Source organism: Astatotilapia calliptera, chromosome 3, assembly GCF_964374335.1.
Source record: "Astatotilapia calliptera chromosome 3, fAstCal68.1, whole genome shotgun sequence".
Taxonomy (NCBI): domain Eukaryota; kingdom Metazoa; phylum Chordata; class Actinopteri; order Cichliformes; family Cichlidae; genus Astatotilapia; species Astatotilapia calliptera.
In genome coordinates, this window is record NC_137424.1 from 55,294,346 (window position 1) to 55,582,703 (window position 288,358).

Sequence of the window (288,358 nt, forward strand, 5' to 3'; positions counted from 1 at the left end):
CACGTCACAGCTGACTTCATTTTATGGACCGTGTCAAAGTAACATTACAGAGTTTTTTCATTTAAGTTTTCTGCTCCTCGATGCTCTTTGTTTTCATGTCAGCGCGTCTCCACACTAAAGGCATTTCTCAGCTGGTATCCTGGATGCTATGAAAGTACCCCTATACTTAAAGGAGGTCTATGGTTTTATCCTGAGGTGATAACTAAATGATCCACAGTAAAGTGGCCTTTATAGCAACCCCTCAGCTCAGGGTCTGAGCTGAGGGGTTGCTAGAAGAACTAGAAGGAACAACAAGAAAAAAAACAGTCCTACATATTTGTTTACTAGCCCGCCTTGCATCCTAAAACATCCTGAGACACCCTCCCTCAGCCTGGTTGTGCTGGAGGTTTCTTCCTGTTAAAAGGGAGTTTTTCCTTCCCACTATCACCAAGTGCTTGCTCAAAGGGGGCCAGCTGATTGTGGGGGTTTAAACCTTACAATATAAAGCACCTTGAGGGACCTTTTGTTGTGATTTGGTGCTATAAATTCAATAAATTCTGTGTCCCCGTCCACGACCTAGAACTGGATAAGTGGTTGTAACAAAATGTGATGGATGGATCACGGTGAACACTAAAATACAGCTGTGATTAAGTCCTGCTGACTGTAGCAGAAACGTTATATTTCATGTCCAGACATGAGACGTATGCTGCCTTTCAACTTACCCTAAATCAAAAAAACAAAAAGGGAAACATCGTGAGTTAAGTGTGTCTGACACATGTCAGCTCTGCAGACTGAACATAAACCTGCATGTTCACAACCACATTTAGAATATTGTAACACTTTTTTTTTTTTTTAAAAAGCAGGTCCTAAAACTGTGATGCTTTCAGATTAAAACTCCCATCGAGCTTTGCTCTCACACACCAACCAGAGCACTTCAGCAGCTTCCCTGTTCTATAATAAGTTTCTGCACAGGAACTGAACCTGACCAAGTTCCTGTCCCTTGTTGCCGTCTGTCTCTGAGGGCTAGAGAAAGATCCAGAATCAGCCAGGCATACTTCTCCCTCCACACAGAGCAGCTTTCACTTCTACTTTGAAACCGGACTCCTATTTTTTTACGCTCCATTTCCCGGTACCAGGTGCGCACACACTCAAACTTACGACTTGACATATTTGATCGGCGACGCCCCCTTGCTGTCTATGAAGCGGTATTTCGTATCGATGACTTCTTTTGTCTTCCCCGTCTCTTCGAACGCCGACTTCATCTCGATGCTGACAAACTTGCAGACTGGAAAGGGAAACAGAGACAATGAGAAGAAGCCCTTTAAACCTCAACAATGTCTCAACAAAGCAGTTAAACTCATCGGGTCACTGATGTCATCGAGATTCTCTGTTTCATTTAAAGTGTGCTTTTCCCCACAGATGGACTCCACCTGCACTGTCATGGACTGCAGGTGGAGGCGGTAGTCCTTCCTTTGCATTTCAGAGTAGGTTCCCAACTCCACCTGCAGTCCAGCATTGTGGAGTTGGGAGTTCACCCCTCGGACAAGAGGCCAAGCTGACCTGGCAGAGGACAGGTGGTACAGCAGCTATGAGAGGGGATGGGTTAGTATCAGGATTTTCAAAATAAAATACCTACAATGAGCACCTTTAATTTAAAAGCAAGGCTACAGGGTAGTGTTTGTATTGATGCTAAGAAATGGCCAATGGAGTAATTTCAAGAGCAAAAACCTAAAAGCAAAGCTTACAAATGTGAAATGTTAGCTAAGCCCAACAGCACTCCTGTTTTAATGTTTCACATAATCCTGTTTCAGTGCGACTTCCTCCACAAACAGTGTGAACCCACACAGAGTGGAAATTATACTTAGCACATATACTACGTGTATTATATATACAAATACTGCAGTATGACTTCTCTATTTGCTGTAGGACTCTTAGAGGTCCTCGGAGCCCGTTTTGAGCACCACAAGCCGCCTTACCTTCACATTTGTTGGGCAGATGAACCCAGTCATCGTCCCCATCCTTCGCTGCTCCGACCGAGGAAATTAGGAGAAAAAACGACAAATATGCCACTAAAATCATCCCGTCTGCTCTCTCCGAGTCTTTATCTTGTCATAAAACTTATTTGACTTTCAAACAACTCCGCAGAGCACCGTTATTTCCCCTGTTTTCACGCCTTCCTCTGTATCATCACTCCTGCTGCTTCACTTGCGACCGATCACTTCCGCTAAGGGCGTTACACAACCGGATCTCCGGACCAATCAGAGAAGAAGCAGTGGCAGGAGCTCGACCAATGAGAGGCAGAGGAGGGTCGAAGAGCTGCTGGAAGACAAGAGGTATCACTCAGCGCTACTCCTGCGCAAAACTGCAAATTTTGGTATCATCCAATGTTTTCTACAGTCATTAGATTTATATTTCAAATAGGACAAAATGCAGATTTTACAGCAGCAACATTATTGTATCTCTACAGTTTAAACATTTAATAAGATTTCTGCCTGCACAGAGTGGATAGTCAAACAAACTGAATCATCATAAACATTATTATAATACATTATTTTATATTTATTACTTAATTTTTTTCATTTTAATTATTTTATTATTATAACACAAGGAACAAACAATAAGGGAAGGATTCTGGATCAGCACCATGATGCAAACTTGTAGCCATAATGCATACAGTATTCTGGAGAAGATATAAAATGTCACTGTATGTGTGTGTGTGTGCGTGTATGTGTTTTATGTATATTGATATTTTTTAAAATCATTACTCATGATATAACATTGTCCAGACATGCCCTGTAAGGACATAAAGAGGAAATGGTGACAAAAGGAGCTGCTAAAGGCAGTGGATCCCCCACCAGCTGAATTAAAAAGAGCACAGGTAACAATAACACATGTACCAGTTGTTGCATTGCAGAGGTATTCAAGTATAAAAACAATAATAAACACACCTGCAATGTTTTGGTTCTATAACATTTTTCTATTATTACTTTATTATGGATTGGGTGCGAGAGTTTTTAAGAGTGGATAATTAAATAATAGATCAATGCAATAGTAAATTGTGCCTTCATCTCAGATGGACAGCAAGTGGAGAGTGATAGATGAGATAAGGAGATGGAAGGAGGAAGAGAGGCAAAGAGTGATTCGTATTCACAGCCTAGTTTATTTCTCACAGTTTTGTTGCCTTATGGTTCCAAGTGTTGTCACCTTTTCATCTTTGCATTTCATTATTATCTCATAACACCTGTTTAATCAGCTCCCATCTCTCCTATGGACATTTTACAGTCTACAGTCTCAGGTCAACACAGCCTTGCCTTTTAGCACTGTCAGCAGCAGGAGCAGCAGCAACACCTCAACAGTAACATTGTACCCATCAGGTAAAACACAGGCTATGTTTGCTTTGCATGGTCCCCACCTGATGACAGTGATAAAGTATGATGCATTTCCATATTAGATTCTTAAAGAATGTGGGTTGTAGTTCTTCAGCCTGGTTCCATGTGCCCCTTTTTAACTTTGAACACCACCCACGTAGATAAGAAGGCTCTCCAGAGAGTCATAAAGATCACAGAGAGGATTATAAAGACTAATCTTCTATCACTGGACTCAATATCCACATAATACTGCAAGAAAAGCGCACAACACATCATCAGATGTTGTTCATATATACACACAGATATATACTGTATATGTTTATCTGACTGTGACTCTAAGCTCTGCACAAGATGTACACTTACCTGGTGTACATCTTAGGTAAGGTACCAAAAATATCTTTAGTTCAAAAACAATTTTTTCCAAAAAAAGTGGCCTATAGTTTGTTGTTACTTTGTTTGTGTTCCTGTAGCTCATAACTCAATCATAACCTTTAAAATGCTTAAAAATTATTTTAAAACAAGTGATATGAGGGAGGTTTGATCCACAGTTGGCCTTCTGTCACTCACTGACATCTGTATACCTATACTTTTACTCTTTTTACTTAATTGATTAATTAATGACTCTTTTTGAAACATAATGTCACATTAACAATCTGTGACTGTATCAGGATTTCTTTTTCACGCCTACACTCTGTGGTTGTGGTGAACTAGAGTGAGCAGTCCTGGCAACGAGTGGCACCTCCGATCTACAGACAGTCTTTGGACTCAGTGCTCTGAGGTGCAGTTTTTAGTTTCATCCAACAGAGGGAGACCTGCACCAACCTAAAGTTCTGCCAGGCTTCACCTGTTATGCAACGCTGAACAGATGATTGACATCTATCCCTCTCTCCGTTCTTTCTTCCTTGTGAGACTAACAGAGCGGCTCATTGCCTCACATCTGTATTGATACTGAGCTGCCTGTGTTATGACCTTTGACCTCTGATCTCCATTTCCATGTAAATAATGGATTGCATGCAGTTATGGGAACTATCAGATGTGCTCTTGGCTTATCATCCACCTGTGCCTGTGGATGTGATGCTCGTGGTGCACATGTGCAGACATTTGAGTGGCTCGCGGTCACTGGACATTTAGCGATTTAGCCAATAGCTTCATGCCAGCCACATGCAACTTAATGTGTGTACTTGTGTGTCAGACCAGATGCTCGTAGGGAGCTAGAGAATAATTAAATTGAGTTGTTAAAAAAGAGCATTTTTCTTCTGCGTATCGATTTCAATGTTGAGGTCGGCCTGGAAACAGTCATAATATCCATCCATCAGTTGTAGTTTTTGTTCATTTGGCCGAATTGGCCAACACAGCAAGCACGAAGAGGTATTTAGGAAAATGCTTGTTGAGTCTGGGAAGTCTACATGACTGTGAATGTGTCCCAGATGTATTTTGTTTGTATTAAAGTACTCTGTTTTGAATGTTTTGCACAATTTGCCCTGACAAATGTGTGTCCACATGAAGTAAAAGTAACAATAAGAACATTAAAGGATAAAATTGAACTGAAATGAGCAAATGTGGTGTAAACACTAACCGGAACGATTTTCTGAAAACAAAAAAACTGAAATTAAAAATCACAAAAATCTCAAAATTGCAAGAATTTGTTTGGTAAACAGGGTTCGGACTCCTGTTTGTGATGGGCAGCCAATCAGAAGAGAGCTAAAAAGAGGAAAACAGCTTGTTTCGGACAGAGACTGAAGAGAGAGGCTGAACAAAGGCCCAGTGAAAGACAAATAGGAGCTATTTTGAATGGTTAATTATGCAAAGCCACAGTCCTTGGATAAAAATCCAAAGCTGTTAATGAACAGAATAGCTCTACTTCAAACTCTAATTGCTGCTAATTAAAAAGAGTTTTGTTGGGAGCAAAAGCTTGATGCAGATCTTGTTCTGCTCTGTTGTGTTGAAGAGAAAGCTGAGCCTCAAGGAAAAGCTGTTAGCTTACCTCAACTACAAATAATAATGGATTGGATTTATATAGCGCTTTACAATGCCACTATTCATCCACACACTGGTGGAGGCAAGCTATGGTTGTAGCCACAGCTGCCCTGGGGCAGACTGACAAAAGCGAGGCTGCCATATCGCGCCATCGGCCCCTCTGGCCAACACCAGTAGGGTAAAGCGTCTTGCCCAAGGACACAACAACCAGGACAGAGAGCCCGGGGATTGAGCCGGTGACCTTCCGGTTACAGATACGCTTCCCAACCCCCTGAGCCACGGTCGCCCCTGCCAACGCAATGGCTACAGGCTGTGGGTACTGAAGAAAAGAACAAAATTCCCTCTGAAGTTTGTCTAGGGTCTTCTATAGAGATTGGGTGAGGAGTTTGGTCATTTTAGAGGGGCTGATGGCAGAAGCACTACATCTCCACAGTGAAAGGAGCAAGATAAGGCGGTTCAGGCATCTGATTAAGATGCTTCCCAGACTTCTCTTACTGGGGTAGGGGTTTCAAGTAACTGGGCACAGACTCCAGGGTTGAAGCCAGGACATGCTGAAGAGGTTATGTCTCTCAGGTGAAGTGAAAAAAAATCGACAGTGTGCCTTATGTATGAATTCAGGTTGTGCTTACTGACCTCGAAACGATTTTATGTGGTACACGGCGCTCACTGCTGCTTTACCAGGTGTAACAATTAAGTTTAACATCCAGGCATCCATGAAAACAGAATTTATTAAATTCAACGGAGTTAGAAGTTATCAGGAAGTTAGCTCGCTCGCTTCCACCCAAACAGGATATACCATGTTCTGACTGAGAGATTTCTGAAAAAATTAAAACGTACAGCTCTGCTACCACTTCCAACATAAATGAAGACAGAAAACTAAACAGCAGTGACGTTTGTAGAGTTACTGAAGTTAGCTGGTATATAATTATGTGCTACATGTTAGCTAGCGACTCAGCTACGTTAGCATAATATAAACACAGTGAAGCTGAAGGATGAACGCTAACTTTTTTCCACTCGACAAAAATTAGCAGAAGGGGTTCCTAATGGTTAGGGACAAATGCCATTGCATGGCAGAATGCTGTAAACGGACCAAACTTCAGTCAGGAGAACAACTGAGATAATCCATCCGCAATAAGAGGTCAGTCATTATTATACTGCAACAACATGGGAAAGAGCAGCTGCGAGAGAATTCAGCACTAATGAATCAATGGTAGGGAAGTGGAGGAAGCGCTGTTTTTGTCTTCCCTCATATTCCAAAAGTGCTTCGTCTCTTTGCTATTACTGTCGCCCGGCATAATTTGCAGATGATATTGCTTGCAGCCGCTGCCATGCTTTCGACCAAAACAGGCGCAGCTTGATGACACCATCAACATACACTATCGCGGTAGAGCGGTATAGTCTACCGTTGGCAAAATTCATATTATTTCTACCGTATACCATTTATACTGCCCACCCCCTTTTTGGAATTGAAATTTTCAAGATTTCCACCAAACAAAGAACAAACAACAGGCCAAAAATAAAACCAATTACTTTCAGTAGACAGCAGAAAAATTACTGTAGCCATACAAAAGGAACACTTGAGCATTTAGCTGGTGTGAAGTGTTGACAGGAAGAAGTTAGACGCAGATGTTATGGCGCTCTACCGTTTAAGCTGCTGGATGAGGAGAGATGATTGGATTGATGGATGGATGGATACTGGATTTGCACTGCACTCCAAATGATAATTATAAATGTTTCTTAAAGGATAATTTATGATTTTTTTTGTTTTTGTAACCCCCAGAGGACCTCGGTACGTTCCCTGAGGAACTCCTGTACTTCAAGTTCATAAACTTTCTAAACTCCCCAGATCCCTTGCAGGACTTTAACAGAATTTATCTGTAGAGGTGTATCTATGTGTGTGCATATGTTGTCTGTCTGTATGCCTGAATATTTCTGACTGCATATCTGAAAGTGTGTGTAAAAGAGAGAGAGAGAGAGAGAAAGAGCTGCACAGTGAGATGAGAGCGTTTGTCAGCGGTTCAATAATAGTCCAGTTTTTCTGAGAGGTGCTTCAGTGTACTGCTGCCTGCCAAAAGGACAGCCAGTTTCTCATTGCACAATGCGTGCGCACACGCACACGCACACACACACACACACACACACACACACACACACACACACACACACTCACAGATCACTGTGTGTCTCATAGCAGAACTTGACACTGAGTTGGTGGAGGGGAGGTTGATGTAGAGAGAGGGAGAGAGAGAGAAAAGAAAGAAAAAGGAGAGATGAAAGCTGGTTTTTATTCAGCGGTGCAGCCCACACAGCGGGCAAGCGAGGGCTTTGTTAAAAAAACTCATTTCTCTCTACTGCTCTCCTTTCTGGCTGTTCCTTGAATAAAAATATTAATACATTTAGATTACATGACACATTGCTGAAAAGCTCTCTCGCTCTCAGCACGTACAGAGAAAAAGAGCACAAAAAGAAACAGGTTTTATCAGTTTAGATCCAATTCGCACACATACAAACACTAAAGTGAAACAAGTGACACCGATCTGACCCCTGAAAGCATCTCGGATAAGAGAAACAACAGAGCGAATTGTGAGCAGAGGCTTTGTAACTGAACAAAAAGTGTTTTCATGAAAAGTTGCATTGAAAGTTTTTCTGCTGTTTTTACATCACTGATTTTACATACCGGGGAAAAAAGCTTAATAAAAGGCAGTATATTGGGTCATTACAGGCAAAAACAACAACAACAACAAAAGAGAAAACAGGTCTAGGAAAGAGGATGATATTCAGACGAAAAACTGTCGGCAGAGGAAGATCTAAATAATCAAACCTGTTCAAAGTCAAGCGATGCAAATTTTAGAACCCCCCCCCCCAACAAAAAACAAAACAAAACTAAACAAAGACCTTGTTTTATCAGTTTCTTCCACCTGGTTATTATATTAAATCATGTAATCCTCCTTTTTTCTCATAAATTCTGCTTCTCTTATTTTTTCCCTCTCCCCCTGGTTCCAGAATAGGTTAACCAGAACCCAACAAAGTAAATGTGAGACAAACACAAAGTTTGTGCGGAACAAGGAACAAGGCCACATTACTTGAAAAAAATTAAGGGACCATATAGAAAACACATCAGATCTCATTTGAGAAAAGAGAATCATGCTGGACAAGTATGGACTGGATCATTTATTAGGAAATGAAAATTATCAACCTAAAGAGGGCTGAATTTAAAGGCACCCTGAAAATCAGAGAGAAAAATGATGTGGCAGGCTAGTACGTCTTCCCAAAATTTCATTGCAGCAATTCAAAATCATACTCAGTAATCCGTCTGTTCGGGCTCTGTGTGCTTGTATGTGTGCCCCTAATTAGATGACGGATGGTGTCCTTGGGGATCTCCTCCCAGATCTGGACCAGGGGATCACCGAGCTCCTGGACAGCCTTAACTGCAATCTGGTAGCGTTGGATGGGCTGGAACATAATGTCCCAGGAGTTGATCTGTTGGGTTTAGGTCACGAGAGTGTTTGGATAGTCAATGGAATCAACTCCTTCCAACATCCTCCACGAACTGCCTGCATACTCTTTTCTCATGAGGCCCGACATTGATATGAATCAAGAGGAACTCAGGACCCACTGCACCAAGCATAGGGGCTTACTATGGGTCCAGGATATTATCCTGATACCTAATGGCTGTCTGGGTGCCATGGCCAAGCCTGAAGAGGCTAGTCCATGGATGACTCCTCAGCCATCAGTAATCCACTAACAAACCTGTCATGGTAAACAATATAACAGGCAGTATATAATGTTCTCTATGACTTCTTCCAGATCTGTTCACATCTGTCACATGTGCTCAGGGTGAACCTGCTCTCATCTGTGAGAAGCACAGGTGGACCTGCCAATTCCGGTATTCTATAGTAAATGCCAATCTGGCTCAACGGTGCCTGTAAGGATGCTGGGAGACCACCTTCATGAAGTCTGTTTGTTTGGTCAGAGGTCATTTTGTAGCTCTGCCAGTCTTCATCCTGTCCTGGTCCTGCTGGTGGGTTAAGGACCTTCTACAGTTCTGGATGGTTCTCCTAAGCCCACATGACGTCCACTTGCTAATGTAAAGGAGTTTTACAGGAGAGTTTTCTCCAAGCATGAAATCCTGGTGCATTTCAGACCCAGCAACACGCTCAGACAAAAACTGGTTCACCCGAAAGACAAAACTCCAAGACACAAACTTAACAATGTGGTGTATGCTGTACAGTGCAGCGAGGAATGCCCAGACCTCTACATTGGAGAGACCAAACAGCCACTTCACAAGCGCATGGCACAACATAGAAGAGCCACCTCCACAGGACAAGACTCAGCAGCCCATCTGCATCTTAAGGATAAAGGACACTCTTTCGAGGATGCCAATGTTCACATTTTGGACAGAGAGGACAGATGGTTTGAAAGAGGAGTGAAAGAAGCCATCTATGTCCACTGTGAGCGACCATCTTTAAACAGAGGCGGTGGTTTACGACACCAACTCTCTGCTATCTATAATCCAGTTTTGAGATCCCTTCCCAGACGCCTTAACGCCCACTCACATCCTGGGCTCACCCGAAACTCTGGCTGATTGGGACCCACACCCATTTTCACACCTTTGCTCGGGCGATTAGAGGATCATCAGGGGGTCCTTTTGTCCCTCTGTGGGGGGATACTCCCACTAGGTTTATATCTGGGACTCTCCACCATTTGACCTTAGAACTGAAGAAGCTTCTCGGATGAGAGGTGAAACGTCTTCAAGCAACTTAAAGAAGTCCAGACGCTTTTCTTTGCAAGCTCCTTAGACTACGATGACCTGGATGACTGAGAACCTTCACAGACTTAAAGGAGTTTTATTGCCATCACATGGACCCTGTGAGTTTAAAGACCAGCCATGATGCATCTCCGTGTCGGTGTAAAATCAGCTTTAGATTGTGTTTTTTTATACTTGTTTATAGTAATAGTCAGTTTAGTGTAGTGGTTAATACTTTTGCCAAACACACAAAAGCTTCCTGATTCAAGACTGGGAGGAGACAAACCTCTGGGAGGGCTGCATAAGGAAGGCCGTAGGGTGTAAAAATCTGTGCTAAATCAAATATATTGGATCCATCCACTACTGTGACGCTGTGTGAATAAGAGGGGAGCCAAAAAAAACTGGTTTCAAATGAGGTGGCGGTTACATTTTAACTGTGTGTATCCATGTTAACAAGCGTCAGTCTGCCGTGATGACTCGTACAGAAAAATTTGAAATTAAAAAGTGTTTCCTGGGAATCCTTCATCTTGTCTGTATCGACATGAGCTGTGAATGAATGACATTAACAGTAGTTCAGTCTCTCCTTGTTGTGCTCTCAGTAATATACAAGTAGAACATAATTGGTTGTAAACATAATAGTTTACAACCATTTATATCAAATACTCATTGAAAGTAGCCACTGAGGTCATAAAATCATTAGGAGAGTTTTCATACTGCAGTCACATCAGCGAAAACAGTGGTTGGAGCCGGCAGCACAAGCAAAAATATTTGTCACTTTGTGCAGCAAACTATCAACAGCTTGCAATCTGTTGCTGTTCAAAAAGCAACTTTGCATTGAGATGGCGATAAAAAAGCAAGTCTGCTATCATTATCACTGTTTGTTTTAACACAGTGATCATCTGCTGTCTGCTGAAAATCAAATACACGTACACTAAATATTTACTTTAAGAGTTCAGCTCACAGATTTGAAACAGAGATTCAGAAATTGCCCCAAAACTGGTGACATAGTTGCTGCAGGACAGCAATTAAACTGTAAATTGACAATAGTGCTTAGTAGCCTTGCTGTTACATAGGAATATAATCAGAATAAAACCAGTTGACTAGTAGTGTTCCCTATTGCAAAGCGGTTCAACATGTTTCTTCCTGTTAAAACGGTTTTTCCTTGCCACTGTTGCCAAGTGCTTGCTCATAGGGGGTCATTTGGCTATTGGGGTCTTTAGCTTACAGTATAAAGCACATTAAATGTTGTTGTAATTTAGTGCTAAATAAATAAAACTGCACTGCACTCATCAGCGGAGACAGACTCAGATTAAGTGCAATTGTCAGCAATCTGCCAACAACCAGGCAACCTGTGCAACTGACTTAATTGAAACTGGTCACCTGCAGGTGAACTGGTTTTGTTCAGACACCTACAACTAGTGGCTGAATACAGAAAACTTCAATGTACTGGATGACCATTGATTTTTTTCCTAGTTGCCAGGAGATTGTCATTTTATTTTTACTCTAGTGCAGAGATGTCAAACTAATTTCACATCGTGGGCCACATACAGCCCACTTTGATCTCTAAGATAAAGACATGCAATTTCATCAGAACATCTCAGTTTTTCTACATGATAAAGAAATCCTGCTGGAGTAAATAAAATCTCTCAGCATGGCTCCTTCAGCTTAAACTGTAAGAAATAAATGTGTAAAATGACAGAAAATACACTGGTACTGGTAGCTGGTTGGCCAGACTGTCTAGTCATTATATAACACAAAGTTCCTGAAAATGCCCATTTTTGTGGATCCATCGTAAAAACACAGATATTTCTACAATGGATTGTGAAAAAAAGGAACTTTCATATAAATGTTTATTTATCACTTAATTACTTTGATGTAGTCAGTGGCCATGGGGGAGGTCTTTGTCAGCAGCAAAAACTCAAGAAAATATTGTTGTACATGTAAAAGTTAAGCCCACCTTCAATTTTAAAAAAAAAACCACCCAGTGGGGTAAATATGAGTTTTTGCTGGGCTGATTCTGGCCCCCTGGCCTTATGTTTGATACGCCTGGTCTAGTGGGACTGGGCCATTACTTTAGAATTAGACACTAGATTAGAAATATTGTTTAAATTCTTCACTTTCAAACTTGAAAAGTGGCTGAAATGCCGTTTTTGTAAGGCAGTTCAGCTGAAATATTATACATTCTGACAAATTAATTGTAGTTGGTGGAAATCATAACACAACATAGCATGAAGAATTATAAATGAATAAATAATTTTTTTTTAAAAGCCCCACACGTGGCTTTTAGTGCAATACCACTGAATATGCAAAAGTAAATGAAAAGCACTTTGACAGCACTGTGCGCTCCATTAACAACTCCCACCTCTTACATAAGGAAGTCAGCTCCTCTTGATCTAATTTACATGGCTCAGCCAGGTTATATTTGGCATTAGAAACCACACCCCGAGTCTTTTATGGTGAGCGGGTTTCTTACGACTCGCTGCACCCGTTCTGTCAGGAGAAAAGTCATGCAGTCAGGCACCTAGAAACACCCGACAGGATGTCAATTAAATCTCAGAGTGAGTCCTCCTTGTCTCCAAGCGCCTCTAAAAATAACCAGAGCCACAGCACCAGAACAGACAAAACAAGTGTTCCTGTTAAAAGTGCCTTTTGTGAGTGCACATTTAAACTCACAGCTGGCTTTACAGACTCGCGGCAGGTGTTTGGGTCCCAATCGCTGCCGTAGCTTCGGTTCTTTGATCTTCTCAGTCTCTTCTCTGGTTACATCAATTCAATTAAGCCCTCATCAGCCTCTGCAGAATCTCTCAGAACTACTCTTCATATTTCTGTTCTTTCGCCATCAAAGATGATGTTTACACTTGTTTTTGCAATTCTGTGAAGATAATTTGGAAGAAAAAAGAATAGGTACCTCTAATTTCTATTTTAGCAGATTTTGAATGGTAACAGGAAGGAGTGACAGAATGAGTGAGAAAGCATGAATCGATCTATAAACATTGTATAATATCTTTGTTCCCAGTGGTGGAATTACATATCTTTAAGGCTTCTATTTTGGCTGCAAAATAGATACTTGCAGTTAATCAGAGCTCCAATGCGGATTTAATGATTGAGAATCAAATGTCTCACAATTTCAGGTGGTTTTCAAATTCAAGTTTGACCCTTATGTCCTTTCCTGTGGGATAACTGAAAAGGAAAAAGTCTCAGACACAGGTCAAGTCAAAGAAACAGCCCGGCCACAGCCCAGTTTTCTAAGGATGCCTTTATTAAAGAGTCAACAACGTGCGCTAGCCGTCCGGTTCTAGAAAAATAACACAGTCATACATTCATCCACGTGGAAATCCATAAAAACAAAGAAAATAAAATAAAAAAACAAAACAAGGACAGGTTTCTTATTCTTAAAGCTCAAAATCCCTTTAGAAGGTGAGAGGGGAACCTGAATGATATACTCATATATGTATGTGTACTGTGTGTACCTGTTTGTCACTGTGTGTGCATGTGAGAAAGTGCTTGTGTGATGAGTAGCAGCAGCAACCTCTGTGACATGTGCAGGAAATTGATTATTGATTGATGCAGGAAACTGGAGACAGTTTTAGTGTTAATGCTCATTTCTATTTAGCCAGATAGTCCAGTGACTAGCTGATGACCTGCCCCTAGTACAATAGACCCCAATACCACCATCACTCTTAGTTAGATAAGTGGACTGATGTATGGAAGTCCTGATATTAGTGTAAAACAACTCATTACCTTCAGTCACTGCCTTTTATGTGCATACAGACAGGAAGGGAACAGCAGCAGTGGGGTGACCAGAGACTTCTGGCAATGACAGGGGACAAAAAAACAAAAACTAAGTACCTGCTATCTGGTGACAAGAACAAGGTGAGCACTTTACTTTAACTAATTTTAACTTTGAGGCAGTTGGAGTAACTCTAATGAGACTGAAGGATACTAATGAATGACATATGATTGGTTGAGAAAATGCATGAGAGTTACCCACAAAAGGCTGATATGTTCATAAGCAGCCAAACTCATGGCTGTTGAGCAGTTTAGCAGAAACTTCCTGTTAACTATGCTTTTTGTCTTCTTTTTTCAATCTAATTAAAAAGAAACAGTAAGGACTGAGACATGATCTAGTCGGCCTGTCTTTTCTATGACGATAGTTGACTGTTGATAACACGATGCCATGAAGAAAAAAAAAACCCTCCTTCTGAGACATAATTCAAATACACCTTTTCTCGAAACCTTTGAGCCACTCCTGTACCTGCTTCCTATAATAGTGAATGAAAAAACACTGAAACCCAGCAGCTGAAATCCAGTCCTTGCAACCCTAAATCACAATCTAAATGAAACCACCTTACTGGGGGAATGTACATCATTCCAGTATGAAGCGCAGAGCACTGACTATCTTCCAAGTGTGGCACTTGTCAAATCTCAAATGTGATCAGTCAACACACTTGAGATTTGTGGAAAACTGAAATCTTGCCCTTTCCTGTGATTCTGCATGCATACATTTATGTGAGCCTGAATATATGAATGAGGTTAAATGTCCATGGTCTATGAATTTTGGCTTTACCTTGGTTTTTGGTTATGAATGATATTAACTGTCTTCTGTTTTCAGAGGGTTTTTTTTTTTACTCTTCAGCTCAGAGGTATTTCTAGTATTTTGAGTATTCAGTTCTACTTATAATTTAGTAGTTAATCATGTTCTCCTCTGTGTTTTCTTTTGTCCTCCTGTGTTTTTCCCTTGCTTAAAGTTAGTCACTCTGTTTTACTTTAAGCTAAGTTTCTAGTGCCTTTTGGTTAGTTTTATTTTCCAATAGTCTCCACTCTACCCTGATTACCCTTCTGTGTATATTTAGTTCCAGTCTCCCTTTGTCTTTTGTTAGATCTTATGTCAGCATTGTGTATTCTTGTTTCTTGGCCTTGTGCCCTTTTGTAACTTTCTGAATCTGGCCTCAATAAGAGGTCAAGTTTTATTTGTTAACTCAACTGTTTTTCAGTCATGTTTTTTCTTAGAAATCTTGACATTAGAACTAATTTTAATATGAAAATCTAAATGCCCAACAAGTCTAAAATGTGTAATTTTGCCACATATAACTCAGAAACTTGCTATATAGTGACCATAAATTTGACCAATAGCAACTTTTCTTAAAAAGGCTCTTTACTGCTGTTTATGTATAATACCTTTATTTTGAAGCACATTTTTGAATGGTAATAATGGACAAGCATGTGCCCCGTGTAAATGTGATTAAAAAATGTCTCTTCCTTTACACAAACACGCTATGAAGGCCTGTAATAGAAAACAAGGGACAAACTGCATTAAAATATGAATGGAGCCACTGTGACATTACTCACTGGACTTCACATTTTACACCATGCTGAGGGTTTTTGAGTCAGGAGAGGGGCGGTGAATCTCTAAGTTACAGGCTAATAAATACTAATAAAACCCTAAAATTTCACTTCCTAAACCTGTAGTGCAAACTTCTTGGAGCAATCTATATTATGTGAGATGCTTCTGTTTCAAGGCACCAACTGCACAGGCACAGAGAGATCCAGTCTACTGATTTCAATTAGTGCGAGTGAGATTTTGCAGGCAGGGAGTGGCCTACTAAATCTTGCCTAACTCCTGTGCCCAGATTGGTGAGTTACAAAATAAGTAACCCTCTATACTCTTGTTAAGAATCATTACAAACCCATTTTTTTCATTCTGGGCTGTAAACCAGCTTTTTAATGCTGTAGTGTTTTTAACATAGAAGTCTATCTTTGGATTCAGCCTCAAGTGGCTGTCGGAGGAACTGCATTTTTTAGCACTTTGTGTAATTTTATTAGCCTCGGAGGTTGCTGCTTGAGACAAGGCTGATTCACATTCGACCAGGGTTATTAAAGTGGACTGGAGGCTGCGGCTGCCTCAAGCAATTCACAGTCAAACCTGCAGCTGGTCAGTGGTCGTGTGAGTGAATAATGCATAAGATGAATCACACGTCTCGTACCGTCCTTACCACTGCTTGATTTCTATTTTTATACCCCACAGTGTATCACTGCATGCCCATTTAGAACATATATCCTCTTCAATAACGCTCTGCTTGTTTCTCTATATCTCAGTCTCTCTATCTCCTGGACCGGCACATGTCTGTATCTCTAGCTTTGTGAGGACACTCTTCGTGTGATTATGATAACTAAATGCCACTTCAAATTCAAAAACCAACCAGGTTTTACTCTAAACCCTAAAATCAACATTAACCCTCATCAGAGCTGTCAAAATTCCCTCAACTTCAACAAATGTCCCAAAACTCGGTCCTCAGAATTACACAGTTTGAGATATAAACACACACCTATTGATTGGGTACAACTCTAACCAAGTCAATACCTATTAATCAGGAGCAAAACAGAATCTAATTATGGATTCTGGCTGGATCAATTACACCATGGCCACACACACACACTCTGGAGAACAGACAGGCATTACTGATATTGATCTACCACAGTGATTGATTATTAATGCTCTGCCAAATGGCATGTGCGGCCTGTTGAGTCTGGTGTGGTGTGATCTGAAATCTTTTAAGGGCAGCACACACATGACTGCAGTGACTTTATCAAATTATCAATGCTCCTCTGCGATTGTCTTCACTCAGACATTACATTTCAAAATAAAAGCCTTCGATTGGTGCAACAATGACAGCAATGTTGCAATTTTGTTTTATTGTGGTAAGTAATAGTCAGAGTTTCAGTGCACACGGAAGCCTGACTGATTATGAGACCTGAACAGTTCTGACTATGGGGTGGTGTCATGCAGGCTGGTTGCCATGGTAACAGAGGATCCTGTTTTTTTGGGGTTTTTTTTTTTTTATCTTTCCACTTTTCTGGGTACTGACCTTTTCAATTGTATTTTTCCTCACCTTTAATTTAATTAAATTTTTTGTTTTAAATGTAAAATCTTTTCAGAGTTGCATTCACAAATAAATAGGCTGGGGATGATATTGGTGAAGCATAGTGACAGATGGAGGTCAGGTCAGTTTTATGAACAAACCGTGTTTAGTGCTTATGCAAATGTGTTAACTGGTGATCTAGCAATCCATGCACTTGTCTAAATGTGTTCCAAAAAGTATATAAATATATAAGGATAGCAATGGCCAGGATTAAATTATATTCTGCTCTGTGTTTCCTTTTGTCCTCCTGTGACTTTCCACAGGAGGACACTGCCTGTTTTACTTAAGCTACAGTACGTTTATGTTTCTAGTGCCTTGTATTTAGTTTTGCTTTTAAGGTGTCTCCACTCTGCCCCGATTACCCTTCTGTGTATTCATCATCACAGTTTCCCTTTATATGTTGCACCCTCCACATAACAGAGGGTTGCAAGATGCTAGCAGGTAGGGCATACATGGAACACCGTAACCAAGTGGCCATCTTGTATACAGAAACATCTGTGGCGAGTATGGGCTGGACATCCCAAGGTCAAAATGGGAGACGCCCCCTAGGATGGTTGAGAATGATCAAGCTAAGATCCTCTGAGAACCAGATAAGAACAGAGAAACTGGTGATGGCTAGCCAACCAGACAGAGTAGTGGGGAACGTGGCAATAACGAATGACAGCAACATCAGGAAGAAGCAACATGAGAAGCTGGTGAAGTACCAAGGGCTCAGAGAACAGCTCAGGAAGATGTGGCGGCTGAAGGTAATAGTGGTCCCAGTGGTAATCGGAGCACTAGGTGCAGTGACGCCGTGGCATCTTTCCAGAACAGCGCAGTCCTAGGAACAGCAAGGATACTGTCCATGACCCTCAAGCTCTCAGGCCTCTGGTAGAGGACCTGAGCTTGAAGGATAAAGACTGCCCGAAGGGGAATTTTTTTTTAATATATATATATGTATATATATCAAGATGGCGATGGGCAAGGAGCTAAAGTGGAGGCTGTATGGTTGAAATGAAAATCAGCTGTGATATTTCCAGTTCTGAGCATTTGTTAGTTTATCTAAATTCTAAAATTCACCACAGTGTCAAGTTAAAGTCAAGAGTCGCCCCTGAACAGTTTAACCTTGTCCTTGCTTCTCTTTGTGCATTTAAGCCCAGTTCCAGCTCTGCCCCTACACTTTTGGTAAATGAACTGGTTCTTTTCTACTCTACCTGAGCACTCGAAGCGCTTTATACATCTTGTCTCATTCACTCATTCATACAAGCACTGGATGGCCAGCTTTTTCTATGTAAGTGCTTTCTAACGTTCACACAAATTCATGATTCGATGAGAACAACTAGGCGTTAGCATCTTGCCCAAGGATATTTGGCATATTTGCAGCCAAGGCCTGAACCACCAACTTTCAGATTAGAGTAGATGATCTGCTCTACCTCCTGCGTTACAGCCACCCCATTTCTCCTTTTAACTCATTAGTGGAAGCAGCCTATAAAGCACTCCAACACAGAGTATAATAATTGGACTCCCTGAAGGTGCAGCACCTATTTTGTGTGGTTGAAACTCCACCCAATTGGATGCAAGTTTGTTGCAGATATAAACAAAATCAAACTGTGTGTGTATATATATATATATAAATAAAAAAATAATGGTCTCCCCTTTTGAATCTCCTCTATGCCTTTGGCCCAAAACCGGTAATGGCAGATGGCTGCCCCTCCCTGAGTCTAGTTCAGTTGGAGGTCTATTCCTGTTAAAAGTGACTTGGCCCCTTCAGAACATTGACAAGTGGTCCACTTAGGGGGTCGTCCGATTTCTGGGGTTTTCTATCCAATACTGTAGGTTCTTTACAGGAAAGAGTGGTTTGAGTTCACTGTTGTTGTCGATTTGTGATATCTAAATCACATTAAACTGAACTGAAGGGAAGCTGGATCTGCAGGAACACCTGAATGAATCTGAAACAGCATAGGCAGGTTATGGACATGACTGCATCCACCCATCAGAGAGGTGTATAAGTTGCTGCAGTTGCTGATTATAAATTGCTGTGACCGTCTTTAGAATTGCAGCTGCAATATTTACCCTAACTTTTAATAAGGAGACCCTTCAGCAGCAATAAGTACGACTCCACGTGGAGTGTAGCGGCCTTTGTTTATGTTCTCCTTTCAGTCTTTATCAGATTGTCTACATCGCCCCTCAACTCCTCAGCTGAATCTCTCTCACGGCGCCGACCCTGGGGTTGTACCTTTCTGTTGTGTTTAGTTTGAATGTTAAGATTTGTTTAATAAAATGCACCTCTACTTGTGCCCTCCTTTTCCTCCAGGTTCTCATTTTCACTGCAGATCATCCAGAGCTTTACTTACTCCACTGATGCAATCATTGATGCTGATTATCACTATAAGGAGTGTTTTTAGAAGCCATTACATTTCTTAAACTCCTTCCTGCTCAGCATAAGTCCAGTCTGCGAGCCAGCCGATCAAAACATCGATTTATTAAATGCCTGAAGCCTCACACAAGATCAAAAGATTATTCAAATATTAATCCACAGTTTTCTAATATCCTGATGCATTAGAGCTGGATTAATTGATTTTCTCTGGGCCACTTGAGGGTAGTGCAACAACCTGAAAACACACCACTGATGTATTATCACTTTTTAGCATTTTCACGGGGAGTGTGTGTGTGCAGTCATTTGCACACCCGGCAGACAAATAGCAAGTTTTTCTACCAATAACTACACAATTCAAATTGCACAGTCATTCCTATTAACTGGTGTAGCTTTAAGACTTTGTGAGCATGAGGGCAGACTCAAAGATTTTAAATTTGTCATTTGCACAATTAACACCAATAAATTGAAGAAAAGTGTAACACGCCCCAAGTGCGCAGTGGTCTGAAATGAAAATACTGGATATCAACACAAACACATACACTTGACAGCCCTCATAGAATATGTAAGCAATGAAGGTTATCTTTATAGCGCAAATGTTGTTGGTTGATACAGATGATATGATACAGACAAGGTTAAAGATGGAAATCATTTCAAAACAAAGAGCTAAAAGAAGCAAAAAATTGTCTGAAATGTGAAGCAACTATCTTCGCAGTCTTAGATCGGCATTCTTTTTGATCACCAGCAGGGGGCGATACTACAAAAAAAAAATCTTCAACCCTATAGAAGCCAATGGGGTAAACAGTCCTTGTTCTTGACTTCTGCAAACCTTTCCTGATGAATCATGATGTGCTCACTGACTTCAGGTCATACTAGATAAAACATTACGTGCATTTTGTAAGTTCTGGGGAACCTAAGTTTCAAAGGGAGGGATTATGCATGGTAGTATAAGACATGTCAATCAGCCAATAAGCAGCCAGTTTCAGTGGGATTTCTATATTGCTTGTGACACCTGGTTCCAAATTATATAATGTCGTCTGGGATTAATAAAGTATTCTTATTCAAAACAGGACTTCAGACACTGGTGTGTGATGTCAGGTTAGCTATGTCCATCTTTTCCTGCCTCCCATATCATCTGCAATAATAACAGAATTCGTTTTCACATGTCATATTGTATCATTTCAACAACGAGACAATTGGCAGTTTTAAGTTATTTTAATTTTTGTTACACTAAAATATTAAATAGTTATTTTGTACTTTTACTTCAAATTTCCAAGGAAATAACACTTTTTTACTGATATTTCACTATACTGTGAAGTTTGTCATCAATGACATCAGCTCACTGGAAAAGAAAATGCCCTTCATTAACTTTTATAGATGCCTGCAAACAAAACATAATAGTCAGTATTTTTTTTTCTATATTGTCGGAAACATTGTTATCACAAATGAAATAATTTTGAGGCTATGTCACCTAACTGTCTTTGCTCTGACTGAAGGCCAGGTACTAGTTTGCTCTTTGTCACCGGCCTTTGAAGTGTGTACTTTAACAAAAAATGACACAACATTTAGCATATTTAACATTTAAATATGCTAGACATCTCAGGTAAACAACAAATTCTAAATTAGAAGCTGTACTTATTTTATCAGTGGTGTTTCTACGATACTCCCCCTTTCAGTTCAGATCGCTGAGGGTCTTTTAAAGTAGTTTAGTCCAGCCTCTCAAGTGACCACACAGTTAAATCAAGATGTTTACTGGTGTATATTTTGCTCAGTCTCACCACCCTGGTGTTTGCTTTGGGCTTTGCTGGTCCCTTGTATATTTTTAACTGGCCTGAGACAAAGCTCAAAGCAGTCTACATCGGCACAAATAATTATGATTAGTAACTAAAGTTTAAAATTAAATTGTGTGGTAAAGTAGAGAAGGCCGCTGTCAGCTTGTAGCAAAGATGAAAGACTTAAAGATCGCTATATCGCTGTTTGTCTGCAGTGCTGGAATCAGTTTTACAAACCACTTTTGGAAGTGAGCAGGAAAAATGTTGCTCTTCTTCATGTTTAAGGTGTCATGAGGAAGGACTCCTTGAAAAGCTTCTGATTATGATTACATGATTACAGTAAGTATCACTGCTGTTGTCAGCCTTATAAAAAATAAAAAAATGCTGTCGCTCCCCCTGGGTTCACGGTCTCTGTGCTGCCTCTCTGTTGCTTGCTTTGAGTTTATCAGAGAGGAGAGTTCTGCCATAAATTACAGCCCTGCGTGGCAACTTCACTGACATTCATCTTCACTTGCTGTGTTTGCAAGCTTTTCATTGAGAAAAATAACGGCGATCTGGGCTGTATCCTACAATACGAATCCACTAAGAACTATGTCTCTTTCATGGGCTTCATGCACTTTCTTTAATGTGCAGATTTAAAGCCTAACTGTTGGTGAGGTGAGGCTGGAGCTGATGGGTGGAAACTCATTCACCTGCCCTGCTACTGAATCAGCTTCCAAAACACTTCTATTTTTTTAAAGAGGCTCTGTGATATATGTATATATCACATATATACTGTAAAATAGTGTAAAAACAGCATAGTTGGCAAACATAGGAACTACTACAACTCATAGTGGGGCTGCTAACTTGTGCTGCTTTCTGGTGAAGCAGCGGAAACACTGATGTTGGTGGCGATACTCAATATGAATATTACGTTAGTGTGATTAAAAACATGGATGCATCATTTCCATGTATATCACTAGTCTGCATTCAGCCCAGTGTGTGTGAATGTTAGATAGAAAGCACTTGCATAGAAAAACCATAAAAAAGCGCTTGTATGAATGGGTGAATGAGGAATGTTATGTAAAGCGCACTGAGTGCAATTACTAAAACTAAATTTCTGCCATGCTTTAAAGTGGCAACAGACAAATCCTCTTTTTTAATTTATCATTACAAGCTGACATTTTCATCTATTGGGCAGTAAAACATGACGGTGAAACACCATGGGTCCATTTTGCAACACTGCAGTCTGAAGATTGGTATTTCCATCTGCAGTCATTTGTATTTGTATTTGCTCTGTTCTCAGACCAGCACAGAACAGAGCAGGTATCAGTAACAAACAATATGACATTGATTACATCAGACTAGGGCTGGGCGATATATCGAGTTTTTTTAAAATATCGATATATTTTCATACGAGATATAAGATGTGACAATATTGTTTATATCGATATAGTCTATGTTACGTTGTGGAGCCGCAGGTTTGCCTCTCTTTCGTCCACTTTTGTCTCTACGAAACGTTACTCGGCCTCGCCTCTCCTTCACTGAACACAACTCCGCCTCCCCCATAGCTTCACCTGCAGGCAATGACAAGATGAAAGCGGAAAATCTCCGTTAGCGAGTTACCGCGGATCGCCCCGTGCGTGGGGCTGGACGGCGTCAACGTGTTAGCGAGCTAACCGCGCTAACAACATGCAGCCCGAAGGGGCTGCACGGCCTAAAATCCTTTCATTTTCTCAAAACTCGACAGTGCGCCTTATGTATGAATTCTGGTTGTGCTTACTGACCGCGAACCGATTTTATGTGGTACACAGCGCTCAGCAATCTGTCAAAAAATGTTTTAATATGACTTTGCTAAGCTAAGGAGCTGCACCGCTTGATGGAGCCGCCTCGCGGAGTGATACGTACTGTGTGTGTATAAGGACCACAAACGGCACCTGTTCAGAGACGTGGTGCAGCTGTGAAATCTGTCTCTTTGTTATTATGCTCAGCTTCTATTAGTTTACATTTTGACTGCACAATTGTGAGCTTTTTGTTATGCACAAAAACAACATTGTTTTCTTTTATTTATGGACCATGATTATTTAATAAATGCTGATAATTTATTTATGAGTAATTTCTTCATGTACATCTACGCTGTATGTAAAGAAAATGCCCGTGTGACATCTGGGACACAGTGTGACTAAGAACTCTCTTTTTGTTCTTAACTTATGGCTTTTTAAAAAAAAATATTGAGATATATATCTTATATCGCCATGCAGCTAAAAAATATCGAGATATGAATTTTGGGTCATATCGCCCAGCCCTACATCAGACACATCAATTTAAGGAGGGGTTATGAGTGGACAGGGTTGCAAAGCAGCTTGCAGATGTGCAGCAACTGTAGCCAGGCTAAAGCAGCTTAAATAGCACACACTACATAAGATCTGCCAATGGCATGCATAGCAAGGTATCAGCTGAACCACCAGCTGATGTGGCCTGACATTAAGACGAGCTGGTCTGCTGGGGTTGTGGTTGAGCCTGACTTCATGTTGTGCCTGAGTTTACTCTACCAAACAAAAAAATTAGTCTCCTTCAAAAACAACCAAAAAAGGGAAAGAGTGAGAGTGATTAAAAAACAAAACTGACAAAACTAAACAAAAATATCCATCAAATAATGGATTTAGCATAATAGAAGGTGCTGCAGCAGTCTAAAAGACAAACAAAGGCAATGCAAAGCAGAGGAGGATTTAGACTTCGTAGGCATGTAGAGCCTACGATGTAACCATGGCTGACGTGCTTGTGTGCTGCTGCATTATGTGTTGATTACAGCGTGGCCGTGTCCAGATGTTTCAGTGCCAGCAGATAGAAAAAAAGGAAAATTTTTTCCCTCCTGTCTTTGTTGCACTTTTTTTTATTCGTTCGAAGGGAAATCATTTTTGTCCCACTCCTTTGTACATTCGCTCACGTCTACTCTGATTGTTTCAACAATCTACCTCCAGGAATCTGCTGTCATTTGTGAATCCTTATATTGATGCTATGTTCATTGTTCTTTATACTAAGAGGATGACTGCTATTCTCTCACTGACAAATTCAAAAACTGCCGTGAAAAAGTAGCCGGAAATGCACGGGAGGAATCGATGGTACTGAACAGGCCAATCACAGTAGGAGCTTCAGAGGTTACTCCTAGCAGACCTTGACGGGCTAAAGAGTTAATGTGAAAACATATCCAAATCCCAAATTGTGAAATGTTTGCTAATTCAAATGAAAAATAAAACATCCTTGTACTTTTAAGATCTAAATGACCAACTGTGTCTTAATTTCTCACAATTACTAAAATCAAACAGTATTAAAGCAGTTGTCATGTCATCCTCTGTTACTGGAATGTAAAGTAAGAAGACATTGATTTTTAAATACTAAATTGATGGGCTGGCACTGCTAAGCACTTAACTGTGCACCTGCTGTCCGAGCTCTGGCCGTGACATTATGATTACAGGATGCACAGCGGTTGACGTCGTGACATTTTGGAATGCTGATTTATTGCTGCTCTGAGGCTTTCTACTGCCAGGACAGCTGCCTAACCAGAGGGCTTTTTTATGAAAAAAAGAGGACAAGGACGGACAAAATGAATAAAACAGTCAAATAAGAAATAAGAGGAGGTGATGTCATCCTGCTGAGAGACCAACAAAAACAAGACCAATACTTTTAGCTGGCAGCTATTCATCACACAAGCTGATTTTTAAGTGCGTGAATGTGTGTGTGCTTGCATGTGTGTGTTGCAGGTAACGGTGTTTTTTCTTTTTTTCTTTTTTGATCAAACATGCATAATTTCTCTACTTCACCGCTGACAGTCGTATATTAACCAGAGTAAAATTCAACAGCCTCTGCTCATGCCAACCCTTTGAAGTTGCCTCACCAAGCGACTTCAAGAGAAAAAAAAAATCATGATGAAATTCTGGTGAAATTTCCCTTTTAAATAGATTTCCCAGATAGATAGAAAGGGAAACTCATCCCCATTTTAGTCCATCTGTTCCTCATTCAAGCATATCTATGTGCCTTCACTTATTTGCCTCATTTCCTCTCCCTCCATTCGTCCAATCATTCCTCCTGCCTTTATTTCCCCTGACCTTGTTCTTCCTTCCTTAAAACGTCCCGCGTTTCTTAAGCTCTCTCTCCCACCCCCATTTATCCATCCCTCCTCCCTCTTCCACACAATAAATATCTTATTATTCACCAGGTTAAAGTGTACTTATTAAGGAAGAGCTGAACGAGAAGCCAGGATATCGTAGGCAACTCAAATAGAAGCAAAGACAGTGTATAGAAACCAGAATAGTCCTCATTATTATTAATAGAAGTCTCTTATTATTATTACCGTTATTATTATTACTAGTATAATTGTTATTAGGATAAAATAAAGTTCCTTGGCCCTTGTTGATGCAGAGAGAGAGGGTGCAGGTTATTGACAGCAGAGCAAAGGTTCCATGCTGCTTCTGTTCATCCCAGTGATTCGGTCAAATTTAAATCCATTGTTCCATGGTTAAAGGGGACGTTATTCCGTGTGCCATCTCCTTCCATTCAGCTGAATGTAAAAGCATAGTTCAATTCAAATTCCACTGGTTTTAAGATGATTTAATTCCATTTTTATTCCGATACAGATTCGAAGTTTGGTTAAAGGGAAAGAAACCATTATGTGAAACTTTCCAAACAGGGATATTTCCTTTTTGAAAAGTCACTTTGAATCCTTGTAATCCCATAATAATGATGTGTGTTTTAATCTTTCGGAAAAAAATAAAATGAACTCCTTTGGTCTCATGGTGGCATGTGTGGAAAATGGCAGATGTATATAAAGACAGTTTGGCTTTTTGAAGGTTGTGAAGATCAGACAAAAAGACGGGGACTGCCATCGAGAGGGAAAAATAACTCCTAACAGACCTTCATCACAAAACAAGAAATCAATGTAATTTGTCCAAGAGCTTACACTTAAGTTCAGTTAAGTTAAGTTCAGTATTTTAGTAGCTCAGGTATACTTAGCTCCATTTGGCAAAGTACTTATTTGGGATGATTGTAACCATCATCCTCCCCAACCCCTTTCATGCGGACCCCAGCATGTCAAAGCACCACAAAATTTTCAATGCAAAACCTGCCTCAAACTTTTCCTGTAATTTACTTTGTCCTCATTTACATCCTCATATTTTTAATTAGATACTTTTACCCCGATATGAAATTCATATTTCCTTCTCTTGTGTTTTATTCACAATTATATATATATATATATATATTTCTCACTGTCGCTATTACAGTTTCCAAATTATATCACAATGTCATATTTAAAATTGGCTATATATATATATATATATATATATATATATATATAGCCAATTTTAAATATGACATTGTGATATAATTTGGAAACTGTAATAGCAACAGTGAGAAAATGCTATCATCTTACATAGTTTATATTTTGGCAGTTAAACATCTGCGGAATTGGATTCTAGCAATGAATGTTTCTTATGTATCCATGGATGGACGGACATGGATTTCTGTGACACTGAAGAAAACTTGATGATAAATGACATTTATCTGTGTTTAGCTAGGTAGCTAGGCTCTCTTGGAAATTCACTCAATGGTGAACTTGCGTGTTTCCATCTTAAAAAATCCCAGACAATGTCAAACTGGTGATACTTCAAATTACTGGAATGTTCTCCAAACAGGTTTTATTGAGTTCTCGCAAGCAAGGTAAGTCAGCTCAATTAATTAGCGACTTAACTCCAAAACTTTTAAGCAATGAGGTTCATGCGATAGCGAAAGGTGTGTGTCTGAACCCTGAAAAATCCCAGACAACGTCAAACTTGAGATACTTTGATTGTCTGGAATAAGTTTTCCAAATAGATATTTATGGACTTTTAACTGAGTTCTAGCAATTTATCTCCAGAACCTTCCAACAATAAAGTCCACATAATAGTGAAAGTGTCTGTTTAAACCCTGAAATATACCAGACAAACTGTCTCTATGAACATCTGCCACTTTAGGATGCCCTCTGTGGTGTTACCATGACGATCAAGTCAATCCTTAGAACCTGCTCCATTCTCGGGTGTGCTGCATTCTAGAATTCCAGAATCCCAAATCCATCCAGGTAAGTTCTAGAACGGATTCCACCAAATTCTCCGCCCTCTCTCTCTGTCTCTCTCCATCTCTGTATATATTCAGCCATTTTGCAAACAAACAAAAACAGTTTGGTAGTCCCTTTCTTCTATAGCTGTGTAGTGACGGAGTCCTCTATGACCTCGCAGCTGTCCTCGATGACATCATCGCAAGGTCCCACCCAACCGCCCATCATCATCACCCCTCCTCCTCCCCCTCCTCCATCCACGCTGCCATCACCCGATCCTCCCATGCCTCCACCCTGGAAAACGTCCTCACTGGAGTCCAGGAGGCGCGAGCTGGACTCAGACATGTTGGAAGCACAGTGCAGGGATTGGCAGGGGCAGGGGGGCGGGAGGGGCAGTGTCAAAAGCGAGTCTCGCCCATTCGTTCTCCGAGGAGAGAACGACGGGTTACTGATGTCAACAGAATGGCCCATCTCGTTCAGGTGAGTCTCGCTTCTGGTCACGTTGCTGAGTCCGAAGTCGGAGTGGCTGTGGCTCCCCAAGGGGCGGAGCAACCCGTCAGAGATGGTGTAGGAGACTGGGGACTGAACAGGGACAGGCATGGGTGGGGCTTTGCGTTTGGAGCGGGAGAACAGGTAGGAGAGGCGTTTGAAAGAGTCCGTCTTTGCACTTGGACCTGATAGGCGCTGCAGACGGCTCCTTGTACGAGCGAGTGATGATGAGAGTGCTGAAGAGAATGATGAAGATGACGACGGGACAACAGAGGTGGAGGATGGAGAGATGACGGTCGTCTTCAGCCCATTGCTCTTTGGTTTTCCCTCCTCTTCCTCCTCCTCTGTCCCCCATTCAATACCTTCCTCCAGCTCCTCCCCACCTACCCCCCTTTCTACCTGGGTCATTCCAGAAATAGAACGCACCAGTGCAGACACGCCGAGCGTTGGTGTCGGCTTTGTGTCGTCTTCTGCTGGAGTCATGAAGGTCACGCTCTTTGATCTCTGGACTCCCAAGCCTCCTCCGGTGCCTTCACCTGACTCGCTGTCGTCCTCAGATGCCATGGCACCATCATCTTTCGTTGTCTCACTGGAGGAGGAGTAGTTACGCCGAGGAGGACGCCGGTTCCCAAGGAGATCTAGGACCTCGTAGCGGAAACTGGAGATGTCTTGCTTCAGCTCCTAAAGATAGACATGAATTCATAATGTAAATCCTAAGGATATAACATTTCCTGCTATGAGAAGCTAAAATTGAGGTTTAAAAAAAGTAGCACTTCTACTTTTCATTCGGAGGGATGTACTGTTAATTCTAAATCCCTATATCAAAAAATATCTAATATCCAGAGGAAAACCAAGAAGTAAAAACCACAGAAAGGGAAGGCGAGGGTGAGGGTGAGGAGGGTAAGTGGGAGAGATGAGGCTGATGACTGGCTGAGAGAGGGGAGGTGAACCATTAGTTTGTAGAAGCAGAGGGTGAAGAGGAGGGTGATGAAGAGAGGAAGATCAAGGTCAAGAGACATGCAAAAAGAGAGGAAAACAGAGTGGATAAATCCTGAAAGTGAGTGTAAAGAGACTGGGGTCGGTGGAGGGGAAATGACGAGAAGCAAACATTTATTCTCAGTTTAGTTGGCATCAATGAAACTTGTAGGTTTAGTCTCAACTGCTTAACATAAAAGAAGAGAAAATAAAGGTTTAACATGGACAAAATGAGTAAGTCTGTTAACCCACCAGTATTAAAATATCAGAAGCTTCAGGGTTTACTCAAAGTTTCTTAAACTGTATAGCCACACATCTGACACCAAGTACTTCTGTACTGAAGATGACAGTGTAACAAGTATTTATGGCAATGCTAATAGCTAGATAGCCTGCTAGCATTGGTACTGTACTGTACTAATGATATAGCTTCCTCCTGCTGATGGAAAATTTGTTGGTAAAACTGATGATGAAGTGACCAGCGTTCCAAACTCAACTTTTTTGACTGTTATGAATACATCATCTTGGGCAGTAAGATTGCAAGTCAGCAACAACATAGTGCGACCCAACTTTGGGAGACACGAGTGGCAAGAAAGGGGTGAGATAAACTCACTGATGTCTCACACCCTGTACCCGATATCACCTTTGCAAATATCCTATGACCAGAGGTGTGTTATATCTTGCAATACAATTGTAAAGAACAATTCCAGGTGGTATGGTCCAAAGTGTCACTTAGCACTGAGTTGTATTTGATTTTGGGGAATGATACTAGAGCACTTTCTTGTGGTTTTTGTCTTTAATGTCTGTAATTGCCATTGTGTGGCATTGTCAGCAAAATATAATGCTAGATCAATGGAGCAGCTAACTTTCTCTGAGTAAAGAAAGAAAGAAGAAAGAAGTGGAAACGTTATTCTTCACGGTCTTTAATGGGTCAAACCCTTAAAACCCTGGTTCTTCCACTTCCTACAAGGTACTCAGTAACTTGAGACCATGAAATCATGATTTATTCTCCACACTTCCAATTTCCAAAGGACCTTGAGAGCCCTAGGACATACCCTCGTGTTTATTTGAACTGTCATTTCTTCTAAAAATTGGTTTACAGTACAATCTAAATCTGTATAGCGACCCAGACATTATGCGATATCTATATTTCTGTGTATTTTCATGGAACAGAGACAAATTAGATCAGTTTCTTCTGACTGAGAGTTCCATCATGTTGTTTGTTTGTATTTTTGTGCTTCAGGCCATCTTTACTTTAAAACAACTGTTAACAGTTTCCATTTGTTTATACTCCAAATCTTTTGCTTATTTGTTTTACAAACAATCTGCATTCGAATTGCTTTGAATTTCTCTTCATCATCCGTATGATGTGGGTCTTCGTACCCAGTTTTCTTACATAATAGCTAGAGGCTGTGGATGGGCGGGGCCAAGCAATTATTTGTAGCTGTTTATTTAGTGTGTATATTATGTAATGTTGCTTTGTTCTTTTTAAATTGAGACCTTTAGGACATTTTTGGAAAATGGGATTCTACATCTCCAAAGATTAGCCTTTTAATCATTTCATCACAGATTAAACGAATTATATTCCTTAAATCAGTTGGTTTCTAGAAATGGATAAGCATTGAAGGGAAGGAATTGCCTCTCCCTTTTCCCCCCAAGAAGAAAGTAAAACAACTATTGGAAGATTTTCACTGTGTTGCTTAGCTCTGAAGCATCCACCAGGGAGGAGGGCTGATGTTTATTCCCATTCAGATCACGTGCATCATGAATTTAGCCTGTAGCTTTAATACAGAAAATTACCATAAATGCCTGCATAAACATGCACTCTGTTTACTGTAACTCGCTGCTTGCTGCATTTTTCTCCTGCAAAACAGAGAGCAACAAGACCCAAATAACTCTGCTAAAAAAAAAATCCTTTTTGTCTGTCTCACCATATGGGATCCAAATGCTTCACTGGGGAGAGTAAAAACTGACTTCAGCATGCACCTGATCTTAGCTATGTGTTTTTAAGCACACAAACGCGCACTTTCTGCACAATTACAACTCCCGTATTCTACATTAGTACACACAGAAGTACACGAGCACACTCGGGGTGTGAACATTGATTGAGTATGATGTGCACCTGATGTTGTTTTTGCATTGAAAAACCCAGAGGAACTTTCCACTTCAAAGCCCAGGCTGGGCTCCAAGGGCTTCATGAGAAACAGACTCGGGAGGTAAAAGCAGCTCAGAATAATTTATGGCCCAGAATATTTTGGAAAGGCAAAGAAGCTCTCTTCAAGGGTTATTGACTTAATGGCTGGTATTGATGAGAGCTGTAGATTTGGGGCAGGAGGTGGTTATTAAAAATCTTTTGATAAATCTCAGTAGAGACGAAGAGCAGCTCTGCATCTGGTATCAATGAAACCTGCACTATTATCACAGCACTAACATACATAAACAGTTGCTGTGCTCTGTTTCTGCAGACTGGCCTGTGAAGCTTTTAATTACAGATTTGCTGCAAACCTGAAGAAAGATGGATTTTACACTCATTACTTACAGCATGTGAGAGGTGTTCTGTCTTTATTCTGATCACCCACCTTAAAGTTTTCCTCTGTCAGTCCCTCGTCTGTCTTGGCACTGCGTATCATTGCTGCCACGTACCTCTTCACCAGGTTCCGGATCACTTCCTGTTGGAGACAGGTGCCATAATTTCATTGCTAGCATGTGGTTGTGTTTTTGTGATGGACCTGTCCAGTCTATGCTAACACCTGCTGATAGCTTCACACTCCACCCTCTCTGTACTCTCAACTGCTCTTTCGTTGGTTACAGCCAGTTCACAGGTCATTGTTGTTAATATCAAATCAACCAATCACATGAATTTAGGGCATGTAGAGATTGTCAAAAATCAACAAAGAACTGGGGTCCAAGGCAGGAGGACAATCAACCCCCACCCCTAGGGGAGGAAGCAAGAGTTACTGAGAGTGAGGGGCAAACAAAGGGCAAACGCACACTACCTTAAAAGGATTTGGGGGTCAGGGTGTCAGCACCCTTGGCCACTGTACTAGTGTATTTCTATTGTGGGGGGGAGGAGACCAGAGGTTATAACTGTAACTGTTGTGTGGAGTTCTTTAGATCAGCCTTTAGCATAGGACTGCATAGGAGTGCAGTGTGCTGATCTCCAGATGCATCTGTAAGAATAATGGGTAATAAAAGGATTGTGTAAAACATGGAAACATCTCAGCGTGATCTCTATCAGGACCAAAAGAATTGCAGAGACCGGCGTTGTCTCAACAGTTTCCAGCAGCTTGTTGAATCTGTGCCATGAAGAATTAAGTTAAAATGCTAAATTGGGGGTTTTAAAAAGCCGCGAGAGTGTCTTGTAGTTCTTGGACGTTTAAGCTTGTATGTATCTTCTCTGTAAATCCCTCCAAACAAATCGCCTCCAAATCAAGGATGTGCTCCTACTGAAAAAATAATCCCTACAAAGAGAAACTTCACAAACTTACTAAGTACTTACTATACTGGCTAAATCCATCTCCATGATACACTGACTTTTACTGATTTCTAATGTACTGAAAACCCACTGAATCTTTATTCATTCAGATATTATATTGTTGTGCTCTGTGTCTGTCTGAGCTGTGTGAACATTGCAATGCAGCACAATTCAACCCTGTGTAGGAATTTAAATGTTATTGTCTCATTAAGTAATCAGCCAATGAGGCGGGTCACCCTCATTGATTTACAGACCAAAGACAAATTTCACAAGCATTTGGTGCTCAGTGGGTGGCAATTCAAACCCTGACACACTGCAACAGTGCGCGCACACACTAACACACTGCATCCTCCCACAGTCAACACCTGTGCCTGCCAAACAGGACGGTCTGGCATGCTGTCACTCTCCGCCTCTGCCAAGACACACCACACACTCTTGTTAAAATGCAGGACAGATTCCTGCAGCAAACCTTAAAAAACATGGACGGATATCAAAGTAACAATCAGCACTGCCAAATACAAAGTACTGGCGTTCCTGCGTTTGTAGTCCCTGCCAGTGCTGAGGTGTCAAAATAAAAGAGCTCAGTTTTGGTTGATTTGCTCTACTAATACTGAAAAAAATCCCCTTAAAGCTGGACATCAAACGGAGGGTTACAGCTGCCAAAAACAATACACGGTTTCGTTTACTGAAAAAGGTGCTCACTGTCTTTGTAACTCAAAGTAGAGCAAAACTCTCAAAACACAAATTCACTTGGATTCACAGTAATCAGACCTTTTGCTATTCACGAGATGAAAAGCACACAAGCTTTTCTCTAGTGATTTTTAAGGCCAAGGGGGTTAAAAAATTCTCAGGTGATAATAGTTACCTGACGTTCAAGAGAAACAGTGAAGATGTTTCAGAGCATCTGGATTACATTGGCCTTATCAGCGAGCCTTTACTGAACCCTACAGCACCCTTGAATCATACACTTTAGAATCACAGATTCACTGGTTTTCAATGTTGAAGCCTCAACATTTGCATTATGGCAGCCAGATGGAAGTACTGGCTTTCTGAAGCCACATGTGGCCATCTTTGGACAAGAGTCAAACAAATGGAAGCGAGACCGAGTAGTAATACAAAGTGGGGACTTTACATATAACTCAGTGACTATAAACCTGAAGGCACTGAGTTTGCTGGCAAAGCAGTGTGGGGAAAAGTAGTAAGGACACTCCTACTGTATGTCAGTAAAGATGAAGACTGTGCAGGAACTACACACCTGGTAGTGCTGATTCTGCCTCAGACTGTCGGCATGACGCTCCTGCAAAGAGAAGAAACGTTGTGTTAATACATGGTTTTCCACATTTAGCAAAAAGTTCTTTTACTCCTGTATCTCCAAAAATGTGCACTCCCTTACAACTAAACTGTACCCTCACTTATGAGCGCAGGGAACGCCCTCTCGCCACCAAAGACCAACAAAGCCTACATAAGGAGGCAACAATGACACTTTCATCTGGTATATTTGGGGTCAACTCCTCTATGGGACCATTTTTATTAAGGTTTGGCTCTTCTTCTTCTTGCTGCTGTACCCTTTTAAGGGTTACTGCAGCAGATCACCTGCCTTTATCTTACCCTATTCCCTAGCATCCTCTGTCACTTAACCCTTTGCATGTCCTCCTTCACTACACCCATGAATCTTCTCTGTAATTTGGTAGATTGTGTTAAACAGTCTGGTCACTGCCCTCTCTAATTGACTCCATACCTCCACAGGATTGTCATGAAGCATAAAAAGTTGTACAAAATGCTTTGAGTGCCCAGGTAGAGTAGAGAGGCACTATATAAGACCCAGTCCTTTTACCAACCACTCTTCAACCTCTTCAAAGCTGCCCTCACTTCCTCCTCACTAATCCTCTGCACCTTTTTATTCACCAACTTTCCTCTTTTCTCCCTCTCATTTTCTTATTTTTCATAAAAAAAAACACCTGCAAGGTTTTGTTTAGAGTGTACCCTTTAACCAGATTACCCTTCTTAGAAGTTTCACATCCAATTTTTTGGGTTGTCAAAGCAGTTTGGGGAAGCTCTGGCTACAATATTTCGACTTAGCTTCTGACAACAAAACCCAATTTGGAGCGGGTGGGCAAACATTTCTGCCTGTCACTGTTTCAAATACAGGTAAACTGAAAGAAAAAAAACTTTGCTGAATCAAAGGATGACAGCTGGTGAACTGAGCCTGGAAATTTGCTAATGTGTCCCCTCTTTTTGCTCTCCACATAGACTGTTTACCTTTGAGCTAGTCGAGCCTGTTCAAACGCGATTGTGCCACAGAAACGAGACTACAAACAGAAACCACAAATATGCATATTCATATCGGTTTATAGAGATCATCATCAGGATGATAAATCTGACATTTTTATAGAGAGTTTATCTGTCTTCTAGTGCCAAACTGAACCAAAAGCAGCCAGGTAACAAATTGATTTTGGGAATTTCATAAGAAAATTAAGCTTTTACAATCCTTCATACTAGAGAGGTGCCGAATAATGAATTTCATTTAATCATTTTTTTCCACTCAAAACTATTATATATGTAACAGTTTAAAGGGCCAAGTTATGCCCTTCATTCACATTTCAGTGCTGTCATCCAGAATCACAATCATTACAGTGGCAGAAACGAGCAGAAATGTGAATCTCTCCTCTATAAAAGGCTTTTCTCACCTTATCCAATGATAAATTAAATCGAGGCGAGCATGCTGGGAGCATGAAGGTTATTTTTAGCGGGCTACAGCAAACCAAACCTAAGACACAGGACTTGTCACTCTGCTGCAGACTTTGCTGAACTCAAGAAGACAAACAGACATGAATACGTGCAGATTTCGCAATACGATATCACATATAGAATAATAGATAAATCGAGGTGAAACCGTTAAAGGAGTTCAGAAAAAAGTAGAGAAAACATCTGTTTTCACATCAAACCCATACAAGTAACCACTGCACTAAAGTGACAACAGGTTTAAAAAAAAAAAGCTCAGAAAACACAATAAAATATATGATCGAATTTTTCCTTTTTATTATGAGTCATTTTACTTTATGTGTATTGTGTGCTGATGTTCTTGTAGCTAAGGATTTTAAATGCAGGATCTAGACAGTTATCTGATCACAACAAATTAAATAATATTAATAAAAAACAATAAATCTGCAGTTGGCAAAACACCTCCCACCTCCACCACGACAGCTCCTCACTTTCCTGCTGTGTGACTTCATGTAACATCTACTGTCACATATGTCTGCGCTGCTGTTCTTCCTGCCTCTGGCTTTCCACGTTTGCCTGCTCGGTCCCACAGCAAAACATGAACTAGTCATAAAAAACAATCTGTGTTTGTGATTCAGATGAGTTTGAAAAGAATGCATTTCAAATGGAAATATATTTGTTATCTGCAGCACGTGCACTCAGTGGCCCTTTTTTGGGTACAACTGCTCAATGCAAAACAGCATGGGCATCACATTGAGGAGGAAAGGAGATTAATTAATTAATTCTCTGCTTGGATTTTCCCACACAACCATCTTTAGAGTTTAATGAAAAACTATCCAGTGAGCAGCAGTTCTCTGGGAAAACAGAGCAGAACGGCCAGACTGCTTTGAGCTGATAGGAGCATAAACTCAAACAACCACTCGCTACAACCAAGGTATGCAGAAAAGCATCTCTGAATGCATAGCATGTCAGACCTTGAACCAGATGAGCTATAGCAGCAGAAGACCGGACGCCACTCCTGTCAGCTAGAAACAGGAAACTTAGTCTATTACTGTTATTTCTACCACCTCAGTGAAACTGGACAGAAGACTGGATAATAGCTTCCTGTCTGGTGAGTCTTGATTTCTGCTGAAACGCTGAGATTGTAGCGTCAGAAGTTGGTTTAAACAACATGAAAGCAGTGGATCCATCATGGTTCAGGCGGCTGATACTGTGATAGCATTGGGAATATTTTCTTGGCACGCTTTAGGTCCGTTAGAGCTTTGTTTAACCCATTAAAACCGCTGTGAGCACAAACTACTGTAACTCCTGAACCAATTGAAAAATTTCAGCAGTTCCTGAAAGCAGCAAGTCTGTGCTTTTCAGTGATATGAGAGTCACGGTAAACCCATGCAAGGTGCCTCCTTCCAAATCTCGGCAAATAACACAGGACACAGTAAAAATAATGGTACAAAGAACCCAAAGTCTGTCTCATCTGTCAACAAACCTTTGTCTTCTTGGGGCTGCTGTGACGCCATGACTGGGATTACTGTATTCACCCTAATATCATTGAAAAGTGCAGAGTTGCTGCTTTCAGGAAGCATTGGAATTACTTTAATTGTGCAAATGGTTCAGGAGTTCTGGGAGTTTCGGATGTTTAAAAAAATGTTGCAAAAACCTCTCTGACACCAGCAACAGGTTAGGCTTTAGAGGGTTAAATGCCACAGTTTACATGAGTTGTATTGTTGCTGATCATTTCCATCCATTTATGACCACAGTGTACCAGGCCTCTGATGGCAGTTACCAGCAGGATAATGCACCGTGTCCCAAAGCTCAAACCGAATCCACAAATCTGGTTTCTTGAACATGACAATGAGTTCACTGAACTCAAATGGCCTCCACAGTCACCAGATCTCAATGTGATGCAGCACCAAACAGTTTAACCCAAACTACGACTTTCCAAAACATGTAGTTTTAATGCTCAAATCATTTTAAATAAAAAAAAAAAGTAAAGTGTTTCACATCCAAATGTAGACTTTTTCTCCTTTTTAAAAGTGGAAAACACTGATTTCACGTAAATGCACACAAATCAGTATCTGACATACGAGAGCGTGGTGTTCAGGGACACGACAAAAGCTGAAAAACTGTGTTCAGAAACATAACTCAACTGGTCATAGGTTGGGAGGATTTTGAACATGGAGGAGCTGTGGTGAGATCCACAAGTTCATTTTACATGGTAATGTAAAGGCTTTATGGGGCAAAGTATCATTTTTTTAACCTCACACATCAACTTTATCACAATCCTAGACACACGAGAAACAGAGAGCTCATTCAAACCAATTTGCTCCTTTTAAAATCTCAACAATATCAGAAAACAGACGAATATTTGGCCGGATATTTGTCAGCCGCAGATGCACGTCAGCCGTAACTCGATGTTTCATTGGCGTCGAGACGACTAAAGGCTCGTCGTCCTTATCAGCATTCCTTCATTTCTGCATCTGTCACACAAACATCCATCATCTCTCTCCTGTTTCGTATCTCGCATTTTTTCATTTTGTTTTCATCTCGGCCCAATCACGGCCGTTTCACCTCTCCATCTCCACTTCATCTTCGTCATGTTCTACACTTGTCTAACTCGACCCCCTTCGAAACTGTCTCCCTCTCTTTCTCTCACTGCTTGCTGCTAATGCAAAAAACCCGACACATAAAAAACTTCACTCAACCCCGTCCCTTTCTTCAGAGCAATCATTATTCTTCATATCTCACGCTGTTTTTGTGTTTACTCTTAATACACACACACACACACACACACACACACACACACACACACACACACACACACACACACACACACACACACACACACACACACACACACACACACTCTCTCCCTCAATCAGATCTCTGCAGTGCTGTGTGTGTCTCTGTGAACCTATGTGGGCTGGTTGGCTTATATAACTCAGCTGACTTCAGTTGAGGTGAGCATGCCAGCTGCAGTGTGTGTGTGTGTGTGTGTGTGTGTGTGTGTGTGTGTGTGTGTGTGAATTATCGCTCTGCGCCGCGTGCTCGCCGGCTCTCTCCAGCTGACTGGGCTGTTAAATGTGTTTATCTGCCGATGTTCCTTCTGTGATTATAGAAACGCAGCTGATGTTCGTCCACGTGCGGTGCGATTGTATTTGTTAGGCTTTTCTGTGTTCGGCTCTTTCTTTGCCTCTTTAATCCACCCTCACTGCGAGCAGACCGAGTCCTTCTGCTTTGATCAGGTGGGCGACTGCTCAGAGGTCAAAAAAGCCACATTCACTGCAGATCATTTGGATCTCCATGATTTTATTAATCACAAAAAGAACATCAGCTGACAAGTCCTTCCTCCGCCTCCCCACTCACTTTTTGTACTAACTCTGCTGCTTTATGCTGCTTCTATTTCAGTCGGTACTTCACAGCAAACTAAACCATCAACCCGAAATGTTCAGTCATAAGAAGAAAAAGCCTGGATTTCTGTCAGGTTTCACAAATCTCTGTTACTCTAGTGTATGTAGGCTGATCACAGTTGTCTGTGTAATAAACCCCCAAAATTCAGAGTCAGCAGAAGACAAATACAGTATGTCAAAGTTTAAAAGAGAAATACTGCTGTAAATATTGTGGCTTTTATATTGGGACTACTGTCAAATCCATTTTGGCTAAAAAAAACCCCAAACCAAACCCAAATACATTATTTTAATGAGAGCTTTTTAAATACATGAGGCATAAACTCCTCACAAGCAGCTGTTCAGCTTTTCTCAGCTAATGGAAATGGACTGTTATTATCATTATTATTATTATTTAAATTAGTTTTGTTTCTTCTGTGATTCAGTCACACTCGAGCTGGGATGTCAAACTAATTTTACACCGTGGGCCGGACCAGTGAAGCTAATTAATCCCTGACATATCATAATATAAGAAAAACAAGTGCAATCTCAAGAATAAGTCCCTGATTTCTAAATGGCAAATGTGCAAAATAAAAATTCCTGGTAGCTTACTGCCCAGACTGTCCTGTATTTATAGTGGAAAATTCCTATGTTTGACACCCCACTAGAGAACCTAAAAATAGGTTAGTGACCTGATCGCTACTAGGAAAGATTGGTTGTCACTAGGGGTGGGTTTTAATAATCGATTCATCGATTAAAATCGATTCTGGCTTGGATAACGTGACATCGATTCATTAAAATCCTGAATTGATTTTTTAATATAAATGTATTTTGCCCAAAATTCCAGAATCTCAGGTGAAACCTCACAAAATTTCAACAACCACCAAACATTTAAAACTGTAAATGAGAGCAGGAACACGGCTTCTTCACAAAGATGTAAACACAAAGCGCCGACCCGCGGATCAGAATCAGTGAGATGTGACTGCACCTGACGGCACGCACACGGTCTGGGCTGAAAGCCGACAGCTCGCCGATTCTGATGTTTCGGCGGGTCGGCGCTTTGTGTTCACGCCCTTTTTGCGCCGATTCTAAAGCTGTTAGTTTGATCTCTCTCCAAACAATATTGACCAAACCAGCAGCAAAAGAAGATCCAAACTACGCTTCACAAAAACATCGTCATGAATTCACTCTGACTTTTACTGTTTTGCTTCCACCACAATAAAATCACACTTCATGCACAGCTCTCTCTCTCTCTCTCTGTACTTCAAGAACAGTTTCAGTCTAAAAATCTGTTTTCTGCATTATTCGCTTGCTTGTTACGCACAAGTCTACTGTTGTTTACAGCGCTGTCGGCCGATGTTTTTTTTACTTACTTCCGAAAAGAAAACCTCATTTCTGCCGTTCAACAGGCTTCTGAACAAATGTAAACTTTTTAAAATACAAAATGCCTGTTAGCCGTGTCTCTAATAAAACCGCTGTAACTTCAGAGGTAATGTTCATATGCTGATTAATGGTTTTCTTTCGTTTCTGATGTACTGCAGAATACTTATATAAAATCCCAGGCCAGGAAAATCACCTTCATGTTTTTCTGTTTTATCTTCAGCTACTTTGACACAAAGGCCTCTGCTGTGATGCTTACACCTTTGATAAAGTCTGGAAAGTGTCAGCTTCCTTTTTATAGATACAAAAATATGTAAATGTACTGATCTGAATTATATTATTTCTGACTGTCTGAGGCAAAATTTCCCAGATTCGAATCGAATCGAATCGTGGATCAAATCGATTCAGGACATTGTGAATCGGAATCGAATCGATTCTAGAAATCAGTGACGATACCCAGCCACGCAGTGATTGCACTGAATTTGCTTTTAGAGGCCGATTAGTTGACTAAGTAGTTGATTGATCAAGCATTTTCAATTATAAGGCGATTACACATGAAGACACGGTGCTGTCCGACTCGGGCTGACTGCATTTACTCTCAGACAGACTGGCAAGTCAGTCTGGCGCAGACAGATTGTCAACACATAGCAATCAATGGGAGTCAGTCTGTGCAGGTTAGCAAAACGTACACACAGTGTGCCTTTTTGCAATAGTGAAGATGATTCAGCTGTTTTCAATCTGGTTATATTCCTATATAAATCAAGCACCGGTGTCATTTTGCAGGTAAATAACTGTCCTGCAGCGACTACGTCACTATTTGTGGACAAATTTCTGTCTCGGACATAAGAGGCAGATGTAAGATGGCCTATGCATGCAGCTGGCGACAGATCTGCAAGTTCCCATTTCAACTCTAACAGACAGAGAGTTGAAATCATTGCTGTTTTGCTCCTGCACACAAGTCATTTCAAAGGGAACAATCACAAGTTTATTGGACAAGGTTGCAATAATCTGTCTTCCTTAGTGTGACAGCAGCATAAAAGTCCCCTAAGGAGCCTTTCTGAAGATTTTAGTTGCATCAAAGACCTTTGTAGTACAGTTTGGCTTTTAAGCTTTTCATTCTGATTTACAAGCTAAAGAAGATCCATCTTTTCATTTCAGAGTCATGGAGGTGTTTTCCACCCATCACAGGGCAAGAGATGAGGTCCACCAGTCATTCAGCCATCCACTCTCACATTCACACATATGGCCAATTTAGAGTCATCGGTCAACCTATCAGACACGTCTTTGGATGTCAGAAAGAAGGGAATACACACACGGACAGGTAGAATGTGCAAACTCCACACAGAAAAGCCCAAGATTCACTCCATAGCAGTCTGTTGAAGTTTACCACAGTCATTCTTCAGGTCTTTGCCCCTGAAACCGTTGTTTCTCTTTTCTGAACTCAGTGGTTTCTGTCATATTTCAGACAGATTTCCAGTGAGAGTAGTCTCTGCCTCTACAGCTACCTGTAGAAAAACCCAGGAATGATTCCAATGGTCATCAAACCACGACTTTACTGACATACACTGAGGTGTCAAAACTTGTCATTAAGGGTATAGAGAAGATCATCGAATGTAGTCTTTATGAGGGAAGAGTTCAAACCTCCAGCTAAGTTTCCATTTATGGCCTGTAAATTCTTCAGTCTTCAGCCCAGGACAGTTTGTAGGCTTTGCGCACACATAGCATATTAGTTCACACATTAGCAGCGACTCCAGTTTTTTCTCAACGTTGTGAACTTTAAAGGTTTCGTCTGCAGCTGCTGTTCTGAGTGTCTCATAACTGCAGAGTTTTGATCCTGGCAGCTGCATCTTGTTCTGTCACCATCAGTCATTTTCAAAATTCATCTCCATCTTTCCAAATACAAACAGACTAAACCACATTCCTGTCTGGGACTGGAGTGCAGAAGGCAACAAGGATGACACAAAGAATAAAGGAAATAAAACAATACATGTGCTTCAGTACAAACAGTCCATCCTTCCCATCAAATATTTTGTACTTCACTTTTGCAAGAAAACAGGGAAATAGTTATAATTTCCATCTTCCCGTTCATATCCTCAACAAATACTGAACATAACGCAGAGAGGGACTTGTCCAGGGTGGGTGTCTCTCACCCAGTGTCAGAGTTATAATCTATAACTACCGCTTGTCCTCGACATCGTCAGCAAGATTATGAAACAACTTCCAGGTTGAATTTAATTAAACAATGTGTAATATTTCTATCTCTATATTTCTATAAATACATCAAATCTTTGGTTTTGAAATTGTGTCTAGAGAGCAGATTGTGTAGGTTTTTTGGGCTCTTGTTTTATCTGTCTTTTATAGTGTCCTTTTCAATTTACAATTGAAACCTTGCACCACCACAAGGTTGTGAAACCCTGCCCAAGAGTTAAACTCAGAAAAAGCAAATTAGAAAGATGCTGTGCAAACATCTGAACAGACTGTTGATGCTTTCAGTGACAAAATAATAATTTAAGAGGGAACCATTATGGTTAAGCTCAACAAGAATGTCGCAAACAGAATCCAGATACTGTGAGCCTCTACCTTATTCTGCCTCCACTTACCGTGAACTCCCGCAGGTTTTCACATTTGTGCGTCTCCTCCCCGGGCGGCTGCCCTGTCCTGCACAGCTTGTTGTGGAGCCACATGAGCAGGTACCAGAAGGACTTGGGGCTTGGAATGATGTTGAACGGAGGCGGCAGCGTGCCGCCCTCGTCAAAGTAACTCATCCACAGCTTGGTGCGTGCAAACTTCCACTCAATGTCAGCATGGTCCTGCAGCAGGAGAAGGAGGCACCTGAATTTACAAGCTCAAGTGACAAGGACAGACATCTGAAATCTCTGAATTCCTCTTCATTAATGGTTGATAACGTCCACTGAACTTAAATATTTGACTTCAATATTTAACATATCAAATTCTCTTTGCAGGGAGCAGTTCACACCATAGCATGAAATCTTAACTTCTTATAAAAGTAATTTGATGAATTTCATAATTATCATTGATCTTTCAGATTATGGAGAAAACTTGTAGTGTTTTGTAATTTAACATGCAGTGACGGTCGCATCCTGATTAAAACAGAAAGCACACTAACCCTAAACAAACAAACTTCTCACGGTATAGGAACTGAGATCAAGAGTGTTCACTGGACAAATGACACCAAACAAGCTTCCCCTCACTCATTAATCCTTTCAGCACACTCGTGCTTTCACTCACAGCAATGAGTTGGTAGGAGTTGTTCATCATGGCGATCAGCATGTTGAGCAGAACCACCAGTGAGATAACGTTGTACGTCCCGAACATGGTTGCCCCGACAAACTCCGTAAACTCGTGGCGAGCCTTCACGTTGGTGACGTACAGATTTAACAGCCCAAATATGGACCAGAAGAGAGACTGGAGAGTCTCAAATAACCTGAGGACAGAGAGAGAGGAAACTTCATAAGGTTCTTCAAAAGATCACAACAACAAACTGCTTTTAAACAAAAAGGATAATGCAACAAACCAGAGAGACAACGCATAAATAGCTTTTATCTATATAAACCTGTCTCTAACTCCAAGCTTTAATTTGCGCATTATTTAGACACTCACTCAGTTTAAACCACTCGTCTCCCAGTTATGTGTGTTTTCAAATGCAGCTGACAAGCAAAACAAATTTAGACTGATTTGCAATTTAATAGAAATTCAAATCCAAACTGAACACTCAGCTAATGTTGTCAGCATGATTGATATGAGATTTAAACCACCCACAGGAAATGTCTTTTTGGGTAGAAGCAAATGTTATAAGCTGACAGATGTAAGTTCATTATGACTAAGCAAAACTGCTCTCACATCGCTAAAGCTGCAGTGAGTGGAGACTAAAACTTTACCTGCATATGAGTTTAACATTTAAATGCACAAATCTGCAATTGTTATCAGAAAATGGCCACAGATCAGAGTTAGTAATATCAGTGCTGAGTTAAACCGAGTCGGCATTTGTTGGCACAGAACCTGCATCCAGATGGCAACACATTACATGCTGCAGCAGGAGAAAGATGAGCATCAAATACACAGTGAAGCAGTTTTTTCCTGCACTGAGACAATACGGCGATGTGTCCTTCCTAAGGGTAGATTACTGACCCGCCGTCACTCCAATGACCCTGAAAATGATGTCTTCACACATTTCATTTTTGGGTAATTAGACATTTGTTCGAAATCTGTTTGCTTAATTACAAAATGCACAACCACATTTCCATCTTGGCTCTGAATAAAAACATGAACAGAGAAAGATAACACTTCAATCCTAGAGAACTGGTTCAACGAACATTTACAGGTCAATCCTTTTCTTGGATAATTGACTGACTTTGTACCCCTTCCTGATGCAACCTTCCCATTAATCTAGGCTTGTGACAGCCTGAGGCTTGTTCTGTTTACCCCAAAGCTACTACCTAAAATGTTTTAGCATCCACAGGCCAGACCAGAGCGAATTTCTGAAATGATGAAATTGCTGTGTAAAATCGAGGTTATCAGGTGCACAGCTGTTCCCTGCCTCGGGCTCCCTGGGAGGTTTGTCCAGCTACACCTCACCCATCTACACCTTCACAAAGCTGTGTTATGACGTGCCGGTGATGTGGTTAAGGCTTGGCTTTCAAAAATTATTCTCATTTTACAAAGTTCATTCACCTCAGGTTGCGTCCGTGCAGCTCACGCCTGCAAACTGAGCTCTTGCATTTGTCTTGTGACCTTTTAAGCACAAATGTCACTGTAGTAAAAAGCCCCCGAGGGTCTGCTTGCAATGGCGTGTGCGTTCAATAAATGCTCAGTTTGTCCATGATTAAAGCGGACCACCTGTGCTTCTGCTGAACACTCGTTGTAAAGGCAGAAAGAGACCTGCAAAAAATATGGTTCAAAAAACCAAAAAAGCCTCTGTACCTCACCTCGCTTCTCTGCTTTCTCCTCAAATATGACCCACAACTGTTAATCTTGAACCCAGAAGCAGCGCCTGGATGTAGGTGTGATGTGTGCATGTCACTGCAGATAAACAGCGAACCAAACCTGCTTCACTCGGCTTTGGTTACAAAATTTGGGTTCGGACCTAAAAACAACTCCAGAAGTTTCACTTCTGTAATCTTCACTTATTACCACCCCAGGTTTCCTCTCAGTTTCCATCTGCATTGATTTTTTCCCCACCCTCTCTCTTTTCTCCCCTCCTTCCACCGACTCTTATCATCTCCCTGTGTCACTTCATTCCTCTGTTTACCTCCTTATTTTATTTCCCTTCGCTGCTCGGTCTGTCTCGGTCTCTCAGTCTTTTTTTCCCCTCTGTTTGTGTGACAGTCCCAGTTACAGGGGAGGTTATTGAATTTTTGATGAAATTGGTAGCGGCCGACACTACATCATGAGAATGAAAGAGCGAAAAAGAGCGAGAGAGAGAGAGGTTTTGTCTGCGGGGTGTTATATTTGTGCTGCATAAAATATTTAAGACTCCAGCATTTATTCTCATCGCAGCAGGACTGTGTGTTGTCACCGGCATGTGTGAGTGATCGCTGTATCAATCGGCGTACAGGCTGCGTGTGAGCGATGGTTTCAATGTTTGTGTGCGCGCTCGCTCGGCGCAGAGAGAGACAGAGAGGGCGAGAAACTTCGGAGATTGTGTAAATGAAGAGAGGCGGGGTGAGGGAGGTTGGGGGGTGGGATTGAATCCACGATGAATGAAGCAACCAAGCGTGATATTGCACCACAGTTATGAAACGAGGGGGGGAGGAACGTGTTTAGGAGGGGAATGAACAATGAGCGGGAGGAGGGAGAAACGAGAGGCGGTGAACTTTCAACCGAAGTGAGGAGGAACAAACCTCCTCGTCTTCTCCCTCGAAATTCTCGCCAAGCAACATTTGATGCAATCTCTAGTATCCAGTAATTCATTAGTCCTCCCCTTCTCCACCTTTCTGCTGTTTCCTGTTATCCAAGCTTGGTTTTTCATATCTCTGCTTCGGCTTCACCCACTTGTCCTCGTCCCCTTCGTCTTGCACGCTTGTACCTTTTATTTGATCTTCTCTCTTTCTTTTCTTTGCTTGTTTCTTCTCCTCTCCTCGTTTGCATCCTCTCCCGTCTCATTGACTGTGTCCTCATCTTTCACCTCACCTTATCTATTCTTTGCTCCTTGTTCTCGCTCATCTATTTTTGTTTCCTTCTCTCCGATATCCTTCTGTTTTTCTCCATTCCTCCTTTATTCTCATGTTCAGTTCTTGTTTTCTTCCCTCTTTACTTTAACTTTTCCATCTCCTTTGTTTACCCTTTCCATTCCCTGCTTTTCTCACTTCCTTCCCTAATTTTTCCTTTCCTATTACTCTTCCTCACTCTCACCATTTCCACTCCTATCCTCACTACCATCAGTCCTTGTTTATTCTCTATTTTTCTCATCCCCCTTTCTCCCCATCTTGCCTCCTTTATGCTTCTGTTCTTTGACCCTTGTGTCCTTATTTGTCTCATTTCTTTTTCACTGTTTTCTACTCTCTCATCATTTCTTCTTCTTTCCACTTTTTGTTTCAACTCCTTGCTTTCTCTCTCTGTCCTCCTGCTCTCCTCACCTTCAGTCCTTTCTCTTCTTTCCATTCTCGCTCCAAATCTCTCCTCTCCACTCCATATTTCTTCCTCTTTCCACCTGCTCCTTCTCTCACCCATAACTTCAGCACTATCAGCCCACTGAATGCCCGTTATCAGTTGTTATCACTCCCATAGGTACCACCAGCAGGCGGCCTGCTCCGGCAGCTAGGTGAGTAAACAGTGACGAGGCCTTTGCCATTACAGCTCCAAATCTGTGGGACAGTCAGCCAACTGGGATCAGTGCTAACATCACCAGTGCCCTTTAAATCTTTTCTGTTATTCAAAGGATTTCATGAATGCTTTATTCTCTTCTTGTCTTTGGTATTTTTTAGCTTTCATCTATAATGTTTTGTTTTAATGATTTCCATTTTGAGTTTGTTTTTTTTATTGAATCTTTTAATCTTTTTCTAAAACACATTTTATGGAACAAACATGTTATATAAATGTAGTTTATTTTGATTCTATTGCGCAAAAACAATCTTATGTCTTTCTGCTGAAAGGGCAAAAGAAAGGTGAGTGTTTCCTCCATGACAGATCAAAAGTAGTCACACTGACATTGAAAAGAATCCACTGCATAGAGTTCTGTGCATAAATCTTGTGCCACTCCTTATTTCTCTATTGTTTGCAATCAAAATGGGAAATAGTTGAAGTTTATTCAAACATATGTAAACACAGAATTACAGTATATGAGGCAAAGACAGAGTTTATACAATTCTAATGAGCTCAATAGTCAATATTTGGTGAGCCCACCTTTGTTCTTCAACACACGCTCTCTTAGGCAGCTTTCTTATCATTTCTTTAAGTAGTCTTCAGGAATAGTTCTCTAGGTTTCGTGAAGGACATTGAAAGCTGTCGAGATGATCCCCACACTGCTGAGGTCCGGGCTCTGGGGAGGCCGACCCATGACTGAAAGTGTTCCACTGTGTGCCTTTCTATCCAGGTGTGCTTTTACTGAACTACCAGTGTTTGGTGTCATTGTCATGCTAAAAAAGTGAAACTGTCCACCAATCAGATTCTTTCCAGACTGCACGGTGGATCAAAGTCTGATGGTACTTTTATGGCCTCACAATTTAATCAGTTTTAGGATCTCCAACGCACCTCCCTCCTGACCTATTCATTCGTCCTCGATCTACACAATTGTACAAGCAAACAACCGAGGACTCGCTTGATTTATGACCTCAGGAAACACGTTTCCACTTAATTTATGGCCTGAATTGCTGGTTTGATTCTTAATGTATACAAGAGAATGTTTATGGCGTTATTTTTGTGCCACTGTTCTGAGCGCACGGAAAAAAAAATTGCAGGTGCAGGTGTTGCATTTTGAGGAGAAGTTGATTTTGAACGAAGAAAAACTAAATTTGAGTGAATAAAATTCATTGCTGCGTGCAAAAAATGTATTTCAGTATTTGCTATTATCCACACACACACACACACACACACACACACACACACACACACACACACACACACACACACACACACACACAATAGCAGCCCCTCTCGCTCAGTTTTTGCATTTGCACTCGCTCGCAATGTGTTGCTCACGCTCTCAACATTTCTGCCCGTGCGCGCTCAACTCTATGTGTACACCGTTATATTTGTGCCACAAAACCAGCCAATCACAGACTTGGATGCAAAAAATCTGACTGGCTGTTCTAGTCTCCAATCAGCTCGAAATGAGGAAATGCAGTATCCCAGAATGCATTTCGTCCAAAACTCAAACGAGGCAGTGGCGGAGGAACACAGAGTGGCAGAGTTTGAAATATTACTCTTTCTGGGTCACAAAATAAACTTTTAAGATATTTTCATGCGAGGATGGTGCTGTGTAAACTTCAAATATCTGCTCGATTTACCAAGACATCACATATTTGCATAAGTGCTCTAACGTTTTCGGAGAGTTAGGTGTTCAGTTTTGAAAAATTTGGTCAATCCAGAATAAAACAGGGTGGAAAATTGAGTATGTCTGCAGTTTTCACACTTTTAAATCTGCCCTAGAAAAGAAAAAAAGAAAAGAAAACGAAGATCTGACTGCTACACCTGAAGTTTAAAAGCAGTAATTCACAAAGTACTGTTGTCATATCATGGTGCTTACAGAGCCCAGAGTTAAATATACATCAAAACGATCACGTGTTGGAAAGCTCCATTTTCAGTGGGAGATTTTATTATTCAAGATAATCCTCGATAATCTGGCTGACTTTATGTTTATCAGTGATGACAATAAATGATAACACACCTTTTAGCTACAGGAGGGTGTCTGCATGTCAGATGTATGAGTGTGATACCAACTGATAACCACTATTTACTGGGCACGTGCGTCTGTGCGTCCTCTCATACGCGTCTAATTTTGTATCCCAATATCATCTGCCTTTCTCCTCCCTGCTCTCCATCCTCTCTCATCTTTCTGTCCACTAAGCCGAGCAGTAAACTGCTACAGCTGAGTCTCGCAGCCACGCAGTCATTTGACTGTTATAGTTCTGCAGCTGTGTGGGAGGCGAGCCGAGAAAGCGACTGCGTGCGAATGTGTTGTGCATTGTGACACAGAAACGCTGTATGAAGCGAATCTGTGAGAGAAAACAAAGTGTGTTTAGATTCAGCAGCCAGACAGTGTGCAATTAATCAGCGCAGCCTATAGCGCCGCTCTTTCTAGTAAACATGAACCATTTTTAGGGTGTGAGAAATCAAGCAGCCTGCTGGGATTATGAGCTGCCTGATGCTGTGGCACAGGTTATGCGTTCTTTGTTACATGTAGCGCTGTTAGACATGCACTCCTGTTCACTGATCTGATGTTTGCACAATCAAGTTTGGTCAGCAGATTAGACCTGATCCTTCCATCTCTGCACAGTTGACAATGAGCCGGCTAAACAACTGCAGCTGGTTATAAGCCAACTTTATGTCCGCTAGTTTTAAGCGTGTCTTCTAAAAATCCCGCTTTCACTCTGATAAACAGTTTGATTACAGAGTTTATTCATTAAATATCCGATTCTAATAATGCTAGATCCATTCCATTTTCACTAATGCTACCTAACAACAGCTAACAGGAGGTAACAGGAGCTAAAAGTGCCTAACAGTAGCAGTGTTTAATGGCAGAAAAGTTCAGGACATCCTAAACAAATCAACTCAGTGTCATTGTCATCACTGATTCATCGACTTGTAACAGATTCCTTTCACAAAGTTTTACAGCCTCCTCCAGAGTAAACAGACGTGGACACGCATTGATTTTACACATTGTAACTTTAACTCTTCTCAAATTAAAGAAAAGTGACTGAAGTGAGATCAAAAGACACCGCTGACAGACTGTTACCTAGGCAACCGAAGCTGGAATATGGGCTAGTGACCAAAGGCCTACAAAGAAACCACTTCCTGTGCAGACGCCACCTTAGGTCCACTAATTACAGTCAGCGAAACCATTCGCCACTCCCTCGTTCTCTCTTCCCACACACAGACAGCGGTGCGTCTGAGGTCTGAAACAGTGAGAGCCTCACCTTCACCACATAGATGTCCTGACTTTGACAGTCACTGCATGTGGTATTGAACAGTGCTCTAATAAACCCTCAGCCTGCTCTGCCCAAGGACTGTTCTGCCGCAAATCCAGTTTCTCATTCTGTGCACTCGGAAGATAAAGGGTGGTGGCAGCGCTGATTTTTTTAATACATTACCATAAAAGTGACTCTAAATTTAGGAAATTCACATGCTCAATGTGGCAATCTGTCTGAAGAAAAACTATTGTGTTTGTTTGGTTTGTCCTGAGTAGATCTCGGCACAAGTCAACGACTTTTGGTCTGACTGTGCTCGACCCAGAAACGCAGATATGGATATGGGCGATCGTGGCTCAAAGAGCTGGCAGTTCGAGCCCCGCCTCGGACAGTCTCGGCCGTTGTGTCCTTGGGCAAGACACTTCACCTACCGCCTACTGGTGTTGGCCAGAGGGGCCGATGGCGCGATATGGCAGCCTCGCTTCTGTCAGTCTGCCCCAGGGTGGCTGTGGCTACAACTGTAGCCTCCACCAGTGTATGAATGTGAGAGTGAATGAATAGTGGCACTGTAAAGCGCTTTGAGGGCCCCAAAAAGTGCTATATAAATGCAATCCATTATTATATATTTTATATATCTTTTTACCTGCACACAAAAGCATTTTTTCACTCACACAAAACAGTCATTAGATCCTCCATAACCTGTTTTTTCCACAACATCAGTTTGCAGAATCATGTTTTTAAAATCCAACATTTTTTAATCAATTACTGAACCAAGTGGAAAACAATCTAAAAGTACTCAGAGTTCCTCATTTGAATCAGGTGAATCAGAAACCCCGCAGCTTCCCATGCTGCTGCCGCTGCTGCTGTGGAAAAGAGAGAGATGCAACGAAAGTGTGCAAATCCGAGAGAGCGCCAGAGTTGTGTGTGAAAGAAAATAGATGGGGGTGTGCAGACTGTGAAAGGAAATTAGGGATTATTTACAACATTTGTGTGAAGGCAAAGAAAAGAGAAGGAGAGGCAGAGACAAACACGGTGAGAGACACACACACAGTGCACAGTGTAATCACGCTGACACATTAAAGGTGATAAGTGTGTGTGAAGTACAGATGAGCGAGAACAGGAGGAGTGGGGGGGACACCTGAGCAGAAACAGGAAGTGATCGTGTGAAATAACTCAGAAATGCTGATAAGTGTGTGTGAATTACAGAGCAAGGGAGCAGAACACACACGCAGGAATGCACACAGACACACACGCTCTTGAATGTTGATGCAGGCTGCGTTGCCCGCAGGGCTGCGATCGCTGTTTGCATAATGCGTCACTCTCAGCCGTCATCGCTGTGATCTGCTCGCTAGTTTAGCTCCAGTGTGAGGCTGATTTCTTTCCCCCCAGACTCTGGATCCACCACGTCAGCGCTGATGTACAGATGAGAAGCTTTGATCAGCGCGACATGTTTGTCACTTTGACTCAAGGTTTGCTGAGCGCGTTTATTCTTTTTAGCGACACAGAGAAGAAGAGTTACCGGTAAAAAAACCCTCGTGACTTTTGCACTTTGACCATCAAATAGCCGCATTAAAAAAAACGAGCCCCCCCCCAACTTTGCATACTGGTTTCAAATGTTTGCAAATCAATAAAATTATGGTCATTTATATGCACAAAGATAAAATAATATACATTTTTAAGCCTTGTCTGAAAAAGGTGTAAAGATTGAGCCGAACACTGTAATTAATTATGACTGCAACTCCTACAGAAAGGTGTTTTGTGCTTTATTTTGCTCCAATTTTTAGGTGTTTATTGTTCCTGGACTATGATGGGATTTACTCCCCCAGAAGAAAATGGACTCCTAATGAGCAGGAAACATTTTCCAGTGATTCCAAAGCAGGGATTGACCAGTGAAAGTAATTCTGATGGCCTGCGATTCATAGACTGCATAGAAAAGATGGATGCAGCCACCATAACATCGTGCCACTGGCTGCTACATCCCTCCTTTGAAGCCACAAATTTGCCATTTGGGCTGACATCTTATGTTATTAAAACTACATGTGCGAGATGAGGACGGGTGGCTTTAATCTGATTGAGAGACACTACACGCTGTTATAATAGCGATTTGTCAAGGATAAGCTAGGCCTGCCCTAAAGTATACCCTGCTTTATCCTCCTTTTGGACTAATGAAAATCATAAAGTACATGTTAAACATCATGTTGTATCATGATAAAGTCTAAAACTTGTGACTGAGACCATCAACTCAGCAGGAAAGTAATCACTGAGCTCATAAATCAAGTGAGACTTTATGCATCTGATATGATTTAAGAAACGATTGTAGTTCAGGTTAAAAAACAAAACAAACACCTTTTATAATAATAACCCCAAGACAGCAACCTCCTCACTGCTTTATCAAAGCTGCCTCCTCCCTTACTTGGGTGAATGATGAAAGAGGCCACACAAAGCACATCCAGTAGTAAGAAAGTGTCAGAGAGAAGTTGTGTGCTACAGGAGAGAAAATAAAAAGTGACTCCTGACTTTCAAACATGTGAGCCTGCTCTGCTGTCTGTGAGTGTCCTGTGTTAAAGGTTTCGGTTAATAATTTGCTCTGCTGACAATTTAAACCAGATACAACCAGAAGAAATCTAAAAATCCCTGAAGATTATACTAGAAATGGCCACCTGCTGTGGTCTTCTACAGTTCTTAGCTGTGAGGAGTTAATATTACAACCAAGGCTGAGTTGAGCACATCTTCAAATAAACACTGGTAAGTAAGAAGCCATCTATGTCCCCTGTGAACGAACATCTTTGAACAGAGGCGGTGGTTTACAACAACTACTGTCTGCCGTCTATTATCCAGTTTTCAGATACCCACTCACATCCTGGGACATTTGACCTCAGGAAATCACATGATAGTGTGGGGCTTGGTCTTACAATGGGTTCACCAGAAACGTTGGCTGCTTGTGACCCACACCCATTTTCACACCTTGGCTCATATGATTAGGTAGAGGATCCATAGTGGGTCCATGACCGTCTTGGGGGGACACTCCCATAGGGCTCAAAATCTCCATTAATTGCACTTAGAACCGAAGAAGCTTCTCAGATGAGAGGTGAAACATCTTCAAGGAAACTAAAAGAAATGCAGATGTTTTTTTTCTCTCCAAGCTCCTTAGACTGGAAATGACATGTTCAGATTTATTTGACTTGAAAGTCTTGGTTAAAATGTAATTGTAATTGTTAATTCAGAGGGTCAGGAACTCCAGTCAGTTTCACTTCAGGCCACTGCAGTATTTCTTTAAAAGACCCACTCTCTTTGCCCAACAAGATAGACACCCTAAAAACAAACTTAGCTAAGGTCACAGTTTGACTTTTCAGCAGAAATAAAATCATTAGCAGCGTCCTGGGTCAAACTTTACTTGCATGATAATCTGTGGTTGAATACATGGATATCAAGCATACCTCTCTTTTTACCTTTAATAAAAGCAGACAAAGTTTAGAGTGGGAGCTGTTGTTTTAGCATGGTCCTCACGGCCCTATCATTGTACCGAGGACTTTACTGTAATGGAATTGATCGCGAATCAATACAGCTATTATCTAAAACAAACCACTGCCTTGATCAATATTCAGACCACTGACTCATCTTGGCTTTCACTCTGTCTCACTCAGCACTGAGACTCTGGATCTCTGCTGAGCCTGTGAAAAGCTGCTGTATGAACAGTAACTCAAACTTGGCCTCTCCGTGAGCGAAACCTTGACTTGCCTCCACATTTACCGACCTCACATGCAAAGAGAACACGGTATTAATATTCCCCAAGTTCACTGAACAAGCCTGAGCTTCTACTCGACACCAAAAAAATCATTTCCATATCATTATCTGGTGCAACGATGCACAAGACGAAGGTCTGCGCGAATAAGACTTTGAATTGAGATCAATGTAGTACTTCTACACATTTGATGTGTGCAATAAAATAGTCACACATACATCTAGTGCAACTTAAATGGATGTGTACATCACTGTAACCTGATAGTTTCACAGTTCATTTTTATCAAACACTGAAGAGCAGGTTTAAATAAAGGTTTGTTTACAGAAAAATGACTAAAGAAATATCATTTATATTCAACTTAACACAGACAGGCAGGGCAATGGGTTTGTTTCTTTGCTTTAATTAAAAAAAAGGAAAAGTAAACCGGGTCTAGAAATGTACGACCATCGATGGAATTACAGAACGCTACAAAATACAGTAAGTACTTATGTTTTAATCTAAATTTCAAATAAGTTTCATTTTATTTATAAAACAATGCATTTGTTTTCAATTCTGACAGAGAAAATATCAGCTGGAATCAGATTTTTAACTCCCCGGGGTCAATCACATGACCGATTTAAGACGACACAGCAAGAAGATGCAGCGACCCATTTCAACTTGGGTCGACAGTGCGGACTTCAAACTATATACCAGTTTAGGCCTGTGGTGTACTTTGTTGTTTGCAAAACTTGTGTATAATTTTTTAAAAACCATTTCTATTTGCATTTCAAGTTATGAAGATGATTTGTTAAACATGTTTGTAGTTTTTACAGTAAAAAAATAACTTTTTCTACTCAGATTTTATGTTTGTTGTATATCAAAGGGTTAAAACACTGGAAACTGGTCTTAAAAATCCCATACTGGTCAGACTCTAGGAAATACCATCAGCTTTCTGACATGCCATGTTCACCATCTTAGTTTGCAGTGCTAGCATACTAACATTTGATTTAATTAGCATTAAAGACAATTACCAAATGACAATAGATCACCAAATTTAATTCAGAACATCAAACTTTAAATTCCTGGTATTGTTAGCATGACTAAAACAATAAAATGTGACAAGAAAATTATGGAAAGGCGGGAAAATTTAAAGCGCACTTAAAAGGAAAAAACAAAAAACAAAACAGTTTTGCAAAACCAAAAACCAGTATTTATACCAAACTGGTGCAGTTTCAACCCTTTTTCACTTCCTAACAGACTCTACACGTACTCAAGTACATGCAGATATAGTTGGAAATGGTACTCACGTTGAGAAGGCGTTGTTCTGCCTCTCACAGCGGATGCCCTTGCAGTTGTTGGGTTCCTCTGATGCCTTTGTTTCATAGTAGAAATACAGCTGGTTCAAACCATTAGCAAATGCTAACAGGACCTACACATAATGAAAAACACAAGACAAAACACATCAGCGCTGCACTTAAACACCTGATCTAACACATACTCTTAGCAACCACGACACTCCACCCAATGATTTTGCGCCGTCACCTCGAGACTCCACACATTAACCACCAACATATAATGAAATATAATACTGATTTCTCAATATCTGAAAGAAAAAACCCTCAATACTTTTTCATTTTGAAGTGAAGCTCTGCAAATATAACATTTCACTTTTATTACAGGGATTGACCTTTAGTGCCTCCAGGCCATTTTAAAACGCAGCTTTCATCTCAAACAGGAGAGAGCTAACATGAGTAGTGTTACATAAAGCTGCTACTGTGTGAACATGAAGTATTACGGCGTAGGTGCCCGGGGGTTGCTGGGATTGGTTTTAAGACTGTCAGGAGCAAAGCAATTCACACGTGGATTGTGTTGTACGTTAGGAGTTCCTTTGGGGAGGAATTAATGAGTTTCAGATGTAATGAAATGGGCTTGTAATGTCCTTCTACCGCCAATCAAGGATGCAGCATGCTGAGAAATTTGCTTGCTTTCATCATCATCAAAGATGCAGACAGTACTGGATAAAATGGAAACTTCAAAGCTGCTTAACAAGAAACAAAAGAGGGGTGGCCTGAATTCAATTCCTACTGACAACCCGATTGTTGGATGTCTTCCTATCGTTGGGAACGTGTAATAGGCTTGACAATGTTCAAGGTAAATCTGGATGTTTAGCACATGTAAAAAGCAAGTAAGACATCATACTGCCTGTGTAGAAAGCCGGATTGACTGAAATGTTGCATGTCTGTTTCATCAGATGTGTGTGTGTCTGTGTAGACACAGAACCACTTAAACATTCAGACCACACACGCGAGTATCATATTTATATCACGGGAGAGGGGGGAGCAATACAAGCACCACACCAAGGTTATTTCCCTCCACCTGAGACTGAAGAGTATTGATCTTGGCAGGAAGCTACAGTACAGGGAGTGCAGAATTATTAGGCAAATGAGTATTTTGTCCACATCATCCTCTTCATGCATGTTGTCTTACTTCAAGCTGTATAGGCTCAAAAGCCTACTACCAATTAAGCATATTAGGTGATGTGCATCGCTGTAATCAGAAGGGGTGTGGTCTAATGACATCAACACCCTATATCAGGTGTGCATAATTATTAGGCAACGTCCTTTCCTTTGGCAAAATGGGTCAAAAGAAGGACTTGACAGGCTCAGAAAAGTCAAAAATAGTGAGATATCTTGCAGAGGGATGCAGCAGTCTCAAAATTGCAAAGCTTCTGAAGCGTGATCATCGAACAATCAAGCGTTTCATTCAAAATAGTCAACAGGGTCGCAAGAAGCGTGTGGAAAAACCAAGGCGCAAAATAACTGCCCATGAACTGAGAAAAGTCAAGCGTGCAGCTGCCAAGATGCCACTTGCCACCAGTTTGGCCATATTTCAGAGCTGCAACATCACTGGAGTGCCCAAAAGCACAAGGTGTGCAATACTCAGAGACATGGCCAAGGTAAGAAAGGCTGAAAGACGACCACCACTGAACAAGACACACAAGCTGAAACGTCAAGACTGGGCCAAGAAATATCTCAAGACTGGTTTTTCTAAGGTTTTATGGACTGATGAAATGAGAGTGAGTCTTGATGGGCCAGATGGATGGGCCCGTGGCTGGATTGGTAAAGGGCAGAGAGCTCCAGTCCGACTCAGACGCCAGCAAGGTGGAGGTGGAGTACTGGTTTGGGCTGGTATCATCAAAGATGAGCTTGTGGGGCCTTTTCGGGTTGAGGATGGAGTCAAGCTCAACTCCCAGTCCTACTGCCAGTTTCTGGAAGACACCTTCTTCAAGCAGTGGTACAGGAAGAAGTCTGCATCCTTCAAGAAAAACATGCTTTTCATGCAGGACAATGCTCCATCACACGCGTCCAAGTACTCCACAGCGTGGCTGACAAGAAAGGGTATAAAAGAAGAAAAACTAATGACATGGCCTCCTTGTTCACCTGATCTGAACCCCATTGAGAACCTGTGGTCCATCATCAAATGTGAGATTTACAAGGAGGGAAAACAGTACACCTCTCTGAACAGTGTCTGGGAGGCTGTGGTTGCTGCTGCACGCAATGTTGATGGTGAACAGATCAAAACACTGACAGAATCCATGGATGGCAGGCTTTTGAGTGTCCTTGCAAAGAAAGGTGGCTATATTGGTCGCTGATTTGTTTTTGTTTTGTTTTTGAATGTCAGAAATGTATATTTGTGAATGTGGAGATGTTATATTGGTTTCACTGGTAAAAATAAATAATTGAAATGGGTATATATTTGGTTTTTGTTAAGTTGCCTAATAATTCTGCACAGTAATAGTCACCTGCACACACAGATATCCCCCTAAAATAGCTAAAACTAAAAACAAACTAAAAACTACTTCCAAAAACATTCAGCTTTGATATTAATGGGTTTTTTGGGTTCATTGAGAACATGGTTGTTGTTCAATAATAAAATTATTCCTCAAAAATACAACTTGCCTAATAATTCTGCACTCCCTGTAGTGAGGTCAGCAACACATAGTGATGTGGTGGTGCAGAGACTGTTCTGCTAATCAAGCTAACCGTGCCATAAAAGAAAAAGAAATTAAATCTGCCTTCGAGAGAAGAAGGCTGAAGGGTTCAAAATTCACTGATGAATTCAAAGAGCCTGGTTCAAGAATTTTCAGCTACCTGCTAGCTGCAGCTTTGTCCTTACTTCTACTCTGCATGGTAGTAAGGGTGGGAAGGTGTGCTGTAGAACTGACAGATGGGTTCAAGGTGGGGGTAAGATTATATCAGACATCAACTCTGAGCCATTCTTGTTTGCAGTGGTGATGGAGAGGCTGACAGATGAGGTCGGGAAAGAGATTCTGTGGACTCTGGTTTTTACACACAACACTCTGATCTGTAGTGAAAGTAGGGAGCAGATGGAAAAGTGGCTGGAGAGGTGGAGGTATGTGTTGGAGACACGAGGAATGAAAGGCAGTAAGCAAGACAGAAATCATGTGTGTGAATTAGAAGAAAACAGATGGAAAAGTTGACGTGTAGAGTGAGTGAAGGTAGAGGGGATTAAATACCACTCAAAGCAGCAGCCTTTTAGATAAAATTGAAGTGAATGCTAATGTGGGTTCTTAACTTCAAAATGAACTCACTAATACAATTAGAATTCAAAAGACAAAGGCTGAGCATCCATCTATACATATTCTGTTTATGCAGTTCAGGGTAACTGGGGGACTGGAGCCCATCTCAGAGGTCAGGACGGGCTCCATCCTGCACAGAATGGTGGGCGATCGTGGCTCAAAGAGTTGGCAGTTTGACCTTCTTTCCTCCTTTATGTTGACTTACTTCTGATTGGCTGCCACTCATAAACCGAACATTTGAACAGAAGGTAGGTGGGGCTACTATGCTCATAGTCAGGGATGTGGGCCTGAGGGTGCATATTAGGGAGATCCCCTTTCAATACATAACATTTACAGCAGCCTGAATCCTGACCTTTGGCTTACAAAGACTTTTGAATGCATTTAATATGAGCATCCACCACTCAAACAGTGCATGTAATAGAAACTCAATACTGTTGCTGCTGCAGTAACTTTAATATTCAATATTTTTTCCTTCATTGTGTGGAGCTGGAAAAGAGAACATGATGTGTCCTTGTAGCAGGGAGTGTCCTGCTACAGAGTGAGTCAGATGTTTTCTAAGTGAACATAATTACATTATTCTCCTCTAGAAAATAGAAAAAAATATTATATTGCTATGAATTATATAAGCTGCAACCAGTACTAAAATATAAGATGATTGAGTGATGGTACAGTTTATTAGATCACTGGCTCTCTCAGTCTGCATGTCACACTGTCCTTGGAAAAGATGCTCGAGCCCATGGTACTTGGAATGTATCAGCATGCAAATGTATGACATAAATAAAATGCTGTTTTGTTGTACTATAGGTTTCTGAGTGCTCACTAGAATCAACACTTCACTGCTCTCTGGTCAAGGCCCTGCTTATTTAAAATGATAAAAACCCCAAGCTTGACCTTCTTTTCTTAGCAGACACACACCAAACTTGTCATGTATTGCTAAGATCTTAGCAAAGGCTGTGGATAAGGAGCTTATAGCGGTTTTAGATAAAAACTGTATTCTTGATAAATGTAAATCTGACTTTCGCAGCGCTCATTCTTCTGAAACAGCTCTTTATACAGTGTCCATGCACAGTGATGCAGGAGGATGTTCTGTTTTGCTGATGTTGGACTTTGCCTCTGCTTTCGATACTGTTGGACATCACATCTTGTACAATAGGGTAACAATAATAGGGTAATAAATCACTGTGTGGGTGCATCAGGATCTGTGTTGAAGTGGTTTGCATCATAGCTGCCTGAACAACGCTTTTCTGTGGCAGTTTCTCATACAGATCCTTGTTTTCTTCTCTTAGCGACAGTGTGCCACAAGCTTCTGTTTTTTAGCCCTTATTGTTTGTATTACACCTGCTCCCTCTTCAGCACATTTTGAGCATCTTTAAATGCATTTGTTACCGCTGCTATGCAGATGACATTCAGTTATGTATCTTTTTTACGCCTCAAGATGTCTCTAAGCTGTAGATCCTGAATAGGATCTATTAAAAGTTAGGTGGCTGACAACTATCTCCAACATAATGAAGGAAAAACTTATTTCTTTGTGTGTCCCTGATGTATTTGTGATTAAGATAAGCTCTTGGACCCCTTGTGACAATTGCTAAATCCTCAATGGGGATCCATGGTTCAACTTTATACTTGTTTTTAACACTTAAGTGTCACATTGTGTTCCATTTGTGTGGAGATTATTATAAATGCATTTATAATTGGTGTACTGTAATTCAATGTCTGCTTGTCTAAGCAAAAACTAGTTGAAATCTCTGCAGGTTGACGTTGACCTTTCACCTCTATATGCCCCAAATAGGTCCCTGAGGTCATGTGATCAGGGCCTCGTAGGAGTACATCATTTGAGGCTAAAAACTAAAGGAGAGAGCTTTTCTAAAAGTGGCCCCCAGACTGCGAAACTCTCCACCTCTGAGCTTGACATCTCTGGATTCAGATCAATTAAAAAAATGAAGACCCCCCCCCCCCCCCCATTTAAATTTGCATTTAATTAAGGTTTTTTTTTAATGCATAACAAAAGTAATTTTGCATAAATGTGCTACAGAGGACAGTTATTATTGTCAGGTTTATATTGTTCATTGTCATTTATGCTTAGAAGTATATAATCATTTGTAGATTGAAAGAATGTCTCATCCTAGGAGGTCTGTAACAACTCTGTGTAGCATGAATAGGGGGGTGCGTTCACTCCTCTACAGAGTGTTCTAGCATAGATCACACACCTCTTGGGATCATGAGCAAGGTTTTATCTTTTCTTGCTGATATATGGTAAAGCAAACACATCTATATCTGTTTTAGTATAAGTGCCTTTTGTTTAGATGAACTGCTGGACTTCCAGACCAGCAGGTTTAGGGAAGTCGTTTATAGGGTCACATTCTGACCCCCCCCGCCCCCCCCCACACACACACACACACACACTTACACAACGCACATGCAAGGTACTCTTTGTGTGTATGTAGGCGTCATATGTTAATAAACCTATTTATATTCATGCAACCTCAATAACAGAGCAGTGTTGTGGGGGAGCGGACGAGAGCGACTGGGGTCAGGCGAAGGAACGGCGCTTGTCCAGTTCCCTCCTGTGCACGAGAAACATGAAGAACTTTGCCTACTCGTGTCTTGCTCTTGCTGTGTAGTAGACCTGTCTTGAACATTCCAGCGAATAGGTTTAAGCTACAAACCCATCAATTATGTCTTACCAGACAGTAAATGAAGAGAAATTTGAGGATGTCCAGAAGCATCCTTCCTAAGGAGATCTGCAGTGGCCCGAGGTGGGAGTTGGCGGTGAAGAGGGAGATGAGTCTGAGAGAGCTGAAGATGTTGGCAATGGCAAACAGAGCCTCGGCTATCAGCGTCGGGTGCCACATCTCCCACTCCTCCCTAGGCCGAGAGGAGTTATACTGAAAGAATAAAAGATAGGAAGGAGAGTGAGGCAGGAGGTGAGAGGAACAGCAGAGGAAAAGATTAATAATATATATATATATAAATAAAACATTTTTTCCATAGTAGCTGGAAGAACATTAGATGGGAACAATGATGTAAGTTTTTTCTATCCATCATAGAGGGTTTAACCTCACTGAGCTGAATGCTTAAGAGGCTTTTCATTTGCCTCTACCCCACATCTCAACTAAGTTTTATCTAAAATGACTTTGTACTTTTGTGTGTGTGTGTCTAATCTCACAAACATCACAGAAAATGTACCTCCGCCTCCACTCTCCTTTTGGCAGAGGAATAAGACCTTTAATGGTGTCCAGTCTCTGTGCTATATTATGCTAAATATCTCCAGACTGAGTCAACCTTGTGTAAAATTGTTATTATTATTATTTTTTCTGCAAAACTGGAGCACAAACGCAGGACAGAAGAGGCAGGTAAACTGAACAAAAGACAAATGATTTTCTAGTTTGCAAAGATCCACTAAAACAAAGTTCATCTTTTAAAGTGAGAAATTAAAAAGAGTAAAAACAACACAAGGAAGACGCAGGACTTTTTATACACACGGTGACCTAATAGGAAACTTTTCACAACTTCCAGGGAAGCAACTGAAGCGACAACCAATGACAGCACAGGATACCATCGATTGGCATAAGATGTGGTCGTAAGTAGCCTACATTACATGGTTGCCTAGGCAACCAGAGCCTGTAATGTCTGCAAGCCTGACCTGCAGTCAGCTTCAAAGCGATGTTCGACAAGCAGATCACTGCCAGCGTGGACGCAGATTAAAAAACATCAGGAGGGTGATCATGAAGCACAAAGCCTTCAGTGTTTCCCCACACACACACCTGACATGATTTTCTTGTTTAATCTACCAAGAAAACATTCACATTCACAGCTGCTTCACTAGTGGAAAATCCACTTGCTCTTATTTTGAAAGTTAATTTGCTGCTAACTATTTATCGCTTTATATTCCTGTGATTTTTATTTTTTATTTTTGGGAGCTGATGATTGTTTTTGGCTGTGAGAATATTTTATGTTTAATTTTTGTTTGTTGTTTATATGGTGAATGGAGTTTTCAGCTTTAAAAAAAAATATTACTCATTTCCAGTTGGTCCTGTATATATTTAATCCTTTGGATTTAGAAATGTAAAAAAAGTGATTATTTTCTAACATTTCTTTTTCTACCCTTGTCAGTCAAGTCTGAGCTTTATTTGTATGTGCCACTGTATATGTTCAGTTATTGTTCGTTTTAGCTACTGGGGATGAACAGTAATTGTATGTCATTCTATCGTGTCACACTTCCTGTTTTATTTGGGTAACAGGTGTATTCCCTTGTTCCATTTCCTGTGTTATCCTAGATTTTTGGACTAATCAGCATTAAACACTCATGTTAAGTTTGATGCCGGCCTTCTGTGGTTTACATCTATGTCCACAAAAAACTGCTCACACATCCGACACACGACTCAGGTGCTCAGGTGCTGTCGTTGATATCCTTCAGCCTCTTCCTGAAAGAATAAAGGTTGGGACTGTTGTGGACTACGATCCTTTTTCTTTGGCTCTAACAAGTCTAACTAAAGCTGGACGAGAGGTCAGTGTCCTGTGATGCGGTGCTCTTCGATATTATTCAGCTGTCTCTCCAGTGAGCTTCACGTTCAGTCATTTCATACCCCAACTCCACTTTCTCACTAAGGCTGCACATCGGAAGAGTTGCTAACCTCACTGGTGTATTGCTTTGTACACTTTGTATACAAAGTCATTCTATCTGGGTTTAATGAAGAACACTTTTTATAAGGTTCTACCAAGTAAAATATATTTGCATCTCCACTTCACTTGCAGTGGTCTCTCTTCCACAGCATGTCTTTTGTCCCCACTGGTCGCGGCAGATGGTTGCCCCTCCTTGAAACTGGTTCTGCTGGAGGGAGTTTTTCCCTTCCCACTGTTACTAAGTGCTTGCTCAGGGGGTCGACTATTGATTGTTGGTGTTTTCTCAGTATTGTTGTAGGGTCCTTACCTTATAATATAAAGTGCCTTGAAGTGGCTGTTGTTGTGATTTGGCACTATATAAATAAAACTGTATTGAATTGAATCTCCTCACTCTTATTTTGAAATGTCAGTCACTGCCAACCAGCTAGCCTGCAGCTTCTCCCTGTCTCATGTTTCTCTACTGGTGGTTTGCTGGCCTGGGTTGATGATGTGCTGGTTCCAGTGATTTGCTGCACTTTGGGCTTCAATTTCATGGTCTTGCCAAGTCCTCCAAAGCAGAACAAGGAGTGCAGTTGCTAACCACTCTTCAAGAAGCTGGAATTGGAGAGACTCACAGGACAGGCCTCCACTGTCTATTTGTTACAAAGCGGACTTGCTGTATTTACAGAGGGGCACCTTTTCATTACGAAGTTGTTATCGATTTCTTCAGATTTTAGGTGCAACTCCTTTCACAAGAACACACTACTGCCACAAACAGAATCCAAATTTCTGATAAACACCCCGTCTTTCAGAAGACAGTCCCGTGAATCATTTTGTGAAGACCACACGCATGTTATACAGACAAAACAGACTAGAGTGACTCTGATATCACACAGCAGTGCAGGTATCCAAAATGTAGGAGCATTCCTTGAAAGATAAACACGCTTTAATCCCCAGGAGCTCCCTCAAGCTCTCAGCTGAGCCTTTAAATCTCAACACAGTTCACAGTCGAGGTCCTGTGTTTCTCTTTTTGCTGTTCCTAAGTCCACATTTTCCTCTGCCCCCAGCTTTCCGCTCAATCCTTCTTCGTGCCACGTGCTTGCACATCTTCCCCGTCTCCTGCCATTTCTCTGCTACTTTCACTGTTAATCCCTCTCTATCCTAAGCTCTCTCTTCAAGCCTTTATTCCCTAAAACCGTGATAAATAACCATTCATTACCCTCTTTCTCCCCCACTCCTCCATTCTCTGTTAGTGTTACCGTTTCTTGCTTCACTCATTTCTGTGACTGCTTCCATCTCATTTGCACAAACCTTCTGCACATCTCTCCCTCTCTCCCGGTTGTCTCATGCTTGGCTTCCACCTCATTATAAATTCAGCCATTAGAGTTCCACAGGACTTGTGTCTCGTTAACTCTGCCTCAATTAGCATTCACCGTCCTCTCAAACACACACACACACGTACATGAAAAACACGGGCCAACCAGAAACAGAAGCATGCACACAGTTGCACTCTCATTAATTTATGGACTCTCTTACACCATCTCTCAGATGTGCTTGCTCTGTGTGTGTGTGTGTGTGTGTGTGTGTGTGTGTGTGTGTGTGTGTGTGTGTGTGTCAAATCTTGTGACTCAGGAGGATTTTAAATGTTGATGAATATTTAAAGGAAAAATGAAAAAAAAAAAAAGACAGAAAACTAAAATATAATGTGCCTGCAGCTGCCTCTCCCTTTGTGTGGGCATTCATTGTGTATGACCGTGTGGATGTTTATTCTTGCATGAATGCAAGGTTACATGCAGATGCAATGTGCACAACTGTATGTGCGTGTGTGTGTGTGTGTGTGTGTGTGTGTGTGTGTGTGTGTGTAGGACCTGTGTAGGAGGGCCACCCGCCGCCATCAGTGACTCACAGCTGCTGCAGATGGCCCAGCCGTCTGGCGTGTGTGTGTGTGTGTGTGTGTGATTACACTATTTGCTCTTAATAAAAGATAAATTGTATATGCATGCAGAGTGCGCAGCTAAACAAGGTATCATTAAAGCTAAAAGCTGAGCTGTGAAAGAAAATCACTGAGGCCATTAAAGTGAAACTGTGAAATATGTAATATGTGCGACCCTCGAAGATGAACAGCGACAAAGGCAGGCTCGTGTTTTTAGGTCAAAGGAGTTGCACTTCACAAAGGGCGTGGTTCAAATTCTTTTTATGGTGACGAATAAAAGGAAAAAAAAAAACAGTGGCTGGCTGGATGCTACGTTTTGTCTCAATTTGACATCCGTGTCTATATATTGGTTTTACTGTATATACATCCATATCTATCTAAATCTCATGTGCTCTCAGCAGTAAAATCGAAACATTTTTAAACAGCAGTTTTGCCAATACATTTTTCCAGAGAAGTTTTTTATTTTCATTTTTATATTTTATTATTTTCTCATGACACATTTGCACAGCCGATTTGTCTTTTAAATGCCTCTGTTGGCACATTCATGCTTTTCCTTGATAAGTTGCCTCAGCCAGCCGTTGGTGGAATCATCAGCAGGACCCATGTACATGTTCACGAGGTGCAAACATGTAACCCACTCTTGAAATCGCTCCCCTATGGTGCCCCATATATGTGTCGGGCTGTGCTCTCGGCATGGTCTCTCTTATGGTCAGTTAATGTTAACATGTCCTATTGTGCATCTGCAAACTGTCATTTCTACTATTTGAGTGAATGTATGGGACACTGCAGCGGGAAATGGTTATTGCATGACCAAAGCCATAAAAAAGAAATGCTTTTATGCAAAGGGGTTTTAATAGAATAAATCTTATCCGTTTCTTTGTCTCCAAATTCTTCCTACAACATCAAGAGTTGAGCAACCAAGCTTTACAAACAGGTAGATTTTAAGCTCCTGAAACTTCTTTCCATTATCAGACCTACACCGTTATATAAAAGCATTATAGGCATAACATAACCGCAACTTCTACATTTTATCCACAATACTTAAATTATGAATGATATACACCATCTAGCTGTCACCTAGCTAAAAAGGACCTTTTTCTTTACGCACTGTGGACTGTGAGGAGTTAGGAGGTTACGTTAAAGCCTTGGCGTCTTTTCTGCTGGTGGAGATCACGGCTAGCATTTCAATGCAAGGATTTCCCATCACCACATTACTTACTCTCGCCTTCTATGAGTGTATTTAATGCTATGTCTGAGCACTGTAGTGCTGCGACACTGCTAGCAGTAAAATCTCCACATTCGGATTGTTTAACAGTCATCTTTCTTCTTCCACACAATGCAAACAAAAGCGTTTAACAGACATTTGAGCTTTGCCTGTTTCCTGCTGTTCCATGAATGCATCATTACACAATCAGCATGTTACTCAGTATCATTTTAGTTTCATCTCCCAGCAAGAACATTAAGCACTGATTACCTCATAAACTGACTGACGCTTTATATCTTTCACTGTGCCCATCATCCTCCTTCCTCTCATCCTCCTCTCTTTCTAATACACACATTCAACTTTACCTTCACATAGGCCACTATCTTCAGAGATATGGTGGCCAGATAGAGGGAGTTCATGGCGAAGTCCATCAGATTCCACCAGTCATGGATGTACTCTGTGAATCCCCCGTCCCACATCTCCTTAATCTCTGCCCAGATGAAGCCTAAAACACACATGCACAGTGTACACAGTTATTTACATGCACACACACAGTTGTGTCTATATGATCATTTAATGTCATCCATCAGCGGTTTTTGTTTGCCTCATTTCTGCAGTATGACAAAAGTTCTGCTGAATATTCCCCTTTGTCAGCGGCCTTGGAGCAGTAAGCAGAGAGCCATCATATTTGTTCTGTATGACTGGCTTTAGATAAAGTAAATAATGCACAAGTCATTTTCTATTTAATACTCTCTCCCTGGAATATCTGGCTCTTGGTTAACCTGGATCCCAAGTTTTCACGTATCAGTTTGCCTCTGCGGCACGGTGGGTCAGTGGTTTGGTGTGTTCCAGGAAATGTGACGCCAGAGGAGCTTCCAGTTGGTTCTTCCCAATTAGTTCCGAATTAGACTGGCCGTTACTACCGCCTAGTAATGTTTAAAAGACAGAGCTGGCGTGTGGTTCATTATCACTGCGGCCATTTAGAGAGATGCTGCAGAACTGCAAATGGAGAATGAAAACTAAGCAACGGTTATTTCCTCAGTCAATCTTCTGGGAGTTTTAGGGGTTTTTACAACATCTACGACTCTCTTCCTCTTTCATTGCTCACTGCGTTCTTCTTATCTGTGAACACAAACTCTGTCCTAGCAACAAATCCAAACATAGTTATTATTCTCAGAAACAACAAACAATATTTCCAGAGTGGTCATAGTCATTTAGTGGTGTGAAACAGATCCAACACAATGGATTCTTGGCTCTTGGTTTTGTCGTAAAGCAAAGTGAGGATGATGTTCAAGTATTATGTTATATGTCAAGTGTAGTGTAGAATGACCACAGATCCCATGATAAGATTTACATTTACTGGAGCAGAGCGAGTATCCTGATTACCAATATTGTGTTGCTATGAACTGCAATCAGGGTTTGTGAGTATTCTGTAAAATAAACAAATAAAACAAGCTGACTTTACAGTATTGTTGTATCTTAATTATCATTTAGTCACATCTGGACACTCCAAATGTCATTACTATACAAAATAAAGTAATGAGCATAAAAAGCAGAAGGGTTATATTTTTATGCGATTCAAATACAAGATGTTTACATTATTTTACATTTACATTATAAACAGGAAACATCTACAAAATTACTCTATTAAGCCCCAAATTAAGAACTGACATTCAATTTGTTTTTTAATCATTTCTAATGGAAGAAGTTTAATTATTCTGAAGGTAATAAAAAATGTTTTAAATAACCTCATAAATGCAGCCCTGTAACATATTTGGGGACAGGAGACAGAATCATTTAATCCCCCCGGCCAATTTTGCTGTACACGTACAATGACAATAAAGGGCTACTCTCTTCTATTCTATTCTATTCTGTTCTGTTCTTACAGCATTACATAGGTGAAATAAGTTAGAGCAAAATGAAAAAATGGACCTGCTGTGAATACTGACAGCTGATCAGTCATATTTTGGAGACTTTTCAAGCGTTCCCTCTTAAAAGTAAAATTTAAATATAAATCAACCCCAACACATTTTAATTTCTGAAATACTTCTACAGATTTTTGCAATTCCATGCAAACAGTTTTAAACGAATGCAGTGATCGATTCAGAGATATCCAATAACACAAGAACTGTTATATAAATGTATACAGTCCACCTTTAATATAGCTTTTGTCTCTCCCATAAATAACATTCTGGTAGAGCGTACCTTACCATACTTTGGTTTTTGGCAGCAAGAAAATGTTATTGCTGCTTATATTTCATTTAATCTAAAGTTTATTCCAGACGAAGGAGTGTTTGAAAATAATTTTTGAGCTACCTGTTGCTCATCTTTCAGTCCCAAGTCTTCCAAATCTTGTTATTTAATTTTACTTTAAAAATTATGTTACTTTAGCTTTATTTGTTTTTTAATTTAAAAATTAACATTTTAATGGAGTCATAATGTTCCAGAAAAACAAATATATTAGAAATCACCTAAAATAATGAAAATTAAAAACCACTGTGCTACAGAAAAACATGGAAGTAGTATTGTGTTGTACCTAATCTGAACTTAAATAAATGCATGCACATGTTTTTTAACATTAGACAGATACATAGACGAGTATTGCCACAGACTGCAAGAATGACAGACATGCTGAACTTTATTTTGAATTCTGGGGAGAAAACATTTAACCCTTTAAGACCTACCATAGAACCAAGTCCGCCAGAGCATTATATTTTTACATGCTGTGGAGCCATTTTTGGGAGCATTTCAAGTTGCTATACATCAATACAACTGTTATAGCCCAAATTTTAATAATATGTCTGCATTAAGTGCATAGTAATTACATAAATTGCAAGAAAGTGCAATAAACTACAAAAAAATGTAAAATCTTTTTTTTTAACATATATTTGTAGTTAGAGAAATTTAGGAGGCTTATCCCTCAAAACTGTAAATACAAAAAAGTTGCACAAAATAGTTTCCCACCACAGGAAATTTAATTTGAGTGTCTTCATAGTTTTATTTTTTAAATACACCAATTTTTATATACTGCAGGAAAAACGAAAATAAATATTATAATGCAAATGCTCTGATTTCATATGCAAAAAAAATTATTGCGCTAGCTTACATGGTTGCAGTTCTACAAGGATTTAAAAGTAGTTGCGCAAAACGGAGCGTGCCCGCTCTGACCGGTTTTGAAGGGTTAAGCTCTTTTGCAACTATGCCACAGTGATTCTTTGGTATTTAGTGCAGCTCTCATCTGAAATAACTACAAAAGGAAGCAACAGAAGGAAATGTTCCAGTTTTTACCATCAACATGACAACCAGTTAATGGTAAATCATGTTTCTTTTTGTCAAACATGTTTTGTAGCCGAGACTTTAAAAATGAGAAGAAAACAAGCGGAAGAGACGATGGAAGAGAGCAGATGGTTTTGTATTTTTCCAAGTGATTATGGACTGCATTTGGAAATGATTGGTGTCAGCTCTGAGAGAGAAGATGGAGATGTAATCACTCATTTCACACCCACCCACCTACCCACTCTCTCTCTCTCTCTCACACACACACACACACACACACACACACACACACACACACACACACACACACACACACACACACACACACACACACAAAACCAACTCCTCCACAGGCTTGAAAGCAGCCGACCACGCACCCCCACATCCACGCACTTTTACAGACACACTCCGGGGCCTCTTGATGATTAGCAATCAAACAGAAAAAATGAAGCAGATAAGTTTGTCTTTATTAATTTAAATCTGGTTGTTTTTTTACTGTCTGGAGGAGAAAGTCCGGCTTCTTGCCGGGCAGTGACTCATTCAAGACTTTAAATGTGAAGTTCATCGTTAGAGCTCAGCTTAGAATAGTTGATATGAGTCACTTATTAAAGACATATGAAGGAAAAAAGTGTGACATATTTCGTTTGTCTGTGCAAAATGTTTGTAAGCGCTGTTTAAATTTAGAGAAAATATACTTTCAATAACAGCTGAAAAACACTCACAAAACTAGTAGTTTCCTGTTGACGTCGGTTGTTTTGAACAGTCAAATGTTACTCCACTGACCCTCTCCATGCACCATTTCCTGAGCCAAGTCCCAAAGTCCCCTAACTGTCAGTCTGTAGTTGGCAACTTTTGAAACAGATTCCCATAAATCTTCCTCCAGCCTTGTTGTTCCCTCTATACTGATGTTTTAAAAGGTTACCCAGCCCATTTCTGTAACACCGTCAAACTCATGACAGCTGAAAAAAACCCCGATTCAAACTGAAGCAGCAGAGCCTGGAATCTTTTTTTATATAACTTCCAGTTCAGCTTCATCAGAGCCCGCTTTCCACATTACAGACAATAGCAGTGCAGGCATGAGCGTTTTTGGACATCGCCTAACAGAGTTGTTGAATCCGATGCAGTTGGACCGGACACTGAATGGTCCTTAATCTCAGCATCATAGCTGGCAGTTCCAACCCAATCATGCATTTCAGACAAGGTCAAAAAATGTTTAGTGTTTTATGCATGTTTGTTAGAATCATTATAATCTTTGTTTTGTGACTGTCAAGACTTGGGAGAGCAATTTTGTAAAAAAAAAAATCAAAACAAAAACAAACAAATAAACACAGGGTTAATTTTAGGGTAAAGGTCAGTGAAATGAGACTCTTTGGAGGACGGCTTAGTACAGCTTCAAATGAACTCCAGGGTGGTTTAATCTATGGTGTGAATGTAGACTTGTAGTCAAGACCGCCTAAACCAGGACCAAGACAATACCAAGACCAGAGGGTATCGAGACATCCAACTCTATATGAATGCGATCTGACCTTGATCCGAACCAGCTACTAGCAGTACGTTATAAGTTCCAGATAAACAAAAATTTCTCATAGCCATGTATGCTTAGTATTCTGGGGTGCGGCAAGATACTATAGATGTGCAAAAGTATGTACATGACTAGCAAATAGCTGTGAAATGAATTTAAATTCTCCAATAGTCCAGAACACAGCAATTTCTTCATGTTTTTCCTTTTGATGGTCCCAGTAAGTAGACTGGACATTCTCACGTGGTTTGAAGTGACGCATTTTGTTTCACTTGGAGTCCACTTGGATTTTTCTCAGTGTGGAAAGAACCCAAATCTAAGGAAGAACCTAAAAGTTTGAAAACTCAACAATTGATTTGGACCTTCGAACTGTAAGTGTGAAAACGGGCTTAGACCTCACTAGGTTTCCTTGCCAGTTTCCTGGTAAAACGTGTGTCGACATGAGAGCATAATCTCTGAGGAATTCATAACAAGCAGGCATTTGCCCTGTGTCCTCCCCCCTGCATGCCTTGCCCAGTCAACACCCCTGGCTAAACCCAGCTGAGGACTTCTAACAGTGTCAACACACCTATCATTGTGAGAAAGTCCAAGTGGAACTGAATTCATGTGTGAAAATGACTAATTTACCGTGACGCTTTTGCCTGAGATGCTGCTAGTTTTGCTGAGAGCAGAGCCTGCAGCAGTGGTGGAGGGGGCTCCACCGGTGTGGTGAGCCTGCGTCACAACAACACGCTGTCAAACTGATTTCAAATTTCAAAACTGTCAGACACTTGAGGACATTTATCAGGTCTCTCATTTCCCTGGGGTGGCGCAAGTCTTTCTTCACAGTCTAATTCATAAATGGAATACATTCAATTTTCTACCTCTAGATTTTACAGATTTTATGAAAATTCTTGGAACTGTATTAAAAATAAAAACAAAAAACATGTACACATGTATTCATAGCTTTTTTTTAGTATAATGATGCTACGAGGTTAACACCTATTTTCTGTTTCTTCCATAATTCTTTGCAGAACCTTTTAAGCTCCATCAGGTTGATAGGGACGCATTGCCCAAGGAACAGCCAAGTAACAAACAGGAAGCTAAAAAAAAGTCTTTCTGTAAATAACGCAGGGCTGGCCAACTCCAGGCCTTGATGGATGGTGTCCTGCAGGTTTTAGACGTGTCCTTGATCCAACACAGCTGAATCAAATGACTAAATGACCTCCTCAACACGTCCTGAAGTTCTCCAGATTCAGGTGTGTTGACCCAGGGGGATATCTAAAACCTGCAGGACACCGGCCCTCGAGGCCTGGAGTTGCCCACCCCTGAAATAAAGCTAAGCTGAGGTGAAAACATCACCATTTACCAGGATAAATGCAAAGTTGCTTTTTGAAAAAAAACCCTTTACCATGCTGAAACTCATTGACTGTGTCACAGAACTATTTTATTACATGAAAACATGTCTTCAAAGTGTGATTTGAAGTGGCTGATGGCACACATTTCTCACAACACACAAAAAAAGCAGAATAAACAAAAAAAAAAGAGTTACTGTCCCCGTCTGTAAAGTCTTTAAGTCCAGTAGAGAAGAACAACAAAGGCTCTAAAAGCTGGATTTAAACTTTGTTCTTGCCTTCGGCAGAACTTGGTTTTGTAGGCAGACAGAAGACATCTGTCGGATCATGAAAATCTTTGTAAAGATGCAAACCCCTGTTGGATACCAGCCAGTGTAAGGGATGCTATGTGACTGAATTACAGAGAAACTTCCAACAGATCTGAGGTCAGAGCTGCAGAAAGGCCAGCCACAAACAGAGCAGATCATTTCAGCAGGTACAGAGTTTTTAAGCACAATCCTCCGAGGAATACTCTGAAAACTTACCCAGCACCCACGGCAGAATCATCCACTCCACAATGGTGGGTGGGGGTCCCTGCATGTGCAGGTTGGTGCGGGCGATGTGCTGCGAGGCCAGCAGCAGTAAGAAGAGAAAGGTCAGGTAGGATGCCGTGTGACAGATGAACTTGATGAAAGGCTTCTTAATGAAACTTCCCAGAGCACTCTTTGGAGCCAACAGGTAGATCTGAGGAGGATGGAGAGAGGGAGATGGACGGGGGGAGAATGGAAAAAGAAAGGATTTCAGTAAGAGCACAAAAGAAGAAGGAGAGGCAAGATAAGAGGGAGCCTGCTTTGTTATTAAATGAACTTTAATGACCAAAAAAATTAATTAAAATAAAATCAGCCGATGGAAGTGGCTTGAAGGCATAAAAACACAGGACTGAATGTCTGCAGAGACGTGACTCTCAAAGCATAGCAACACAAACAAGAAATTTGACATTATGTAACGATTAATGAGTACAAAAAACATCACCTCAGATGCTTGTTGATGCCTTAAACTGATTTTGTCCTCTCAAATATTGTTCTTTTCCCCTCAATTTCAGCTCAACAGGGAAGAAAAAGAAGAAGATGTAGTCGATAAATGTCCATGCTCAGCCACCGTCACCTCGTGTTTCATCTGTCAGCGCTGTTATTGTTATCGCTGGCGTTATTGCCGTTATGATGCTTGTTTACTTGCTCTGCTCGTCTACTTGCTGCTGGCAACCTCGGCACACTGAGTCACGCCAGTGAAGCTTTTTAACTCGAACTGAGTCGCACGTCGACAGACTCAGAAACAATAAGGCCGAAAGAGAGCGAGAGGGAGAGAGACGTGTGCTTAAATACACAATTAAAACATTAATAACTAACCCCACTGCGGCACCACTCTGATTATTGATATGTAAGCACTTTATGTTAATTATCTCACTCACATCAGCAAAAACATGCAGTGTAAATAACCTCAATTAAGACCAAATTACATGTCGGAGTCTTTGAAGACACCACAAAGGTCACAGTAATAAACGAGAGGAAAGAGGTGCAAATATTTTCCCCTTTTCTAATTATTCTTCCTTCTTAAGCTTTATAGAAAGACAGAAAAGTAAACTAACATTAAAAATGAGCTAACAGCATTCATCTAAGAAGGAGGAAAATTTTTAAGAAAGCCTGTAAGATGGCTCCGAACTTCCAGACCAATTATTGGGTTTAACAGAGTTATGTTGAAAATGTATCCCTGAAATGTGCTGCAAACAAATGTTTTACTTTTCTTTGGCTTTATGTGGGGAATCAGGAAACAAGAGCCAGTATGTAAGTTGACTTGTATTTTGGAAAACTGTGCCCTTTAACTGTCATGTGACTCTTCATTTTAGAACCGCCCATCATTCCTGCCAGGCTGTGAAAAGCAGCAGCACATGGCAGTGAAGGCAAGCACCAATTTTCTTTACAAAACTGTCTTTGGCTCGTCAAAGTACAAATATCTAAAGCAATTAATTCTCCTGAAGATATCAAGTTTGTTTTTCCCTCTTGACTGACTTGTGGTTTTGTCCCTTTGCCTCAGATCTCCTCCTTGTTTGCATATCTATTGAGTTTCCTGCTGCTTCTTGAATGTGTCAATAAATCATTTAAAGTATTCCTGGAGTTCAGAGCAGTAACCCGGACGACCAAAGAGATATAATCTCTCCAGCGTATCCTGGTTCGATCTAGGGGCCTCCCAGAACATCTTCCCCAGGAGGCTTCCTAATCAGATGCCTGAACCACCTCAACTGGCTCCCTTAACGTGGAGGAGTAGCAGCCCAACTCTGAGTTCTCCCAAATAAAAATAAACTCTTCCCCCCTCCAGTAGGCATCAAAACCTGGAGAAATCTCATATCTGCTGCTGATCTTGTACTTCTTCCACCTTCGATTGCTGCATGGTTGACAAACCCCTGCTTCGGTCAGATAGACCCATGCAGCATGTTGGAGATTAGCCCACCTGGACCCTACAGAGTCATCAGGTGCTCATCAATTAAAGGCTCGCCAAGATCCATGACCCAGGAATGGAAATGAATGTGCAGTTTTGTACAGAATTTTGTTTATTTATTTTAAAATGGCCTGCATTTGTATAGCGCTTTACTCAGTCCCTAAGGACTCCAAAGCGCTTTACACTACATTCAGTCATTCACCCATTCACACACAGGTAATGGCAAGCTACGTTGTAGCCACAGCTGCCCTGGGGCGCACTGACAGAGGCGAGGCTGCCGGACACTGGCGCCACCGGGCCCTCTGACCACCACCAGTAGGCAAACTTGGGGTTAGTATCTTGCCCAAGGATATTTGGCATGCAGCCAGGATGCAGCGTGGGATCGAACCACCGACCTTCTGATTAGTGGCTGACCTGCTCTGCCACCTGAGCTACAGCCACCCCATGTTTAGAGAAATGTTTCTCAATTTCTCTAAACTCAAAGGTTTTAAAGATGAACAAAAGCAGATCTTTATCTGCATCCCAGCATTAATGACTCAGCAAGTTAACACATTGGCTCATAAGTTGGCTGAAGTTCATCTGTGTGTATTTAGTTGGCTCATATTACTGCAGTACCAACAGCATAAATAGATATTTTTCTGAAACGAAATCCTTTAAAACATAAAATGACCAGATTAAATATATAACACAGTCCGTATGTCTGTGACATCTGTTAACTTCCAGGTCCTCTTCAAAACCTTATTTCTTATTTTCCATCGTCCTTCAGTCAGTAAACCGTAACTTTGGTCTAATTACTACCTGAAAACAGTTTGAAAAAGCAGCAGTTTGGTTGCAGCTCTTTGACTTTATTACCCTATATTTCTTCTTTTCCCCATGTCATTGATTTCTTGTCTTTCTCCTTTCTAGGGAAATGATCATTTTACCAGTTCCTCTTCTCGTCTGTCTTTCCACTTCTCCTGCCATTTATCTCTCACCTTCTTCATTTATTTTCTCTAATTCCCTCTTCCTCCTTTGAACTTTCCTGAATCTCAATATTTCCATTTTTCTAAATTCCTTTCCAATCTAGATTTTCTTCTTCTCTTCCTGTCTTGCTTCTCGAAATCTCGATCCCCCATCTATTGTCATCTTTTTAGAAAGAAAGAAGGTGTACTTTATTGATCCCCGTGGGGAAATTCCTCTCTGCATTTTAACCCATTCACTCAGTGAAGCAGTGTGCAAGGACGGTACCTTGCTCAGGGGTACCTCAGGGTAGCTGTTCAGGGGAATCGAACCCCCGACCTTCCGATCACGGGGCCACCACTCTACCTACTGAGCTATCCCTGCCCATCCTTTACCCACTTTCTTCAAATCTATATACTCCATCCTCCCATTATTCTTTTTTCCTTACCAATGAGAAGACCGGGAACAAGAGTCCGATGATAAAGCAGGTGACCAGTTTAACCGCCCAGTGTCGTCTCCTCCAACCCGGGAAGCCATCATACCACAGTGTGGCCAGCAGCTGCTGGCAGTTTGGCTGTGCCACAAACTGGAAAGAGAACAACAGGGAGAGGAAATGCAGTTTAGTATTTGTGAAAAAGCCCTGAAAAGCCCTTTTAAACGTAGTTCATTAATCATACAGAGGCTTTTTTTTTTTTTTGTGGGGGTGGGGGTAGGGGGGGGGGGGTTCACTTTAAAAAAAATGTGATCACCCTGACTGCTTAATAAGTTCATGGAAACATTTGCCTCTGCCTGCTCAGTGGTGTTTATTTTGATGCTGATGCCATTACCAAATTATCTCCTCCTTCTTCACTTCATTCATTTTTTCTTAACTCCAGGAGGCTGCGGCCCTTTCATCTTTTCTCCCTCTTCTATCATACCATCTATATGTAATTAAATCATTTTGTTATTCACAGTCACACATTCCCAATAGAGTAAAACACGAGTGGCTCTTAGCGTGTCCTTTATTAGTAGTAGTCGGATATCAGAGTGAACTGTCATCTTGTTAAGGTCCATTTCCATCTCGACTGTGACATTGACTCCTCTGACTGATTTCTACTGGGATTGGGATTTGATTTCCCCTAACCAATCACAAAAGAACAAGGTATCCACCTGAAGCTAATGTGATTAAACTCGACACTGCTGCACAGCAATGCAAACATACAGTTTTTTCCCCAGGGATTTAGAAGCAAAGAACAAAGTACAGTAAAAAGAAAAATAGGTCTTCAAACGAGGTTGCTGGTAAACACGTAGGAGATAACCTTTGCAGATAATTTTCCAGGGTTTTTAGAATCCTTATCTTGTTGTATCCACTGGTGCATCAGTGGATTAAGCCAGGCACAGGAATTAATTAATAACTGAAACCTTTTAAGACTTAATACCGGACAGTTAAGGACACTCAAACAGACCAGACTCACGTCTTTGACAGCCAGAGAGCAGAAAAAAAAATCAGAACAACTGAGTCATTCAGCTACACAACATACATTCATACAGACGTGGCAGAAGCTCAAACTTAGGCATATAGACATAGCCAAGAAGTTTAAACTGAGAATCAGAACGAAGAAGAAAAGTTATTCTGAATGCACAACATGTCAAACCTTGAGGCAAATGTACTGCAGCAGGAGAAGACCACACCGGGCATCACAGCTAAAATAGGAAAAGGAGGGTACAGTTCATCCAGGCTCAACAAAAATGGACAATAAGAGTTTGGAAAACGTTCTCTGGTCTGATGAGTCTCGATTTCTGCTGCGACATTCAGGTAGTAGGATCACAATTTTGTATAAACAACATGATAGCGTGGATCAATCCTGCTTTGTCTGAACACCATTATACCACCAGGGTGCTGCATGTGGTGTCGTGGCGTTGGGGATGTTTTCTTGGCACAACTGGATTTTTTTGTAACTACCACACCCTACCCCAGTTGTTGCTGCCCATGTCCATCCCTTTGCTACCACAGTGTATGCATCCACTGATGGTTTCTTCCAGCAGGATAGCACACCATGTCACAAAGCTCAAATAATCTCAAACCGGTTTCTTGAACATGACACAGAGCCTTGTAGAAGCCTTCTTCAAAAAAGTCCTGCTACATTCAAAAATAAAAGCCCCAGCTACTTTTTAAGGAATAAACACACACACACACACACACACACACACACACACACACACACACACACACACACACACACACACACACACACACACACACACACACACACACTAGTCCTAATGGCTTTTTAGCAGCAGGAATCCCAGCAAGGACTGTTCTTTTCTGCCTAACTACAGTGCATCACAAGATCAGCACCATGGACAGCTCTTTCCACACTCTATACTACAGGATGCTGAAATGTTTGAAGCAAAGCTGGTAAAAATTCAGACAGTCTCATAAAAAGAGCTTATGTTAAGTTATAGACAGTGCATATACAATGCGCCAGGATCAATTATCTCCAAGCCCACACTTACAGAAAAAAACACAAGGAAGTGAAGAAATCTGCAGTTATCACCAAATGTTCAGCCGTCAAAAGTTGCAGAAGATAATTTTTGACTGACAGTTTCAGGTGTCATCCTGTTTTTTGTTTTTTTTTCCTGTTCTTGTTTTCCAGTTTTCCTCTTCAATCTATTAGCTAAATGTTTGGTTCATAACAGTTTCCCGTCCTTGTGTGAAGGTGGATGTGCCAAATTGAGCTGGATGTTTATTTAGCTCATTTATCTAAAAGGATGTTTGTTTAAAGGAGAAAAACATTATTAACATTCTCTTATACAGATACAAAGACACACAGACATGACTCGAGGTGATTGATAACCTTCAGTCTCTGAAGCCTTTTCAGAGTATGAGAGTAATTTACAGTCCTGGGATTTTTACCAAGATTAAAACTAATCACCGAAAAGCAGAAATGAGAAGGGAGGAAGTAAATAAATTGAAAGGTACTGAATGAAGAAAGGAAGAAAATGAAAGATGGGCCTGGCAAGAACAAGGAAGCAGAGGAAGAGAGAAGAAAAGAAAAAGGGGGACACAATGGGAGAAAGAAAATAAGAGGAAAAGTCAGACAGGAAGGAAAGAGGAATGGTTCTTGGTGACTCAGAGGGCACCTGAAGGTCTGATGGGGACAAACAGCCTTTGGCGTAATGCCAACAGTATTAGCGGTTGAACTGTAATGAGATGTAAATGGAAAAAACAGAGGAGCTACAAACCTGTCAGGGCTGAAAGTAACCTTTGGTTTGTCATAAAAGCTCACAGAGGAAGATAAAGCCTCCCCAGATTTACCCGTATGATGCTTGCTGTGGAGCATTTCTAAGTGTAAAGATTACACATGATTCCTTTGTCAGGACTCATGTCACCATTTTAATGGAAACAAAAAGGTTCACATTGTTTGCAGGGTTAGTGTATGTCGACAAGCAGCAGCAATTGCTACATGTTTTTTACATTGTTGAATTATTGTTTAAATCACCAAGATAAATACTACATATTAATGCTATGGAGCATAACAGTATGCAAAGTTCTGACTAACTGTATGGATTTCAGCTTATTGACTGTTGCTGTGATTTGGACCTATTTAGATAAAGCTTTAAATGTGATTTACAACACAAATAAGAATAGGAAGATTTTCTGATTTTTCCTTTTTCCACCAACTTAGCATGTTTTGTTTTCTTCCACCCCTCAATTTCTTTCACCTCTTTGTTAAATCAGTTGTCTTTGCTACATCCCATTCTCAGTGTTTTCTTTTTCTTCTCTGTTCTACATCACTGAGCTTCTTTTCGTTGTCATCTTGTGTATTTTCTTTTTCATTATATGACCCCCAATCCTCTTTACTTCTCCCCTTCTATACATTGCATCTCTTCTCAACTGATTCTCCACCTCCTCTGAGTTTGGTCTCCACTCCCGTCCTTCTCACTTTGTATTTGCTCGCTTGTCTTTCTTTTCTGCTCAGTCGCATTTCTTCTCCTCACCCCTTCTTCCTTACCCTATCCTCCCCTCAGCTCCAGCATGGTGTCCTGTTTCCATGGCAGCAGTATGCTAATGAGCTAGTTGATCTTTTGGCTTCACTAAACTACAGCAGTCTGCTCCTTTCTCTTCTTTCCTGTTTTGCTGTTGATAAATATGCTTGTCATGGTTTACTGTTGACACAAAAACACTTGCTGACGTAACAGCACCATTTGAGATGGCCTCTAGACCAATCAGAAAGTCAGAGCAGATCAGGAAGGAGAAACCTAAGAAGCAAACAGATCTCAGGCATAACTCTGTTTTTGGGATATATAGAACAACGTGAGACATCACTGAAATAACTTATAAACTCACAATGAATCAGAATAAATTACACAACACTCTGGAAAAGCTGGGGTGGTGGGTGGTATAATTTCATCATCAGCGATCAGTCAGCCAGTAGCATGAAGATGATAGAAATACATTGTCTGGATCCAGGCAGTGAATGGTAAATGACTGTGGTGGGTGACTCGGGTCAGCTGAACTGGGGACACAAATGACATCATTTTCCGGTCTGAACCTACATTAGGTTAAGAGATCTACATTTTACTTGCATCAACATTGAGACATGGATGAGTGGCAAATTCCAGACAGTCAAACTCCTACTGAAGTGGAACAAATGAGAATAGTGGCAATTTATGCCCTGATGATCAGTTTATTCTATTCTATTTATATTAAATTCTATTCTATTTAGCAATATTCCCACAGATATTCTCTTTTGATATATTATTCTTTTTTATCTTTAGAAAAAAAAAAGGTGGCTAGGTTGATTTAAAAAAACATGCAGCAGCATCATTCATCATTTTCAATATATCTTTAACATGTCGTCATGATAGGAATCTTTTTTACTTCCTAACGATCTCTTTTCTTTTTGAATGAAGAATAAAATGGTTAAAATACATGGTTACCTAAAATTGATTGTAATTTGGCCAAATTGCACTAGCAGAAGGGTGTTAATAAAGTAAGAATTAAATGGTCATGTTATATAACTTATAACATGTGGTGGTACCACTATAAAGCTTAGCTGTCGTGTGCTCTGGAATATATTGTTAGCTTAGTAACTTGTCAGACGCAGCAGCTGAGACACCTGCTCTGTATTAATATCAGGCCTCCAGCTTGATACATTTTCTTGAAATACTGACAAAAAAGGAAGCAGGCACCATCAGTTTTTTTAGTAATTTAGTATTGCCCCCAAAACCAGACTGTTAATATGGCCCAAATGTAACTGCCAGCTCTGGGACCCGTTTTTTTATTCCACTGTACAAGTTAATAATTTTCTAAATTTAACTGATCCAGAATCCAATTTGCAAAATAAACTATCACATATTACAAAATACGAGCAATGGACAACACAAACAGCTGATATATTCACCCGACTGCCAAAACCTATAGTATACATTTAAAATGAGCTCATGTTTAATGGCAAACAGCAACCACACATGGATACTTATCAGGTTTTGCTGTCTTGTACTGAAATTCCTTTTGTCTCACACTCTCCGTCTTTCATGCTAGCACTGGAAAAGTGTCACTGCGCCACCATGACGAATTTCCAGTCCAACTTAAATTGATTACCACGGTCTCTCTCCGGCAGCGCTTTGCCTCCTTCTCCCAGCAGGCTGGGTCAGTGGTGTGAAAACTGCAGAGGATAAAGTCTTAAACTTAATCTCAGTGTGCCTGCAGCAAAGAAACCACACTTTTTCATGCTAATCCAATAGCAGCTTTACATAACACACAGTACTTTTACTGGTCGGGGCAAGAGAGAGTTGTCTGAAAATGACTTTAAGGGATGTAAACATGGGGGGGTTTCCTGTAGAAATAATTTAGCGACCAATCCAGGGAAAAAAACCCAACAAAAAAAAACAAAGCAAATCTAGCCAATGTAAAATTTCTAATTTTAAAACGCCACATCTTCAGTGTTTTGAGAAATATACAGATGTTTCCATGGTGAAATGTGGGGGAAAAATTAAGAGGTGGGAAATTTTGGACTTGGATATAATAAAATCTAATGGGCAACAGGGGGCAGCATTTCTCGATTAAAAAAAATAAGTCTAAATGTATGCCGTGCCAAGCCACTACCAATATGAGCGCGCAGCTGGGTGTCTGTAAAAATGTCAAATCTAAATGTGAAAAAACAACCTGTCTTCCTGACTTACGATGCTCACTACAGGCCAGATCTTTCTGGAAGATCATCATAAGATCAAGTTACATCGCTCAAAACATTTAAGAGAACTCAGGAGACCGTTGATCTCAGTATAACACAAAGTCAGTAAAACATCAGGTATATTAGTCTGTCTACTTAGAAACCATAAATCATTGTGAATCCAGTTCAGCTGCTTTTGTGCAAGTGGAAACAAGTGCACTGAAGAAGCAACACTAAAACACACACAAATCACAAATGGGATGATTTCTGGAGGTGGTAGCCATGGACCATGGCTCTCTCCTTATCCCTCCTGGATAATTTTTATTACATCCTAAATCTGATCAGTTTAGTGTTTGTGTCTAATGTGAAGAACAGAAGGTTCTGACAAGACAATGGCTCAGGCCACAAAATAAGATATTAAAATATATATATTGTATGTGCTTCCTGTGGGCCCAGATCTGCAGCATTAACTAAGCAGTTTTTATTTTATTTCAGGGGGGCAGAAACCAAAGCTTCCAGGAAACTTTACTTAAGCACAGGAACAACGTGCAAACTCCAAACAGAAGGCGTCTCGTGCTAAGAGACAACACTCTCAGTACTGAATCACTGAGCTGCTTAACTAAACTATAAGAGTGTATTTAAAAAAAAGTTACACTGAAGGCTTATTTTACTTATTAGTATCATAAAATATCATTTTAAACCTCAAAGTTACTGCTGCAAAACAAAATGCTTCAAAGGCACTTTAAGCTGTAAACTGAACGACTGTTTTCTTAGATCATTTCTTGTATAATGACCACACAATATCTTCTAATCTCTCAAAGCATCAACACAATGTAACAACAAAGATTCAAATTTCCCCCCAAAAAAGAAGTAAAGATCAGGCCTTTTTGTCACTGTATGTATTTTATGCCAGGTTTATATCGGGACAGCTTGTTTATCAGGATTTCACTGTCTCTATTCTTTCATAAAACATTTAAAGACCTGAACAGAGATTAAAAACAAAAAACAACTCACGCCCACGCAGCAACACATGCACCCACAGCCGCACACAATAACAACAGCAAGAAAAATATACCATGAAATCTGCACTGCTGGCAGCCCACTGAGTCTCAAACGACATTAGCAAAGTGAATGGAGAAAAATGCAGGAATGAATCACAGAGACGAGCATTAATAGTGAATTACAGGGAAGCGCAGTGGCCAGTTAAGACTCATGTTAGATAAGCATTCCTTATTAAAAGTCTTCATTCCTGTTAGCTGTGATGATAAGGACACAGACTATGAAAAGAAAAAAAAAGAAAAAAGTATTTTCATCACTAATAAATGCACCGAGTCATCCAGCAGATACTCCAGGGAGCTGGCACAGACAAGGAAATTAGCAGAGTGTGAAACCAGGCTCTCCAAAAAGGACCCAAACTCCTTTTTATTAAACTCCTCGCAGAGAGAGGCTCGGTCGAGTTGTGATGACTCATGTTAACCTGCTGAAAGGAGCAGCAGCCTGGAGTGCTGCGAGATGAATAGGCTTTTACATTATTTGCATTTCCGCTTGTTCAGGAAGCCTCTGCGGGTTACGTGATGGGCACAGCAACCGTTATACAAGAATTCAAACTTGACTTCTGTGTCCTACTTTAGCCCACAGACGAAAGATCTGGCAAATGTGCCGAAGCACTATCTAGAAATGCTCTGAATCTTTTAGTCATGTACATTACTTGTCCTCACTTTCCTTTAAAGCTCCCTTGATGGCTGGCAGCATGTTCTTCTACTTTGTTCATCTATTTTGTTCTTTCCCTGAGTGGGTCTGTGTTCATTGATTGGTTAATTTGTTGGCACACCTGTGCTGATGCAAACAGGACCAGCGTGCAAGAGATCAGCACCTCTTATGTGACCTGAGGAAAGGAACACGAAGAAGTGGTTCTCAAACTTTTTCCTGACATGGACAACTTGTGACTTCAGCCTCAGTCACATAGACCTAGAGACCGATTAGAGACCCACTATAGGCCCATCAGTTACTAGGGAAAATTGTGTAATTCCAAATTGGTTGGTGTGTGATTAGGCACAAACTGGCTACCAAAGCTTTACATTAAACGTAATTCCACAAGCACTGTGTTAGTGAAATGCAGTGAACTGGTCACGCTCCAAAGACTCCTCTGGGATCCTTTAAAATCCAAATGTAAGAAAAAAAGTCTCAGCCAATGCAAAAGAAGCTGAGCTAACCAGTTCATTGTTATCACACCCTCAACATGTTTGGGTTACTGCTTTTACACACGCTACCATCCAGCTAATACAATTTCAGTTGTCAGTTTAGTCACACAGGTCTACAGACTAGTCGGCAAAGCCATGGTAACCTCTTGCTGCTAAGGAAGAATATGTTTTCATAACGTGTTGATGAGCGATTCCCGGAAATTGCTAGGAGTTGCTAAGTGAAATTAGTCACTAAGAAGTATGGAATATAACAACTTGTCTGCAAACACTCACCAACTACTTGCCAAGTGGTAGTAAAACTAAAAAGTGTGTTTCCAGACAAGTCTTTGTCTTCCATGTGAACTGCAGGCAGCCAATCCCTTTTTTTCTTTACTAATATAAACCAAAGAAATCTTAAGATGTTTTTTCAGTGCAGCACTGCACTGAAAAAACATCTTTGCAACTAATTTCTCTTAGCAACTTCCAGCAACCAGTTGCCAAGGGACCAGGGTTGCACATTTAGTTTGAGTGGTCTGCTGAGCAGTCTGTAGGTCAGTGTGACTAAACTGAGGGCACAGAGACTAAATATAAACCAGCCACAAAAAGTAAAAAAAAAACACAGCTAAACTAAATAATGACAGTGGGAAAAGACCCACTGGTAACCACATAACAAAGTAATCTGTGGAAAAATTATATATATGTAGATAGGGAACACAAACAAACGGAGGACTCACAGTGAGAGATAACTATTAAAGGGACAGAAGAAAAACTGAAAACATGGCAATGTTTACTTCTGATGTCATTATTTTTTGTTGTTTCTTTAGTTCTGTTACTTCTGGGGTCCCACTTATGCTGATGCTGGGAAATAAGAACTCCTGGCTACTTGAATCACAGCTAAGTTATATAACCAGACAAAGCAAAATAGGCCTCCTAAAAATTCAGCCCGCATTAAGGAAACACAATGTATGACTGGCTGCTTGTGTTTTTTAGTGCAGGTTGCTGATGCTTGTGGAGATGTTTGGTAATAAACACAACTTGAAGAACATTTATAAATGATTCAGCACTCATCTTCCTTTCAGTAACATACCTAGGAAAGTAATTTCCACTGAGAATCCTCTGCTCACTGCAGCTCAGACTGTTTCATACTGAATAATGCAACGTCGTATTTATGACCAATGCAGGGAAGAATCACACAGTCATTAATGAAGCAAGATGTTTCTTCTCATCTTTCCACAATTGTTTTTTTCCGCATTTCTAACCCATAGTTGATAAAATAATGTAAATATGGGCTGATTATGCCCAATTTTATAGTGTTTAAGATCATTTAATCATTATTAGGAAATACAGATAATACACTCAAACTGCAGATGTATTGAAGACATAATGCAGATTTTGTAGCTGTTAAACAACACCCATAAATAAATAAATCCATAACGTTAATAGTCGCTAAACAAAAACTATTCTCCTACACTGTAGTATCATTTTGATCCACTCTGCAATACCATCTATCTGACTGATAAGAGCTTCATTTGTCAAACATGCTACTTATGCAGAAAAAGCATTACTGAAACACAGTGAGATTATCTCGACAGAGAACAGAACAAAAACACAGCATCCAATGAAGAGCTTTGAATGTCCTTCAAGAAGCCTGGAGAAGTATTCCTGAAGACTGAAGTTCAGGCTAAGAATAAAGGTTTTCATATTAAACGCTGATTTTAAAGCTTGTTAAAAATCCACAAACTCTGTTTTGTCCTCTATACTGTATTTTCTTGTATATTTGCACATTTCAATAAACTGCTTAAACTATTTCCCATTTTCCCAGCAAAATATAACAAATATCTCTGTGAAACCATCTTCTATCTGACTGCTTCTCCCCACAAACACTGCTGGTACTTCAAATGATAGTAAACATCCTCTAATAAATGACATCATTGCCCACCTGCATGTAGCCAGGCTGCCGTACACAAGCTATCAAATCTTTATATCAGACTTTGTTCTCCAAGCACTGCGACTACAGGCAAATGTAGTCAGTGGTCCAAAGAGTCCTGCCGTGTCGTCAATATCAAAGTGCGATAACGATTTTCAGCCAGTGCAAAAGATGCTGAGCTAACCAGTTCATTCTCCCCCCCCCCCACCCACACACACACACGCGCGCTTGGGTCACCGCACTTCCTCCTGCTTCTGACACTAAATGGCAATCTGCTACACAAACTACTTTCCAGCTAATACAATTTCTGGGCATTTTGCCTCAACCGCTAAACCACTAAGAAATATGCTAACCGCCGCTACACAGCAGCAGTTAATTCAATTTCTCTACAGCCTGATGTAATCTAAACAAAGCAATACACTAACTCAAAGCCATGCTAACACTAATTCATTTTGGCTGTCCACATGCTTGTGATCCATATGCAAATACCCTAAAGCCCTTGTGTGCGTCTGTGTGCTCCGTGAAGCTGATTCATGTATTCATATTTGATCTGACGTGCTAGGCCTTTCTTCTGTTAATCCTCTCTGATTTCTTTTTTTATTTTGTCTTTTAGAAAAAGAAATCTCTCTCTGTCACACTTTCTTCCTTTCCATCGATCTCTCTGGCTCTCCTTTCTCTCCACCCACTCAAACTGCCCTCCTTTCTTACACTGCTTTCAAATTATTCTCTTCAGTTCAGCAATGGAGCATCGTGCAGTCATTTTTGGATCACAGAAACTCGGCACTGTAAGCTGCTTTCTCAAAAACTTCAAGAAATGTATTAATTAATAACTACTACAGTTAAAATGTTTTGTTTTATTTCTTATATTCTTTAGATTTATCTATAATAAATCTATCTATAATTAACTTTAATATCCAACAGGTTGTAGGCAAACAGTATGGGACAAGTTTAGGGTCAGATTGCACTTCAGTCAAATGTTAAACAAGCTCAGATTCATTCACCTCTCAGCTTCAACTTTTTTTATATAGCACATAATTTCTAAATTATTTTATAGATAAAATCTCATTGTTAAGGGCCACACATTCTTTGGTAGTAAATCAAGCCCCAGCTTCTGAATGTTCAACGGTTTTCCAACAGTTCGAACCTGTGTCATTTTTGACTTTAAAGGAAATAATTAATAATCTGAGAAGCTCAAATTCTTTGCACGACATTATTCCCTCTCGTATCATTAAGGATGCATTGAATACAATCGGGTCTTGTATTTTATTTCTAATGAACTTCTCACTGTCATCTGGCTATGTTCCGACTGTCTTTAAACATGCAGTCGTGCAACCTGTCATCAAGAAAAGGTCCCTTGATCGTAACATTCTAGCTAATTACAGGCCGATTTCTAAACTTCCTTTTATGTCAAAAGTCTTAGAGAAAATAGTGCTTCGGCAACTACAGACCTATTTAGAGAGCAACGGTATAAGTGATAAATTTCAGTCTGGATTTAGACCGCGTCACAGCACCGAAACTGCCCTACTAAGAGTCTTTAATGACCTTCTCTTAATTGCTGACTCTGGGCGCTCTGCGGTCTTAGTACTATTGGATTTGACCTCAGCCTTTGATACGGTTGATCATGATATCCTTTTGGCAAGATTGGAACATGTAGTAGGCCTCAAAGGAAATGTTTTATCTTGGTTTAAATCATATTTTTCTGAGAGGTCGTTCTCCGTCTCGATGGGAAAATATTCCTCTTCTTCTGCCCGTTTCCGCTGTGGTGTGCCCCAGGGCTCGGTACTGGGTCCTGTGTTGTTTTCTCTGTATATGTTGCCCTTGAGCTCCATTTTTGAAAAACACAATGTCTCTTTTCACTGTTACGCTGATGATATTCAAATCTACCTTCACCTGACTGGGGATGCTTTATCCTCACCACATCCTCTGTTTGATTGTCTGAGTGATGTCAAGGACTGGTTATCACGTAACTTTCTTACTTTAAATGGAAAGAAGACAGAAATTATTGTTTTTGACCAAAATATGCCTCTGGGACAATTGACTGACACATTTGGGCCTGTTGCTAACTACCTTACTGATACTGCCAGGAATCTTGGAGTTTTCATGGATAGTTCCTTCAAACTTGACAAACAGGTCTCTACTGTGGTAAAAACTAGCTTTCATCAACTACGCCTAATCTCTAAGGCTAAACCCTACATACCACACAAAGATATGGAGAAACTCATTCATGCTTTCATTATGTCAAGACTGGACTATTGTAATTCTCTCTACTTGGGTCTACAATCTTCTCTTCTGCAGCGTCTGCAGCTGGTCCAGAATGCCGGTCTCTTGACCGGCACTAGAAAGTTTGACTCTATCACCCCTGTTCTGAAAATTTTACACTGGCTTCCTATCAAATATCGAATTGATTTTAAAATTCTATTGTTTACTTATAAAATTTTGAACAATATGGCACCTGACTACTTAGCTGATCTCCTCTGTCTGTACAGCCCTCAGAGAGCACTAAGATCATCGGGCCAACTGCTCTTGGTGCAACCTAGGTCTCGGCTGAAGACCAGAGGAGACCGTTCCTTTGCCGTTGCTGCACCCAGGCTATGGAATACTCTCCCTCTTCATATTCGCGCGTCAGATTCCATTCAGTCTTTTAAATCACGTTTAAAAACGTATTTGTTTGATCTGGCATTTAAGGCGAATTAGGGTAATTTACATCTGGCTCTGTATTTAGATTATGTAATTATCTTATATTTTATATATTTGTAATTTATATTTTATTGTGATTTTATTTGTACTGCGATTTTAATGGAAAGCACTTTGGTGTACTTCGGTCTTAAAAATGTGCTATATAAATAAATTTTGATTTGATTTGATTTGATCTAGAACAACAATAGTTAACCAGGGTGCTGTACAGCTTCGGGTAGCAATAAACCAATGACAATAAAGATAAGAGAACACACTAGAATAAGATAATATAAAATACAATAAAACAGGGATGCTCCGAGATGTCTCAACACAAACTAAAAGCAAGAGAAAACGGTTTGAGTTTTGAGAAGGACTTGAAAGTCTCTAAATGACTGAACACATCTGATGTTCCGAAGTAGGCTTTTCCATAGGACCGAGCCTATAGCCAAAAAGGTCCCATCCCCTCCATTTCTTTAGCCCGGGAACATTGAGTCATCTGATTATACGACCTTTGTGGGGTCTTGTAGCTGGGGTGTGGATAATTAAAAGCTCAGATAAATAAGGAGGGGCAAGCCCATTCAAAGCCTTAAAAACAAGCCATACAATCTTAAAATTCGTTCTAAAAAGGGGCAGGAAGCCAGCGAAGAGGGGATAAAACTGGAGTAACGTGCTCTCACTTTTGTCCTGGCAAGATGGCGAGCAGTCGCATGTTGTACATATACAAAATTCATATGGTTACTGTAGTTTGACGTTAGCCAACTGTCCGAGTTGATAAAGACCTGTTTGAGGACACAGCTAATCAGTTGATCAAATTTAAAACCACTGTTAAAAATGAAACCAAAATGCTCTGTAAAATGTCAAAATCAAGTCCGAAGTTTCAAAGTTTCAAATAAAAGTTCTTGTACTATAAGTGTTTTGGCCTCACAGGATGCTTCTTGTATTCAGGTATGCCAAATATGTTCACATCTGTTAGATTAGACGGATTTTCAACCAACTCTACCCTCAACAGGTGACTTGTTAAGACTATAAAAACTAACATGTGGGTAAAATGGGTTGTTTTAAGGATAATTCACATTATGATGGACAAATTTCGTTCTTGTACATTTAATCTAACCTGGGCTGCTTTTATGGCTCAGTTAACGAGTGCCAAATGCTTTGTGGGCCAAAACCAGGTCGGATGAGATGATCAAAAAGTTTAGACCAGAAATTTGTAAAAAAACAATTTCTTTTGTTTGTTTGAATCGATGGTAATGAGAAATGGGACCCGAGCAGTCTGGAGCAGTCCTGGCTAAAAAGTTTTCAAACCCAACGGCAGAGCGTCAGGTGAGAAGAGGTCAAGGGAAGAAGTCTGTCCTGTTTTTGTTCTTCTAACTTTCATCAGGTGTCATCCCGAGGCGTGTGAGGGGGAACAGTCACAGGAAATGATCCGAGTTGTGGTGTGTGCCAGCGTTCAGAGTCAACACAATCTTCGCTCACCACCTGGACCACTCACCAGATGTGCCTCTCTGCAACTTTGCTAACTTCCTAAAATTAAATCCAAGTTAAAGGATTATCATTATATGGCACTGAAAGAAACCCAGGGCTTGTTGCGTAGGCACAAGTGGAAAGAGAAATAATAGGTCTACTGAGAGATTGAAAACAAGAAAAAGTAGCTGCAGTTAAAAGTTTAGAAACTCATAAGAAGCTGATTGGGAAAATTAGATCGGCCAAATGTAAAAAAAAAAAAAGATGATGCTTTAGATTTTTGTGAACCTATCTTCTAAACTTTCTGATCACATCTTGTAGATCAGGGCCAGATTTGGTTAAAACTTGACTAGTAATTTGATATCTGGCCTATAAAAGGTGAAACTACGGCTGAGCTGAGTTGAGGCAGCCTGACTCGACACCATCAATCAAGGCCAAAAGCGAACAATAGAAAGCTTCCACTTTGTGGTCAAAAATATATTGGCATTCAGGGAAGAGGTTGTCTTTGGTTCGTTTCCAGATGGCTCTAATTCCCAAACAGGCTTAAGATGGTTTTGAAGAATGTGGCAGGTGGCTTAATTCCCCAAATTGCACCAAAGTTGAACACAATGTTATGTTTTATCATTTAGAGTAAAAGATTCAATCCAAACCTTAAAAAAAAAAAAGAAACACAAATTGAGAAAAAAAGGTCATCAAAATCATGTGTTAGTTATCTTTGCTGCTGATGCTACACTGCATTTTTGTCGAGAGTTGTATGAAAAGGCTTTATGTGTGTGTGTGACAATAGTCTGGTCATAAACACAAATGATTTAGTACAAGGCAGGATGCCGCAGTTACAAAAGACTGCAGATGTGGTGTGCTTGTGTGTGTACGTTTGTAATTGAGGACGTATTGATAGATTAATTAAAGCAATAATTAATTTGGATGTGGTGAATAAAGATGAATGAAGGTCAGCACATTATTCGGCTCCTGCAGCGGATTATTGAACCTCACGCACAGATGAAAACAAATATAGTAACACAACTGAACAGACACACACACACACACACACACACACACACACACACACACACACACACTCCATTTATTATTGAGACTGCAGTTAATGTATAATTTAAAAAGAGAACAGGTATCACAGGCTCAAAGAGAGAAAAAAGGATTTAAATGATTCAGATGCACACAAACAAAAATACGCATGAACACACACACACACACGCACGCACACACACACACTTTATAAGCTTTACTGTGGGTTAAATGGGGTTAAATGGTCATGATTGAAGGCTCTTTCATAAAACCTTCCTTTAATCAACAGGTCGACACTGGAGAGCAAAAAGAAGAAGAAAACAGTAGGAGGGAGAATGCCAAAAATGGCAGCGTGATTTTCTTTCAGTTTGCATAAAATTTAATGGAATTTAATAGAAAAAGGAAAGTGGGAAAAGTGTAGCAAAGCACAAACCCTGCCACGCTCTCCTTCAGTGCTTCCATCATTTCTAATAAAAGGTATTTACCAGCCATTAAGGTTTGAATGTTCAGTGGAACATTTGTATATACCAGTACCAAGAACCACCAGAACCAGTAAAGGCTTAATCTGTATGGCCGCTGTTGTGGATTTGTGTCTCAATAGACAGGCGATAGACTATCCGTGAACGTGATGCAGCAGTTTTTACCATAAGTCTTCATATCTAACATTCACACTGTGATGGACCATCGGAGACCTACTTGTGGTTGTGCATCTTACTCTGGCACACACACCAGAGCAGCCAGGGATTGAACCACCAAACCTCTGATTAGTAGAGGGCCTACTCTACATGCTGAGCTACAGCCATGCTACATACTACCAGAATGTACTCAACTGGGGAATAACGTCATTCCTGAGATCCAGTATCCAACTTCCGATTTCCAATATCCAATTTCTGCAACATGGCTATTTTGAGTTTCCTATTTTTTGTTATATGGTTAGGTTCTGATTATTTTGGTATCCTGTGTTTTGGTTTCTGTTTGTATTTTGAGCCCCCTCTGGTCCCACATCGCTGTGTTCCCTCTGTTGTCTTGTCCACAATGTCATAGTTGGCTGCTCATTACCTGTCGTAATGTTATGTTTGCTCTCCCCTGTCTCGTCTGTGTAATCAGTGTCAGCTGTTTCCCCTTGGTCCTGTGTCTTCCCCTGCTCGTTGTCATGTCGTCCATCATACTATGCTGTGTGTTCTGCCTGTTTGTGCTTCGTTTACATTTACAGTTTAGCAAGTTTTCTGTTCTTTTGCCGTCCAGCAATAAAAGCTGAGTTTTGAGTTACTTTTGCCTCCTGTAGTCTGCATATTGAGTCCTACTTTCCTGCCTGCCGGACACAGTCCATGACAAAAACAAAGTAAGATGAAGAAGAGAAATAACCCTCCCCCCCAAAAAAGTGCTGACAGGTGAAAGTTACAACTTCCTATCTTACATACTTCTGTCACTTCCCTCCCTCAATCCTTGCCTGCTTCTCCTCAAAATAACTCCTTCCATTCTCACTTTCGTAATTACTTTTGGTCTCCCTCATCATCCTGCCTCGATTGCTATCATTTATCAAAATGTCACACAATCTTTACCCCATTTGTCTTTTTTCCCCTCTGCGCTCTCCTTTTCCTCCTGTTTTCCCCAACTCACCTTTTTCTTACTTTAAAACAAAAACATTTTCTTTCTTCATTTCTTTTCTTCCAAACTTCAAGCCCCAAAAGAAAAACAAGAAAGAGAAGATAAATATATGTTTTGACCGCCCTGCTGTAATGTGACTCACTCGCTCTTCTGCTGACTCTATTTCTGTGCCGGTTCCCTCTGTTCCACCTCACTCAGGTTTTGTTTCGTCTCTCGCTGTTCACGTCTTCCCTCCACCTTCCGTGTCAGCTCATAACCACCGCTCTTGTCTATCACAGCAACCCTCCTTCATCATCACCCTCTGCTCTCTCTCCTACAGGCTCTCCACTTCCTGTTGCAACCCATCAAAACAAACCGTGTAAACACTGAATATCACAAAGTCGTTTAGCTGTATTTCTGTCAGCTCAGCAGTTGGGAAGTAAAAGCACTTCCAGAATGTCTGAAACAAGTACGCAGAGAAATGTGAATGTATATCAGCTTCTTCATTTTCAGTTTAGATTTAGCAACTGCTTCTCACATTTGACACTTTATAAGTTAAAAAATAAAAACAAAAAAAAATGGTACATTATCTGTCTATATCTATTTTGCTCTATATCTAACGTTCAAGAGAGTGTTAGAGATCTAAGCATCTTGAATAAAAGTTAAAAAAAGCTTTTAAATTTTTAAATCCCATACTTGTAATAGAACTATTTTTTATTATTTAAGTGTAAAACTAATTTTAGATGTGATGTTTCTTTCATTCAACATCTACTCATTAAACAGAAAGGGATCTCCAATGTAGAGATCTGAGCATTCCTCCTTGTACTATACCACATACACTATGTTGTTGAGAAGTTAAGTTTTTAACTTAAGGACACTCTTTCGAGGATGCCAATGTTCACATTTTGGACAGAGAGGACAGATGGTTTGAAAGAGGAGTGAAAGAAGCCATCTATGTCCACTGTGAGTGACCATCTTTGAACAGAGGCGGTGGTTTACGACACCAACTCTCTGCTATCTATAATCCAGTTTTGAGATCCCTTCCCAGACGCCTTAACGCCCACTCACGTCCTGGGCCATCTGACCTCAGGAAATCACATGATAGGGTGGGGCCAGGTTTCACAATGAGCTCACCCGAAACCCTGGCTGATTGTGACCCACGCCCAGTTTTCAAACCTTGACTCGTGTGAGGTAGAGGATCAATAGGGGGTCCATCATCCCTTGGAGAAACTTCCAGAGGGCTTAAAATCTGGGACTCGCCACCATTTGTTCATCTTCAAGGAACTTAAAGAAGTCCAGATGACAAGTCCTGAGTAGTTTACCATCTCTATCTCGTTATGGAAAATGCTTGCGTTCCCAGTAGTGTGACGTCAAACCATAAAGTAGAATTTGTGCTTGAATGACACACAGAAGTGACTTGTGTTTTTCATCAAGATATTTGTTTTATTTTCTAGGGTTTTAATGCATGGTTGGAATGACAGATCAAAAGATCCTTGGCTACGTCTTTGTTTTGTTTTGTTTTTTCTTTATTTTGAGATCCAGGGATGCCAGATCTAACAATGTCTAGTCCAGAGGCTTCAACACACAATACATATGCATTTGAAAGGATTTCGATATCACTTTCAACTAAAACATGGACAGTAGGTGGAATTTTTTTTTGCCACAGATTGTCTCATTTTGTGAAGGAGGACATGAAGAGATTTGATGTGACAGAGAAGGATGCTAGAGGCAGGGTGAGATGGAGGCAGGCGACACAATGTGGCAACCTCTAAAGAGGAAAGTCGTACGAAATATTAGTGACTGATGAGTAAAGTCAATTCAAAAGAAATTTGAAGACTTCTGTTCTTGTGAAATTCTTTTTGGCTGTGATATTGCTGCATACAGTTGCTGCTGCTTCTGCAAGCCACTCTGCAACCCATCTCCATTTCATGCCATTCCATACTCCGTGTGATCTCTGTTATGTCTCTTCTGTTCTGTGAGGCATCAGGGTGGTGTTCTGCCCTGTGTTCAGTAATTGTTTTGAACACTGACCTATGAATCATTCAAGCATAAAAAAGAGACCTAAACTCCAGGCATGAAGCAGTGTTGTGTCTAAACATAACAGACAACAGATTTTAAATGGTGTGATACTTTATTACTAGCAGCCTGTCACAAAAACACACCATTTGTTCAAACTGGTTTAGCTGAACCCATTCAAAAAGACAAAAACAACAAAATCTGACAGGATCACCATCAGCACAATTCCCCAAAAGCCAGAAATGTGGCATATTTGAGCACAGTGTGGATAAACTAGAGGAAAAAAGACACACTGTCTACAGCAGATGAAAAATATCTCAGTGTTTTTGTGCTGCACATAACTGTCATTAGCAATGAAACTATTTTAAATTGTATCTTTAGGCACTTTGTTACCAGCAGCCCGGCACACAAACAGACAATTTGTTACTTTTTCTTTTGTTGAATGTACGGTTAATGGTAAAGATAACACTGTTTGACAGGCATGAAATTGTATTTTTGTACCAACAAAGTGATGCATGTTTACACAATTCAATAATTTGCTGCACCTATTTCCCCATTTACCAAAGAAAATGTATTAAAATCAGGGGTAACTCATGACTTTTGCACAGTACTTTAGTGCTGTAATACTAATACATTTTATCAGGTGCAAATAATCTCAAAAAGCTGAAAGAAATTAAAACTGAAACAACAGATCTCAGGGGTCTCGACACAGTTGAACTTTCAGTTATTCAAATATTAATTCATTGAGTAAGTATTCTTTTTTTGAATGAAATGTCAACTTGACTTCCTTAGTTTGAATCACTGTTGAGAACTGTGTGTGCCGTCAACTGAAGCTTCAAACTATTTACTAATGACTCCCACAAAAATTATTACCCCTCCACAAAAACAGTTCTCAACAACGAACCGTCAGTCTGATGATAACGACTATATTTTCTAAAAAACTTTCCATCTGCATTTAGCCACACTGCGTCTTTACTGCCCAGTTATTTATGCTCGAACACAATGCTTAAAGTTACTGCAGCGTTGCAGATGTTTTCGTCGGCTGCATCTTGTTTTGTACTTCTCTACACTAATGATAGCTCCATCACCATCCCGCTCTCCTCCCGTTCTCTCGCTCTCATTTCTCTGCAGCAGCAAAAGAAGAAAGTGAATAATTTGGGCTGTTATGGAAAGCCTCCGAGCTTTCCCTCTCTCCCTCACTGTGTCAGCAGTGTTGGATGGATTAAAGCACACACGCACACACAGAAAGATGCCAAGAACCACGGTGAAGAAAAACTGATGTAAGGTGCATCATTCACAGCAGCCACTTCACTTCTTCCTCTGGCTCCATCCCATCTTCCCATCATCTCCATCAATCTTTTCTTTTCTTCTCTTTTGTTTCTGTTCTTCCTGTAATTGATCTTTCCTCTCCAGGTTATGCCTTTCTGCCATTCCTCTGTTCTTGTAACTGCTAACTGCACAAGCAATTATCAAAGCTATATAAATGAACAAATAAGTGAAGTTCTGATGAACGAACCAAAGACCAATCAATTACAGGTATAATTATTCGACACCAGCAGCAGCAGCAGCACTTTGTCTCAATTTAAACTACTGCGACAGGTTTTGATTTATCATAATTCTTAGATTATTCTCATTATTCATTCTTAATCACAGCTGATTCAATTTTTCTACCTATTAAATTAGCACAAACGCTCAGCAGCAATGTTCACTACCTCTAAACAAATGACATAAAAGTTCACAAAAACAAAGTTTAGTTTATCCAGTCGAAGTTGAACACGGTTGAAAATGTATCCCCATAAAACCACCATTAATTCATAATTCATCAATAATGCCAGTAACTCTAACTCAGATCACTCACGTGCTAGTCGTGTGTGGCAAAGGGGAGGGAGGTTTAACCAAGATGGGTTTGTGGTCAAACTTCGCCTCAGGGTGACCCTCACTCCTGACCTAAGCAATGTAAGGTCTCTCCCTCCTTATGGGGACGACGCTACCGTTAAAATATCTGGGTTTGGTGTTTCCAGCGTGATATTAGAGGACATCCAGTATTACTTGAAGCAATTTTTACAGTATTTTTTTATTGTGGTAAGTAAACAATTTGCATTTCAATAGAGAAAAAAAGGCTTCTTCAATGTTGCTAAACAGCTATTTATTCTCAGGGATATGGTCTTAATATTCATCAATAAATCAACAATTAATAGTTGCTATATATTAACAATAATGTTACAAAGACAATACTGAGCGTGAGCCAAGACTGGGACCTTCTCAGATTAGGATCAAACAACAATGGGATAAAAATCAGGTTAGTATCTGACAGGAAGTGCAAGGTACTACACCATCAGAGCCTGCAGTATGTATGTGTTTGTGTGTAGACTTAAAAGGAGGGCAGTGGTTTAACCAGGGAGGTCCAATCAATACAAGCACGTTTCTTTATGTGCGTTTCTATACGTGGTTGTGTGTAAACATGTGTCTGTTGGTCTTGTCCCTACTGCCAGCGATCCATGTACACAGACTTCCCCTTTAAATGGCAGCCTTAATTATTAAAGGTGTTTGAAGTGGATGCTTTTAAAGGTTTAGTACGTATAATCTCAGCATGAATAATACAGTGTGGCGTAAATACAGAGATGTGCTCAGATTTTCACTGACTTTCACCATATTTTTTTTTTGTTATAAAAACAGACAAAAGGAAAGTCTGCACAAACCTGGATGAGACTCTACTGGATTAAAAACAATGACAGCTGAAATCATTAACTTAAGTATAAACAAACTAATATTTACCCAGTCATTACACAACACACAATTGAAATATCTAATCTCCCCATTACATTAAATATATGTCCAGCAAAACCTGGTTAGTGACAGTTTATGAACTCACTGTAATGTAAACAGGGAGTCTCTTTTACGTGAATAACGCTGCGTATTTCTCACGGAGTTGTATCGTGAAAATGTGTTGTGAATCAGTGGCTCTCACCCACCATCAAGGGAGATCGTAGCCACCATTATAGTGTGAGTAAGGTCAGGTTAGCCAAGCAGCTTCTAGGCATTCAGGCACAAACTGTACAAAGATCTGAAAGAGGAGGCCTGAAGAGTAAAGCCAGCATAGAAGTGGATTCCAGCTATTAACCCTTAGCTATTGCTGATATAGACTCTTTTTGGACCAGGAGTCTATGTGAAGATGGCAAAAGGTAGAATAAACACTTTCCTGCTGAGTTTATGGTCATAAACACTCATTTGGGTCGTACCTGATAAAACATTGTAAACTATTTATTGCACTTTTTGGTCATTCTAAGCACCAGCCTTTGAATGTTCTCAATAATCCTCCTTCCTAAAGACACCTGATTGACAAGTCATTGGCCAATTAGCTTCACAGTCAGAGCCACCTCTCGATGTCACATTCAAAACACTAATCTGGAGACTTCAAAGTGGGAATTCAGAAATCAGTGGGTGATGTCATGGTAGTTATATCCTTGTATATTATGGTATCAGTCAATTTTTAAGCTAAGATTAGTTAACCCGCGGAGTTAAAAGTAGCTGGCAGGTAATAGTGACTTTTTTCTGGCTAATCACACTAGTTTCTTTGGCTTACTTAATTTTTTTCAACCAAGTTATCACACTACACTGTATTCGAAACGAGACACTCAAATATGGGTGAGATATTATTTTAAATACATTGCATTGGCCCTATCTTTGGAGTTAGGCCTAACAAATGGGATCAATACATTTGTTCTGGCCTAACAAATGGGCCAGAACATCTGTGCTTTTCTAACAAGTATAAATGGTTAGTTCTCACTGACTTGATCTTTTTTTTTTATCCGTCTTCTTTTTGAGTCTTCACCTTTTACAAGCCTATTCTTATGATTGTTTTGTGATTTTCTGATTTCTTTATTTTGAGCTGCAAACCGCACACCTATTGCTGTTTGTTCTTTCACTGCTGGCTCCCTCAATAACGAAACAATCGTACAAGGAGCTTGGCAACAACCAACACTATCATCTGTTAATAAAACGAATTTGTTGTTGTGGTCGATTTTGTATTTTCCTTATTTTATTATTGGACATGTAGTACTCAAAGCTTCTTCTGCAAGTAAACTGTTTTCTCTCTTTAAATCCCAGCGACTGGGACTATCACCACTATAGCTGGTACCACACATGCACTGCAGACTGGAACATTTGTAGACATTACTCGATGGAGGTGCATGTGACAAAGCACATTTCTGATGCATTCTAGGCAAATATTACCCGTTATTAAGTTCCTGTGTCCCCAGTACAAAGTCCGCTTGATGTCCGATTGAGCAGATTTTCACAGATTTGAGAACACCAGTAACAGTAATAGATGAATTTAAACTCCTTATGTATTCTGCCTCCCACACAGCCTCTTGATCTGCATTTCCTAAATATCGGAGGGAGGGGGGCGGGGCGCACACCCCCAGAATCCCACCTGTAATCTGCGCCTATGCCCATCTGCCTTTCTAGTTTGTTAAACTTTTAATCCTACTTTTTTTTCCCTCTCTTTGCACCTCTACATTCATTCCATCTCCTCACACCCTCTTTACTCGACCCTCCTCTGTTTTGCCTCTCTTCTTCCAGCCGTTCACACTTTTTTTCCCTCATTTATCAGCAGCTACCCGCCATGCTTTGCAAAGGTGTTGTGAAGGGTATCCGCCACTTTCCTACACCTCTCTGCCAGCCAGCTGGACACAGTTCATTAAGTCCCAGGTGTCAAACAGCCAATCTGAGAATTTATTTGACATTTAAATGCCCTCAGCATGAGGTAGCCTGTGGCAAGCCTGTGTGTGTGTCTGTGCCTGCGTATGTGCACAATTTACCCATTAAGTTGGAACCAGTGAGTTGAAACCCAGCGTTACATTGCTGTTACGCAACTCCTCACACTTCAAAACTTAATGCACTCCTGTCTCCCCCACCCACCCCCATCTCCTTGTCTCCTTCTGTTCGCTTTATCAGAAGAAAGGTTGGAAGTTCGATCAATAACCACGACCACGTCTACAGGGAGAAGACAGGACAGAAGACAAAGGAGGAGGAAAAGGCATGATGCGCAGAGGACAAGGAATAGAGAGGTGTGGAAAGCGGCGATGAGTACAGGAGCTGAGAGATAGGCAACAGAGAAGCAAAGATGATAAAGAGAATGAAAGGAAATGAGAGAAAAATGATAGCCAACAAGAAAAGAGGAGAAAGTGGAGAAAAATTCAAGGGTACGACAGAAACAAGACAAAAAAGAAAAAGGAGAAAAAGTAAAGAAAGGAGGAGAAGCAGGAAAAGCAGGAGAGACAAGAACAATAAACCGGAAAGGAGATAAAAGGAGGCAAAGAAGAAGGGGTGAAAATGAAAGCGGAAAACAAACAGAAGAGAAGAGAGCATAAGGAAAAGAAATGAGGAGTAAACCACTAAAAAGAGAGGTGATGAGAGAGGTTGGAGAAGTGGAAAATGGAAGAAAAGGGTGCAGAAACAAAGATGAGAAGAAAGAGAAAGGGGAAAACAAAGGGAAAAGGGAGAAGGAAACAAGAGAGAAGTCAAAAGGAAAGGGAAAATGTGAAGGAAGAGGGGGGAGAAAATGAGAGAGAGTGGAGACAGAACAGATGGAACGACAGAGGTGATAAAGTCAAGAGAAGACAAAATAGCAAAAAAAAGAACATAAAGCAAAAAAGAAGAAGAGGAGATATGTGCAAGGCACAGAAAATGGAGGGAAAGAAGAGGGCACAAACAGAAGGAGGAGGAGGAGTGATGAAGAGATTGGGGAGTGCAAGGAATGGAGGGCAAGTTGAATTTAGAGATGCAAGGTTAAAAAAGGCAAAACGGAGAGAGACGCAAAGAATGAGTGTGTGTGTGTGTGTGTGTGTGTGTGTGTGTGTGTGTGTGTGTGTGTGTGTGTGTGTGTGTCAGCCAGCATGTATTGATCCCAGAGAAACATGGGGAGTATATTGGAGATGTAATTTGCATTGATCTCGCTGGAGAATGCTGACGAGGGTGTGCTCGTGCTCTCACGCTCTGGGACAAACGTGCACACACTTGCCGTACACCTCAACCCCGTTACACAGACAGGCTGTCGTGGTCGCTAGACTGCTGTCAGGTGTTAAAAGCCCCTCCCACCAAACAACACTGCAACTGATTGTTATTTCAGAGCGTGCATCGTGAAGCTCGGTTTAGACTCAACAGGTCAATGAGAGGTTGTGCTTTATGCACAGTGGAGCGGTGGATTCGACGCCGCCTCTGCGATGTTCTACACGAGCTGTTTGTGATTAGGCCGTGTTTGTGCTTCCATTGTCTTTGTGGTGCAGACGCGTTTATGCGATTGGAGATGCGACCCTTCTAACCGAACCGGCAAGCACATTACCCAATCGGGAGAGCCGATGAATGCCCGCAGTTAATGTACACAACATACATGGGCATGTAATGACTCTTCCCTTTCATTTAAACAGAGGCATCAAAGTAACTGCCTAAACACATCACCATGATGGCTGGTGATTAGACAGACCTGCTTTTAGAAAGACTTTAGTTTAGCTGCCTGAGAAGAGCAGACTGTTAGCTGTGCTATTTGCACATGTCTATGGTAGCTGCCATCTTCATGCTGCTGCTGAATAAGAGATGACCACTGTGCAGTCACTGCAAAACACAACCACACTGTCTTTGAAATCCTTGTACTGAAGCTTCCTTATTTAAACACTTTGTCATGTTTTGACAAATGTGAATGACTTTTTCGCTGTTTTTGGATTACACACTGAGTGACCTCTGAAATACTTCTAGCCTGCATTAAGGTGGCCCTAATTTACTACCTCCAAATATCTCATAACTATACTAAAGTAGATTTGCATGATTCACAACCAATTTGAAATGGGAGGAAGACCATAAACTTTGGACTTTTAACTATTTTCTAGCTTTGCTAGATTCATACCACACCAAAATAACTGAGTAATAGAAAAACAACAAAATGACAGAAAAGTTCAGTTTTTACACTTTTTTTTATCAGTAAGAAACTAAAATGGTTGTGCATGAATAAAATCTTCTGTTTCATTATTATAAGACAGTTTGTGCACTGAGCTGCCAGGACCTTTTCTTTTCTTTCTTAAAACATAAGTCCAAAGAGTCGTGCTGACAGATTTCCAACATTTACCACAGCAGCATTTCTTCATTGTGTGGAAAAACCGAAACATGCACTTCCCTTTCTTATATTACCATTTCTCAGGGATTAAATGTAAAGTCAAACTTCTTTACACTGACAGAAAGGTGGATTTCACTTTTCACACCTTGAGGCGACAGTTGTAATTTGGAGCTTCGTAAATTAAATTGAACAGACTTGGTCCAACCCACTTAAGATCAGAGCTGGCTATATGTGGCCAACACTGTAAAAGGACTCTGACATCCCTGCTTTAAGGCCTTTAAGGTGATATTGCTCCTTGCAAATAAGAAGTATTGAACCGCAGGGTTGTGATATCTATTTTTAGTGACATCATAGAGATCCAAGAGTAGAAAAAAAAAAGACTGTCCAAAGTGGAGTGTTGAGAGTCATCTACAACCTGAACTTTTGGCTCACAGCAATTATCTGTACATATGTTAAGCAGCTTTAGTAAGAGTATCCACCACTGTAAAGGTTTAAATTTGCCAGTAAATAACAGATTATGTCCACATCAAAGTGTTTTTTTATTTTTATCTCTCTGATGTCACACATTTGGTTCCACCTCCATTGTGAACCACGACATTGTGGCTTAATTTCAAAGCCTTACTACAGATGTACATGTGATTCACATTTATTTTTCCAATTAAAATGAAATTTTCCAACATCAAATGCAGCTTCATTCTTAATAAGCTTTCTTAAAACACATTCCTACAGACCTAATCTGTGATCGATGTCATGCCCACTTTATTATTTCTACAGTCATTTTGCAATTTTCTGTCTTTTTTCTCATTATTGCACTGATTTCTCAACTTTACCTTCATTTTATCTCCTTTCTTGCCTTACTGGGCGTCCCATATGTTCTCCTACTTTATCTATCAAACAATTTCATAAATACTGTTTTAAAAACTGCTGTATAAACAATATGATTACTTAATGAATACAAACATGAGTATGAGCTTGCAGATGTATGTGAGTCTTTGCAAACACAGTATGATTCAGGGACAATAAAAGCGTGTGCAGGGCTACGTTTTGTATCACAAACACGCACACAGAGTCACAGCATTATATAATTTGCTCTAAAAGCCTGGTGTTGGTGGAACAGTGTGGCAGCACTTAGTGTGCGACACCGTGACCTCTGTCATGCAGAACGTACACACCGACACATGCATAAGCAACATAAACACACACACAAACCATAGATGGTGAATACAGGAAGAAGGCTTGGAGCTAAGAGGAGGTTAGCCACAGAGAGAAACAGACTAAGAGAAAGAGATGAAAAGAAAACACAATGAGAGAGCGAGCGACTGAGGGAGGTCTGGAGCAAACCGATGTGGCAAGAATAAAAGTGATGAAAGGAAAGATGCAAGAGATGAAAGTAAAGGAAGATGAAGATTGTAAGATCAGGTAAGACAGAAAGAAAGAGGATGTCACCTCCCTTACTCTTGCTGTCAGAGAGAGGGGAGGAGAGCGAGAAGGCGGGAACGAGGTTGCAGTATGTGGCAAGCTTATGTAAGTGTACTGACGGCGTTCATCACCCGTCTCCTGAGAGTGCCACAGATGCATGTGTGCACGAAAGAAGAGAGAGGAAAAAACCAAACCCACACCCGTGCGCTCGCGTGCACTCAAATAAACACCTGCGTGCTCTCGCTCGCCAGTGCACCCATAGGCAAGTGCACACATGCACAAAGGGCGCCTGGAGAGGCTAATGTGGCATCTGTTTGTTTGTCAACATCTGTTGTTGTCATGGTGTCCAGGGGCCACTGTTCCTGTCTGCAGCCTTTCTAACCACATGTCCCTGCCGTCTTTCATAACGTGCTCAAAGCTAGGGGCAAATTTAAATTGATAAACTTTCCAAGATTCTTAAGAAAAAAAAAGCACTAAAAAACTTTTGAGTTATAAAGCTGGAAATGACCCAAATTCAGACATTAGGTGGTTTTCCCCTGAAGGACTTCCTTCATAGCTGTTCTAATGGAGAAAGCAGTATCTGCTCTGGGTTTCGTACTTCTGAGCGCACCAGCATTGACACACTTACATTCAGAGGTGCTGATAACAAGAAGCACCATTTTTAAATAACTCGGCCGCTTACAGCAGGAGCCAGATGAAGAACAGCATGACAAAAGTGAAAGTCACCAATGGATAAATGAGGCGCTGCCAGAGATTTTATATCAGAAAAAGATGGAGAACGAGGGAGAGTAGAAGGTGGAAGACGAATGAAGAGAGCGGGAGTAGTGGGAGATGAAACAAGGGAGTGAATTAGATAAATGAAGCAGTGTAAACAGGTGTTGCTTGTGACTCAGTCTGCTGTAATGCATGTTTGTCATGGCTGCCACACACTCAGAAAGAAGGGATGGAGACAGCGTAGAGGTAACCTGGTGAGTACTCGTCTGCAAAGGCCCGCATGTAAAAACATCATTACTTAGCTTAACTTTTGAAGACTTCCATCACGTTGTCTGAAGGAATCCATCAGTGCCATGAAAAAATGTCCAATTATGAAAAAACAGCTGTTAGCACAGTTAATAACACTGACTATGATTTAAATCACATCCATCCAGTTTTTCAAGTGGCATCATCCAGGATTCTATGGTCTCCCCAATTATTTTTACTGCTTACAGGTTAGGTGAAATGATTGAAAACATCCATCCTCTTCCACTTATCCAATTTAGGGTTGCAGAGGGACAAGTTCACTGTACTTAAATGGTCTCCACAGTCACCAGATCGTCATCCATTAGAGCACCTTTGGGATGTGGTGGGACAGCAGAGTCATATCAGCCAACAAATCTGCAACAACTGTGTGATGCTTTGGGGTGAATATGGACCAAAATCTCTGAGGAGTGTTTCCAGGACCTTGTTGAATTTCTGCCATGAAGAATTAAGGCAGTTCTGAAGGCAAAAAGTAGGTCAAACCTGCCACTAGCAAAGTAACTAATGAAATGGCTGGTGAGCATACTTATGAAGTATTATGGAAACAATCAACACTGACACTAACTATGTATTTACTAATATAGAAACCGTACTCTTTCTTCCCATTTCATTTAGACTTGCCTTAAGTCCTCATTTTATTAACCAATCACGACATTCTGCCCTGGTTTCCAGACCTAGATATTTCCCCACTTTCTTAACATCTCTCAGACAAAAATTCAAAAACACATTTTTGTTAATATCGTTTTCTCTTTCTCCTAAATTCTGTTAACTTCCTCACTCCATTTTTCTCTTTCCTTCGCTTCCAATTTTCCTCCCGCCTTCTTCTGTCTCTCACTTTATACCAAATTCGAGAAAAGCCTGATCTTTGCTAACAACTGTCTCTTCTCACTTGCATGCCGTCCTCCTGCTCCTCCGTCCATCTTCCACTTTCTTTCTTCTTCTTCTTCTTCTTCTTTCTTTCAGATCACTCACTTTTATTGGTACGAACACTTATGTGTGACAATACTGACGGGATTCCCATTTGTCAGGGCATCTGTAGTCTGCAGACTTTCAGAGTTTTTCATACTGCCACATTCTTGTTGTGTCAACATACACAAACACAAAAACACACGTGCTTGGATTTCGGTAAGTTGAAGAAAGAAAAAAAACAGAGTGCCTATGACTACACTACAAGAGGAACTCCAAGAACTTTAGTATAATATAAACAGTAAAAGGGAAACATTTTGTATGTGGTTTAAATTTCTTATAGCTGATCTGTAGCTAGCAGATCACGTGAAAATTTAAGTTCTTATCAGTCCTAAATCTGCCCTATAACAGACTCAATACACTGTCCTAATTAATAAAGGTCTAAAAGCCAAATCCTATGCTCGGTGATGGACGCAAACTGTCCAGGCTGTACCCTGTCTCCCACCCTAAGACAGCTCGGTCACTTTCCAGCTCTACTTTGCTCCAAATCAAATATTAGACATGCCAGGATTCCTAGTGAAGCCAGAACCTGCTAACGCTTGCTTTTAATGGACGCAGACTGCTAAAACATTGCCATTCACACCAGTTACTCTGGTGTGCCCCCAAGGGCTTCAGATGACCGCTCGTGTTCAGCTTGTTGCTGCTACTGTGACTTGTGCTAAAAGCTTTAACATCCCAGTACACCAGTGTGTTTCAAGGGTATATATGTACAGAGTAGTTGAGCACTAATGATGTAATTCCCTATATTTAAGACTGTCCACTTGTGATCTGATCAACCATAATGTATGTTAAAACCAAATGTCAACGCAATAAATGGACTCAAATCCATCAAAGTTTCAGCCTTACTGTAGAGAAACTTGGAAGCAACCTACTTTTCCACCAATACCAATACAACAACAGCAGCTGCAGGAATGGAAACAAACCGTTGTAGTGTCTGACTCCAAACATTTCCAATTCAAACTCCCTCCAGAGATGAAAGTCTTTCTATCCTGTTCTTCATTCTCTAACTGAAAGCGCACGAGCTGGGTCTTCAGCTGAGCATTCAACTTAGTGCAGACTCCAGGGAGAGAGGATCAACCTGGGGCAGTGTTCCTGGATTTTCTTCCTGTACACCACTTAACACGCCAAGAGTAGATAACAGGTGGTTGTTGTTCTCCACCACCAGAGAAACAGAGTGACCCTGATTTTGGCACAGCTGTCACACCACCAGCTGTCAGATACAGAGATTTTAACATGAAACGTGTGATGTTAAGGAAACAGTAGTTCGTTGCAATATAGTTGTTGCTTATTTTAAACAGGTACTGCTTGATTTGAATAATTCAGTCAGTATTATATTACGTGATAACTATGCTATGTTTGTGTTTACCAAAAGACATAAATAAGACAAGATAATGTAATTTACTGTAGTAAGATCAAAATCAAAAGAGTTGTGTTTAACCCTTACATCCATTCATCATGCAGTAATTTTGGACTTTCAATTTCTTTGAACCGTTTTTGGATTTTCTCCAATCCGTGCATGGTCAGAAGTATTGGTTAAATGTTTGCTTGCACCTTGAGCCTGATGCTACCACCGCAATGCTTAACAATTAGTGCAGTGGTTTACGATGGAAAGGTTAACCTTTACTTCTCCAAATATACCTCCTCTTACTGAAGGCAGATAGCTCAATCTTTGGCCGTGTCTCAAATCAGGGGCTGCATCCTTCAGAGGCCTGAAGGATGTATTATTACCCACTTAAAGGACATGCATATCTCAGCTGGCATCTCTTTTGACCCAGCCATGAACTGTCTGCCTCAGTCGCAGCTTTTTGAAGACATGCATATTTTCTGCAGCAGCTCCACTTCATCTTTTTCTCAGCAAACCCTTCTCGTCCTGTTCATCTCCTTTTGCTTCTCATCCATTTCAGAATGTCTTATTAAGCACTGACAATTCTCTCTCTTCCTCCTTCCCTCTCAGTTGCTTTACTTCTTACATCTTCTCACTCGCACTCTTCCATTCCTCCCTCTCTCCCCTCAGTCTACATCTGAAGATGTCTTATTTTAAGAGCCGAGTGTCACTCGCGCAGTCTCCAGAATGCCATGGGATGTTTTGAAAAATACGACTTTCTGCTTTCTGTAAGAGTCTCGCTCAAAGGACTACTCTGCCAGCGCTGCAGCCAATTATACCTCCCAGCAAGGTGTAGTAGGTGTCAGCCCACTCCAGCACCAGCAAACAGCAGGAAGGCAGACCGTTAGTCAGTTTCCTCTGATTTAATGTGAGTTGCACTGCATGGAAGCATGACAGATTTTTTTTTTTTTAAATTAGTGTATTATTGTCACAAGTTGGAAACTGATGAACAGTGAACATGTTTCAATTGTGCAAACTGCCCATAAAGCTAGCTCCCATAATGTATTTACTTAGCTAAATCCCCACTGTGTATCAAAAGCTGTATTAAGTAGCGACATTTCTATTTCTTCTTAATGAGGCTTCCACTGCCTCATTAAACAAAAACAGTCATTTTGGGTTTTCCTTGATTCATCGACAAAGTATAAAAATTAAAATAGTTATGATGCTTTTTTTTCTCCACGTTTCCATTTTGAATTAAATGGGGTTTTTTCAGTTTAATTTCAATTGGTTTCCCGAGTGAGCTTTTAGGTTTTATTATTTAAACTCTTGAAATTGCTGTCGTTCAGTATTTAAACTAGTACAATTACCATATAGCTCCACTATGGCTACAAGAAATATTAAAAGCCTACACCAGGCTTTACTTGTACTAAGCGAGTGTAATAATGTTATAAAGCTAGATGCAAATGATTCATGCTTGTCTGATTTGTTTGATAAGTATGCAGTCCCATTGATCCAACTATGTTTGTTTGCAACAAACAGACTCAGACAGTTCCTCCCAAAAGCCATCAAATACATTTATGTCCCCTGTCAGACAAACAGAAAAGCCCTTAGAAATTACCGCCATGATCACAGCACTTATTGTCTGCGTTTGAAAAGATGTTAAAAACAAATTCAAGACACATTCAGTATTGGCTGATAGAGTCATACCAAAAAGAAAGTAGTCACAGAGCTCTATGCAGAGTCGAAGCATAGACTCGCATAGCATAGAAGTTGTTTTAGCTGCACAATGGATTCTCTAAAGCTTTTTTTTTATGGCTCCATCAATTTATATGATAATTTCTTAGCAGGCTTGCATTATATTATCTCCTCTGTCACTAATACACAAGGACAACTAAGCAGTTTTCATCTCTTCCCTATGTCCCATTCACATCAGTGTTTTTCCACTATAACTACTCAGGAAAGACACCCTCCATAACTCCAACTCCCCTTCACGTTCTCTCTTTACTTCACTTCTTCCCACCATACCAGAGACATAAAGTGCCCTCCTAAATCTCCATGTCACCACGCCTGCCAAGGCAAAATAGCTCCTGCCTCCATCCTCTTAAATCCTTTGCCCTGGAAAAGCACTTCAAGCCCCCCACTCATCTTCTCTTTTTTAATATCCCCCATTCCCGTTAATCTTTTGCAGCACCAACACACCTTCAAAGGTGAAAAAGGCATTCACTTTTCCTGCTCTCCATGTCTATTTATACCTCAAACTACTACTACAACACTTGAAAAGCCTACACACATCTGTCATCCAAAAGTGGGCACACCAGCTTTGTTTTCTGTCTGGGGATTGAACCCCAGTCTTTTTGTCTTTTTTGGTGTGGTTTTGAGTGGTACCAAGTACCAAAAGCAGCATAAATAAACATATAGTGCTCAAACACTTCCTCAACACCTTTCTTTACAGATTTGAATCACAAGTTTGCCTGTTTCAGCAAGTTTGTTTGTAGTGGGTTATCATTAGCATAGTCAGCATAATGACTGATACAAAGGTAGCATTCAAATTTTAAATATGCATATAACAAGTACAAGAACATTAGTAAGCAATCACAAAGTTTAAAAAAAATCTTATTCAGCTAATGTTTAATGTATCATTCAGCATGCTTTATTAGCATGTCAGCTGCAGGGTAGCATACACCATTGTTAGGCATGTTAGCCTATTAGCATGTCATATATGCATATTAAAAGTTTCACTTACAAGTTAGCATGTACAAATGATTCCGACATGATATCACATAAAACTATTAAACAGTATAATGGTTACCATGTTTAGCATGAAAACTGTCACTTTATTGTGGATATTGCAAACTTCACTAGATGTTCAGATGTTCAGCTCTGCTTGCAGGAATGTCTATAACCTTTAACTGTAAGACAGTTTTGAACATTTTGAAGATTACTTTAGGGTATGATTTTTTTCTGTGCTTTTAAATTTTCTCTACATTAAACAACACAAAAGCGTTTAATGTTTAATTAGTAGGGCTTGTGCTAAAGATTAAAGCAGAAAATTCTGATTTGGTGCATACTCCTTAAAGCTTCTCACCTTAACCTGTTTGATCTTCCTTCCCCAGGGAGGGAGAAATGCCATCCCTCTGTCTGGCACTCAGCGTGTCTATAGCCTCTCTTCAGATCTTTACCTTTGTCACCCCTTGCACTCAAGAGAGATAAAGCATTTCATTTTCCTGCTCTTACGTCTCCCCCAGTCCATCTACGTATCTTCCTTGATACCCCTCCTCTCCTCCCCTTGCTCTGGCCTTTCACTTCTGCTTTCATCTGTCTGGCAGTATCCCTCTGTTCCAGAAAGTTAGAAAGTGTAGGAAACAGACATGTGGATGGACGGGAAGAGACACAGACTGCCTTGGGGTTTTCCAAAACTCTGTTTTGTTCTCTAACTCTATCCCATCAAATCTCCATCTCTTTCTCGCTCATGCACTCGTTTGATCCCTCTAGCTCTCCATTTTTTCACCTCACTTTCTGTCCCATTAAATCTCTCATTCGTTTGCTGGCTTTGTATCTGCTCACTCTTGTTCCAGCTCATTATCTCACTTTCCCTCCCTGTCCCTTTCATCCTCCCTCTTTTATTTAACCCTGCACCTCAACCGCTCACCAGCCTTCACCCTCTGTTCCTCCCTAGATTTTTGCTTCTACAGTGTACATCGGCTAGCATCCTCATCTCCTTTGACAAACCCCTATATAGTGAACTATTAGGTCCACCAATTCCTCAACAACATTACAGGAGGTGTTCTATTTTGTTTGTTTTTTTAAAAACAGAGCAGGAGTCGCAAGTTTGATTCCCACTCGGTATCCAGTAATGGTCCTGACTAGACCCCCTGCCCCATGCTAAAACTAAGCCCTGGAATGGCGCAGCTACATCTGCAGCCTGTCCGCAGCTTGGACACAAACATTTCACTACATGTTATACTGAGTATGTGACAAACAAAATTTTAATTTAATATATTTATATAAAACCTACTGATCTCATTAAATACATTAGAATGGGCATCATATGCATAGAAATACACTAATAGTTTAACTTAGAAACCTTCAATTATGAATGTGACTAAGATTGGAGAGTTTTCATCTGGCAAAGACCAATATAAATGTAGAATGTTTTGTGCTGGTGTGTGGGTTTATAAAGCATAGTGTATGTGGTCAAACCCCGCTGCATGTTAAAGGTGCTACAATCATTGAGAATAACTGAATATGACACTAGACCACCAGCATCTTAGACCAAAACAAGCTGATTGGACACAGCTCCCAGCCAACAACAACAAAAGAACCCATGAACAACCACTGAACCGCTCCAGGTTTGTAAAATGACTATGACACTGTCAGCTTCTCTCTTTGCTTTTAATGGAGACAGATTTTTTTGCCAGGCCTTCTGACATCTAAGATTAAAGTTATCTTAATCCCTCTCTCCTCTGCTCTGCTTTCTTATTTTCACTTGTCTTACTCCACTTATATACACACACAAAGTGAAATACAGGGAGTGCAGAATTATTAGGCAAATGAGTATTTTGTCCACATCATCCTCTTCATGCATGTTGTCTTACTCCAAGCTGTATCAACACCCTATATCAGGTGTGCATAATTATTAGGCAACGTCCTTTCCTTTGGCAAAATGGGTCAAAAGAAGGACTTGACGGGCTCAGAAAAGTCAAAAATAGTGAGATATCTTGCAGAGGGATGCAGCAGTCTCAAAATTGCAAAGCTTCTGAAGCGTGATCTTCGAACAATCAAGCGTTTCATTCAAAATAGTCAACAGGGTCGCAAGAAGCGTGTGGAAAAACCAAGGCGCAAAATAACTGCCCATGAACTGAGAAAAGTCAAGCGTGCAGCTGCCAAGATGCCACTTGCCACCAGTTTGGCCATATTTCAGAGCTGCAACATCACTGGAGTGCCCAAAAGCACAAGGTGTGCAATACTCAGAGACATGGCCAAGGTAAGAAAGGCTGAAAGACGACCACCACTGAACAAGACACACAAGCTGAAACGTCAAGACTGGGCCAAGAAATATCTCAAGACTGGTTTTTCTAAGATTTTATGGACTGATGAAATGAAAGTGAGTCTTGATGGGCCAGATGGATGGGCCCGTGGCTGGATTGGTAAAGGGCAGAGAGCTCCAGTCCGACTCAGACGCCAGCAAGGTGGAGGTGGAGTACTGGTTTGGGCTGGTATCATCAAAGATGAGCTTGTGGGGCCTTTTCGGGTTGAGGATGGAGTCAAGCTCAACTCCCAGTCCTACTGCCAGTTTCTGGAAGACACCTTCTTCAAGCAGTGGTACAGGAAGAAGTCTGCATCCTTCAAGAAAACATGATTTTCATGCAGGACAATGCTCCATCACACGTGTCCAAGTACTCCACAGCGTGGCTGGCAAGAAAGGGTATAAAAGAAGAAAAACTAATGACATGGCCACCTTGTTCACCTGATCTGAACCCCATTGAGAACCTGTGGTCCATCATCAAATGTGAGGTTTACAAGGAGGGAAACAGTACACCTCTCTGAACAGTGAACTTAATTTGTGGCTCCGGACACCTTTACTTCATTATTCACAAAGCAAATCTTTGACTTTACCGTTGGGTTGTAATGTTATGTTTAACTTTAGGACCAAAGTGCTTATTCAGCCAGCTGATGGTCACTCTGCTCACATTGGGTAAAAGTATAGCAAATATGAAAAAGACATGCTACCTTGACTGTGATGGTCATATATAAAGCATCTTGGACATTCACACAGACTGTTTTATTCATAAGAAACAGAGTGATTTGATGAGGAGTGGTCTGAAAGATTCTTTAATAGGAGTTCCTATCCAAGCCGAGTCCCTACCTCTTTTTGGTGGTACTTGATGGCGAGTTTGAGCTTGGCCAGATCATGGCACTGTCTAGGGTCTAGTTCCTCACTCTGGTCGTTGTCTCTGTGGTTCAGGATGGTTTCAAGTTCTCTAGAACTCCTGGCCTGATCCAGGAGGTCCTTGGCGAAACGCTTGCACTGCTGAGACAGTTCCTCATACTCCTGACGAAACTCATTCTCCACCTGAAATAAGGGTGGAGTAAGATTAAAGCTGTAGGATTAATGGGAAACATGTGATGGCTCTTTGATTTCCTCAGTTTTAGATTTCCATCTGGTGTTGGAATAGCTTAACAGCATCACAATCTCCTTGTGGACCCCAAAAATGAAAGTATTATTTGACATAAACCATTCTGAAGTCTGCATCATAGAGACTCAGTATTGGAGAAGAAGTGTGTCTGTTCTTGTTACCCGAGAAAAGACTGCAGGGATTATAGTAAGGTATGGTGAGAGTCTTTTTGCTGTTACTTTTGAGACGATAAATACTAGAAAAAATGTGAGGCAGGGGGAGACTAGTCACTCTTGACAGCATAAGTGAAAGAAATACTTGAGGCAAATGAGTAAGAGGAAGATGATGCTGAATGCTACTCCTTCCACAGTTAATTTAACATCCCATCAAGTTTTAGGAGGTTGCTTTCCTCCAGTACATCTGTACCTTGGCTGTTTAGAAAAGTAATGGGCTATGTATGAAGAGAAGGAGTTTTGTTAAGTTTCTTCTTTTGGTCAACAAACATGACATCAACATCCATACCTTGCTGAGTTCTTTGAGTTCCCAGCCCAGTCTGAAGGCAGTGAGGATGGGATCTTCACTGGACAACGCAATGAGAGATGGCGAGGCCAAAGCCTTGTAGATGTTGAGTCTAGACCGTGAGTGTCGAAGGCTGTCGACCTACAAAGAATCAGGAAAGGTTTTTACCCCTCCTTTAAGATTTACATTAACTACGAGACTTGCAGAAGACACCGTTAACATTGAGAAACAGTTTCAATCGGTATAACAAAAACTAACACACTGGCCATCTAACAGTTATGTTACACATGTAACATAACTGTTCCCAGAGTGGATGTTCAACATGCATGGTTCAAGTGTTTTAACTGCAGGCCAACTATGTCATAGGGTAGCATCTATCACAGACAGAACAAGATGGTGAACTTTAGTTTTTCAGTTTTGTCTTCAGATTTTGCACCAGCAGTGTGATAACACTCGTTTAACCAGTTTGTATGAGTGACTATGGTGTGGTGTGTCTAGACTATGAACAGTCTGTTAACGTTTAGTGTTCATTGTAAATATAGATTAATAGAGAAATATTGCCTAATGCTTTAATGACTTATTGTCTGTTTGAACAAAGTTCTTTTCATTTCATTCCCTGGGCAAGACTAAAAAAAATAAGAGCAGCAAAGCAGCTTAACGGACATTATTTTTATCATTATCATTAGGGATGGGATGGGTGCCATGATGGCACCGGTTCTGACATAAACGGTAGTAACCAGACCGAAAAGCACCGCACATTTCGGTGCTTTATTTCGGTGCTTTTTTTTTCCTGAGCTGTGATACACTTTAGATTCTAGCCAATCATTTTACGTTTCCGAGGATAGTAGGCGGGGCCAGGTACGTACGTTCTGTTAGAGCAGAGCTACAGATTAAAAATGTTCAAGGCGAAGCGGTCAAAAGTCTGGCTGTACTTCACAGCAAAATATGCAAACTCAGCAGCAACAAGTGCTTTAAGCTGATACTGTGATACTGTCAAAGGAGGTAACACCAAGAATCCGATGAAACACCTGGCGACGCATAGCGTTTTTTTTAAAAGCCCAGAAATGCGCCGTATTTGATAGCTTGCTGCGAGACCTCACACCGAGCACATCTACTGCGGGTGGGTTGCCTGTTATGCAACATCCCCCAAAAACAGGAAGAGGAGAGTCCTGGCCCCTAGTCCTGCCAGTGTAGCAGAAATGATGACGGATGATGGTGGCAGCAGCCGTTCTTCTCTGCGTGAGTAGCTAATTTACGTTGAGTAGGCTAACCACGTTATTACATTAATGCATGTAAGGTGAACTAGCAAACATCATCATAGCTACATGCGGCTGTCCTCTTGTTTGATGGCAGATACTCCCTTCACCCTGGCTAAAAAGGCTAAAATGACCAAAGAAAAAGTGGGAAACAGCTGAACATGAGAGGTTTAGGACAAAGTTTGTGTTTTTTTCCATTGTTTAAGCACTGCTTCCAGCCAAGAGTGATACCATATATGCCCCATAGCTGCAGAAAAGGCTAACATTGTTATCTTTTTACAAAAAACAGCTGAACATGAGAGGTTTTTGGACCAATTTTGTGTTCTCCATTCTTTAAGCACCGGTTTAAGCACCGGTTTGAGCACCGGCACCGTTTCAAAAGTACCGATTTGGCACCGGTATCGGATAAAACCTAAACGATACCCATCCCTAATTATCATCATCATCATCATTATGGTGGAGCTGGGGTAAATTCGGTTTAAAGTTGCAGACTGCACCTTTTCAATTTATATAACAAAGCTGAGATCTACAGTATTCCTGTGTAATAGAGTTGGTGGTGCCTTGTATGGAAAGCATAAATAGAAGACAAGTCTATTTTTACATTGGATCTGAGGGAAATTTACTAAACCTATTTGCTGCTCTCAGGCCTGAAATGATTAAACAAGATTTCAAGAATTTACTATAAAGCAGTTTTGTACCATGACCTTCATAAAAATGTTTAAGTCTTCAAATGTAAGGCTCAGAGCCTGGTTATATCACTAAAGCATGCTCATTCATCTTTCATATTGTTGCAAAGTATAAAGTAAGAAAATTAAATGTGGGCGAGTTCAAAAAGTTGAAATGATGTTGGAAATTTCTGATGTCTAATCTAGGGTTCATGCTGGAAGTTAAAGTTTGTAAAAGCAATTTCAATATATTCAAATATAAATGTTTAGCAAACCAAACACAATGCAAGCAATGCAAAAGATGCAGCACTAAAGAACGAAAATCCCTTACCTCTGAGCTGGATACACACTCAACACAGTCGCATCGTATCTGATGTGGCCTGGGTATGGTGACCTACACAGAGCAAAAACATCAAACAACAAATCACTGATAAAATAAAGATCTCGCTTTATTCATTGACCATCAAGACAGACAAAAAAAGAGCTTACTACTCATTATGTTGATAACTTGTGCGTAAAACAACCATTACCTTCCGCTGGACAAGCAGCTTGATAATCTCATAGTTGTTTGTATGAGCAGCAAGCATGATGGGAGTTATATCTGGGGTGAACTCTGAAAACTGGCTGTCCATCATCAGAGAAGGAACCTGTAGGAGAACAAAGTAAAAACCTCTTAAACTGGCTGTTATCTACCTTTTAATATTTGGGTAAAAAGCCTACTGCCAACCGCCAGTTAAACAGGAAAAAATGACTAAGAAACACTTTTATTGTCCAATTAAAAAGCTTTGATTCAGCTCCACATGTGACACTGTTACATAGGGGGAAAACTGGAAGTGAAAGACAAATTAAGCAAATGATGAATCCAATCAAACACTCTTGAATCAGATTAAAACAAATTAAATTAGTGTAATATATTTGATAAAAAGAAATTTCCTGCTTGACAACTCTGCAGAGGTATATTATTTAAAGCCACATCCTCTCCAAAACTCATTTTATCCCTCATGGATGCAGCTCTGAACACCAGCTGTACCTGGGAGAGAAGAGGGGAGTGGAAGATTGTTTGTTTGCCACGTGAATACCAGGAGGTCTGTCATTACAGGAAGACAATGGAGAGATGGAGAGAGAAAAACAAGAATGTAACGGCTGCATATAAATAAAGAAAAAGAAATGCAGATGCATGTTAACAAGACGCCTTAACTAAGAGGATACAGTTTTCTAGACTAGTGCCACGTCTTCAGTCTATGATGCTATCGATCACTAGGTTAGTCCAGCCCATAACGGACACGTTACATCTGCTTCATATAATCTGTACAAAATGTAAACACGACCACTTGTAGCTTTACAGTCAGTTATATCAGGGGGCTGTGTGCCAGACTGTTTCTTGGCCCAGAGCAGGAACTTTCTGGAATCTCTGCCTGGCAACCTCACAAAGACAACAACAAGAGTGCCAGCCATATGTAGCAGAGCTTGGAAGATTGTTTTTGAGGCGGAGATCACATCGTCTTCAAACAAAATGCTGGGATCTTCAAAACACCCAAAACAGCTGGGAGTGCACTGCCATCAAATTTGTAATCTGCAGCTTTAAACGTCAATATGGAGTTGAGTGGTCACAAATCATTTTTAAGACGCAACACAAATGTGCAGTATTTGCCATCAATTGCATTTCCCCAAGTAATTTGATGTTATATTTATTACTGCGTGTTTTATTAATTGTTCTGCACTAACCTCTGTAGAAAGATAACTGCTATAACAATAAACTTAAAAAATATGTATCAATAGAAACGTGGATGGTAGATTTTCTTGAGCATATTTTAATAGACTCTCTTCAAAAATAACAATTCTTTAAAATCTCTTCAAAGTTTTGTTGAAGCATGCTAGAAATTAAAACTTTTTTGAGAAACTACCACAACACAAAGATGTGTGTAAAACTCCATTTACAGTACAACACAAACCACATCTGACCAATGTAGAAAGACAAGGTACAGGCCCTGCTGCTGAGTGAAAAAGAGGGTAAGTACATCAGAGTGTCTGTGTACTGCTATATTATTGGGTCCTTGTCATCCAGGTCATAGTTGACCTGAGTTAAAGGCAACTCAAACTCACACAGAAGGCTTCTTCATTTTCCTTCAGATCAGGAGTCCCAGGTATTTAACCACAAGTGCAGTTTCCATAGGCTGGTGGTGGTTTATAAAGGGAGTAAAGTGTAGTTTAAGGTCCCAAGTATGTGCACACTTGAGCCAGTTGAGGGGTGTTTACCCACTGCAGTCGTGCTCTAGTCCAGACCTCCAAAATCCCAACTGTGTGTCTCTGGAAGTGGATGACATAGGCATCTGCCAAGTGCAATATTCCAGGAACAGGAGAGGTGTGAAAAAAAGAAAACCCTTCAAAGATCAAGACCACATTCTTTGTACACCGTCTCCATCAACAACAGAGCTCTCTGCACATAGATGGCATGCAGTGCTACACCAGTCTAGCAGGGGAAGCACTGCAAACAAGCTGAATAATGCGTACTGTTGTGTGGACTCTTTAGTCTTTTGGTAATTTCCAATTGTAAATGGCACAGAATAGGATTAATGGTTTAGAAAACAAATATTGCTCCAGACACTCAACTAGCCAAATGTCAACAACCTTGAGCTTTGCTGAAACGACCAACAGAACATGGAACATAAGAGCGATCAATGTTGAAAATGAGTGTAGAGATCTCATTAAAAATAAAAGCTAAAATTTATTTAAAAGGGTATCTTAATCCACTACTAACAGTGAAGGAGACATTCGTGATCAATTGATGGTATATTATATAAAGTTGAAGGCTGTCTTATGCTGAAACCAGGACCCTAAAGTAAAAGTTAAGAATGAGGCTGACAGGGTGCTGGTATGTCAAAGAAAAGCACACACACATGTACTCCCAGACATCTGAAGAAGAGAGAGGAGGGGGGGCTGAGGAAGGAGGGTACACGTGTGGACTCTTTCATGTCTCAGAGGGAGAATGACGGAGAGTACTTCCCCTCACCCTTCCAATCTTTCTGTCTCCATCTTTTCTGCTGCCTCATCTTCTCCTCGCCTCCCCTTTCCACATTCTATTTTCTCCCCCCCCCCTCCAGCTTCTTGCATCTCTCTCATTTCCTTGTTTTCCCTTCATCTAACCCCCTCCTTTCCATCAGGTTACTCCCCTCATCTCTCTCTATCGTTGTCTCTTCCTCCTCTCACCTGCCACAACCCTATTTTCTTCATCCGATCGCTCTCTCTTTTTCTAATCCCTCTTTTTTTCCTGCCGTTATAAGGAGTGTGAGAACAGCTGCCACGGGCTGGGCCCCAAATAAAAATTAAAGAGACAGACCGAGAATACACAAACAAGTAAATATAAGCAAGGACACATGCAAATACAGAAACGGCAAATAACAGAATGAACATAACTTGAGTACAATTGATTTTTCACGCATTGAAATTGGCTGCACCATCTGCAGCTGCGAACGAGCACCACTTAGGAAACTCCAGCCTTATATTACTCGGGATTTAAACTTTTTCACTTAGGTGAAACTACACCGATGGCATATTTAAGCTCCAGATGTACACTGTTGGTTCCCCCAAAATGGAGCAACACGGTGAGATAGCAGGAGGTGTGATTGTTATGGGCTTGTTGCTCTTACATGTTTCTGAAGATGGGTCAGATCGCTGAGAGTTAAAGCGACATGATGAAATATGAGAGAAAGGTTTAGTTAAACTCGATCTACATTTTTCCCCCGATTTATTGCTGGCTGAATTATGTTCAGAGGAAATGTTTATCTTTATCTGCTACAACGGTGCAAAGGCTGGGTTTCATAGCTTGAGTCCCATCTAAACTTGACTGCCACTATATTAATCACCTGGCAGCACTTCAGTGCACTGGGTATCGGTCAAAATGAAAAAGAAAGGTGATTTAAGTGAGTCTGAATATGGCCGGTTGTCTGAGACAGGCTGATCTGAGTATTTCAGAAAGTGCTGGGATTTTCCCACACAACCGTCTGTAGGGTTTAGGAAGCCAAAGAAAATCTGCAGCAACTGTGTGATGCTATCATGTCAATATGGACCAAAATCTGTGAAGAATGTTTCCAGCACTTTGTTGATATCACAAAGAATTAAGGCAGTTCTGAAGTCTAAAATGAGGTCCAACCCAGTACTGGGTGTACGTAATAAAGTGTGCGTTGAACGTTTAGATTTAGCCAAGAAAAGCACTTTAAACTTTTGAGAAAACGTATGGTTTCAGTTATAAGTTGGTTATCAGGTTCATTCACTCATTTGTGGAGTCTTGAGTATTGAGCCAGTTTCTGCACAGAACTGCGAGTGCATAAAGTTTTAAAATACTGGTATTCTGATACAAGACTTTTGAGTCATTAAAAAATACTTTAAGGGATACTTAAATTACTGGAAAGAAATGATAAGTTACCATTGTGTGTGTCTCATAATCAATTTTGGATGGACCAAAAGACAAGTTTAATTCAAAGCACTGAAAGTCCCTGAGAAGGCAACTCCAGGAAAATAACCCAAAGAGTAAAGGTAACTTTGAAAATAATTAAGGGCAAATAAACTCACAACAGACACAGGAGAGATGAACAGGAGAAGATCTGATAAAAGCTTCAGGGTGGGTAGGACTATTTATAAACAAGTAACTGATAACTGAAGGGAAACAGGTGAAAACAATCTAGACTTGGAGAATACAGACAGGAAGCAAACCTGAGGCAGGAAACAAAGCAAACTGGAAACAACCGAAGGAAAGAAAACAAGAAAACACAAAGTGGCTGAGGCATGGCCAAAGAATCGGGCAGGACACTGAGGGAATTAAAAACAAATTCAAATTAAAATGGGAACCCACACCATCAGTACACATGTACCAAAACTCCACAGAAGTGATAAAGATCAAAGCAGAAGTGAGAAACTCAAATATCAAAAGCCTCAAAGACCAACAACACAAACTACAGAACCAACACAAGACAATAATCAAGACACCATGTAGCATGTGATCCCACTGCGACAACACCAGTAATCCTGGGACGGCATTTGTCTCCACAGTCTGTCTTTACTTAAGTGTTGTCTGCAACCCTAAAGTCTCTTGACTGTGTCATGCTGGACTGTGACTATAGTCTTGACAAAATCCACAGACAGACACATAAACACAAGCCAAAGTACTCAAAACTACCTGGTAGTGGTAGTAACAAGTGTCTCCAGGACCATATGTTGCCATGATAACACCACACACACACACACACACACACACACACACACACACACACACACACACACACACACACACACACACACACACACACACACACACAAGGTGAAAACAATTTCAGCCACGACAGAGTGGCACCTGTTAGAGCAGGTGTCTCTCAGACCACATTTTGCCATGATTACACACAAACACGCACCCACACAGACTTACACAGTGGAAAGAAAACCAGCTATGTCATTAGGAGGTACTAATACATTAAAAATGGCAATAAACAAAAGGGCTTTTAGTAAAACAAAGCCAATGTATTTAATGGCAGGCTGATAACCAAGCAGTCTGATATTTAGAACATTTTATTGATCCCAGGGGGAAAGATAAAGCTAACAAAACAGTTTTGTGTTTCTCACTCCCAGGACTTCATCAGCACTGAATATCAAATATTAGTATCAAGACAAGACCTATATCAGCCTGCTCTATCCTTTTGCTCCTGATACCTGGTGACTTTATTCAGTAATCTGAGGTCACACCACATAAAACTTTATACCCAAACCTTCACATTAAATTCAACAACTCAAAATGTCTGGCGCTTATAGAAACTGAAGTAAAAATAAAAAAAACAAAAAAAACCCAAACTTCCTTAAAATCTGTCCACAAACATATTAACACCTCCCAAAGCAGTACAGCACCTTTAGTAGTAGCTCCAGGTCCTATAAGCATCTCCAGGACCATGTGTTGCCATGATAACCACACTCAGATGCACATTCACAATCCAAAACATTTTTCAGCCACAACAGTGTCGCTGTCAGTCAAAAAATCCAACATATCTAGGGCACGACTGCTGTTGACCCCTTGAAAGGAGAATGATTGAAAGCAAAATTTATATAAAAGGTTGTTTTTGACTCCAAACTGTGTCAGAATTTGGACCCCTTTTTATTCTGGACTCCATTTATTCGTGGCTATTATCTGAAGCACATTATGATTTGGCTCTCAAATTACCCATTCATACGCTGATGGCTGCAAGCTCTCGTGAAAGTCACTGCAGGAAATGCTGGGAACAGTGTGGGGGTACTTTGGGATGGGGGCACACAGAGCCAACCATCAAACTGGAAATTTTCCAAAGAGCAGTCAAATGGTTTCTGTAGTTTATCACAGTGGGTCACACTTGCTTTGTTACACTGTAATGTGAAGAAGAAAAAAGTCCACAAAGGAGCTGCTGGTTTACTGAAAATGGATCTCAGCTAGAGTCCTGTGAAGTTATAACAAGAAATTAGGAGTGAAATTGCAGAAAGTTTGTGCAATGTTTTTCTGGCTAAATCATAAAAAGATGTTTTGTGTTATGGATTTACTTTAAATTAGATTTCACTTTAAAAACAAAACCAGACAATGCATGACAATAAAAAATCCACTGTATTGTCTCCTCGCATCCATCAGTGCAGACACACGTGCATCCAATCCAGATGAATACGCTCAGATCAAAACCCAAATTAACACTGACTCCAGTTACACACATGCAATTCTAATGATTTGCTTCACACATCAAAGGACACACAAAACCTTCCTTCATCTGCATCTCTCTTCGCAACTATTTCTCACTTTGTCTCCCTCCTAATGTGTCTTGTTTCCTATATTTTTCCTCAATGCCCATCTGATTTCCTACATGCTGCATTTGCTGTTTTTCTTCTTTGTTTGACTCCACTCCATCTCTGTTTGCGCTCTTCAGGGCAAAGAGCTCCAGATCTAATCCTTTTGTCCATGCTTAAAAAATAAAAATCATTCTCTTCTTCCTCCTTCCCTCCCTTTTGTTCTTTGGGCTGTTGCCTCAGTCCTTCTATTTCGAGTATGCTGGTAATGAAGAGTGAGGAGTGGATGTGAACAGGGGAGTGAGGGAGGATGGATGCAGAGATATAGAGAGGTAATCAAAGAAAGAGGGGGAGTCAGACTGAGTCAGATGGAAAGGGATGGCAGAAAGATCAACAGTTTAACTTTGCAGGAGCAGATAAAAGGCCCTGATTCTACCTGTCAGTAGAAAAGTGCAGTTTAGAAACATACGTAAACTCACAAAGCACACATCCAGCTCTTAATATAAGTATCGAGCACTGATGTGCGAGTGTGCATATGTTTGTGTGTGCAAAACTCAATACTGTGCCCTGAATATTGGTGAAATAGATAGTTTCAGGGGCGTAATTTCCAGGGGGGTTAGGGGGGTTATGACCCCCCAAATAATCAGATCAAACCAAAATAACCCACCCAATAAAATTATGAATTATCTTGCATAAATAGGTGTTGATTTTCTTTACTCATTACCAATCTCTCTGTTTGCCACACTGCTACTCGTCTCTTCCTGTATCCATCTTTAGACTTCGGTAACTGTGCAGCAGCAGAAAAAAATGTTAATATTGTAGTAGAAAAGCGTTTGGGTTTTTAAAGCCACCCCCGATGATAATTGTGCAGGGGTTGAATTTTTTTCTATAACTCTAGTTGGGGTTCATTTTTTCCTACAGAAACTCCCACAAGCACAATTTTAAGCCTGTTATTCACTTAGCAAACTTGGTATTCATGTAATTTCACCCTGAATTACACCCCTCGCTAACCAAGCTAGCCAGCACCAGCAGCTACACCCTCCAAATTCAATCCTGATGCCGTAGCCTACACACACATATTGTTTTAGCATGCTACAAGACTGAGATCTTATTGAACGTATTGGACAATTGAAATAAACTGTATATAAAAGATAGACAAAAAAAATAACAACATTAATATGGGAGTAAGTTCAATTTGAATTCTTTCTAACGGTCAGCAGGGGGACATGTAATTGCAAAATTCCCATACTCCACGACCTCAGTACTAACTTTTCTGAGGATTTTATGGTAACAAATGTTAGTTTCAAGTCTTTCTGGTTAAAGTATGATGTTTGTTTTAGTCAAAAAGGATAAAGTAACATTTTCTTGGGCAGGTCTAACTCCATGCGGTGTGATTAACAACTACATTATGAGCATCCGGTGACCCTCGGAATCGTGGTCACATCCATCTCGCTTATGATGTCCTTGACAAAGCTAATATGACAATGACCAAAATACTCAATGCTTCAACAAACCAACATCATGGTGGTTATGTGCATCTTTCATATACAGTCTGTGCAATTCTGAAACAACAACACGGTGCTGCATGTCTCTTGCTTTCTAAATCTCACACATAGGCCAATATTTTATACAAGACAGTAAAACAGATTAACATGTATGCGTTGCTGCCCACTGCTTTATTATCATTATTACAGAAATCTGCGCTGTGCTGACATCACTGTGTATTACGCATGTGTGATGTGTAAGGTAACTGAAGAGAGACAAAAAGTATGAGAAGATAAACAGAAACACTGGAAGAACAGATTTGTTCTCATCCACATCCAACTGAGAGGCAACCAAAACCTTCCCACAATCCTCTGCTTTGGCCAAGGGTTGGTTGCTATGGTGACATCGAACCTCACAGCCTCAACAGTCCAGGAATATTTTTCAAGAAGACGTCTTTGTTTCACTTATTTATTTTTTACATTTTGCAATTTACTTCCCGTTCGTTCCGTCTTCAAATTTACTCCCCTGTCAGTTTGAATCGCTGTGAATCAGTTTTTTAACTACCCATCTCTGAATCTCTCCATCTTAACCCCCTAACACCTACTCTTTAAACTAAACTGTAGTGTGTTCTCCTTCCTCTGCTCCTCTTTCTCTCTCTGACACACAAACAGAAATGCAGCAGGCAGACAAACATGCTGTCTGTCTCCAAATCCTATTTCACAGTTTGTCTATGAAACGGGCTGTTTAATTTCCCTCCTCTCAGCAGAATGTGGCATGGAGCATTACAATGAATGGATGTGCTGCTCATTATCTCTCTCTCAAACACACACACACACACACACACACACACACACACACACACACACACACACACACACACACACACACACACACACACACACAAAAATGGAAAAATACTGACACAGGCGCACATTCACGGATGAGTAAATGCAAACACGTGCATGCATGGATGTGTCTGGATGCAACACGCTAACATATACCTACAGAGGGCTCGCTCTCCCTCTCTGTTTGGTCTGAACCAGTGGTGTCGCCAGAAACATTTCCAGAGTCCAGATGGGGCCACTGAAAATGTGAAGTCGGTTCACCACAAACCAAAAGACATAAACTTTAGGCGTAGTTAAAAAGAAACATCCGCACACACCTGTTTCTCTCCGCTGGGCCTTTTGTGTGACAGCAGCAGTTCCACGGCACCCACCACCTCCTTCCTGATGGCGTACAGCAGGGCGTCGCCCGTGTGGATGCCGTGGTCGAGCAGGAGCTCCATGATCTCCAGGTTCTCGTTCTCGATGGCGATGAGGAGAGCACTGCGGCCCAGCGGGTCCAGACAGTTCACATCCATGTTGTAGTACACCTCTGCTTCGCGAAGGGCATGTTTCACTCCCGCATAGTCACCTACAGGAAGAGGATAGTTGAAGTGTGCAGGTGGCTAACCATGCTTCATCAAAAATTTCACTTTCTCACCCAAATTATTCTTTATGTGTCTACTGATGTGAAAGTCTGTAAAATACAAATCTGTCAGGGAGCTAATGCCAATACAGATATGTGTATGATATATATGCTTATTCATTTATACTTAAATATATATATTTATACACACAAACTCCTCGAAGAAGGGCCCACGCAGGTTTGTGATGAAATAAATGCCATCAAACTACATTTAAAATGCGGATATGAATAAAATATGTATAACAAAATAATTTTTAAAAAAAAGCAGGGTAAGGTATCCTGAGAAAGGGCTAGTTACTGTGCAACTTACTATTGTTGTTTGTTGAAAAGCACTGTACATGTGTGTATGACTAGTATCTAATGTATAATGATCTTTTTAAAAGCAGGGGTGTCAAACATAAGGCCTGGGAGCCAGAATTGGCCTTGCAAAGACACTTTGGAAAATGTGAAGGAGTGTAAAGATTTTCAACTTTTAACTGTGTTTTCAGGAGTTGAAGAACAAAACAAAAACAAAAATCATTATAAATACAGAATAGTCTGGATGATGGAGCTACATGAACTACTGTAATATTACACATTTATTATGCATCCTGTACTTTTTGTTACATTAAGACATCTCAGGGATTAAATATTTAGCTAAATATCTTTACGCTAGAAAATGGAGTTTCATTTGGCCCACGATGTAAACTTATTTAAGGTTGTCTTCATTTTTGTGTTTGAAATATGTTGATGAACTTGATTTAAACTTAATGCTACGTTGCTGTATAAGCTGCATGCAGGACTCTTGTGAAAACCTTTCCTGTGTTTCTTACAACTGGTTGCAGGAAAGTGACATATTTAGAAAGCATAGTCAGGTCGGCAAGTGTTTGGAAAATGACACTTTTTGCTCTGCATGAGCATCACCCAGTGCTGTGTTTACTTCCTTAAGGTGCTCTGCTAGGCCTCTACTCCAGCTGCTTTCAGTTGGTACTTTTCTGTGGGTCTCTCTGCCTTCAGATTTGACTTTAGAGTAAAATGCTCTGTAAGGTTGTGATCAGGTGACTGAACTCGTTTCTTTGCTTTGAGAAACTCTTGGGTTGCTTTTGCAGTAGACTTCACGCTATGAAGCTGTGTCCGATTAGTCAATGAATTTCTGGTTGCAGCATCTTGTTCAAGGACGTTTGCTGCAGCACACGTTGCAGAGACACCTGTGTACTGACACACTGACTGAGCAGCTGCTCAGCTATCAGAAAGTATACAGGGAGTGCAGAATTATTAGGCAAGTTGTATTTTTGAGGAATAATTTTATTATTGAACAACAACCATGTTCTCAATGAACCCAAAAAACTCATTAATATCAAAGCTGAATGTTTTTGGAAGTAGTTTTTAGTTTGTTTTTAGTTTTAGCTATTTTAGGGGGATATCTGTGTGTGCAGGTGACTATTACTGTGCATAATTATTAGGCAACTTAACAAAAACCAAATATATACCCATTTCAATTATATATTTTTACCAGTGAAACCAATATAACATCTCCACATTCACAAATATACATTTCTGACATTCAAAAACAAAACAAAAACAAATCAGCGACCAATATAGCCACCTTTCTTTGCAAGGACACTCAAAAGCCTGCCATCCATGGATTCTGTCAGTGTTTTGATCTGTTCACCATCAACATTGCGTGCAGCAGCAACCACAGCCTCCCAGACACTGTTCAGAGAGGTGTACTGTTTTCCCTCCTTGTAAATCTCACATTTGATGATGGACCACAGGTTCTCAATGGGGTTCAGATCAGGTGAACAAGGTGGCCATGTCATTAGTTTTTCTTCTTTTATACCCTTTCTTGTCAGCCACGCTGTGGAGTACTTGGATGCGTGTGATGGAGCATTGTCCTGCATGGAAATCATGTTTTTCTTGAAGGATGCAGACTTCTTCCTGTACCACTGCTTGAAGAAGGTGTCTTCCAGAAACTGGCAGTAGGACTGGGAGTTGAGCTTGACTCCATCCTCAACCCGAAAAGGCCCCACAAGCTCATCTTTGATGATACCAGCCCAAACCAGTACTCCACCTCCACCTTGCTGGCGTCTGAGTCGGACTGGAGCTCTCTGCCCTTTACCAATCCAGCCACGCGCCCATCCATCTGGCCCATCAAGACTCACTCTCATTTCATCAGTCCATAAAACCTTAGAAAAACCAGTCTTGAGATATTTCTTGGCCCAGTCTTGACGTTTCAGCTTGTGTGTCTTGTTCAGTGGTGGTCGTCTTTCAGCCTTTCTTACCTTGGCCATGTCTCTGAGTATTGCACACCTTGTGCTTTTGGGCACTCCAGTGATGTTGCAGCTCTGAAATATGGCCAAACTGGTGGCAAGTGGCATCTTGGCAGCTGCACACTTGACTTTTCTCAGTTCATGGGCAGTTATTTTGCGCCTTGGTTTTTCCACACGCTTCTTGCGACCCTGTTGACTATTTTGAATGAAACGCTTGATTGTTCGATGATCACGCTTCAGAAGCTTTGCAATTTTGAGACTGCTGCATCCCTCTGCAAGATATCTCACTATTTTTGACCTTTCTGAGCATGTCAAGTCCTTCTTTTGACCCATTTTGCCAAAGGAAAGGAAGTTGCCTAATAATTATGCACACCTGATATAGGGTGTTGATGTCATTAGACCACACCCCTTCTCATTACAGAGATGCACATCACCTAATATGCTTAATTGGTAGTAGGCTTTTGAGCCTATACAGCTTGGAGTAAGACAACATGCATGAAGAGGATGATGTGGACAAAATACTCATTTGCCTAATAATTCTGCACTCCCTGTAAACTCAGCATCATTTAACGGGTGAGTGGATCAGTAGAATGCATTTATGGAGGCAACTATGCGGCTAAAAAAAAGAAGATGGCTGTGCAAGGCTGTGTGTGCATTTACCTTTCTCTACAGCTGTGAGGTAGGCCCGCTCCTCAGCAGACAGCTCCACCTCAGCACGGACAATCTGAAGTGGGATGCGGTCGCGGTACGGCGAATATGTCGCCTAAACCACAAAAACAGAGGACGCCAACATGAGGCAAACTGCATGTAAGTAGCGACATGAACAAAAAACAAAAAAACATATGAGCCAGCTATGTTATTGAACTAATGCACGTGCAAAATAAATTTTCACCAAAGTTGCACCCGTGTAGTGGTGGGTACACAGTTGTTTTGCCAAAATACAGCCATCATGGCCATACATTTAGTTTTTTAATAATTTATTTAAAACTGTTCTTTTTCCCAGAGTGGTCTAACTGTACAGCTTTAATGACTTTACACAAAAACAAGACCTGGGTGTACAACTTATAACTTATTTTGAATTTAGAGTCAACAGTATACATACAGGCTCAAATATATACATACCATTATATACCATTTATATCTGGCACAACTTGCATAATTTTGGCTGGATATTTGACAGCTCTCGGTGGTCAAATGTAAGCCTTGGTGGAGTTTGAAGCATAGTTAATTCGTTTTTAACAGGGTTGAAATCGCACCTTAATATTAGCCTGCTTTATCCACTCTAAACCCACTTCAGGTGTGTGAGGTGAACTTGAAGAATTAGGAGATAGCACTCCTCCTCCATCATTTTATCCACTTTACTACCAGTGGCAAAAAACAGCCCCAGAGCATGACGCTACAATCACCATGCTCGCCAGCTGATGTAGTGGTCTTAGGTCTGAAAGCCTAATTATTACTTCTCCAAACAAACCTCTTGTCTTTGTTGCTAAATAGCTCAATCAGCTGACCATAAACCTTTCCTGCAGATGGCATTTGGCTTGACTATGTGGGCAGCTGCAAATTTCAGTCGAGCCTTGAGGAAAGGATTTAAAGCTGGCTTCACTGTGGACAGTAACCCTGGTGTTCCAGCAGTTTCCAGTTCATGCCAGGCTTAAGCTCTGGTATTTCCTGGGTTGATTCTTAGCATCCTAGCCAATTTGCTCTCAACTGAGAGTGACAGTTTGGGTCTAAGCAAAGTGGTGAAACATCCAAATTGCTTGTTTCATGCAACTGTTTGAACTGATGATCTTGGAATCAGCAGTCGTTTTAAGCTCTTAGTTTTTTGGACATTCCCAGTGTTCTGATGTTTACTCAATCCAATGACCACTGTCAAACAAACATTTTATATGTGTAACGAGCAACTACCAGCTGTAGTCAAATGTATACTTTCCACCCTCTGTTGACAAAAACAGCATTTATAAAAATTTCAAATGTGTGTAAAAATTTGTGTTTTTTTTAATGTCATTAAAGATGTTTGCTGTACAATTATTATTATTATTATTATTATTATTATTATTATTATTCAGAATAGTTCACAGAAATCAGTAAAGGCATCAAACTAATACGAAATTCATTCTTACGATGAGCAGATTTAAAATGACAACAATTTTAACTTTATTGTTAATTAATTGATTTTTTTGTTTAGGTTATTCGGAAACTATACGAAAAACATTAACATTGAAATTTGTGTTGATAATGTATATCTAGAAAGGGTTAATACCATAAAATTTCTTGGTGTAATCATTAATCAGGCCTGTTGGAAATCACACATCACTTATGTGAGGGGAAAGTTAGCTCGGGGAATTGCTGTCGTGGGGAAAGCAAAACAATTTCTGGATAGGAAAACATTGTATGTGTTATATTGTGCTTTACTATTACCATACGTGAGTTATTGTGTAGAGGTTTGGGGAAATACATATAAAAGTAATATTCAGACTATAATCATAATGCAGAAAAGGGCTATTAGACTAATAAATCAGGAGGGGTATAGGGCTCACACAAACACACTTTTTATTAAGACGGTGAAGTTTAAAACAGTGCAAATAATATATAAGGCAAGGAAAGGGATGTTACAAATCCAAATAAGTAAATGGTTCTTAGAAAGAGAAGGGAGGTATAATTGTAGAGGGAAGTGGAAATTAAAATTGCAAAGAGTAAGAACAACATTGAAAAGGATGTCTATTTCAATAGCGGGAGTTAAATTCTGGAATGAGTTACAAGAAGAAATAAAGGTTAGTAGTGATACTAACCAGTTTAAAATAAAACTCAAAAAATAAATTTTAAATAAGTATAAGAATGAAGAAAAGGCAATTAATGAAATGAAATGAAAGCAATATTAGGAAATCTTCTGTCTCTCTTGGCCACTTAAAGGGATCAGAAGCAGTTCTCATGATGACTGGAAAATGAAACTACTACCATTGGATAGTTTTTTTTTTAATACTTCAGTGTATTTTAATGTGTTTTTCTTAGGGCAATGTGCTAAAAATTATTTCTGTCTTTAAGATACAGTTCATCTACCATCATCAATCAACAAGATGCAAGCACACTGAAACTCTCCAAGTGAAGCCTTTCACTCAGGTATCTTCTCCACACACCACTGTAAACCCAGCAGAGTGATGGAGAGGCTGAAACACCAACGTGTCTGCTTTGTGCAATTCAGAACTTCTAACTTTGTGGAGATGAACAAGTTCCAATTACGAGAATGAGGTTAATTTTACAAATCAGCACATCTTGTAAGTTGGTTTCAGGATCAAGAACGAGACTGTTTGACTCACCTTTTTGTAGTACAACTGCGTCATGGGATTCATCTGGCCAGTCTGGAAAAAGGAAGAGAGAGCTGTGTTACTACCACGAGTGGAGCAAAAACAGTGTGAGGTGAAAGACAGGCGTGTGGACGGCTGCACAGGTTTGGTCCAGTTATCATTACGGTCAACAGCTGAAGCCACAAGAGCGGTTGCAAAAGAAAACTCACAGAGGTTAATCGAATAACGTGCAACCCCGAGCTCAGGATTGCGGACACCTGAAGTCTGCTTAAAACCAGACTCGTCAGTTCATGGACATTTTCCACTTGAGGACTTTTGCTTCTGGCCACGGAGAGAGCTTAAGCATTATCGAGGAAGAGCTTTTACTACTGCTGCAATCGTAGCACACAATGCTCCATGAGTCATGTTGTTCACACTGACACAGCACATATGCTTTTTATGACGATCATTTTATTTCTGTGCCATTTTCACTCAATGGTGTTATCATTAAAGGAGAACCATCACCTCATAACTTCAGGTTTTATGTAAAAATATTCAGGCTTTATATTTTCTGCAGGGAAGTAATCTCGTGAACAGCTGTTTCTAAATCTCAGGTACAATCCACACAAGAAACGCTAAAGATAATTCTGCCACTCCACCAACAAAAAACTGAAAAAGGATTTACTCCATGCTCATTTACTCAATACACGTTTCAGATCATCAAACAAATTTAGCATAAGACAAAGATAACCGAGAAAAAAACTGCATTTTTTAAATGCCCCCGCCATTTCAGGCTGGGAAAAGTTTGCAAACCGTTACCGTCTAATTTCTAAATAAAGAATGTCAAAATGCTGCAATCAATAAGTAAGTCTGCACCAATGAGTGCAACTCACCTCTGACACGACTCTTTGCAATAAGGGACTCGACCCACTCAAGTGCAGACATTTTTACATAAAAAGCAAGCATGCCAAATGCCGATGTAAGTTTATTATTATTTGTATGGGAATTTTTTGAATTTCTGTTTTAAATCTATGAGGTTTGCAGCACTACACTGAATTTGCACTTCTGTGTATTTAGATGGACAGACAGCGAATTTTGTCTATTTATAACCGTTGACTGCTTTATTCTCACAGACTTAATATAATTGCCAGGTTGACCCCATTCGAATCGTAACATAACAGCATGCGGACTAGTCTCTCTTTACCACTATCTTGTTGCGCTAAAGCTACTTTGAAGAAGGCAAAAGTGTGACTGGTTGCAGACCTGGTTCCGGTCTTAGAAGGAGCCACTTCAAAAGGAAATGAGATCACAAATTCACTGCACACAGTTACAGCAATAACTGTGCTCTTTCTTTGGTCTCCAACCACAAAATGCTATAATTGTAGCATTGAGCAGGTTCACTCTCAGTGACATCATGTGGAGCAAAGAGTAGAAAAAAAGAGCCTGAGAGCTTTTCGCTCATAGGGACTCCTTCCATATACAAATACAATATGAAGATTCATTGTAGTAACAACACATGTATGACAGAAAATAAGGAAAAACATAACAGGTAACCAACACCGATGTCTTTACAGAAACCATTAAGTAATTCTACTGGATTTACAGTCACTGTGGAAGACTTTAAAAGCAGCAATGAAGACCTAATATCTTCAAATCTACTTATGGCTTCAGCTAATTCTACCTGATACTTAAAGAGAAGCTGACACAATGAGCGACTGATGAACGAGTGGACAGCTGGAGCAGTGCAGAGTAGCGAATCCACATACATTCAGCACAATACACAGCATGCAGGATAAGCCTCCAGTATTAGTGTCTCCAGACTCATTAATACATGTAATCCCCATGAACCACTGACTCCTAGAGAATGTTTAGAAGCTCTTCATATTTGCACATCTGTGCGTGTGATTGTGTATGTTACAAATCACATAGACACTGCACAGTAATTACCCCACAGTTGTTTACTTTAACAGTAAGCATTGAGGATGTTTTCCTACACTGTGTGACATCCGCCTTTAGGTCAGGAGATGCACACGCCTACAGTACAGCCAGGGCTAATCTAAAGAAGGGCATCAAAAAAGCCAAACACCATTACAAAAAGAAGGTAGAAGAACACTTCTCCAACTCCAACCCCCGACGCATGTGGCAAGGACTCCAGACCATCACAGACTACAGGACCACCAAACCCTCCCCCGCATCCTCTGATGTATCCTTCCTCAACGAGCTCAAAAACCTTTATGCTCGTTTTGAGCGAGGGAACCCCACAACCACAACCAAAGCAGACGTGACGCCAGACCACCAACCTCTGACTCTCTCCCCCACCGATGTAGGAGCGGTGCTGAGCAGGATCAATGTCCACAAGGCTGCAGGTCCTGATGGCATCCCCGGGCGTGTTCTCAGAGTGTGTTCTGGGGAGCTTGCAGGAGTGCTCACAGACATATTCAATCTGTCCTTGGCCCACACTGTGGTACCGGCCTGCTTCAAATCCACCTCCATCGTCCCGATACCCAAAAACTCCAACCCATCTTGCCTCAATGACTACCACCCAGTAGCACTCACCCCCATCATGACTAAGTGCTTAGAGCAGCTGGTCCTAGCACACTTCAAATCCTGTCTCCCCCCCACCCTGGACCCCCACCAATTCGCATACCGCCAGAACAGGAGCACAGAGGATGCAGTCTCCATCGCACTGCACTCTGTCCTCTCACACCTGGACAACAACAACACCTACGCCAGAATGCTGTTTATAGACTTCAGTTCAGCATTCAATACAATCTACCCCTCACAACTCATCAGGAAACTGACAGACCTGGGCATCAGTTCCCTCATCTGCAAATGGTTACTGGACTTCCTGACCAACCGCCCCCAACATGTCCGGCTGGATAACCGCTGCTCATCTACCATCACGATGAACACCGGTGTACCACAAGGCTGTGTGATGAGCCCTTTCCTCTACTCCCTCTTCACCCACGACTGCAGACCTGCTGATGGTTCCAACACCATCATTAAGTTTGCAGATGACACCACGGTGATTGGCCTCATCAGTGACAACGATGAGGCCGCCTACAGGGAGGAGGTGGATCGTCTGGCTGAGTGATGTGACAGAAACAACCTGCTGCTTAACACCGAGAAGACCAAGGAGCTCATCGTGGACTACAGGAGGAATGCTGAGCCACATCCACCCATCCACATTAAGGGGACGGCTGTGGAGCGTGTGAGCAGCTTCAAGTTCCTGGGAGTCCACATCTCCGAGGATCTCACCTGGACGACCAACTGCTCCAAGCTGGTCAAGAAGGCTCACCAGCGCCTCTTCTTCTTGAGGACTCTGAGGAAGAACCACCTGTCCTCAGACATCCTGGTGAACTTCTATCGTTGCACCATCGAGAGCATCCTGACCAACTGTATAACAATCTGGTACGGGAACTGCTCTGCCTCGGACCGGAAGGCGTTGCAGAGGGTCGTGAAAACTGCCCAGCGCATCGCCGGAGCACCACTTCCTGCCATGAAAGACATCTACAGGAAGCGGTGTCTGAAAAGGGCTGGGAAAATCATCAAAGACCCCAGTCACCCATCACATGGACTCTTCACCCTCCTGCCCTCTGGGAGGCACTACAGGAGCCTCCGGATTAAGACCACCAGGTACCGGAACAGCTTCTTCCCCACAGCTGTCAGACTCCTGAACTCTGCCTCCTGACATCTGACCCACGTTAACACATGGACTGAACACACACACACACCCACAATGGACAACCGTACCCTCAAACACACAATAATAACATGGACTGAACCACCACTCACAACCACTAGCACTTTATATAGCCTCTGTAGAAACTATCTACACCCTCACTTATCTTAACTGCACTACTGTATAGCTCTGTGTAAATAATCATTCTGTACATTCGATAATTTTTAACCCTACAACTGTTTACAACTTGCATAGTTCCCATTTCTGTATAGCTGTATATCTCAGATTTCTGTAAAGTTATTTATTTCATATTCTGTATAGTTTTTCATATTTATATCCTGTACATAGCCTGTACATAGCTTGTACTCACTACAGCCTGTACATACTTATAGTTATAGAATATTCACAACATACTTCATACCGTGTACATTATAACATACCATAATAGACCCATTTCTGTAATATACTCACATATCTATATTATTGCTTATTCGTTGCCCTGTACCTGTGCATGTGCAATGACAATAAAGTTGAATTCTATTCTATTCTATTCTATTAATAATCCAGCGGTAGGAAGCCATCAGAATGAGAGGGGGAAAAATGCAGATAACAATCTTCACGTGTCTTTGAGTAAGAAAGAGCAAATTAATGAAGCTGCTGGTTTGAATACTGATGTAAGCAAAGTAGTTAAGATCTTACTCGCTAATTACTGCTGTGGTGCTTCTGTGTGAAAGAAAAAAACACAACTCTTTAGTCAAAAAAGAGCAGTTCTGTAAGTCAGGAGAGACAACAGAATGAAAACGGTGGAAATCAGCACTGTGTTACATCTGAATATCATTAGTCACACAAGTTAAACACAGAGGCCAGGGGCAAACTGCAGTCAGCACAGGTGCTCATTTCCAGCTGTTCTCTCAACGGTATAAACACCCGAGGAGGTAAAAATAAAGCACAGACTGCAGAGTTATGCAGAGCTGACTGCAGTAAACAGGGAAGGCTTTTGAGAGCTGGTTCTTAAAGCTCTGATGCCAACAAACTTAATAAGGAACCTTTAATCACCCTTTGCTCGCCCTCGTTTTTAACTGACGGTTGCTCTTTAGAAAAGCTGCCATTGTAAGTGGTGGATCAGATCACCTGTGGCAAACCCAGATCACATTAGTTCAACACTTTAATCTGTGGATGTTCAGTTAGACATGTTTGTGTGGGGCTGGAACTTATCCCAACAGTTAGTCCAACCAGGACAAGTAAACAAATGGTCACATCCATGCCTACACCTAATATAGAATCGACAATTAACCTAACAGACAATCAACATTTAAAATGGCCTGCATCATGTAAGACTAATGTTAGGTGTCTGCTTAGGATAATTCGAAGCTTATTAAGTTACTGATGGCCTAGAGACCAGTTAGCAACCCCTTGAAACATTTGGTCACTAAGGCACAACTAGTCCTAAGTGGTTGGCGACTGCAGTCAGGTTGCTGCCAAGTGAAAACCGGTTCACAAAGAACTGCAGCAAAAAAACATTTGTGATTACTTTGGTTGTTACCACAATCCCCTGCTTACCCACAGTTTGCATGGAAGATACCAACTTGTCTCCAATCACTTGCCAACCAACCATTAAGAAGTCCTAAAAATTGGAAAAATCTAAACCAGAAACGGGAAATCTTTGCCTTCAAAGTAAAAGTTGTGGCACATCATGAAACCACCATTTTTCAAAGGGTGCGACTCTTACTTTTAAGGCAAATGGTTATACTTTCTGGTTTGTGTCACACTTTTCACAATTTCCCTTTCATAGCAACTTCCACAAGACTTCTATACAAAATATATGCGACTTCAATTTTTTTTCTTCCCACTCTCACCAAGTGCTTGGTCATTTAGGAATTTGCATAGTTTGGTTTTTCTGAATTGCTGAAGGGCTTTTAACTTATAATATTTTATACATTTTATATTGTAACTGGCTTAGACATAATTGTTGAGTCTTTAAAAACAACTAAAAATAAAAAATGCTGATGATGAGCTTAATTGTCACATTAAGATAAGAAGAACACTAGTAAGCAACGGAGTTCTTCAAGTTCTAAAGGCTTTAAATGTAGACTCCAGTGATGCTCCAGTCTGTGACCAGCACACAGACTTATGGACATAATCTTGCAGATGATGACAGATATGCTAATGTCACAGATGTGGGTTAGGACTCAGTCTGACACTGTAAAATGAACCTATTATTGCTGCACCGATATAAATCTGCATTTCAACAAGGCTGTAATTGGTTTGGCGACGCAGCAGAGAGGGAAGAAGATGCTGATGGAGCACAGAGAGATATTTTTAGAGGCTCTGCCATTTGAACACGAAGAATGGAAAAAAAAAAGCACTGGGCTTTATTTGGTGAGGGGTATGAGCAGACCTGGTTTTACAACAGTGACTGAGGAGAAAAAAGAAGAAGTGCCTGCTGGTCACAAATAATGATATAGTTCTTGTACTTTGTTCAGGTGTAGCTAATTTCAGAGTTCATTATCTTCGGTGTGTAAACATTAAATGGCACATCTCAGAAGACAATAAAGAGTCAGAACTTGATTGCTGGAGAAAACGGCAACAACAACTCAGTCTGCCATCAGTCTGAGACTGAATGGGGTCAAGTTGGCAATGTGTTTGTGATAATTCAGTGATTAACTGTGATAAATCAGCAATAATCACCAATCTGTTGCCACCTGCTGTGATCTACATACACATAAATTTACATTATTTACATATCCAGCAAGAACATCACAGATTTGAAAGAGAAACTCTTTCAATTCTTCCATAAACAGTGATGTAGTTGCTGCAGGACAGCAATTTAATCATAATTTAACATTCGGTTTGGCTGTGAAAAAAAAAAAAATCAGTCTGTGCAGAATGAAGTTTCCGTTCAGGACAAACATGCAACATGATCTAGAAACAAACTAGAGATAGAAATTACAGAACTGATTGAACTACAGTAAACTGAACTTAAACCACCATCTCACACATGCACCTCGATAAACACACTACAACACTTTTTTCACATTTGAATCAGTAGTAGAGTACCTTCTAGGTAAAAGTACCGACAGAAACAGTTCCAACATAGAAGAAGTGGTTGAAAGCTGAACAATACAAAATAAAGCCCAATAAATTCAGGACTTTAAGACCAATACTGATATTTGGTGATTTACGATAGGCATCCCAGTGTAGCTCACCAGTTGAGCCACATGGCTGAAATACATCAACCTGGGTTTGAGGCATGCTCTTTTTTACTTGCTACATGTGGTCCCTCTCTCCCCACTTCCTGTCAAATCAAATCTACCATGTAATGAAGGTAAAAATGCACAGTGCCCTCTGGTGGACAGTAGACACATAACATGCTTGAAGGGTGTTTCTCCCATCCCGTTTTTACTTAAATTCTCATTTATTGGTCACCGATATGTAAAAAAATAATAATAATAATAAGGTAATATTGGCTAACAATATTGGTTTGGCTGATAATAAATTCCAACAAATATAACATGTTAAAAAAAGGATGACTTTACAAAAACAAATGAATAAAGTTTATAAGCTCTCTGGGTCAAACTCAGACAGCTGCTTAATAAAAACAAGACCAAAAGGTATGCTTGTGTGAATATAGTCATTTATTAAAATTTATCTGAAATGGATAAAAAGCAGCCTAAAGAACAACTGAAACACAGGAACACTGTGTCAGTGATGGATGCATCACACAGCGATAGCAGAGGTTCTTGTTTCCGTCTCATCCTTGAAGACCTTTAATGGAGCTTAAAAGAAGTCTTCAGTGCTGACTCACTGCCCTCATCAGGACACCAAAGATTTAAAATACTCAAAGTCCACACACACACACACACACACACACACACACACACACACACACACACACACACACACACACACACACACACACACACACACACACACAGCTCATCCTGTCAAGTTCAAGCAGTTTGCTTCTTTGGAGAAGAGCGACAAATCACTGGCACAAAGCTACAAGTCCTGAATTCTAAATGTGACCACAGAGTCCACTGTGAACGACCAGGTGTCAGGTTATCTGCGCGCGCGGATAGCCGTGGTTACAAATCAGAGATTTCTTCACCTGAGAGTGACGCAACCGGCTTTCTCTGCTGACACTGTCGCACTTTCACAGTATTAAGTTTGTCATGGGGAAAAAGAAGAAGAAGAAGACGTCGCTGCTGTCAGTGGCCCCTTTATCAACAGTTGACAGACAAATTAATACCTCCAGTTACCACCATTGTCAAGTCAACTGAAAATGACAGTTGCTGACTGGCAGAGGCCGTTTCCATGGTGCTTTGAAGCACAAGCGCTACCGAGGGTTTTTACACTGAGTGCAAGGTCGACCGTCATCCCCAAATCCTGAAAGCACTTTGGTCGTTGCACCTCAGATAATTTATTTCTACGTTAATGAGACTGATTAGGCTTTATTAGCCACACAGGAAGGAGGGAAGAGGAAAACGCCGTGACCTCGGCGTCATGTATGTGTCTGCCCTTTGTGTAATGAGCTCTAGTTTGCCGTTTTGATGCAGCCGATTTATTATGCAATGAATTCATTCACGGCCAGGGTGACCTTCACACCAGTAGAGGACTGGACTGGATCAGGATTCAGGATGTAGAGCGGTGAACCAGTCTGAGCTGAGCTGGACTGCAGCAGACAAAGCTGGACTGTAATGTAACAGAGTGAAAGTGACTTGACTTGCATTAAGTGCAGTTTCATATACTGTGAGTGGGCACTGCCAGGACAGTTTCAGTATGAAGGGTGGGTGAGAAGATGAACAGAGTGTGGTGTCCAGCAAGCAGCTTTTTTTAAACTATTGATTTTGTTTGGGACACCTAACACACATCAGCAAGTTGCTCCTCAAGGGAAAGAGAGCTGAAAAGTGCTGCCCCAAGGCCTTTTATTCAAAACTGAAAAGCTATTGTAGTAAAGTAGCTCATGTCTTTCATCCTGTCTTTTCATGTCTTTATCCCGTCTTCCTTCTCCCACCCCAATCGGTCGCAGCAGATGGCTCCGCCCCTCCCTGAGCCTGGTTCTGCCGGAGGTTTCTTCCTGTTAAAAGGGAGTTTTTCCTTCCCACTGTCGCCAAAGTGCTTGCTCATAGTGGGTCATTTGATTGTTGGGTTTTTCTCTGTATGTATTATTGTAGGGTCTACCTTACAACATAAAGCCCCTTGAGGCGACAGTTGTTGTGATTTGGCGCTGTATAAATCAAATTGAATTGAAAAGTCCAGGAACACAAGTGTGGAAGTGGGGATAATAGAAAGAGATAAGAGGCAGCTGAGCTCCTAACAAAGCTAAAGAGTAAGGGATGGAAACATTATTGTCTTTACCCAGGCACAATTCCGGTTTCTCATGCAAGTTAGCAACAGACTCTCGGACTAAAGCAAGTAGGCAAAACATTTTTAAAAAAGGCAGCGGCATTTGTTAACCAGCCTAGAAGTCTGTAGTGTTGATGTCTGTGAATGTGCTGAGGGTGTTAAAGTCTGTAGTGGTACAGATGGGTGAATGCAGAGCTAAACTTTAGCTCAGTGCAGATTATGGAGAACCAGGAGAAGGAAAAACATCATAGTTTGTCTCCCTTTTATGTAAATACCTCATCAATAATGTAGCTTTCATCATTACTGTCTCTAAAAAACTCAAAAAACAAGACATGTCTGCTGCCGTGCTTTTCTTTGGTTTGCAGCAAGGTTACTAAATCTTAACTAAAGACTAAAAAGTAAGTGTGGGAAAAAAGTTTAAATATTCATAAAATAAGGAAACGTACAAACAATATTACAAAAAGTATTACACTTAGAAAAAAAATAGAGGTGTCTGAGAGGTAACAAGTAAATGAAACTAAAGTGAATGGAGACTAAAAATAAAATAAAAATAATTAATCACAATGGCTCTGGACTGAACATCCAATGTGTGGGCAATAATGCAGAACTTTATTTAGTCACTCAAAGGTTTATTAAAGACCGACAGTCAGTGAGTTGGTTGTAATGGAGCTACAACAGGACAAACACTGCAGGATCCTCCCCACTGGGAAGTTTGCTGTTAAATGGAATAAATCCAGGTTGTTTGTGGTTTAACACTTATCCTACGACTGAAACAATGACATCGCCGTCTTGCTCAAAAGTGGTCCCAAACCAAAACAACAAAAACAGAACCAGGGATGGAAAAACAATGATGTTGATTCCACGTTTACTAGCAGGTCAGTTGGACTCAGAACAAAAGAAATACTATTCATATCGCTGCATTAGAGATCGTTCCATTAAAGATTTAATACATTAACGGGAAACTAGTTTTGGTTGCCATCAGGCTGTGACTGAATCAATTGATAAATAAATATATACAAAAATTAATTAATAAAAAAATTAATCAGGAATTATGTCTTGTCAATTAATTTCTCTTTGCTGTAAGTTCAGGCAGGACTCCCAGATGGCGACATCACAGATTTAATGTAGGCACGGCTATTTTAGGGGACCGGTTTAATTTAATGTAGAAACCCTTTATGGGCGCGCGCGCGCGCGCGCGCGCACACACACACACACACACACACACACACACACACACACACACACACACACGTTATCGATAACCCGCTCACATATTAAAGGATGGATCGGTGCAGGCTCACTCCATCTACTGAGGGACCGTCACCAATTAAATAAGATTATAACACAAAATGAACCTAAAAGAAGATTGATCTAATTAAGTTACACTCTCTCACCAACCGATGGGAAAAACGTGTATATTTTAGCTCCACGTTTCACAGGCATTCATTTTCTCGTGCCACATATATCACACTGTACACGACTGGGAACATTTTTTTATCCGTACGCCTCATTTTTCTTGTTTTTCTTGCGGGCTGTTTTGGGGAATAATCTGTTATATCCTCCTTCACGGTTGTTTTGACAGCCAAGCGGTGCAACAAATTATGCTTTTCATGCATCCCAGTATAGATGTTTTCCTCTGGCAGGTCACTGTGTGACAGAGAGAAGCCAGAAGCTTTTAAATCTCACCAAAAAACCCAACAAAAATACCCACAGCAATTTCGCCATTCCCTGCCTCGGACTACTGAGCGAAGCCTTATGTTTACTGCTGCAGAGCTCTTGCTGCCCCTTTGCTAATTAACTTGTCTCCCCCCCCCCAGTAAGAACACAGGCAGAAACAAACACACAGACATGCTGACTCTGCTGCAGAGAAACAGCAGTTTGCTGATTTAGCTCATTTCTGCAGTTGCGTCTGACTTTCTGGCTCCCCTAACCTTTAGGGGAAGTTCTGAAAAAAATAAAAATTTAAAATAAAATTCACTAGAGATTCAGTTATTTAACTTTTATGAAAACAGGAGTTACACAAATCACGTCTTACTCATGCTTAGCCGAGCGGCTAAACAAGAATATTGTGCATTCACAGAAGTGGAAGTGATGGGATCTACTCGTGCCTGCAGGTCATTGTTGATGGCTGAATTATGTGGCTGGGTTTAACTCTGCAGTGGCGGGCGGGCAGTTGCTGGAATGCAGATGCGTTTAAGATCTGCATAGCGAGGAGGAATTTATGCTGACGGCTTTACAACGCTCTACTGACTTGTGGTACAGCACTGCAGATAAACCCTCTAACTCACCTCCTATCTTGCTCCTTTGCTCCCTCTTTCTCTCCTCTTGTATTTTATTTTTTACAAAAGTTTTTCACCACCCACGGCACACATCCATCTATCATTAACTCCCCGCCCGTGCTGCTTTCCTCTCTACCCTGAACTGTATTCCCTCTTCCGATCTACCCTCATCTCTTCTCTCCTGCCAGCTTTCCCACCTGCGTTTTGTGCATGCAGCTATTTGTAACCACTCTTTATTTCCTCTCTTTCTTATCTGCCTCCCTCAGACGTCTCTCCAGCCTGAACATCCTCATTTTTCACTTCCTGCATCTTCTTGTTCCTTCATTTATTTTTTCCTTCTTTCTTTGGCTCTTGTTTCCATCTCACACTCACTTCTCCTTACACTTCTAATCTTTCCTCTGTTTCCGTCTCATTGCTTTTGGGTTGCTGTTCCCATCTCGCTCTTCTCTTGGCTACAGCAGAAACAATCCTCCACAGCTCTGCACGCTTGGCCCACTCTCTTCTTCTCTTGCATTTCTTAAATCGTTGTGCTTGTTTACAGTGATACCACACCATCATCCCAAGCTCTTGTACAATTTCCTTTATTAAGACGAATAAACAACAAATGAATTGATGCAGGAAGTTGCAACAGTCATACTGGGTGTGTGTTAAAACAGCCTGCTTTGTTTACCATTAGATCCTCATCGTGCACACTAAGTGGACTACAGACAGGGGCGGAGAGCTCAGGTCTGCTGATAACAATATGTCACCAGTTACTGCTGCTCTGAAGTGCTGATGGGAGTTGGTCCTGGCAAGCGCCTGATGCAGCACAGCCCCAATCTGCAGAGATGCTGCTCACTGCCAGCAGCACGTCACATGAACAATAGTGGCACTGCAGGCTGCCTCTCACTGTAAACGGAGCCTCCAAACAGCAGCATGACCTCAAGCCCCGAGCTGCAACCACAAAGGCTGAGAAGAGGCCGGCATGGTGTAAAATGTCCTCTGATGCAGGCGTCCTGTCGTGTTTGTTTGATTCCCCAATAAGCTGAAGCTTTGCAGCTTTTTGAGAAGTCAAACAAACACAACAGGGGGAACCAAAAGAAATTCGACTGTACACAGAACACTCAGACTGTATGGGGAACAATGAAGGAGTATTAAGGCCACATTAAGAAAAAAAATATTGATAATTTTGAGAATAAAGTTGAAATATGGAGATTAGAGTTCTTGTTTAAAGGGAAAATGGCACAGCTGCTATACTCTCTACAAAAGTTCTTAGTTGGACTTTGTTTCACTAATACTAATGAGTTAGCACATAAACACAGTGTGGTGATAAGAAAAAGGATGCTGAAAGTGCAGGAAGTTGCATCTGGTCAGAAGTTTAAAAAACAAACAAACTTGGAAGAGTTAGTCAGATGTGCACAAAATGAAATGTCCCTATGAAATGGACACATGCAAGGTTATCCATGGTTACAGCCTCGTACAATAAAGAGGATATATGATGTATCAACACACGATAAGGCGCCTGATCTACAGGGCATTTTGTAGAGGGTACAGCAGCAGTTTGTCTTAAAACAACTGTAATCATAGTTTATGTTGCTTTATAAATCTTTGCACACAGCGCTGTGCTTTTGCTCTCGCTTAAAAGCCCAAACTTCACTCACTAATTATTTCAGCTCCAGGCAAGATGATGTGAGGCTTTGGTCAGCAAGGTCTATCCAAAGGAGTGTAGGATGAACTTTTAACAAGGTTCCTGTCTGCACTCATGCAAAATCCCTCCACTGTCGCTTTTGTGCAGGTCTCAGGAGGCGTACCATTCTGCTGTTCACAGACCTCCCGTGGTGGAGGCTGCAGCTAGCTTGGAGCAACGGTTCCTCTTGTGAGAAAGGCATCATGGGTAAAAAGACCCCCAGTATTTTGCCTGGTCCAAGCACTAGACCCCCAGCACATCAACCCAAACCCATTTCCCCACCACTGATTTATTTTGCTCTCAGTTTAGTCATGTTTAAAGTTCGAGGAAATCACTGGTTTCGCACCAAATCACTGAAAGCACAGCTAAGTGCTTACTATTCGTATGGTTTGTAGTCTCAAGGGAGGTAGTACGCACTCCATCTGTTTGTCTGTTCGCTTGAAGCATCCACTGTTTTCAAGATATCATTCTGAGATTTTGTGTGATGGTAGAAACCAACAGCTGATTTAATTTAGGTGAAAACTGGGTCACACCAAATGTGAAAAATCTGTAAAACTTTTATATTACCAGCAATTTTTAGACTTAACAATATACTAGGCCTTGAGGGACGCAAGTATCTAGGTTGGCTAAGCATTTTACCTTTATTGATAGGAAGCAAGGTCAAAGGTCATCTTTAAAACAGATTTCAAGAAACCCAACTGAGTAATATGAAAGTAATGAAGAGAGCGTTACAAAACTGTTTATTTTTTCAGTATAAAGTCCAGCAACTTCATAATGATGCCATGATGTTTCACAAAATCAAATAACGAATAAATGAATAAAATGTACATTTTCAAGTTTTTACAGCTTGTAGAAGCAAAAGATTTCAGATTTCTTCTCCAACTATATGGGCAAGATAATAAAATACACTGTTTTAGTACATAATGTTTCAAGATCAGGGGTCAAAGGCCAGCATGTTGCTACAAAAGCAGACTGATGTTTTAATTAAAAACATCAGAACATCAACATTTTATTACAGCCTTTGCCCTTCAGAGGGAGTTGCACTCTCTCACTGCTCCTGTTTAGTTTAGTTTGTTATTTTAATTGTATGTGTTAGGGAAAATGTTCTAAAACACTTCTTCAGTAAAGACTCAGAGAAGAGAAACACACAGAACTTCTTGCTAGCAAGGGCAGCCTCCAGACTGAGAGACTCGCACTAAGAAACTGCCCCGGTCTTTATTTATACTTCAGTGTGTGTGTGTGTGTGTGTGTGTGTGTGTGTCCTGCTGATCAAAGGGTCATATAACATGAAGGCACAAAAGGTACATCCTTGGTCACAAAGAGGGCAGTCTCCCCCTCACCCTAAATAACATGGTGAGGAAGTCCAGCAGTTCATCTATATGTAAAGAAGCACTTAAACTAAAACAGACATAGCTACGTTAATCCTGCCGTAAAACAATAAGAGAAGGTATGACCTCTCTCGTGCTCCCAGGATGTGGGTGTGCATTCTAGTGTGGAATACACACCAAGCCTTTGCAGCCTGTTAGAGATCACACACAATTAATTATATGCCTCTAAGTATACATGGTTGAATATTTCCTAATACAAATGACTACATGCAGTATTCTACCATATGCAAACTTATATCACTAAAAGATTATACTGACTACTAAATACAATTTTCCATTAACAGTATGAAGGGAATTTTTTAGATTTTTGATCATCTGTTTCCAAAGTCACACAGCCTTAGTTTACGTACACTGTGAGCTACACTGCTGGAAATCAAAACAGAAGACTGAACCTGCCCAGACGTGTTCAGCTAAACAGATCTACAATCCTGCCTTTTACACAGATCTTCTACTTTTCTGTGAAGTTAAAATAACAGGGGTTGTATCAGCCAGTTCACCCCTCTCACATATTAAGGTATATGGGTTATGCAAATATGTCTTTGCAATAAATGAATTTCAAACATCTAACCTTCAAGTCCATATGCAATATAAATGAGCGAAAAGGTTTTAAAATAGCGGCTCAACGACTTGAGTCCATTAAATTGCTGCAAAGCTGTCAAACTGTATATTTATTAAAGCGAGTCAATTAGAAAAGCTAAATTAAACATTTGGACTGGTGTAAATCAGGCCCAGAGCAGCCAGAGCCTGCAGGTAGAGAAAACAAATGGTTCCTGTTTTAAAGTCGCTGCACTGGTTGGCAGTAAATCACCAAAGACGTTTTATGATACTTGTAGCAGCTACTAAAGACTTTTGATGGACTCGGCCCTGAGTGTATTAATGACCTGCCCGATGCTCTGACTTCCTGTCAAGCTCCCCTCACATTCTCAGGCTCTGTTCTTTCCAAAGTCCAACCCAAAACCAAGACATCAGGCCCTCACTGCACATCAGTCAGCAGCAGAAAACTCATCTTTATTAGCCTCAGCTTACTTTAAAAGATCACTGTTAGAATAGTGTTACCCAGAGACACCTGCACCTGAACAAACGGAAATAAAGGCTTTAATCTCTGACACTCGTAACTGACACTTTTTTGCATCACTCTCCTCCCTTTACTGATGTTTTTGTGATTTTGAGTTTAAGTGATAATTGAAAAGGAAAAATAATCCCACTATGATAAAGTCTTCTCAAACTTAATGTTCAGCACATACAGTCCCGATCAGAGGTTTTTTGCATGCTTGGATCTTAACAAGTTTCCCAGTAGAGCTTCAACATGCCATGTCAAGAAGAAATGGGAGTGAGAACTTACTGAAAACAAAGCTTAAATTGAAAAAGGCTTCTACAGCTGATCTAAAGTTTAGCACCACATGCCTTTAAAAGGCCACATCTGTGCAAAAACGTTGATTCATTGTCATTTTCTGTCAGGTAGTCACACTGTCATGACATTCTGATGGCAAAGGTAAACAAAGTTTCCCCTTTTGGACGTGGTTGGGTTGTTGAACTGCATAAACAGGGTCTCTCGCACTGCGTCATCGATGCTGCGGTGGGACACAGTAAAACACTCATTTGGAATTTCTTAAATGATACTGAGGGTTATGGAACAAAAAAGTCAAGGGGAAGACCCCAGAAAATGTCTCCAGCACCAAGCCAGAGGACCCAATTGGCTGACACTGGACAATCGTCAACCCAAATTAATGCTGTTACTGGTGCCGACTGCAGCCCCATAACCATCAGACGGCATCTGAGACTGAAGGGCTTCAAAAACAAAAAACGTCCCCTTGAATGCCACAGAACTGACCGTTCTGAGCACCAAACATGGGACATTGAAAGGTGGAAGAAAGTTTTATTTTCTGATGAGAAAAACTTAACCTTGACCTGTTTCAGTTTTTTCAAGCAGTCAAACTTTTGATCGGGACTGTACAAGTAACCATGTTTGGATGAAAGGGTGGAGTGCTCAGTGATGCATTCAAAGACTGCATGGGTGCAATGCACAAATACAGCTTACTGAAAGCATACTAAATAAATAAAAAAAAATAGTAGCATTAATTAATATCTTTTGATAACTGCATTAAATTGTGTTACCAAAGGGACAAAAAAAAAAAACACAAATATGTTAAGATGTCCTACTGAATGCCTTGAATTGACTGAGGCAGTGATGAACTGACAGCTACTCTCCTAATCAGCCCCTTTACCTTTTGCTCCCACACCAATAATGCAGAACACATTTTGTTTGCAGGCTGTAAACATGTTTATAGCCTCTTTAAAACTGGCCATTTTAACACAGACTCTATGGTGACCGACCTGCTTTCGGAGCCAGCCTCTAGTGGTCTTTAGAGGAAGTGCGGTTTTGCACATTTCTGCATTGGCTTTGTTTTTCAGGACCAGGAGAAGCTGTTTGGTAATCATCACATAATCAGTACCAACACTGAATTTTATATGTATATATTAATATGTACCTTAAAGGAGAAAATCTACAATTCCCATTGAATGCCTAATTTTTTAATTAAGCACATGTATCAGCAGCAGAGATTATATTAAAATTTAAAGGGCAGACAACAGCAGAAAACAGCAGAATAAGCAGCGAGTGTCCTGTTGTCTTCAGCCACTCAGCAATAAAGGCTGCAGTCTAATGAGAAAGTGCAGTGAGGAGAACTTGAGAGCCAAGCGCTCACTGCTTTTTATTGTATGTGGGTGGTTCTCTGTTGGTTCTCTCTCATCACTCATCCTTTACCATTTTTTCTTCCTCCTCTCCACTCGCCCTCCCCATCTCTCCAGCTAAGTATGACCGCTCTATGTTTTCCTAATGCTTCTCTCCAGCCTCAGCACTCTCCCTCCTTCACACGCCTCCCCCACACTGTCACTCCCATCTCTGTCTTCTCTTCACTCTCTACTCTCCCCTTTCACTCATTTTTCAACTCATGTGAAGACTTCCTCTTTTACTTCCCTTTTAATTTTCTCTCTGCAATTCGTTACTCATCATTTAACTGATATATCCTGTTTAAGATTGTTAGATTATCTCGCCACGGTATAGCTCCTGCTGTCTGCAACCATTTCTAATGGTAATATGTCCTTGTATTTCTTATGTACAGGAAACGACAAGTTCTCAAAATTAAACAGCAGATTTTTTTTTTATTCTTTTCCATAACTGGGCATAAAAAAATTTTCTTATCTGATGTTCAGGTTGTATATTTCTATCACTGTTGTAACAGTTTTCTGTGGTACTCCACCAGACTTCTGTTTGCTGATTTCTCATCAGCGTTCAACACTCTGCTGCCTCATATCCTGGCCACTAAACTTTCCTACCGATTTCACCTGGATGATCAGCTAATCCTGTAGATATTGGACTTTTTGACCAACAGGACTCAGAAAGTTCGGGTCAACAACTCTCTTTCTGGTCTCCGTTCCACTTCCACTGGCTCCCCCCAGGGCTGTGTGCTCTCCCCCTTGCTCTTCATCCTCTACTGCAGATTCACACATCCCAACTGTCACCTGGTTAAATATGCTGATGACACAGTTCTCCTGTCACTGCTGTCAGGCCCCTCACAACACCACAGGCCTACTCTGCAGGAGTTTGTAGAGTGGTGTGACAGCTCCAAACTTGGATTGAACGTGAGCAAAACCAAAGAGATGGTGATGACCTTCTCCAGCAGGCAGAGGGATGTGGCTGCTTCAGTCACCACCACCATCCACAGGAAGCCAGTGGAGGTAGTTGAGTACTAATACCTGGGAACCATCTTTGACAACCTCCTGAAATTCTCTGCCAACACAGAGGAGATTCTCAGGAGGTGCCACCAACGACTATACCTCCTTAGGAAACTCAACTCCTTTGGAGTCAGCACACCCATCATGATGACTTTTTACTATGCCTTCCTGAAAAGCATCATGACCTTCTCTGGCACAGGTTTTCAGCCAACAGGTCCTTAGACAGGCAGCCAAAATCATCAATGACCCCTCTCACATTCTTCACCCTGCATTTCAATAGCTCCCCTCTGGGCGACGCCTCTGCTGCATTTCCTGCAGGACTGAGAGGAGGAGACCCACCTTTGTCCCCAAAGCCACCCTGCTTTTTAACTCCAGCAGATAAGAACATTTCCACAAACATAAACTACTCTATAATCTTTTTATACTGCCGACACTTTACTCACTTTGACTCACTTTGACTCACTTAGTTATTTATTCACCTATTCAGTCACTTTAATTTTAAAACTGTTTATATACTGTATATTCTGTGCATTTATTATCTCACTCTTACTGCCCTGTCCTCATCTTCAACGTCATGCTGCTCTGTTTTTATCTTAAATGCCCCTTGGGGATAAATAAAGTATCTTTGATTCTGATTCTGATTACAGCCTTAGTTGATGTTTGGCTACAAAAACCACATTATTTGATTTTTGATATTTATGATTTGTTCTTAGCTTTGGTTAAATTAAATATTTATTTCACCAGAAACTTTCAGCAGTCCTCAGCTAAAGGTTGCAATGTGCTCTGGATCTTGGCAGATATCCAGGGAGTCTGAGCAGCTGCAGTGGTGGAAATATATCTGGAGGTGCAGAAGGTGATCTTGAAGGAAAGATGGGCCTGTTATTGCAAAATGGGCCATCAATAAAAATGTGTGCTACATGGTATAAATATAAATATCCAATGTAACTACTATAAAAATCAATGATGTAAAAAATAAATAAATAAATAAATCAAAGTTCAGCAAATAGCTGCAATATTCTATGAGCTGAGTGATGATGATGATGATGCCAAAAAATAAATAAAACAAAACAAAATAAAAAAACAAACCCATTTTGTGAGTTATGTTACATATGAGGTATTTGAATGCGTCTAAATAATTAAATTACATACAAATACAGCCACTGATGTAATACAAATAACCAGCCTTAAAATTACAGAAGAGAACTGTCACAGTCTGGTTATGGTTATATTATGGTTATACTGGTTATTAGGGGTGCAACGATACTCGTATCGATATTGAACCGTTCGATACAGTGCTTTCTGTTCGGTACGCATATGTATCGAACAATACAACATTTTTTATTTATTTTATCAACTTTCCTTCTGACGATGCTGTCTGTGTTGAGCGCTCAGTGGATCTGCGCTCAACAGTGCAGCCTAGGCGGAGTAGTCGAACGCAGATTCACTGAGCGCAGGGCAAGCTAGCGAGACAGAAGTTAAGCTCTCCTTGCAACATGGCAAATTGAACCTCCCCACTCTCATTCAGATCTGGCGTTTGGAACAATTTTGGTTTTCATGTGACGTATGACCCTGAAGGTAAGCGGGTCATGGACAAAAGTAAAACAGTATGTTGGATGTTTTATTAATCCTTTATTTATCTAGGTAAAAATCTCATTGAGATTAAAAATCTCATTTACAAGAGAGACCTGGCATCATAGCAACAAAAGTCACATACCACATAGGTATATAACATTTAAAACAAATACAATATCCCATACAAACATGTGTAAAATATACAATAACAGATCAAATTAAGAGTACATTAAAAACAATCACACTGAGTAAAAGAGCTGTTCTCTCGTTCCTTTAAGACAGACTTAAACTCTCCCAAGGTAACCAATTCTGATAATTTCAGTTCCTTCTGCAGATTATTCCAGGAAGCAGGGGCAGCGTATTTAAAAGCCCTTTTCCCCAATTCTGTTCTGATTTTTGGGACAATCAATTGTATGATTTTGTTCGAACGAAGGTTGTATTGGTTGTGGTTTTTACACATATAAACAAATAAATAAGATGGAACCAGCCCAAGGAGAGATTTATAGATAAAAATCAACCAATGGGAGAGTGTACGAATATGCAAAGATGGACATTTAGCAGCAGCATACAAAGAACAATGATGTACACGACTTCCATAGCCAGTAATAAAACGTAAAGCACAATGGTACACAGTATACAACCTCTTTAGGTAGTGGGCAGGTGCATTCATAAAAAGCAGGTCACCATAATCTAATAAAGGTAAAAAGGTTGCACAAATCAAATGTTTTCTCACTTGGAGGGAGAAACAGGATTGGTTTCTAAAAAAGTAACCTAGTTTTAGTTTTAACTTCGACACAAGCCTTTGAATGTGAGTCTTAAATGACAAATTCTGATCTATAATGATCCCTAGATACTTGTAAGATGTGACCATTTCAATTTCAGATCCTTGAATTGTTTTAATCTTAGGAGACGTAGCTAACAACTCTTTGCCATTTGAGAATAACATGAACTTGGATTTCTCTGGATTTAATACCAACTTAAGTTGAGTTAAATGGGACTGAACGACATCAAAGGCAGACTGCAGAAATTGCAGGGTTTGTGCTACTGAAGGGGATGAACAATAAATAATTGTATCATCTGCATAAAGATGAAATGCTGCATTTGCCAAATTATCACAAAGGTTGTTTATGTAAAGAGAAAATAGCAATGGTCCTAATATGGAACCCTGCGGAACTCCTTTGGATACTGGGAGAAAAGAGGAAGAAGACCCAGCAGCACGGACACACTGTTTTCTTGCTGACAAGTAATTTGAAAACCAACTTACAGCATTTACAGATAGACCAATATTGTTTAGTCTATTTAATAAAATAGCATGGTCAACTGTATCAAAAGCCTTTGACAAGTCAAGAAAAAGAGCAGCACAGTATTTTTTGCAGTCCATTGAATCAACAATGTCATTAACCACTTTAATAGCAGCAGTTATTGTGCTGTGTTGTTTTCTGAATCCTGACTGATGTTGGGAAAGAACTGAATTTTTGTCCAAAAAGTCTTTCAGTTGTTCACTAATGAACTTTTCTAGAACTTTTGCTAGAACACACAATTTAGATATGTGCCACGCAATGCTCATTTACATGGGTGGGAACTAGTGTGTTATCGCAGTTAGCTCGTTAACGTGTTTCCCGTCCAGCCCCATGCACGGGGCGATCCGAGGTAGCTCGTTAACCCTTTAAGACCTACCATAGAACCAAGTCCGCCAGAGCTTATATTATATTTTTACATGCTGTGGAGCCATTTTTGGGAGCATTTCAAGTTGCTATACATCAATACAACCATTATAGCCCAGATTTTAATAATATGTATTCATTAAGTGCATAGTAATTACATAAATTGCAAAAAAGTGCAATAAACTACAAAAAAATTGAAAATCGTTTTTGCTTTTTTAACATATATTTGTAGTTAGAGAAATTTAAGAGGCTTATCCCTCAAAACTGTAAATACAAAAAAGTTGCACAAAATAGTTTCCCACCACAGGAAATTTATTTTGAGTGTCTTCATAGTTTTATTTTTGAAATACACCAATTTTTATACACTGCAGGAAAAATGAAAATAAAGATTATACTGCAAATTTGCAAAAAAGCAGCATATGCATCAAAATAAACTATTTCCAGCAGTGCAATATGAGTCCTAAGAATCCCAGAAACGACACAGAAAGTCATAAAGTCAAAGATAACTTTTAAAAAGAGCAGTATAGGCCCTGCGGCCCTGATCGCAAAAAAGACTACATTTCCGCGAAAATGACGTCACTTCCGGTTTCGGGCAGGTAATGGCGGAAATGCAAAAGTTCGCGCTGACGTCTATTCCAACGTAGGAAGTGTTTTGAACAGCTGATCAGATCGGTAAAGCGTGTTTCTGGAATATTATGTTTTTGTTCCTGCAAGCGCTTTTTATGCAGTTTTTGCAAAGCTTTATGTGGAAGGAAACCGTGACCTAGGACAAGCTGATGGCATCAGATGTAAGTACAACTCCTCCGGTTTCATATGCAAAAAAATTTTTTGCGCTAGCTTATGTGGTTGCAGTGCTACTGGGATTTAAAAATAGTTACGCATAACAGAGCGTTCCCGCTCCGATCGGCTCTAAAGGGTTAACTTGCCGTGTTGTGGCGTTAACGTTATTTCAACGAGATTAACGCTGACAGCACTAGTGGGAACACAACAAATATGACTGCACATTTACTCCGACATCATCCTAGTGCAAAGACAAGTGGAAGCAGACAAAAACAACAAGCACGCATGCTACATACTTTACCCGAGTCATATAGACAGCCGTTAGCACATGATTCTCCTTATGGTGACCTGATATGTTTAATATGCTGCTGAGAATATAGCCCAGAAGAAGCGTATAGTATAGCTTTTATTTTGGAAAGAGCCATTTCTCTGTAATAAACTCTCTTTTCCAAAGATGAGTGATTTCTCGATCAGATATATATATATTTTTTATTACTTTGTTGTTTCAGCAACATTAAATTTAAAAACTGTACTTTTGAGTTAAAATATATATTTATAATTTTAATAAATGACAAATTAAAATGGCATGAACATTTTTTTTTGTATCGAAAAACTATCGAATTGTGACACCAAAGTATCGAACCGAACTGTGAATTTTGTGTATCGTTGCACCCCTACTGGTTATATAATGTACTGTGTTTAAAAAAAAAGTGAAGATGTAATTTACAGTTAATGTAATAAAACGATATATAAAAATCAACTCAAAATACTACAATTCTAACAATGTACTGCAAGTTATTGATTATATCAACTGTAACATGGGTTTTTATGTGTAACTTTACAAAATACTATTAGATGTTTCATAGATCTGGAAAATGTCAATATATAATTATAGTGGATTTAGTCAATTTAAAAGACGTCTAGAAATTTTTCTTGCAATAATGTATCCTGCTAATTAAACAGATATTTGTTCTTCCTCTTCTTTGTGTCTCTCTTCCACTACCTCCTCTTCTCTGCACATTTTATAATCCCTTTAAATGTTCCAGCATGACTTTAGACATTTATCTCACTCTCACTACCTCCACTTCATCACTCACTGTGCCCTCGGGTAGCTTTTCCTCCGGGTGTCTTAGTCCATCTTTTCTGTACTTAATCAAACTCCCTCTGTCTGTCTTTTACTCCCACTTCCTGTCTCGGTCTTGTCCTCTCGCTTACTACAGTCTAATATGATCTCATCTTAGACGCTGATGTTTTTGCTACTGAAAATTTCTTTTTAGAAAACCATTCTCTCTTTTTCCCCTATTCACCTCTCTGTATCATTATCGACTGTACCCCCATATATTTTACCCCAAAACTCACATTCTTTTCGGTATCTCTGCTACCACTTATCTTTTGCTTTCTCCTTCTCCATTTCAGCCGCTTGCTCTTGAGTTTTCCTCACATCATTAACCACCATCTTCGCTGTTTCTGCTCCTTGGGATACCATATCTTCTTTCTCCCCCTTTCCCTCCATCAGGGCCCTTTCCTTTAAAAGTGTTTGCACTGCTTGTGTCATGTGATGAGTTTCAATAGACATTTATTTGACTCTTTTTAGGAAAATAACATGACTTTTTTTCTAAATTTTGAGATGCATTTGGTTGATTTACTCTACAGTTTAGGACACCATGCAGATAATCCATGAAAATCTCCCAAATATGGGCACACCAAAGAGGTTTAAAGAGAGAAAACCCCTCTAATCTCTGTGTCCGCAGGACAGCACAAACACAACATAATCAGCCTAAAAGGAAGAAAATGCTAATGTTCACGACCGCGTGCCAAACTGCAATCAGATAAACATTACCTGAAATTTTAGAGCCTGCTGGGAGATCAGAGTGCAAAAACACTGAAATTAGCAGCTTTGTGAATTGGGGGGTTTTCACAAAAACAGATGCCCTGCAGCAAGAAATACAACCCTCCTTAATCGTGTCAGTGTTGGCACAGCAAGAGGTCTTGTCACAGAGGGCCAGAGCAATAAACAAAATGGAACAAAAACAAGAAAACTTCTGATTCGAGTTCCTGTTTACACCCTGTGAAAATTATTACACTCTTTACTAAGTAAAACAGAAACGGATGCATCAATATTGTACACAAATGTGGGCAGTACAGTCAGCACTTATTACTCAGTCAGTACAAACTGAAATCATTCTGACAGAAGAGTCTGGGTTGACTGTTTACACCAGATGAATTTTACACATGATTTATTGTACTGTGCAAAACTGTTCAGCCACTGCTTTTATAAAATGCTCTTGAAGAATAGTTCTCCAGCCTCCATGGAGACCTTTCTCTGGACATTGGCTGCTTTTTCACTCATTGCCAGTAAAGTTATACCAGGTTATATTTACAGAGAACAAATTGAACCATTGAATACCCAACTATGAATCATTCAAGCATAAAAAAGGCATCTGACTCAAGGGATGAAACTGTTTTTGGTACACAGCAGTCAACTTAAAAGTAACACAAATAAACAAAGAGTATCTTTTAATACTTGCTGTTGCTAGCAGCCTGTCACGTTTCTTTAGCTGAACCCATGAAAGATGAGACATGCCAATATTACTACAGTTTGACAGATATAATATAGCACTTCTGCTTTTAGCTGAAAACTTGGCATATTTCAGCATGATGTGCAGTGTTTCCTCCTTAATTTTGAAGAGGACAAAAGAAGAAATGGCAGGGATAAAAAAAATCTCTTCAGCAGATGAATGCTATCCTTTTTGGTGTAAAAGCCCAAGTATCCACAAGTGTTGGAAATTAGTAATAGCCACAAACTCTAAATATTACAAATAATCACTAATATTACTGATATTAAAAGTTCAAAGTATATGGTTCTGATAACTGTGACCGGCACTGATACCACTGCCTGTAGTGGTAGAATTACTTTTCTTATTAGACTGAATGTGAAATTGGTGTGGACGGATGCTCAGAGCTGAGCCCCATGTATCCATAGTCCCCAAAATGCTGTTAATGAGGAGTTAATGCACTGCAATGAGTGTTGGATGAAGGAAAAGAATCATTCATCGAGAATAGATTTCTGCATTCAGACTATTCTCCACAGCCGCACACTACCTGCTCATCTCAGTACAAAAGCTGCTCTGTTGATATTTTAAGCTTCTTTTGGTTTCATCTTCTTTACTTGTAGCAGCACCTCAACACACTAATATTTATATGCACTACTTTTAACTAAAGTCGCTCATTGATGACAAATTAAGCCATGAGGTGAAATGCATTTCCTTTTTTAATGAGAGCAGTTTAAAAAGGAGGATCATACATTATTGGATGGCAGACTAAAGGAGAGGAAGCACCAAAAAGATGGTTGGAAGAGCCATTTATTCTATTTTGAAAAAACGCATTCATGTTTTTCTGCTCGCACACACATTCCTAAATATTTAGTGTGGCCATGCGAAGTGAACTAAAATAGTATAAAGCGAGCCAGAGGAAAAATATGGGAGCTGATGGATAGAGGACGAGCAGGGAGGAGAATCAGAAGAAGAAATCCACGGCAACAGAAGATAAAAAAGGAAAACATGACAAAATGGGGTAAACTAGAGGACAGAAAGGGGTATTGCGAGGAGAAGGAAGAAGGACTAACACAGGAGGAAGAAAAGATGTGAATTTCAATGAGTGCCCTCACGTCATGTTTAGAAGAGATAACCAAAAAAAAAAAAAAAAAAACCCACATCAAGCTCTGTTGTGTTTTGTTTAAGGACTACAGTGCTGCCTCTTTGATGAAAAAGGGCAAGAGGGGTGAAATACAGGGTAAAAGGGGATCCCCCCGCCCATCCACCAACGACCCCAAAATTCAACCTAGAGGAGCCTTCATCTGCTGTGAGGGTTTTCCTCCTGCTGTTGGAAGGGTTTAAGGTGTCGGGCCCTGCCAGAAAAAGGGTTTGCCATCAACAGGGACTGGATTCAACTGGCAAGCTGCAAAACAGATTGTTAACAGTCCACTGAGAGCACATGCCCAATTCGAAGATCAAATTCATACGCTCAGCCAAGCATGTTAGAGCCAGAAGAGACCCAAAGTTTTGAATCGCAATGATCATCGTGTTAGGAGATTTAAAACTTTATTTGGTATATCAGAGACGACATTTCATTTTCACGTTTACTCTTGTGCAAAGAGAATCTCACTCAAACTGACTTGCTGTGCAATCGCACCCACGCACAAGCATCTTTGATTCAAATCTTACTCACTTAACAGACTTTATTGCATTTTAGTGAGAACCACTACAGTCAAAAGGAGAATATTTCCGGCTGCAGTCATTTCTATTTGACTGTGTAGCTCTGTCCTCCTCGGACCTCCTCACCCCTGAGCTACAGGGGTGGCTGTAGCTCAGGCGTTAAAGCAGGTCATCTACTGATTGGAAGGTGGTTCAATTCCTGGCTTCCCCTAGTGTGCATGCCAAATATCCTTGATCAAAAGATACTAACCCCAAATTGCTCTCCAATGCATCCATTGGAGTATGAATGTGTGTGTACATGTTAGTTAGAAAGCACTACTAAAATGTGGTTGTGCGAATGGGCGTGAATAGGTGAATGCACAAGTTGTGTAAAGCACTTTGAGTGCTCAGAAGAGCAGAAAAGCACTATATAAGAATCTGATTGGGTGAATGAAACTTGCAAAGCAAAGTGCTTTGAGTGCTCAAGTAGAAAGGCTCTATAAGGACCAGTCCATTTATGCAACAGCAGTCGCAAAATCCCCAATCACGAATGGCCACTGATACGACTTTAAGACAGTCCAAAGACATGCAGCTGGTGAGGTTAGGTATTCTAAATTGCCCATAGGTGTGAATGTGAGTGTAAATGTGTGTGTCTCTCTCTGTGTTAGCCCTGCAACAGATCAGTGGCCTGTCCAGGTTCTACTCTGCTGTTCGCCCTATGGTAGCTGGGATTGGCTCAAACCCTAACCACAATCCTGCAGTGGTAAAGTGGAAGAGAATTGATCAATGGATGACAATCTGACAAACACAGAATGATGTGAGGAGCTTGTCCAGAGGTGGGTTGCAAAGGTGCTTGCAGATATGCTGCAGCAATGGGCACCAAAAACACTTCCAGAAATTTTACTCTCAAGTGGAATGTGGGGGTTTAATTTCAACAGTCACATCAGACAGAAGTATTAGTGAAAAATGATACATGTTACAAAGGAAATCATTGGATATTTTTATGTTTAGCGCATCAACGGCACTCCAAAAAGGACAAAAAGAGTAAATTGTCCTAAATTTCACCTGGAATTTCTTCTATTGCAGGCTATGCTGCATCACACAATTCTCCCAAAGATCTCTCTATTAATATCTCAGATACCTAAAATTAGATTTCAGTACATGTGATAGTAGTGGACCAGCTGAAACACTGGCTGACGTGAGCTGGCACTGAGTTTGCTGTATTAATGCCACAGTTAAACCCAAGCTGAATATGAGCTTTTGTCCCAAATGCAGTTTCATTCGTGCAGCCCAGTACAAAAATTTGGTGAACTGGGGATTTGTAAGACAAAGCTAAACATGATTTCTGTGTAAATTTGTAGGTTACGTAAAACTGTGTGGAAGATGAATCCCTGCTCTGTGGGTCTCCTCCACCTGTTTTCTCCATCCACACCTAGATGGCTTTTTTTTAAAAGGCAGTTTTACTTCAAACTGTGGCTGTGCAAAGTGTTGAGCACCATGTGGCAAATTTGATTTCAGGCTATTTAAATAAAACTAACTCAGTTTGACTTTAGAACCTGAAGCAGCTTGGGCAGGTTGGATAAAATCCCCGGTAGGCTACTTACGGCACAAAATAACAAATCAAATTGACGGCAGAACAAAAACAACACAATGAGAAAACTCCTCAAAAAGCTTCAGAGAACTTGTAAACAGCTTTTCTGCTTCTTATTTGACCTCGGTTTAACATAGAGATGTTAATTACAAACAAACCTCAACCTCAACCTCAGTCTGGCGCAAGGCAGAAGGAGCCACTGAAGAAGAAAAAAAAAAGAAAGACAACAGAGAAAATTCTGGCAAACAAAACTCTGTTGGCAGATGATGCAATCCTTTGTTGTATAACACTCTAAATATAGACCCAAAAGGCATTCTGCATTTGGGAAGATGAGACCACAAGCTGAACTGAATATATCCCAACCCCAGTGCGACCTAAAATCCTGGGGGAGCCGCTGCTTCTGTATCCCTCCACCTCTAATCCCTCTATTTCCCTTCTTTCCTTCTTCATCCGTCCCTCAGTTTTATTTCACCGTGACTAATTTCACCCTCCTTCAGCCTTTTCTCTTCTAATCCCACTTCTCCTTTTTCGACAATTCTCTTCCCTTCCTCCCTTGTGCCGGTTTCCTAATCTCGCACCTCTTTCTGAGGCTCTTCATTGCTCCTCCACGTTCATTCATCCTTCCTCCATCCAATAATCCTCCATTACCAATCCTACCTCGATTTTTGCCCTTTTTAATTCACTTGTCTCTCTTTTCTCCATCCATCATTTCCTGTCATCCTTCACCTCTCCCACCTTCATCCATTGTGCCATCTGCTAGCATTCCTCACCTCTTTGTCATTTTGACTGTCACCTCTTCCCTCCATCTTTGATCCCACCTCCCTACCCGCCTTGCTGTGCCCTTTCTTTTCCTCTTCTCCCGTTCATTAATCCGTCATTTTATTCCTCTTTCTCCTCCCATTTCTGTCACGTTCGATATTTCTCCTCATTTTTCATCTGTCTTTTCTACTTTCCCTTTCAGCTGAGTTTGATTTAATTAACATTGTCCTCCTCTCCCTCCATCTCTGTTCTCCAACCTCCTTTTTCCTTTTTCTGTTTTCCTGCTTTGATGCTTGCGGCCGACTCTTGCCCAGAGGTCATGGCACCTAAATGAGACACAGCTTGCGACGTTGTCAGTGTGTTTTTATAAAACACCTAAACAACAAACAGCCATGAACAACAAAAAGCTTTCCTCTGACAAAACACAGATTAGAGCAACAGCTGCGCTGATCATGCAATCTCTCTGCTCTCAATTAAATTAGGTTGCATTTGCAGAAACTTTGAGCGAGATTCAATTAAAACTCCACTCATGCATTCATTCAGCACTTTACCCCTCGTTCCTGATGTGACTTATTTGGTTGATATGGCAGAAAGAGCAAAATAATAAATAAATAAATAACTTGGCAGTTGGTTTTATTTGAGTTGGCATGAGAGCAAAAAAAAAAAAAAAAAGTGTGTGTGTGTGTGTGTGTGTGTGTGTGTGTGTGTGTGTGTGTGTGTGTGTGTGTGTGTGTACGTACACGTGCAAGAGAGTGTGTAATGTGTGTCGTTGTCATGAAATATACTGCCAGAGGCAGACAGAGATGGATCTGGGAGAACCGGGCCATTCGCAGCCCCCCAAGAGTACAGAAGACTTAAGGCCACACATCTCGGTGATATCTGTGCACCCGTCACAGGAGGAGTAGCAGGGAGCACCTATATGGGGCGCCCACGACCAGGATGTGGGAGTCCCAGTGGACCAGAGGTAATGGGCCAAGGAGACCCCGGTGAGAGCTGAGATCAGGGTCTCAGAGCTCCCAGCGCTCAAGGAACACCCAGCCCCCACCAAAAGCTAAAGGGGGTCTGAGCCACCATGGACTATACCCACTGAGGGAATGGGTCAACTAATGTTGGGTGGGTGTGTTGTGGTGTGTTTGAGTGTGATCGTATAAAGGATGAGTAATACTGTATGAAAACTAGAGTGCTGCTAAAATTGGGGGAGGGAGGGGGCATAGCTTTTAGTGGCACTTGTGCATTTTAAGCTTACAGGAAGCAGCAGAAACTTTAGTGAGAAAAAAAATGCTGCCAAGAGTGTCCAGCCTCTAATTGACTTTTAGATCAACTTCTTCATCCCTGGATGTTCTTACAAGCTGCATTTTACATGAACAGATCAGTTTAACTTAAGTCAAAAAGTGGAGCGACGTCAAGTCAGTTCATCACGAGACACCTGCAGCACCATTTGACCTAGCAGGTAGTGTATGGGACAGTTTCTCTAAAGAACTTCTTTTTTCCCCATTTTTTTTAGACGTTACAATCTAAGCAACAAAGCAGATTTTCAACCTGCTGTACCGCATCATCTGTGTTACGACTGCTTTACTTTAAAGCTGTGAAACTGTGCAGTGAAATCCGTGCGTTTTGGTGCAATTTCTGCCATTAATTGGATTCACTTGCGAGCCTGATGCAAGTCAGAGCAACTCTTTCAGTAACAAGTTAAACTTTGAGGAGCTTTGGCACACAAATAACTTATCAGTCATCGCTACCTTCCTGATAAAACTTAACCAAGAGCAGAATTAAACCCCCACACCCTATGACCATGTTGGATGATCATCAATTTTCTACTATTTTTGAATAAAATCAACACCTGATAAGACTTCAGGAACAAAAACGAGGATATGTGTCAACTGAAAAGGGTGCCGTCAGGGCACAAGTTCCTAGACTGACTAAGCATTTTACCTTGACCTTCAGTTTTATACTGTAAGGTCAAAGTTGTTCTTGGGGAAAAAAACTAAACAAAACAAATAAACAAGTCATCTCAAACACTCCGGTTAGCATTCATCTAAAGTTCTGATCAATGATGGAGATACTGAGGTGAATTGGGACATGGCTGTAGCTCAGGAGGCAGAGGGAATCATTGAAATTGAATTGAAACGTTGATGCTTTTTGTTTGTGTTCCCTGGCTGCTCCAGTCTGCATGCCAAAGTGTCCTTGGGCAAGATCCTGAACTCCATGTTGGTCTCCAGTGTGTTCATCTGAGTGTCACTGCTAGTGAGAAAGATCTTGGATGTAGATAAAAGTACTTGTACGAATGGGTGCGAATTGGTGAATGAGGCATGTTACATAAAGCGCTTTGAGTGCTATATAAGAAACAGTTCATTTGTCCAGGATATCCTGAATTTTTCTGTCACAAGCGTTGCTTTTTTGCCAGTGTTAGCTGCTGTTAGCCCCTTTTAGGTGTTGTTAGCTGCTTCTTTAAAATGGCTCTGATGTTTTCACACTCTGGCCTGCAGTGAATGAACTAATTACATTCTCATATCATATCAAAGTGTTTATCAGAAGGAAAGTGAGATTTTTACGACACACACTAACATTAGCTGGCACACCATTAGCTTACAACCAGCCATCTGGAGACGGGATGTTCCCATGTCTAATCAGGTGACAAAAACGAACTGTGACAATATCAGCTTTATTGACCAGGTATGTTTACACAATTGTACTGTGCCTCTCAATTCATGTATCAGAACTGCCGACAGACAGTAGTGAAACGCAGCACATATAGCATATTTATATCATGAATAAATAACCATGTTTATGCATGTATTCTCATGTTAGAGTCCTGACTTCAGCTCAGCAGATGAGGCTTCAGCTGAAGAGTGAGTGAATGAGGTGGAAATGAGGCAGAAGAGAGCAGTGGAGGGGGAAGCAGACGCACAAAAGGAAGAGAAAGAGATAATGAAAAAACCCATTAAGTATTAAACATATTAAATGATCATACATAGTTCAAACAAGTTTTTTGTGATCTTTAAATTCAAACAAACTTATGACTGACACTTCACAGCAGTTATTTTCACTTCTCAGGAATCTTCAGCACCAAAAAGTCTCCTGGGGTACTCCTTTCAATTCCATAACAAACATAAAAAGATGGCTTTTAGACAGATATGAGATTGAAGTTGAATACATGTTTTAGTAAAAACTTTTGACTGGATCAGTCTAGATGTCAACATGTTGGTGTTTCAACCCACCAGTACTCAGGACTCCTTATTGCATTATGGGTCAGCACATACCCATCTTCAAATTTCGACTACAGTGTAGGCCGTATAGCTACAGCACGCCCTCATGCTGACAGTCAAGTGATGACCATGCTCCTGCCCCAAGCCCCTGATTGACACTTGGACACTGTGCACTTCTACTGAAAACTGATGGCTCGGTTTGACACTGAAGTTGTATTTTTCACTATGCAAGACTGCCTTCCAATCTCAGATCGCCAATGCCCTCCTGCAAGTGACCAGAATAAGATGTCAAAGAAGAAATCCAAAAATAGCAGGAGCTCTGAAAGCAGTGCAGCATTTCACAAGGAGGCAAGCTCGAAGGAGATAGTGGCCAAACTTAAATCTCTTCTGGTTTCTGCTTTTTATATTCTGCAGTTGTACAAACTCCTGATCCAACTGTAATACCAAGCTAGGTAAAAGGGGGACAATACAGTATACAAAAAAAAAAAAAAAAAGCAAAATACGGCATGTGTACAAATTTTCTAGATTTAAAGAAAAAAAACTTGCTTGTTACCTTCTCTGCCTCCTTTCTGCCTTTAATTTAGTCATACGTAATTACACAATGAGCTATAATTGAATTTGTTGCGCTACATCAGTCTTCTTAATTGGGCTAATCTGCATGTGTGTGTATGTATATGTGTGTGTGTGTGTGTGTGTTGGGGGGGGGGGGGGGGGGGCTCTGCATGCAAATATTATGGTGATGGAGTACTGTGCAAGTATTTTCAAATCTGTGTATATGTGTTAGACTTTCACTGTTAATCAGTAAAATCATTGTCCTGATATGCATCGTTGGACCCCATATTAAAGGAGTGAGGTATCCAAACACACACACACACACACACACACACGAATTTTCTAAAACGGTGATAAACTGAGGTATTATCATATCCATGTGCAGCCACAGTGTGCTCTTTTTATATTTGTTTAAGTTTGTGTTAGAACTGTTTAAGAGCGAAATAACACATTAAGAATCTCACCACATTCAAGTGTGTGTTTGTGTGCGTGAGTACGATGCAAAAACAAAAACAAAAATGATGCCACAGTGCATATACAAATTCTGTTTTTCCTGGCATTCACAAGCTTGCTCTCTCTCTCTCTCAAACACACACATGCACACACGTCTCTTGTGGTGCTTAGTCATGACAGCAGAAGGGAAAAAGATCGCCATGGAAACAATACTTGGAGTCGACCAGTCAGAAAGCAGCTCTTATTTCTCACAACATCAGGTTAGAGGTTAAAGCAGCAGGTTTGTTCGTGTGTCTGAGTGCCATCCTCACTATCTCATCTGAGATTAATATTAAAGACTTCCGGCAGACTCCTGTCCCTTTCCAAAAAACCGACACCATCTGTCATTTTTAAAGCAGCTTAAAAGGAAATTCCACGGGCAATTTAAGAAGTCTAGATCTTTATTCAGCATGTAATACTATCAGGGAGAACACTGATGGTTCCAAATTTACTCAGCAATAAAGGCAACCAGCCCAATCCTAGGGTCAGTTGGGAATAATGGGACGAGACATCAGAGCTGTGGCAGTTCTGCAAGATTCCAGAAAAGGATGAAAAAGAACTAGATCTGTTAACCAGATTCACTTTATAAAGTATGAAGCATTAACAAGTGAAAACTATTCACATTATTTTAGTAAACACTTACTTTCTGCAATATCTTTAGTGCAAAGTAGAAAAGTATGAAGTTTCAGCTAAAGGACTTCAGTTCAGCACCACGGACAGCTCAGTGACTGATGGGCATACACTGTGCAATCTTGGGCCATCCCAGAGGAAAGATGACCAGTGTGAATTATAGTGTCAGCTTTGATCACAACATTGAAACTGTGCTTCCGCATCACACAGTGAGGGTGGTTCAAAGTTGATTGTAGTAACCACAGTAACCAAAGGTAACCCAAAACTACTAACCTACAAATCTAACCAGCCAGTAGGAATCCAGAACAAAATGATGCCTTGATCATACTGACAGAGGTGCTTATGGTTGGGATTCCAACAAAGGTTCAGCAGGTATCATCATAGTTTAAATCTATTAAACTTGATGCCGTACCAATAACTATAAGAGCCACGTGGTACACTGTAGCAGTCCAGCTTTGTCAGACAGACCCTTCTAAAGGCACTAAAAGCAGGGATCTTAAGTGTGGTGTAACAGCAATGCTTGGTAAGAACTTGTTTGTCCCAGAAAGGCAACAAAGAAAGAATTTCCCACTTTTAACTGCACATTCTACTCATAGTATGACATAATAGAGCAGAGCAACACCAGCATTTCTCCACTAAATGTTCGACAGAGTTCATTGAAGTACGGTGGCCTGTTGGAAAATATGATTTTAATGTTTGCAGCCAAGTGACAGACAGACACACAGATATTGCCCACACACAAATGACCGTTCCTGCTGTAAAGTGGAGCCCTGAGCAGGAAAACAAACAGTAAAGGTGTTTGATGTCTGCATTTGTACTTGCATTTGCTCTCAATCTTATACTGGCTCTAGAAATTGGCACTCAGTCACAGAAACTTTTAAAATCCCGTCTAGTTGCCAACTAAACATTTGCTGTGTACACACATATACTTTGTTACCTATAGGGCAGGTTGGCTCAGAGCCTGATTTTGGCACTGCTATATTTTCATCTCCTTGATGCCTGTGTTTTTGTACCTAATAAGGACTTACAGGTGCAGTTGGTGGCACCGCACTAAGACACATACATCCGCTAATACAGATAATGAAATTAGTGAGCTAGACTGGAGGCACAAGTTCACTTTGTGCTAAACAAAGCCTGAATATTTGCCCAATGCTGTACTTTCAGCTGAAGCAGTGATCCAAAACAACATACAAGAGTTGGGTGATTGGACAAATATGGCAGCTGTTGGTGACTGGAGTCCATTGCTAGTGATTCCAGGAGCAATGCTTTTAACATTGCCCCGGACTTTCAGCAGCTCCATAAAGACAACTGCAAAACCATCTTGCTGCCATTTTGAAAATATAGCAGAAATTAAAGGATGTCCATCTAAAGCAGTTCCACAGAAACTTTTAGATGAATCAAACTGTTGTATCTCTTCCATTATTATATTCCATTATATATTATGCCATTTTATAGAAATACCATGACCCACAGCTAGCAGATGTATCTATGGTATAAATGTGAAAATACTAGAGTTTTTTTTTTTTTTTTTTAAATGAAAGTTGACCTCTTATCTTCAGGTCAAAGTTGCTGGGATTCAGACTCGTCTGAGATTTTTAGTAGATGCATCTATGGTTTTAATTTGAAAATCCTACATATCCTCATTCTCGAGTTCTCACATTCACACACTCAGGTGTCCATGCTGCCCACCTGATGACAATACCCCATCAGCCTTTCACCTCCAAGGAGTGAAAACGCTAAATATTTAAGCGATCACCACTTGTTGCTTGAGTGATCATGTGTTGTGTTGTCCTCTAGTATATTATTTACTGGACTACCAAACAAACAAACAGGGGATTTGATTTTGAAACAGCATTTTTGGTGACTGGTGACCTGTCCAGGATGTACCCTGCCTCTCGCCTAGAGGTGCAACGGATCACGGTTGATCCGTAACTCGAACCGATCCCACTCCACGGTTCGGCACGCACGTAATCCGAAGATTTGAAAAAGAAGGAAAAAAAGTATGTGTATGGTGCGCGTGGTCAGTCTGTCAAGCGATAGTTATGGCCAGCGCTAGCGGTGCAAGTGGAGGAGCAGGGGAGTTTACGGCATTTAAGCAGCCCTTTGCAGGCCAATCCGACCGGGGTAAAGCTATTACATAAGCTACTGGGGTGTTTAGCTGCAGACAGGAGGCTGTATTCCCTTGTGCAAAACAAGGGGTTTAAACTATGATGAACGTGCTTGAGCCACGCTATGACATCCCGTTGCACGTCCACTTCAGTGACAAGATCGTACCCAGGCATGTATGAGCAGGAAAAGTTTAAAGTTATGGCTGAACTGTCCCAGGCATCTTCTCTTGCCCAACTACAAATGGGTGGACCTCCAGGGCAACGGAAAGCTATGTGACTGCTCATTATATCACAGCGGAGTGGTAGATACAAAGCTCTGTACTACTACTGCCCTATATTGAACCTTAATTTGTTTTTATATAATTGCGTGGAATGAGTCTGGAGTTGAATGTTTTTAATAGCAAAATATACTTAAAAAGTTAATAAGTGAATGTTAAATTTTTTTATTTTTTTCTTTTTTGCTGATCCGAAAATTTATCCGATCCGTGACTTAAAACCGTGATCCGATCCGAACCGTGAGATTTTTGATCCGTTGCACCACTACTCTCGCCCTAAGACATCTTGGACTCCAGAAAGGATAAGCAGAAGCGAATGGATGGACAGTGTTTTTGGTCACGTCTGAGATCTCTCCTTTGTTCACTCAGTGTTCCTTACATAATGGACATAATGGTGAAAAGTTGCCTGAGATCTTGGTTTTAATCATTAACATTTTTGCTTCATCACTGACAAATGGCAAAGGTCACTCTGGCTTCTTCATCTATACACCGAGAACACTTTGGGCTCTAAGAACAGCCTTAGAACACTTCCAGTGGATCCTGCTAACCTTTAACAATTAACATGTTCCTTTAACTTCCTAAGACCCGAATCCTTCCACGACAGGCATTTTTAAATTTCTCTTTATATTTGGGCATATTGGGGCCCGATGAATGTAAAAACATTCCAGATTTTTTTTTTACCTTATTTTTGTTTTTAAGAAAAATAAGAGCCACATATGAGGATATTCGTTTCAAATTTTGATAGAACAGTAGCAGTATAATGTCCTCGTAAGTGGATATCAGGCCCATGTAGAGCAGAATTGAGTATTTTGGTCTAAATAACCCAAAATGTGATGTCCACATATGCGGACGGCAGGTCCTAGGAGGTTAAAGTGCTTTAATATGGACACGTCCGTCACCTTGTTCACATGCTTCAAGTTATGATCACTTCTAAAAAAGTCACACACGTAAGCGAGCATGCCAGTCCGTATTAAAAAAAATTAATAAATAAAACAGGCCACAAGCTAATTAGCTTCCTCTGTATGTAATCTCCATGTTAGTCTGTGTATGTGTGTGTGTGTGTCTGTGCACGCATGCGTCTGTGCATGTGTGTTGGGTTAATTAGCCAGGAAGACGACAGGCAGACGTTAGATGGCTTCCTTTGATCTGACGCTGCTAAGTACTTCCTGGAGACACACACACAAACACACACACACACACACACACACACACACACACACACACACACACACACACACACACACACACACCTTCGAAACAGAGATGACAATAGCAGGCTTTGCTGTGACATCTGCACTTTTTCTAATTATAGATCATTGAGCTACACTCCTGAGGGTTACACTAACACCGTGTCCAGAGTTACCTAACCTGTGTGCGAGGGTGTGTGTTGATAGAAAGTTAGAGAACAGCAGGTCAAAGTGAAGGGCACTAAAGCACTTTGCACTTAAGAGTTAAAGCAAGATAAATGAGAAGAGAAGGGCTGAGAAATTGTGCTCAGAGAGGGAGCAGTAAGGGAGGAGGAGGATAAGAGGACAAGGGAATAAGAGATTTTTGAAAACAGCAGAACAACGTCAGGAGAGACGACGGCTACGTTTACACAGCGCTCAATATTTCTGTTCTAATTGGTCTAAAAACCCAGACAGAATAAAAATACTCTTTATCAACACTGCAGTGAGAATACAACAAGCCCAGTCTAAAAACGGTACCGTAGAAAACAATTTAACATGATTACTTTCAGGCAGTTTACTTCCCTCGCTCCATTTTAATTATGCTCCTCATCCCAAAATAGCATCATCAGAGCCAAATTGGCATTCTGTGAAGAGTTTGCTCAAACTCTTAAAGAAATAAGAGCAACACAGTAACTACAAATCCCCCAACAGAGGAAGGACATCCATCATCAGGGAGCTGAAACACGTGCCAGAGGAGACAGTCAATGAGGAAGATGAATACAAGACTTTCATCACCTTTGTCACACTTCCCTGATTTACTATGACATGTAAACAGCTTGGGATTGAGGACACACAGCGGTAAAGTAAACATTTTAATTGTACTTAATTATTTTAATACAGAGTGCATTTGATTGCAGACTGCCGTCGTCGCCTATAGTTTGCATGGAAGACATGGATTTCTCTGCAAACACTCTCCACCAACTTGCCAAGCAACTTGGAAGCTCAATAGTGTAATGCAAACTGGAAATGAAGACTACCGAACTTTACAACAAACTGCTGCCTTTAAAAACATGTTCGTTTCAAAAGTAGGAAGCACCTTTTCTGTTGCACTTTTCACAATTTCCCCTACGACTGCTTGTGCGAGTGTTTTTTATGAAAACTAAAGTGAACTGCAGCAATTTTGTAGTGACCAAAAAAACCACAAGGTCGTCTTTGTTGTAGCAACTACTTTGCCACCAATTTCACCCATTTGCCAATTAAAGGTATGATATGTCAACTCTTAGCCGTCTTAATTGAGGCTACGTCCACAAGTGTCCGGGTATTTTTGAAAACGCAGATTTTTCTAGGCACCTTTGGTCCACACGTAAACGGCGTTTTCGGTCACTGAAAACAGAGATTTCTAAAAACGCCTGCCAGGGTGGATATTTTCCAAAACTCAGTTTTTGCATTTACGTGTGGATGAGGAAAACGGAGAAAATGCAGCGTCAAAGGTGTGCGCCTTTTTTGACATCACACTGTGCACCACGTTATTGTTTAGGTTTAATGAATTTCTACAATACTGTTAATTGTACTCTCTGCAGTGTTTAAATGCTTACATATACACACACAGTTACTGTCCCTCCACATATAGGACTCTGTTTTGCTTCTATGCCCCATTTTTGTTTACTATTTCCCACCGAGGCTTCTAGACTTCTGATTGGCCAACATTTCTACACGGTTAGGAATATATCGCCACCTGTTGCTTTGGCATGTTCCTAGCAGCGTTTTCCTTCATTTCTGCCTTTACGTGTGGACGGGATTATTTTTTAAAACGAAAACGGAAAATCTCTGTTTTCAAAAATACCCGTGTACGTGTGGACGTAGCTTGAATTGCAAACTCCTAGGTACGGTGGGCACTGTAGGACAAACATGTTAGTCAAACAAGAGGTTTAAATAAAAACAAAAACACTCAACACCATAATAGGCTGCAGCCGGTTGCTCTGCTTTTCCCCATAATATGCCAGCTATCATTTTTCTTTTACTGTTTGTGTATCAAAACATTCTTATATGGATTATATTTGAAAGTATTTGTATAATACAAGTACTTTTTAATAGGAATGAGAATAAAAAAATTGTTATAAAATGGATTTGTGTCAATTCTATGGCATAAATATTTTGCTATAGTTTTTTGTTTTTACCCTCAAGTTACCTCAAAACTCTGTTCGCTGTTCATCTGTAGTGAGCCTAGGCTTGTAATTGACTGTTGATGTCGGCTGTTAATGTGCCAGGTGTCTACGTCCATTTACTCTGGAGGCTGTAAAACTTTGTAAAAGGAGTCTGATACGGGTCGAAGAGTCGGTGATCCTCACTTCTGTCCAATGACAGCAATACTGAGGTGAGTTGTTCAGGATATCCTGAATTTTTCCGTCAGTAAGACCTGCTGTGTTTTTGCTGCTATTAGCTGCTGTTAGCCTGTGTTACCGGAACTTTCTTTGAAGTGGATCTAGCATTGTAGCTCTAAGACACAGAAATATGTATAAACAAGTCTGACTTTGGTTTAGGAGATGACGCTTGAGGTGAGGGGGGAGAGGATGGCATTTTATCTTTTGCGGTTTTTGTTTCTCTGGTGAACAGGACCCGTTCTCAGTTGTTTAAACACAGGTATGATCCTTCATATCTTTCAGTCTGAAGGTACAGACACAAATTAAAAATCACCTCCACGGCACACAAACGCCTACAAGTTTTCCTCTCCTCCACCTTTGGCATACTGCGTATGGGGCTCGGTCTCGAGCCTCATGCATAAAATATGATTAGGCAGAGAGGCGATGTTCATCTCAGTCACTGTATTCAAGAAGGCAACATGGCGGCTCCCATGAAACTGTGCCTATGTAATTTTAAAGAATTAATTCCAAGTTTATGAGAACACATCAATTTGTTGGAAGACATTTTTATGAGCAATGTAATATTTATGAGCACATTCTTTTCTTTTAGATATTAACTAACCTCAAAACCTTGACTGACTATACCTTCAGAGAAGCTGTTGTTGGAGATTACAGCTGTAAAACAGCAGGTTAATGCTGGCAGGTGTAGCAGCTAGTACTGAGGACATTTTCTGTAGTATAGAGGCAGCTGATGGCAGGTAGAGAGCTGAAATCATTGAGCTCATATGAATATTTATCTCCATACATCGTCAGCTTGAATGTGTCATGCCAGTGTGAACAGTCTGTTCCTGTTACAGCAGACAGGATACATGATGGATTTTCTAGACTGTGTCGGTAGTTGTGTTTTTTCCTCTCTCCGCACTATGATCCATATCAGCTTAAGTAACTTTTAATGAATTGAGCAAGTTTGAAATTAAATCCCATCTCCTCCTCTTTTCTTCCCCCTCTCTCTCTGTCTGTCCTATAAAATATTAAAGTGATGTGGTCTTTCCTCCCATTAAATAGCTATTAGCCATTACAGACTGGGCTGGCAGAGAAATGAGAAAAACATAAAATTCTGATCATTAAAAACAAACCAAAAAAAAAAAAAAAAGTGAGTGAGAGCGGGGCAGAAAGAGTTATCAAGGAAAAAGAGGGACACAAGACAGAAGCACTGAGTCAGCTGCTCTTGTACAGTCTGTGAGATCGTGTCAGCTAGAAGTTGTCATAATGTCAAAATAAAATTGCAATGTCAAGGCAGAAAAAAAGCTGATCGGGAAATGAAGAATATCAAAGTGGGAGAATAATGATTGGCAGCTGGAAATACCAGGACAGGGGAAAAAAAAAAAACAGTTGAAAGACGAGGTTTATTTCCTCAAAAAGTGAGTTAAATTAAGACTTTTGAAGCTTCTATGCTGCAAATTATACCAAAAAATAAATAAACGATAAATGATGCATGGCTCCTAAATGGGGGGGCGGTTTGCCAATGAGCTTTTCTGCTGCAAAGAAAAACAAGCAGACAGAGGAAAAAGTGGAAGAGAGATGAAAATCCAGAAGGAAAATAAAAGACCCAGACAGAAAAGTAGACAGATGGAGGAGAATCACTTCCTCCTTCAATGTGAAAACAGTACTTAATAAGAGCTATTCCAGGATAAAACTGTGAATATATCAACATGTCTTTGCTTCAGTGACATGAAGGGGAGGGGTCTAAATATTCATCGGTGAGGAAGAAACTGCCAGATAACTGTCTGACTGCTACCAGAAGAAGAGACACTGAGTCAGTAAGTCATCTAACTGTTCACTCGCTGAATTAATTTTCTTCTTAGTAATGGACATTTACACAGACAGACACAATGGGAGAGCAGCCACGGCTTGTGTGCGAGTGCAATCAAAGCTTTGAAGCAGCAGAGTGAAGTGAGGGACAAACACAGAGGCAAAGGCAAAAGAAAATAAGTGAAATTGAGGAGAAAAAGGGGCGAGAGCAGTCTTGATTAAAGCTGTTGTATTATGCATATACATACTTTACAATGGTGTAAGATCATACTGAACACGGTCAAAGATTTACACAACAGAGGTCAACGTCTGTGCAAATGATCCCCGTGGGACAAACACTCAGACTGGCCTGTTTTCCTACTCTTGTGTCTGAATGATGTCAGTAAGAGCTGAGATGCCATAGATGGTCATATGAGCTGACTGTGAGGACGAAGAGAGTGTGCCCTTAAACAGAATGCAGTTAAAGCAGCTCGTTTCAGACAGCGAGTGAAGCACTGGTCTGCACAAAGACCCCACATAAGATGAATAACGATCATGTTATACTATGAGTGAGTAGAGTTGGAAGAGAGTGAAATAGAGTGTTACTTTTCTATTCTAACTGATCACTCAAAGCAATTTTTACTTGAGCGAATCCACACATCATTTCTTTCAGCTGCTCCATTTGAGCTCATTCTTACATAGCATTTTTCTACTCGGAGTGCTTTATACAACATGTCATTTACCCAATCATACAAGCACTTTGTCCCATAGGAGCTTTCGTCCAACATTCACACACTTTAATATGCCGATGAGGTGTATTATAGGTGTCTTATACTGTATCTTTAGTATCTTACCCAATGACACTCTAGTGAGCAGACTGGGATCTAACCACCAACCTTCTGATTAGTAGATGACCTGCTCCTGAACTACACCCACCCAGTTAAGGTGCGAGTTGTCAAAGCAGATAATCTGCCCCCTGTCACCTGTTCTCCAACAGCCTCCACTATCACACAAACCTTCTGCTTGTCCTCCATCTTCAGTATCCTTTGTCCAATATATCCACTATCCCTCCTCTGCACATGTCCAAACCTTCTCAACTGTGTCTCTCTGATATACTCACATCTAATCCAATCCATCCTAGTCACTCCCAATGAAAATCTTAACATTCCAATCCAGTCTCCAAACCAGAAATCAGTGCAGTTCTCACTAGTAATCCTTTATGCTTTCATACAGTGCTTTCTAACAGTGCTAATCCATAGATATTCTCATGCTGATAGTTTCATTAAAAAACAAAGCTGTGAAAAGGAAAAGATGCACAAAAACTGGGCGAGATTTTAAACTGTATAGAAACCTTGTGGGACCATAATTTCCTCATGTAGAATTTTTTTTCCCCTTCTTTTGCTCCATGGAGATGCAGAGTTACAATATAAAACATTGATATATTTATGATGAAAACACTTGAAGTAGCCATCCACTTTATATCCTCACAGGGAACGTTCAAGTCAGCAGTTTATGTTTCCCCTTACTTCTGTATGAGGTACAAAGTCCCTGAGATCCAAACCATAGCCTTTCAAATGGTGGCCCGACATCCACTGCATCTTCCTTTGTATGCAAATGTTTTATAGGCTGTGCTGAAAACAGAGGCCTGAGATGGTCCAGGACTGTAGGTCCTTGTCAGACTGATTAAGTAACTCTGAAGTTTGATAGCATGCTTCCTACCCCTTCTTTAACCCACATAAATATGTGTCGATAAAGCTGTTGGAGCGGTTCTATGCATTTCATCCATCCATTTTCTTCAGCTGGTCCAGTTGTGGGGCTTTGGGGCCTGTCCCAGCTGCCTGAAGCAAAAGGTGGGGTACAGCCACCAGGCTGTTGCACAGCTCTATATATTCCAATATAAAAGAGAAAATTACAACTATTCCAGGTAAATAGAAACAGAATCTCAGAAACTTTAGAGCAAAGCATCTACATTTGTGAGGGAAATTAACTAAAAAAAAAATCAAACATAGATGTTCAGAAAAAGAAAAAAAAAGGATGAAGAAAATCAGACAGCTCCCTGATTTAAGGGACTGTGGAAATGAGTTTTGCCAACTTGAGTGCAGTGAGGCAAAGCTCAGCTAACTGCAGAGGTGCTTTTAATATTTAGAGTACCCCCATCAATGCATAAATAAGAGAAAAAGCTCACAGTATAGCACTGTGCAGTCACTGCAGCCTCCAAAGGTTTCAGAGAAACCCAAGATCATGAGCCCGCCGATGGCAGAGATTGTTCTCATTATGTGGACACCATCAGCTGTGAAATGGGTACATTCATCATTGCATCATGAGTAGAGATTTATACAAAGTCATTACCTCGGCTGTTCCTAAGCTTATTTATTCTGACTGTATTGAAAACGCGTAAACTCAGAACCTGTAAATAAGATCTTTTCTATACCAGGGAGTGTGAGTAACAAGTGAGTGGAAAGAAAAGAAATCTGTGAATGAAAACGAAGGTGCAAAACACAAAGGTAACAAAACAGGACAAACTGTGGTCTCCTGGCTTAAAAAACTGTGATTGCCACCATCCAAACTCTAAATGTAGACCATGCACCATGCTGAGAGGGCTGCTTTCTCTGTGTATCTTATTTCTAAAGCCAGTGAATCAAGGCACTAACACCAAATGACAAAGTATCAAAATATTGCTGGTGTTGTGTCCCAAGGACTCAGCTACATTCAGATCTCAATGTTAAGCACCAATCAGTCCTTTACAAGCATTAGCAGGCAGTTAGCTGGTACTGAGGACAACCTACATAGGGTTTAACATCAAAGGACACATTTTTTGTATTTATGAGACACAGGGCATCAGTCTTTTAGGCCAAGGGAATGAGAACAACCTAGCTTCTTTGATAAACATACTAATGAAAAATAGGAGATCTAGTAAGCGCCCTGTACCAGTTGTCTATAGCTGGTGCATGAAAAACATTTTGGAAAATGTTGAGGTTTGAAACCTCTGTCCGAGTGCTTCTTGTTAAAAGTCTGCTACATACATACATACCCAGTGTATATACTATATGTATATATATATATATATATATATATATATATATATATATATAATGTTCTTCCTCTACACACCCCCCCCCCCAATTTTTGCACATGTCGAGGAGCGTGTCAGACTACATTTCACTGTGTGTTATACTTGTATAACTATGCATGTGACAAATAAAGTACCTTGAACCTTGAACCTTGAACATATATACTGCTGCACACGTTGGCACATGATCCATGCTGAGCTGCAGTTGCTTTCTTTGTAATTTCACCATCATGCATGGTTTTAGGAATAAAAGTTGACTACCACCATGGCGGCAACAGATTGTACAAGAAAAGAGACAAATAATGTTCCAAGAAACAGGAGTCGCTGCCAGCTCCCTCTGACCCGTTTGGTGCCAGTGGAGTCATACAGATGAAACCACTATGGTGCTTTAAACCGGACCTCAGCGCTGGTGTAAAATGTGAACAGCTGACCTGTTCTAAACCGACGACAAGACCAGAGGAAATAATGTGAAGTAATAAGAATTCTAGATTCACCAAGAGGAAGACGTGAAATGTAGCAGCGTTTCCTGTCCCGACGGTCATCAGTTGTTGCAGAGGCTCCCTAACGACCACGGCTGTCATGGTTACCAGCATGGCTGTCCTAACAACAAGCGTGGCATGTCATACAGCACAGCGCCGTCTGGGAACAATCTGTCTGGATGTGACACATCTCTCTCTCACACACACACACTGACATATATGCCAGGACAGACACACGAGCCCACATTTGTACTCGCTGCACACTGAAATATACCAAGAGACAAAATGTACACACAGAAATGAACACTAAACACATACTTGACGATTAAAATGCTTAAGTATAACAGGATTTATTCACTCTGTGGATCGGGCTTTAAATCTGCCCTCTATCAGAAGTGGAACTGTTAAATAGAGACCCTTAAGTATACAAATACCAACACACCATTTCATGAAAACACATAGCTTAACCTCATGATTTGCAGCAAGCGGGGCATCAGGGAAAAAGATCTGCACGCTCTCACTCATACACTATGTATGCATACACACTTTTGTTTATCCATTGAGCTGCATGCCAAATATGTGCACAGAAACACAAACACACACACACACACACACACACACACACACACACACACACACACACACACACACACACACACACACACACACACACACACACACACTGCTGTGCAGGTCCAGCACTGACAAATGTCACTTCCTCTGTGTGTTTCTCTTTGATCTCTCTCTCTCTCTCTCTCTCTCTCTCTCTCTCTCTCTCTCTCACACACACAGCTGCAGTGGTGCATGGCTACTCTGCAGTACTTGAGCGTGTCTGCATTCAGATATAAATACACAAAAGCATGAATATTAAAACGCACAGTAGGAATGACAAATTCTGGCTCTCTTGTGAAGGGCACTCTTGCACCATCTCCCCTTTTCTCAGGTCATGTGATCTCCTTATCAAAGCTAATGTGTTGCTCTAAGTGTCTTCAGAGGGCCATCCATCAATCAGACAGACCCCCTACAGAGAGCACAGATTCCTCCCAGGGTGGGTTCGGTGGGATTAGTAAGCACACTCAAGACTGCATAAAGAAATGTTTCAACATTTTGCAACAAAAAAAGAAAAGAAAAGAAAAGGCACATCTAAAAAACTAAATATTGCACAGTCGTACATGTACTTGCACTCCTATTTTGCTACGCTGCAGGGGGAGAAGTGAAGGAACCTGTGCAAGGATTATTGATCCAGTGTCTGCTCTTAACACCTTTATTTTTGTTTCTCCTGCAAAGCTGCAGAATTTACATTTCACATGTTGTGTTTAGGGTCTCGCCCTCACTGTTGGATATACAGCCGCTTAAAGGATCAACCATGCGACATTTAAATCTTCACAGATGCAAATAGTTGTAGCAAAAAGTTTACAGTCAGTGGTACAGTCAACTCCTTCTGTGAGACTGAGAGACTCAAATCCTCTGTACATAGTCTTCGTGTTTTTATTATATGAACATTTTAGGTTATCAGTAAACTTTCTCTTTATTATTGTTTTAATACTGGCCTGGGAAACAAATTTGGTTCTTTCATTATTTTAATGATATTTGATTGTTCCTAATTTCCACTGCATCGTTTCCCAGGGGTTAAGGAAACCTGAAAGCTGTGGGAGTAGTTTGCATAGAGGGTGAGAGTGTAACCCTACTTATTTATCTAAAGCTACAGTTTACACATGTAAATGTCAAACACCTGCTACTGACAGCGTCTACTGAAAATACACGTGTGTAATATGATTTAATGATGTTACCTAAATGCCTGATGTGCAGTAGTTTGCTAGACAGCATAGCAAACTGGCCAAAATTATGGGTACAGCTCATTCAAACATCTTCAAAATAGACACTGCACTTTCTTAAATGTGCCAAATACGAAAGACCATTGAATATCATTGCTTTATAAATACAACTGAAAATACTAAAAATGAGTTGAGTAAACACTTGTATATACCTACGTATGTCTTCTATGTTTCATAGTAATGTCCACATCTTCTAACTTGTGGCTACTTTTCTTTCAATCAGCTGATAACAGAAAAAAAACCCACTGAACATTGTCTACTTGAAAAGAATAATATATAAAAATAACTGAATGCTTGATCCCTTTCTCCACCTGAACATTGCCCTGTAGTAAATATGATCCAGCGCAGACAGATACTTTATCTCCCCCTTTTGACTCGCACACAGCCTCTAGCCAAAAGGCCATGTGCTGTCGTTTACAAAGAGACATGGGAGCTGAAATTTAATTTTACCACTGTGATATCAGCTGAGGTTAAGAAAAAGGAAAGCTCACCATAACATGGAACAGATATTGCTTAATGCCGAGTTAGAGCAGTGACAGAATCAGTTCTCTTCGAGTAGCTTTGGAGAACTAGCTCACGTTTGGGTAGCTTTGAGGAGAGATTATTAATTAGTGTCATTAGAAGCTGAGCTAATTTAGATTGGACAGAATCTTAAGGTCAGATCCGCCAATGATTGTTGGAGCCAAAGCATCTAGGTTTAGTTGGGCCTCACTAATCTTAACCATTCTCCAGTCAAGCCTCATTTCATCACGTTTTCCTCCTTGCAATTCTTAAAGTAGTAGTTCTAAAGTAGTCTTGACCAGTGTTGGGTAAGTTACTTTAAAAGTTACTTTAAAATAGTAACTTAGTTACATTACTAGTTACTTCTCTCAAAAGTAACTCAGTTACTTCAAGTTACTCGTTACTTTCAAAGTAACTAGTTACTAGGGAAAGTAACTTTGGTTTTACTCAGAATTCTCTTGTTAATGTGTTGCTTCCATAACTTTGCCAGTCTTCTAGCTTGCTTACTTGCCACAAGTGCACTGTGCCACCTACCAATAGAAAGGAAAAGATAATGTGCATATTTCCACGAGAGAAATCCCACGCCTGGACCGTCATTGACTGCTGCCATGATTCTAGCCTACGTCACAGCGTCACGTGCGCCTTTTACATCAACACAAAAACTGCAGTCGTGGTGCTTTCGATTGTACTCAGAACTCTGAAATTCTGCCTTCTGAATAGGAAGATATAGGTAACACCAGACTGCAGATGAGCTGCATACAGAGCTGGACTGGGACAAAAAAATCATCCCGGGCATTTTGACTAGAGACCGCCCACCATTATAGGAAAAATCATAAAGCCTTTGAATGAAAATAAACACTGTTGTGACAGTGATGTACACTGTTCTGATGGTATATATGCATCAATCTATCAATTGTTTGTTGTAAGATTCAGATAATTATTTTTTAAAAGCTAGACATTTTAAATAGGAATAAGAAAGAAAAGTATTTCTTTGTGCCCCCCTTTCCCTGTTAATGCCCTACATGCCCCCCTGGCAACACTTTGCTAGACCCGCCCCTGCACAGTTACCAGCTGTCAGCTACATAAAAAAGGATCCTGGTGTTATTTGTCTCTCAGAAACAGTTCATAACTTCCCTTCAACTCATTCATGTCACCTAAAAGGTAAACCTGTTTCTCCATCACCTGTTCAGCTCTGATGATCCAGTAAGGACATCTCCTGGTATCATCTTCATGTTTCCCTCTCACCAGTTAACCAAACCATATCATGACCAGCAGGTTTACAGCTGTGGCTCCAGCAAACATCAGCTGATACTAGAAATTAATATTAAATAAATTCTAACAACAGCTGATCAAGCTTAAACATGCTGCTGTTGTTTAGCGCGACATCGGCTGGTTTCCTCTTTCGGCGCAAAGTGAGCAATAAACAAACAAGAGAGCCAATCAGCTGATCATTGATCAGTTTCATGATTGAAGTAGAAACGGGAGAGGGAGGGGGGAGGATGAGAGAAGAAGAGGCAGCTGTGCAGCAAAGACACAGAATAACTCCAGCTTTGTGTCTTTTTCATTGTAGCTGAATTACGGGACAAACTGTTCCTTTTCACCTCAATAAGAATATTTTCTCTGAATACCAGACGGGACGGTTGGCAACTCTAATAACTTATGAACAAAATAAAGTGCAACATCATTAACTTCATAGCACCCACCCAGCTGTATAGAAACTCCATCATGCTAGCTAGCACGCAGTACGGAAAAAGTCAGCATAACGAAAATAAACTCCACCTAAACTTGGTTTATATCTGACCCAGAGAGACTGCAGGTCATAACTTCTTACCTGAAGTTCAGTTCACACTTGGACCGGCGGCCGCCTCGGGTCTCTTTTCCTTCTGCGTCCCTTTTCCTTCATCCACCTGCTGGCCTCCACCACTTGCTAATGTTACTGAATCTGTGGAAGCTCCGCGATAGCCACCACACGAAGTAATGAGTAACGACCCTATCTAAATCCCAGTAACGACTAACGCGTTCCTGATTTTGGCATAATAACTAGTTACCGTGCTCGTTACCACAATAATAACGTAGTTACTGTAACGCGTTACTTAATAACGCGTTAGTCCCAACACTGGTCTTGACCAATAGTTATCCATGCTTTCTGAACTTTTCAAAGTTCTTAATTGAACACTGGCTGCTTTTCCACTCATTTTCAGTCCAATCCTTGAATCTGGCCATTTTCAGATAAATTAGTTTATTTAGCCACATAAGCCTGCCCTATGAATCATTCAAGGCACCGAACTCCGGAGATGAGCAAGTGTTCAGTCTACACATAGCAGAAAAATTGGCCAAGAACCAATTTTGTCTTGTATCTTTAGGCCCTTTGTTCCTAGAAGCACATTTAGTTATTACAATTTCTTCAGCTTCATTTTAGAAAAATTCTAAAGAGAACACAGTTTGACAGGCATAAACAGTACTTGCACCAATGAGATGCTTCCCAAAGTGCTCTTACCCAAAAACTTGGCAGGCCTCGAGACCACCTACAAAAGCATCGGAAAACAAAGTTCTTAAAAATAAATTAATTAATTAATTTAATTAAATCCAGGAAAGACCTGACAAGACTCAAGAGATGCATCCAGGCCTTTCGTCAATATGAATGGAAGTGTTCAGAGAAGAGGTACAAGAGAGAGTGGCTACAGCCAAATGAATGAAACTCATGGTTTGGTGCTGCCAGTATTGTTGGAGATCAGAGAAACATGATGAGATTGCGATCCAACATGCTAATCAGGCCCATCTGGAAAGGCAACAGCTTCATAGCAGCATGACAATGACACCAAACACACTGTAAGTTCAGTAAAAGCAAATCTAGATTGAAAAGCACACAGTGCAACACTATCAGTCATGGTCTTGATGCATTCTCAATCATCCAGGAAAGTAAGTCTCCAAAAAGTTGATTCTGTTCATCTGGACGTGGCGTTTTGTGGGAGAAACGTTTCGTCACAAACGTTTTTCTCCCACAAAACACTACGTCCAGATGAACAGGATCAACTTTTTGGAGACTATCAGTCATGGTTTGGCCTCCCCACAGCCCAGATATGAACAATACTGAAGCAGTGTAGGATCATGTTGACAGAGAACAGAACAAAAGGAAGCCAACATACAAAGAAGAGCTTTGTATGTCCTTCAAGAAGTCTGAAGAACTATTCCTGAAGAATACTCAAACCAACAGTTTAGATCTTCTAACTACAGGTAGCAGAGAATCAGAAAAAGTTGCTTTAAAAGGAGGTGGAGGGGAGCTAAAAACTCCCTGTCAATTCATAATTCAACTTTTAGTATACTGAAAGAGATGTATTTATAATAATGTTCACAGTAAGACCCATTGCTTCTACACAGACACGAAACCCAAACTTTTACACACTCCTGGTTTGAATTATACATTAGATGTTGGTGAAGATCAGATCAGATTTGTCTTGGTTGGATTTGTTGAAGCTTAAAGCTCACAAGAACATCCAGGGTAACGGTGCAAAGCAGATCAGGGACAGAGGACACATGAAGACGTGACAATGGCAGAAAAAAAAAAGATCAGAACCAGAATCAGCGAAATCTAGAAGGGAGTTGTTCTGGTTTGCTGCATTAGGAAGACTGTCTCCTTCTGCTTTTTTTCCCCCGTATGTGTGTGGTCTTGAACCCAGATCAATGTATCGATTGTTTCTCAGCATTTAGCTGAACCTCTACATCAGTTTGGAGCTGTTTCCACTAACGGCACCAGCTGACCAGCAATAAACCAACACGGGGACATGTTTACGGGCTAAGAAGAGTAGTGATGTAAGAGGTGAAATATCAATACAGTGCCATCACAGAGGGAAATGAGCAGCAGACTCCAGATAGGAGCTGCAATATTATTACATTTCACTGCAGGTGGTGAGAATCTCTGCCTGACCAGCTCTGTAGCAGGAGGAAATGAAGCTTAGAAAATGTTTTTGTTTTGTTCTGAAATATGAAAATGGTGCAAAAAGATGATTTCAAGAGGCAAACCACTAAATAGTGGGTGCATTTAATGGTTTTGTTTTAAATACCGGATTGAGTTGCATTGCAAAAACAAAGCTTTCTTATTGAAATAAATAATTCAATTACAGAATTAGAACTTTTCTAAACAGACTAACATTCAAAGTGCACACTGTAGGAAGTCTATGAGAAGCCCATTTGCAAACATTTCATTACTTCATACTTGGAGTGTTCCTCATCATAGCACGATGTGTTCATGTTATAACTTTTGTTGTAATTTTAAGTAAAAATAGACAATGTTTTTTGTTGTTGTTATGGTATATAACCAACAGGCACAGTTTATTCCAGAATTAGCAGCCCAATTAGACTGACCGTAAATGTCAATTTTAGATGCACCTTGTTAATCAAGGTAGCAACACTATTGCTATGGCTAATTATTTTTGCTATGCTACAATTATGGATTCCCAAGTGAAATTTATACCTTGCATTTTATATGCAGTTCCAACGTCCAAACATAATGTCCACTTCTTTAAAGCTGTCTGAACTTAAAGAGGAAAAACTTTATTATTCTTTTAATTACCGTGCTAAGCTGAGTGAATGTTTGTTCAATCTATCAATTCAGACAGCTAAAGAAAAGATACGTTTGATGTCATAATAACACTGAGCGTTAACTGCTAGACTGTAACTGATCACATTCTGAGAGCATCTCTACAACAAAGTATGTTGTCTGGATTTTGTTTTGGTTTTTTTGAAAGATGATGCAGTTACTTAATTTGGATTTTAATTAAAGGTCGCCTTTTTGTATCCTAACAAATGGCGTCCTTGGAAATTGAAAACCTTGTGATTGAAAGCATGCTCAACACTCAGAGGGCTCATTAAGCAGAGTATCTCATCCGTGGCTTTTTAATCACAGCATTGATGCAAACATTTTATCATCGAAAGGTTTCATATTACAGCTTTTTTATTCTTGACAAATGATGGAACAAGACTTCATATTATTGATGACAATCACTGAAGGAGTTAAGACACTGGTCTAAGGACAGTTTGTCACTGACAGCATTTATTGTCAGGCTAGATTTTGCAGTGACAGTGTACATGACTCCCTTATTTACACAGCCTGGCTATACAATTGAAACTATTGTTTCAAACTTGGGTATTCTTGTTAATCATCTACATGAGAAAAAATTTCTTACTTTTGAAAATAACCCATTTTCTGACGGGATTACATGAAAAAGATGATTTTTAAAAAAGGAAAGAAAAGAAAAAGATTTCCTGGATCTGTTCAAAAGGCAGCAAAATATTCTATCATCTTCTCAAAAAGGTCACTCATTAACTCTGATTTAATCAGATTAAATATTTTTTTTTGGCACCAGTTTCTCCTGAAGGAGTGCTACAATAGCAATATAGACTGATATTTTGTATACATACAGAATTATAAAAATATTGAGGTTAATGTTTATTAAAGTTTCTGTGATATGCATTAAAAGCTACTTACCAATACAGCTTGACTTCTTATCACAGCTAAGTATCTGCTTAGGGGTGATGCTACTCTGCAACATGCGCTGAGTGTATTAACAATCAGCTCAGTCATGCCAACCAACTTTTTCTGCATTTTATTTTGAAAGGAAAATGTTTTAACTGGAAAATACAGGAAATACTGATCTTTGCGATCGGTTACAATCAGCCAATAATATTCGTCAGGCTGTACTTGACACATTTGCATTGGTGTGTGTTTCCTTTAGGCAGGGTCTGGTTATCCATTTCCATTTGTTTCCTGCCTTCATGCTAGGCTAAGTCACTGTAGCTTCATGTGTCACAGGTACTGTATGATTAACACGTCTTTCCCACATGGTTAAATTGCACAGCCCCAAAGGAGAAGTCTGTCTTGTTTTAGAATATCTCTTCACATAACGACAATTTGTATTGTCTCATAGTAAATTCAAATTATTTTGGCTTGCTGTGGTATTGGGAGACAAGGAGTTTTGATCATGGGGTTGAAAACATTCAATTGTCAAGGAGTTGAAGAGGTTTTTAATGTGCTATTGATTTTTCTGACTGTTAAATCAAATGTCAAAGCACTCTGTAGCTTGCAATGATAGACTGCAATAAGCAGCCCTTAAACACTGAGATGTCATAAAATTTAAACTGAGTGTGTGATCAAAACTGTTTGCAGCTTCAAAGACACCGGGTGTGTTTGGTTTCCACATTAGCACACCGTTTCCCCCTTGATGTCGTCCATTAAGTGATGAAAACTGTTTCAAGTGCACACAAGTGTTAGCCTCACTACAATTCAGAATGAGAACAAGCAAAACTAATCAACTTAAGTTCAAAGTCCCATGGCCCTTGAAACCAATAAAACCAAACTGCATTAGGATCCTAAAAAAGAAATAAACACAAAGTGCTTTGAAAGGGGCCGAGAGTAGAGCAGTGCCAAATACAAATTATAACAAAATTCATGCCCAACATTTCTGCAAGCTATTGTTTTTCCATAGAGCACTCGTTTATTTTACGATGAGACAGAGCATTTAAAGGGTTTATTAAGCTCATTTCCACATGAAATAATTATTGCCAAACAACAGATTCATAAAAAACAAGAATGTAAACAACAAACAAAAAAGCTAAAACATCTTGAATAAACTGTACCGCATAACAAGCCATATTTTTATTTAGATAATATATTAAAATGCTTCAAAATATTTAAAGCTGCACAGAAAACTGCACAGAAAATCCCAACCCAGATGAAGGGCTTAGCATGAGTAGTGGTCAGAAGAAAGCAGAAAATGTATACAGGGAACAAACAGAGCCATTTCCGCTATACCTAGTGCGGTGGGAAACATCAATATGCTTTTTGTGACATTTTGTTTGGTGGTGTGCTGTGTGGTTTTTCTAATGTGAAATATGTGCTCCAAAAGGTTGGGAAACACTGGTCTATGGGAACTGACTCGATTTTGAGACACCCCCAATGGCACTTAGAGGAACTGCTTCACTGTTTTTTTTACTTCCACACTGGCTTCATTTTTCAGATCCTGAGGTTGCTTCGTGGTTTGAACAGCAGGTGGTTAGGGTACCTGTGCTCACAGCAGAGCAGTGTGGCTCAAATGACCCTATTTAGATGACCTCACACTGACATCATAAAGGTTTTTGCTCAGAGAGATTACTTGCACACATGTTAACTTCATTCAAAAAGCTTTGCAGTGTTTAATATGAGAATCCACCAATGAAGCCATATCTTAGATATGAAAAACATTGCAGTCAAAAACTTTACCATTTTTCACTGCCACCTTTCCACAGTCATACTTTAAATTTTACTGCAGTTCACTTGGGAGTCAGATATGACATGTGTAATCTTGCTGGTAACAAAGGTAAAAACAAGGTGTTATTACAGCTTCTATACATATACACTCAAACTAAAGTTAACTTTCTCTGGCAGCCTATTTCATCATTTTGGGGGTTTCTTCCTTGATTTAAGGCAGTACGACATCTTAATAAAAATAAATAAATAAATAACTTGAAACAAAAGCTCCCACCATCTTCTCTCCTGGTGAAGTGGTTAAATGAGACATTTCTGTAGCTGAAGAATCTCTTTTCTTTTCAAAATCCAGACTGTCAAGTAACTGCCAAGCGTCCTTGAATAACAACCTGTGCCTCCGTCTGCTTATTCACTGTGAATCACACTGGATAAGAGCATCAGCTCAACACAATGAGACACATCAGTGTATCTCAAAAGCACACGCATCAGGAATTTGACACCAATTCTCAGGTTAAGCTGTAAATATCCCTTTGAGCTGGTAAACTATTTCTAGTTTTTGTGCTGAAACCTTGAAAGAATGTACGATGACATGGATATTATAAAAAAACAAAACAAAAACATTAACCTTGAGCCATCTATAAAAAGGATGCACACACAACATAAATCAGTATTAGGTCCTTATTAGCACAGGGAAAATGACCAATGGATGACAAAATTAAACAAAAGTACAGAAATTCTTTATGCCAATTTTGTTTATGACTGAAAACTACTTAATTAACCAAAGTAATAAAAACACACAAAATGAAGGATTAAAAAACCTGAATAAAGAATATATTACGTTTTGTTTTCAGTTTTTCTGGCTGTCGATGTATTTGCATCAGTTGCTAAGTAGCGCAAACTGTGAGCTTCCAGTTATGCAACAGTCCTGTCAAAAGCTCATCGGTTAAAGGGTCCTCAAGTAGGAAGAAAATAGCTGAAGACAAAACCTACAGAATCACATATTGTCTTATCTGGGCAGTTTTAAAGAGCTGAAATTGGTGGATTTGATCTTTTTCTAAATGATTCCAAAAGGCTGCGAGCACTTCACATTTCATCATCTTATTGCACCACATGTTTTTGCTGAAGTGCTCTGATCTTGAAAAATCTAACTGTACTCAGAAAAAACACAAAAAAACAAACTCAAATAAAATACAAAACAATCAATAAAGAGGAGTCTAGGGCCAACAACTAGAAGTTTGGCAATTACTGAATTAAGATTTAAAATGTTTTAAGTCTACATGAGTGGCTGAAAGTGGCAATGTTCTTTAGAAAGACAAAATAAGATTTCACCACAAGATGATCGGTAGAGTGTATGCCACATGTGTCAAAGTCAAGGCCACATCCGGCCCGGCGTACATTTATATCCGGCCCGCGAGATCATTTTATATAGATGTACTATTATTGTTATGCATGACCCGGCGATATGAGGCGCTAATAATATACAAACTACAGATCCCATAATGCAGCACTGCAGCCTCCTTGCTGAACGCTGGGCTAACTGGGAACATTCCCGCGTCAATCAAGTCAAACTTCTGTTATTACGAAGCTAGCCGCTCACAATGGTGGAGAGAAAAGTTGATTCTGAAAGCAGAGCCTTTCAGCGCCGGTGGGTGACTGAATATATGTTTACAGACATTACTGGTAAACCCGTGTGTCTTATTAGTGGAGCTAATGTGGCTGTAATTAAGGAATTTAATTTAAGACGGCACTACGAGACAAAACGTCAGGATAAGCTAAAAAACCTAAATGCAGAGAAGAAACTAAAGAAAGTAGAAGAATGAAGAAGAATCTGACATGTCAGCAGACTGTTTTCACCAGAGCAAAATCACAAAGTGAAGCTGTTGTGAAAGCAAGTTTTATTGTAGCAGAGGAGCCAAATCAGCCCGGTACCACTCTGAAGAGCTGCATGATGAAGCTGTGCGACGTCTTGTGTCCAGACAAAACGCAGATTTTGTGAGCCTGAGCAGAAATACGATTGCTGATCGGGTTTGTGAGATGGCCACTGATTTAAGAACACAGTTGTGTGAAAGAAGCAAAAACTTTATTGCATACTCTCTTGCTGTGGATGAAAGTACAGACATGATGGACATTGCACAGCTGGCCATCTTCATCCGTGGAGAGGAAATAATGAACATTAAATCGATGCACGGGACAACGACAGGCAAAGACATTTTTTAAAACGTATGTCAAAGTGTAACTGACATGAAACTGCCCTGGGACAAACTTGTTGGACTTACAACAGATGGAGCGCCGGTGTTGTGCGGTGAAAAAAGCGGACTAGTCAGCAGGATGCGAGTAAAGATGCAGGAGGAGAAATGTACCGGTGAGTTAACAGCATATCACTGCATCACACACCAGGAAAGGCTGTGTGGTAAAGTCCTAAAAACGGAGCATGTAATGATCACCGTAACGCAAACCTCCAACAGCAGAAACCTTGCATGTAAAACAGCTTCTATGGTCCAACGTTTTGTCAAATTTAATCTACTGATCCATGTCCTGTAAGTACTCATTCCTTATAATAAAAAGCTGGTTATGAAAGGTGGTCTTCAGGCCATGAAGTTCATTTTAATAAAAACCAAAATTGCTGGTGAATGTCCTTAATCAGGTCTCGCTCACTGTATGTCTGTGGAAATTAGTCTGTTAGCTAAATGACTCAAATGTAAAGTGGAGGCTCTCTGGTACAGCGGCTGTGTTATCGCCCTGTTTGCCTGCCAGGATCCCTGCTGTGCTGATGTTCCCTCTGAAGCTGTGGAAAAACCCTCAGACAGCAAGAATCTGGTCCTCTTTCACACTCGATCTAGCCAACAGGGCCTGATGCTAAGCACTTCAATCACAAATTCTTTTGTCTGAGTGAGACATCTAAGGGGATGGCTGGTGAAAGCAGCAAGGTGAAAGTGAGGTTGTTGCCTGTCAGAGACCATAAAGATATAGGATGTAGGTGGAGCAGAGAAAGAATAAAGTTGACTGACAGCTACACAACTAAAGTCACCTCCGGTTCGTGGCAACCATGGCTAAACAGCCAGTGTGTAGCTGTGCGGACAGGATTTCTTTCTTTCATTGGTGGATGTGATTAAATATGTAACACATCGTTTCATTCCGTTATGAATGTATACAATTTTAGAACACAGGCTAGTTTTATGTAGCTCTGTATTCAACTGATAACACACACAAAGTTATAGCTTCAAAAAATTCTGCAGCCGCTGTGCATGTTATATGATGAACTTGACAGAAATAGTCAAACCTCTAAAATCTGTTTAATAATAACATTTATTAATTATTGAACAAATATATTATTTAGGTGTCCTATTATGATCACAAATTATATCAAAAAAATATATTACCCTTTTAGGACTTTTTGCCATTTCATTTTTCCTGTCTTTTGTTTCTTGATTTCATAAAGTTTTTGCATTACCAAAAAATACAGAAAATCGTGCCACGTATATATGCACACACATGTGAGTCAAATGAACATGTAAGTCAAGTGAATTTATAATGCTCTACAACTAACAGGAACAACAAATCAAGAAACTAAACAAAGTGTCAACAACAATTAAATGCAAAGGAGTAAAAGGCAAGGTCCTAAATATAAGTCTATTGAGAAGGTACATATGAAATATGGATGTTTTCTCCTTCATGTCAACCATTGCTTAAGCTAGTTACTTTTTTGGTGCATTGAGCTGAGGCTTGTTGTTGCATGTTTCAAAACTGGAATTAATACATGCGGTGACAACCCCAGACAAGAAACTTGGCAGTCACAAATATTTTTCACATTTTTTGATTTTAACAAGATCAGAGTTAAAGAAAAATAATCATGATGCAGAATTTGACACTTTAAAATAGAGTTCTATACAAGCAAATGTCTCTTAAACTCCCTGCTGGCTATTATAAAGAATGCAGACTTAAGGCACTTTTCTTTCTTTTCTTTTTTTTTTTTTATTACTGGCTCAACTCCAATAAATGATTACTCCTCATTATGATATAGCTACAGTACTACTGACAGTACTGCACTAAACGAGTTTTAGCAGATGTTTCTTCAGATAGTTTTCAGGAACTTCACTAATGAATTCTGTTTACAACCACTGCAGCAAAAACGTCATTTTAAAAGTGCCTCACATATCCTGCAAAAGCCGATACAGGGAAATGGTTTCCACCTGGTTTCTGACAATACCGCATCCAATCAGTTGAATCCTCTAACCAGTATAATTACATCTATTTCCCCTGATCACTTTACAGATAATCTTATTACTGCTTATAGTTGAGCTTTCAAGCTATTTCTCAGGCTTGCCTTGTTTTCCTAGTTTCCAGAAAAAAAAAAGATTTCTAAAATTTCTAAAAAAGTAAAGAATTAAGAGAGCTTGACGCATCAATCGCCTTAATTGAAAGCAAGGAGGATAGTTGTAAGGGAGAAAACGGATCACTTTTACATGCAAAACAAATCACAACCACCCCCAAGTGCAAAGATACACCGGTTAAAGTAAAGAGAAAAACTGACTCTTGACATTATTGCAAAAGCCAATGGCTTTTACAGCTTCAGCTGGACCAGGGATGTCAACAGCCCTCAGCCCGAGCGAGCTGTATGTCAGGAGAAGCTGGCTAATGCTAACATGGTGTCAAGCAAGCTAAAGAGGCACCTTGAAACCAAACATCCCTTTAGAAAGAGAAACTACTACTTAGAAAAGCATTGGATTTGAACCAAGACTATTTTATTGTGAAAAGGCGTCTGATCAAGGCAACGGAGCTGTTTGGAGCTGTATGCTAGCAAAGTGACGGAACACTAGGTCCAAATGGCATAAACGTGTCATCAACAATACCTTCATCTGACAATGCAATCAAAAGAATTGATGAGATGTCAGATTACACAGACAGATGCTATTTGCTCTGGTTTAATGGTTTACTGTTATGTAACATCACAAATCGTCCCAATAGAAAAATAAGGAACGAATTGACTAGTTAGTTTCAAATGGCTAGAAAACAAATCAGTTATCAAGAGAGCTGATAAATTATCCATTTCTGCTGCTCAATAATGCATTAAATGTCTCATGTCAGCTTCAGAGTGCAAAGAAAATGTGTAAAAATATATTTAAATAGGTCACTGAGAAGAAGACAGAAATATTAAGAATTGAAATTCTGCTCTTTAAACATGAGTGACCTATCAGTGTTTACACATTTATTAGAAGGGACATTTCCACAGTGGAAAGTCACAAAATCTCCAGAGATGCCAAAATTGCTGGATGTGAGTTCGTGAACCCATGAGGAGGCGTGTTCATAATGGGAGGTGAAATAAACAGCAAAAAGGAAAAGATGAACATGCAGTGCCACCAAAATGAGGTGGCAAATACTGCAAACCATAAATGTGGTGTATGACAGTGATTTCAGCAACCCATCCCTTAGCTGCTCTCCCATTTTCATTCTCGGTCTCAAACACACATATGTACACACACAGAGGGTGTTAATTTTTAATCCTATCTGCAGCCTGCGGATGGCCGGGATAAGAGTGAGTGAGTGAGCGAGCAGAGAAGGCAGCAGGAGCAGGAAAGGAGGGGGATGACAGATATATACAGCCAGAGAGATGATGAGACAGGCCATGTTGGCACACACACACACACACACACGCACACACATAGCAGAGGTGAGAAGATGGGCGAGAAGTAGAAGAGACAATGTGACAGCCAAGCGGATAAAAGTGGTGAGACAGAGTGGCATGGAGACCCTCTGCACTAAAGACGGCTTTCGCTGCTGCAGCTGTAGACTCCCAATGTTTCAGTAACCCTACACCCACAAGCTAGTGCACACTCTTACATGTTTCTCTGTAGCTTCATAGCTGTGCGTCTTCCCCAGTAACATATACACATTTATTCTTCTTAAGGTGATCTTTAAGACGCACTTCTCCCCTAGGCTGACTGCACTTTTGGAAGGTGGTTGAATGGGTGGTTTGGGGTTTTCAGAAATGGGAAACTATGAGAGAAACAGTGTAACACAAACCAAGTAAAAAAAATAAAAATAAAAATAACATAACAAACAAACAAAAACCATTATTTTTCTCTCCTCTGTCTTCTTTAGATCTAGGCTATGCAAGTCATTTCTTGGAAATGTGTATATTGCAGTCAATAGCATATTGACTGCAATATACACACAGGATATGTATGCATGAGGAAATTTGTTTTACACCTTCTAGCTTAAGGACACTTCAGCATGCGGAGGAGCCAGAAATTGAACCACCAGCCTTGTGATCAGCAGACGACCCACTCCGCTTCCTGAGCCACAGGTGCACCTGTGAGCTGAAATCATTAGTCAATCTACAGAAAACAAATTATCACAATTATAATAATTGATTGATAGCTGCAGCCATTTATCAAGCTGTAATGCTGAAACACAACAGCTCCATCCTCCTTTAAACGGGATGACTTGCTGTTTTTCAGCCGAGTATATACACAATACTTTTAACTGCATGAGGGGGACAAAAAAAAAAGCAAAAAAAAAAAAGCAGATTCTTTCAACCGATCGATTTCAATCTTGAAAACGAATTGATAGATGATTTGATCATCATGATGTGGAAATAATGCAGCTGCTTCTTCATACTTCATCATAGACTGAATCTGTGTGCGTTGAGTTTACACTCAAATTAAAACATGCCTAATTTGCATAAATTCAACTAATTAAAAAGAAAAACTGAAACGTAAAAGTTTTCTGGACCCAACAGGAAGTTCTCGGGTGTTGGGGAAGATCAGGCAATTAAGACTTTGACAAAAATTTCTATATGAAAATATATATTATTTCCTCTTACAATAAAATATTAAGGATCCCCCCAAAATAGGCTTTTTGTTTTGGTTTTAAAATTCATTCATTACTTCATTCATTTAGATGTAAAAATATCAAATATCCTCACATTTCTACAAATCAAACACAAGGATTTGACACCTTTTTAAAATCATGATATTACTGTTGCAGCTGTTCTTAAGACAAAAACAAGCAACTGGAAGGCAGCGAGTCTGGAGATGTTATAAAAAACTGTTAAGTTTCATATTTTACAGACAAGCATGACTAACAAAGTGCAGAAAATGATGGGAAGACTAACAAATGAAAATAAACTTTCTTAATTTTTCTTCAGGTTTTAACATTTTAGTAAATTAAAAAACAAACAAAAAACCCAAAACACTATTTGATGAGTTAGGTGGTTCATTCATGATCATTCATGCAATACAGTAATTAGCTGATCCACCTCCTGTAATAGTTGTAAAACCCTCAGGTGACCAGTTTCCCCTGAGAACCCCTGAAGCTGTAAATTGTCTATAAACAAAACAAATGTCTGTAGAGTAGAAAACAAAAGTGCATCATCATGGTGACGATGTAATCTAATCAGTGTAATTTCTAGACATTGATTTGATAATGGCATTATTAGATTTACATAATTTATAAAAGCAAAATAAATTTTGAGGGAAATCTAATTGCAAGTATTTGCAGCAACTACAGCATGATCTACATTTTTAAGGGGTGTGCATGTTAGATCAGGGATGGGGAACTCCAAGCCTCGAGAGGCGGTGTCCTGCAGGTTTTATGTGTCCTTGATCCAACACGGCTGATTTAAATGGCTAAATTACTTCCTCAGCATGTCTTGCAATTCTCCAGAGGCGTGCTAATGAACTAATGTGTGTTGACCCAGGGTGAGACCCAATGTTCCCTCTAAGCTGCGCACGTGCGCAATTGCGCACCGTTGGCACGGTCTCTGCGCGCACAAAAAAAAAAAAAAAAAAAATACTAACCTGAATTGAAATTAAAACTTCAGCAATCGTGTTTTGCAGTGTTAGTCAGTGAGTGAGGCACAGGCACAGTTCACAGGCAGAGCCGAGTTTATTTCTCACAGTTTTTTGTGTCCTTATGGTTCCAAGCGCTGTCACCAATCTTTGCATTTTGTTATTATCTCATGACACTTGTTTAATCAGCTACCATCTCTCCTGTGGACTTTTTAATGTCTACAGTCTCAGATCAACACAGCCCTGCCCTTCCCATATTAGATTCTTGATGAATGTGTGTTGTTGTTATTCAGCCTGGTTCAATGTGCCCCTTTTTAACTTTGAGCACCCGCCCCTTTAAACCTCTCTGCACGTTCCCCGGGCGCCCAATGGCTGCCCACTGCTTCACTGAGTGAATGGGTTAAATGCAGAGAGCAATTTCCCCACGGGGCTCAATAAAGTACAATAATAATGTACGTCCCTGCTCCCGTATGGGATTAGAACGATGCCACCTTATCCCATAGCTCAGCCGATGCGTATATACGCAGCCAATCAACGTCGTTGACAGGCTATGACAGCGTCCTTATGTGCCGACACCGGTGTTTTAGCAAAGCGGCGTGGCTGATGTGGAGTGAAGCCACATTAATGACAACGTGTACAACCATTGGAGATGTGAGCAGGACAGACGGAACAATTGACGGAAAAAGTGTGGACTTTATACCAGTTTTTAAATTGTGTTGATTGGCCACGTAAAACCAGAGTTATGATAAAAATATGCAATGTTTGGTTTTCTTCCTGAATACTATCGTTGTTTATATTTACTGCGGGAAGAAACGGTAAAAACTGTGTTTTATAATGAAAAAGGATCGAAAGCCTGTGAGCAAAAACAAACCCCACCCCCCACCTTTCCTATTGGTCCAAAAAAGTACCATGTCGACCAATCAAAAAATGATATGGCAACGTGGCATCTTGTTGTTAAGAAACGGGGGGAAGTTTTAGGAGTGACGGCGGTGTTTTGAGATGTGAGAGATTTGAGACGTTTAGTGCAAATCTTGTGTAGTTAGTGTGTAGTGTAGTCAGTAGTTTTGTTGTGTGTGTCAGAACAATGAGGCGACGGCTGAGTGTTACAGGTGTTACAGGAGTGATACATCTCCTGTTGTCAGGCCTGCAGGTATCAGGCTGTTGTTCTCCTTTATCTCATATTGGACGGAAATAAATTTTTGGAGTGGCACAAATAATTTGTGTGGCATCAGATTTGATGCAGAACAGCTGATTGTTCTGTAAATAGTTTGAAATGTTTATTTAAAAACGCCTTGGCTGCGTTAAAAAAAAAAAAAAAAAAAAAGCTGAAAAACACTTTGATGTTTCCAAAACTCAGTAACTTTTTTGAAGAAGTAACTATATAATTAATTTCCCAACATTGGTCATTATAAACTGTATTTTGCAGTCAAAATTATAGGACTCTCTCCCACACCACAGACACATACGCATTATACAAGTCAGAGCTTTATAAAAAAAAATAAAGAAAGAAAGTTGTGTTTTCGAAAGTTATTTTTACTTCCAATAGTGTTAACATACTACACAGGTCATGAACAAGATTTATTTATTAATTTTCATTGTAAGTGGGCTAAAGCACTTAATTAAAAGTAGTCTAACATAAATGTAAACGCTGTAATTTGATTCTTCTAATAAACCATGTAACTTGGATGGATAAGATGCCGGCGTGACCACAGTGCGCACGTCTGCTGTTGCTCACAGTGGTCCACGGGACCGCTCAGGGAGTTTGTGTGTTCGCTCAGACACGTGAAAAATTAGAGGGAACATTGGTGAGACCTAAAACCTGCAGGACCCCGACCCTTGAGGCCTGGACTTCCCCCACTCCTGCTTTCTTTATGACCTTAAAGATTGTGGTCTGGTTTAAAAAGGAAGAGTCTTTGGACCTTAGAGATAGCAGGAAAAAAAATCTTTGAGATGAAGTTTATTTACATGTTACTTGTAGCCCAAACCTATAATCTTGCATGTGACTGTAGACCTTGGTTTTTGGTGGAAAATTGTATATTTTCTAACAGCTCACAAATATCTCTCTTCATTCATTTGTAACAGTCTGAATGTAGTCTAGTCAGGGTTTATGCTGCACCAAGAAAACAAATTTGCTGTATAAAAATCCAATTTCCAGGAGACACTGTTGGATAATTAACAACGGAAGAGAACTGATGAACCAATATAATAAAGAGTACAAGTAATCAAATAACAATTTTATATACTTTAATGGCACAGTGACAAATAACTGGATGACATTACCAAATCATGTCCAGAGGCCTGCAGTTACCGCCATTAAAAATTCAGTACAGTCATCAGTGAAATGGCAGAGCTGCACATCAGTGCTGCCGGTGACAGATTGGTCGATGTGGCACCAATCTGTCACTGTTCTGGGAACAATTTCCTGTAAAAGCACTGGATATCAGTGTATCAGGGCATGGGGAATTTGGTGTTAAAGGAACATTCATTGTAGGTTGTAAAAGCCTGTTTGTCAGTTTGAATCCCAAGTAAGACGAGGACACCAGAGGAGAATATTGAGGGAACACCTGTCAAGTCGCTCCCTGGTTCTGAATATGAAGCAGAGCAGAGGCCGAGCTCACGGGAGAAGCTCTGAATTGGACAAATAAAGATTTAAGATAAGTGCATACTCCTCGAGGGCTGTTGTGTGGTAGCACTGCTTTCTTTAAATCTCCGGCCCCGTTGAGAACCCGACTCTGTTGACTGATTTTCATCATAAGCCTCAGCGGAAGACGTTGGTCCACGAGCACAGAGATTTAGATCGTTTCTGCGATAAATCCCTCCACAGAGCTGAAGACCAAGGTTAATTTGACACAGTTTTCCACTCACTCTGGGTTACTGATTTGCAGCAAAGCCTTTTGACAAAGCTACTACATCTGGAATATTGCAATTAGATACTACTGCCATACCATAATGAGTGTCATCAGTCATTTCAATTTCTGAATCGTCATTCAGAAGATATGGGATGAGAAGGGCATTACTTTAGCAGCTTTTTCCATGAACTCTTGCCGGTATGTGCATTTGCTTTGAAACTCTCAAATTTACATTCCCTCAAACCCACTGTCTTTTTGCATTTCTGCCACAATTCAATAAACAGCACCATACCAACCAAAAATAAATTGAGATGTGTGCATGAACTTGAACATGAACAGAAGAAAATAGATGGACGGTGTCCTTTATAGCTGGATAAAAGACATTTTTGCTACCGACCCCTTCAACAGCAGTGCATTGTTTAGCATGGGTACTGGTACCTTTGTTTCTCTAAACAGGTAGTGTGCCAACTGCATCTCCTGTGGAAATACTCTAAGCATAGATAGTCGGAGCAGTCAGAAAATCATAAAACAGTCTTCAAGGAAACAAAGGTTTTCTTAACTGAGAGAAAACAAATGTAACCAACCATGATCCATCCTATAGTTAATTGTGATGTACTACCTTTCAGTTAAACATATTTGTACTGTATATATTGCTAACAAATATGTATTACATTAAACACACGGTTAAAGTGTGAAGAGAAACATTAAAAAATACAGCAAGAAGTATAGAGGGGGATAAAAACTCATATTAGCTCGTGGTTAAAAAGAAAAAATGAAACAGAAATACCATTGGACTCATTTTGATTCTCTTCCTTTAGCCGACTTTATGAATCCCTCTGTTTTTCTTAGGTTCAAGTATATTACAGATAAAATGCTTTCATTGTTATCTTTATATGTAGTCCTGAAGAAATCAATGGAAAACTAATCGTTCAAGTTCTCTGCTCCTATTGTAGCAACACAGTATCATGTAAATTAATGTATTTAGACTCGACTACTTGATTCATGATTATAAACGATAATTGTCAATTTTATAATCAAAACAGTCGTTAAGGTTATTTTATAAATAAAATACTACATTTAAAGAAAGTACAGTGTTAAAAGGCTCAATTTTTCCATGTAAAAGTGACGTTAAGCAGGTGACACTACCACACATCAAACATTTGAGCCTCATCAGTGAGACATCGGTAGCAACCATTTATCCATTTATTTCAGCAGAGAGCTCTCCCTTTAAGACTTTGAACAATAGTATCTAGGAGCATTCAAGAGGTTCACTCAAAGGCAGTTTGACAGCAATGAGAACAGTATCCTTCTGCTTCTATAAAAATATTATCCACCAACAGGATGAATGAGGTATTCTGGATGCTGTAGCTGGAGGTTAAACACTTCACTTAAAGGGGCCTGGGTCAAAGAGGGTAGTGCTGCTCTCGCACATCACATTTGGCCTGATTTATATTTCTGACCTGTTCTCACTGCCTCTCACGGCCTAAATCCCCTCTAGCTGTATCCTTTCTTTTTAATTTTCAAACTGCCTACATTTTGATATGGCCCTGCTCAGAGCAGTGCTCTCTCTCCCCCTCTTAACGCCGTAGGCAAAGTGACTCGCTTTGTTTAAAGTTTGATCAGATCAAACACATCTCTATCCATTTGGCTTGGCCACTCACATACAAAAGGTGAATATTTCACTAACAGAAACAGCAACAAAAAAGGCATGAAGAGCAAAGGGTTTCTGGCCTGTTACAGTGTCAAGTATTTCAGGGTCTGTGATTATTCTAGACCTAATGTCAGTGCTCTCTGTACTACGTGTTAAAATCCACATACCTCACTGAGTGGAATTCATTGAGTTTTAAAGAAATGTAACAGATTAAATCTAACACACTTAGATCTTGTTGGTGGCAGGGAAGCTATAAACACACGCATGCAAGTACACACATGCGTGACCAAACAGAAGTTATTTTATTTGCCAAACACTAAATTTGCTGCTCTCCAGTCAGTCTATCATCCAACTCCACCATCTTGGACTGCATCTGCTTCATGTGAGCTCTGCGGAGCAGCACATGAAGCAGTTCTCAACATGCTGCAGGTTCTGGCTGCAGCAGATTGGAAAGATATCTGATCAAGAAAAATCATTATTGTTAGAGCCTGCAGTCTAACACAGGGTGATGGGTGAAAACATCTGGATAGCATCCAGCAATTGGAAGGTCAGTGGCTTGATCCCCAGCTCCTCCATTCTGTGTGTCAAAGTATCCATAATAAAAGCAGGAGGAACCACTGTGACTGCCCAACTCGAGTAGAAAGGCACTTTACAATTACCAGTCCACCAGACTTTTAAACTAAGAGTGAGTTAAAGCTAGTAAAGCAACTGTGGATGACGTAATTTAGCATAAAAAATATCCTTAAATGACTAAATGCATTTACATCTGGGTGCTGCGTCCAATCAAAGCATACATGTAGGAAACATGATTACTGACAATTAAGTTGGATGAACAGTCATGACAGAACAAATGTAACAGATGCTGGCTCTGGCTGTTTTCACTGCAAGCATTTTAGTTGAAGTATTTTGATGCTTCCTCAGTACAATGTTCCAAATATAAGTGTCAACATAATCTCAACTATCTTTAATGAAGGTCTCCCTTCATCCTTTCCATCATCTTAAATTTCTCTCTTTACTATAATTCTCTGTACATTAAAATGAGAGGATCAGAGTTTTTATGCTATTTGACTTAAGATCAAACCAGCCCTTCACACACAGGCAGAGGTTTCTGTTATCCCTGATTTAGGAACTTTAGGAACCTTTTCAAACTTTAAGTATTCCAAATTACTTTTTCTACCATTAGTCCTTTTTCCACAACTAACATGGGTTTGATCTAATTTAGAATCAAATCAGTAACTCAGATCAAATAAAAAGGTTTTACACATCACGTAGAAACATGATGGCTAAAAGCTTTTCAGTTGTGGATTATTAATCACCATGCAATATGACAAAAAAAAAAACTACATTCAAGTGGTTTGAATTTTGAATTAAAAAATTAAAAGTAAAAAAATATATATATTCATGAAGCAAGTCTAAATGGACATAACAGTCAACTGTGGCTAGCTCAGTGCAGTTCCAGTTAATGCTGTTTATTTGTAAAAACAAAAAAGAAATCCACTCCATGCTTTGTTAATCCTCCATACACTCCACATTCATTGAACACAAAAGACTCTGCTTTAGGTGCGTCAATCACGAAGTAAAATAAAGAAAAATCACAAAACCAAACCAAGGCCAGCGGTCTACTAGATCGGCTTGTTCCCAGACGTACATCTGGCTGGAAGATTTGCTTCCCTGGCTGAAGGGTCTGATTATTACTGATTGAGAAAGAAATTTTGCCCGAGAGGCTTTTCCCACACTGACCGCTAGACTGCAGAAAAAAGGGAAAATAGCCTGAAGATCTCCAGCACGCCAAATCAGACTGATCTAACGAGTTGACAGCCAGGAGGGTGTGGACGTAAGTTCAAAAGGTAACCGTCGAGCAATCGCCACACAGTTACGCAATAGATAGGTGTTTTTACTTTCAATTGTTCTGCTGATATGCATCCATTTATGTTCAGCAGTTACAGGAGACTAAATAATTTATTGACGTATGTAAACAACGTTAACCATGAGTTGGTACGATCCTGCTCCTCATGCTGAAAGTTGGAAACGATATCCCTGGTGGCTCTCTCTCCTGTCGTTCTACTGATACTGTTACTTTAAAAGATCTGTGCTGTGTCCCCAGTGTACCTAAAAACATGGCTGACGAGTACATCAAGACCTAAATGCATTGCTGTCACGTCCAATACACATCGTTGTCTTCCCTGAAAAGAATCTTGTATAATTACAAGCGTGCTGTGTGTGTTCAGGCACCATTTTCCCTCCCCTCCTCCCACTACCATGAGGCCTGAGGACTCTTGTGGCGGGAACCCTGATCGTCCCAAAGCAGAAAGTCCAACAGATACTGACCTACACGTGCACACATGTAGAGAAAGAAAAAAAAAAAGCCAGAGCTGCTCTCCGACACACGGAAAACACAAAATTCAGCCCATTATCTAGAAGTAATTGCTGTGTTTTGGTAATGGCTCTCTGCTCATTATTCGTCAAATTATGGATGACTGCTTTTCCCGCACATCAAAGGCCAAAATAAATTGCTTCATTTCAACAATGAGACTCTCATTGTGCTGCTGCTGGTTTTTCTTTGTCAGCTAATGGATTGGAGTTGTGTATTTAAACATGTCAAGCTGGATTCATATGAGGTCACTCTGCAATTTAGAGGATCATATGGGGCAATATGGTGACTATTATATTACTTCACTGAGTGCACGCCGTTTCTGGGGCTGAAAATACAAAAAGCTCACCTTTTTTCCTCCTCAGTTGAGAAAAAAGGTCTTATCTGTTCATGTGGGGACAGAAAATGACACCACCTATCTTCTGGTTACCTACAGCTCCTTGCAGAGACCCTGAGAGGATACAATTCTCATTACAAAACCAAAAATCAATAACATGCCATAAAACTACATAAATATTTGAGGATGGCACAAAAGTGCTGCATGGTAAAAATTTAAGGACCTTTCAGAATAAGGTCTGCATCACTTAACCTTTATGAATCAAAGCTGTGAGCCACCAGTCTCAGATCCACCGTTGCGGTTTTAGCATTATGCTAAGACTTGTATGTTTTTTGGTTAGGATAAGTGCTGTTTCAGTCTTTTGGGGACAAGATCAATTAGGCAACCTCGAACAGGCTGCTTTATCTCACACACAGTATCCAATAGCAACAACACTTCTCAGCAACATTGGCCTAGTGAAATACAAGAAGAAATACCAAGGCCTTCAAAAAGTCGGGGGAAGCATCTGAGAGACGCACTCAAATACACCTGGTGCATCGAGGCTCTACCCACAAACCATATAAGCCAAAGGGTCCAGACTCCAGAGGTCACTTGTCAATATGCTAAAAGGTCAGAACCGTTTAAACTAATATATTCGATGTGGTTTTACTGTGTGGCTGCTTGGTGTATAACTAGCTCAACATACACACAGATGCATGAATGTTTACAGTCCTGTGAACAAACACACAGGCTGCACTAAACATACAAACTGATGCAGAGAACAGACACAGGTGCTCACATACTTACAGCAGATAGCCACCATGCTAAGAAGACATGAGGAGAATGACTATTGGCAGGGGCAAAGGTCAGCAGAGGGCGAGGTTACAAAGAAGTCTGCATGTCAGCTGGTGTTAAGGTTTCGACAGTGTAACCTGCCCTTTGAACTGCATGACTGTGAAATCAATGCCTTTAGATATGGAAGCAGGCTGTGTATGTTTATGTTTGTGTGGTTTACTGTGCAACTTTATCAAAGAAAGAGCTCAGGTCTAGTTCTTTTTACCCCTTTTCCTTGTATGGTCCAGTACTTGGGATTTCTGCTTCTCTTGCATTTATTCCAAAACTGAAGTGATCAATGTAATTTTACTTGTCAAATAAAAGCTGTGTGAATTTGGCTGAAGGTATTCTGTGAGAAACTTAACACAGAAACAAACATTTAGGCTTAAAAAGGAAATATTAAACTTGAGGCTCAACTAATACGTAGTCTTGTCTTTGTTTGATATGATAGTTTTGCATTTTGGATTGTTAACACAACATTTATACATGGAAGACAAACGACGCCCAAACCTTTCCTGCATTATTTATATAAGTTATATAATCCTTTGTCATTTTGTAATCAAGTCTGAATAAAGAAGTATGAGGCTGAAATGAAATTCATCCACCAAACTGTGGTTTTTATTGTTAGAACAGGACTTCATGAAGACACCAACATATACCTCTGAAAACACGTGGCTTCTTTTTTTTTTACTGAGTAACTGAAATTGCTTAACTCCAGGGATAATGGGACAAAATGAAAAGCTTAAAATCTAACTAATGCCAAACATGATGCAAAGAATAAATATTTACAAATATACACATGTCAAGAAAAAATAAATAAAAAAACAGACTAGAAATACCTTGACTAAACTCCCCTCACCGTTTCCCCATGTGCCCTTAAGCACAGAGGCTACAAACAAAGTTAAACACAGTAACCCTTATTTGCGTGGGCTGGCTTGAACCCCCCAATCCCACTCCAAAACCTCAGTTGCAGATAATAGGTATCATGATGCTCGTTTCATGGCCGTTTCATCCTGTATGCAACTTCTTCACTAGATGATCCCTATGAGTGCCACACATTCCAATTCCTGGAGTACCAATTACTATGGCGATTAAAAATGTATAAAGAACATTAAAAAAAAAAAATAGTAACATACAACATTGTTGCAAATAAGTCAAAAAATCTTTAATCTTGAGATTTAGTCCCCTGAAATCTCCATTAAACTTTTATGTACCTGGAAAATATCAAGCAATCCAGAATTATTTTGTTTTTGATGCATTTAATGGTATATTCCCTTTATTATTTTCCCACTTATTTTAGCAGTTTGAAGCCTGCATGCTGAGGAGACTAAAATCTAAAATTTTACCTATAGCATGCGCCATTACTCCCCTGGCTTCAGTTTCTCATCATTTTAAAGAAAAACACCTCATGCTTAGTTTTCCCTTTGTGAATAATTTAATGTTAAATCGTGGAGATCTGCAGACTGTCACAGGAGAGATGCAGTGACCTGCTGAAGGGGACACACAATCAGTGTTGCCAACTTAGCGACTTTGTCGCTATATTTAGCGAGTTTTCAGACCCCTTAGCGACTTTTTTTTTAGAAAAAAAGTCGCTAAAAAAAGACGTGAAAGTGCATATGGCTTTTACTCTCAACAAGCAGCAGGTGCTGTAACGCAGTCAGTTCTTCTTTTACTCTTGTGCTGTTTTGTGGATCACAAGGTTTAAAACTACTTATAAACACACAAAGTAACTCCACCAGAGTGCCTATTTCGGGTCACTTTTGCCGGTCCAAGCCCGGGTAAAGGAGCAGGGTTGGAATTGTGACATTAAAAAAAAAAACAATAATTGCTAAAAGAAATTTAATTTGTAGTTCTAAATAAACTCTAAATGCATTTAGGACCTTTTTTACTCACTTTATGTCTCTTCCACGATGTTATTTCTCTCTCCAACAACATAGGTTACAATTAGATTCGCATGACCAATTATGCAAATTAGGCAATGACGTCATTTAGCGACTTCTAGCGACTTTTAGGACAACCAATAGCGATTTTCCTTACTGAGGAGTTGGCAACACTGCACACAATAACTCTCTCATTGACCTCAGAGTCTCTCTGAACAGCTAGACTCTTCCAGCTTACACTTCTTCCATTACATTAAGTCTAGTCTGGATCAATGCTTTTAATACCACAGACCTCTTTTGAACTTGGTTATATAACCAAAGTGGGGAGAAGAACTTAAATTTACTCAGAATGTCACAAACAGCTTTGTCTGTTTTCCTCTCTTTCTTTGCAGCCATTTTCTGTTTGATTGAATTTTAATGACTTGTATTTGTCATTTTTAGATTCTGCTTCCTCTTTTTCCCCCAAATAATGATAGCGTATGTCACAGGGGGTGGGCTGTGGTGATGGAAAAATAAAATTCTGGCAATTTTAATTAATAGCCAACATCTACTTGAATATTTCACACTGTGATTTGCCTCGATTTGGCAAATGAACAGTAATATTACAGTGTCTGTAAAGCCCTGTGTATCTGAAGCCTGTTACTCATAAATCTGTCTTTTTGACTTTGACTCTCTCCTCAGTCTCACTCACACAGAAACACCTTCCTCTGAAGCCTACATGACTAAGCTGTGGAGGTCAAAGGCTGCACATCAAGATGTCTAGACAGCGTTCTCCAGACAATTTGACATTACACCCCTTCATGACGTCACTACAGGGGTGCGTTTCTGTTTGTTTGCGCGCATGTGTGTGCGTCATTGTGGTGAGAGGTGAGGACAATGTGTGTTATGACTGAGGGTCCGACTTACAGAGTGTCTGTGACACCGTGTCTCAAACAAGCCACCCCACCCCCTGAAAAAAATATTAAAAATTCTCTAAAAATCCTTCTGGAAGTGTTTAACAAGCACACAGACTTATTTCATCTTCCCCCCTCTTTTGTTACTCGATGTCACTTCCCGATCTGCTCTGCCCCATCAAAAATAGACCTCACTATTTTGAGCAACAGAAAGTGTGGAGCTACTTCTGGGATGCTTCCACAACTGATGGAACTGCAGTTGGAGCACAAACAATGCAGCCCCACCCGGCGTATTTCCAAAATTACTCACAATATGTCACCCGCAATTGTCAGAAATGATACGTCCATGGAGTTTCTTCTTTCATTTCACCCTCATTTATGGCAAGTCACAGAACAGAGTCAAATCAGTAGAGGATTATGGTTCATTACAATCTGAGAATACAATGAATGCATCAATACCATTTTATCCACATGAGATGCAATTATTGTTTTTGACCTTGTATAAGTACGAAAACTGCAGGGGAAGGGCGAGATCCTCCTTTAACAGAAGATGCTATGCTATATTTTTCTGGTTAAAAAAAGAAATTTACCAAGACTTATGAATGTTGTAGGTCACTGATCAACGACAGCATTGCCATTTATTTTAGCATTAGCAGAAGAAATGGTAACTACATGCCAGAAACAATTCTTGCATGTTCAGTTTAATACATATGACTATGACACTGACAGCTGTGTTTTAAAGCCTGAATTATTTGTTCCCATTTTTAAGTGTTGTTAAGTGTTAAATCTAGATCAGTGTCTTAACACTAAGCAATTTACTTTACAACCTTTTTTTTTCCTCGTCTGGGAATGAGTGTGTACTTACCTAATGAATAAGATTCATTGGATTCGTCTGTTTGTGCTCCACATCCAATAATCCATCTTGCTTTAGCTTTGTTTAATCTCTAAATATTTACAGAAGAGTAAAACTAGTATGCGGTAACACAAACAACGTCTGGCCGCTTAAACTAGAATGAGAGGTTTGCCAAGCTCCTCCTGCCCCAGGTTGAGACACTGAAAAGCCTTTTTTTCTCTCTGATGGTTACATCACCAATAAATAGACGGAAGCACTGACTAATCAATGCAGTCCATTAACTCCATTTACAGAAATGAAATTGTCTCTGGTATCCACAAAACCATAAAGAACTTCTACAAAACCATCCATAAAAACATAATTGTTCCTAATCAGTATTAGCCAAAATTCAACTTATTGTGTTAGATTATGCTGAAATATTACCCCATTAATTATCTGCACAGGAAGTACTTGGATCATTGTCATGCTGTAGTGCTTTCCTGAATAATGAACGCAGTTGGCTGCTGGACGCTATAGTTTGATTTTCGTCTTTATTGACAGCCGTTTGAGACAAAGAACTGCAGGAGTTGAGGGAGCACTTTGTGCATGTCAAATTAACATTTCATTTCAGGAACAGAACAAAAGAAAACAGAAAGAAGCCAGAAGAATCATGACAGGCGTATTGCAATAATGGAGAAATCTGTCTGCAATATAAGAGGTACAACGTCTAGCTCAGAAAAACAATATCACATCCAGTGAAATTATATTTAACATCAGGTTTTAGTTTTCTGTAAACCTTTGCTTTTATGGTGACTTCTTATTTCTTGCCTTGCTAACTGGATATAGATCCTTGGAACAGCATAAAGTGGTCCCTCGCTATAACGCGGTTCACCTTTCGCGGCCTTGCTGTTTTAGCGCATGGTGTTCTCCGTCCTGATTGGCTGTAGACCATTGTACAGAATACATTCAGCTTTTAAAATTTACATAAATCTTTGATGGCTAGCAGTGTGACTCTGAAGTGCTGTACTGTATGTTTGCAAGTTTTCTCCCCGACAAACAACAATGTCGACAAAACGTTTTGCACCGTCAAAGGCAACCGCGGTTCATTCTATAATATCATCATATCATCATTCTATAATAGCGACTTATTTTTCTTGCGGGTTATTTTTGGAACGTAGCTCCCGCGATAAACGAGGGACCACTGTACACCAAAATCCAGAATGGTTTGGTTACTACACTACATGGCAAAATGCCGGTGTTTTACATATGTACAAAATAGTCTGTGTCACTTTGTTTTTTTAAAAGCTGGAAAACAAAAGTGATCTGACTTGACATTTAGTGAAGGTTTGCCTATTTTATATCTTATATATTTTATATAGATATTATTTCTCCTCCTATAATACTAATTATTTTACTATTTTAAGTATTTCTGGAATTTTCCCATTTTTTGAGCTGATCAAACTAATTATTTTTCACTATAGTGAATTACTGTGAATTTTATGTAGTCCCTACCTAAAAGTATGAAACCACATGAACACTGGAGCAGCTACAGTGAACAAGTTGAGGATTTTTGCTCGGGAAAATTATGAATAGAACCTAAACAAAAATCACACTTTCAGTTCAGTTTTCCAGGTTAGATTTTAATTACTTTTATGTTAGCATTGAAAACCTGTAACACAACAATTAAAGTCGGTATATGAACTATTACTGATGTAAGCAGACGCTGTGTTTAATGTGAAGGAAAGGAGTCTTTCAAAATAGATTTTTATATAGAAAAAGTGGATAATAAAATTAAGACAAAAGTAAGTAATTTGAGAATGTATAAATGTCTTGTTTCTATAATTCTATATCGCTTTACTAGTCCCTAAGGACCCCAAAGCGCTTTACACATTCAGTCATCCACCCATTCACATACTGGTGATGGCAAGCTACATTGTAGCCACAGCCACCCTGGGGCGCACTGACAGAGGCGAGGCTGCCGGACACTGGCGCTACCGGGCCCTCTGACCACCACCAGTAGGCAACGGGTGAAGTGTCTTGCCCAAGGACACAACGACCGAGACTGTCCAAGCTGGGGCTCGAACCGGCAACCTTCCAATTACAAGGCGAACTCCCAACTCTTGAGCCACGATCGCAATACCTGCATAGTTGAGACTCTGCAATCGCCGGCAAACACTTGTGAATTGATCAGGGAATCTGAAGTGACCAGTGGTTACCAACTGGTCTCTTAACCAGTTATGGAGAGGTTCACTGTCCAGACCTTTAGGGTTATGGATAAATGATGTACAGTTAATTCACAGTCAGAAGGACTCTCATGTATTAAAAAAAGATAACTCCCCCTCGCAAACTACTAAAGAATCTGTAGTAGTTAAGTGGCACCCTGAGGCAGGTGTAGGCGATAATTATACTGTACATTAGCTGTGTTTGAACAGCTAATCTGATAATAGTGTGTATAATGCAAAAAAAAAAAGAAGAAAAAAAAAAAGAGGTGACCATGTTTTCCAAACTCTATGGAAATGTCCAGTGTATTCCTATAAACAGTCTAACGCATAAAGATATTTGGAAAAAACAAAGATAATTTGTTTCTCTTTATTGTATTTTGTTAGAACTAAGTCTTTACCTTCCAGGACACAGACAAACAATTTTGTGGTATTGTAGTTAAAAATGACACATTTTAAACTAGGGTTGTCAAAAAATGAAAATAAACTAGAAAAAGTTGCATTTCCTGCAAAAATGCTCTGTGAATGCCGTGTAGTGGAATCTGCTGAAAACAGCTGAATAAGGAAAACTATGTGCTGAAAGAAGGTGAAGAAAATGAAAATTATGCTGGAAACAGAGGAAGAAGCAGAAATTTTTGCTGAAAAGGGGTGAAAAAACTGAAAATTCTGCTGAAAAGTAGAAAAGAATCTGAAATTTCTGTTGAAAAATAGTTTAAAAAGTTTAACTGTTAACTGAAAAAAATGCATAAGTGGGATTCAAAGCTGGGCCTCCTGCTCTGAGAACAGCTGCTCATCTCACTGAACTAAAACACAGCTCACCCTGGCAAGCAAAATCAGTGACCACACTGATAATGTGGTCCATTTATTTTAATGGGACAAACAGATAATAATAATTTTAATATGTCAAAAAGTATTGAAGTTATAAGCACCGGAAAGAGCAGAAATAGCAGAATATTGTAAAATTTAAACGTTAAGTTAAGCGCCAAAAAACGTACGGAAGCAACTAGAATAATATAGTGGAATAAAGTATAAAGAGAAACTGGATCTCGGATTGGGCACTCATTTGCATGAGTTTCAATACCAATAGCGCCGTCTTTGTCTATTCCAGTTGACAAATAACCGCAGACAGTCGGGCACACAGCTCCTCCTTCACTAACAGCTGAAGTGTTTCACATTGACAACACTAAACAATGCTTCAGGAGGAATTTTGAGAGGTCAGCCTAACCCCCAAGAATATTCAAGTACTAAACAATTGTCATAAATGTTAACCTGACAGAGCACATGTTAACATTAGCTGCTTAACTATTAGCAATTACCCTTTAGTCACAAATCCAGCCTCAGGGGGTCACAAGCTAATGCACTCCCAATAACTGGCACTAGGATAATTAGAATGGGTGCATCGGAAAGCAGAACTGGAATAAAATCTGTAAAAGAAAAAAAAAGAAAAAGAAAAAAAAAAAAGCAGATTCATCTGCACCCAAACATACCTTTATCCAATGGCAACATTATCCATCTTTAACTTTAAAAACATATTTATAACTCTGTTACCTTTATTAGACTGCCAAGTTACCATTAAGGTGACAGCTAGCCACTTTGGTTAATAACAAAATGGTAACATTAATGTGGGAGTTAAGCAGTAAATGATATCGGTCCTGCTCATCTCTACCATTACATTTATATTATTTAATTTTACAGGATGACACAATAATTTGTCTGTAGAAACTACGGTTTCTCTTAGCCTTCAATCACCCAAGTATCATACATTCTGCCTCTGCCTTAAGTGTTTTATCTGATGTAGGTTACTACAATGTTGTAATTTACACATCCACAAATATGTGAGGGTCCACATAAATTCAACTGAGGGTGAATGCAAGGATGTCCCCATATCTCTAATTTGTTGTAACCGGGCTCAAATACAAATGCACGTCTCCTCCAAGTGAAGTACAAAGTCATGTAGTAAGCACCACTGCTTTGTGTAGTGTCAGCTTTAATCCGCCTGATCTCTCAAACCTGATAACAAAGTTCAGTTTAAAATCAAGATACTTAGACGAGAATTAAGCCATTCAGTTGATAAATCGTCCAATAAAAATTTCCGTCAGAAAGCCTGTAATGATTGGGTGACTGTGTTTGACGGCCTGTGTGTGTGTGTGTGTGTGTGTGTGTGTGTGTGTGTGTGTGTGTGTGTGTCTCCATCAGTCCTTTGGCTCATTAGCTCAAGGTCCCGAGGGATTGTTTTGAGGCTGCTGTTTTGAAGGACTGGTGATGATGTTCCACTCACTGACAATATGACTCTACTACCAGCTGTATGTGTGACGTGTGTGTTCTCAGCTAATAAAGCATATATGACACTGATTAGTGTGAGGCTACAGTTGTGTAAATATAAGTGTGTGTTTCCATGCGTTTGTGTACAGAGTGATAAGTGATCACTCTGCTGATTAACAGCACCACCACTTCCTGCCCCATCAAAACAACTGCATTAAATGTGTGTGTGTGTCTGTGTGTGTGTATAATGTGACTGGATCAGCCACTTCTGGTGCTATCACACTGAATGAATAGCTGTGATCAGTGGTTATCGCTGATAACACGTTATATAAGAGATATAACCTGTAGGTGCAATGACATCCACCATCATTATCATCCATTGTAATCTGTGATAAACAGAAAGCTACCCACATTATGTAATAACTGTCTAGCAGTTGCATAAAATACATGTAAAAATCTCTGTTTAAAACGTGAGCTTTTTCACTGGTTGATAACAACATGAGAGCTTTTTTTTTGGGTGCATAAACCTAACCAGCCTCGCACACTCACCTCCAGTTGTTTAAGATGCAAAAATATATTTATTTGCAACACTTACCATTACGCCTGCACCAGGCAAGTGTTTGATCACAAAAAGGCCATTTTATTTAAGAAGTGACTGAAAAACTGAAAACAGCCAGCGTGTTTCAATGACTGCAGTTGTAATTTTTTTCCATACGAATTAAGATCTGAAAGAATGATTAGATTAAGGTAGAGACGTAGAGTACCTGTGTTACATTAAGGCCCAATGGTCTGCAACATCATCAGTCCCTTTTATATATGCTTGCTCTTAAGGCAAACAAAACAAAACAAAACAAAACAAAAGGTTCAATGACTTATTTACACTAAGGTTGGGCAATAAAATCTTTCCAACTGACAATCGTTAGTCCAATAACCAACCATAGGGATATACTCAAGTATGTAATCATGCACAGACTGATTTGCATGTTTATAATTTCTAAGTTTTGTTATGAGGGAATATTTGACCTTTACTTGTTTGTTTCAGTATTAATGAAGCTACGTTTTGGATTATTCATTTATTTATTTATTTGAGATGCAACAAATCGCACAAAAGACTTAACTTTACATAAAATATTTTTTTAATGTTTGCTGGAAGAGAGATTTAGATTTTTGACTTACAAAATTAAACAAAAAGTATTTGTTGTTTGGTTGAGTGTATGAGACAGATAAATGCTGGAACAGCCTGTAAACACGGTTATCCAGTCTTTAAGCCTGACATAATTAGCCGTGCCTGGGTCCAAATTCTTCTGCAGATCCCCAAGTCACACGACCACTGCAGCATCACTGAGAGTTAAAAACTGTCCAAATCCTTTCATCTTTAATAAAGTGATCAGTATTGCTGATCTAAAAGGTGTAACAATTAAGTTTAACGTCCAGGCATCCATGAAAACCGAATTTATGAAATTTAATGGAGTTAGAAGTTAGCAGGAAGTTAGCTTGCTAGTTTCCATCTAAATATCATATACCATGTTCTGACTGAGGGATTTATGAAACAAATTAAGACGTACAGCTATGGTATCATTTCTGACATAAATGAAGACAAGAAAGTAAACAGCAGTGACTTTTATAGGGTTACTGAAGTTTGGCTAGCTGGTATATAATGATGTGCTATGTGATCGCTAGCGACACAGCTATGTTAGCATAATGTAAACAGTGAAGCTGGAGGATGAACAGCAACTTTTTTTCCCACTCGATAAAAGTTAATGTGAGGGTTCCCGAAGGTTCGGGACAAATGCAATCGAATGGCAGGATGCAGTAAACAGACCAAGCTTCAGTCAGGAGAACAACTGAGATAATCAAATTCAAATCAAATTCAAATTTTATTTGTCACGTACACAGTCATACACAGTACGATATGCAGTGAAATGCTTAGACAACTGCTCGTGACCTAAAAAAAAAAAAAAAAAAAGGCTATGAATAAGATAGGAAATAAATATGAAAAATTAAAAAGGGTAAATTTAACTAAGAAGGAATATAATATAAATTAAGGTTAAAAATGAAATAACTGTACAACACAAATTAGAATGAAGGGTAAATTTAACTGAGAAAGAATAAGATAAAATATATAATTTAAAGTTGAAAATAAAATAACTGTACAACAAAATACACAATACACAGTATAGAACTATATAAGAATGTATGAAGAAATATAAATAAATAAATATATACACAATAACAGCAGCTGTACAAGTATTAACTGGAAATGAAGAATATAGTGACCACTGTTGTGCAATCCACATTATGTCTTGTGCAGTGCAAATATGCTTAAAGTGATTTAAGTGATGAAGTGAAAACAAAGTCCAGAATGTCCAGTGTGTGTGTAAGAACCATATGTGTGGGTCAGTACTGTGTGGTGGTGTGAATGACAGACCGTATCGCCTGCAGGAAGAAGCTCCTCCTCAGTCTCTCTGTGTTGTTGTTGTGTGCTGTTCCCGAACCAGGTTAAGATGTTTCCCGCCAGGATGCTCTCTATGGTGCACGAGTAAAAGTTCCTGAGCACCTTGGAGGGCAGTTGGAAGTCTCTCAAGCGTCTGAGGTGGTAGAGACGCTGTCGGGCCTTTTTCACCACGGTGTTGATGTGACAGGACCATGACAGGTCCTGCGTGATGTGAACTCCGAGGTATTTGAAGCTGTCCACTCTCTCCACTGGGCACTCGTTGATGACAGGGGTCTGGTAGTTCCTCTCCTGCTTAGTGCTGAAGTCCACTATCAGCTCCTTTGTCTTACTGACGTTTAGAAGGAGGTTGTTCCTCTGGCACCAGTTCTCCAGATTCCTAATCTCCTTCAGGTAGGCCGTCTCGTTGTTATCAGAGATCAGGCCCACCACGACGGTGTCGTCAGCAAACTTGATGATGGTGGTGGAGCTGGTAGTGGCCACACAGTCATATGTGTACAAAGAGTACAGCAGGGGGCTCAGAACACACCCCTGGGGGGCTCCAGTGCTGAGAGTGGTGGAGGCTGAGACATGTCCGCCCATCCTTACTGCCTGTGGTCTGCCAGTTAGGAAGTTGGAGATTCACTGACACATAGATGAGCTGAGTCCCAGATGCTCCAGCTTGGTGGTGAGTGTGGAGGGAATTATGGTATTAAATGCAGAGCTGTAGTCTATGAAGAGCATTTTAACATAATTCCCCCTTCTAGTGTCCAAGTGAGTGAGTGATGTGTGGAGGAGATGAGAGATGGCATCGTCTGTGGAACGATTTGGACGGTAAGCGAACTGTAGTGGGTCCAGTGTGTCTGGTAGTGAAGAAATGATGAAGTCTCTGACCAGGCGTTCAAAACACTTCATCACTACTGAGGTGAGGGCTACAGGGCGATAGTCATTGAGAGAAGCAGGGTGGGGTTTCTTCGGGACAGGAACAATGATGGACTCTTTGAAGCATGTGGGGATCACCGACTGAGATAAAGAGATGTTGAATATTTCAGTGAACACAGGAGCTAGCTGGTATGTGCAGTCTCTGAGGATACGACCTGAGATGCCGTCTGGTCCTGCTGCTTTCCTGGTGTTCACTCTCTTGAAGGCTCTCCTTACTTCATGCTCGGAGATGACGAGCACGTTTCCGGTGCTGGCAGTATCTTCCTGTCTAGCACTAGCATTGTTGGAGTCCTTAGCTGCAGCCTCGAAGCGAGCATAGAAAGTGTTCAGCTCGTCTGCCAGAGTCACGGCCGCGTTCGTCATACCGGTTGTTGGTGCTTTATTGTCCGTTATTGTCCTTAGTCCCCGCCACAGGCTCCTAGAGTCACTCTGTTGGAGTTGTGACTCTAGTTTCCTCCCGTAGCGCTGCTTCGCCTCTTTCACCGCCCTCCGCACGTTATATGACGCGGCTTTGTACGGGTCCATGTCCCCCGTCGTGAGTCCCGTGTTGTAGGTAGCGGCGTGGTTTCTCAGAGCGTCGCGGATGGTTTTATCCACCATCGGCTTCTGGTTGGGAAACGTTGTGATAGTCTTTGTCTCCACGGTATCATCCGCTAGTTTCCCGATGAATCCCACAACCGCTTCCCTAAACATGTTGACATCATCATCGGAGTTGTTTCTGAACATGTCCCAGTCTGCGTCATTGAGTGCGTCCTTTAACGCGGCCACTGATTGATCCGTCCAGCGCGCGACCTTCCTCTGAACCGGAACTTCCTGTTTCAGCCTTTGTTTGTATTTTGGCATGAGGGAGATGGCGGCGTGATCAGATTTGCCAAACGGAGGGCGGGATTGTGCCTTGTAGCCGTCCTTGACCATAGTGTAGCAGTGGTCCAGTGTCCTTTCACCTCTGGTGGGGCAGGTGATGTGTTGATAAAAGTTCGGCGCTGCGCGTTTGAGGTTGGCGCTATTAATTATCTTTGTCTTAAAATCGCTGGGAGCCAAAATCGCAACTGAAAATATATTTACTGCACGGCCCCGATGCAGATCATAAATATCAAATAATGCAATTAAAAGAAAGCAGTGCCTCTAAAGACAATTCATTCAGCAATTACATTTTCCACCCCAACTCTGAAGGCAATTTAATAATACATGATGATGATGAAATTTCTAGGAGGCTGTGTTGCTGTATGTGTGAGTATGCACTGCAACACGTGCAGCTCCTGTCATGTATCAATGCATGCTCAGTCGAGTGTATAGGCATCTCAAGTGTGCTCACATGCATCACAGTGTGCGTGTGTGTGTGTGTGATGAGGTATCATGGCAATCATTTGCCCTCTGAGTGTCTCCTGAAAGATCATTGTGACTGTTATTACAGAGAAAAGAAGAAGAGTGGACATGAGGAGGAAGACGTATTGGTTTCACAATACTGGCGCTAAAATTGTGACATTTTGACCCACTGTTTTGTAATTACCGTCACATGACTCTGTTTTTGCAGAGAGAAAGGCCTCAAAAGAGTGTGCATTAGGAGGCAGGAGTCACAGTGCTGTGGGAGACCAGGAAACAAGATCACATGAACATCAATCACATGAAGTACCTTGATTTCTTTTTCCCCCTGGACTTTTCACACTTCATTTCATTTTCAGTCGCTGTGAAGTACATACTCCACAACCATGTTCACCCAGCCATTACTGTAAAAACAACAATCTACACTGTGGACCAATGTACCGTTACACACTTTGTTGGTAGAATAAAGTGGAAGGGATAGAGGAAGACAAGAACGGGGAGGATGGTGAAAGGGGTGAGGTAAGAAGAGGAAAAAAGGAAGGGGACTAAACAAAGACTGAGCTATCATTTTAAAGAAGAAGAAGAAGTACTAGTACTGCAAGATGACGGAGAGAAAAGCAGCAAGGCGAGGGGAGAGAAACGAAAAGAAGACCCAAAATAGAAAACCAAGCAGAGAGAGAGAGAGAGAGAGAGAGGGGCAAGGAAAGAAAAGAGGTTGCGTGAGATAGACAAGACACTCGACGTCACAGCTTTGCCTTTGAGTGAAGTGATGAGAGGAGAACGGGGAGCGGAGGGAAAAGAAAGGAAGATGAAGGGGGAGAAAAATAAGACAGGAGGGCGACAAGTGGAGCGAAAGAGAATAACAAAATGAAGGCAAATGAGCTAAGTGAAAGAGGCGGAGTTAGAGAAGGAAGGAGAAGTGATGGAGGAAGATCAAAGAGGGAGCAGCATGGACAAGAGATCATCAGTGAGTGATGAGAAGGAGAAGGGGGGAGTGAAGAGTCCAGGAAGGATGGAGTGCACTGCCTGTGTTTCACTCTGCTGCACAAAACAATCACAAGCCAAGCACCTCTCTCTCTCAAAAATAAAAGAGTGGAGGAGGAACAAAAAAGTGATGGAAAGAAAGAGAGAGAGGACTGTGGTAGTTTAAAAAAAACAAAAAGTCCTCACCCACACAGGTCAAAGCTGAGCAAAAAAACCCAAAACGCTTCCTGTCAGCTGAAACCCAGCTTCATATCACACATGTGAAAACTCAAAGAGCTCCAAACACCATCGCAACACCAGCTGCACATTTACTTATTGCTCGTTTAATGACATCACAAGCCTACAAAATGGAAACGAAATGAAAGAAAATAAAAATATTCATTCTCAAGCTTTAGGCCAACAGTCTCTACGAACTCACAGTGAAAAGCCAAATCTGCAGTAATGTCAGCAGGCAGAAAGGAGCAAATCCTCATTCACAGAGGATGAATCTTTTCTTAATAAATGCCCAAACCTCTTTCTGCAATAGCAAATTCTGTAAAACTGATTTTATCCACTATTTAATACTTTTTCAATATATTTTCTGTTAGTCGTCCTACATTATCCCTTTAAAAGTCAGGGGCAGTGATATACTAGTGAGAAGCTTAGGGTAACATCACATTGAAACCTGTATGTGATCAAGTTCCCCTTTTGTTAAAAAAATGTTTTTAATTCTTTTAGCCACTTTTTCCTCCTTTACAAAGAAGTCCCACAGAGTAGGACTTAGCAAAAACGATTCTGCACTGTGCATGATACTCCTACTCCCAGCTCATCATTTTTCAAAATGCAGTGACTGTCGAGATGATGCATACTTTAGTCCAAACCGGGATCAACCTTTTCTTCTTTCAGCTGCTCCCTTCAGAAGTTGTAGTCGATCATTTTCATGATCACCTCCATCTCACTCTACCCTACCATCCTCCTCTGTCACACCAGCCTTATGCACGTCCTCTTTCACCACATCCATTAATCTTCTCTGTGGTCTTCCCGTTTTCCATTTACTTGGCAGCTCCATCTTCAACATTCTCCATCCAGTATATCCACTATCCCTCAGTTTGACATTTCCAAACCATCTCAGCCTTGCCTCTCTAACCTCATCTCCAAACTGCTAAACCACACCTGTCCCTGTGATGCACTCATTTCCAATCTTCTCCCTTCTGGTCAAGCCAATGAGAATATCTTCAGCTCAGCCTCCTTTTTGTCAGAGCCACCGACTCCAAACAATAAGTCACAGCAGGTTATACCACCAGCTTCTAAACCTTCTTCTTCATCCTTCTGGCACAAACTACCCCAACACTCATCTCCTCCCACTCCAACCTGTCTGCACTCTCTTTGTCACCTCTCTTGGGCACTGTCTGCTTTGAATGGTCAATCCCAGGTATTTGAACTTCCATCCCTCTTCTCTCCGGCGCTTACCTCCACCTCTCCAGGATCTCTTCCACCTGCTCCCTAGTTTCACTACAGGTGTCTGAACCTAACAAGCACCTGAAAATCAAACACATCTGGAATTGGAAAACAAACAAACAAACCAAAAAAAAAAAAAAAAAAAGAAGGAGGAAGAAAGAACCCAAAACACAAAGGTCTAATTAGGACGTGAAGCACAGCCTTCTGTCTCCTGAGGTTAATGTGGTTACTGCTGGTTAACTGCAGTTGTTGTGCCTGAAACTGCATGTTTCAGGCACAACAACAGTAACAGAGTAAAAAAAAAAAAACATTTTAAGGACAAAAACCTGTCCTGGGAATTTCCCTGTAAAACACATGATATGTGAGCAGCGAAAGTAGGAAAGGAGAAAATAAGTGTAAAGTGCTGACAACAGCTTACACAAGGTGAGAAGCAAATACAACACACTGAATTCGCACATGATGTTATCCAGTGACTTGTTACCCCCCCTCCTGTCTTCCTCACGAGTTGCAGACACACACAAGCCAAATCTGTGTGACTTTTGTCAATTACAGCTCAGCTGGAACATAAACATGTTTAAAGCAGCCACGCTACTCCCAACTAAGCCCATGTTTTGTGGGCCTACAGACAAGGCCAAACAAACAGTTAAGACCAAATGTGACCCATAAAAGGGCTAATAAAGGAATGCTCATTGCTATCTGGATACAGCCATGAATACAACCTAATTCACTGTAAAACCTTTCTTCTCCACAAAATAAGGCAAAGTGGGGTGAATCTGCATGCATTCACAAATCTAAATATAGCCAAGCCTCTTCAAACTAAAAAACGAAAACAAAAAAAACAAAAAAACAACGCAATTCAGTCAATAACGGCGGAGCACGCATCATGTTAACAAACCTGGTGGATGATCATAAACCTTCAGCTGCTCCTTTTTCACATGTTCAGATTTTAGATTAACAGAGAAGCTGCAGCCACCTGATGATAATGTTCAACAATGCAAACACCAACTCCACTGGTTCTCTTATGCATGTTAAAGCCCTCTCAAAGCACTTTTACTCCCATGCTTTGAGTTCTCCACTTTTATCTCGTTTTTTCATCTCTCGCCTCTGTATCCCAGCACCCTCGTTGATGCTTGTGCTTAAGAAATGCTAGATGCTGGTTAAAAGTCACACGTCAACTTTCCATCGTTTATAGTGCAATTTAAGAGAAAGAAAGCACACAAATCTGACTCCAGTATAAGTCTTTAGAGCTCTATCTGCACACCTTAAATGCATCCCTCTCTGCAGCTGCTGAGGTAACATTTGGACGAAGCACAAAAAAAGATGGGGAGGGGGGCTCACTGAAGTGTGTTGCATAATCAACACCATCGGAACAAACAGCAGAAAAACATGAAAAACCCTGACATTTTGTGTCTTGGGAGACGTTCTGTGTCAGAATACAGATTGACAGACCACGTGACTTTTGCGCATTGCTTTGTGGGTACCCGTGGCAACAAAATCAAAACACTGCATCGAGCGCTAGTATTTCCAGCACCGGTAATCATTAATTCTGCGGTTTTAATCCCTACTTGCATTTTATTTGGCCCCAAAAACAGTTCTGTACAAAATGACGGAGAACACGGCAGGTCCGTACAAAGACTGACTGGACGAAAAGGCAAAAAAAAGGACGGGGAAAAAAATCAAAGGAGTGAAAGGGTCAGACCCATACGAGCATACAGAGTGGAGTAAGGACGTTAGCGTGCTGCCCAACTTTCATCACGCACATATTTATTATTATATGGTAATAAGTGTGAGTGCATACACTCACAAAATGTTTAGTAACTTCAGATCCCTGCAACAAGCCCAGGTCCAGTTTACTTTGGTGATTTGGACTATTCCATTTCCCAGCTGTTCTTTTGTTTCCCCCCTTTATTTCCTGTACAGGCAAACACAATCGTTTCAGGTTGTAGTATTACACAACATTTTCAGATCTAATAGAAATAAAATGAGTTTTTCGTAATTCATTCAATTTATTGTCTTTATTTATAACTGACATTGTTTCATTCTATTATAGAATCTTACAGGAAAGAGGCAAAATTGTAAAAATCCATTATGCTTCATTAGCTGCTTCGGTGAAAAACAAATCAACAATGCAAAAAAACCCCAAACATTGCAAAACAACATATTGGAAAACATGTATTCATCACTTGATTGCTTCAATACAACCCTTGGGCACATATATGCGGGACTTTTCGTGGCTGTTTTGAGCTCTCTCTCTCTTAACCGATCAAATCTTGCTGTGGTAGCAGCTTTAAACTCGGTCTGACACAGGCTGATACAGGTTGATAGAGGGTGCCCAGTCTGGATCGCATTCCAGCATTTTGTAGGCTGGTTTTCCTACAAAACACAACAAACATTAGCCCACAAAGCCACAGTGAACAAAGCAGCATAGCACAACGATTTCAATTCAAATCAATATAAGACTTATTTGTAACCTACATCAACAATTATGTTATGATAAATTAAGTAATAACTACAACAGAAGATGTACCTTTGTGGAAATGCTTGGAGCAGACTAACCTGTGAGCTGGAGGGTTCTGGGACTTTATATTTGGTCTTCGAATGGCTGCAATCCAGGCCATCCGTCGCCTCTTTGTTACTTTGGAAACATGGCTCGAACAATTTCTCTTCCACGACGTAATCCAATAACAACCGATCTCTTTACCCGTCGGCTTCCCGTGGCTGACATGCGACCGGCTATTGCAGTTAATAATACAACAGCTTCTTGCTATTTTTTGTGTTTCTTTTTATCTCCATGTGACTGTTTTCATGTGAATGCCTGCGTACGCTAGTACCACTTGCCACTCGTTCCCAGAATCCTTTGCGGTTTTACCCCTGAATGACGTCACATTTTCAATCTCTATATATAAAGGTGGATGAGACTGACTACCCATCTGCTTTGATCAGAGCCAAACTGGATGTTGTGATATTAGTCAGTGCTTTAGCTGAATCTTCCTTAGACATTTAATGTGTTATGTTGATTTCATTTGATAGATTCCCCCCCCCTAAATACTTACTCACTGTTAATTATTAGATTTGCCAGGGTGATAGATCACCCAGTATTAGCTACAGTATTTGCTATATTATCTTATATATTCATATTTAAAATGATGAATGAAAATGTAAAAGGTAATAAAGAGACAGGGAACTTTGCAACGTCTCTGTTGGAAACACCACAAACACAATCAGTGTCTGATCCAAGCAGAGCCGTAGAGAGCTTAAAGGGGTAATCCATCACTCATTCTCACATTGACACTACATAACTATTGGCCGATATATCAGAAGATCTCATTGTTTGAATCTAGCTAAACAGTAGTTTGTTTAATTTGACATTTAACTTACATGAAAAAATATACAGTGATTGGATACATCCACCAAGCACCTCGCTCCTGAAGGATACCTGCAGTCCATTCTCATTCCCGAGGCACAATATACTGACGATTTGTCAAGTCCCGCGGCGTTCCTGAGGAATGCGAAAGGTGACCTTCCGCATTCTTATGCTACGTGCCGGGTTATAGATAAAATCCAGTACAATAACGCTCCCGAGGTAGTACTCATTCCAGCCATGTATTCCAGTCCTAACGCTAACCAGAACCTTATCCCAAACCTTAACCAGCACTTTAATCATTTTAGATAGTGTTTTCCAAAACGATTTAAGTAAAATGAAAGTACATATGTAGATTCATTCCAAATGGTTATCATATTTCCTTTGTTTTGTTTTGTTTTTTTTGATCTTGTAATCTAGGGACGTCTTGGGTGCCTGGAAGTGTAATATATCGATGATTTGTCACCTAGCATATGCTTTGGGAGTAAGAAGGTTGATAATACCTGCACACAGATCTGCTTCTGATATTTTGATGTGAATACCAACAAGAAGTCTACTAATATTCTATATTTCAGTTTCATATGTTTGTGAAACATATTACCCCAAATGGTAGAGAATTTTCAAAAAAAATAAAATAAAATCGGGATCTAGATCAACTCCAGGGGTTAATCACTTCTGCAGAAAGTTTTTAGTCACCATAGACTGTAAGATGTTGCAAAGACTGGCGATCTTGCAGAGGCACAATTTCAGAAACTATAGTTAGATTAACACTAAGACTTTTCCCATCATGCTCCAGATGAAAATTTACCACAAAAAAGTTGATCAATGGATCACATACAGAAGCAGGTTTTTGTGTTTCTACTGAAAAACAAACAAAAAAACAATACAAAAGTGTTGATTTAACTCGAGCATCAAGACCCTAATCCAAGACAGTATGAGCATTTATGTACATTAAAAATATAACTGTGACACTGAAAGTGTTGGAAAACTACTTCAGAGTAAGGTTGTCCATAACTATACAGTCAAACAAACAAAAACTGAACGCATAAATTGAACCAACCACAAAGCTCTTTGTCAGAGGTAATTAACAGAGACACAAAACAGACCAACAAATGACTAAGACAACGGATTAATAATCAAAACTGATTTGTGTCAAATGACTAATCACTTTAATTGTTAAAAAGGAAAAAAGGGTCTCCTCGAATCTGCTCCGGCAACAAATATTCAGCTGCTGCTACTGCTGCTGTAATTACTCGTGATAATTAGGAGGATCTAAATTATTTTGTTGTCCTTTTGTCCCGACTCACACAAACATGTCGGCTTTCCCTCACAGAGGCGTGGAGCTCGGGCTGAAATGAACGTTTCACAATTGCTGACAAGCAGATGTTTCGCAATTAATTAAAATCTCAAGCTACAACTGGGCGCAATAATTGTTCCTTTGCTGCTGGATGTTCGTGTTGTGGAGCCACTGCTGTGTGTGTGTAAACTTAATGTTTAGTCTGACATTTCAAACAAAGCTTCCCGTCAGAAGGAAAAGGGAAACGCTTAAATAAAAGTGTGTGTTGGGGGGAACGCAGCTTAATATGCAGGAAAAGCCGTTGGGTCCGCGGTGGCGTGCGCACTCATAAAAACAACACATGCGCACGTTCTGCAGCTCCATCCGTCTCTTCTCACTTTTTTAATTTGTTTTTTTATTTCTTCTCTTATGTGCTCTCATATACACGCGCGCACGTGTCTGCATGAACAGAGAAAAGCACAGTCTAGCCACACGTGCACGCCCGCCCCCTAAACCCCCGCCCCCAAAAAACACTGCACAACATCCTTCTCGCACAGGCAAAACGCACGAACGCGCAAGAACCGAGCCTTCGGAGACCAACACAAACTCTGCAGCCCTCCTCTCTCTCCTCTCTCACACACACACACGCGCGCGCGCGCACTCTCTCTACACCCCCTCTCTTCCCAGCATTAGTCAATAGAGTCAGGATACATAAACCACCCACCAGTCACCCAAAGCATCTCCCAGCCAAACCCTACCTCTCTCTCTCTCCCTGAAACAACACACATACAACCCGCAACAGCCTGAGCAAGAACAGGACAAGAACAGCAAGAACATTCAAATTCTTAAATTAAATCAGGCCAAGTGCCCAGAATTCATAAACACGCAACAGCACGAATTCAGGTAAGCAGCGCACCCAGGTTGGCTTATCAGCACGTATGAAAGCAGCTCCAGCTCAAGTGTGAAGGTGTAATACAGTCAGAACATGTGGGAGGGATGGACGAGAACTGTGGCACAAATTCAGTCTTTCTTTGGGTTTAAAGCACATCTGACACACTCCAGTCTTTTTTTTTTACTTGTTGTTGTTGTTAAGACCAGGCGTGTGGAGGAAGCTCTTAGTTGAGGACAAGCCGTATATAAAAGCTGTAAAAGTACCAGCTTTATTGGCCCTTCATTGCTGCTCTTGCTTATGTTAAAACTGACGCTCCAACACCATGGCCGACGTTTAATTTTGGGGAAACATGATAACAGGTACAGCCGAGCGCTGGCGCAGTTTCCAGGCAGCCTTTCAGTTATCTTGTTTATTTTTTAAAACCGGCCACAGCTTCAGTCAATTAATCAATTACGGACGCATACAGGTGTTAATTCGCGCTGTTTGCCGGTTTAAGCCGGATTTAGAAGAAGTCAATGTTTGGTGGCTCTTACCTTTTTGTCCGGAGACCTTGTTTCTCCGTTGGTGTGGGGAAAAAATAATAAATAATAATAAAAAACGGCCGCTGCGCTCCTCCAAAATGAACGTTAACTCCCTTCTCCCTGGAGGTCTCGCGCACTTCACGTGCGGAGCTTTCTCACTCTCTGCGCTTGTCTGTCCGTCTTTCTGTCTTTTCTTTTCTCGCGGGATTTCCTCCTCCACCTTCCAACCGTCTTCTTGTACTTCTCCTCCTCCTCTTCTTCTTCTCTGCTTCTTCTTCTTCCACCACTTTCTTCTTCTTCTTCTTCAGCTCGTTCTCCTCGCGCCATCCGGACGAAGACGGAGCGGCTCGCGACGCTTGTGCTCGTGCTGCTGATGCTGCGCCTCCATCCTGACGCCGGCGGCTGCTTCAGCGGGAGATAGCAGAGATGCTCTCTCTCTCTCTCTTTCTCTCTCTCTCTCTCTCTCTCTGTGTGTGTGTGTGTCTGAAATCTAAATCCTGTAGCTACAGGTGATGATTTTTTTTAAATCCGAGATAGAGTCTTAGTGCAGCCCACGCGGTTGCTTGCAGAGTGTCTTGTTTCCACAGAGAGGCGTCGGTAACCGCAGCGTTTGACACGGACGAGATACCACTTCACGTCCTCTCGATCTCTCTCGCTGTTGACCCCCATCAAACGAAATGGTATAGATCCACTCCATTTCCACTCCACTGCATTTGGAATAGGAACGCTCCTCTCTGTTTCTTTTTGATTTATATGGTCGTATTTTTCTTTTTTGCGACAAGCGTGTTTAATAAAGACTTTGCACGTTGATGTTTTCTACTCAGCTCAACAAATATTTGATAAGGCATCCAGCACTTTAATCGTTATATTATGGAGTTGTTAAAACAGTGGTGCTTCAGCATTTCATTACACAGTTAAGGATCTTTATGCTTCTTTTGTTGCAAGGAATACTGAATTATCTTTACCCTGCATTTATTTGTGACGTTTCTGACAAATAAATGCAAACTAAAGGATGGACAGATAGATCAATAGATGGTTGCAATAATTTTTAAGCATGATAACTTCATAAAAGCACAACACAAGGGGAAAGCATGACATTTAAGTAAATCTGTCAAAAACCAAAAAGAACATTTCAGAAAATAGCACACATAAAGCATGTTTCATACAAATAACTATCCAGAAAAGCAATAAAAGCAAAAACACCCGATTTCATCTATTTTTTTCATAACTTGTTCACTACACCAAAATAATCCAACTGTTTAGTTTTTTTTGTCTTATTTTCAATGAAACCTTCTGTTTAAATTGATTCTTAAACCACTTTTCACCCCTAGAACAGCCTGTAGACTGCGTATGTGAAATTCATTTTACATTGCGGGCCACATACAGCTCACTTTGATCTTAGGTGTGCCGAACCAATGAAATCCCTCTTTCTGCTTCTGGGAAAAGTGCATTTTCAACAGTATGTCTCAGTTTTTTCACATGATAAAGAAACATTGCTGAAGTAAATGAAAGAAATCTCTCAGCGTGGCTGTTTGGGGTTAAATTATAAGCAATAAATGTGTAAAACTACAGAAAAAGTTCTGGTAGCTCGATGAGTTGATTGTGTGGAATCTCTATAAAACAACACACATTTGGAGAGTCAACGGTGACAAAAAACAAATGAGTAGACTTCAGTTATTTGGGGTTTTTTTTTTGTCTGTGTAGTATGAAGGACTAGTATTAAAACACATTTTTAAAGTCCAAAATTTATGGCCTCGTTAGCATTTTCCAAAGCCCCCCAGTGGGCTGTAGTCTTTGCCGGACTGATAAAAATCTGTGATGGTCTAAAATGTTACACAGAGGTGAAATTGAAATATGAGTATTACAGTCTTAATCCATGACATGTAATCTGCTACCCTGCACCATCTCCGTCAACAGGATGGATTTAATGTTGTGGATTTGTTTAGCAGTTGCACAGTTCAATCAGCTGCATTACTTTTGCTCTTCCTCCCCCTATAGTTTAAACATTAGTAGGCAACTAATAGGTGCCTGGAATCTGATCATTACTGACCCTTTTGAAGGTTGTTTTTTTAAATTTCTCTTCCATTAGTATTACATCCTTAGGACTAGCTGAAGTTTTCTATCTGATGCTGGACAGTGTTTAGAGACTTTCGTCCATGCTCTTCTTGCTAATTAGAGCTGTCAGTCATTGCCAGGGGGCGGGTCTCAAGTGCAGAGGCCAGCTGGAAATTTGAGGGTGCAGCTTGAATGCTAAGGATGCTTTGAAGCAAAGGTCCAGTTAGACGTGCACTGAAATTAAATGGTGACCTCTTGTAGTTAATTAAGGGCACAGCAGCAGTCCCCTTTATGAACTACAGAAAATAGAGACTGATAAGTTTGAGGAGATAACTATTTTCATTTTATTTTATTTGAAACAAAACTGGTGCCTTATTGATTTTCTGATGCCTAATGATCAACAGGTAAAGATTTACTGTGACAGACTGGCGACTTGTCCAGGATGTACCCCACCTCTTACCCTATGGCACCAGCTGATGGATGGTAAAGATTCACAACAAGAGGTCACAGGTGTGTGTAAAGTGTTATACTGCAGCTGGTTGTAATTTTCATGGTGACTGCTGTCCTGTCAGAGGTACACTAATGCCATAAAGCGGCTTGTAGTGCAAGAAGTTGTTAATACTTAAAGAGAATATCTATTTTCTAATTACAAACCATTGAAACTGTAAAGAAAATCCAGGAATATCTTTTAAAAAAACATGTAAAGCACTAGTTAAAGACTTCAGGCTGAACCACTGGAGCTAGACAGGCCTCAGACAGGTGTACATACAGATTGCAGTTACACAAGACTGAGACAATCATATGTTCTCCCACCTTGATGTAAAATTGAAGCTAGCCTTTATTGATTCCCTTAAATGGATCCATTGTATTTAATAATATTTAATTTTAATTATTAGGAGCATTGAGCAAGCATTGTGCAGTTACCTTGGGATGTTTGGAAGACTGTAAAGGTCAAATCTCAGACAGGAAACCAAAACAAGAACAGGAAGAACATGCAGACTTGGTATACACTTGCTGCGAGGTGATATTGTTTGCCACCTGGCCATGAGTTCTTATTGTTTTCATCAAGACTTGGTGTCCCATCAAGACTTAATATATTGATTAAAAACAACCCCAATTAACCAAAAAAGTTTGGATATTGTATGAAATATACATTAAAAAGATGCAAGAAGACGTTATCTCTCTTTTCTCTTTTAAAATCTTTAAATACAGCAGCACAGACCAGACTGATGGGAGACTACATTCTGTAGTGGTCTTGCAGAAGCACCTTGTTTGGCCTTGGGGTTTACCCAGAGTAAAGCTGACCTTACTAGCAGGTCTTAGCCTCCACATTCTCTTTTGTCTCTACCATGAGGGGGGACAGAGAGACGAGAACCATAAAGTTAGAAATGCAACATGATTTCAGTGTCTTTTTATTCTGGGGAAACATTAGTCCTGTGCACACACAAAATGTGGACTCGAACTCTAAAAAGAAAACTGCTTCTTTAGAATTGACGTCATTGCCTTTGAAGACCAAAATGTAACAGTTCAGCTACTCCAAATACACTGATGTCGTACCAAATTCACTCCCTGTGCTCATCTCATCTGATGCTAAATGTTCCAAAAGGAAAGAATGAATACATTTGTGTGTGTGTGTGTGTGTGTGTGTGTGTGTGTGTGTGTGTGTGTGTGTGTGTGTGTGTGTGTGTGTGTGTGTGTGTGTGTGCATGGTAGCAAGTATAATCCATCATAACGCAGACACCTGGTGCCTCTGCCATTGCCCCTGCTTTTCCTGGACAGTGTGTGTGTGTTTGTTCTGCCCAGTGTGTGGGAGTCGGTATCCATGGGACGCCTGATTCAATTACTGGATCATCATGAAGAGATGAATGGAAAGATAGAGAGGGAAGGAAAGAGAGACAGGGAGGGAACAATTGTAGGAGGATAAGATGAAAAGAAGAAGAAGAGTTAGAAATAAGTCTGAGAAAGGGGACAAAAAGGAGATCAGTGGAATTGAGTCTGTGTGTGTGTGTGTGTTTGGGTGTGTGTGTGTGTGGGGGGGGCGTCACAGCGTGCAAGAAAATTGTTAGATGAAGGAATTGAAAATACATTAAAAGATGACGAAAGAACAAATTGAAGGGAAAGGACTGGAAGGGGGCCTAGACTAGTAGCAGAAAAGCTGGATGTATAACAGAGCCAGGTTGGGGGTTGGGGGTTGGGGGGGTTAAAAGTGAGAGATGGATAAAACAGTGGAAAGATATAAGAGCGGAGGGAGGCGAGAGACGGTTGTTCATCTCTACAAGTGTGTGACATTTTCCAGAATAGCGGCTTGTTTAAACCAAAGCGTTGCGACGAACAAGCATGTGTGTTAGTAGAATCTGGCTCCGATAGATTACTCTGAGCTTAACCAGCACACACACACACACACACACACACACACACACACACACACACACACACACACACACACACACACACACACACACACACTTTTAGGTATGCTACCATAAAAGCAGAAGGGCAGAAGGCAACCTGCATCTTTATAATAAATGGAGTAAGAAATATGTGTGTTTATAATTTTTCACTAATCCATCTCGGCTGTATTAGACTCTTACTTTTTCTCAAACATGAAAAGACCAGCTTGCTGTTCAGAGGCCATATGGGGCAAACAATCTTATCACAAAAACAATTTGTTCCCAAGAGACCCGGTTAACCTCACTGTAATGGATAATCATTGGTGAACAAACTTACAGTATACACAGAAATTAACAGCTGATTCATCTGATAGTGATTCAGTCACCACATCTTTCCAGTCAGAGTGGTTAGAGCCCATTACAATCACATGTTTTCCTGGACACTATGATATCATGTTATCATCATGATATCCAAACATATTTCCTGGGGTTGTTCAAGGAACGCACGTCATTGCTCCTGAAGTGTGTTACACAACGTAAAATCTGGGTAACAATTTGTGATCAAATTGAGTAGCTGAGGCTATGTGGCACACCACAGAACATCTGGAAAACCTTGCCTGATCTGATAAGGGTGATTTTTGCTGCAAAATTTGGATGCGAGAGTCAGAATTTGACATAAACGTGAAAACTCTGATCCATCCCCCCTTTACTAGTGGTTCAAGACAATCCAGGCTGCGTGATAAAATTATCTGGGGGATATTTTGTTGGCACACTTTGCTTCTGTGACCATGTGGTCACAAGCTTTAGGTGGTGACTGAAGAACGCAATCTTTCTCCAGACGGTGGCTGGCCTTCCCCTCAGAGATAGGGTGATGAGTTTGGCCATCTGGGAGGGTCTTAAAGTAGAGCCACTACTCTCTACACTGAAAGGAACCAGTTGAGGTTGTTTGGGCATCTGACAGGGACGCTTGGCACCTCCTGGTTAACATGTTTCAGGTATGTCCCACCAGAAGAAGGCCACGGGGCAGACCCAGGACATGCTAGAGAGATTATATCTCTCAGCTGGCCTGAGGACACCCCTTACAGTAGCCTAAGCTAAGATCATCTGATGAAAATGGACGAACAGATGGATACTTTGGTCACCCTTATCACCTTTTAAATGCCACAGCTCTCTGGGTACTGTGTACATTATTGTGTCCATCCCTTACAAACCACAGTTTGCCATCTTCTGATGGCTGCTTGTAGCATGATGACACACTACTAAGTTCAGATCAAACGGATGTCTTGAATGGACTCTAAAGTCTAATTCAATATGTGGTGGATCAGGACATTCACATCATGGATTTGCAGCTGACAAATCTACAACTGTGTGATGCTGTCATGTTGAAATGGACTGCACCATGGAGAATTAACCTCCTAGGACCTGGACATCAGATTTTGGGTTGTCTAGACCACGATACTAAATTTTGCCCTTTCAAATGAGCCCTATTGCTCAAAGGGGCAATTTGTTGCTTCTCATTTTGTTTTTGTACTCGGGAAAAATGCTGCTGTGTTCAGACACCAAATAAAGAGTTTTGCACATCATTACTGAATTGTGGCTTTATAGGTTTCTATTGAACACTATATAAAATCCCTAGAATATCCCTAAAAGCATGCTCAGTTTGATCAACCAGGGTGATTCCCAAAGTACGAGTCAATAAAACAATCACTCTAAAAACCAGAACAGAAAGATAAAGTTGCAAAATAAAAGATTAAGGATTGTGTTTTTATAGCATGTAGTAAACTATCCCCTTTTTCTAACACAGAGTTTGTATGAAGTTCACTTTATCAGCTGAAAATATTAAAGCCAGAACTTACAAGATCAAAAACCTTTTACTTCATGTACAGGGTTTCCAAAAAAAAGTTTTATTTCAGGTATATAAACCAATACATTTGATTCAAGTAAAACAAATAATTACATTGATTCTTGTAAAGAGTTTCCAAAAAGGTTTTGACTGGCAACAACGCTCACCTGCTAAATCCAACAGAACACCACTGGGACATTATGTTTCACTCCATCTGACTGTGCAGGAGCTCAGTGTTGGGTATGGTAAATGGTCTGTTTCATATTTAGTGCTTTTAGACTCTTCCTGGTTGTTGATGAGTGGGGGGTCTAGTTTGGGGTGTGGCCAACATCTCAGGAGGAGCAAATGCCTGTGTTATACATTTGTCTGATCTTTTTTTTAATGTTCCCAGCACTCTGGTTTTACCTTTGCTGTTTCTTTACAGAGAAGGCAAGTTTTTGCACTGTAAGAACAACGGCCAGTGACTCAGAATACTATATAATAAAAAGGCATCTCTCATGACAGCAACCACTTAGAATGTGCAATGTATAACTGTCACTAAAAATGTTTTAGGCCAGAAATGTTTAAACACTTTCTAGTTTGTTCCTCAAGTACTCTTTCATCACTGTAAGAGTGGCCACTGACCTGTAGGTGTAACTAGACTGCAAAGTAAAGATTTCCCATCGATTTCACCCAATGAACACATGTCTACATGATCTACATTGTTTGCTGTTCATATCTAATTACAGTGAATTATAATAGTGGAGATCAGACATGAACTGGGAGAAAAACCAGGGAAAGACAGTAAATGGCCTCTAACACCATTTGCATGAGTCACCTGCCCTGCCCAGTAAATTAAACCATTGCCACCAGTATATAGGTACTACATGGTATGACAAGGTATTGTTGCATTTGTATTTTTAAGAGCTGCCGTCATTAATTTATATTTTAAAATCTTTTTAGTTTTTTGTAATCACTAATTTTATATATACAGTTAAAGAATGATAATTATGATTCAGTGGAATGATGACATCCATGGTGGTTGCCTTTAACATAAATGGTAGGTTTTGAAAATGCTACTATTTTCTTTGCTCTGTTGAATAATGTATTTTCTGTTAATATCTTACTCATGATTACACAACAAAGAAACATAGTTTCCATAGATGTGCATGATTTGTAACAGTTTTGAACATGTTAACTTAAAAAATTAAATAAAAAAATACAGTCAGTAAAATGTAAGTATTATTGTGATGTATCACCACATTGCACTTCCTTTTAATCACAGGTATGATTAAAAGGAAGTCAATACCCACAGAAACATTTTTGGTTCTTCAATGTCAGCATCATCCAAAGTATATGCCACTTGAATTTGGGAAATTTCTTAAACCAATTTACTGAAGGTATCAGTGTTTTGAAAAACATGCCTGTGTAGTAGGGCTGGGAATCGTCACTGATTTCTAGAATCGATTCGATTCCGATTCACAAGGTCCCGAATCGATTCGATCCACGATTCGATTCAATTCGATTCGATTCGATTCGATTTTGAATCAGTCCGAAATATTATTATATGAACCATAATATATATAAAATTATAATTCACCTTGTATATGTACTGTCAAAAGAACCCTCTAAGCCTTGTGAATGAATTACATAAATTTCAAAATTAAGAACAGATACTAAAGCAGTTAAATAATGTAATTTTTAATTAACATTAGTATTTTTTCATACATACATTTCAAGTGGATCAGGGATCCAGTGCAAATAGAACACATCTTTTGTAAACATCAGTAAAACCTCAGAGAAATAGTTTTGCTGTTAGTGTCTCACACAGCTTTTCTGAAATCCACTATTGTGTTTTGGAGACACACAGTATAACACAGCATGTACAAGTGAACTGACAGAAACTGACCGATCAGAAAATGAAAAACTGCCTTTTAAAATACTTCAAAAAATGAAAACATATTGAACAGTATTGTAAAACCTCTGTGAAACTAATGCAATTTAGCCTTATTTATAACTACCCTCTCACTTCTTTGAGACTGTAAGGTTTTTCTGCAAGAAGAGAAGCTGGTCTACATGTTGTGGAGTCAGGCAGCTCCTTTGTGCGGTAACAATGTCACCAGCAGTTGAAAACACTCGTTCAGAAGGAACACTGGTCCCAGGTATGGAAAGATACTGCTTTGCTTGTAGAGCCAAGAGAGGATACTCCCTTTCATGGTCCCTCCACCAGATCAAAGGATCCTCAGAAAGTGCAACAGGCTCAACGTCCCTGTATCGATTCACTTCTTCCTTTGCCTTCTGAGTTGGTGTTTTCTGTGGTGCTGTGGTTTTTGTTGAGTAGGCTGGCCCAAGGAGAAAAATTAATGCAGAGTCCTTTGACCTCTTAATTGGAGGGGCATAATCCACTTCATCAACACCACCAAGAGAGATGTCAGGGACAGTTTCCTCAGATGTGTCACCATCAGACTGTCGCTGTAGAAAAATGAAAACTTAATTAATAAAGAAATTACTATTTATATTCTAACTCGAGTAGTGCAAAAAAACCAATAATTTTTTGTTTTTGTTTCTGTAACTCACAATAGCTGTGTCCACGTTCTCCAAACCTGCTGCTTCCAACACCAACTGAGAGAATGTGTTGTTACAGGTCTCTTTGGACAAGAATGGCAGGGCCTTAAAGCGAGGATCTAATGCTGATGCAATGTAGAGCTTGTCCTTTAGGGCCACATATCTTGAAAAGAGATTTTGCACATTTAACTCAGTTTATTATGTTGGATATACATGTGCATGGTTACATACACTCATGCAAGATCAGAAACATTAATATACGACTTTGTTTCCATAATTTATATATAAACATCTATAGATAGATAGATATAAAATCAAAAGGCCTATTACTAGACAAGAGGGCTTAACTAACATTTTTATAATATATAGATTTTTTCACTATAATAAGAATTTTCATGTAATACATGCATCCATACAGTTACACTCATTCATGGCATATACACACAATTCATAAACATACCTTGACTTCAAGTTGTCGTATACAGCAGTCTTGAGGTCTTTAATCAGTGAGGAGTCATGAGAGACACTGATCATCTTCTCCAGCAGCTGTGCATGCAGAGGTGCAATGATGGAAAGGGTCGGGGACTTTTCTTCAGACATAACCAGTGTGGCTGCTTTCAGCGGCTTCAAAGCTTTCACTATATCTTCTCCATCAGTTATGTCAGCCTCTGTAAGACTACAGAGATTACTGTCACTTCTCCTCACTTCAGGTGAGAGTAGAGCTGCAGAGATTGCTGGTTGTTGCTCTAGGAAGGGTTCCAGCATCTCCAATGTGCTGTTCCATCTGGTCACCCCATCAGTCACCAGCTTATGGGCAGGTAGATTCAGTATCTTTTGCTTCTCTTTAAGCTTGCGACTTGCAACAGTGCTGCGATGAAAAAAGGATGCTATGCGTCTCACTCGGCCAAGCAGCTGAGCAACAGCTGGAACTTTCAGTCCTGCTTGTGAAGCTAAATTGAGTGTGTGGGCAAAACAACCAATGTGCAACCAGCCCGTTATTTCTACAGCTCGCACCATATTTGCAGCATTGTCAGTTACGATGACTGGATTTTTGTTTGTAAGCTCCCATTCTTCGATTGCTTTGAACATAATTTCAGATAAATTAGCTGCTGTGTGGCTTGCTTCGGTGGTTCTTGTCTGTAAGACATGAGACACGAGTCTCCACTCCTGGTCGATATGGTGTGAGGTGATAGTCAGGTAGTTATCTGTTGCTCTGGATGTCCAGCTGTCACAGGTTATAGCGACTCTCTCTGCTGACTTGAGTGAGGCTGTAACATCGTGTTTCACTTTTTCATACATGTTTGGGATTACCACTTCACTCAAATGTTTGCGTGATGGTAAAACATAGCGTGGTTCTAGCGTATTAATGAGGTTTTGGAAGCCATCATTTTCAACAACGCTGTACGGACGTATATCTTTACATATGAAAGTTGCCACAGACTGGGTTATTTTTTGGGCACGTGGAGAAGTGGATGCCAACTTCATTGCAAATGCCTTTTCGAGTGAGCGTTGCTTGGTGTCGGCCGTTTTTGCTAGCGGGATATCTGGATGATGCCTCGTTAAATGATTTCTGAGATTTGTGGTATTTCCACAGTGCTTTACCTCCATTTTGCACATCTTACATACGGCTTTGCTTTTGTCCGGCTCTTCACTGTCTTCACAGTTCTTAAATCCAAAGTGTTGCCAGACATCTGCCTTTAGGCTCGGTGGCACATTCCCGGGAGTAGCCATGATGGTTCATGCGTCCAGGTCACTTAACTCTCGCGTGACTTCCTCATGTTAACCGCTTGCAAGTTTCATACGCGGCAAACTACATATGTATAAAAAAAATCGATTTCCGGATTTAATGAATCGATATCGTTTTATTCCAGTTAGAATCGATTTTAATCGATGAATCGATTTTTTAAACCCACCCCTACTGTGTAGCCCATATCAACTACTCCCTGTCACATGACCCACGTCAGCTAATTTGTGGTCCCTCTTCTGATTGGCTCCTAATCTACCACTGATTGGCACTTTTGGGTATATCCTCTGCTGGTTTGGTGTCTACACAGATGATTTAAACCTATCATTAGTAGGGGGGCTTTTCTTTTGATTTACATCATATGGACAGATCTTGTTTCATGCTCTGACCTGTGTAGAGCGCTACTTGGCTGTAGTTCATCCCATCACCTATGTGAACCTGAGAAATGAAAGAGGAATAAGAATAAAGAACATAAGCATTGACTGTGTCTGGCTTATTTGTTTTGCAGGGACATGCTTGGTCATGGTGGAGGACTTATTCATTATTGGAAGTTTCTGCTTAGTGATATTATCTTTACCCATTGTCTCCTTATGCAGCCTTTCTGTTCTCTGTGTTTTATTTCATCCAGGGCCAGACAAACAGGGGTGGAACAGGGAAAGGGTTAACCAGTCTGGCTTCACCTCTACTGAGAAGGAAAGATTCACTTATTGGCTTCATCCTGGGCTCTCATGTTAAAATGCTTAACTTTACTGCAGTACTTGAGTGTTCTATTAATTCTAGCAAATTTTGGAGTCAATCTCAGACAACAGATTTGGCAGATCAATGCTAGCCCATGTCAGCTGAGCTCATTCCCTTCTGTAACACTCACATGGAGTATGGTGCTTAAGCTGCTTCAGCCAATTTGTGGTGCTACAGCAAACCACTTTGTTAACCAAATCTCCATCTTAGTGCCTCCACCACATTATATGTCTGTGTCATGGCTAAAGTGGAATTGCATGATCCATTATGCAATTCCAAGGTCTGGAAACCATCTAGCAACATGCAAACTAACCTGCTTTTAGCTATTATGCACCTACAACACCGTATGAAAACATTCTGTGATTTTAATTTTAACAATAACATCCATTCAATTTACTTGAATTCAGTTTTTTATATACCACTAAATCACAACAACAGTTGCCTCAATGTGCTTTATATTGTAAGTTAAAGAGGTTACAAGAAGAAAAATGGGAAGGAAAAACACCCTTTTAACAGGAAGAATCCTCCAGCAAAACCAGGCTCAGGGAAGTTCAGGCCATGTGTTATGTGACCTGGGGGTGAGGGGAGAAGACAGGATGAAGAAACGCCATGATGTTGATATTCACAAAAGTTGAGTGATACATTTCTTCTTCAATGAATAATCATGATTAAACTAATATTTAGCATAGTTTAAAATTTCATTTATATCAATTTAAAATCTTTACTTATTTTTTGAGAAACATATTTTTGCAAAACAGTATAAATTTCCATTGATGAATTCAAACAAACAACAGATATGTAAAGCATCAGTGTTCAATTTTGTCATTTACCGAACACAACTAAACACATGCAACCCTGAATGGCTACATAATTCAGGACTCTTTGCCTATCTAACCCTCACAGAATAAACGCTGGTCATATATTGCTAAGTTAAAAAAAACAGAGTAATTGGAGTAATTGGTTTAAATGTTTTGCCGTTTAGAACATGTTGTTTTAATTTAGCTTTAATTCACTTAAAAAGTGGTTGATGGTTAATAATGAAAAAAAAAATTAGTCATTCAAGTGGTGTAATAAAATAAAATAAAAAATAAATAAAATTGTGTTGTGTATATGTTGATGAAGTCCGATTGTGCTTTAGTAATGGTTTCTTTATTAGGTATGTCTTTGCCAATTTGTTGGTCAGTTTGTCATTGTCACACTTTGTTTTGATGCAAATCAACTGTATTAGTGGACAGACAGGTGAAGTGGGACTGCAATATATAGCCAGTAGTGTACATTAGGATCAACTACTCAAGAATCCACAGAGGACAAATAAAGAGGGAGAAGGCTAAAAAACACTAATAAGGTTGGTGTTGTTTTACTTAATGTTAAATGCTCATTAACACTGATCACTGAACTGAAGTGACAAGAAAGCTTCAAAATTCACTTATTATCTGAAATATTAAAGGCAGACTGCAGAGAGTTTACATGATAAAACACTCACTGTGGTTTGCCTGATATTTATTATTATTAGGGCCTGGGCACTTACACTGTTTAAGCCCTAGTTTATGTAATTTTAATATTATTATTATTACAGTTACAGCAAACTGGGAACAACATGTTTGTTTTAAATATCTATCGATCTATCTATCGATCTGATCTGATCTGCGTTCAATTACTCTGCCTAGGCTTCATTGTCGAGCGCAGATCCATTGAGCACAGCCCATATGCATTTACTCAAGTTAGTATGGCAACTGCCTCAATGCTACCCGAAATTGAACCTCATTCACCGTCATTCAGATCTGGCGTTTGGAACTATTTTGGTTTTCATGTGAAGTATGACCCTACTTAAGCCTGTCGTGGACAAAGTACAACAGTATGTCGGATGTGCTACGCAATGTTCAATTACATCGGTCGGAACACAACAAATACCACGGCACATTTACACCGACATCACGTTGGTGCAAAGACAAGTGGAAGCAGACAAAAACAACAACAAGCACGCATGCAACAAACTTTACCCGAGTCATTTAGACAGCCGTTAGCACATGAATCTAAGAGGGCAAAAGAGGTAGACAGGGCAATTGCTACTTTTATTGCTGTCGACAAAATAGCTTTTATTTTGGAAAGAGCCATTTCTCTGTAATAAACTTTTCCACAGATGGGTGATTTCTCCATCACATACATTTATTAATTTTTTTATTAGTTTGTTGTTTAAAAACTGTACTTTTGAGTTAAAAGAAATATTTATAATTTAATAACTTAAAAAAAGGCATGAACATTTTTTTGTATCAAAAAAATATCAAACCGTGACACCAAAGTATTAAAACGAACCAAACTGAATTTTGTCTATTGTGTATATATATATATATATATATATATATATATATATATATATATATATATATATATATATATATATATATATATATGTATATAGCAGACACTCCTGCAGATAGAAAACATTCCATGGGAATCAGCACAGGGAGGAATATTAGGAAAACTCCCAGATAAGGTGGGTCTTGTTTATAACTTTCAGTTATAGCTTTATTTCGAATACACAGTAGTATTCACCAGTTTGCATCTGGTTAACTTTTCAAATTGTATAACGCTGACACCTTTTTAAAGCAATGTCAAAAAACAGTGTTGTGTTTATGTTTCATTTACATACTAAAAATGTTAAATTTGATAATGTAACAACATTATCCTAACTTTGGTATCAAATTAGTACTAATTAGTAAATAAATGAGTATATAATACATTGTATTTACACAGTTTGATAATTCAACAACAAAAGAAGTCTGTGTGGTTTGGTAAATTTGTGACCACAGCTGATCTCGCAGGCTACTAAATAATGCCTTTGCATTCACTAGGGTCCAGGGTATAATTGGCCATTTTTAACCACTTTAACCATTTTACCTCTACATTTCAACTTTAAAAACTATTTACTTTGCCTTGTGTCACAAATCTCTCGCATCTTAAAAATTGCTCTCTCTTTTTCTGCTGTCTTTCTTTCTCTCTCTCTCTCTCTCTCTCTCTCTCTCTCTCTCTCTCTCTCACCATCACTCCTATGTCATCTCATGTTGCCATATCATTTTTTGATTGGTCGACATTGTACATTTTTCCACCAACACGAAAGAGCGGGTTTTTTTGTTTTGTTCTGTTTTTAAATTTTTTGGTCATAAGCAGAGAGTGCTTACTAGCGCTGTAATTAGACGTTAAACGTGATGAAACTATTTAGGAAAAAAACATGTTTATATTGTTTATCATGACTCTGGTTTTCCGTGGCTTATCAACACAATTTAAAAACTGGTATATATCACCTTGTTGCTTTGTCATCTTGATGTTGTAATGTGATTGGCTTACCACGACTACTTTATTTTTCCTCAGCCAAACAGCAGAACTCATGCGATTGTTTTGCCCTCTTAGCTCCAGGTGTTGTGCCAGAAAGTGATTGCTGTCCGCGGGAGTGTGCACACCTGCTTACGATAGGAATAGTAATTAGTTAGATTAATCGTTACTGAAAACAGTAACATTGGGGCCAATCAGGTTAATAAAACAGTTGAGATAAATATATAAATTGAAGCAGGAATCTTTACCCTGCTGGAAAGATCTCCAGGCTTGCTTAGACAAAAAGCCTACTCCTTTTACAACAAAGCTAGATCTTCCTGGGCCACTCCTTATATTTTAAGATGAGCTATATCAGAATTAATGAGAGCAGCAAAGATGACATCCTTCTCCTATGATAACTTTACTGAGAAGTTAATTAAAATGTGATTGTGATATATTTTGTCTCTTTCAGATATGTCATCAGACTTCTTGTTTAACGATTCCCTTCTTCATGCATACCTTTCGTCAATCAATTCCACTGTTTCTTTACCCATAAATTGCTTTCTCTCTACACCAAGTTCCTTAATCTTCACCGCATTCATGATCACCAACATCTTCCTCCTCCTCCCTCTTGGCACTCTCATCCTGTATCGTGGTATCGAACAATGGTGGCATAACAGCTCTGCTTCCTCGCCAGCAACAATAAGACATTCTGACACCTTCATCTACCACGTGGTCATCCTCATGCTTATTGGTGTTTTTGGGTGTGTCCTCTGCTGTTCTGGTATCTACAGTGTCCAATCCAACACTTTAGAAGTGGGGTTTACTATTTATTCTTTCACCTGCATTGGAGACATTTTATTTCACATTCTGACCTGTGTGGAGCGCTACCTGGCTGTTGTTCACCCCATCATCTACCTGAGCCTGAGAAATGAAAAAGGGATCATGATTAGAAATATCAGCATTGGCTGCATCTGGCTGCTTTCATTTGGAGGGATGTGTTTCATGATGATTAAAGAACTTGTTGTTAGTTTGAATTTCTTCATTATAACTTTATCTCTAACAGTCATCTCCTTCTGCAGCCTTTCTGTTCTGTGTATTTTGATTCGTCCAGGCCCAGGGGAACAGGGTGTAAAAAGAGAGAGGGTTGACCAATCAAAGCTGAGGGCATTCTACACCATGGTGGTTATACTTGGAATTCTTCTGTTGAGGTTTGCCTGGGATCTTTGTTGGGTTTTTCTCTATGTGTCCAGTGAAGGCCTTTATTGTCTGTCAGCAGCATGTAGTATATGGTTTAATTTGCCCTGCACTCTGGTATTACCAGTATTGTTTCTACAAAGAGGAAGGACATTTGTGTGTTTCAAGAACAGCATCCAGTGAGGGGCGAATATAATTTGATTTCATTATGATTTAATTTATTTATTTTTCCCATGTAATGTTAAAATAAGTCTAGCTCTACCTGACTTGACCATAATCTCACTATAGTAAAGTTTGCCCAGGCTCATAGAAAACAGGTCTGCCCCGGATTGCATTTATTGTTATACTGCTATGGTAGCCAAAGTTTCCAGGTTTGTGAGTGTACACTTTATCCAAAACCTAGTGAGGGTTTACTCATGTTTACTACTGGGTGACTGTAGCTCAGGCTTGGTTTCAACGTAACTTTTTTCTTTCATGAGTTATTTACAAGTTTCTGACCACTTATAAAATGTGTTCAATGTGCTGCCCGTTGTGTTGGATTGTCAATGCAACCCTTTTCTCCCACTCTTCACACACTGATAGCAACACCGCAGGAGAAATGCCAGCACAGGCATCCAGTATCTGTAGTTTCAGGTGCTGCACATCTCGTATCTTCACACCATAGACAATTGCCTTCAGATGACCCCAAAGATAAAAGTCTAAGGGGATCAGATCGGGAGACCTTGGGGGCCATTCAACTTGCCCACGACGACCAATCCAGTTTCCAACTGTTCATCTAGGAATGCTCGGACCTGGCACCCATAATTTGGTGGTGCACCATCTTGCTGGAAAAACTCAGGGAACCTGCCAGCTTCAGTGCATAAAGAGGGAAACACATCATCATGTAGCAATTTCAAATATCCAGTGGCCTTGAGGTTTCTATTGATGAAGAATGTTGTATAGAGCACAGAGTAATGTGGGAGAGTAGAAAAGCGCTATATAAGAATCAGTCTGTTCACTGTCTGAGTAGAGTTTGGTTGTTATGTTCCAGCAAATGTTGTTATTATATGACTTGATTAAGGTACGCATTAGGCTGACATCTGGGGCCAGAGCTGAAGCTGTTCTGGGCCAGCAGCATGTCTGCAACTGGCCTTGTGTGGGCCACCAAAGGGCCGTCATTCTTTGCAGTGTGTAGGCCATGTGTAAGCACATTGTGTGGGCCAGATCCGGGCCATACCATTTTGCTATGTGGGATGCAGTCAGTACTGCACATTAGAATTACATGCTAAAGAGAGGATAGACATTAGAGAGAGAAGACTAAAAAACACTGATATGGCTGCTGTCATTTTAAATACAGATTTGCTGTTACATACTTAACAGCACTGATGACTGAACTACAGTGACAAGAAAACTGTAAAATTCACTTATTGAAGGGACACTGCAGAGATTTTACACAAGACAAGCTTACTCATTGTGGTTAGACAACTGATATTTATTTTTGTTAATTGTTTGTTAATTGTTAATTTGTTAATAGGGACCAAGCACAATTTTTCTACTCTATTCTACATCTGTTATATTAACAATGTTGTATATATAATAATACATATTAATATTGTGGGTAATATAGTGGTTAGACAGGACACCTTTGGAGCGGGAATTGCAAATTTGATTCCCACCCAGTATCCAGTAAGGGTCCTGGGTAGGGATGGGTATCGTTTAGGTTTTATCCGATACCGGTGCCAAACCGGTACTTTTGAAATGGTGCCAGTGCTTAAACAGTGCTCAAACCGCTGCTTAAAGAATGAAGAACATCAACTTTGTCCAAAAACCTCTCATGTTCAGCTGTTTTTTTGTAAAAAGATAACAATGTTAACCTTTTCTGCAGCTATGGGGCATATATGGTATCACTCTTGGCTGGAAGCAGAGCTTAAACAATGGAAAAAACACAAACTTTGTCCAAAAACCTCTCATGTTTAACTGTTTTCCACTTTTTCTTTGGTCATGTTAGCCTTTTTTGGCCAGGGTGGAGAGAGTATCTGCCATCAAACAAGAGGACAGCCGCATGTAGCTATGATGATGTTTGTTAGTTCACCTTACATGCATTAATTTAATAGCCTACTCAATGTAAATTACACACGAACAACATTAAGCTACTCACGCAGAGGAGAACGGCTGCTGCTGCCATCATCATCCATCATCATTTCTGCTACACTGGCAGGGCTAGGGGCCAGGACTCTCCTCTTTGTGTTTTTGGGGGATTTTGCTCCGGGTCCGATAACTGGCAACCCACCCGCAGTAGATGTGCACGGAGTGAGGTCTCGCAGCAAGCTATCAAATACGGCGCATTTCTCGGCTTTTAAAAAAAACGCTATGCGTCGCCAGCTGTTTCATCGGATTTGAGGTGTTACCTCCTTTGACAGTATCACAGTATCAGCTTAAAGCACTTGTTGCAGGCTGCTGAGTTTTCATATTTTGCTGTGAAGTACAGCCATACATTTGACCGGTCCTCCTTGGGCATTTTTAATCTGTAGCTCTGCTCTAAAAGAACGTACGTACCTGGACCCGCCTACTATCCTCGGAAACGTAAAATGATTGGCTAGAAGTGTATCACAGCTCAGGAAAAAAAAGCACCGAAATAAAGCACCGAAATGTGCGCTGCTTTTCGGTCTGGTTACTACCGTTTATGTCAGAACCGATACCGGTACCCATCCCTAGTCCTGGGTAGACCGCCCATGCTAGAAAAAAAACCTAAGCCCTGGAATGGCTTGTCTACGTCTGCAGCTCAGACACAGGCATTTCACTAGATGTTGTACTCTGTATGATTGTGTATATGACAATTAAAGGTTGTTTGTTTGTAATGCAGTTTTTTGAATCGTTAAAGCACATGCTCTAATTCATTGAATCAAATTCTCAAGCCTGCATATTATGCGTCACTCTTTTGTCAAAATAATTAAATAAATATTAAACATATAATTAAACAGTTAATATCAATAAGAATCTCAACAGGAAGCCTTGGTAAAAAACTGTATATAGTCCAAAGTGGGAGCATCATAGTTACAGCATCATAAGTTGGTAGTACTGGTCATGCAAAACAGGTCTGTAGGTGTGTCACGAGCAGAGTCAGTTTATCACATTAGGAGCTCTAGAACACTTAGGAATTAACTATGTGATCCCCATCTGAATTTGGTCCATGTCTCTCTTAATAAGTTATTTATTGATTTGCATTAGACTGAGTGACTTTGTACTTAGAGAAACCCTTGATAGCAAGCATATTTGCTTACCAGGTTTGCACACATCTCCTGAAGGTTTTTGGCCCATTCCTTTATACAAAAACTCCCTTAATCTTGTACCTGATATCTTACAGTTACACCCACTTTAGAAATATGAACACATTTGGCTCCAAAGTACAAATATGGTGACAGCTAGCATTCGAAATTTCAAAAGAAGTAACCGGTAACTACTTACCAGGTCATCAAGTTTTTAAATCAACAATAAATCAAAATCTTTACCTGGTGGTGTCTTACTAGGGTTGCCAACAGTCCCTTGAAAAACATAATCGTCCCATATTTAGAAACAAAAGTACACGACCCGTATTGAGCTGAACAGGGACGCACTTTGTCCTGTAATACAGTGAGAATCAAAAGTAGTCTATAAATGTTAATGGAATTAATGCTCTGTTTGAAAACATAATTCCCAGCCCCTCTCCTGCTCTGTGACCAATGAGCTGACAGCACACTTACGCACGAGTATGACAATTCAGATTACGCTTATCTCGTTGGTCGAGTAAAGGTTGCTTGCGGAGAAGATACCAGAAGACATCAGATGACCACAACAAGAAGCATGGCCTACAGGGAAACAAACGCCGATACCGCGGTGCAAGTCTCGGATGACAGTACACTTTCGACCAGCAATTTTTGTACCCCTCCGAGAAAGAAATAAAAAAGGCTGCAAAAATACAGGGAGGAATGGGAAAAGGAAAACACCTGGCTGGAAAAAGTGCGCGATAACACCTATAAAGTGCACTGCACTGTGCCGGCGCACTTTTTCCATAGGCCATGGTGGACTGACTGACCTCAAGCAGCATGCTTCTAATGGTGGGCACATGAACAACATGAGGGACGTGAAAGCTCGGGGAACCCTTGATCAATTTGTTGTCCACCACACCACAGCAGAAGCAGATATGGTATGTAAACATTGTTTTTTTTTTTAACCTTCTGGTTAAGGTTAATATGGGCATGTGCAGTGAATATCAGCGTTATGTGGCCAGAAGTGTGATAATATAATTTATTTTGTGTAATAAACAACTGCAAGGATAGATGATTACAACAAATAGATGACTAATACATAAAAGTAATACATAGATTAATAATGATGATGAGTTATGATGCGTAATCATGGTAACAAGCGGGTTTACAAACAGGAGCAGCTGATTAGCATTAGAAAAGCTGAAATAATACCTCAACTGAAGCCAAAAATCCCTGATGAGTTGACACAGAAGAGGCTTCTTCAGTGTCAAGGAGAGGATTTTCTCTCTTATGAAGAATAAGTGGACTGATGTGTGGAACAAATGTTCTACCGATTTAATTAGAAGTGAGCTCATTGTCAGTCTAAATTATGATATGTCTTGCTCAGAGTTTTACTCTGCAGTACTGAAAGACAAACAACTCCTAACTGCAGCAAGAACTCAAAAAACACTTGAAATGGAAAAACTGGTCTGTTTCCACTTAATGTAGCATTGAGCTTTTGAGTTCATGTGTTTGCTCTTTTTTTACTTCAACTTTCAGCTACAGTCAAGGCCTTTGAGGCACATATATTGTCTTTACAGGTGTTCCACAGACTTTCTGTTTGTACTTTTCTAATTGCACTAAATGTGCACTGTTACAAGAATGTTTTCTTTCTGTTGTTTTCTATTAATTTATATAATTTTAAGTTAAGCAGGAAAGAGTTCTTTTTAATAAAGATATACCTGTGTTCTCAAAAGTTAAGCATGACAGGCTTCTGTTTAAGAAAGAGACCTTTTTTATTGTTAATTTTGTCATTTTGCACAAAACGTTTAGCATAACAGTCTTTCGTTTGGGAAAGATGCCTATTTTATTGTGTTAATGTTGTCATTTTGCACTAAAAATAAACGGCTAAATGATCATTTGTTTCCCATGTGTTCATATCACAAAGAATATGCAACTTCAAGTCAAATGGTTAAAAAAATAATTTCACACACAAAAAAAAGAGCTAAAAAATTCACCACACTGGGTGAAGGGTGAAGACAATCGGGTCGCCCGGCCCTGGCCACGAGGTGTCCCTTATTTATTTTTCAGGGAGTTGGCAACCCTATATCTTACAATGTGAGATGTAGCAGAAGGTTAAAAAAAATATTTATTTACACATCTTTTAGGTCTTAAAAATAGCTCTTTAACAGATACATATGTATATGTTCATTAAGCAGGATATACATTGCAAAAAATAGGATGAGCTGCAGAGCTCAATATCAATCCCTGCAAGATACGCATTAGTCATTGTGAATGCAATTTGCCAGATTCACACAATAAGACTTGAGAGCCACCAGCTCTATGGGTCCACTTCAGTATTTTGAACTGTACTTCTGTGAAGCTAATCTGTAATATTTATTGGCCTAAAAAACATGACACTCATGATAAAACCTTAGATCGTAGACCTTATGCAGCAATTCTCTGAACTATGGTTATATTCATGTAACATTCACATTTGTTTCATTTGAATGCACACAAAACTTTTCTACTCAAATCATTTCTTTCACCTGCTCACCCCAAATAAGACTGCTGAATTTATATATAGTTGAAAAAACTACAATAAGATAAGATAAGTCTTTATTGTCATTGCACAGTCATACATAGTACAATGAAATTGGAAAATTGTCCTACGTCGGCACTACATGTAACACAACACAACACGATACGACACATCACAACGCAACACAAACAACACAACACAGTATAATAACTTAGTGATAAAAAAGAAGAATAAGTGTATGTGTATTGCACACTGTTATTATTGCATATTAATTATTATTGCACCTTGTTATAAATATAAATATTATTATTATTACTGTTTTTACCGTTGTTAACCCCCCAAAAAAGTCCAGGGAGGTAGCCAGTCAGGTCAGCTATTTGCATTGATCAGGGCTATTGCCCTGTTGTAAAAGCTGTCCTTGAGTCTGTTTGTTCGGGACCTCAGCAGCATGAACCTCCTGCCAGATGGCAGCAGCTTAAACACCCGGTGTCCTGGGTGTGTACCGTTCCGTAGGATGCTGCGTGCCCTCTTGAGACAGCAAGTGCTGTACAGGTCCTTCAGGGAGGGAAGAGGATGTCCAATGATTTTTTGGGCCATATTGATGATCCTCTGGAGTGCCTTTTTCTGTGCTGTGGTGCAGCTGGAGAACCACACACCGATGCAATATGTCAGCACACTTTCAATGGAGCAGCGGTAGAAGACGGTCAGCAGCTCCTTCTTCAGGTCCATTTTTCTGAGGATTCTCAGAAAGTGGAGACGCTGCTGGGCCTTCTTTAAAACCACAGAGGTGTTAGAGCTCCATTGGAGGTCTGTGTCTATGTGCACACCCAGAAACTTGAAACTGGACACCCTTTCCACGCACTCCCCGTTGATGCTGACAGGCTGCAGCTCAGACTTCCTTCTTCTGAAATCAACTACCAGTTCTTTTGTCTTGGTGGTATTGAGGTTGTGATCTACACAACAATCTGACAGCCTCTGAACTTCAGCTCTGTACACCGTCTCATCTCCCCCAGAGATGAGCCCTACCACGGTGGTATCATCTGCAAACTTGATGACTGTATGCTGACTGTAAGGCCCAGGTGGACGATAGATGATAACAAGTAAGACTGGTTTCTGAGTTTTACAGCTGGGGTGGACAATGTTAAGCATCAGGCTTTCAAATGAATTAAAAGTCTGTCTTGGTCTTTCATTAATTAATAGGCTGGTGTGAAAAATTGCTGCCACACCGCTGCCTCGGCCTGTGCTTCGAGATTTCCGGTAGTTAGAATGACTCGGGGGTGTTGATTCATTTAAACAAATGCTGCACTGTCCAACCCGAGAAGAAACAATAGACGTTCGTCTTTTTTTTCCTTTTTTTTTTTTTGCTTTTCTGTAGAGGCCTGGTCCCCGAGCTTGAGGATCCTCTCTTGCCCACGGGAATTAAAAAAATATACATATATTTAACCTCCTAGGATCTGGCGTCCACATATGTGGACATCACATTTTGGGTTATTTAGACCAAAATACTCAATTTTGCTCTACAAGGGCCTGATATCCACTTACGAGGACATTATACTGCTACTGTTCTATCAAAATTTAAACGAATATCCTCATATGTGGCTCTCATTTTTCATAAAAACAAATGTAAGGTAAAAAAAAAAATCTGGTAATTCTTTGTTTTTCCTTTTTATCGGGCCCCAATGTGCCCAAATATCAAAGTGAAATTAAAAATGCATGTCGTGGAAGAGTTTGGGTCTTTGGAGGATATATATATATATATATTCACAGGGTATGTATCTGTAATGTGTAATGTGTACTGTAGTAGCTCCTTTGTTAAGTGTTTATTCATTTGTTATTCATTTGTCTTTGTCATTTTCAAATATTTTTCTAATGCAAATAAGAAATATATTTGAATTGAACTTTGATTTAAGGGAGAAGAGAGGTGGGGTGCTTATACACAGCAGGTAATACTTATTTGGCACAAATATTCTACAGGGAATCTGCACAGGGAGAACTATTATAAAAACTCACTGATTAGGTTGGTATTTGTTTGTTTCCAATGACTATATATATGTTTTATCTGACTAATATTCAATGATTTTGGAAAACCAATACTAACTAATTCTACTACTTGTTTCATTTAGTTACAAAGATATATTTATCTAACTGTAACCACTTTGGAGGCAAAGCAACAACATTAATGATAATGATGATACATTAAGTTGTTTTTGCAAATATATATAATGAACAATTTATCTACACACATATTCAAATAATAGAATTCATTGTTATTCTACCAAGTTTTTGAATGAGAGTGCTGTTTTAACAGTTTTTGTGTAAAACTTTAAATTAACTGGCTTGACATGATAATTTGTACAATCTAAGTCAGATGCATTGTTTCTGCATATGTGCTGATTACAGTCAATGAAGACGTACAGTGATAGGGGTAGTGATGGGGAAAAATCAGGCTCAATATTATGGTATACAAAATCAAATAATTTGTAAATGATTAGGTTAATATGTTTTGAGTTATAATTCAAAACGTATTTTTCTACCAGTAGAAAAATTATGTTGTCACCCCTGAAAAACACAGTTGAAATAAACATCTTTCCTAAAAATTAACCCATGTGACATGTTGGGAATGCTGACAACATAAACAGAATTTTTTTTGAACATATTACATTTGATTAAGTTTTGGGGTTGATGAATTTCTATCAATGAATTAACTCCTCATGACATGGACAATCAAGACAAACACATTTAAATGTGAAAACTGTGAATGACACAAAATATCTCCAAATGATATCTCAATTTGACAAAATTTTATATAATTTCTTTACTAAAAATTAAAGCAGGAATGTTTTCCCAGGTGGAAGGATCTCCAGACTTACACACACACACACAATAAATACATTTTACAATAATGTGTATTATTGTATTTTATATTACATTAATGTGGTGCGAGATCTGCCCATGTTACTGCCTAACATATTTAAAGAGGAGAGGTTTCACATTTTTTAGATCAACACAAATGGATCCATCAGTGATAGATTTACTGAGTTTGATCAAATTTGATTGTCATATCTTTTTATTCTCTTACAGATATGTCACCAGACTCATTGAATGACTACTTTCTTCATCCAAATCTTTCCTCCATCAATTCCAACTTACCTTTGACCTTGAAGTGCTTTGTCTCCAGTCCAAGCTCCATCATCTTTACTGCATTCAGCATTACCAACATCTTCCTCATCGTCCCTCTCTCTATCCCTATTATCTATCATGGGATCCAACAAAAGCGTACCAATTCCCCCTCAGCAACGTGTCACTCTGACATCTTTACCTACCACATGACCATCCTGACACTTATTGGTGTTTTAGGGTGTATCCTCTGCTGTTTCGGTATCAACAGTGTTCATTTCAACACAGTGGAGGCAGGATTTTATCTTTATACTTTCACAGTCTATGGTGAGGTTTTCTTTCAATACCTTACCTGTGCGGAACGCTACTTGGCTGTTGTTCATCCCATCACCTACCTCAGCCTGAGAAATGAAAGAGGGATCATGATCAGAAATATCAGCATTGGCTGCGTCTGGATGCTGTCTCTTGTATTCACTGTTTTAATGATGGTTCAAGAACTGGTCATTATTTTGAATTTTTTTATTGGGTTTTTATCTGTAACCATCATCAGCTACTTCAGCTTTTCTGTTCTGTGTATTTTGATCCGTCCCGGCCCAGGGGAACAGGGTGTACATAGAGAGAGGGTTGACCAATCAAAGCAAAGGGCATTCTACACCATGGTGTCCATACTTGGAATTCTACTGTTGAGGTTTTCTTGGGGTATTTACTCAGTTTCACTCTTTTTGTCAAATGATGGTGCTCATTGTACAGCAACAATAAGTGGTGTCTGGTTTAATCTGCCCTGCACTCTGGTGTTACCTGTGTTGTTTCTATACAAATCGGGCAAATTTGTGTGTTTCAAGAATGATATCCAATAATAAGAGCTCTTTTAGTCTAATAACAAAATTGTAACATATTAAAGTTTATAAAAAATAGTTCATTTATGAGTCCTGTAGTTAAAGAAACAAGAGCAATGTTAATGTGAAGGATTTTATTCCCCATCTTCGTGCTAACTTTAATCAACCTGTACACATCATGTATGAAGACAAAAAAGTTTGGTTTTAGTTTTTCACTCTGATAGTAGTTGTTTCATACAAATAACACTCTTGATTCTTGAGCAGCTTTGTAGGGAGGTATTTTAACACATTATGTTAAGCAGTTTCCTAACAATAACATATGCACTGAGGTCATTAAGGCTATTTCACATTTACGAGACCGTCCTCATAACCTTTAAAAATCAAGTGTAGTCCAAAGATTGTCCTAAACCTGCATGCACTTACACATTTTTAATTCCATTAATTACATATTCTTTTAATTCCAAGGACTTCATTTATGGATGAAATGGAGTGAATTTTTAGCCTTGGTGGTGTTAAGCAGTCTGACTTTATTTCAACAGGTTTTCAAAATTCTAAAATAACTATTGTGCAATTTGTTTGTTTAACATTTTGACAGACATTAATTTGACATGATGGGTAAATGTGTACATGAATGATAAATTTAAGAAGCATTTGAAATAAAGTAATACATGCAGGGATTTTCTGACCGTAATAAACTGATACACAAAACGTTCTGTATCACTTGTATACACACCATTATTACTAATAGTGTGTATTCTTGAAGTGTTTCTAGTTTGGTCTGCAAATAAACCTTTTTACACTTTATTGCACAGCTGAGTTGGTTTGCTCTTTTGGGTCAGTTAACTGTAAAACATGACAGACATTACTTTACAGAAGAGATCTGTACTTATATAAAAGACAGTTTATATAAATCCTCACTTATCTATTGATCTGTTTTTAAGAGGCCACTCATTTTACATTACGTTATTGCTTTTATGCAAATAAATCTCATTTGAATTGAACGTACATACATAAAAAGACATGGAGTGGTGCTGCAATATACAGCCAGTACATCCTATCTGAGGCAAGTACACACAGATACAGATGAAGAAGGCCTGGAGACTGATTAGGTTGGTGCTTTTTTTTAATAGTCAGGCATGTGTAATTAACTGCATTGTGAAACACTAAAATGGACACATAATGATGGCTGGACACTTACAGAAACTGCCATGGAAACAGGTAAGGGAAACTCCACAGAATTTACATCTGAATCAGTTTACTTATAATTACTATGCAATCCAGTTCCAACATGCTTTCTATGATTTTGTGGAGGAGCTTTAAAGGGGTGAACACAAAGGAATGCAGTAACTACTGATCATGGCATGTCAGTAAAATCCAGTGATTTGTAATAACAACAGGTGAAATCATTAGCCATTAGCAATGCACAGTGTGTTCCAAGTTAAAATTTCTTGTTATTTCCTCCCTCAACACCTTTATTTCATCTACATAAAGTTGCTGCTTGCATATGAGTTTCTCTGCAGTCAGAAACAGAAAAGCATGCTCCAGTTATATTATATAAATAGATATTATTTTTGAATGGGACTTAAAAATGGAGCTCCGATAGTCATCTGGACTTTAAATTTTGAGTTGCAATTTGTGAGTCTTTGGCCTCTCTTAAACAGTTAAAAAAAAATGAAAATCAGAAGTAGTGATATTTGACAGAATCTGTTCTTTTTTTCCTCTTTTAGATATGTCAATAAACTCATCTTGCCCTTCCAATGAATCCCTTCTGGACTTGCAGACTACCTCAGTCAGCTCTTACATACCACCATTCGTGCATTGTCTTTTCTCCAGACAAGATTCCTTCATCTATACATCTGCAGCTATTAATAATGTCATTCTCCTCCTCCCACTCTCCATCTTCATCCTCTACCATGGTCTTCAAAAATGGCAACAAAAGCGCTCTACATGTTCTGCAGCAACGATAAGTCACTCCGATAGCTTCACCTATCACATGGTCATGATTGAGCTGATTGGTGTCTCTGGCTGTATCCTCATCTGTTATGGTATCTACACAAAGGATTCACGCATGATAGTATTGGGGTATTTCTTAATTTATTTCAACTGGTTTGGACAGATTTTCTTTCATACCCTTACCTGTATGGAGCGTTATTTGGCTGTAGTTCATCCCATCATCTACCTCAGCTTGAAAAATGAAAGAGGGATCCAAATCAGAAATACCAGCATTGGATGTGCCTGGTTGTTTTGCTTTGTAGGGATCGGTTTAGTCATGATACAACATTTTCCCATCATATTGGATCTTGCCATTTCATTAATATCATTATGCATCGTCTCCTTCTGTAGCATTTCGGTTCTCTGTGTTTTGTTTCGTCCAGGCCCAGGAGCACAGGGCGGGAACAGAGAGAGGGTTGAGCAGTCAAAGCAGAAAGCATTCTACACCATAGTAGCTATACTAGGAGTTCTGATGTTGAGATTTACTTTTAGTCTGACTTGGGCTTTACTGTATGTTGTAGAAGAAAATAATAATTGCATGATGTTGATGTTTGAAATCTGGATTAATTTACCTAGCAGTTTGGTGTTACCTCTGCTGTTTCTACACAGAGCAGGAAAATTACTGTGCTGTAAGAATAACGCACAGTGAGGGTAAGATGAAAAAAAAAAAAATGGAACAGTCACACTTATCCTAGCATCAAATTCAACCTGATTTAAAAGAAATCCCACATATCCTTCCACTAGTGTTTTGTTAGGTAATACCATTTAGACTGCTTTAGCTGATGCATCAATCCAATGTCACCGCATAAGCATGTAATGGTCACGCCGGTCCACCATGTCCATTTCACGCTTTGGATAGGCAAATCAGAAGCTGCATTACCAGCGTTTATAGTTGCATTCCAGGTTATGAAAATATAATTAATAATTAAACATGTTTGTTGTTGTTACTGTAAAAATATAACTTTTTTCTACTCTGATCTTATGTTTTCGTCTAAATTCAAATCAATTGTGTTAATACGGTATATCAAAAGGAAAAAAGATAACAGCTAATTCAGATGTAAAAGTAAATTATACTAAAGGGCTTTTAAAGGTGAGATGTAAATGTAAAAAAAAAAAACGAAAAAAAAAAAAACGAAAAAAAATATATATTACAACATTCCCAAATTTCCCAGTCATTTGGGGCAATTTAAGATGCCAAGTCCTATAAATTGAACTGGTATAAAGGCACTCAGAAACTGGGGCAAACTCTGACAGGAAGAGGTCTGGCAGAATCAAAGCTACAACTGAAACAGAGGAGTTTCTGAGAGTTAACAGCTTATGTGATAGGTGAGTCACAGGACAACAGCTTTATGAACAGCTTTACAGTGGTCATAGTCTTAGTTACAATTATAAATAGAAGAATCTGAGCTGCAGCCTGGGCCATTGTAAAAATAAGACAAAGAGGCTTGCCTGGGCAATGAAAAACTGCCATTGGACTACTAAGAACTGGAAGAAAGTGTTATGGATTGATGAATCAAAATCGGAAAGTTTCAGTTCATCATGAAGGATGTTTGTGCGGCATCAAGTAAGCGAAAGGATGTTTCCACAGTGTGTGGCATCAACTGTCAAACTTAGAGGAGAGGAGGAAGTATGATGGTCTGGGGCTGTTTTGCTGGATCCAGGGTCAGCACAGTCTGCAGACTTAAACCCCATCGAGCTGGTTTGGGATGAACTGGACAGAAGAGTGAAAGCAAAGAAACTTACAAGTACCACACATTTATGGGAACTTTTTTTTTTTTTTAACTACAATTGCCTATTTTTACTTTTGCTTTAATTTCAGACTGCAATCACACATTAAACTACATTTCTATCCATCCATCCATCTTTACTTTGGCACATAACCACCAATCACCAACAATAAAGCATACATATTGATGTTTAACATATATAACGTTGAAAACTTTCCTGACTTCTAAAAATCAAAAATGTTCCAGGTTATTTGTTTGTTTGCTCTTGCAAATAATAACTATATCTCTTTGTAGTGGCATAATTATGTATTGTGTGTGTTGAGATTTTATACCATTAAAATAAAATGTTGTAGCTATTTTTCTGTCATTTAGATGTAATTTGTATTTAGAGTGTTTTATGTTACCACTTTTGCACATCATTTTCTTTTACCTCACTGCAAAGCAGCTATGATAGCATGGTTGTCACATTTTCATTACACAATTCTCCTTTTAATTTTTTCCATTAATTTCAGTGATTACAAACAACAAAAACAACAAAAAAGAAAAAAAAAAGCGCAACATGTTAAAGTTTTTTTAATGGTTAAACTTATATAAAACCTTATATAAACCTATTATTTGACCTTTGATTTAGTGAGCTGTCAAGATAAAACACTTATGAACCTGAACTGAATTAGTTGATGTAGAACTTTGCATAGTTTAAATAGCTTGTTGTCAAAGAACTTAATTAAAAATAAGCTATCAATAATAGTTTGACTGCAGCAACAGCTGTCACCAATCACATATACTGTGCACTCGGACACCAACACACCAACATGGCTAATGACCCTGATTTGGATACTAAAATTTGTTTGCACATAATTTGAATTCTCTCTTCGGTACATTGGAACGGTGTAATAAATCAAACTACAGGTAGCATGACAAGAGCGCTTACAGTATATCATAATCAAAACTACACAGAAAAGATGCAGCAAAATTTTGATGTATGTCAATGTTGATAAGAAATTTAAATCTGTATGACTGTATGTGGATTTCTTATAGGTTCAATATCAATAAACTGTAAATTGTTGTCACTGTCATAAATTGCATGTAAACTGCATTTTAATTCGACTTAAAGAGAGGGGTGTAGTTGAAGTTGCAACATACAGTACATAAGGATATATTTGTAACATCAGAGGGGAAACTAAGGAAGGGATTCAGAACCACACTAATACAATTTGTGATCTTTTTTATTTTCAAATGTATTTATTTATTTTATTTAGAAAGAGGGGTGATACATATTAATGAACTTTTTTTTTTTTTTTTTTTTGCCTGTCCCGTTTGGTTCTTTTGCCATCAGAATTGTTGTCTAAAGGCAAAGAAAGATGCCCAACGGATTTACTTTACCAAATTGACCATCCCAGCCTTGCCATAATGGTCCATTTGATTCACCTTTTATTGTTTATTTTATTTTCACTTGCTGAATACGGGACAGACTTGACTGGGGGAAAGAAGGGGAGAAAGAAAGAGGGAAAGAGAAACAGCTGAGAAGAGGGACGGGGGAGAAGGGCAAAAACCAAAAACCAACAGAATGAGCAGAAAAAGAAAAAAAAGAAGAAAAAAATGCATATATCAATCACCTGGGTCACCTGCTGAGAAAGAAAAAAGAAAACAAGCAGAAGAGAACAAGAGTGATAGAATAAACAACATCACAATGATATATGGGAATATGACAGTAAATACTAAATATTAAACATTATTGTGCAGCACATAAGATCAACAGAACACAGTGTGCTTTGAGGTAGGAGCCAAAAAGGGTGTAGTTTGTGGGTGTGATCACCCGTGTGTACACCTGTGAGCATGGACGCATTTGTTTTTTGTTTTTTTAAAAGGTTCCTTCATGTAATGATCTGCTAGAGGGTGTGGGGGGGCCACAGCCCCGTCCTCCAGGGCATGAAGCAGGTATGGAGGAGATCAAAACTCCAGACATCCATTAATGAACATTTTAACAAATGTAAATATGCCAGATTATAGCATTGGGCTAATTTCCATCTGCAGACCCTCTGCAATCACAAGAAGAGTGGACAACAGAGGATGATATAGATATCAATAAGATAAACACATCAATTATATTGCACAAACCCCACTATTGCACATGCCCTGACTGTCCTGATATTGCACTGACCCATTACACTATTAGTTGTCTCCATTTTTCTAATACATTAACTCTTTTTCACGTCCAATATAAAGCATGATTATTAAACATGATCACATGTTTGTGTGTCCCTCAGCCGCCCTTTTAAGTGACTCTTAAAGATGGGTATACTTGTACTTTCCCTCACTGACAGTGGAAGACTATTCCAGAAGCTCACTCCCTGATATGACAGAGCATTCTGTGAAAAGGTCGTCCGCCTGAATGTCAATTCACCTCTAACAGTGGTTCGAGTCAGTTGAGACCCGGCAACTATGCTAGACTTTTGTTTAATAAAATCACTCATTAGTGGACGCGCCAGACCATGTATAACTTTGTATATTAGGCAGGCAGATTTAAATAATTTGAAATGAGTAAAATTACAGTTTGTCTGTGACAGAAAAGCCTGAAACACAGTGTTATGATTGGAAATAGATTTTAATATACATTTTAAAAGTAATATGTAAATATTACTGTAAATATAAAATATGTAATGAAATATATGTAATGAAAAGTGGTATTTTAAAACTTTATATAAATAAAGCTAAAACTTACATTTTTTTGTGTCTTGACTTTAAACCTCATGCTGAATTCCCCGATTTTCTGTTAAAGGCATGGATGTGTTTGTGAGCACCTGTGAACTATGTGGAGCTGTGGAAAAGCTATTTGGATTTATTTGACAACAGAACTTTTTAAAATTTTAAATCTTTGTATTATACAGTATATAACAGAAACATGTAAAACAAAATCTAAATCAAAACTGTTTAGTTGAAACTAATAAAGAACCTTTTTGAGATTTAACGACTTTAATGAATCTTACTGTCATAATCTATGGGGTACACAGTTTATGTGTTGAGGTGTATAAGGACCAAAAAGCAGACACATAAAACAGATTGGAAAATTCTTCTTTTTTTTTTTTTTAACAACCAACCAACAATCTTTACATCTGCTCCTATGGGCAGAAATCTGAGCCATCAGAAACTGAATTTGAATAAGTTAAATTTGAATTTGAATTGCTCAGATTGAATTGTAACTTGAATAAATGCTTTTGAAAACTGAATTTGAATTAGTCTAATTTGAAATTGAATTTATGGTTTGAAAATGATCATCACTAAATTGAAATTGAATTTTATATTTTGAAAATGAATTGATTTGCTTTGAAACTGCATTCTATCCTTTAAAAATTCAGCTCTCGAATAATTTCAGTTTCATTTCTCACCATTCAGTTCTACAATTCAATTTCAGTTCCAAAATTCAGTTTTTTGGAACTTACATCCGGTTCCGGTTCAAGCGCAGATTAATAGAACTACGTTTTACTAGTGGACCGAAAGTGTTACTGACGGGAATCTATAGCATTTTGAGCTGAATTAAGACTTCAGAAGTCATTCGTCATGTCGAATGACCAGCGGATGAACTCTCAGGTTGGTAATAAATGTACTACATGTATAAGAACAAGCGTCATGTTAACAAAAGATAGCCGTACAGTAACTGTTATGCTTATTGTAGCTGTTAGCTAAAAACGCTAATTTAGCGTAGTTTGCCCTGAATTCAGCTTTGACAAACAAATATGATCGACTGTTTCTAGTAGAATTCCAAAGTTGTCATCTTGGACCCCCTCTGTATGCTTGCAGAGACCCCTACAGTAGGGAAACATGCAAAACAGTTCCCAAACCTTTGTATTTTAGCTTTATTTATGTCTTACACAGCATCCCAACTCTTTAGCTAACTTAATAACTTTAGCTAAAGTGAATAGTTAGTCTAATTCATTAGTGCAGCATTACTGGATCACCTCTGTTTGAAGTGATATAATATGATATACAACCATCACTGAAACAGCAAACTTTGTAAATAAGCAAACAACACTTCTCATTCTCTAAACGTTTGGCCACAGCTGTAGATTACACTATCAGTGCTTGTTCACTCTTGACAATAATTACATTTCTAAATTTACTTTGTGCATTTACAGGTAAACAATATCTAATATTTTATCTAAATGACTGCTTTGTCTTTGAAAAGGGTGAAGAGCCTGAGGCCGGTGACAGTCCAGTTCTACTCTAAGTACATCCTTACAGTGGCTCACAGGACAAGGCCACATTCCTGTCCTGCCAGAAGAGAAGAGAAGCTTCAGTCTTCATGCAGTTCAACCACACCTGTCATATTCCATATGACAGGGGTCTCAAACTCCAGTCCTCAAGGGCCAGTGTCATGCAACTTTTCCATGCCCTCAAGGACTGGAGTTTGAGACCCCTGCCGTATGGTGTTTATGCTGTTTTCTACCCCACAGTTACAGCATGTCTGACTGCCTGTTCAGCATATGCAAAAATATATGAGTTTAAGCATGTGATGACTAAGGCCTTCCATTATGGTGTTTGTCATCACATGTCACAGACATCTGGATGATCATTTGGAATAAACAAAAAACAAAAAACTTGTTACTTCATCTTATCTTTATTATTGTTCTTATTTTACATTGTTAGGCATTAGGTTTATTTGTAGTAGTCCTTTCCAACTTCTTTCCCTCTTCCATGTTACTGTGGCAGCTTGTCAGCATCTATTTGGGGTTGGGAGTGGAACAGAAAGTAAGGAAATCCAAAGTGCCATTAAAACCAGGAGAGGTTCTTATATTTTAGAAGAAGGGATTAATTCAAAAGACCTCATCACAAATTAGCTCGCATAGACACATTAGTTGTTCCACTTCTTAATGACAGTATCTTAGCTAACAACCCCAACTACCAGATTCAACTTGTAATTGGCTATAAATACCTTAGCCTACCGGTGAGAGGGACGTTTTTAGCTGGCAGTTTTTTCAAGCGATGTTAAAATTTCCACATTCCAACACTTCAAACACTTCAGGAGCTGTCCGCTCAGTGCAGTATCAGCACCACAGAAATATATGGATACATTTGTTTCGAACGCTGTTTCTTCTCTCCATTCCTTCTCTCTTGATCGTTTCAGTCTTTTGTTGTAGGTTAACTCCCAGCATGGCAAATATGAAACTCAGTGTCCAGTGCTGTCCAGTGCTTTCACACAGTCATCTCACTGCTCAACTTCCCAGCTTGTAATTCAGAGTGCATGTTCCATCAAGTGTTTTCTTACATGCTGCTGCTGGAGTCTTCTGTGTTTTAGTTCAGTGTTATAGTGTTATAGGTCAGTTGCACTGTCTTTTTGACTGCTGTTAATTCTTCGAGTACACGGTGTTGCTCTGTCTGTCTTCTGTCTTCATCAGGAGATTGACTGTCCTTTAAGCTTCTTCTCAGGATAAGGACAGAATGAGAGGTGAAGCTGTCAAATTTTTAAGCCAAAGCCTGGCCTGTTTTTCGTCCCAATTCTGTTAATCTATCATTTTGCCGCTGTACTCATGTTTTCAAGTTGAGAAGAGTCCACCTGTATTGACACACTGAAACATTTAATTAATATCATTTTCCTTACTATTTCTTAATACATTCAGTCTGTAATTCCTCTGTTTTCATGTTGCAATGTCACAAGCTCACAAGCTATATTCAGACTTGCTGGTGCACTTCCTGCTTCACTTCCTGCCAGACACACACACGGCAGTTTGCATACACACACACTTTATATTTCACTGGATTTTCATCTGTTTCTACAACGTAACCGAACTCTTATTTTATATTTACAGTCTATAGACCCTCTGTAACTCTATATAAAAAGAATGCAGATCAATGAAAAGCATGCAAAAATTTGGAAAAAATGGAAAGAAGATGTTGTACTCCTCTCCAACTTCCATGTGAGTAGGCAAGAGACATTGTGCCTTTCTCATTGGGAAATCAAGAGTTTCTCCGCTCAAGCAAGTCACAATTCCTAGGCTTGAGCTGACTGCAGCAGTGATTTCAGTGAGGATGGACAGATTACTGCGACAAGAACTTCAAGTTCCTCTGCAACAATCAGTCTTTTGGACGGACAGCACAACTGTGCTTAGATACATTGATAGCGAAACATCTCGCTTCAAAACATTTGTTGCAAATAGAGTTTCACTGATTCGAGAAGCAACCAAGCCATCGGAATGGAAGTATGTGACATCGGCAGAAAATCCTGCAGATCAAGCAAGCAGAGGCTTAAAGGCAAAAGATCTGTTGGAAGGAGGTTCATGGATTCACGGGCCGAACTATCTTCTAGATGAAAACAAATGGCCAGAACAGCCAGTGAGAAAGAAGGAAAACCTTCAAAATGATCCAGAAGTCAAGACTTCAGCAACGGTTAATATACTGACAGTTGAGGAAGGCATGGAACCAATGAAAAGTGTGATAGACTACTATTCAGACTGGAATAAACTGAAAAGAGCAGTAGCCTGGATAATGAAGCTAAGGAACGTGCTGTGGATGTTAAAATAAGAAAGAAAACAGTACTCAAAAATAGTCCAGAAAAATGAAAATGATCCTGAAAAGCAAAAGTTAAAGTTGCAAGTGCACATGAGGACATTTAAATCTGCAATGGGAAAGAAAGCGCTTGCTTTGGAGGATCTTGAGGCTGCCGAATCAGTAATTGTTCGTTTCAGCCAGAAACAACATCATGGAGAGGAGATCAAAATCCTACAGGAGGGAGGACAGCTCAGTTGTAGCTGCCAGCTGTTCAAATTAGACCCAGTTCTTCGGGATGGAATGCTGAGAGTTGGCGGCAGACTCAATAAATCAGGCTTGCCAGAAAATGCTAAACAACCAGCAATTCTTTCTAAACACAGCAAAATCTCTGAAATCATTTTGAGAGACATCCATCAACGAACCGGTCAATGTGGTCGCAATTATGTGCTGGCGCAATTGCGATGCAGATATTGGATTCCTCAAGCCAATTCGGCAATTAGAAAGATAATCAACAAATGTCAAACTTGCCGTAGGATTTCTGGAAGGGTTGGTGAGCAGAAGATGGCAGACTTACCTGAAGACTGTCTTCTACCAGACAAACCTCCGTTTACAAACACTGGTGTCGACTACTTTGGCCCATTAAATGTCAAGCGGGGCCGGGGTACTGTCAAAAGATATGGTGTCATGTTTACCTGCCTCACTCTCAGAGCTGTGCATATTGAAGTTGCAGACAGTCTTGACACAGACTCCTGTATCAACGCGATTCGACGTTTCATCTGCAGAAGAGGTCAAGTTACCATCATGAGGTCAGATAATGGCACAGACTTTGTGGCAGCGGAAAGGGAGTTGAGGGAAGCCATTCAAAGACTGGATAACGACAAAATAGAAAGAGTCCTACAACCAAAAGGTATAAAGTGGATTTTTAACAGCCCGGCTGCTTCACATCAAGGTGGAGTTTGGGAGAGACAAATTCGAACAGTGCGTCGAATTCTCAGCGCTCTCTTGAAGGAACAAGTGCCAAATGAAGATTGTCTTCATACGATAATGTGTGAGATTGAAAGCATCATTAATGGCAGACCTCTCACAAGCGTCTCAGAAGACATAAATGACGTTGAAGCTTTAACGCCAAGCCATCTGTTGCTGCTTAAGTCACAGCCCCTCATGCCTCCAGGTGTCTTCAACAAAAATGATGCATACACCAGAAGAAGATGGAGACAGGTTCAATATCTAGCAGATTTGTTTTGGACCAGAAGGACTCGTGAATATCTTCCACTTCTGCAAGAGCGCCAGAAGTGGCTGAAACCGAGAAGATACTTCGTGGTCGGAGATCTTGTGCTGCTGGTGGACAGTTCTTCTCCACGCAACTCCTGGCTCATGGGGAGAGTGGTTGAGACGTTGCCAGACTCAAGTGGAACAGTCCGAAGATTGAAAGTAAAAACTAAAAGCAACATCCTGGAAAGACCTGCTAACAAGTTGTGTCTTCTGGAGGAGGCTTCATCCAAGAATCCATGAAGAGAAAGAATGTTTGTTCATGGAAATTACAATTAGGTTGGCTCTTAATGATTAATGTGTAAGTTAGTAATTGTTTAGTTCTCTCACCTAACCAATTAGGGGCCGGATGATGTAAAAGCCAATTAAAGGTTAATTTTATTGGTACTGGTAAAATGATTAGAGGAAAAATATATATGTTTGATGTTAAGAATATAATTCTAGTTGATTTTAAAATACTGTTTGTTAAATGTATAGAATATAGAAGTGCAACATTCTAATGCGCTTTTTAGTATTTTGGGCTTCCAGCACACTGTAATTACGTAGTTGGGGAGTCGGATAAGCTGGAAGGAACACAGTTTTTTGACCGAGTCTTGCCATGTAAATTAAAAGTTTCAATAAACATATTTTTTGCAAGAAAAGTACCTGGACTTGCTCGCGTTTCAAATGCATGTTGCCGGACTGACTCCTAAAGGTGGTACAGAAGAGTGAAATAGAGACGGAGTGCCGCCACTACATGCACCTTAAATCATTCATCCAAATAACAATTTTACACTTCATTTATACATTCACACATTTATAAAGACACCAATAAAGATAAATTATTTCCATTTCCATATCACAACTTCACTTCATCTTCAAAACCTCAGTACCGGTACACTTAACTTTTCGACTAATTTAAAAGCCTCTAAGGCCCAGGTTCGCCCACCCTCAATTTTACCCGCTTCGGGAACGCCCTCACCGATAGCGATCAAATTTCTAGGCCCTAATTCATTTATAAGCGCTCCCCGCAGCTTGACAGGGAGCTCCACTTAACAAAACGTCTAAGTATCCCACTTGCGTTTGAAGCTTTACTTAAAGCCAGGGGCGATTCTAGGATCAGAGCTTTGGGGGAGCTGAGCACACAGAGAGCTGCCCAGCCAGCCAAGATAGACTTTACTCGTCACAATGAGACTTCTTCCCTGCCTCTTTCAGTCCCTGCATCCTCCCTGTCAACATCGTCTGTTGTCTTCGTCTCCTTTATCAGTCATCATAATTTTACCCCTCTGTGCAAGTCTGCAAATTTCTTTATTAAATCATAAGATTCTTAAATTCATCAAGTCTCTCTGTGCCTGGGTCCTCGTCACAAAACAGGACATCACTGTTTTGTACATTTTAACACAATTTAATCCCCAGACTGAAACCAGAAGTTTCTGTTACGGTTTGGAGGAGGACTCAAGCACAGGACTCCGGTTCTAATGCTCACAAGAAGGGTTTATTTACAAGTCACCAGGTGTATATACAAGAATGTGCGGGGGGGGGGGGGGGGGGTGTTATATACAGCTGAGTGGGGGGAGAAGGGGTCTCCAGGGAAGTCCAAGGGAAAGCACGCGTTCTTCAGAATATCCACTCACAGGATCACAGGCTCACACTCCGACACTGCCACACGGGAATCACACGGGGAAAAATCCAGGAAGCTCTGTAGACAGGGAGACAGGGTTAAGAACGACGCACAGAGGAAAACACTCTTAACTAAACTTGCTGTAGCTTGACTTCACTAACGCGTGGTAGACAACGATCCAGTGACAAACAGCAGTCACCTCCTGGCTTAAATGCTGCTCCCCTTAATGAGACACCTGGGTCTCATCTTCCGAGGGCGTAGGCCGAGGGCGTGAACCCACAGTGAGTTCCGCCCCGGCGAGAGAGAAGAGGAAGAGAAACAGAGAGGGCCGATCAGCGTGCAGCTGATCCGCCTGGCCGTGACAGTACCCCCCCCCGACGGGAGCCTCCTGGCGACCCCCAGGCTTATCAGGGTGAGCCGCATGGAACGCCCGCACCATACCCCGATCCAAGAGGGCCGCCCGCGGGATCCAAGAACGCTCCTCCATCCCGTAGCCCTCCCAATCCACGAGATACTACAGACCGCGCCCCCGGCGCCGGACATCCATGATCCTCGAAATGGTGAAAGCCGGGTGGCCATCAATGACCCGGGCGGGTGGAGTGGGTCCGGAAGGAGGGCACAGAGGACTAGAGAGACACGGCTTCACTTGCGACACGTGGAAGGTGTTATGGAACTACATATTTCGGGGCAGTTTAAGGCGGACAGAGACAGGGTTAATCACAGAGTCGACATCAAAGGGACCGATGAAAGTGGGAGACAGTTTCTTGGATTCAGACCTGAGTGGGATGAATCTGGTAGACAACCAAACCTTTTGTCCAGCTGTGTAGGTGGGAGCAGGGGTCCGGTGGCGATCCACCAGGCGCTTATTGCGTTCCACCGTGCGGAGACGGGAGGCCCGAGTCGCTCTCCAGGCGCGCCGACACCTCCGAAGATGCTGTTGGACAGAGGGAGCAAAGTGCTCACCCTGGACAGCTGGGAAGAGTGGCGGTTGATAGCCCAAGGACACCTCGAAAGGGGACACACCGGTGGCAGAGGAGGTAAGGCTGTTATGAGCATACTCAATCCATGACAGTTGCTCGCTCCAAGTTGACTGGTTAGTGGAGACCAGGCACCGGAGAGCTGCTTCGAGCTCCTGGTTGGCACGCTCCGTTTGGCCATTTGTCTGTGGGTGGAAACCAGAGGTGACCTGAGCTCCGAGGGCACTGCAGAACTCCTTCCAGACACGTGACGTGAACTGCGGTCCTCTGTCTGACACAATGTCCGTGGGGATTCCATGGAGGCGAAACACGTGGTCAGCTAGCAGCCGGGCGGTCTCTAGAGCAGTGGGGAGCTTAGGGAGGGCGACAAAATGAGCAGCTTTGGAGAAGCGGTCCACAATGGTGAGAATAACAGAGTTACCTGACGAGACGGGCAGACCAGTGATGAAGCCAACAGCGATGTGCGACCAAGGGCGACTCGGAGTCGGCAGAGGGTGAAGGAGGCCAGAGGGTGGTTGATGGACGCTCTTGTTTTGAGTGCAGGTCGAGCATGCGGAAATATACTCACGGACGTCTTTGGCAAGGGAAGGCCACCAGGCGAAACGTTGGAGGAAGGTAATAGTGCGGTGGACCCGCGGGTGGCAAGTGAATCTGGCAGTATGAGCCCAATGTAACACTCGTGACCTTACTGAGGAGGGGACGAAGAGCAACCCTGGAGGTCCCGTTCCGGGGTCCGGTTCTGTAACCCCCCACAGAGGGACAAAAGGACCCCCTGATGAAGCCATCTATGTCCAATGTGAGCGACCATCTTTGAACAGAGGCGGGGGTTTATGACATCAACTCTCTGCCATCTATAATCCAGTTTTGAGATCCCTTCCCAGACGCCTTAACGCCCACTCACATCCTGGGCCATCTGACCTCAGGAATTCGCATGATAAGGTGGGGCCAGGTTTCACAATGAACACACCCGAAACTCTGGCTGATTGGGACCCACACCCAGTTTCACACCTTGGCTCAGGCGATTAGAGGATTATCAGGGGGTCCTTTTGTCCTTCTGTGGGGGGTTACTCCCACTAGGTTTATATCTGGGACTCTCCACCATTTGACCTTAGAACTGAAGAAGCTTCTCGGATGAGAGGTGAAACGTCTTCAAGCAACTTAAAGAAGTCCAGACGCTTTTCTTTGCAAGCTCCTTTGACTTCACACATAGTGTAATCACATCAGACAGGGTCTTAGGAACATCTCTCATCATCAGTTCTCTCTTTAACTCATCACAAATATTATTCAAGAGAGTACTTATCAATGCCGACTGCCCCCAGCCAGTTTCTTCGGCCAAGGTCCAGAATTCGACCGAAAAATCCGCCATACTCCGCCTCCCCTGCTTCAAATTTAACAGTCTGTGGGCAGCCGCCTCCGCTCCAGTGCCTCTTTCAAAAACACTTTTAAATTTGGTGAGGAAGTCCTCGTAAGAAATATCTGGGGCTGTTCTTAAAACAGCTTGCGCCCAGTTTAATGCCGACCCACGTAACAATTGAACCATAAAGGCAATTTTGGCCCCATCTGTCTCATATGTTCTTCGTAACTGACGGAATTGTAGGGTGATCTGAGTCAGAAATCCACCACATTTATTGAACTCACCCGAGAAAGGCTCCGGCGCTGGTAACGATCGCTCTGGAGGTTCTGTGTAAGCCGGCGTGGGGGAAACAGGCGGAGCGGCTGCAGATGGATTTGGAGCCGATAGCTGAGGAGAAACAGACGGAGGGGGTTAACACATTTAAGTATTTTCCTTAAATGTGTTAAATATATATTTTCTCATCTAAATGTCCACTGAGCTGTGAGCCAGGGGGCGGTAATGCGCCTTAACATTGGTTGCCAACCAAGAAGAAGAAGATGCTGTGAGCCAGGAGGGAGGGGGTGAGTGAGTGAGTGATTCGTTCGCTCGCTCTATGATTCAGCACAGGAGGGAGGGGGTGAGCGAGTCCTGAGTGATTCGCTTAAGCTTACAATTCAGCACAAGAGGGAGGGGGTTAGTAAGTGAGTGAGTGATTCGTTCGCTCTATGATTCAGCACAGGAGGGAGGGGGTGAGCGAGTCCTGAGTAATTTGCTTACGCTTACGATTCAACACAGGAAGGGAGGGGGTGAGTAGCTCAAATGTGTTGTTAGCATGTTAGCAGAGCGATGCTACTGTGAACCGAGGAGCTATTTTCTTGATGTGAGCTTCTACTCAGGGTTTTTTCTTTCAGTTCAGAGCAGAAATGCTTTTGTTAAGAAACTGGCTGTTGTTCCCCCCCCCCCGCAATTTTAATTATAAGCTAGATATATTTCTACTAAGTGAATTAGTTTGCTAGCAGAAACAGGGATGAGTCAATGAGTCAGTTGGGCTTGTGAATCATGATTCACGAGTCAGTAAAGTGATTCTCGAGTATTGAACGATTCGTTCACGAATCGAACATCACTACAGCGAGGTGCTGATCCACAGCAGATCCAATTTGTGAATGAGTCACTGGGTAATGATGGGGATGAATGCTGAACTGAAGTCTATGAACAGCTTTCTAATGTATGAGTCTCTAGTGTCCAGATGTGTGAGGGCTGAGTGAAGGGCAGTTGAAATTGCATCATCAGTTGAGCATTTTGACCGGTATGCGAACTCAAATGGATCCAGGTTGAGGGAAAGAGATAATTTGATTTGATACACGACTAACCGTTCAAAGCGCTTCACAATGATGGAGGTGAGTGCAACCAGACGGTAGTCGTTAAAGCAGGAGGCAGATGACTTCTTTGGTATAGTAATGATGGTGGAGGCTTCAATGCATGTGGGAACGACAGCCTGACCAAAATGATGTGTTAAAGATGTCTGTGAAGACATTTGTGAGTTCCTCAGCATAGTCCGTCAGTGCTCGTCCCGGAATGTTATCAGGACCTGGAGCTTTGCGTGTATTGATTTTGGCAAGGAATCTCCGCACACTGTCTGGGGATTGTGTCACCACGGTCTGTAGAGTGGGCTTGTAGTCTGTGATGGCTTGTATTCCTTGCCACTGCCTCCAAGTATCTCTACTGTTGCTGAAGCTTTGCAAAATCCTCCTGGAGTACTGCCTTTTTGTCTCTAATGCCACGTGACAGGTTTGCTCTTGCTGTTCTTAGGCTCACCTAATCCCCGGCTCAGAAGGCTACATTTCTCAATCTTAGGAGCCTTTAGACCTCACCTGTGAGCCATAGTTTCTGATTGGCTCGGACACTGGTAGTCCTGGTCTCTGTGACATCGATGCATTTTGGGATGTAGGCAAGTTTCGGTATATTCCTGAAAGTCTGTGGTGTTGTCATGTGTGACGGTCTGTTTAAAGATCTCCCAGTCTTTGGTGGAAAAGCAGTCTTGCAGTGCCTCTAAGGACCCTTCTGGCCACACATGTACCTGCTTGCAAACTGGTATAGAGACTTTGACCAGGGGCCTGTATGCTGGCATTAGCATAACAGTGATGTGATCATAGGCACCAAGGTGGGGGAGGGAGAGACCTTTGTAACACATCAGCTTTTAGATGTCCCCTATTAATGATGAAATCTCACAGTCTAAGAAGGCTAACCTGCCATTTTTCATATTTTCCCTGGTGAATTCAATGTGTTGGTCCACCGATTTAATGCGATCCATAAATTTTGGTATGTCCTGAGATTTGATTTGTTTATTTTTGGCAAGACCATCATTTTTATAGCGGCGACCCTTCCCATGAGTGATATGGGTAAAGATTTCCATCTAGCCAGGTCGCCTTCTACTGTCTTTAAAAGTGGGATGTGGTTTAATTTAGTTAATTCTGAAAGTTTAGGAGAGACATTAATACCTAAATATTTTATATTTCCACATTGCAGTGGGGAAGGAGAAGAATTATGGAAGGAGCAATTAATCAGAAGGACTGTTGATTTTGACCAGTTAATTGAATAATCTGAGACACTTGAGAAAGAATTTATCAATGCAATTACCCCAGAGATATTGGTTTGTGAGTTTTGGAGAAAAAGTAACACATCATCTGCATAGAGACTGATGTTATGTTCTACATTCTTACATTTTATGCCCTTAATTGTTGTAGCCTGTCTAATTGCTGCTGCTAGTGGCTCAATAAAAATTGCAAACAGTGAAGGGGAGAGTGGGCATCCCTGTCTGGTGCCCCTCAGAAGAGAGAAGCTGGAGGATGTCTCGTCATTTGTTCTGACACAAGCTGTTGGGGAGTTATATAATATTTTTAACCAGTCTATGAAAGAGGGTGTTAGATTTGTATTGTTGATTGTCATTTATGCTTAGAAATATTTACTTATATATGCTTAGAGTTTTGTAATTAGTTGTAGATTGGTAGAGGTTTTGATCCTTGATAGTCTGCAAACTTTGTGTGTATTAGACAGCACTTTGGGAGCATGAGAGGTCATACCGTGTCTTATTGTTTTATGGTAGGATTAACGTAGCTACGTCTGTTCTAGTCTAAGTGCTCTTTGTTTAGATGAACTGCAGGACTTCCTCACCGTGTTATCTAGGATGAACCATCTAGGGTGAGGGGGAGGCTACCCTCTTCCTGACCAAGGATGTTTGACCCTTTGATCAGCAGTCCCCACACACACACACACACACACACACACACACACAGGCAAGGTACTCTTTGTTTGTATGTAGACGTCGTATGTTAATGAACCTATGCATATTCATGTAACCTCAATAAAAGGACAGTGTTACGGGAGGACGGAGAGACCAACTGGAGTCAAGCGGTTGTCCGGTTCTCTCCCGTGCACGAGTAACATGAAGAACTTTGCCTATTTGTGTCTTGCTTAGCAGTGTAATTATATTGTCTTAACGTTCCAGCGAATAGGTTTATGCTACAAACCTAACAGAGGGTCCAAAACCAAATTTGTGTAAAGTCGCAGTTAGAAATTTCCAGTTAACTCTGTCAAATGCTTTTTCTGCATCTAAAGAAAATATTATGGTTTCAAGGTTTTTACTGCATGAGTAGTCTATTAAATTAAGTAATCTACGTGTATTTGTTGATGAGTGCCTACCTTTTATGAAACCAGTTTGGTCAGGATGAATTAAAAGGGGGTTATTTTCTCCAGTCTCTTTGAGAGAGCTTTGCAGATTATTTTAAGGTCTACATTAATAAGCGATATTGGATGATAGCTTGAAGGAAATACAGGGTCTTTGCCTGGTTTTTGTAAGAGACTGATATTTGCAGAGTTCATATTTGGTGGTAGTCTACCATTTTCTTTGATTTCCTGCAACATCCTGTGAAAAACTGGTGCCAGAATCGTCCAGAATTCTTTGTAAAAATCTGTTGGAAAACCGTCTGGACCAGGAGCCTTATTATTGGGCATGCTTAATCAGAGATTCCTGGAGTTCACCTGGCGTCAGTGGCCAATAATTTTGGAAGAGTTATGTTGTCGAGAAATTGATCAATTTCATTTTTAGACGGGTTTATTTGTGGTGTGTATAAAGTTTCATAGAAATCCCTAAAAATTTTGTTTATTTTTTTAGGATCATATATTGTATTCCCAGATAAATCTTTAACAGCACATATAGTTGTTTTTTCTTTATTGATTTTTAACTGGTTAGCAAGAAATTGTCCGGATTTGTTACCGTGTTCATAATTTTGCAGGCGAAGTCTTTGTACTAAGAATTTAGTCTTTTTATTAATAATTTCATTTAATTCTAGTTTTGTCTTGTGTATTTTGTTTAATATTTCTTGATCTTGGTGTGACACGTAGGCTTTTTCTAAGGATTTGATGTTTTTTCTAGTTCCTGAATTTTTTTGTTTTCTTCTTTCTTCTTATGTGATGAGAAAGAGATTATTTTACCTCTCATCATGGCTTTCCCTGCTTCCCAGAGGACAGATACTGATGTTCCAGGAATGTCATTAAAGCCTAAATATAGAGTCCGTTCTTTTTTAAAGTATTTGATAAAGTCTTCGTCTTTGAGCAGTGATGTATTAAATCTCCAGTTTTTTTCTTGGTGTAGTATTATTCATCTGTATTAGTGTTAAAGATACAGGAGCATGATCGCTGACAGCTATAGGATGAATCTCAGTGTCTGTAATGTTACTCAGCAGTGAGCTACTGACCAGAAAATAATCCAGACGAGAGTAGGAGTGATGGACATGTGAGAAGAAAGAATATTCCTTACTGTTGGGGTGAAGGGAGCGCCATGCATCGCAAAGACCAAAGTCGCTCATATACTGTTTGATTATATTAGTGGACTGCCAGTTACGCTGAGCTCCTGCTGTATTGAGCCTATCCATTTCTTCATTTAGTCCCAGGTTGAGGTCTCCCCCAAGAACAATTGTGCAATCTAGGTGTTCGGAGAGTGTACTAAAAAAACTGTGGAAGAATGAGGGGTCATCAACATTTGGACCATATATACTTACAATACCTAGCTTTTGGTTAAGTATAGATAGTTTGACGATTAGGAATCTGCCCTCTGGATCTATAACTGTATCGAGTACTGGGAAATTAATATTTTTATTTATTAGAATTGCTATTCCCCTTTGTCTAGAATTATAACAGGCTGAGAACACATTAGGAAACTCAGGTGTTTTAAGTTTATTCAAACCTGTGACAGGCATGTGGGTTTCTTGTAATAAAACAACGTTTGCCTGTAATTTTTTAAGTTGGTTAAGTATCTTTAACCTTTTTTCCCTAGAGCCAGCTCCATGCACATTCCATGTGACAAATCTTAGCATGCCCATAGTTGTGTGTTTGTGGCTAATGATGTACGCTGTGTGTCTCGCTTAGATGGGTGAGGAAAATGGAAACACATCTTTTTTTTTTTTTTTTTGTAAGTAAAGAGAAGAAAATGCGCGGCAAGAAGCTCCATAGGTCTGACTATGTGTGTGCATAATAACTAATATGAGCAAATGTGTGCGTGTGTCCTATATCTGTGTGCGCTGTGTGGCTGTTGTAAATGTGTTGCCTTTAATGTGTGTGCGTGATCGTGCAGAGTAAGCATGTAGAAATAGACAGTGTCGCTTGTGGATGGATAGGGAAACAGGTGATCGACATAGTGATAGAAAAGAGAAGCAAATAAACCAAAGAGCAAGGTGCGCGACAAGAGAGAGAGAGGGAAAAAGAAATAAAAACGGAAACATTCCAATTAAAGCATTGGCGGAGAGTGACGGTGACGTTATACTAAATTAGCAAACTGATATTACATAGTTAAGCAAAAGTTAATACAAGAGAGTGTGAGTGAAGAGTGAGTGAAGAGAATAGTGTAGCGGATTCTTATCTGGTGTGCGGTCAATACAGCACAGCAAATCCAGCATGTCCAAATTAACACTGTCGGATTTGATTTCAACACTATTAAAGTGTCTATATGGGTCCACACCAGAGAGTGTTAATTTAACTCTTTTTGGAGAGTTGGTACGTTAACTCTGCTTTAGTGTTAAACACCAAATCTGTCTGGAGTTGATAATTTAACACTTGGTGTTAAGAGTTTATATATTAACTCTCAAAGAGTATTTTAGTTTAACTACGTAAGAGTTATCTTCTAATTCATTCTAAAAAGCGGGAATTTTACTGTTCTGAACTTCTAGAAATTTCTTTTGGAAATAAACATTTACTAAAAAGATGCAATGGTTCTTGAAAAACATTTATTCTGAACTGTGCACCACAATTTCAAAACATTTTCTGAAAGATGTAACAGTGTACATGTTCTCACTTTCATTAGAATTTTGTTTATCAAAAGGTCTGACATGGTAAATGCAAATAACAGCATTCTCATCACTTATTTCTTCAATACAATATGCATGTCCTTCATTCATCCCTTTGTGGAACTTCAACGCACTTCTGCTCTCCCCCATATTCCATCTTCACAAGCATATCCTGTGCGGAGATTGAATAAAAATTAGTTGACACTAATTAATGGCACAAATAATCCAGTAAACAATTGCAGCACAGTAAAAAAAAAAAAAAGGAATCCTCTTTGAGCCATTACTTGTGTAAAGTATTTTCCCAAAAGACAAGGACACAGGCAACAGGTAATACTGAACTAAATGTAAAACCTCAACCTTTTTAATTTTTACCTAAACCGTGTGCACAAAACTCTGGAGGGATCTATGCTAACGTAGAACCCAGTCAGGACGTCTGCTGCTGCTGTTAGGACGTCTGCTGCTGCTGTTTGCTCGTCTTTTTTTTTTTTATGGGCGATCGTTTTCAGGCTTCAAGTAGCACCATTATACCAACATTTCACATTCTAGACATTGTTTTAGGTATATTTGACCAAACATTTGACTGAAAATTCACATGCAAGCTTTTTTTTCCAAGGCTGTGCTATTTGCCTGCAAACAATACCTTTCAGCTAGCTAAAACAGAATATTATGCTATCAGCGAGCAACATGGCTAATGCCTTTCACACAGCTTTGTCTCAACTCCAAAGAGCCACAGAAGTAAAAGCTCATAATAATAATTGAAACAATCTTTGAAAAAATGACTTACCAAGCATGGCAAACAACTCAAATATGTAGAGCAAAATGTTCTGAAACGGCTTCACTTCAGCTTCGATTGGAGCCGTGCTGTGGGCGGAGTCTGTGAATTTACTCTGTAGGAGTTCAGAGTTAAGAGGTCAAGAGTTAATGTTTCCATTGTAACACCTCCAGATTTGACAGAGAAACACTAATTTTTAACACTCGATTTTAACTACTATCATTTTACACCTCAGAGTTAGATTAAAGGAATGTGACTCTGCTTAGAGTAAAATTAACTCTACTTTTGCAAGAAGACTATTAACACCAAAACATTTAACACTTTTGAATTTGCTGTGAGCCATGGAGTGGTGCCAGGGTCGCAGTAGAGCTGTCCGTCCACGTAGAGCCGGTCCACGGCGATGACAGCCCGGGAGCCTTTCTGGATAAAACTACGTCGGACTGGGAAGAGGACCCTGCGTCGTTCCAGGATCTCTCTGGGGAACTGATCGTTCACGCTGAAATCCGATCCTTTCAGCTCTCTGCCGCGACTCTTCACCTGCTCCTTCTGCTTGAAGTGGCCGAATTTGGCTACAATAGGACGTGGTCTCCCGCTTCCTGTCTTCGGAGCCCCTATGCGATGCACTCTATCGAACCCTATGTTTTTCACCGTGTCCTCTGGCAGCTTCAGGTGGATTTTAATGAAGCTTCTCACGGTCGTTTCCGGGTCCTCTCCGGCAGACTCTGGAATACCAGAAAACACCAGATTATCTCTCATGCTACGGGCTTGTAAATCTATAACGGTCTCTTTTATTTTTTTATTTTCTATGTTTAATTGGGTCACATTTTCGGTTAGAGATTTGACCGAGTCCCGTTGCGTGGCGTTTTCCGCAGCAAGTGTTTCCACCTGCCGCTGGCTGAACTCCAGGGATTCTTTTAGAGATTTAAATTCCCGGTGTAAGATCTCCACCAGGGACAGCCTCACATCAAAACTGGACAATCGCTTATCGATTGACTCCAGGATGTCGACGATATCTTTGCTGGCAGGCGATGTTGAGCCGGGGGAGTCTGCCGGGCGATATCTTTTAGATGACGGCGTCTCAGCTTTGGCTGGGGAAGACGCGCTCTGGGCCTTCTTCATTACTAAATCGATGTATTCTTGGAGAGCGTCTAAACTCTCCTCGTTGTCCTCCAGGGTGTTAGAGATAATAGGACAGATGTTGTTAGTTATATGAAAGTTGGTTCGTTTATTTGGCAATACTGAAGTTTAAAGAAACTTTGTTAAATTCTATGCAACCATTCGCTTTTTTTTCCGCCAAATCTCCGGCGTCTGACGTCACGTACAACATGGGTTGCTTACCTTTCCCCGTCACTTACCTCTCCTCACTTCCATTATTTTTCTAATGTAAGTGGAGTCAGAAAAACTTGTGGCAGATATGAGAAGACTCCTTGGGCATCATTTACTACTATGTGCAAAGAAATGTTTTAATGTGTGCAACAAAAACAACAAACAAATAAATAATAAATAAATTGTATTTATATAACACCTTTCTAGACAGAATCACAAAGTGCTGCACATAAGATAACAAATAATAAAAGGAAAAACAGACAATATAAAACAGGCAGAAATTGAACCAAAAACAGTTTAAAAAAGTGAGTTTTGAGTTGATTTTTTAAAAACAACGACTGAGTCCACAATTGTTAATGTATGAGGGAGAGAGTCCACCGTGTCGGGGCCACAGTGTCAAAAGCTCTGTCAGCCTTAGTTCTCATCTTAGTCTGTTTCATAGCAAGATCAGATGACCTCAGGGACCTGCTTGGACATCGGGCTGTAGCAAATAACTGCAACATGAAAATTATTGTCAGATTTATAAAATGTGCACCAACCTGTTTTGTTCTTTCCTTGATGCATGTTAATGAATCCAAATGAGTGAAAATCAGTGTTCACCATCTGTAACCTGCACACTGTCACACACACTATTTCTCCAGACAAAGAATCATGCTTACCTTGTGGTAAGATGGGTTAATGGTGAGGATACTGTAAGAGAGCGCAGTTAAGAGAGGGAGAAGAAAGAACTAAATAATAAGCGAGGCTTGGCTTCAAATAACAAAGGTCTAAATATTGTTTTCCCTGAGACACGCTGGCTCATGTAAACTAGCAAATAAATAAAAAAGAAAAAATCATTTCAATTCAATGTTATTTATATAGCACCAAATCAAAACAGCAGTCGCCTCAAGGTGCTTTATATTGTAAGGTGATCACAGTTGTGGAGAATCGTGAAATACTCGTGTGAATTGTGTTGTTCTGGATGTTCTTCAGTTTATTTCATATAAAGGATGAATAATAAAGAAAAACAATCTAGATTTTTGCATTTTTATTGTTAAAAACTGCTCAAGATGTTGCTCAGTCACATTTCCATAACAGATGATGTCAGATCTTTATGCAGTGTCGGTGAGACGATCAACAACAGATCAGACAAAACACTCAAGCGGACACTCCTCTGTAGAAGGAAACATGGAAAGTGTGAGGTAACATCAATTTGTATTTCAGGCTGTTTTTATGTAGAACTTCAGCACCAATGTAAAAGTACCGGTTTTAGGAAGATGAACAATATTTTCAGGAAGGATGCCGGTCTGCAAGCAGAGCTGGTTGAACTTCTCCTTCACCTCAGCGCTGAGGTCCAGACTACGTCCTGTGAAACCACGTGATGTAAATCTGTTGCTGTAACTTTACTTCACAGTTTACTGAACACAGCTAAATGCAACTTTACCATATAATTTGTTTTCAACAAAGGTTTCATTCCGTCCGGTGTTGATGTAATGATTCAGGCCGTACTCATCAGGCTTCCCGTCGACCACACGCATTTCAGTCACAAACCCCGTGACTGACAAAAAGGGAAACGGCAGAAGAAAAGATGTGAAAAATACTGGATGATGATGATGGAGGATTAACCGTGGTAGTTAAACTGTTTCCTGTCTTTGTGGGCGTACTCACAGGGAATGCTGAATGTGAATTTTCCAGGCACGTCAGTCTTGGTGGCTAAAGTCTCTATTTTCCAACATGTATCGCTACGGGTGCAAAGACATAACATTAATCATCAGTGTAAATATTTTAATGCTATCCAAATGGTATTTGCTTTGTCTGTCCACTCGCACTCACAGAGGATGTGAGGACGCCACTTTCAAACTCCCATCTTCAGTTGGCTCAACCATGACGGTGCCGGACTTCATGTTGGCTTTGCGACAGACAAACCATTTGAAATTAGAGCAAACTCCAGTCAAGTACCACTTACCTGCAACCTGTGGACACACAAATGGAAAGGATTGAGAATTATACAGAAGCATAAGAGCTGCTTATTGTAACACTTTGTGCGTGTGCATGTGCGTGTGTGTGTGTGTGTGTGCACATTAATAATACACTGATGTATATTAGTTTTATTCATGCTATATCCTGAGAAAACAATTGCAAACATCAAAGTTTCCAATGCTGATGTTTTGTTGTTCACACTTTGTTTCATATTTATATAGTTTTTTTTTTGTTGTTTTTTTAAGCAATGGACAAAATAAATATTATCAGGCAAAATCCAGGGTGAAACATAACCAAATAACTTAAATGGTGAAATCATTATAGAAGTACATGTTGCAAAGGTCAGCCTCCTGTATAGACTGCTAAACTGTCTGGGGGGGGGGGGGGGGGGGGGCTGCCTGTCCTTGTTGGATAAGCTGCACCCTTTTTCCGTAAGACGGAGACATTTGTATGAAAATAGATGGGCGGTAAAATAAAAAATATTATGGATGACTCTTACCCCCTGTAAATCAAAGTCCGCCTGAGGTAGGATTTCAGAAGCAGAAACCATGAGGGAGCACAGTACCACTCCCAGAAGGGCGCGAAGTGAAGCCATAGCTGCTGAAGAGTGAAGACATGATGATCTGCTGCCTGGTGACTCTTTATATAGAAGAGTGAGATTATCTCCCCACCAACAGCTGCACTTATACAAACCCCAGGTGCTGGGGTGGCTTTGAACATGTGACATTCTCTGTAAACACATGGACAGTTTCATAACCACAAAGATTATTCCTGCAGCGGCAGACTTGTATCCACTGTGTGAGAGGTGAACGTCAGACAGTTCTTAGAAAATGTAGTTTCTCTTTTAAGCTTTTAACATCTCTTTTACGCCCATTTGTCTAAAAACTACTTGAAAGCCCTTCATGTCAGAGGTTTATTATCTGTGCAGGATGGAGCATCCTCAGAGAGAAAGCAGAGCTTTGTTCACACAGTTTTCTCCAAAGCTGACTGATTAGGAATCTCAAAGTTGGCTTTTCTCATAAGTAATACATGGTCTCAGTCAGGCTGGACATGATCACTCCTACAGGAAGTAAATGTACTATGATTTTATTTCACCTGTGAAATGATGAAAAACAGCAGAATAGCTCACGCTAACAAACGGGTGTTGAAATGTTTCATTTTCTGCTGTTTCATAGGTCAAAAAGGGCATTGAACCAAACTGAAGCTGAGCTGCTGCTACTGTTGTAGTGCAGCATCTGCTGTGTGCTTAATCATAGAACCTTCTGTACACAGCAGACAGAGGCTACTGGCACTGCTAGAGAGCTTTAAAAACTGGTTATTGAAGTGACTTTGATAATACTGATACACATTCTTTGCTACTGTCACAGGACAGGGATCCACCAGAGAATAGTTGTCAGGATAAAGAGCCTTCGCTTCTCTAAATATAAACTGGATACTTGTAGGAAACTTTGGGAAGCGTCTAAATTGAAGTTAGCTCAGGTACTTCTTCCATACTTGCTCTACAGAAAGCCAAAGAGTTTGGAGCTCTGCAAACATTTCCAGCACAGCTGGATGTGTTTGTAACTTTGGTCACCTCTCTATCATCCCTCAGATTCTTGTCTCTACTGCACAGCTTTGAAACCATGACAGCACTAGTGTTGCTGAGGAGAGATCCAGTTTAAACAGACCTTTATTCCTGGAGAACAAACACATGAAGTGATGCTGTTAAAGAAGAACATTTTATCACACTAATGAATCAAGCATCTGTATGTTTGTCTGTCAATCTGTCTGTCAACAGTTCCTCTGATCTACTTCAGACTTGATGGGTATTTTTTTTAGGAGCAGTCAAAGTCTATCACCCGTGTTGCTTTGTCTGCTGTAAATCTGCCTGTACAAAGGGAAACATGCATGTTTTTAGATGCAAATTCACAACATGGCTGCATTTTTTAGTCATCTTCTGTGATTATGTGTATTTTATATTTATTTACTTCTATTATGTTTTGTATATGAATCTTTACAAGTGTGTAGATACAAAGGCTTGATTAAAACAAAGGTCTCAGCTGTGCTGTTAGGGATGTACTCAGATTTGTTTCAAAATGTAATAAATCAAAGGATTTTAGGCATTTCATCCTTTTTATTGTTTGGTTATAACAGCAGGTGGATAAAAACATGCAGGTGATGAATATAATTGTGTGATATTATGAGCATTGTTAATAAAGAAAGAGCAGAGATAGTAAAGTAAAAAGGAAACAGGTCATGGAGGTCAGATTTTCAGAACACTAAAAGCTCCTCGGTGAGATGATCACCTGGACACAAGGTCAGGCAGCTGGGACTCATCTAGAGAGAGGAAAATGGAAAAGTGATCTGTGCATAACATCACTTTTGATTGCAGTTAAGATAAGATAAGATAACCTTTATTAGTCCCACACGTGGGAAATTTGTTTTGTCACAGCAGGAAGTGGACAGTGCAAAAGTTATATAGCAAAATTTGAATACAATAAGAATAAAATACTGTACACAACTGTACAGAATAGAATAAAATAAAATAAAATACTATATACAGTAGAATAAATAGAATAAAATATACAATGGGATAAAAATAGAATGGAAATACTTTATACAACTGAGTAAAAATACAACTTTGTCAGAAAAAGAGTATTGCACTTAGTGTTATTGCATATGTATGGATGTGTGTGTTAGATCAGTTGAAGTCTTTGTTGCGGAGTCTGACAGCAGTGGGGAGGAAAGACCTGCGAAATCTCTCCGTCCCACACCGTGGGTGCCGCAGTCTCCCACTGAAGGAGCTGCTCAGTGCTGTCACAGTCTGCTGCATCGGGTGGGAGATGTTGTCCAACAGTGATGACAGCTTAGCCACCATTCTCCTGTCACTCACCACCTCCACTGGGTCCAGAGGGCATCCTAGAACAGAGCTGGCCCTTCTGATCAGCCTGTTCAGTCTCTTCCTGTCCCCAGCAGAGATGCTGCCGCCCCAGCAGACCACACCATAAAAGATGGCTGAGGCCACCACAGAGTCATAGAAGGTCTTCAGGAGTGGGCCCTCCACTCCAAACGACCTGAGTCTCCACAGCAGGTACAGCCTGCTCTGACCTTTCCTGTAGAGGGCATCTGAGTTATGAGTCCAGTCCAGTTTGTTGTTCAGATGAACACTAAGGTACCTGTAGCTGTCCACAGCCTCAATGTCCATACCTTGGATGTTCAGTGGTTGCAGTGGAGGATGTTTGTGCATGCGGAAGTCTACCACCAGCTCCTTGGTTTTACTGGCATTGATCTGGAGGTAGTTCAGCTGGCACCAGTCCACAAAGTCCTGAGTCAGTCCTCTGTACTCCTTGATGTCCCCATCAGTGATCAGGCCGACTATTGCAGAGTCATTAGAGAACTTCTGCAGGAAGCACTGGGTGGAGTTGTGGGAGACGTCTGCAGTGTAGATGGTGAAGAGGGATGGAGCCAGAACCGTTCCCTGTGGGGCCCCCGTACTGTAGATGACCCTGTCCGACACACAGCCCTGAGTCCTCACATACTGTGGTCGGTCGGTGAGGTAGTCCAAAATCCAGGTAGTGAGGTGGTGGTCCACTCCAGAGTTCTCCAGCTTGTCCTTCAGGACCGTGGGAAGAATAGTGTTGAAGGCACTGGAGAAATCAAAGAACATGATTCTCACAGGGGTTCCAGCGGTCTCCAGGTGAGCGAGGGAACGATGTAGGAGGTGAATGACGGCATCATCTGCTCCAATGCCAGGTTGGTAGGAAAACTGAAGTGGGTCCAGTGATGAGCTTGTTAGGCGCCGAAGCTGAGCCAGGACCAGCCGCTCCAGGGTCTTCATCAGGTGGGATGTTAGAGCCACCGGCCTGTAGCTGTCGAGGTCCTTGGGGCGTGAAGTCTTTGGCACTGGTACAACACAGGAGGTTTTCCAGAGCTGTGGGACTCTACCCAGCCTCAGGCTCAGGCTGAAGAGGTGCTCCATCATCACCCCACACAGTAGGTCTGCACAGGACCTGACCACCCTTGAGCTGATGCCATCTGGGCCCGCTGCCTTCTTGGCTTTAATCCTTTGATGTAAAAATTATTTACATCAAACTTCTTCTCTGAGATAAGAGCACCATTTCTGGGAAAGATCACAATATTTTCAGGCTGGATGCTGGTTTGCAGGGAGAACTGAATGCAATTCTCCTGCACCTCAGTGCTGAGGTCCCACCTGTGAAAACAGATGAGGTCAATCTGCTGCAGCACGTATAGCTTTACTAATCAGCAGAACAGGTTAAAAGGATTCAGCAGAGCGTAGAATCAGAGCTAAATGCCATATCACCATAGAGTTTGTTAACAACATAGCTTTCTTTCCCCTTTGTCTTGATGGAATAAATCAGGGATACTCGTCATACTTCACCTCAACCACATCACTGAGATGCCCCCAGCCTGACAAAGCAGCAGAAATGAAATGATGAAAGCAGAAACAGCAAACATACCAGATGGTTCAGTTGTGTTTTTCTCTTTGTGTGCGCTCACGCCGACTTGTGTACTGTGTTGTTATGGATGTACTTCAATCTATTTGTTAAAAAAGAGAATAAAGTAAAGTATTTTAGCTGTTTCGGTCAAGTCAAGCTTGTTTGTATTTTCTGTAAGGAAGTATTCAGGAGCAGTTCTTTTCTTGGATGTTGGTTCCCTTTGTTTCCATCCTCTGTTAAGATGTTTCAGTAATGTTGAGGTCTGGGGAGGCCAATCCATGGCTGAAGTCCTGTGATGCTGCATACTGCATAGCACTTTGTTCATAGTGAAAAATGAAGCCACTGCCAATCAGACATTTGCATAGTGGATCAACTTCTGATGGTACTTTCCTGAATTCCATACCTATAACATGTTTGCACATACTGATGAATATGTGCAGCTGATTTTCAGTCCAGTTCCTGTGTGACAGACGCCAGTCTTTCTGCCTGTGTCCTTCCTTAAGAATAGAGCCGTCCTTCCACTGAGACTGTTTCTGATGAGGCTTCATTGAGCAGTCGATGGATCCCTCAGCTCATCTAATCGTTATATTTCTAACACATGACTGTCAGAAACTGTTAATCTGCTGCAGCTCTTTAACTCTTCTACTTCTTTTTTTTATAATCTCTTAGTTTCCTCATTTTTAAGGTGGCACTGCACACCAGATCCAAAGTCAACATGCTGTTATATAATGGAGTTGAACCTGTAATGGAGTTTGATTTAAACCAATCTAAGCAATTAAGTGAATGATGATGAGCAAAGAAATGATGGCGGAGGTCGTGGATGAAGACCCGCACAGCTGTGGTTGGCTCCTCGTATATAGCAGAGTGAGGTTGTGTTTGCACATTATTATAAAACCATGTTCACTATATATTTTAGCTGCAGACAATAACATTATTTGTTTGCTGTGGTGATGTTATTCCACTTTGGTAAAATGGGAAAACGATCATTTCTTGCTGTTATTCACACATTATTCCAAGAAACTCAACACGAGCCTTGTAGTCCAACCATATAAAGACAAATAAATAGTTGTGTTTGTAACAGCTCATGAACATGAATCGTTCCACATTACTTTAAAATCATTGTAAACTAAACTGGAATGAATGAGTGTTTATATATAGTTTTGTCTCAGCTGTTTACACACAGTGTTTCAGTTCTTATCAGAGAGTCCCACCGTCTCACATGTGATGAACCTTTAGCTCTGTTGTAAGCGTGTTGTTAGACCAGGTTTCCCTCATTTAAAAAATAATCTCTCATTAGAAATGGATATGATGTCTAAGACATAGAAATGCTTATTATGATAATCTAAAGACTCACATTTGCGAATAACTCATTTTATCTTAGTTTGAGACATAAGTGCATGATTATAATCCTGTGTAGTTAGATGAGACAGAACTGATGCTTCCTCTTAATTATCCTCTTCATTTTTCCTGAGCCTCAGTAGTGGTACCTACCATGGATAGAAAAACAATGACTCATCTTAAATCTAACCAACCACAGACTCCAAATCTAAAAAACAAACAAACGGTGAAAGAAAACAGGGACTTTAACCAGAGAAGTACTCACTCAGACACTGTTGACTTAATGGTATTCCTTATCTGTCAAGGTCAAGGTCAAGGTTCTTTATTTGTCACATGCATAGTTATACAAGTATAACTGTGACGGAGTGACCCGTCTCAAGGCAGAGTCCGCTGAGTATGGCACCGCCACCATTAGATCGCCACCATTAGTTCGATTTGGCACCCGGGGCGGCGTAGCTTTCTGACGACCGAGTAGAGGAATAAAAGGGGTGAGGAGCAAGTTGTGAGCCGCATCGGGGGTGGCTAGATTTTGGTTCCCACTTACTTGTTAAGGGCGTCGGTCGGGGGGACGTGCGGGGGATCGCCAATCGTGCAGGGTGACGCAAGCCGATGGTATGGGGGTGTGGGGTTTAAATAATGAGTTCACGTGTGTCTGGACCGTCATGAGAATGGCCTCATTACGTGGGCCGTTAATGGGTATATGAAGTCGGGTAGACTGCCGGGAAATAGTTGAGAGCCTGTATCAATGTATATGTTTTGTGAGTGTATAATGAAAAAGAAATTCTGGGGGAGGGAGACGGGGATTAAAGTTAGAATAAAGAATTGGTGGTGACGCCAAGGGGGAGGGGTTACGGGATATAAGAGACGGCGAGCCGGATATGAAGGGGAGTGTGTTGTAACATACAGGCTGTGTAGCGCGGATCTCAGTTTTATGTCTTTGTAACCATCTTTTTATGCACTGGGGAGGCCGTTTCAAATAAAGTATCCACACTAATACCTTACCGACTACGCCTGTGTTTGTCCGGGAGAGGTCTGGAAGGGGACCCCGTGACATATGGTGTCAGAAGTGGGATGGCTAGTCGGAAGAGGAAAACGCGCCTCCCAGCGAAGCGCACAGGGCTGCGGTCCCAGCAGCATGAGCTTCCGGGGGAGAAGACAGCAGAGGAGCTGGCGTGGGACACAGTGCCGGCGTCATCTTCTTCAGCAGAGGAGGAGGAGATTTCCGGCAGGATTGGTCCGGAGTTGCCTACAACCTCGACCGCAGCACGTGATGGAGAACTGATTGCGATGATGAGGGACTTCCTGGCGGGACAGCAAAGGAGAGAGACGGTGTTATTGGCAGAACTCAGGGGGCTGAGGACCGTTCCCTCTCCTAATGCGCTGTTGCCGGCGGATTCAGCTAGTCAGCAGAGCTCAGGGCAAGTGTTAGCGGGAGCTAGCACTACGGCCGCTACGGCTACACCGAGCACGGTAACAGCGAGTAGCCCCAGGATGGTGCTGCCTACCCCGGCCCGGCAGCGAGAATACCGGCCGTCGTTACTGGAGGAACCGGCTCGCCAGTCTCTGGCAATGACAAGCAGCCTCGACCAGATGGGCGGAGAGTGGAGGCGATCGGAGGGGCCAAAGATTCCACCGTACCAGATGGGGGAAGATATTGAGAACTATTTGTTGCGCTTTGAGCGGGTGGCCAGAACCTGGAGATGGCCGGAGAATGAATGGGCCTGTCGGCTAGTTCCGTTGCTAGCGGGGAAGGCGTTGGAGGCCTATACCGCAATGGATGAAGAAAGAGCCCACTGTTATGAGGATTTAAAAGCTGCCTTGTTAGTTAAATTTGACATTTCCCCGGAGACGTATCGGCAGCGGTTTCGCTCTAATATTATTCCACCTGGGGAGAGCCCCACCGAGACGTACTACCGGCTGAAAGGACTGTACCGGCGCTGGCTTCGACCAGAGCAGCATACGAAGGACGAGATGGGAGAAGCGATTATTTTGGAGCAGCTAATTCGAGTTCTTCCAGGGGAGGTGAGGACCTGGGTGAGGGAGCATGAGCCCGCGGACGGACTGGCCGCAGCCAAGTTGGTGACGCAGTATTTCAATGCGCGGAGAGGAGCGGCCCCGGTCCGCTCAGCTGGGACGCCACAGCGATCGTCCCCGCAATCCGCGGGTCTGCCGAAGCGGGAGAGTAACCCCGAGCCATCCGGGGCCCCCAAGGTATCCACTCTACGAGGAGCGGGTAAGGACTTTCTTTGTTATTACTGCCAGCAGCCAGGCCATAAAGCCTCGGTGTGCCCCATCCGGAAGGCCAAAGTCACTGGGGCCTGCTATGCACCTCGGCTGGAGGCGGAACCAACAAAGGTCCAGCCAGCTGAGGGGCAACGCTATAAAACTGTAAGGGTAAATGGGCAGCAGGTTACTGCTTTGCTGGACACTGGTAGTTTTATGTCATTAATTAAGCAAAGCTTGGTACCAGTGAACTGTGTGGACTATAGTCGACAAGAAGAAGTGTTATGTGTGCATGGTGACAAACATCCCTACCCAAAGGTGGAAATAACAGTGACTATTAATGACCAGCCATATTTATTGTCTGTTGGGGTGGTACAGAATTTGCCGGTAGAGGTTATTCTGGGGATGGATGTGCCTGTGCTTATGGATTTGTTGCAAGAAAAAGAAGAGCGGGACACAGAGACAAAAGGGAGGGAAACGGGGAATGTTCAAATGAAGGTGTTAGGCCCAGTGGTCACTAGGGCCCAGGCGAAGGCGGGATGCCAACCCCTGCCAGACTTGGACAGTAGTCTGTGCGAGGGTGGCACGAAAGGGCCGAGAAAATCTCGTCGCCAACGCCGCTTTGAGAAGCAGCTATGGTCCCAGGGACCGGGCAATAAGAACATGAAATGGGATGTACCTGAAAATATTTCTGTGTTGCAAAGGGAGGATGAGACGTTGGAAGTGTTGTTTGCTAATGTGCCTGAAGGGGGAACAGGGAAATGGGGAGGAAAAGAGAAGTTTGTGGTTGAGAAAAATGTGTTGTATGCAGTTGATGGGGACCACCAGCGGCTTGTGATCCCTGCTAGTTGTAGACCTCTCATTCTGCATTTAGCTCATACCCTCCCCTGGGCAGGCCATTTGGGTCGCCAAAAAACCTATTTACGGGTTAGTACGCGTTTCTTTTGGCCGTCAATGTATACGGATGTACAGAAGTACTGTCGTGCATGCCCTGTGTGTCAGAAAACTTGCCCAGCGCGCAAATCGGATCGGGCTCTGCTACAACCCTTGCCGGTCATCTCTATCCCCTTCCGTAGGGTAGCTATGGACATTGTGGGTCCGTTAGTAAAAAGTGGTCGGGGTTATCAGTACATATTGGTGGTGTGTGATTACGCGACCCGTTTCCCAGAGGCGTTTCCGTTGCGAGCGATCACAGCCCCTAATGTTCTGCGCGCACTGATACAGTTGTTTTCTCGGGTGGGGATACCTGATGAGATTTTGACCGACCAAGGGACTAACTTTACGTCGAAGTTAATGCAGCTCTTCCACACTCAGTTAGGCGTTTCGGCCATCAAGACGTCACCGTACCATCCACAGACAGATGGGTTGGTGGAGCGGTTTAATCAGACTCTCAAACGGATGTTACAGAAGTTTGTGTCAGACACGGGAAAAGATTGGGACCAGTGGTTACCCTTTCTTTTGTTCGCGTATAGAGAGGTTCCACAGGCGTCCACGGGGTTCTCCCCCTTTGAGTTACTCTATGGGTGGGAGGTACAGGGGCCGCTTGATCTCGTTCGAAAGGGGTGGGAGTCTTCGACCGTGGCTCCAAATGAGAAAGGGGTGGTGCAGTTTGTGCTGGAGATGAGAGAGCGGTTGGAGCGGTACCAGGCCGAGGCCGAAGCCAATCTGCGGGATGCTCAACGAAGCCAGAAGATCTGGTATGACCAACAGGCCCGGCAACGTGAGTTTCAGCCCGGACAAAAGGTGCTGTTACTTCTCCCTTCTTCCAACAGTAAACTGCTGGCGAAATGGCAAGGGCCCTATATCGTGCTTCGCCGAATGGGACCAGTGACGTATGAGATCCATCATCCGGGAAAAAAGAAACCGAAACAAACCTACCATGTGAACCTCCTGAAGGAATGGGTGGAGCAGCCCCGTCCGGCTCCGAGGGAGGCACTGATGGCCAGGGTGGTGCAAGGAGGAGGACAGAGTGAACCTGAGCAGGCTACGGATCCAAGGTCTCCGGTATTGACTCATCTGACCTCACCGCAGGCTGCGGAGCTACTGAAAATTCTGCAGGAGACGCCTTCGCTGTGTTCCGTTAACCCAGGTCGGACTACCTTGGTTGAACACGTGATCCGGCTAAAAGAGGGACAGCCCATCCGGCAACGGCCCTATCGGGTTCCGCAACACTTGGTGGAGAAGCTGCGACCGGAGGTGGAGAAGATGCTGGAGCTTGGAGTGATCGAGCCGTCCTGCTCCGAATGGTGCAGCCCGGTGGTCATTATCTTCAAAAAGGATGGCTCTTTACGCATCTGCATCGACTTTTGAAAGCTAAATGCCATCTCCGAGTTTGATGCGTACCCCATGCCGCGAATTGAGGATTTACTGGAGAAGATTGGGGCTGCCCAGTATATCACCACTTTGGACTTGTGCAAAGGCTACTGGCAGGTGCCACTGGAGGAGACGTCGAGGCCGTACACTGCTTTCAGGACCCCTGCCGGGCTCTTCCAGTTTACCGTGATGCCCTTTGGCCTACATGGGGCACCGGCTACCTTCCAAAGGCTGATGGACAAGTTGTTACAGGGCTGTGACGGTTATAGCGCCGCCTACCTGGATGATGTCGTCATCTTCAGCCACACGTGGGAGGAGCATATGCAGCATTTGTCGGAGGTCTTGGGAAGAATTCATAAGGCCGGGCTGACTCTGAACCCCTCGAAGTGTGAATGGGCGCGGCAGGAGACTCGCTACTTGGGTTACCAGGTGGGACGAGGAGAGGTGCGACCGCAGCTGGATAAGGTGGAAGCTATCCAGAATTGTCCTCGGCCTCGCACCAAGAAGGAGGTGCGGGCTTTCCTGGGACTGGTTGGTTGGTACCGAAGGTTTGTGCCCCAGTTTGCAACAATGGCGGCGCCGCTGACGACATTACTGGGGAAGAACCAACGAAATCCGGTCATATGGACCGCAGCATGTGAACAGGCGTTCCAGGGACTGAAAACATGCCTGTGTTCGACCCCCGTGCTCTGGAGTCCGGACTTTAAGAAGCAGTTTTTGGTCCAGGTGGATGCCTCCAAGAGCGGCCTGGGAGCCGTGTTGGTTCAAGGGGACCTGGGCGAGGAGCACCCGATCCTATATCTGAGCCGCAAGCTGCTGCCGCGGGAGACCAATTACTCGACGGTGGAGAAGGAGGCTCTGGCGATTAAGTGGGCGCTGGAGAAACTCCGGTATTACTTACTGGGAAGAGAGTTTGTGTTGGAGACTGATCATCGGGCGCTTACCTGGATCCAGTCCATGAAGGATCATAATAGCCGACTTACACGCTGGTACCTCTCACTGCAACCTTTCAGGTTCGCCATCCGGCACAGACCAGGTACACTCAATGTGGTGGCGGATTACCTCTCTAGGTTGCCGCACATCGCCAACCTCCGGGGGGAAGGGGATGATGTGACGGAGTGACCCGTCTCAAGGCAGAGTCCGCTGAGTATGGCACCGCCACCATTAGATCGCCACCATTAGTTCGATTTGGCACCCGGGGCGGCGTAGCTTTCTGACGACCGAGTAGAGGAATAAAAGGGGTGAGGAGCAAGTTGTGAGCCGCATCGGGGGTGGCTAGATTTTGGTTCCCACTTACTTGTTAAGGGCGTCGGTCGGGGGGACGTGCGGGGGATCGCCAATCGTGCAGGGTGACGCAAGCCGATGGTATGGGGGTGTGGGGTTTAAATAATGAGTTCACGTGTGTCTGGACCGTCATGAGAATGGCCTCATTACGTGGGCCGTTAATGGGTATATGAAGTCGGGTAGACTGCCGGGAAATAGTTGAGAGCCTGTATCAATGTATATGTTTTGTGAGTGTATAATGAAAAAGAAATTCTGGGGGAGGGAGACGGGGATTAAAGTTAGAATAAAGAATTGGTGGTGACGCCAAGGGGGAGGGGTTACGGGATATAAGAGACGGCGAGCCGGATATGAAGGGGAGTGTGTTGTAACATACAGGCTGTGTAGCGCGGATCTCAGTTTTATGTCTTTGTAACCATCTTTTTATGCACTGGGGAGGCCGTTTCAAATAAAGTATCCACACTAATACCTTACCGACTACGCCTGTGTTTGTCCGGGAGAGGTCTGGAAGGGGACCCCGTGACAATAACACACAGTGAAATGTAGCCTGACACGCTCCTCGACATGTGCAAAAAAATTGGGGGGGGGGGGTGTAGAGGAAAAACATTATATATATATATATAGTATATACATTGGGTGAATGTGCAGTAGTAGCAGCAAGCAGGTGAATTCTGTACATTAATATGAATAGACATCTGACTATTTTACAGGATAGACAATATAAACATATTTAAAATTAAAGGAATTGAAATGTACATTGTGCCTTGGTTTAGTGTCTGGAAGAGTCCTGACTCAGTCAATTATAGATGATGTGAGAGGGCGGGTGTGTGTGTTTAGGGCACGGATGGCTTGGGGATAGAAGCTCCTCTTGAGTCTCTCTGTCCTTGCCCGGAAGATGCGGAACCTTCTACCAGATTGCAGAAGTTGGAACAGTTTGTTGCCAGGATGGGACGGGTCCTTCAGTATCTGCGCTGCTCTAGTCCGGCATCTCCTGGTGTAGGTGTCCTGAAGCGGGGGGAGAGCAATCCTGCAGCAGCCTTCTGCTGTACAGATCACTCTCTGGAGAGCTTTTTGGTCCTTCACACAGCTGTTCCCAAACCACGATGTCATGTTCTGTGTGAGGATGCTCTCCACAGCGCCTGTATAGAAAATCCTGAGGATCTTTGGAGAGACCCTGAACTTCCTCAGTTGTCGTAGGTGATACAGGCGCTGCCTAGCCTTTTTGGTCTGGACCTGAATGTGGGCAGCCCATGTCAGGTCTGAGGAGATGTGGACACCAAGATACTTGAAGGACTGCACCCTCTCCACTGGAGCTCCATTGATGATAATGGGCTTGTAGTCTCTGTGCTGACCCCTTCTGAAGTCCACCACCAGCTCCTTGGTCTTGCTGACGTTCAGCTGGAGGTGGTTGTCCTGGCACCATGATGCCAGATTCTTCACTTCATCCATGTAGGCCGTCTCATCGTTGTTGGAGATGGCACCCAACACCACTGTGTCGTCAGCAAACTTCACAATGGTGTTGGAGCCATGGGTGGCCACACAGTCTGAAGTGTAGAGGGAGTAGAGCAGTGGCGAGAGGACACATCCCTGAGGTGCTCCTGTGTTGATGGTGATGCTGTTGGAGAAGCACCTGCCCACCCTCACCACCTGAGTTCTGCCAGTGAGGAAGTCCAACACCCATGCACACAGACGGCTGTTAAGTCCCAGATCCCTCAGCTTTGTGAACAGTCTGCAGGGCACTATTGTGTTAAACGCTGAACTGTAATCAACAAACAGCATTCGCACATAGTTACCCTGTTTCTTGTCCACATGGCTGAGAGTGGTGTGTAGGACGTGGGCGATGGCATCCTCTGTGGATCTGTTGGATCTGTAGGCGAACTGCAGTGGATCTGTGGTGTCTGGGATGGAGGAGGAGATTATGTTCTTCAGCAGCCTCTCAAACACCTTCATTACTACCGAGGTCAGTGCAACTGGCTGGTAATCGTTCAGGGATGAGGGTTTGCTGTTCTTGGGCACAGGGATGATGGTGGATCTTTTGAAGCATGTGGGGACCACAGACTTCGCCAGGGACTCGTTGAAGATGTAAGTGAACACACCTGCTAGCTGGTCAGCACAGCAGCACAGCAGCGCAGCAGACGGCCGGTGATGCCGTCTGGCCCCGCCGCTTTCCTTGTGTTCACTCTCCTCAGTGCCGCTCGGACGTCATGCTCCGCGATGCTGGTCACCGGTCTCTCGCTGATGACGTCACTGTCCTCGGTAGTCAGGCGGTAGATAGCATTAGCCGCCTGGCTAACCTCGAAACGGGCGTAGAACTGATTCAGCTCGTTGGTGAATGCAGAGTCCGCGTTGATCAGCGCAGTGTCCCTGGCTTTGTAGTCCGTAATGGTGCGTAGTCCGTGCCACATACTCCGTGTGTCGCCCTGGTGGAAGTGGGACTCCACACGTTCCCGGTACCGGCGTTTGGCATCTCTCACCGCGCGCCGCACGCCGTATGAGGCCGCTTTGTAGGCGCTCATATCGCCAGTGGCGAGACCCGCGTTGTAGGAGGCGGTCCTGGCGTTTACTGCAGTGCGGATCGATCGGTCCATCCACAGTTTCTGGTTTGGGAATGTGGTGACTCTCGCAGTGGGGATAATCTCCTCCGCTAGCATATTGACGAAGCATACTGCTACTTCCGTAAACTCGTTGATGTCGACTGCGCATGCTCTGAACATGTCCCAGTCGACGTCGTTGAGTGCGTCCTGTAGCGTAGCTTCTGATTGGGCAGTCCACCGTTTTACCTCCCTCGTGGTTACTTCTTCCCTCCGTATGCTTTGTTTATACTGGGGGATGAGGAAGATGGCGTTGTGGTCAGACTTCCCAAAAGCCGGGTGTGAGACAGCTTTGTAGCCCTGCTTGTATGGCGTGTAGCAGTGATCCAAAATCCGATCCCCTCTCGTTGGACACGAGACAGCTGGACTTTAGTCTGAATTACACTGAAACTGGCAATTTCATTTACTTTTACTGTTTTTAAAGCTATTAGGCTGCTTTGTGGCTCACTTAATACTAAACTAAGATACTTTCAGTGTGAATCATTTGCAGGAACACAGGCAGGATTTAAAGTGCAGAACTTTACAGTCTCTGTCTCAAAGTAGGTCTAAACATGCTAACAGCTCTTTGTTTTTTTCAGTTTTCACTGGTTTGATGTAATAAAAGAAATTTTAAAGAAGCAGACAATTGTTGTTATTTTAGTTCTATAATTTCATAAATCGTGGTGTGGATCTAAGTCAACATTCAACATAAATAAGATAATACAGCACGTTTGACGTTTGCCTTTTTATTTTCCCAGAAGTACTCAGGTTGGTTCTCGGCTACATTTACATAACAGATGTTAATGTGTTCAGCAGCTGGACAATCATCTGAGGAAGGAACATTGGAAAGGTACTCAGTGCACAACTGCGTTACAAGTTTTATGTAAGACCCTGTATTTTATTGTACTTATATGTTTTTAACATTTGACTTAAACACTTTTGGGAAGGATGAAAATATTTTCAGAAGTTTTTCCTTCTGTCCAACTGTAGTACACACAATACTGCGTCTCCCCCCATTATCACTGCACACTTCCTCAGGCTGGTGATGAGCGCCCCCTGGTGTCACAGTGTTGATGATGTCATGCAGAGTGAAACATAAACTGTCATGGTCCTGCGGCCATGACTCAGTGACTTTGTGTTTGTGTTCTTTATTGTTATTACTTTCATTATTATTCGTGGCTGTTTTGGGATGGTTTGTGTTTTGGGATTTTAGATACTGGGTTCTGGGTTTGTGCTCCCTCTATTGGTCCCTGGTGTTAGTGTTCCCCTGTCTCGTCAGGTTAATCAGGTCCAGCTGTGTCCCCCACCTGTGTGTGATTTCCTAGTGTCTCTCTATGCACTTATAGTGTGTGTTTTCCTCTGTTCCTCTTCGCGTCATCTGTGTTCATTCTCTGTGAAATCCCCTGCGTCCTCTCCCTGCTGTTCTCCCTTCATGTCAGGTTTGCTACTCCGTGGTGTAGTTTTTCCCAGTTTAGTTCATCCTTAGTTCTGTTTTGCCA

General features: G+C 40.7%; 4 protein-coding genes and 1 long non-coding RNA gene across 5 annotated transcripts in view; all 5 read right to left on the reverse strand.

Annotated features, from left to right (window-relative positions):
* The window catches only part of cnpy3 (canopy FGF signaling regulator 3), a 5,624-nt gene extending 3,402 nt beyond the window's left edge, over nucleotides 1-2,222 (reverse strand). Inside the window, exons 1-2 of the mRNA XM_026163140.2 lie at nucleotides 1,956-2,222; nucleotides 1,138-1,264 (exon numbers count right to left, since the gene is read on the reverse strand). Of these exons, the coding sequence (XP_026018925.1) occupies nucleotides 1,138-1,264; nucleotides 1,956-2,058 (230 nt within the window). The 5' untranslated portion in view covers nucleotides 2,059-2,222. The remainder of the gene's footprint in view (nucleotides 1-1,137; nucleotides 1,265-1,955) is intronic.
* A 24,247-nt stretch (nucleotides 2,223-26,469) lies between these two features.
* On the reverse strand, nucleotides 26,470-222,088 carry trpc5a (transient receptor potential cation channel, subfamily C, member 5a). Its single transcript, XM_026163141.2, has 18 exons — nucleotides 221,417-222,088; nucleotides 130,011-130,052; nucleotides 127,357-127,459; nucleotides 124,143-124,393; nucleotides 115,240-115,356; nucleotides 115,041-115,103; nucleotides 112,792-112,929; nucleotides 112,020-112,226; nucleotides 75,737-75,874; nucleotides 72,402-72,600; nucleotides 66,114-66,253; nucleotides 60,694-60,894; nucleotides 54,717-54,838; nucleotides 42,853-43,048; nucleotides 42,204-42,413; nucleotides 33,375-33,416; nucleotides 31,224-31,313; nucleotides 26,470-28,353 (listed from the first exon to the last, which is right to left on the reverse strand). The coding sequence occupies exons 2-18, from the start codon at nucleotides 130,041-130,043 to the stop codon at nucleotides 27,325-27,327; spliced, it is 3,279 nt and encodes a 1,092-aa protein (XP_026018926.1). The 5' UTR covers nucleotides 130,044-130,052; nucleotides 221,417-222,088; the 3' UTR covers nucleotides 26,470-27,324.
* Nucleotides 222,089-229,400: 7,312 nt separating this feature from the next.
* LOC113013130 (E3 SUMO-protein ligase ZBED1-like) lies at nucleotides 229,401-232,089 on the reverse strand. Its single transcript, XM_026153784.2, has 3 exons — nucleotides 230,697-232,089; nucleotides 230,249-230,399; nucleotides 229,401-230,143 (listed from the first exon to the last, which is right to left on the reverse strand). Exons 1-3 carry the CDS (start codon nucleotides 231,965-231,967, stop codon nucleotides 229,697-229,699), a joined length of 1,869 nt encoding a protein of 622 aa, XP_026009569.2. The 5' UTR covers nucleotides 231,968-232,089; the 3' UTR covers nucleotides 229,401-229,696.
* Nucleotides 232,090-268,559: 36,470 nt separating this feature from the next.
* On the reverse strand, nucleotides 268,560-270,337 carry LOC145425519 (uncharacterized). The gene is made up of 2 exons (XR_013906234.1): nucleotides 269,426-270,337; nucleotides 268,560-268,813 (listed from the first exon to the last, which is right to left on the reverse strand). It is a non-coding gene; the product is annotated as an uncharacterized LOC145425519 (long non-coding RNA).
* Nucleotides 270,338-271,751: 1,414 nt separating this feature from the next.
* Nucleotides 271,752-273,382, reverse strand: LOC113013136 (lipocalin-like). The gene is made up of 6 exons (XM_026153797.2): nucleotides 273,198-273,382; nucleotides 272,552-272,691; nucleotides 272,387-272,460; nucleotides 272,163-272,276; nucleotides 271,983-272,084; nucleotides 271,752-271,892 (listed from the first exon to the last, which is right to left on the reverse strand). The coding sequence occupies exons 1-6, from the start codon at nucleotides 273,291-273,293 to the stop codon at nucleotides 271,864-271,866; spliced, it is 555 nt and encodes a 184-aa protein (XP_026009582.1). The 5' UTR covers nucleotides 273,294-273,382; the 3' UTR covers nucleotides 271,752-271,863.
* Between the last annotated feature and the right edge of the window lie 14,976 nt (nucleotides 273,383-288,358).

What these genes read in the sequence shown, in the direction of transcription:
- trpc5a (XM_026163141.2), bottom strand. Translation starts at nt 130,043, where the DNA reads ATGAATCCCATGACGCAGTTGTACTACAAAAAG. An exon ending in GATTCTGCCGTGGGTGCTGG is followed by an intron (nt 66,254 to 72,401) that starts GTAAGTTTTCAG and finishes TGTGTGTTTTAG; the next exon opens with GCTTCATCTGGGCAGAGATT. An exon ending in CAGAACAACGCCTTCTCAAC is followed by an intron (nt 43,049 to 54,716) that starts GTGAGTACCATT and finishes CTCTGTCCTCAG; the next exon opens with GTTATTTGAGACTCTCCAGT.
- LOC113013136 (XM_026153797.2), bottom strand. Translation starts at nt 273,293, where the DNA reads ATGGCTTCACTTCGCGCCCTTCTGGGAGTGGTACTGTGCTCCCTCATG. An exon ending in CGGACTTTGATTTACAGGGG is followed by an intron (nt 272,692 to 273,197) that starts GTAAGAGTCATC and finishes GTGTGTCCACAG; the next exon opens with GTTGCAGGTAAGTGGTACTT. An exon ending in GTGGCGTCCTCACATCCTCT is followed by an intron (nt 272,461 to 272,551) that starts GTGAGTGCGAGT and finishes TTGCACCCGTAG; the next exon opens with CGATACATGTTGGAAAATAG.
- LOC113013130 (XM_026153784.2), bottom strand. Translation starts at nt 231,967, where the DNA reads ATGGCTACTCCCGGGAATGTGCCACCGAGCCTAAAGGCAGATGTCTGG. An exon ending in TACGACAACTTGAAGTCAAG is followed by an intron (nt 230,400 to 230,696) that starts GTATGTTTATGA and finishes TCTCTTTTCAAG; the next exon opens with ATATGTGGCCCTAAAGGACA. An exon ending in AGAACGTGGACACAGCTATT is followed by an intron (nt 230,144 to 230,248) that starts GTGAGTTACAGA and finishes ATTTTTCTACAG; the next exon opens with CGACAGTCTGATGGTGACAC.